The sequence below is a fragment of the Urocitellus parryii genome, chromosome 6 (assembly GCF_045843805.1).
Source record: "Urocitellus parryii isolate mUroPar1 chromosome 6, mUroPar1.hap1, whole genome shotgun sequence".
NCBI classification, from domain to species: domain Eukaryota; kingdom Metazoa; phylum Chordata; class Mammalia; order Rodentia; family Sciuridae; genus Urocitellus; species Urocitellus parryii.
The window spans coordinates 149,381,706-149,591,516 of NC_135536.1; the positions used below are offsets into that span (position 1 = coordinate 149,381,706).

Sequence of the window (209,811 nt, forward strand, 5' to 3'; positions counted from 1 at the left end):
GTGTTATGATTTAGATATGAGATATCCCCCAAGAGCTCCTATATGAAACAATTCAAAAATGTTCAGAGGTGAAATGATTAGTTTATGATAGTTATAATCTAATCAGTGTATTAATCAACTGATATGGGTTAATTGGGTGGTAACTATAGGCAAGTAGGGTGTGGCTAGAGGAAGTAGTTCACTGGGAGCATGTGTTTGGGGTTTATATTTTGTCTCTCTTTAGTACAGTGTCGTTCTCTCCCTCACCCTCTCCCTCTCACTCTCTTTCTCTCTCTCTCTCTCTCTCTCTCTCTCCCCTTCCTGGCTGTCATGTTCCAAGATGCTTTCCTTCCATGCCCTTCCTCCATGATGTTATGCCTTATCTCAGGCCCAGACCTATGATGTCGGTCAACCATGGACAGAACCCCTGAAACCATGAGCCAAAATAAACTTTTTCTCCTCTAAGTTGTTCTTGTCAGGTCTTTTGGTCACAGCCATGCATCGCTAACTACAATGGTTTCCATCTATTTTGCCCCTAGGAACATCTCTTCTATTGGAGATCTCTATTTCATAAATCTCTGAACATTAGGATACCTACCTCCTTTCCCCTTATCTGAAGCCAATGGCCTATGATTTTAATCACGCCCACATTGAAGAAGTGGGTGCTGTAGTTAAGTGCTACTCTCTGACCCTTGCTATTCAAGATATTATCACACCATTGTTCCTGGGAAGCCCTGCCCTGAGGTAGCACATCTCTTCCTCCACAGTCTGCTTGAAATTTCTGACATCATTTTCCATCAGTACTTTCTTAAAAAGCAGGCTATTGCTTTTATCCAAGCTTCTAAGAGTCATTGAAATCATCCCAGGGCCCTTTCCAGCACGTTAAATTCTATTATGTGTGAATGTCCTCATACTTATATCAATCAACCTCTCTTACCCAGTTTAGTCTTCTGTCGCCCTTGAGCCAATGCCCTCAGGACTGACTTCCACAGAGGTTGTATATAATTTCTCTTCTTCTTGAGCTGGCCAAGCATAAGACTGAATTCAGATAGGGAGGATTGAGGCCCTGACATTAGGATGGAGATATTTGGACTTGAGAATCTTGAGCCCCCAAATTTCTTTGTAACACTCTGGAGTTCTCCGGAGTTTAGCTTTCATGTATTAGAAGATAAAACCTTGAGCCATTCCTTGAAGATTATGCACAGGCTTCAAATTCGATCAGTGCTTTTTAAGACCATGTTGGCTGTCCTCAGGGATAGCCCCACCTCCCCTTACGGGCATTGAACACGTAACTAGAGCCTGGGATACGTCAACTCAAACCAAATGGGCTGACTCCCAGAATTGGGCTTTCGAAAGAGTATTGGGTTTCCAGGAGGCAAAGTCAAGCTTGGAGTAGCAACCATTTTCAAGGCCATGCCACTGGAATGGGACAGTTAGGATGCTGCTGCTGAGTAACTTTTGGAGAGGCTTATTGCCCTCTCTGGGTGTGGATTCTAGCTATTTCTTTGTGGCCATGTCTATCACTATGAGTCTAAGCCACATTCAGGAATGTCCTAGAACTTGAGCCCAAGCCTGGATCAACATCTTGACCCCTGCTAAGGTAGATGAACAGATGAAGAAGGATGGTCTTTGTGATGGTTTAGATGTGGTGTCCCCCAAAAGCTCATGTGTGAGACAATGCAGGAAGATTCAAAGGAGAAATGATTGGGTCAGAGCCTTAATCTAATCAGTTAATTGATCCCTGATGGGATTAACTGAGGATGATTGGAGGCAGGTGGGGTGTGGCTAAAAGAAGTTGTTCATTGGGGGCTTGTCTATGGGGGTATATATTTTGTATCTGGAGAGTGGAGTCTCTTTCTTTGTTCTGATCATCATGTGAGCTGCCTCCCCATGCCACGCTCTCCTGCCATGATGTTCTGCCTCACCTTAAGCCCCAAGGAATAGAGCCTGCTGTCTGTGGACTGAGACCTCTGAAACTATGAGCCCCTAAATAAACTTTTCCTTCCCTACAATTGTTCTAGTTGGGTCCTTTAGTCACAGCAGTGAAAAAGTTGACTAAAACAGAAATTTGTTTGTACCAATTTGTGGTTTGTGGGATTGTTGGTGTATCTAACCTGTTTATGTGGTTCAGAAACTATTGGAGCTTTTTGGAATTGGTGGGAGAAATTTTGAGATGCTTAGCAGTACAAGTTGGAAATGCTTTACATTGTTGTAAGCAGAGCTTAATGGCCAATTCTGTTGGGAGTTCGGCAGACCAAAATGACAATAGGACTGTGGACAGTGAAGACAGGGCTCAAAAATGTTCATAAATGAAGTGCTCTATTGGAATTTGGAGTAGAGGCCACCTGTGTTATGTTATGGCTAAGAAATTGTCTATATTTTACCTGTGTCCTGAGACTTTCTGTGAGGATGATTTTAAAAGTGATGTACTTCTTAATCTGGCAGAAGAAATGTCTAGTCAGCATAGCATTCAGGAAGTGGCATTGGTATTGCTGGTGGCTTTTATCTAAGTTTATTGTAATATTCAGAAGCAGAAACCTGAACAGAAATATTTGAAAAACTTGGACTTGAAAGGCAGGAGTAAAACTGGGGCTAAAGAAGTTGCAGTTGTTAAAGACATTACTGCCACTAAAGACTTTGTCCAGAGACAATAAGAACAATGGTTGGAGGGAATCTCAGAAGCTGGCAAGATCACACCCATCTCAGGCTCAGGAGTAAAAGTGAAAATTCTCTTGAGAAGAGACCAATGGGGAATTCTTGCACAAGGGACTCTAGGAAGTTTTTTCAATGTGCTTAGCCACCCAGACACTCAGAGGCTGCTGTAGCCAGGATCCCCGGAGGCTTGGCTACTGTTCAAGATAGAAGCAGACCTGGCGTCAACCACGTGGATGTTGTTTCTGCAGGATACTGGAGTTAGTGTTCATGGAGGCTTCCACCAGGATTTCAAAGGAAGGTCTGGGAGTTCCAGGCAAAGTACAGAAGGGTTGGAGTCCCTGTGGGCACTCCCTGAGAAATCAAAGTGTGGAGCTGTGAGGAGGAAGCCAAAGCTGGAGACCCCCAATAATAAGAAATGCCAGTAACATGGGGAAAAGAAAAGCTACGGGAATTGAGTAGAAACAAGCCAACAGAAAGGCCACTTGGGCTGCAACAAGGCCACAGGGGTGGAGCTACACAAGTCCTTTGGAGAGAACATCACTATGCCATGTGTCCCAGATGCCAGACATGGAGCTATAGGACTTGTTTTCCCAGCTGGACTTCAGTCTTGCTTTGTTCCTATCCCTTCTTTCTATACCCAAAATTTTGTGAATGGAAATATTTACATCTGTGTCATTATATATTGGATACTTGTAAAAGCTTTTAATTTTACAGGAGCTCACAATATGAGATTGCCTTGAGCCTCAGAGAAGACTTTGGACTTGAACTTTGAGCTATCTCAGATCTGTTGAGACCATGGGGACTCTTCAGAATGGACTAAATGTATTTCGCATTTTCAAATGAGTGTGAGTTTTGGGGAGCCAGAGCGGAATATTGTGGTTTAGATGGGATACCCCTCCAAAAGCTCTCATGTGAGACAATGAAAGAAGGTTTGGAGGAGAAATAATTGAGTTATAGACTTAACCTAATCAGTAAATTAATCCCTAATGGGATTAACTGGGTGGTAACTGGAGGTAGGTGCCGTGTGGCTTAAGAAATTTGCTCATCGGGCCATGACTACAGGGTATTTATTTTGTATCTGGAAAGTGCAGTCTCTTCTCTTCTTCTTGATCACCATGTGAACTGCTTTCCTCTGCCATACTCTTCCACCACAATGTTCAGTCTCACCTCGAGCCCTGAGGAATGGAGACTGCTGTAGACTGAGATCTCTGAAACCGTAAGCCTCCAAATAAACCTTTCCTCCTGTACAGTTGTTCTGGTCAGGTCTTTTAGTCCCAGCAGTGAAAAAAAGCTAATAAAATAGTCTTGGTATTTTGGCTTCAGAAGTCTTCTCCTACCAAACTCCTATCATGTGGGATTCCCTGCCCATACAGAAGGTGATATTCAAGTGTCCCTTATCTTTCTGTGGACTGGGGGAAGTGCTGGGCTACTTCTTCAAATCTGCCACCAGGGCATATGCGTGTTAGCAATATAGATGTTCTAGAATATAGCCCACCTTGAGAATATTTCTATTCTGTAGACATCATCCATAGGAGTGACTCGTTGGGATGTGGAAATCTAGACAGAAGGATGGGGAAAGATTCCAATCCCTTCTCAGCACCCTTGAAAACAGACCATGGGTTGGGTGGAGACTTCTTGACTATGTTTAAGCTTGAGACTGGTCTTATCCCATGGCATTCAACTGGAATGTGGAGACTTCCTTCGGAAGCAGGTCTGAGGATGGTTCTGCATGGGGCTTCCTTATTCAACCTCTTTGGTTCGGGTCATAGATTAAGTCACCCATATATCTGCATGTCTGGGAACATGGGACAGGTTAGGCCTTGGGCCTATAGCCTTAAACTTGATCAATAAATACTTCTCTCCAGGTCACAGGTTCTATAAATTAACCAAAAAGAATGGTGAGTTATGACCTAGCCAATTCTCAATTGAAAAAATATTCCTATCCCACAGGATTGTTCCCCCTCCCTAGTGAATGTGGCTCGCCTACTTTTACTGGACAGGTAGCATGTTCTCAAAACAAGTGGCTTTAACCCAGGCATTATGGTCGGTATAACTCATCAATGAGTTTTGTGCTTCCCAGCATCCATTGCAGCCAAGGAAACCTAGTGACTTATGTTGCTCAGTTAATTAGAAGAGACAATTTTATTGGTCTGTAGGCTAGTTTGCTAGGGCTTCTACAACAAAATATCACAACAGGAATTTATTTTCTAATAGTTCTGGGGGCTAGAAATTTGAGAAAGTTGAGAAAGTTGGCAAGTTTGGTTCATCTGTGACCTCCCTCCCTCACTGGCAGATAGCCACCTTCTCGATGCCTTTTCACGAGCTCATTCCTCTGTGCATGCATATTCTGACGTCTCTCTCTGTGTGTTGGACTCCACCATCAGCTTTCCATTACTATAGCAAATACCTGAAGTAAATCAAAGTACAAAGAAAACCGTTTATCAAAATCACAGTTTTGGAGATTTCGGTGCATGGTCAAATGGCCCCATTGCTTTTGGGCCTGCAGTGAGGAAGCAGCACATCATGGAGGCAGCATGTGGCAGAGGCAGCTGGTCTATCTCATGGCCAGAAATAAAGAGACAGAAGAGTGGCGGGTGCCTCTGTTCCCTTCAGGGACACACACCAGTGTCTAGAACTCCCACTGGGCTCTACCTCTCAGAGTTCTACCACCTCCCAACAGGGACTTGGTCTTTGACACATGGATCTTTAGGGCACATTTCAGATCCAAGGCATAGCACCTCCCCTTCTTTTAAGGACTCCAATCATCCTCAATTAGGGTTCTCCCTACAACCTTATTTTAACTTACCCATCTCTTAATATTGTCACATCCTGGGGTTCTGGGGGTTAGAGATTCAACATATGAATTGTGGAGAAACTAACAGTGTGAAATTCACATGAGGAAGAGTTATGATCAGTTTGTCTTGGGCCTTCCTTCCTTAGCTCTGCCTGTCTGTTTACTGCAGCACACTCTGGCTTGGCCCTTGGAGAGCAATTCATGCTTCAATAGCATTCTTCTCTCCTTCTACACGACCTCATTACTTAGTCATGGTTGAATGCAGTGTGATTTTATTCTCAATAGGATGTGAGGGATGGAGATTCTTAATGTATGCTCCCTTTTTGCAAGATACACTTAGGAAGGAAGGAGGCAGCAATCTAGGAATGTGGTTTTAAGACCAGAAGTAGGTCAAACTAAAGAAGAGGAAGACAGTCCTCCAGTCACCTTCACCTCCCAGCCCTTGGGCAATTGCTTATATCTTGAGAACACAGAACTTTAGCTGACTGCCAGTGTCCTTTAATTGTGATGAATACCATTTTCCTCATCTGTAAAGTGGACATTGCTTCATGTCTACCCTACCTTGTTCTAGGATGTAGGTGACAATTTTATATGACAAATCAGTACACAGCACACACATATGTCCGTGGTCAACTGACTGGGAGTCAGCAATGAGGACTTCTGTAACTATTCACCTTTTGCTCCCTCATCTCATCTCCAGTGGCTTAGTTTGGGGGCTTCACCCATTGCAACTCAGTGAAGGAATTTTACATCCTCAAGAGGCCACCAATTACAGTTTTGCAAGGAAACTGTCCACAGCACTGCACTGCTGTCATGGAACTTGGAGGGATGCTACATGCTGTCAATGAGGTCTCCTTGTTCAGAACTCTGAAGCAGCTCAGGACTACTTGGTGAGTGATCAATAAGGAGGAGAACACAGGTCCTTGGACTTCTACCAGAGTCTCACTTTCCCTCCTTACCATGCTGAGAAAGAAAATACAGGTGCTGCTTAACTTATGAGGGGGTTATGTCCCAGTATACCCACTATCAGTTGAAAATCTGATAAGTCCAATTGTGTTCGAAGCCAAGGCCACACCTGTTGCTCTCTAATGCCAATACCTCCTCTAGCTCCACTAGCTTGGGCCAAAGGAGAAGCAGGGTAAACAAGGAGGTCTTTCAACCATGGCTCCTACAAAGTAGACTGCCCACAAATTGACTGGTGGTAAAGCACCCAGGAAACAACTGGGTACAAAAGAAGCCCGTAAGAGTGCGCCCTCTACTGGAGGGGTGAAGACACTTCGTTTCTACAGGTCGAGTACTGTGGCATTCCATGAAATTAGATGTTATCAAAAGTCCACTGAGCTTCTGATTTGAAAATTCCCCTTCCAGCATCTAGAGCAAGAAATTGCTCAGGGCCTCAAAACAAATCTGCACTTCCAGAGTGAAGCTATTGGTGCTTTGCAGGAGTCTAGTGTGGCCTATCTGGTTGACCTTTTTGAAAACACCTGTGTGCTATCCATTGCCAACATGAAAGAATTATGCCAAAAGCCATCAGCTAGCATGCTGCATAGTTGGAGAATATGCTTAAGAATCACTGTGATGGGGGAGCTGGGGTTGTGGCTCAGTAGCAGAATGCTTGCATGGCATATGTGAGGTACTGGGTTCAATCTCAGCACCACATAAAAAAATTAATACACCAAATTAAAGGTATTTTTTTAAAAGATTCACTATGATGAAAACATTTCATGCTCAAAAAACGTGTTTTCTTTCTCTTCTTCCTGTTATTGGTAGTTCTGAAGGTCAGATTTTTTTTCCCCATGGGGTCTACGATTGGGAGTGGAAAAATAGGGGACAGAAATCAGGTATTGGCTGTTTTTCCATTTTCATTTGTGTATGAATTTTTAATATAAATGCAGGGATGTTAAACATTAATGCCAGTCAAAATGTTTCAGTGAACTCGTTTCAGCAGTTCAACTTTATAACAATTATAAATAAAACTATTAAATTTTTCTGGACAATACCAGCATTTGGATTTTTTAAAGCAAGCAAATTTCTTGTTGATGGCAGCTAAATGGTGTTTGTGACATTTTTGTCATACAGTAGAAACTATACTTTTCTGAGTTGTCCTACATGCAAGTTCATGTTTTTAGTGTTGTCTGTCTTCTGTGCTGTTCCTGTAAGTCTACTACTAAAATACATTAAACTATAGCAAAAGAAAATATGATAAGTCAAAAATGTATTGTGCTAAGTAACAGGAGCAAAAAGTTCTGTGTGCTATGAGAGAGCAAGGTGATAATAGAGAACAATAATATACTGTACATTTCAAAAGGTACAAGAAAGGATTTTGAAAGTTTTCACCATAAAGAAATGATAAATTAGGAGATAGATATGTTTACCCTGATTTAAACATTTCACAACATATGCATGTATTGAAACAGATTATCCCATTAATATGTACAATTTTGTGTTTATGTATCAGTTTAAAATAAATTTAACTTAAAAATACATTGAATATGCCTAACCTCATCTCCCTGCAACACAGCACACTAGAGATAGAATGCTAAGTGTTTCCCTGATAATGGCCCAGCTGGCTGGGAGCCGTCGTTCACTGCTATTGCTCAGCATTGTGAGAGGACTGGACTGCCTATCATTAGCCCCAGAAGAAAAAAAGGAGATCAAGAGGGAGGGAGGAGGGATGGGAACAGGGAGGAAATGCAGAAAAAAATTTAAATAATGCTATATATGTATGTAAATATACCACAAGGAATTTCACCTTTAGTTATAAGTGGAAAGAATCAATCAAAAATAAATAAAATAGATGAGCAAAAGAAAGATCAGTAGAGGAAGGAGAATGGGGGAAGGCAAGGAGGAGAAGGAAAAAGGGGGAGGGAATGTGAACTGAAATTGAATTCCATGCATGTATGAGTGCGTCAGGATGAACCCAACTACTACGTACAACGATAATGCTCTAATAAGAAGAAAAAGAAGAAAAAAAAGAAGAGGAGGAGGAGGAGGAAGAAGAAGGAGGAAGAGGAGGAGGATTGCTGCTATAGTGGGTGGTGGTGATGATGGTGACTTTGATGGTGCCCAAATTCATGGGCACAGGGAAGCTATCACCTCACATCCCTCCTGACACCTGCCAGCCAAGCCTACATGGGACATCCACTTGCACTTCATAGTCCTTTGCTCCTGGTAAAAGACAAGCTCCAGGAGGGGATTCTTACTTCCATGTGGCTGAACTTGGGCTCTTTAGTCACCCAGAGCACTACCCACTCTTCCTCTGAGAAGGCTTCTCTCCTTGCCCCTTTAACACTCTACCTTTGCCCTGCCCTGCCTTGGGCATGCTCAGGATTGGTATCCAACAGAAGTTTCTGGAGCACCTTTCCTGCTCTGGACTATTCCAGATTGACCTTGACATTCCAAGTCCAGGCCAAGGCACAAGCTGGTTGTTCTGGACTTCTCTTGTGTAGGCCTGCAGTTTTTCAATTAGTTAACAAATTGAAAGCTTCATATTGAAGCAAAATAGTTTTCTAGTCTAGGAAAAACTGGAAGATTTGGCATTCCCACAGGCCATTATCAGTGGGAGGGCACAGGCTCAGCTCCAGGTGCAGGCCCCACAGCTGGCCTCATTTGTCACAGTCCCTTTTGGTCCCCTTGCACCCTGCAGACATGTGAGTTAGCACCCTCCTCAGACTTAGGGAAGAGTACCTTTAAAATAGAAGAGTTGAAGAGAAACCATGCTCCCCCCCCTTGCTTTATGCTAATTCCTCAGGGCGCAGCACAATGGAGAGCCTCAGACTCCTGTAATAACAACAGTAGCAAGCTTGTAAGTAGCTTTACCTAAAGCCTGGCACCACACTAAGCACTTTGCCTGCTGTAGCTCATTTGATCCTCACCAGGCCTCCAGGAGGTGATACTGGCTGCTCTATTGCCCTACATTATACACAAGGAAACTGAGGCTTATCGACTTGAAATAATTCCTCAAGCCCCATGGCTTGTATGTGGTAAAACTGAGACTCAGACCCGGGAAGATGAAGGTCAGGGTCTGATCTGTCCACCTCTCTGCCCACTGCTGAATATTTTTCAAGCATTTTTCTCCAATCTGTTGTTTGATTAGCATAAGGACAGGGGATTCTGCCTGGGAGACTGGGCACCTGAGGGTTTCCACTGCTCCAGCCAGCATCTCTGTGCCACCTTTGGGCTGTGGTCTTTTTTTTTTTTCCCACAGTCTGTAAATTTTATTGGGCAAACATACATCAAGGAATTAAATTTGTAAAAAAAGATTAACACCTAACTAAGTATTAAACAAAAAATAATAAGAAGCCCCAAAACTATGTTTTGTTGGTAAAGCTGAACCATACGTCATGTGATTTTATTCTTAAGCATTTTATAGATCTATACAGAAGAAAATACAAAGACAAGAAGAAAATTACAGAAACTGTGGTGAGAATTTCTACAACATTTTATTCTTTTTTTTCTTTGTTTATAGAATTTTATTTTTTTAAAAATTTATTTCTTACATATATGACAATAGTGGAATGCATTACATTCATAATTATCCATTCACAGCACAATTTTTTGTAACTCTGTATATATACAAAGTATGTTCACACCAACTTATGCCATTATACATGAGCTCTCTTTTTTTTGCATCACACCTTTATAGCACACTTTTATCATATCTCTGTTTGTATGTAAGGTATGTTGACACCAAATTCACATCTTCATACATGTATTTTGTATAATGATGAACGTGGCCCTTTTTGATCTGAGGCTGGCCTCTTTGGCATTCCTGCTAGTTTGTCATCAGGGGCAGATTGGGAGCCCGTGGGCCCTGTCATCACAGGATTCCCATATAACCTATATAAAAGCTCAGCAGACTCATGATCCACTTTTGGCATACAGGCACAAAAAATAGAAGCTGAAAAAAATGAAATGAAATAAAACAAAATACAACTGTCTTAATTTGCTGGAGCCACCATAACAAAATACCATAGGCAGTGTGGCTTAAACATTAGAAAATTGTTCTCTTAATTCTGGAGACTGGAAACCCAAGATCAAGTTGTCAGAAGGTTGTTGTCTTGGGAAGCCTCTCTCCATGGCTTGTAGGTGGCTCCCTTCTTGCTGTGTCCTTAGATGGCCTTTTCTCAGGGCACATGAAGAGATAGCCCTATCAAATTAGACACCCAGCCTTGTGACCATAATCACCTCCCAAAGGCTAGCCTATCTCCAAATACAGTCACATTGGGAGTTAGAGCTTCAACATGTGAACTGGGCAGGGATGACACAAATATTCATTTTGTAACAACCATATCTCAGGTTTCCCTCTTGCTTTCGAGAAATCCCCAAAATAGACATGGGAAGATATTGTTAATTAGCAACAAAACTACTTAATAGATGCCCCCTCTTCTAACAATATCCTCTCCTTAGGTAGCAAAAACCCTTCCCCACCCTAGATCCAAACTCCCAACCACAAATCTTCTGCAAGTTGCAAGTTGATCCCTAGCTTTCCTTCAGTTCTTTCCCTCTTTGATCTAATCTACTGCTTCTGCTAGCATTTCTTCACCTCTCCTGGGCCTGGGTTTCTGCAAAAGGGAGACTTTGGACTATTACTAACAATGTAGAAAAAATTTCTTGCATTATTCATTTCTAGAAGGAAATGAAAAAGGAGTATTGGCCAATTTCTAGTCCGTATGGCTTCTGCTTCTTAGGACCTTCCCTGGGGAGTCTTTAAGCAGCATGTAAGGAAGTTGTCCACCCTTATGAGAAGACCCTAGGAAAGAAAGGAGGGAGAAAGAAGAACAAGAAGCCCCAGCTGTTCCATTTCCAGCTGTCTCAACCTTCTCCGTGCAGGAACCAGACAGAAGCAAGGATGCTTTTGAGATGACCTGTCCTAACTGAAAACTCAAACAAAAAGTTTCTGGATGCACCTTGTCAACTCACAGATTCATCAGCTAAAGAACAGTTTGGTTTGTTTTTGTTTTTTATCCACTGTTTTGGGGGTGGTTTGTTATACAGTAATAGATAACTGACACAACAACCTAGGTTATCTAGCATTCCACTCCACTTCCTGATCTTGGCAGGACAGGGTTTATCCCTCCATTTGCCTGGTTCATGCTGGGGCTGCAGAACTTCAGATGTGCTAAAGCATTCATCCCCTAGTGACCCACCGAGCTAGGACAAAGGGAAATTAGGCTGCTGGAAGCCCTTCTGTTTTTTGTATGTGTGTGTGCAGGGATTCCTGCCTTCCCATTGAAGGAGTCTGACATTAAGTAACTGAGGAACACCTGTACCCTCTTTTTTTTGCCCACCTAAGCCCATGTTGCTGAATGTGAGTTGGGATCCACATTTGATCTTGCTCCAGAGGTACTCTCCTCTTTCCCTTCCCTGGCTCTGCTTAGTTCTCAACAGCAGCAACGGGCTCTAGAAACTAAAGTGTTTAAAATTTCCTGGCCATAAATTGGTCTTGCCAGGACCTGGTCCAATAGCAGTTTAATCCTTGCACTTTGCTCTTCCGCCCCTTGGTGGAAGTCTTGTGTGGCCTTCCCTCTACCTGGACAGACAGACCTACCAGCTGGACAGCACTGTCCATCTTGCCCCAGCCCCACATGGAGGCTCAGCCCTCTGGTTGCATATGTTTCCATGGAATAAGAAATTATCTAGAGTGATGGTTCTAATCCCAGGAGTAGCTGAAATCTTCCACAGATCCAAAATCTTGGTCATGTCCCCAGAAGGGAGCTCAGATAGGGAAAACAATAAGGGGAAAGCCCAACTTTTTACAGGTCACAAGAACCTGCAGGTGCTAGAGGGACCTTCAGCCTCGTTAAGTTACATTTAAAGAGCATCCTCAACACCCTTTAGCTCTCAAGCAAATAGATGCCTCTAAATTTGCTTAGATTTCACCAAGAGAAATCCTTAATAACTTGCTACTGTGGTATGGTTGAAGCTGAGGACTTAGAAAACCAAACGTTCATGGTGAATCCTCTAGTATTTCTACCTGTATTTGCTTGTTTTCTGTATCTGTAACAAAGTACCTAAGGCCATTTACTTTACAAAGAAAGATCTTTGGTTAATTTTGTTCACAGATGTAAAGGCTGAAAGTCCATGATCTGTTTGAATTCTGGTGAGAGCCCTCTGGGCTGCATCACAGCATGGCAGAAACAAAGAGGGAACCAATAGAAGGGAGCAATCTTATTGTAAGATAGGAAGCCAGAGAACAGGAGGCCAGTCTTGTTCTTTTTATAGCACTGCATACTCAGTCTGTGAGACCAGTATTAATTCCTTCTGAGAGCATGTCTGCAATATTGGTACACCTACCACTAGGTCCCACCTCTTAAAATATCCCCCACCTCAACACCACATTGAGGATCAAGCCTCTAGCACACAAACCCTTGGAATATAAGCATATTCCAATCACAGTGAATATTCCAGATGCTCTCTTAAGCTGACATAATCTTCCTTTTCAAGAGAATCAGAAGTTTTTTATACTTCATGAGTATTAAAATCCATATTAAGAAATAATTTTTAAAATTTTTTTGTTTTAATTAGTTATACATGACAGTAGAATGCATTTATGCACTTTGATATATCATATATAGATGGGATATAATTTCATTTTTCTGAGTGTACATGTTGCAGAATTGTATTGGTCATGTAGGTCACTTATATACATACAGTAATAATGTCTGTTTTGTTTTGCTATCTTTCCTATTCCCACATCCCCTCCCCTCCCCTCCCATCACTTCCCTCTGCCTAATCTAAGGTAATGCTATTCTTCCCTAGTGCTCCTCGACTTATTGTGAATGAGCATCTTCATATTAGAGAAAGCATTTGGGCTTTGGTTTTGTGGGATTGGCTTATTTCACTTAGCATAATATTCTCCAACTTCAGCCATTTACTGGCAAATGCCATAATTTTATTCTTCTTTAATTCTTATGAAGGACTTTCCAAATGTTTTAAGAAATGATAAAGTATTTAATAAGATAATGTTTTGGGGAGAATTCTTTTGTTATTTGCCTGTGAATGGTGTATATTAAATATTCTAAGTAAACATATTAACTATAATGAAGTATATATTAAAATTATATTAATCTAACAACATCTCATATATAATCCTGAAAACTAACTTTAAAAGTACACACAATAGCATATTGAGCTGCATTTTGAGTTCATTAAACAAAACGAGTCATTATAATACTTTCATATTTACACATAGGAAATTATATTATGAGGAGAATATGTGTTTATAGGCAACTGGTCCCTCATGGAATTTGAATCATCTCAGAAAGAAAATTCACTATGTAGTTGGTATATTATACTCTACAGTTTCCCCCTCAATATCCGTGAAGGATTGTTTCCAGGATCTTTCTCAGATACCAAAATCTGCAGATGCTCAAGTCTCTGTGTCATAGTATGTGCATAGAACATACACAATCCCCCCAAATACTTTAAATCATCTCTAGAAAGCTTATGATACCTAGTACAATGAATATGCCCAGTAAATGCTTGTTATATTGTACTGTTTAGGGAATAAAGACAAGGAACAAAGTCTGCACATGTTCAGAACAGATGCAATCTTTTCTTCAGTATGTTTTCTATCCATAGTTGGTTGAATCCACTAATGGCAAACCTGCATATCTGGACAGTTGACATATTATTCATAAATAATAAAGTCAAACAAAACAACTTCAAAAATAAAAGAATGTGGAAGAACCTAGTGTGACCTTGGAGATTAGGTCAAATCAGGCATTGTGGCTTCTTCCTTGCTTCCTCTGTCTTGGAGGAAACCAGTTGCCATGTCATGAAGACACTCAATGGCCCTGTGGAGAGGTACATGTGGCAAGAACTGAGGATCCCAGCCCACACCATGTGATTACATTGGAAGCAGACCCTCTAACCACTGTCCAACTTTCAGATGCTTGTAGGCCTGGCTGAGGTCTTGACTGCAACTTTATGAGAAATACTGATCCAGAGCCACCCAGCTAAGTAACATGCATATGAGATAATGAATCATATGAAATAATAAATGTTTGTTGTTTCAAGCGGCAAGACCTGGGAACGATTGGTTATGTAATAACAAATAACAACCAACAAACCCATCCCATTCCCCCTTCCTTACTATCTTTTGTCATTCTTATATGCTTGTCTTCACTCCCACCCCACTTCAGGGAAAGTCTGTTTGCATTAAGAAGTGAGAATGGTTTCAAGGTGCTTCCACACAGCAGCATGGTGCAACCTCTCAAGCAGTTCATGGAAGAAGCTCACCTTCTTCCATGTTCTTTGTTTGTTTTGTGGTACTAGAGATGGAACCCAGGCCTCATACACAGTAAGCAAGTGTTCCATCACTGAACTACCTCCCTAGCCCTTTTAAGGCTACAGCCTGAAGCTGTTCTTGATATTTTTATCCCAAGAGGACACTTCAAGGTCCTAAACTGGCTTCATTGAGCCGCAGATGAGAAGGAGCCTGCTGGTTGCTGGGGCTTGCTCCCTGGAGCACAGGGGCCTATTGGATGTTTTACTCCGTACATGTGTTACCCATTCAAAAGTAGGTCAATTGAATACATTTATAGAGTCATAATTTATCAGTTACTAAACTCTGCTTAGGTGTTTATCTAATCAGCTTTTTTGCCTCTATGACCAGAAGATCTGACAAGAACAATTAGAGGAAGAATCGTTTATGTGGAGGCTCATGGTTTCATAGGTCTCAGTTCATAGATGGCTGACTCCATTGCTCTGAGCTTGAGATGAAGAAGAACATCACGGCAGAAAGATGTGGCAGAGGAAAACGACTCAGGACATGGCACCAGGAAGTGGGTGGTGGTGGGGGGGCTGTCCCCCTCACCAGGGACAAAATATAAACCCCAAGGGCACACCCCAACAACTCACTTCCTTCAGCCACACCCTACCTGCTTACAGTCATCACCCAGTTCATCCCTATCAGGGGGTTAATGTGCTGACTAGGTTAAGGCTCTTATAACCCAATCATTTCACCTCTAAACCTTCTTGCATTGTCTCACACGTGAGCTTTTGGTGGACACCTCACATCTAAACCATATCAGTGTTCCTAAAGAGGAAGGTTTGGTGGTTACATCAGTCTGGGGAGTGCAGCTAATGTGTCCCCTTTCTGGAGTGTCGCGTTGGCATCTTAAGAATTTAAGTTCTATAGTAAAGAATGGAGTTTAATCTGCTTAAACCTGAATTTTCCAAATTTCTTTCAACCGCCCAGTTATGTTTTTCATGAATTCTACATAAAGAGCCTGGGTGATAAATAGCCAGCTGTGTGTTTTATGCCACAAGGCTCGGGACCTTGCCATTGAAGCACAGTTCCAGTTACACATCCTTGAAGACCAGGTGCAGAGTCAAGAGGAAGGACACAGGGGGAGGGGAGTGGCCCAGCGTGAGCCTGGGGTTGGGGTTTGAGGAAATAGACATATTTGGAGCATGGAAAGGGGGTCCTCAGAGAGAAAAATCCCTAACCCATTGCACTCATTTATTCCTTCATTCTTAATTCATTCAGCATCCACTGCATTTTTGGCATAAGGCTAAATCAGAAAACTCCCTCCTAGTGAGGGAGGTGCATAGCCCCAGGACAATGCAGTCCTGTGGATTTAGGAAAGCCTCAGAAAGTGACCTGTGAGCCACACACAGTGTGAATCACTGTCACCCTGGTGGAGAACTGCAGAAAATATCTCCACTGTACTGGGGAGCCCAGAGCTTCAAGGACTGACAGCAGGTGTCTGCTCACTTAGAGCCACAAAGACCTGGAGCCAGGTGGAGCTGTGCTGGCAACTACCGCCCCACCTGCCCCTGTGCTCTGCTCTGGGGATTGGATTTCTGCATTACCCAGGTGCCTCACCTGCTGTTGGACCTCACATAGCCGGCTCAGCAGGAGCTCAGGAGGCAGGAGGGAGAGAGAGAAGTGTCTGTTCTAATAAAATTGTAGTTGCAGCACCATCCTAACTGCTGAACAGCTAGGCAATTATATAACCTATAATCTGTGGCATGGGTGACAATTTTATCAACATTTGCAGCCCTGGCTGAGAAGGTGTACCCTCTTAGATCCAGAGCCAACAGCTCCTCCTGCAGCACCAGCTTCTTCCACAGCATCAGCTCCACTTGTAGCTCCTGCTTCTCCTCTAGGAGCAAGCTCTGGGCTCTAGCCCCAGGGCACTATGGTCCAAATGTTTGTTCAACAAAATTCATAAGTTAAAATTGTCACCCTGGATGTGGTGATATTAGTAGGTGTGGCCTTTGGCAGTTAATAAGGTTAGGAGAGTGGACCCTTTTAAAAGAGTCCCTGGAGAGACCCCCTCACCTCTTCCCCTAAATGAGAATACAAGGAGAAGACACCATCTATGGACCAGGAGGTCCTCACTAGACTTTAAATTTGCTGGTGCTTTGACCTTGTATTTCCCAGCCTCCAAATGTGTGGAAAAATGGATTCCTATTGTCTGTAAGTCATCTGGTTTATGATACTCTGTTATAGCAGCACTAAATGAGGAAGACAATTCTTCTTCTTCTTCTTTTTTTTTTCTCAGAGTAGAAATTAGAAGTTTATTAAAGGACAGCAGAAAAGACTTCTCCCTTCTCCCAGAGGAAGAAGGGTACCCAAGAGGTGGAATCCGTGGAAGTGCGGTTGTTTCCCCTTTTTAAAGTTTTCCATGATGGAATGTACATGGGAAGGCCCGAGGGGTGGGACACAGGTGGGCCAAAGAAGTAATCTGGGCAGGAAGGACTCCTGAGGCAGCATCTCCAAGTTTGCTGTTCATCAACATTTCTTTGGGATGAGCTATCTTCAAATCTGCTGGGGCTGTTTCCTGGACTTCGTTAACATTCCAAGAGTTGCTCAACTTTTCCAGGAATTCATTCTCATGGCCTTCATTTTAGATTTCATTTTAGATCCGATTTACCTAACTACACTGACTACCTAACTTTCTTCAGGCTGAAAGGGGACGATGTTGGGCAAGCAGTTAGTCCCCTTTAAAAATTGGGTCTACGGAGTGGTCCATGATAGAAGTCTGATTAAGAAGTAATAGGCTGGAAGGCCATTTGAGTGATGGGTGGTCTATAAATTAAGCTTTAAAAATTCCCAAGACTGTTGCTATTCAATTGCCGCAGTCTGGCTGGGGACAAAATCACGAACCAAGCAGGAACAAACTTTATTTCTGAAACTCCTGCCAATGCCACGCGCGCTCCTGGGAAATATGCCGAACCACACACGCAGCGTTCTCCCAGGGCACACTACACCAACAGGAAGGTCCCTCTTCCGGAAATCCCTCCTACCGCATTTCCCCAACCAATGGGAACTCTCCGGGAGTCCCGCTAGAGCTCCACAGTAGCAGGCCAACGCGGACAGCAGGGGTCTAATATCCAATTGAATGCAGATCTTAACATAATCATATCATCTCAATGGCTTGCTGGTGTCACCTTTCAACCAAAAATGCCATACGTCATTCCTACTTGGCTATGGCTCTCAGCATTCAATGTCATTTCAATAATCCAGACCAATGTCCCAATCCAACACTTTCCTTTCCTAAATCCTACACACTGAGGGGAACAGATACCATATCATAATTTACTATCCTTGTCCAAATTAATGCACTGGTACACCTGTTTTAAAGGTTATTATAGATTGTTTCTTGGGGACAATCTAGGCTGAATGTGTGTCTAAAAGATGATTTTTATTGTAACAATCTGCTATCTGAATGAGTTTTTGAAGCATTGCATAATCTTGCAGTTAAAAGTTGGGTTTAGGTAATTGTTTGGTTTATTTCAGATAGTTCATGCCAGAGAACTTAAATACTTAGGATGGAAAATTACTTCCAAGTTTGCAAGTAACTCCCAATCATTTAGTTTTATTTTTTCATCAATTTTTGAACTGGGTAGCCTGGAAAGATTTCACTAGGAAGACAATTCTTTACATGGGTACCACCCTTTCTTTCTTTGGCTCTTCAGTCCTCTCTTCCTGTTGACTCTTTCATCCATCCATCCTTCTACCCTTTTCCCTTTGTCATCAGTTCTCTGCATTAATTTCCATGTGAAATATTTATATGTGTTCCATTTCCTGACTAGGCCTTGACTGATTTAAGAAACAGACCCTTGGAGTTGGGCCTCTGGTTGGGTTATTCTCCTGTGAAAGTACAAATGCAGAGATAAACTTGTTACTCATGGCAGACGGGATACTGGTCACCTGTGGCATCACAAATACTTGATTATCACCTATGGTTGCTTAGGAGGTGGCACCTAGAGAAGGTAAGACTTTGGGACAGGAAGTTACCATTGCTCTCATCTATTATGGTAAAATGCATGTCCACAAAGACTGTGGGGGGGATGGCTCCTGACTACCCTGAAGAGATTGCAAAAGAGAAGACAGTGACAATGAAGATGGAGAGGGGAAGGACGATGGGGAGGAGGAGAAGAAGAAAAGAGAGGAGGACAAGGAGGGGAGGAGAGAAAGAAGAAAATGGATAAATAAATGGACTATATTAAAATTAAGAACTTGGATTTAAAAGATTCATTCAAAAAATAAATACAAATAAAAAAATAAAAGATTCATTAAGAGAGTAAAAGGGCAAGACACAACTGGGGGGAGATGCTTATAACATACATATTTGACAAATGACTCATATCTACAATATATTTAAAAAAACTCCTAGAAATCAATATGAAATGGCAGATAATCCAACAGGAAAAAGAAGGCTAAAGGGCTTGAGAGGGCACTTCACAAAAGATTCTGAACTAGTGTCCAATAAATATGTGAGAAGATGCTCAGCCTCATTAGTTATCAAGGAAACACTAAAACTGCATTGTATCAAAACCACACTGAGATAGTCCTTCATACCCACAAGGGCTATGGCTATGGCTACAATAAAAAAAATATGCAGGCAATAACAAATGTTGGAAAGGATGTAGAGAAATTGGAACCCCTCTATATTTCCGGATAGGAATGCAAAATGGTGTTTTCTGGAGTGTATAGTCCATGTGTTAGTTTGCAATAGCTGCCATAACAAAGTATCACAGAATAAGAGTCTTAAACAACAGAAATTTATTTTCTCACAGTTCTGGAGACTGGAAGTCAGCAGAATTCAAAGTATCAGCCGGGTTGGTTTCTAATAAGTCCTCTCTCCTTGACTTGTAGTTGGCAGTCTTTTCCCTGTGTCCTCACATGGTCTTTCCTTCTGGCATGACCTTGGTATCTGTGTGTTTCCTAATCTCCTCTTCTTATAAGGACACCAGATACACTGGATCAGAGCCTGTTCTAATGGTCTCATTTTAATTTAGTTTCCCTTTAAGACACTTATCTTCAAATACAGTCGCATTCTGAGGTCTGAGGGTCAAGGCTGCAAAACAGGAATTTTGGGGAGGCACAGTTCAACCCATAACAGCTCGTTTGCCCCCCCCCCCACAGGCCCAAATGCTAGGATACCCAGGAAAGCAGGGCACATCTGGGGTTATTGACAGGGGAGGGGATACTGGGAAGAGAGTGCTGTGAGCAACAGGCAGCTGGAGCCTTGGGAAATATGGTTTTGTGGGTAGTCCGTAAGGCAGAGAAGAGGAATGAGCACCCAAGGCAGTGGGAGCAGTTCAACTCAGGGCCCACCACCTTTAAGGGTGAGTTTTCAGTGAGGCCAGAGGAGGGTGCTTTGCAAGCAGTAGCACCTGTGGCCAATAGGGATCCAATCTCTCTGGAGATGTGGTGCTCTTTGCAGGCCTGGGGTCTCTTGTAGAATTTTAAGCAGGGGGAGATAAGATGAGTAGCTAAATTGCAACAGGCAGACAGTGCTCATCGTGTGGCAGTGCCAAAGACATGTGGATGGGAGACGGGGCCTAGGAAGCCCATACTCTGTGGGCCTAGGAGGCCCATACTCTGCGGGCCTCTGACAATCCATGCTACTTCACTGCAGAATAGGGGCTGTAGAATCTTAGGAATCTGGTTTAAACTTCCTGCCCAGCATCTACCAGATGTGTGAACTTGGGGACAAGATCAAGTCAAGGCTGTGGTCTCTTTGTGTGTAAAGATATGGGTCATTGTGAGGATTAAAAAGATAATGTGACCTGACACATGGCTAAAGCAAGGACACTGTGTGCCTTGTTTTGCTTTGGCCATCTCTGCAAGTTGTTTCTTTGTCCCTTTGTAAAATGAGGCAGACATGAAGCCAGATATAGAAGGTACTAAAACCACAGTGCTGGAGTATAAGAGGACCTGGATGGGCCAGTCCAGTGGAAAACCATGTGATCCCTGCCTGAGACCCGAGGGTCACAGGAAGGTCAGCACTGGGCCTCCTACCCACAGGAGCCCAAGTAGAGGAAGGCTTTTGAGGGAAGGCATGGAGGAGCCATGAGCCAGCACCCTAGCCCCTGTATACACAACCCAAAGCTGCCATTCCAATTCTTGGACCAGGAACCCAAGGTCCTTGCAGACCCCAGGGAAGAACACGCTGGCTCAGGAAACTTGTGCTATGAGGAAGAAGGAGGCCGTGATAGCCTAGGTAGGAGGGAGAACTTGATGCTAGGGATAGGGGGGGTCTGTGTATTTTTCAAACTGATTCCAAAGGTGTGTTCAGGATTTACCCTGGGGAAAGAGAAAGTGAGAAAGGAGGAAGGGAACTCATCTTAGGCATCTGTGCTCATCCTCAGGGATACCTTGAGGATTATTATCACATAGGATTATTTTTTGGAGAAAATTTTTGCTTAAGACACACACAGACAGAGAAAGAGAAAGAAAGAGGGGGAGAGAAGAAGACAACTAGAGTCAAGTTAAATTCTAAGTTTTCTTTCTCCTATAGGTGATAGTGACCTATCAGCCAAGTTCCCTATGGTAAGTCCCTATGAGCAGAAGAGGAGCCTTATTTTATATCTTTGTGCCCTCAGGGCATGGCTTATTGTGGCAGGCAAGCCCTTGATGACTACTTTTTGTCCAAGCTAAACACTGAAAGATCACAGAGCTAACCAGACACGTGAGCATCTTACAAAAATCAAGAAACTTACCTGTCCCTAATCTGTAGGTGTAGCAATCACACACGTAAACATGGCTGCACTGGGATTTGGGGAGGCAAATATATACACACATGCCATTTCCTCTATATAAATCAGATTGTGGGCTATGCATGTGTGTGTGCATCTGTATGATGTGTGTTGTATGTGAATATATGTGTACATGTGCTATACATATGTGTGTATGTGAGACCCACATCCTCAGCACCACCTCGCACTTGCTGGGATCTGCTCCTTCTGATTCAAGTTTGGGGTGCTTTTCTACAGTATGACTTGCCCCTGCACCAGCCACATTTGATTGGTCCTGAGATGGACCCCTGACTCAAGCCAAGCCAATCAGAGCTGGCTCCTCAGGAGCATGGAACTGGCCCCAGAAGATCAGAACTAATTTTTCAGTTTACAGAGAAATAAATTTGGGGAGATTTGGAGCAATCATTTTCCACAGCAGGGTCTAGCCACCAAGGTGCACCTGTACACAGAGAAAGAAGCTCCATGCTAATGCAGGGGGATCCCAGAGGCACCCTGAGTCCTGTAGGCAACCAGGTCCAATTTCAGAGGCCACCACACCCTGCTCTAGGTCTCTTTGGAGCTTCAGTGTGACTTCCTTGTCTCAAGGTCCTCTTTTTGGTAGTCAGCTAGAATTGTTTTTTTGCTAAAGACTTAAATTGTGCATAGACTTTTTGCCAAAATCTTCCTTATAAGACATCTGGCCTAAACATGAAGACCCTAGAAACTGCAACCCATCACATTCTACAGTGCATTATTTGATGAGGGTGAACTGGAACTGGATTTCTTCCTGGAAAGGTGATTGTCTTTCTTTCTAGCTTTTAACTGTGTCCTGGGTCTCTGAACTTGAACCGAGAAATTTCCTATGCCATTTGAGGGGATTGCGGCCCACATTCTACTACTCACAACGGCCCGGTCTTACTCACCCCCTCAAGAAGCCATAGCAATCCTGCCTTCCCAATGCTGCCACCCACACTGTTGATATCTTCCAGAAACTGTAGCCTTAGTTTGTTGCTCGCTGGCTGACAGACTCCTGCCCTGCTCTGGCCCTGGTCACCTTTCCTGCCCCCAGCCAATGACCAACTGGCATGCCTATCACCCTCTCTTCACTGGTCTCTCCCCAGCACTGGTAAAAACCTACTTCCCCCTCCACAGTCAGCCGAACTGCTGGGGATCCCCTCTCTGGGGACCGGCTTCCCATGTGCACCTGTAAACAGCTTTTCCTTGGTGCCATCTGCTTAGAGCAGATGCTAAGGAGGGCAGGCCTGTATCACCTTCCTCTTGGCACCTTCCCAAGGTTGAGCACCCTGCCTGGCACAAAGCTGGGGTTCCGCAAATGCTGGTTGAACCGAAACCCACTGTGGTTGTGGGTTCCTGAACTGTTCTTTCTTCTTGTTCCCACGCCCGGCTCCCAGTCACGGGGCAGGGGGACCTGCCTGTGTCCAGGCTCCCTCATTTGCAGTCCAAACAGAGTTTTCCCAGGGGGCCTCTGTCATTGGGGGTCCTGCCTGTTCTCCCAGGATTTCCCCAGCCTGCTCTGGTGTTCTGGACTATGTTGACAACCTGGCCCTGCACTGCTTGGCCTCCAGGAAGGACTTTCTATTCCTGGCCAGAACTGAATAGCCAGTTCCAGGGGGTGGGGTGGGACCAACCCCAGCATTCTGGTCATCCAGCTGAGAAGCACCTGGGCTTGCAGAGACCCCTACCTCATCTCCCTTCTTGTGCCTCCTTGTCAGGGCTGCTTTTAGGGGATGTGTGTACTTACCAGGCTGCAGCCCCAAATTTCGTTATCAGCTGAGGATCCAGGGCAACAACCCTGAGGAGTGGCACCCAGAGAATTGTGGTATTGAGAAGAAAGGTGGGGACAAGGGCAGGAGGTGGGAGTGGCTTCAAGGCCCTGAACTTGGGGATGACGACCGCTCTCTCACACACACACGCACACACACACACACACACACACACACACGCAACACACATACCATGTACAAGGCGAAGGAGGGGTATCAGCTTCAGGGAGCTCATATGATGGTCCCCAGGCCTCCAACAGACCCCCTCCATCTGTCCTGGAATGAGCAGTAGGGAAAGGACTGCAAGGAGTAGAAGACTGTGGGTCCCCTGGTGTGACATGGGGTGAAAGGGAGGGTCAAGAGGGCACAGAAAGAATGTGCATGTCAGAAAGCACCTTCACCCTGGCTGGTTACAAAATAACTGACCATGCAGATTCCAGGTGAGCTGGCCCTGCAGGAGGTCTTCCCCTGGAGAGCCATCTGATACCTTATCAATTTCTTTTTGCAGATCTGAGACAGAGAGGAAGGCAATCAGCCTTCTGGAGGCCCACATCCTCACAGAGGTAAAACCCTCACTGAGGCTGTTACAGTGAGCTGATGGGCAGGACCACCTCCATGGGGAGTAGGATTTCATTCTTGAAGCTGTGGAATGCTAGGGAGTGGGAGTCATGGCACACCGCCCCTCCCCCACTTCTCTACTGCAAGGGCTTCCCAGGGCCCACTGGGGCAGCAGCCAGGAATGAGTCTGGCTGAATCTGGCTGCAGGGAGCAGGGACAGACACTGGAGTATGGTTCAGGCTCAACTCTCTTAGAGCATCCTCTAGGCCTTCCTCACAATGAGATGGCTTCCAACATTAGGCCCACCTTCAAGTAGTAAGAAGGATCAGGGACCTTGCCACCTACATCCTTTCCCTGTATGGTTAAAGCAACAGATTTTCCCAGCTGACCATGGTGTGGGGTCACAGGCCATGCAAACTTCAGAAGGCTGGAAAAGCAGAGAACAAGGGTGTCAAAATTGATTTTGGACCACAGCTGCCCCAACAACATCTGTGGAGTGGGACTAGATGTTGGCAAACACAGTGTGGCTCCACATGGCCACAGCCAGGCAGGGTGGAGTCTGACCAGGGGCAGGAGGGACTGAGGACCTAAAGACTGCAGTTGGGGAGCAGCGCATCAAGGTGGCAGCTCCTGAGATCCTATGTGAAGTACTCAGGCCCCAAAGTAGGGAGACACTACCCAAGTTAAGGGGGTGCCCCTTCCTGGGTGCAGAAGCCAATATGGGTCATCTTGCCACATAGAAGTGTAAGGCACCCTCTGATGCCCTTTGCAAGTGCCACTGTGGCCTTGTAGGCACCAGGCCTGAGTTGAAGCCCTACTCTACAGTTCGCTGTCACCCCATGGTGAACCAACAAGTGGTCAAAACTTTGAATCTGGCAGGGATGCCCCCAAGTGGCCCTTAGAGGAGGCAACGGGGCCAGCTGGGGCTGTGGGGTAGAGAAAGAGAGCTGAGACAAGGAACTGGGGCAGACTTCCAGGAAGTGGGGACATGGGGCCCCAGCCTAGACCAGCCTGGTCATTGGAGAGCAGGTGCTGGCCTAGTGCCTGGGGGTCTTTGCAGTGGATGGTAGTGTGGTGACTGCCCTGGAGCAGTGCCTGCTGGTCAGACACTCACTGTGTCCTAATCCTAATTGAACACTCCTGGGTCAGCCTTGCCCTCCACCCAGGACCGTCCAGGGAACACTGGGGCTTCTCACTACTGCATTAATTAATAGGCTCAGAAGGTGCCCAGGGACTCCACAGGCTGACGTGGAGCAGCTCTCCAGCCCATGTCTCCCAGCCCCCTCCACTGATGAGACTATGTTGACACTGTGGAGAGAGGCCAGCTCTGTTGGTCGTTATGCTGAGAAATGAAACATTGCCTAACCCGGAGGAGAAACCACAAGAAGAGAAAAACACGCAATGTCGCTGCAGCTGGGCCTGAGAGCTCAGCCTCCAGCTCGCTATCTTCATGGCAGGTGGGGCTGTCATGTTTGATTGTATTAAAAGAAAGACAAAAAATTTTCCGGGGGGGGGGGTACAATTTTTAAGTCCCCCCAAATCCACCTCTCCCAGAGGAAAAGTGGCATTTGTTTAGGAACAATGGGTCTGGGCTCTTTGTCATTCAGTCCTGCTCTCTGGACACCCCTGACTGAGCAGCACCTGCACTGGAGTAGGGGAGCAGAGTTCTCCCTCCCCAGGTGTGGGACGCCACCGTGTTACCACAGCACCCTTGAGGTGCATCAGGACTGAGGCTGCTGCCGCCCAACAGCCTCCACAGATCTCAGAGGAGGGCTGGGCCATGTGTTGGGGGAGGGGGATCATCACCGCAAAGGTGGTACCTGGGAGTCAGGAGGCCTAGAAAGGAGCTTCTTCCATTTTAGCGGAAGAGCGCATTTTGTGTTTGCAGTTTGGGGTGGAAACCACCATCTTTTATCCTTAAGGATGGGTACACAGACCTTTGCCACCAGCATCTGTGGATAGGCTACTGGTCAAAAACCCAGCTCTGATTCTCCTCCTTCCAGAACACCTCTGGTCAGTTCCCTGCCTACTTCTACCCCTGCTTCTGTCTCCTTCGAAGGCAAAGTACCAGGAATCTGGTGCTATTCCTAAGATGGGTACCAGAATCATGTTTTAGGGCCCAGCCTCAATGGCAGGGAAGTTAATCCCAGCCGTCACAGGGGGTGACCAGGTGCTAATAATGCCCCACCATTGAAAACCCCCAAACTAGTCCCCTGTAGGACTTGGGTGCTATCTGGCCAGTTGTCCCGCTCTCACAGCTGCTGCTTGCCTTCATATCCTCTTGCTAGGCCCCATCAAGACCCGAGTTCCCTGCGCCCACCTGCCATACAGAGGCTGTGCTGCACACAAATGCAATAATAGGTGCATGTACACATACACACACACACACACACACACACACACACACAAACCAGGAGCTCTCCCTCACCAGAGCTTTGTGCTTCCCCTTTATGAGCTCTGAACCTGTTTGTGTTACTTACTACATGTCTCATGTACACAAAGCCATTTAAGTTCCCACCTGTGCAGTGTCCTTGAGGGTGGTGGCCCTGTAATTCTTTGTGTGATCTGATTAACCCCTGCCCTTGGGTCCTCTTTACCACTTGAAAGCTGAAGGCCCTTGGGGAGATGGTGGTGGCCTGTCATCAGGATCACACACAGGCTAGCCTTTGAGCCTGACAGCTGCACCTGTGAATCTAAATACAGACCTGAGAAAATCATGCCGATGCAGGGGGTCAATCTTATCAAACACCTGCGTTATGAGAGATTAGGTCCAGGAGGGGCTGAGTCCACCTCTGAATAATTTTTTTTTTTCTCAGCAGAAAAAAAGGTCAAATGGGAAACTAGGTAGAAAATGGAACAGGTGCTGCCATCTGTGCCTGCCTGTGCTTCTTTCCTGTGTGCCAGGGGGCGTGGGGAAAGCACATATCCCCTGAGTGGGCACACTTCAATGCCTTTGGTTCTGGGACTGTCACGAGGGACAAAAATGGCATTATCTTATGTGTCACTAAACCTTGGAGAAGAGGGGCAGGGCAGAAGGATTGCTCAAAGCTCACTGAAACACCCCCTGATAATGAGGGTGAGATGCCCGTATTGGCCTCTTTCCTCTATTAAACATAGTTTAAATGGCAAGGATAGGCTATTCAGTAATAACTATTGCAATAGGGAAGAGAATTGAGAAAAACTGATCTCAATCTTACCAGAACAGAAGGGGGGACACTTTATAAAGGCTGGGGTATCCTCAGGAAATGACTTCAAGGAGAGTTAAGACAGAGTTGGTTCTTATCTGGAAGAGAAACATACTTCTCTCTCTATTTTTAAATTGACACATAATAATTCTACATACTCACAAAGTACCGTGTGCTATTTCCATACATGTATACAACATGTAATGATCACATATGGGTAATTGGCTTTTTTATCACCCCAAACATTCACAATAGTCAAGATTACAATCAACCTAGGTGTTCATGGATGGAAGAACAGATAAAGAAAATGTGGTATATACACAAATGGAATATTATTCAGCCATAAAAGGAAATGAAATCCAACATGGATGGACTTGAATATCATCATGTTAAGTGGAATAACCAGGCACAGAAAGACAAATAGTGCATGTCCTCATTCACATGTGGAATATGAAAAGTCAAATTTAGAAATAGAGAGTAGAATGGTAATCACCAGATGTTGGGAAGGGGATGTGGGAAGGGGATTAGAGAGGTGTTGGCTAATGGGTACCAAAATACAATTAAGTAGGAGGAATATACAGCACAGTGGAGTGACAATAATTTACAACAGTTTATTAGGTATCTCTCATATCTGTTGACAGGAGGCCGTAGTACACATCAGAGTAAGAAGCCCACCCTGTCAGGTACCTCTCTCCCACAGGGACTGGGGCAAGAGTCAGAGCCAGAGCATCTTCCTGATGCTCTTGCTTTTCAGAGAGATGGCTCTCAGCTCCTCATAGTGACAGTTCTGAATGGTGCAAGCTTTTTATACTCAATGAGACAGAGCAAGGATTTACAATTGCAAGCTTTTGACAGTAATGGCTCTACAAGGGCATTTGGGGGCCTATCTATCTATCTATCTCCAGGTTTTGATTGGAACAAACAGTAAATGCTCCTCATCATGTTGAGTTGCCTCCAGAAGGCACTTAAGGCGGGTATGACCTTGAGATATTAGCAAGTATTTTTCATATCTCTTAGTGGGTGGATGGGGGAGGGGCAGACAAAAGCATTTGTACTGAAAGCATTTGTACTGAAAGTTTGCAGTTTTATGAACCAACTTTGAAGCCTAGCTGAGCAGAGGAACCTGAAATAGTTTGGTGGAGGAAAGAACATTTTTGGGGGGGTGGGCGGGGGGGGGGAAGTACTGGGGATTGAACCCAGAGCCTTGCATGCCCTGTACAGGGTCTTTGTTACCTCCTCCCGCTGCCATACCTGGAGGTTCCTTCCCTTCAGGATGCTGCCCCTATGATACTAGTTATTATCTGGCTACTGCTTAAGCATTGTAGCAATACACAGGTTCCTGTTGAGCATTGTAGCAATACACAGGTACCTGTGACAGTGAGTGGAGAACTCAGAGAACACTGTCACAGGAACATGTATTAGATGGGTCTTCAAAGAGTGGAGCCTAGCCCCTGATCACAAGTGGAGGGAATAGATGAGGGAAGCCTTCCTGTCCTTCCAACCCAACCCAGCTACTAAACACAATAACAGCTATGCTATGACCCCAGTCAGTGCCATGTGACTGCAGTGGTCCACAGAACCATGAGAAATAAGAGATCATCTGGGAGGTGGGGACTAGGCAGCAATATGCAATGGAAGTATTTGAGGTCTATTGGGTGGTGTTCTTTGAAATTGTCCCAGGAAATGCGGGAAAGGTGGTGTGTTCGTGTGTCACCTTCCAGAAACTGTTGTCCCTATAAAGATGGTGTAGGGCCACATTGTGATTGTATACTTGGATATTTTCATCAGAAACAAACTGTAAAGGAGAAGGGTGAACCAGGGAAAGAGAAAGAGAGTAAGCGGGGAAATGGAAGTGGGATCCCATGATCCTAGGAAATAGGACTGAAATAAGAGCAGCTCACTACACATTCAGAAATAAAGCCAGATTTAAGAACCCAGAAATTCTTAATTCTTGGAATATGCTATGGTTTGGGTGTGTCTCCTAAAAGATTATGTGTTGGAAACTTAATTCCTCAGTGCAGCAGTGTTGGGAAGTAGGGCCTAGTGGAAGTTGTTTGGGTCACAGGGCACAGACTTCATGAAGGGATTAAGGCCTTTCTCACAGGAATGGTTAGCCATCACAGGAATTCAGCCCCCTTTTTCCTTGTACACGTGTCTCTCTCCTTTTGACTTCTGCTACATTAAGGAGCAGCACGGGACCCTCACCAGGTGCAGCCACCTGATCTTGCACTTCCCAGTCTCTATGACTGTGAGTCTAAAGAACCCTCTTTTCTTTATAATGCACCCTGTCTCCAATATTCCTTTGAAAATGGACTTATGATTTGGCCAAGGCTGAGGTTCAGGTTGACAGTTTACAGCAGAGGCAAAAGTTGGCCCTGGGAATCACACAGTGGACAGGGTATCTGAGACATTTCCCTCAGAACAACTGGTGCTGACATTCAGATTCTGGGGTTGTAGAAGATATGCATGCAAGAAGGTTCTAGACTGGAAATAGATAAGTCATCATCTGGGCCAAAGATTGGGCAGGCTCTCCCTGGTAAGATCTTTTATGTGGATATTAAAGGGTCTACTGCCTGCCTGCCTCTGGCATCTACTGTGGCTGCAAGGTGAAGGAGCCCTCTCTGGAATATCTTGCTTGCCCTCCTTCTAGTTCCCTTTGCCTTTGCCATGTTGAGGACTTCAGTTCCCAATGAGGAGTAGGGGACTACAGCCTACCTATCTTTACGTTCCTAGCCCAGTGTCTGGCAGTGTTCTACAAATCTGACATGCTGACCTCTTGGATGGCTAAACTTAGTTGGGAGACCCAAATATGATTCATCCTGGCCTGGGACAAGGGGGCATAATGAACTCCTGGTAACCTGGGCCACTAAGGATGCTCAGAGTGGATCAAGCTTTTTTTTTTTTTTTTTAAGAATTTTAATATTTATTTAGTTAGTTAGTTAGTTATTGGCGGACACAACATCTTTGTTTGTATGTGGTGCTGAGGATCGAACCCGGGCCGCACGCATGCCAGGCAAGAGCGCTACCGCTTGAGCCACATCCCCAGCCCTGGATCAAGCTTTTGATCCAAGCTCCAGCCTTTTTGGTTCTGGCTTCAGAAAACTCAAGTGCAAGATGAAACTAATAATAACACCACTGAGGATGGCATATGGCCCTGGTGGGGACTCTACCATCTTGAAAGTGCATCTGTGAGTCCCAACACGTTAGCAGGAGCCTGGCATGAATGGAAGTTCAGAACCCACTGGGCCATGGGGTGTGGGAACAGGTGGGTTTCCCCAACAGACCAGCCAGCATGGAGAGGAGGGGCAGGGACAGTACACTGTTCATTCCAGGAGCTGCTGGTGGTCAGTTTGGCAAAGGTCTGGCAGGCCCCCATGGTAGGAGGTTTCACTGTCAGTTTGAGAAATTTGGACTTGGGGAGTGAAAGGGAAGACTAGACTGTAAAAAGAAGAAGGAGAACAAGGAGGAGGAGGAGAAGGAGGAGGAGGAGGGAAAGAAAGAAAAACAAAAAACAAAACAAAACAAAAAAACAGTGCTTTGGAAGAAGTGGCCTGGGTAGAGTCCTGGGCACAATCCAGAATCCAGGAGAGTGTGACTGAGCCTCAGGGCTGGGCAGGCCAGAATCCCACATATCCTGCTCTCAAGGACTCCTCCTTGCTTGGCCCTTGACTCCCACCTCAAGAGGGTGTTTTCCAAAGAAGCCCAAAGGCCTGCCCCTGCGGGTGGAGGAGCCTAGTGGAACATGCACATGCTGTACCAGGTGGAGCTTCACCTTGGCCAGGAACCTGCACAGGCAGAGCAGCTGGCCATGCTGCTCTACCCCAAGGAGAGGAGACTATTTTGGGTTCAGGATCAGGCCAAATGGATTCTGTTTCTAGAGGAGCTTCTGCTGCAGTCCTGGGAGCTCCATCTGCTCTGGAAACAGGCTGCAAGCTCCATCAGATGGTCCCTCAAATCCAAGCACTCTTCTGCTCTATGGAGGCCTGCCTGGGCTTGCACCATTTCTGACTATGTCTTCCAGCCTGGCTTGGAGGCCCCTGCCTTACGGAGGGCCAGGGCAGTTCCACTCAGAAACCTGACTTGTGTGCAGTAACCGGTACCAGGCAGAGATTTTTCCCTTCATTATCCTGCTTCATCCTCACAAAACTGTTGGGGTGGGGGGAGGGTGCAATTTTAATCCCATTTTATAAATCCGGAAGCTTTGGTTTACAGAATTACATAACTTTCTCAGGGGATGAGGCTAGCAAGCAATGGAACAGGGATTTGGACCTGGGCCATCCCCCGACTCGACCTCATGAGGTCAATCAAGCTGCACCTTGATCAACTGCCTCCCAGGTCTGATTGAATCCAAATTACCTTGGAGAAGAAATGAGCAAAGGTGAGCCCACGACTCTGAAGCAAAGTCTCTGGGCTGGAAGAGGACCTTCCACCAGCATGTCCAGCTTGACTGGAATCTGTGTAGGATGCCCATGTCCACAGCAAGTTCTGGCCTTTGCAGTGTTGTCTTGGGCTTCACTTCTGCCCTGAGTGCAGACTCCAGGACCCTGCAGCTACCCCTGTCTTACCACCAAAGACCCCAATTCTGCCCCCATAGTCATCTGGACCATGAGTGCTTCAAAGGAGAACTTGGGTATGTAGGGCTTCTCTCTCTGAGGGTTCTTTCTCTTTAAACTCCAGGCTCTGCATTTTCCAGGAGCTGCCCCAGCCATGTGAGTGCTATGCTTTGAATGTGTTCCCCAAAGTTTGTAGGTTGGAAACTTAATCCAACTGCAATGGAACAGTGCTGCAAGGTGAGAACTTACGAAGTAATTAGGTCTGAAGCACTGACTCTGTCCTCATAAATGCCCTCCTTAGATGCCATTATCTAGGGAATAGGTGAATTATCCTGCTAGTAGCTTCCTGATAAAAACAGGAGTTTGGCCTCCTTTGCTCCTTCCCTTATCCAGACCCCTGCACCTCCCACCCCCATCCCGGAACCTGCATATTCTCTCTCTCTCTCTCTCTCTCTCTCTCTCTCTCTCTCTCTCTCTCTCACACACACACACACACACACACACACACACATTCTTGCCTTTCTGCTTTTCACCACAGGATGAGAAGCAAGAAAACTCACCAGATGTAGCCCTTTGACTAGCCCTTTGACCTTGTACTTCCCATCTTCCAAACAAGAAGTAATTCTCTGTTCCTTATAATCGACCCAGTCTTGGGCATTCTGTTATAGCAACACACTAAGTTTCGGGAGTTCTGGACATCTCTTAGGACATGTCTTACTCTTAAGACTTATGTGCCCAGAACACTATTGAGAAGATGATATGACTTTAGTCTCTGAAAACGTTGGGGCAAATAAATTTTACACCAACACATAGAGGGGCAGAAACTGATCTTAAGAAAACATGCCTATATTCATCTTTACAACCTTTATTTAAAAATTCGAAAAGATCTCTTTTTAAACAAACAAAAGAAAGGTGTGTTGACGTGCTGTACAGTCAAGGGTTGTTCAGAGACCTAAGCATGTCAGGCTTGGGATAGGAGGTCAGGTCTTTCCCAAATGCCCCATGGGCCAAGCATATGGGACCTGGAACATATGTAGCCTCTAATCCTCCAGCGGAGGTGGCAGCCAGGGTCAGGCAAAAAGCAGGTGGGCACACAGGAGAGAGGCACATTAAGAAAGACTGTGAGTGGGATACAGGGATCCTGATGGTCGCAGGATTGCTGCAGCTGGCAGGGGCACTGAAGGGTTTGCAGCCCTCAAGGAGTCCTGCAGCTGTAGGAGAGGTAGGGCAGGAGCTGGAGCCTCTTCCTCCCCCAAAACCTCTTATTGGTGAGGAGTGTGTTCATGAGGTCCAGAGGAGGGTGGAGGGGATTGTGCATCCTGTGGGTTAGGCGAGGAGCTCCTCTATACTTGGCCTCACACCTCCTCTTCTCAGAAATCCTGAGGCCTGGAGGGAGGTTCCGTGATTGGCGCATTGTAGGTGTGGGGAAGGTGGATTTTAGGACCATTGCAGGGAGTCCCAGCTCACTCCATCCTCTTGATCAATTCCCAAAGGAACAAGACAGAAGCACTTTTATCATCCTGCTCTCTGGTTGGGGAGTTTCCCTTTGGCAGAAGCAATGGCAAATGAGCCCTGAGGGTAGAAAGTGGGCCCCAAGGGGCTGGGTAGAGCTAGATAGCACCAATGCCCCAAGCCACCTGCAGAGCAGGGTAAAGGTAGAGGCTGGGGGCTGAGGGCAGTGTGGGGAAAGAGAGCTTGCCACAGGGTCTAGAGGTGTGTGAGGCCAGCCCATCTATTACATCCTCTCCATTTTGGGATGTTATGTAGGGGTCTCTGGGATGGAGGCTTATATTTGGACATCTACAGGGCAGAAGAGACCAAGCTGGGCTCATGTCAGAGAGATTCAGAAGAAACACAAGTTCCAGGACTTTATCAACATCTCAGGGTCAGTTGCAGGCTCCAGGCCATGCCCTGGTGACTGTCAGTCCTCAGCATGCTGCCTGAGTGAAGTTCTACCCAGGACACTGCCCTTGGGGCCCAAGGGTCATTTCTGAATAGAGAGAGACAAAATTGCCAAGTGGACTAGCAGAGTTCTGACTGACCATCATGTTTAATACTTCACCACTCACTTCTGTCTCTGAGATCTTTTGAGATCTGCCTTATTGATCCCTAATATGATCCCAGGCCTACCTGGGCCTTGAACAGTGCATGTCCCATTCCCCTGACAGACCATGAAGTCCACCCCTGCCTCTGGTGAGTCATCCTGGACATGTGCATGGATGTATTCTCCAGTGCCCCTTCCCTTGCCAGGTCTGTCCTACCATCGGGCTGACTTTCTGTCGCCCCTTCTTGTGGGTGGCCCTTTACTGGACCTGGACCCCCTGGACCCTTACTCTTTCAGCGGTCTCAGTACATCTCATCCTTCAGCCAGCTCCCACTATGAACCTGGCATAAGTGATTTTTCACCTATTTCTCTAGGCAAGCCAAAACCCACTGAATTTGTGTGTGGTAAGCATGGAGGACAAGCCAACTGTAGGTAGAATCCAATATACATAAATCTACTGTGGCATGACCAGACGGTCAAGGTCCCTTTGGATAAAGTGTATTGTTGTTCACCTGACACAAATGCAAATGCCTCTGAGCCTGTTCTTGTAGTAATGGAAAGGGAATTCCTTAGGGGTGGCTGAAAGCCAGGCCTCTGACCTGAGTGAATCTGTTCTACTTAAGACACTGCCTTTGACATAACAAGTGTAATGTTGTGTTAGTCAGCTTTCTGTTACTGTAACAAATTATGTGAAATAACCAAGTTATAAGGAAGAAAGGGTTATTTTAGCTCACAGTTTTAGAGGTTTTAGTCCATGGTCTGTTGGCCCTGCTGCTTTGGGGGTTGTGATGAGGCAGCACATTATGGCAGGGAATACATGGTTGGACAAAGCCGTTCACCTCGTGGTAGTCAGGAACAGAGAGAAACAGGAAGAACCCAGATTTCCACAATCTGCTTCAAAGGTATGCCCCAAATGACCTCATTCCCTTCACACTAGGCCCCACCTCTCAAAGGCTCCTCAATCTCCCAGCGATTCCATGACTGGGGACCAAGCCTTCAGCACACACCCTTTGGTGGACACTTATTCAAATATAGTAGATGGGAGCACTGCTCGGTTGAGTTTGTAGAACCACTATGACTGCTATCATATACTTGGTTTTTATAGGGTCCAGCCTTGTGAATTACATGGAGATATGATGTCCCGAAACTACCAGATTTTTTGAGGGTGGCACTAACCACATTTGACTTTCTATCCTGACCAGAGGAGGGGGCAGTTTCAGAGGCCTGCACCTGGCCCTATCCCTACTCTGATAAGCTCTTCCCCCACAGGTAAGGAGCCTTGGGGCAGCAGGGGGGTGTTCTGCTGACTGCCAACAATCTTCACCCTAACAAGTCCTTCAAGAAATGGAGAAACAACCCCATGGACACAGTGGGCCAGACCTGAGACCCATTACCATGTGCTTCAAGTCCCCCACAAGGGCTGTGGTAACACTGGTGTCTCCATTCATCCATGTCAATTTAGATCCTGTGTCCCACAGTCCTAAAAATTCTAGACACCCCCTACTCCCCTGTGCATGAATACCCAAGTGAATGTCTGGGGTAACAGTCTGTCCTCAGAGAATCTGCCTCTCCTTCAGTCTGAGATCTGGGGTCTGAACATTGGCTCAGGGCCAGAAATTGGCCAAGATATTATGATTTAGGGGCTGCAGAGGGGAGAGGTCACCTTCAAGCTCCTTTTTGTCCATCTTGGATGTTAGTTATTGCAAAGTTAGACAATGTCTGGGTTAACTATCCCAGTCCACCTTTGGGTTCTGAGAATGGTTCCTTGGCTTTCTGCATGTCAGGCCCCCAGATGCTATCTGACTAACACCTCTCTGACATAATTGCACTCACCTTGCTGTTGGTATAACACCACCATCTGCCATCTGTTCCATTGAGACCCTGTCATTTTTATGGGGGTTCCTCTGGTATCCTCTACTGCAAGCTCTGACCTCAAAGGACACATCCTCTAAGTTTCTCAGTAACACATCACCCTTCACTGGCACTCTCTTGGTCACTTTGATAAATGGGAGGGGTAGTAGTCCAGCTTGGATTTTCTGTCCTTACTGAGAGGCTTTGGTCCCTTACATGTGCACTGTCCCCTCCTAGCTTTCCAAAGAGTCATCCTAGTTACAGGAGCTACATCTCCTGGGATCCCTGCCAGGACACGAAGTTCCATATCAGGGAGGGTATGGCCACATGAATGGGCTCTTTCTCATCCTAAGCTCCACTCTCTTTGCTCTAGCACCCTAAGAACCAGACCCAGGCCCAGGCACATGCTACTGGTCTTTCATTATAGCCTGGGCCTGCAGCTTTCAGGGCATGAACCCCTTCCCTGCCTATTCTGATGCATGCTATGACTATGCTAAACCTTGAAGACATTATGCTGAGCAAGACACACCAGTTACAGGACAAGTCCTGTACAATTCCACTCATGTGAGCTGTCCGGAGCAGGAGACTAGAGAAAGGAAAGTGAAGGGTGGTTGCCAGGAGCTGGGGGGAGGAGAAATGGGGAGTTAGTTTAATGGGGACAGAGTTTCAGTTCTGCAAGATGAAGAGTTCTGTGGATGGATGTGGTGATGATTGCACAACCATACTAATTTACTCAACGTTACTGAGGTGGACACTTAAAAATGGCAAACATGGAAAATTTTCCAAAAATTTAAAAATTAAACTAACAAACCCTTTCCCCACTTAGCAGGTCCAGCACCTGGTTTGATACTGCACTGAGATTTGCCCCTCCTTTGTCTATCAGCCTGGCTCCCCCAGACTGATTAGAGGGAGGTCCTGAGGGAGCAAGCTTCATCTTGTTGGGCAATGCTCCTCTTGAGGCCTTTGCGTGCTCTTCAAGCAGGATGGGGGAAGGAACACTCTCGCCTACCAAGGAGGGTTGTCACTTCTGCAGACCCAGCGTGTTCAAGGGAATTTCCAGATTATCCACTGCACATCCCCATCCCAGGTCTCAGGACCACCCCTTCCCCTCTCAGACCTGACTTACACAAGACCCCCTTGGAGGCTGACAGCTCTTTCACTCCTGTGAATAACTTCTGAGCCTGGTCCCCTGCACCATCAATCTTTTCCCTTCCATCCCATCAACACTATTGTTCCAACCTCTGGAAATTAGGGATTCCTTGAATACTCCAAGGAGGCCCTCTGTTTCTCACACATTGACTAAATTGGTTTTCTCTCTTCCTCATCATATGATGAGTATTGAGAGCAGCCTGTCCTCCCAGCTCCAGGCACCTCAGATCTCTTACATCCCAGGATGTTGTAGCAGTCAGCAGGCCTCCATCCCCAAATCCGTCCTGGTTCACTGCCTTTGAAAGAGTGACTATCACTCTGCCAGGGCATACTCCACCTGAGTGCCTGTGAAGGCCATCTGTGATGGGCCCTCAGTGCGTGCTGTTGGCAAATGATCCCAGGCCAAGTCTGCTTCCTGGAGGACATGCCTGGAAGGAGTGAGGAGGACAGGAATGCACAGAGGGAAAGAAGGACTCAAAATGGTCCCAGATCTGCACCAAAGACATCAGTGGTCGTTGGCCATAGGCAAGCACTGGGGGACATCATCTTGGGTAAGGGCTTTTTCAGAGTTGGAACATAGTTTCTGAAAAGGAAAGAGGTGTGAACCCTCAGCAGTCTATTTCCAGTGGGTGCAGGTGGATGTGTGGGTCACCAGATCTAGGTAGAGCACTTCCCATCTACTCCCATTTCCAGTTCAGCCTACTTCACCTAGACTTCCAAATGTGACTCTGGTTCTCCTGCTGTGCTCCCACCCAATCCCTGCAGGCACCAAGCACTCTACCACCTTGCAAGCTGGAAGCAGATTTATCCTAGGAAGGTGGGGGAAAGACCTGGAGGCAGGCCTAGCTCAATGGGTGACCACCCTACAGCCACACCATACCTGCCAGTGCTTAGAAGGTGGTTGAGGCTTGGATTCAGCACTCTGCGGTCACTACCTTAGAACTCTTCACAATCTTATCCTTGAATTTGTGTTTTGTAAGTGAAGCTGATGGGACAATGGGGTGCTCGTGGGGGATCCCTTCTCCTGCTTCTTTTCCACTTTCTAGTAAGGGTTTTGGCTATGCCTTCTTCAGCCCAGTGCCTGGGAACCTCTGCCAGGCATGGTTCAGGAGTCAGCTGCAGACACTCCACACCTGTAGGGCAGAACCCTGAGTGCCTGTGAAGGTCTGTGTGAGCCCAGGAGGGTGTGATATTCGATAGCAAATCAAAACACCATTCCATTTTGAACAAGAGGCCCCATGCCATCATTTTGTGCTACCTATCTGCTTGAATCTCTGCCTCTTTGTCTACACATTCCTTTCTTATCAGAGGAACCCAAGAGTGCCTTGAGTGCTCACTACCTTACTTCTGCATCAGAAAAAGGTCCATCTGTTTTCTGGAATGTACTTTAGGGCTCCTTCCTAGTAACTTGGGGCAGATGGGGGTGTTAAACTCGAGCTCACCAAAGATTTCCATGATTTTCCAAGAAAGGACCTACAACTGATTTGGGAAGCCTTGCAGGGAGCATCAGCCATATCCTGCCCCATAGGCCCAGTTTCGGTGGCCTCAGTGGTGACCAGGTTGGCACCAACGGCTCGGCTCTGCCTTGGCCTAGACACTTCATGATTTTGAGTGCTGGAACAAAGAGGTTGGATGTCACCTGTCCCCAGCTCATGGAACTGTAAGTGTTTGAAGTTCATTTACTGTGTTTTTTTCCCTCAGGGTGTGACAAATGACTCCTGGCCCCTGATGCCAGACCTAGCAATCCAAACAGGGTTGGGCTGTCTCCCATCTGCCTGGGGCTCAGGGAGTCCCTAGGCTGCTCTCCCATCCCCCCATTCCCCACCTCCCAGCACACGTAGCTTGGAGCCCTGAGGCCCCTGGGGACCCATCTGCGCTGTTTGTTTGGGTAAGAGCTCCGTATTTATAGCCGCCTTGCAGGCAGCCAGCAGAGGGAAAGCTGTGCCAAGTGGGTATCAAGCAACAGCTGGGCACACGCTCCACAAGACACACGCCACAGGAGGTACAGCCCTCCCCCGCACCCTGGGGGAGCTGCCTCCCTAATAATCCCTCCCTTGGCTCCCTGGGGAGGGGCGGGAGAACACAGGACAATTGTCACAGATCATGTGCTGGGGCGAGAGCCACACAGACCTGAGGCTGGGGAGAGGGGGCGATGAAAACAACCCTTTGTCCAGGGCCTCGTCTGCCACACACTGGGCTTGTGTTTCTTGCTTTATGACAATTGGGTGAAACATTAGACCAGGGCATCAATTATTCAGATTTCACTGCGAGGTCAGAACACAGCAGCTCGGTCCTGCCCCCACCCGGAGAGAGTCAGTTCCAGGAGGGAAGCTGTGGGAACTCAGGCTTCAGGGCCTGGGAGTATGAGCTCCTGCACCCTCAGGTCTTGGCAGCTCAGCACCCATCAGATCTAACCGGTGCTTTCCTGGCTTTTCCAGGCATTTGAGTGGCATGGAATATAACCAAAAGCATTACTTTGTTTTCAGCCAGAAAATGCACTCTAGAGAATTTTGTAGGACTCATGAAGCTGAAGCAACCCTCCCCACCACCACACACACACACACAGACACACAAACACATGGCACACATTTACCTCTCTGGCTCCATCTGATTGCTCTGGACCCTGAGCTGATCCCTTGCTCTGCCCAGTAGCCCTTTAACCTCTCCCAAAGAATCATTGGCACATGACTGTGCTGCTCCTGTCACCCATCTTTCTGCTTTCTAATACAAGCTTTCAAGCCACACGTTTCCCTCCAAGCCCTGTTTAGCTTCATCCTGAGATTTTGACAGGTTGTGTTTTCACTGTCATTCAATTCCAAAGACTTTGTCATTCTCCTCGTTATTTCTTTTTTGACCCACGGAATATGTAGAAGTATTTTGTTTAACTTCCACATATTTGGGGACTCTCCAGACATCTTGACGTGACTGATTTCTCCTTTAATTCCCTCTGTGGTCAGAGCACATTTTTTTGGTATGACTTCCAGGTCTTTTCAATATATTGAGACTTGTTTTATGATCCAGCATATGGTCTGTTTGGGTGAACATGAAAATAATGTGCCTTCTGCAGTTGGGGTAGGAAATGTTGTGTGAATATCAATTGGGTCAAGCTGGTTGCTAGTGTTGTTCAAGTCTCCTGTCACTGTGGGAGATTTCAACACTGGAGACAGAAAGTCCAATCGGCCTATTTCTCCTTTCGTTTCTGTTAGTTCTTGCCTTGTGTATTTCAACACTCTTAGTATGTCATGCACATTTAAAACAGTGTCTTTGTCTGTTCAGGATGCTGTAACAAAATACCATAGACTGGGTCGCTTCAACAGTACAAATTAATTTTCTCACAATTCTGGAGGCTGCAAAGTCCAAGATCAGGGTGCCAGCTGGACAGGTTTGGGTGCAGGCTGTCTTCCTAGGCTTGTAGACAGCTGCCTTTTCACCGTGTGTTCAGACAGGCTTTCCTCCAATCATGCACACAGAGACAGAGGAAGATCTCTCACATCGTTTCTTTTTAACAGGAGAATAATCTCTGGGCATGGTGGCACATGCCTGTAATCTCCTAGAAACTCAGGAAGTGAGGCAGGAGGATTGCAAATTTGAGGCCAGCCTCAGCAACTTACTGAGACTTTAAGCAATTTAGTGAGATCCTGTCTCAAAATAAAAAATAAAAAGACTGGAATGTGGCTTAGTGGTAGAGCATCCCTGGGTTCAATCCCCAACACCAAAAGAAAAAAAAAAAAGGGACACTAAACCTTTCATATAATGGACCTATCTCATAATCTCATTCAACCTTAGTTGAAGGCCCTATCTCCAAATACACAGTGGGGGGTAAAGGCTTCAAAATATGAAATTCAATATATGAATTTTGGGGAGGGCAAAATTTAGTTCATAGAAAATAATTATGTTTTTTTTGATGAACTTACACTTTTATTGGTATAAAACACCCCTTCTTATGCTCAGTAGTATTCTTTTCTTCTGAAACCTGATATTAATGAAGCAATCCATATTACCTATGATGGTCCACATTTTTGTATGCTTAACTGGCTCCCTGGGATTTAGATTAAGAATAAATCTTGTGAGGCTGGGGCTGGGGCTCAGTGGTAGAGCACTTGCCTGGCACTCCTGAGACAACTGGATTCGATCCTTAGCACCACATAAAAAAATAGAATAAAATATTGTGTCTACCTAAAACTAAAACATAAATATTTTTTAAAAAGAATAAATCTGTGAACAATAGGTACTAGGTTGAAATTGAGATAAGAGAAAGAAATTCTATAGTGCTATTTTTTGCACAGTAGGGGGGTGACTATAGATGGTGGTTGTGTACTATAGATTTCAAAAAGCCAGAAAAGAAGATTTTGAGTGATTTTCCATAATGAAGTAATAAATGTTTGAGGACATAAATATGTTTAACCAGATTACACAATGTATACATGCATTGAAATTTTACATGGCACCCCATCAATATATATAATTTTTATATTTTTATATTTCAGTTTAAAATAAGTCGAATTTTTAAAAAATTAAACATTTTATAGATAATATATTTGATGATTTTTTAAAAGTTCATTATGAACATCTCTGCCTTGCATTTTAATTAATGAATTAATTTTTAGTTATAGAGGAAATTGACTTAAAATTTGCCATATTGCGATTTGTCTTCATTTTGTCCAGATGTTCCTTTTTTCTTTTTTCTGCCTTTTTTTGAACTGTGTAATTTTAAATATTCCATTTTCATCTACTCTATTATCTTATACCTATTATATATATTCTTTTAGTTGTTGCTTTAGAATTCATGATAATCAGCCAGGCACAGTGGCACATGTCTATAATCCCAGCAGCTCAGGAGGCTGAGGCAGGAGGATTGCAAGTTCAAAGCCAGCCTCAGCAACTTATTGAGGCCCTAAGCAACTCAGTGAGACCTTGTCTCTAAATAAAATACAAAAAAGGGCTGAGGATGTGGCTCAGTAGTTAAGTGTCCCTGGGTTCGATCCCTGGTACCACACCCCCGACCCCCCCAAAAAAATTCATGATCTTAATTATTGACTAAACAAATATTAGTATATTTGCTTACATAAAAGATAAAATCTTCAAGTATTATCCTCTTATTCCTCACTTCCATCCTTTATTTTCCTATTGCTATCCTTCCATTCTATTATTACCAGATACATAACTTCTACATCTGTTAAACCCGATAATGTCATTGTTTTTTTTCTTATTGTTGGTTGTTCAAAACATTACATAGTTCTTGATATATCATATTTCACACTTTGATTCAAGTGGGTTATGAACTCCCATTTTTACCCCGTATACAGATAGAAGAATCACATCAGTTACACTTCCATTGATTTACATATTGACATACTCATGTCTGTTGTATTCTGCTGCCTTTCCTATCCTCTACTATCCCCCCTCCCCTCCCCTCCCATCCCCACCCTTCTTCTCTCTCTACCCCCTCTACTGTAATTCATTTCTCCCCCTTGTATTATTTTTCCCTTTCCCCTCACTTCCTCTTGTATGTAATTTTGTATAACCCTGAGGGTCTCCTTCCATTTCCATGCAATTTCCCTTCTCTCTCCTTTTCCCTCCCACCTCTCATCCCTGTTTAATGTTAATCTTCTTCTCATGCTCTTCGTCCCTACTCTGTTCTTAGTTACTCTCCTTATATCAAAGAAGACAGTTGGCATTTGTTTTTTAGGGATTGGCTAGCTTCACTTAGCATAATCTGCTCTAATGCCATCCATTTCCCTCCAAATTCTATGATTTTGTCATTTTTTAATGCAGAGTAATACTCCATTGTGTATAAATGCCACATTTTTTTTATCCATTTGTCTATTGAAGGGCATGTAGGTTGCTTCCACAGTCTTGCTATTGTGAATTGTGCTGCTATGAACATCAATGTAGCAGTGTCCCTGTAGCATCCTCTTTTTAGGTCTTTAGGGAATAGACCGAGAAGGGGAATAGCCGGGTCAAATGGTGGTTCCATTCCCAGCTTTCCAAGAAATCTCCATACCGCTTTCCAAATTGGCTGCACCAATTTGCAGTCCCACCAACAATGTACAAGTGTACCCTTTTCCCCACATCTTCGCCAGCACTTGTTGTTGTTTGACTTCCTAATGGCTGCCAATCTTATTGGAGTGAGATGGTATCTTAGGGTGGTTTTGATTTGCATTTCTCTGACTGCTAGAGATGGTGAGCATTTTTTCATATACTTGTTGATTGATTGTATGTCCTCCTCTGAGAAATGTCTGTTCAGGTCCTTGGCCCATTTGTTGATTGGGTTATTTGTTATCTTATTGTCTAATTTTTTGAGTTCTTTGTATACTCTGGATATTAGGGCTCTATCTAAAGTGTGAGGAGTAAAGATTTGTTCCCATGATGTAGGCTCCCTATTTACCTCTCTTGTTGTTTCTTTTGCTGAGAAAAAAACTTTTTAGTTTGAGTAAGTCCCATTTGTTGATTCTAGTTATTAACTCTTGTGCTATGGGTGTCCTATTGAGGAATTTGGAGCCCGACCCCACAGTATGTAGATCGTAGCCAACTTTTTCTTCTATCAGACACAGTGTCTCTGATTTGCTATCAAGCTCCTTGATCTATTTTGATTAACTTTTGTGCATGGCGAGAGAAAGGGATTCAGTTTCATTTTGTTGCATATGGATTTCCAGTTTTCCCAGCACCATTTGTTGAAGATGCTATCCTTCCTCCATTGCATGCTTTTAGCCTCTTTATCAAATATAAGATAGTTGTAGTTTTGTGGATTGGTTTCTGTGTCCTCTATTCTGTACCATTGGTCCACATGCCTGTTTTGGTACCAGTACCATGCTGTTTTTGTTACTATTGCTCTGTAGTATAGTTTGAAGTCTGGTATCGCTATACCGCCTGATTCACACTTCCTGCTTAGCATTGCTTTTGCTATTCTGGGTCTTTTATTTTTCCATATGAATTTCATGATTGCTTTATCTATTTCTACAAGAAATGCTGTTGGGATTTTGATTGGCATTGCATTAAACCTATAGAGAACTTTTGGTAATATCGCCATTTTGATGATGTTAGTTCTGCTTATCCATGAACAGGGTATATTTTTCCATCTTCTAAGATCTTCTATTTCTCTCTTTAGGGTTCTGTAGTTTTCATTGTATAAATCTTTCACCTCTTTTGTTAGGTTGATTCCCAAGTATTTTTTTTTTTTTGAGGATATTGTGAATGGAGTGGTTGTCCTCATTTCCATTTCAGAGGATTTGTTGCTGATATACAGGAATGCCTTTGATTTATGCATGTTGATTTTATATCCTGCCACTTTGCTGAATTCATTTATTAGCTCTAATAGTTTCTTTGTAGACCCTTTTGGGTCTGCTAGGTATAGAATCATGTCATCTGCAAATAGTGATAATTTAAGTTCTTCTTTTCCTATTTTTATGCTTTTAATTTCTTTCGTCTGTCTAATTGTTCGGGCCAGTGTTTCGAGAACTATGTTGAACAGAAGTGGTGAGAGAGGGCATCCCTGTCTTGTTCCAGATTTTAGAGGGAATGCCTTCAATTTTTCTCCATTCAGAATGATGCTAGCCTGAGGCTTAGCATAAATTGCTTTTACAATGTTGAGGTATGTTCCTGTTATCCCTAGTTTTTCTAGAGTTTTGAACATAAAGGGATGCTGTACTTTGTCGAATGCTTTTTCCGCATCTATCAAGATGATCATATGGTTCTTATTTTTAAGTCTATTGATGTGGTGAATAACATTTATTGATTTCCGTATATTGAACCAGCCTTGCATCCCAGGGATGAATCCTACTTGATCATGGTGCACAATTTTTTTGATATGTATTTGAATCCGATTCGCCAGAATTTTATTGAGGATTTTTGCATCTAGGTTCATTAGAGATATTGATCTGTAGTTTTCTTTCTTTGAAGTATCTTTGTCTGGTTTAGGCATCATGGTGATGTTGGCCTCGTAGAATGAATTTGGAAGTTCTCCCTCTTTTTCTATTTCCTGAAATAGCTTGAAAAGTATTGGTATTAGTTCCTCTTTAAAGGTTTTGTAAAACTCTGCTGTATACCCATCCAGTCCTGGGCTTTTCTTAGTTGGTAATCTTTTGATGGTTTCTTCTATTTCCTCAATTGATATTGGTCTGTTTAGGTTGTCTATATCCTCATGACTCAATCTGGGCAGATCATATGACTTAAGAAATTTCTCGATGCCTTCACTATCTTCTATTTTATTGGAGTATAAGGATTCAAAATAATTTCTGATTATCTTCTGTATTTCTGAAGTGTCTGTTGTGATATTGCCTTTTTAATCCCATATGCTAGTAATTTGAGTTCTCTCTCTTCTTCTCTTCATTAGCATGGCTAAGGGTCTGTCGATTTTATTTATTTTTTCAAAGAACCAACTTTTAGTTTTGTCAATTTTTTCCATTGTTTCTTTTGTTTCGATTTCATTAATTTCAGCTCTGATTTTAATTATTTCTTGCCTTCTACTTCTTTTGCTGTTGTTTTGCTCTTCTTTTTCTAGGATTTTGAGATAAAGTATGAGATCATTTATTGGTTGGTTTTTCTCTTTTTTTAAGGAATGAACTCCAAGCAATGAATTTTCCTCTTAGAACTGCTTTCAATGTGTCCCATAGATTCTGATATGTTGTGTCTGTGTTTTCATTTATCTCTAAGAATTTTTTAATTTCCTCCTTGATGTCTTCTATAACCCATTGATCATTCAGTAACCTATTGTTCATTCTCCAAGTGATGCATGATTTTTCCTTCCTTCTTTTATCGTTGATTTTCAGTTTCATTCCATTATGATCAGATAAGATGCATGGTATTATCTCTACTCCTTTATATTGTCTAAGAGTTGCCCTGTGACATAATATATGATCTATTTTTGAGAAGGATCCATGTGCCTCTGAGAAAAAAGTGTAACTGCTTGATGTTGTGTGGTATATTCTATATATGTCAATTAAGTCTAGGTTATTAATTGTGTTATTGAGTTCTATAGTTTCCTTATTCAACTTTTGCTTGGAAGATCTGTCCAGTGATGAGAGAGGTGTGTTGAAGTCTCCCATGATTATTGTATGGTGGTCTATTAGACTCTTGAACTTGAGAAGAGTTTGCTTGATGAACATAGCTGCACCATTGTTTGGGGCATATATATTTATGATTATTATGTCTTGTTGGTGTATGGTTCCCTTGAGCAGTATGTAGTGTCCCTCTTTATCCCTTTTGATTAACTTTGGCTTGAAATCTATTTTATTTGATATGAGTATGGACACTCCTGCTTGTTTCCAAAGTCCATGTGAGTGATATGATTTTCCCCAACCTTTCACCTTCAGTCTATGTATGTCTTTTCCTATCAAATGCGTCTCCTGTAGGCAGCATATTGTTGGGTCTTGTTTTTTGATCCATTCTACTAGCCTGTGTCTCTTAATTGGTGAGTTTAAGCCATTAACATTTAGGGTTATTATTGAGGGTTATTTAGGGTTGTTTAGGTTATTTAGGGTTATTATTTAGGTTGTTATTTAGGTTATTATTTAGGGTTGTTCTTCCAGCCATATTTGTTTATTTATGTTACTAAACATGGTTTGTTTTCCTCTTTGATTATTTTCCCCCCTTTACTGTCCTACCTCCCACTGTTGGTTTTCATTGTTATTTTCCATTTCCTCTTCCTGTAATGTTTTGCCGAGGATGTTTTGAAGAGATGGTTTTCTAGCTGCAAATTCTTTTAACTTTTGTTTATCGTGGAAGGTTTTAATTTCATCTTCCATCCTGAAGCTTAATTTCGCTGGATACACAATTCTTGGTTGGAACCCATTTTCTTTCAGTGTTTGAAATATGTTATTCCAGGATCTTCTAGCTTTCAGAGTCTGTGTTGAAAGATCAGCTGTTATCCTGATTGGTTTACCCCTAAATGTAATCTGCTTCCTTTCTCTTGTAGCTTTTAAAATTCTCTCCTTATTCTGTATGTTGGGCATCTTCATTATAATGTGTCTAGGTGTGGATCTCTTATGATTTTGCACATTCGGCGTCCTGTAGGCTTCTAGGATTTGGGATTCTGTCTCATTCTTCAAGTCTGGGAAGTTTTCTCGCATTATTTCATTGAATAGATTGCTCATTCCTTTGGTGTGGACCTCTATACCTTCCTGTATCCCAATGACTCTTAAGTTTGGTCTCTTTATGTTATCCCATATTTCTTGGATGTTCTGCTCATGGTTTCTTAACAGTCTTGCTGAGCTATGTTCTTTTCAAGTTGAAATACTTTGTCTTCATTGTCTGATGTTTTATCTTCTAAGTGTTCTACTCTGCTGGTAGTATTCTCAATTGAGTTTTTAAGTTGGTTTATTGCTTCCTGCATTTCTAGGATTTCTGTTTGTTTTTTTATAACCTCTATCTCCCTGTATAGTTGATCTTTTGCTTCTTGGATTTGTTTATGTAATTCATTGTCAAAGTGATCTTTCTTTGTCTGATTTTGCTGTCTAATGTCTTCCTTGAGTCTCCAGATCATCTGAAGCATGTATATCCTGAATTCTTTATCTGACATTCCATCTGCTGCAGCTATTACCTCCTCTAAAGTTGAGTTGACCTGCATTGCTTGTGGTCCTTTCTTTCCTTGTCTTTTCATACTGCTCGAGTTTCTTTCTGCTTGGTGAAACTGTTGTGTTTTTGAAATTTTCCCCCTATATATTTATATTGCTCTTGTGTAGTTGAAAAGTCTCCCTTGCAGGGGCGGGCAGCGGCTGTGCTCCTCCTCCAATTGGGGTGATCTGTCTACCACACTGACGGGCCACTGGGTCTGTTCTGCCAGTCTGTCGCAGGTCTGCCTACCTTGCAGGTGCGGGCGGCGGCTCTGCTCTGCCCCTCCTCCAATTGGTGTGATGTGTCTACCACGCCCGTGGACCCCTGGGCCTGTTCTGCTGGTCGGTCACAGGTCTGCCTACCTTGCAGGCACGGGAGGCGGCTCTGCTCTGCCCTTACTCCAGTTGGGGTGACGTGACTTCCACGCCGGTGGGTCACTGGGCCTGTTCCACCGGTCGGTTGCAGGTCTGCCTACCTTGCAGGCGCGGGTGGCAGCTCTGCTCTGCCCCTCCTCCAATTGGTGTGACATGACTACCACGCCTGCGGGTCGCTGGGCCTTTTCCAGGCGCAGGCGGCGGATCTTCCAGCCATGAAGGTACACGTGAAATATAAATGAAGCCGGGTGCAGCAACACACATGTGTAATCCCAGCAACTGCACAGGCTGAGGCAGGAGGATCACAAGTTCAAGGCCAATCTCAACATCTTAGCAAGACCTAAGCAATTAAATGAGACCCAGGTTGCCGGAGAGCCCACAGTCTATTTCACGCTCCTGCCTGGGAAGTCCCGATAATGTCATTGTTGTTGCTAAATAGCTCGCTCTCTCTCTCTCTCTCTCTCTCACTCTCTCTCTCTCTCCCTCTCTCAAAGAAAAATTCTATGTGGTGCTGGGGATTGAACCCAGGACACTCCACCACTGAGCTATATCTTCAACACCATTTTATTTTTTAATTTGAAATAAGATTCTGCCTGGACTAGCACTGAACTTGCTCTTCTCCTGCCTCAGCCTCTCCAGATACTGGGATTATAGATGTGTACCACCACACCTGGCCCTAAAGATAAGTTTTGAAAATTTTAAATTTAAAGTGTCTCCAACACTTCAAAGATATCCATTTAACTATCTCCCGCCTGTATTTTTCTGATGGTTATTATTTTTGATCCCTATATATAATGTGCCTTTCAAAAAATATAGACTTTATTTTTTAGAGCACTTTTAGTTTCACAGAAAAACAGAGTGGAAGGTACAGAAATTCCCCAACACATGCACAACCTCCCTATCAACACCCTCCACAAGAGGTTGCTATGTTTGTTTTAAGCGATGAACCTACCTTGACACATCAGGCCACGGTTTATATTGGGGTTCATTCTTTGTGTTGTCCATTCTGTGGGCTTGGACAAATCCAGAGTGACATGAATCCACACTACAGTATGTACATAGTAGTTCCACTGTCATCAAAATCCTTAGTGCTCCACCTGTGCTTCCCTCCTCCCCCAACGCCTGAAATACTGTTCTTGTTGCTGTTTCCGTAGATTTGCCCTTTTCAGAATGTCATAGACCTGGAATCATACAGTATGCAACCACTTCAAATCAACTTGTTTCACTTAGTAATATGCAACCTGTTTCTTCCATCTCTCTTCACAGTATAGTAACTCTTAAGTTAATGATATTTCATGATTGGACATGTCCTGGCTTATTTATCTGTTTATCTACTTTGGGACATATTGGTTGCTTTCAAGTTTTTGCAGTTATGAATAAAGCTACTATAAACTTCCATGTGTAGGGTTTTGTGAGGATATAAGTTTTCAACTCCTTTGGGTAAATACCAAGGGGCCCATTGCTGGATCATATGGTAAGAGCATGTTTAGTGTTGCAAGAAACCACCAAACTATTTTCCAAAGTGGCTGTGCCATTTTGTATTCCCATCAACAATGAGTAAGGGTTCTAGCTGCTCCACATCCTCACCAGCGTCGGGTGTTGTCAGTGTCCTGGATTGTGGCCACTATGATAGGTGTGCATTGGTAGATCATCATTATTGCAATTTGCATCTCCTAATGACACATGATATGGAGCACCTTTGTGTATGCTCATCTGTCATCTGTATATCTTTTTATTGTTTTTAGGTACATATGATAGTTGAATCCATTTTGACATAATTATAAAAACATGGACTATATCTTGTCCTAGTTCAGACCCCATTACCTCTCCTTTCCTTTCCCTCTCTCCACCCCTTTTCCATTCCCTCCATTAATCTTTCTGCCATTTACCCAAGATTATTATTTTTTTAATTAATTTCTTGTGGATATACATGATGGTGAAATTCACTGCAGTATATTCATATATGTACATAGGAAAGTTATGTCAGATTAATTCCATTGTCTTTTCTTTTTCCATCCCCACCTCCCTTCTCTTCCTTTCATTCTCCTTTGTCTAATCCACTGAACTTCTATCCCCACCCCCTTCGCTTATTGTGAGTTAGATCCACATATCAGAGAAAACATTTGAACTTTGTTTTGGGGGGATTGGCTTATTTTACCTAACATGGTAGTCTCCAGATCCATCCATTTACTGACAAATGTCATAATGTCATTCTTCTTTATGGCTGAGTGATACTCCACTGTGTATTTATACCACATCTTCTTTATCCATTTATCTGTTAAAGGCCACCTAGGTTGACTCCATAACTTAGCTATTGTGAATTGTGCTGCTATAAAAATTAGTGTGGCTGCATCACTGTAGTGTGCTGATTTTAAATCCTCTGGATATATACTTAGCAGTGTGATAACTAGGTCAAATGGTGGTTTCATTCCTAGTTTTTTGAGGAATCTCCATACTGCTTTCCAGAGTGGTTGCACCAATTTGCAGTCCCACCAACAATGTATGAGCATATCTTGTTCCCCACATCCTCACCAACACGCCAGCATTTATTGTTACTTGTATTCTTGATAATTGCCATTCTGACTGGAATGAGATGTCATCTGTATATCTTGTTAGGTGAGAGACAATATTATAATATTTCTTTTATTGCTGGCTTAGTGAGATTTTTCTCTTCATTGAAAGTTTTCAGTAGTTGGATATGGTGATTTTTCCATGATTTTCTTTGTGTTGCTTCTTCTTAAGTTTTATTGCATCTAGATTTGTACGATTGAGACCAGATACATATGTGTGTGTGTGTGTGTGTGTGTGTGTGTATAAAATTTGCCCATGACCTCTTTCAAAACTCCCAGCAGAGATGAGTAATATATCTTGACCTTTTTTGCTGGTTTGTTTTTCTCAGGTCATTTTTCTCTCTGTGCTTTAGTTTGAGTAGCTCTCTGGTACCTTGTCTTCAAGTTTACTGCCTTTTCTTCTGTTAAGTCTCTGTCTATATTCTGTTAAGCCCCTTTTTATATATTTTTTCAATTAGCACACAGTATACAGAATTTTTGTTTTACTTTTTTTTTTCTTTAAGTATACCATTCTATGAGTTTTAGTTTATGTATAGATTCATGTAACCACTACCTTAATTAGGATACAGAAGAGTTCCATCACACCTCTCCCATTCAAAAAAAAAAAAAAATCCCCACAAAACTTGTGTTCCTCTTTGCAATTAGATTCCATACACACTTCTAACTCCTGGAAGCCTCTAATCTGTTCTCTCCACTGCCACCCCCCTTGTTTGTTGCAGAGAGTTCTCTCTCACCAGGTGATCGCTTAAATAGGCTCTCTCATTGGTTCCTGGCCTGTGATGTCATCCTCCATATTGTAAAATTGACAGAGGACCCTCACTAGCGGACTCTCACCTGAGGCCAACCAGCCGCGGGCTGGCCTTGGACTTACAGCCTCCAAAACTGTTAGTTTAATAAACAACAACAGCTGTTTCTTCTTCTTCTTCTTCTTCTTCTCCTCCTCCTCCTCCTCCTTCTATGCAGTTAAAGAAAAGAGAAAGAAGGAAAATACATTGAGATAAATTAATCAAAGCAAATCATACCAAAACAGATTCAGTGAAACCAGTGCCTAGAGGGAAATTTATAGCTATAAACATCTGCATTAAAGAAGAAGAAGATGTCAAATCAAAACTTAGAGAAAACGAAACTGAAATCAAGCAGAGGAAGGAAATAGTAGAAATTAGAGATGAAGTTGAGAGCAGAAAAAAAGATTTTAAAAAATCTTTGACAAACCTTTAGATAGACTGATCAAGAAGAAGAAAAAGAGGATTCAATGTCTAAATAAATATTGGAAGAGGAGATATTTCTTCCACTCTTACAGAAATTAAAAGGATCATAAAGAAATAAATGAACAATTGCATACCAACAAATTGGATAATGTAGGTGAACTGATGAGTTTTTAGAAAGATAAAAACTTTTGATATTGACTTTAGAAGAAAAAGAAATTCTAACTAGACCTACTTACAGCAAAAGAAGAAATTGAATTAGCAATCAAAAACTTCACTTCCAAAAGCCCAGGGCAAATAGCTTCACTGATGAGTTCTACCAAATGTTTAAATAATATTAACAGAAATAATTCACAAACCCATACAAAAAAAATAGAAGAGATGGAACATGACCTGATTCATTCTTTGAGACCATTATTTACTCTGATTCCAAAAACAAAGACATCACAAGAGAACTAAAGACCAATATCTCTCATAAATATAGATGCGAAAATTTTTAACAAAATACTGACAAACCAAATGTGGCAACAAATAAAAAGAATTTCACACCAAGACAAAGTGGAATTTATGCCAGGAATGCAAAGTTGGTTCAACATATGAAAACCAAACAATGTAATGAACCTATTAATAGAATAAAAGACAAAACCACATGATTATCCTGATGTGTAGAGAAAAAGCATTTGACAAAATCCAATACCATTTTATGATTAAAAAATAATGTTACTCAATAAACTGTGTTATAGGTTCCTGGAGATCTATGAAAAATACACAGGTTAACATCCTACTCAATGAAGAAAGACTGAATGATTTCCCTTTATGAGGAACCAAAAATGGTTGTCTGTTCTGACTACTACTACTCATGTTAGACTAGAGGTTCTAGCCATGGAGATTTGACCAGAAAAATCAATGAAAGACATTCAGATTGGAAAAGAAGTAGAACAACCTCTAACTGCATACGGCATGATAATGTATATAGAAAATCACAAGGAATTTCACTAAAAAAATAATTACAACCAGTAAATGAGTTCAATATCATGGTATACAAGATAAATATACAGCTACTTTCCTATACACTAGCAATGAACAATCTCAATATTAAATTGATGAGACAAATTTACAATAGCAGCAAAAAGAATAAAATACTTAGGTATAAATTTAACAATAGACACTCAATACTTGTTCATTGAAAACTACAAAATATCATCGCAAGAAATGAAAGAAGACCTAAATAAGTGAAAAGACATCTCATATTTATTGATTGGAAGACTTGTTAAGATAACAATTGCCCCCAGATTAATCTTCTGATTCATTCCAATTCCTATCAAAATCCCTGCTGACTTTTCTGCAAAAATTGACAAGCTGATCCTAATATTCCTAAAGAAATACAAATGACCCAAAATAGCCAAAATATTTTCAAGAAAGAACAAAGTTGGAGGATTTCCAATTCCCAATTCCTAAACTTGTTATAAAGCTACTCTAATCAATACTATATAGGACTGGAATACTTATAGACACACAGATTGAGAATTCACAAATAAACCAATACACTTGTAGACAATTGATTTTCAACAAAGATGCTAAAACAATTCATTGGGGGAAATAAAAGTCTTTTTAATAAATGGTGCTGGGAACAACTAGATAGCCCCAGATGTAAGAATGAAAATGGGCCCTTATATCAATTATAGTAATTAATGAAGATTCATCCAAAATCTAAATGTAAGAGCTAAAACTATGAAACTTTTGGAAAATATAAGCATAGATCTCCATCATCATGTATTAGGTAATGGTTTTGGTTTCTTAGAGTTGACACTTAAAAGCTGACATACCTACAATCCCAGCTTCTCAGGAGCTAAGGAAGAAGTATGGCAAGTTTGAGTCCAGCCTGGGCAACTAAGTAAGACCCTGTCTCAAATTCAAGAGGGCTGAGGGTATAGATCAGTGATAGAGTGCTTGCCCAGTACTCTTCGAGGCCCTGGGTTTAATCCCTAGCACCTGGTATGTGGGGGAGAGGTGATATTTAAGACACAAGAGATAAAAAGTTAAAACTATTGTGTTTCAAAGGACACTATTGCAAGTGAAAAGACAACCCACAGTATTTACAAATCATATACATATTTGATAAGTGTCAAATATCCAGAATAAGTGCACAAAATAACTCTTATAACGCAATTTTTAAAATGAGCTAATTAAATCATGGACCTAGGATTCAAATGGACATTTCTCCAAAGATGTATACAAATGATCATCATCTTTTGTCACCAGTGATATGTAAATCAAGATAACAATAACACACCAGTTTAAACTTACCAGGATGACTTATAATTAAATATCTCAGACACATCAGAAAGGATGGCAAGGTTGAAAAGGATTAGAATACTTCGTACACTACTGATAAGAATGTAAAATGATTCAGCGATTTTAGAAAACATCTGGCAGTCCCTCAGACACTGAAACAGAGTTACTGTACAACCCTGTTATTTTACTTAAAGGTATAATCCTAAGATAAGTGAAAACATGTATAAAATCATGTATCTTAATAGTCATAGCAGCATTATTCAAACAGCCCAAAGTGGAAATAACCTAAATGCCCACCAACCAATTCATGGATAAATAAAATGTAGTATATCCATGAAATGATATATTATTTAGCCATCAAAAGGAATAAAGGATTGAAATGTATGGCAACATGGATGAACCTTGAAGAAATTTAATTAATGAAATAAACCAGAAATAAAAGAACACATATTTTATGATATCATTTACATAGAATGTCTAGAAAAGGCAAATCCAGAGAGACAGAAAGCAAATTAATGGTTTCTAGGTTATAGAAGAGGAAAGAATGGGAGAGTCACTATTAATGGTATGGGGTGTTTTTTTGGTTTTATTCCATTTTTAGGGGTGGTGAGAATATTATGTTTGCACAATTTGTGAATATATGTAAAACAACTAAATTTTCTACTTTAAAGAGGTGAATTTTTCTGCAATCTGTACACTCAGAAAAATGAGAAGTTATATCCCATCTGATTGAAATGTATGTCAAGATCATTGTACTGTCGTGTAACTAATTAAAACAAATAAAAAAATTTAATCTAAAAAAAGGTGAATTTTATGGTATGTGAATTATATCTAGATTTTCAAAATGTTTTAAAAAAATCAATTGGATGCATTCATGTGGGCCAGTTTCCAGAACTCCTAATTGATTCCATCTATCTATGTATTTATCCTTTCTCTAATACCATACTGCTTTCATTGCTGAAGCTATGTAGCAAGTCTTAAAAGTGGATAGTATGAATGCTTAAGTTTTATTTTTCAAAATTCCTTTTTGTCTTCTAACTTTTTTCCATCGCATATAAATCTTACAGTAGTCTAGTCTATTTATAAAAGAACAAGTACTGGTAAGGAGGTGCTTGGATTTTGATTGGAATTTGTTGCATCTAGTGATCAACTTGGAGAAAACTGACATATAAACTATATATTGAGCTTTCCAACCCATGAACATGGTATCTTTCTCTATTTATTTAGGTCTTTTATTTCTTTCATCCATGTTTTGTCGCCTTTAGAATATAGATCCTTAACATGTTTTGTTATATTTTTACTAAACATGTCATTTTTTGGAACTACTATAAGTGATGTTTTCTAAAAATTTGCTTTCAAACGTGTGTTACCAGTATAAATAGTTGATTTTTACATGTTTACTTTTTATCCTGATTCTCTGTGGAGCTCGTTAATTAAACTTTTTTGTAGATCTGTTAGAATTTTCTACACAGATGATACCTGTCAATAGGGACATTTTAATTTCTTGTTATAGACTATATATGCCTTTATTTCGTTTTCTTACACAGCTGCACATGTTAATGCTTCTATTATAATATTGCATAGAGACAGTAAAAGGAAGCTTCTTGCTTTGTTCTTGATCTTTGGATCTTTTGGTTTTTTACCATTAAGTGTGTTGTTAGATATGGGTTTCTACAGAAGCCCTTGATCATATTAAGGAAGTTCCTTCTAGTCCTAGATTGTACCAAGTTGTTTTTGTTTTTAATTAAGAATGAGTGACAGACAGCAGAATACATCAGACACGAGAAAGGCAATATGTCAATCAATGGAAGGGTAACTGATGTGATACAGCAATCTGTATACGGGGTAAAATTGGGAGTTCATAACCCACTTGAATCAAACTGTGAAATATGATGTATTAAGAACTATGTAATGTTTTGAACGACCAACAATTAAAAAAAAAGAATGAGTGTTTAGAATTTTCTACCTCAATTGACATGATCATACGCCTTTTCTTCTTTAGCATATTACCACAGTGAATTATACTGTTTAATTTTCAAATATTGAACTAGCCTTACATTGCTGCCTTACACCCCACTTAGGCATGATATATTTTTAAACATATATTTCTAGTTTCTCTTTTGATAATATGATATTCTCAAATATTATTGAAGTTGTTTGTGTCTGTATCTGTGAAGGCCACCACCCTGTCCCTGTTTTTTCCTGTACTGGTGCCTGGTTTTAATAGTAGCATAAAGACAACCATAAATTGAGAACTGTTTCCTCCTATTTTATTTATTTATTTAACAGATTGTGCAGAATTGGAATTATTTCCTCTGTAAGTAGTTAGTTGGTAGAATTCACCAATGAAACCCTCTGAACCTAGAAATTTATTTCTCCAAGAAAAAGGAAAAGAAGAAAGAAAGAAAGAGAAAGAGAGAGAGAGAGAGAGAGAGAGAGAGAGAGAGAGAGAAAGAAAGAAAGAAAGAAAGAAAGAAAGAAAGAAAGAAAGAAAGAAAGAAAGAAAGAAAGAAAGAAAGAAAGGGAGGAGGCGGGAGGGAGGAAGGAAGGAAGAAAGAATGAAAATTCAGTTTCTTTTAATGATGTAGAATTATTCATGCTGTCTGTTTCTTCTTAGGTGGGTTTTCAAATAATCTGTGCACCTACTCTCCATTACTTAATGTATGTGCATTGGGTTGCTCTTAAAATTTTCTTATTATCCTTTTAATGTCTGTGAAATATATTGATATGTATTCCCCACTTGTAAGGTACTGATACAGGTCCCTTTCTCTCTTTTTTCTTAGTCTGACTAGAACTTTTCAAAGAACCATATTTCTGCTTCATTGTTTTTTCTGTTTTCAATTTCATTGATTTCTCCTCTTATCTTTATGACTTCCTTCATTTTGCTTACTTCAAGTGCATTTTTTTTTGCCTTCCTTTGTTTATTAAGGAAGAGGCTCAGATTTTTTATGTGAATTCTTGTTTCTTCTTTACTAAAAAATAAACTAAACCAAAATAAGTGCTAATAAATTCCTCTAACAAATGCTTTGGTATATCCTTCAAATTTGGATGTATTGTGTATTCAATTTCATGTAATTAAAAATATTTTCTAATTTCTCCTAAAATTGCCTCTGATTATATGGATTATTTAGAAAGGTTTGTTTATATGTGTTTGCTGATTTTCTAGTTACCTTCTGATATTGATTGCTAATTTAATTTCATTACTGTCAAATAACACACTTGGGATTATTTAAATTCTGTTAAAGTTATTAAAGTTGTCTTATGACACAAGATATGCTCTACTGTGGTGAATGTTCCATGTGCACTTGAAAAGAAAGAATTTGTGTTCTGATGTTGTTGAATGGAGTATTCCATGCATGTAAAATGAATCCCATTTGGTAAGACATGTTGTTCAGTTCTTCTAAAACCTTCTGATTTTTGCTGTCCACTTGTTTTATTGATTACTGAGAAGGGAGAATTGACACTTTAAATAGTAATTGTGATCTTATCCATTTACCTTTTTTGTTTTATCATTTTTGCTTCATTTGCCTTGAAACTCTGTTGTTATATATGTACATATTTAGGACTGTTAGGTCTTCTTTGTGAGTGGACCACTTTATCATGGTGTGGGATTTGCTTTTTGGGGATATTTATATACCCAGTTCAGCTTGTTAGCATGGTGATTCATTTTTATCCTTTCACTGTTATATTATCTATATAGCAATGACTAAAGTGGGTTTCTTATAGATAGAACAGAACTGGCTCTTGTTTTTTAATCCCATTTTTTATAATCTTTCCTTTTTAACTTGTATGTTAGACCATTTACAATTAATGTAATTTAAAAACCTGTTCCATTTATTCTTTTTATCTATTTATTTATTTTTCTTTTTCCTTTTCCTTCCTTCATTTGGATTATTTTAATATTTTTAGTATTCAAACTTCATTTAATTCTTGAGGATTCCCTCCCAATATATATTTTACTTTTTAAAGTGATGTTGTATGGATTATAATATACAGTTTTATCTTTCTACAATCTATATAGAAGTGATATTTTTTTTCACTTCAAGGGGAACTTTAAGAGCTCACTGGCATAGATATATCTTTACCCTCCTTTTATTCTGTAGTTGCCAAATGTTTTATATCATACCTTGAAAATACTGTCGCACAGTGTTAGGCTGTGTTTGTTCAATGGTCACACAAATTTTAAAGAATTTAAGAAGATAAAAGCAGTCTATTATATTTACCCAAATATTTGTCATTGTTTATTTTTTCTTAATTCCTGATGTTCCAAACTGTCTCTGGTATCACTTTCCTCCATATGAAAAGAAAAAAAAAGTGACTTTAGAACTTTGTGTGTGTGTGTCCTAGGGATTGAACCCAGGAGCACTTTACCACAGATCTACATTCCCATCCCTGTTTATTTTTTTATTTTGAGACAGGGCCTCGCTAAGTTGCTGAGGCTGTCCTTGAGCTCATGATCCTTCTGCCTCAGCCTCCCAAATTGCTGGTATTACAGGCATGTACGCCATTATCATCTTCATTCCTATAGGATATTTTCACTGGATATTGACTTCTGGACAAACATGGTTTTTTTCTCAGTATTTTATCACTTTCTTCTATCCTCCATGGTTTCTAATGAGAAATCCACTGTCATTCGATAGGGGCAAATCTTAGTGCTCATACTTAATGTGCCACTTTTCTCTGACTACTTTCAAGGGTTTTTTCCTTCATCTTTATATTTAGCAATTTTGTCATGCTATGTCTGGTCATGGATTTCTTTGAGTTTATCCTGCTTGGAATGCCTTAAATCTCCTGAATGTTTATGTTAAGTTTATGTCTTTCACCAGATTTGGGGAATTTTCAGCCAACATTTTTTAAGTACAATTTCAGCACAATAATCTTTCTCTTATTCTGTGACTCCAGTGATACAAGTATTAGTTCTCTTGGTATTATCCCACAGGTTCCTAATGCTCTGAGCATTATTTTTTTTTCCTCTCTCTCAGACCAGATCAGAAAACTTCTATTACTTTCTTCTCAAGTATACTGACTCTTCTGTTTCCCATTCTGCTGTTGAGTCCATCCAGTAACTTCTTTTCGTTTTGCTCATTGTAACTTTCATTTCTATAAATTTTTCACTTAGTTCTTGTGTATGTTTTCTATTTCTTTGCTAAGTTTTTCAATCCCTCCTCTCATCTCAAGAATGTTTCCCCTTACTATTGAAGCATGGTTATAATGGCTCCTTTAAGTCTTTGGTGGTTGAATCTGTGGTCACATTAGGGTTCCTATAGATTGAGATTTTTCTGGTTCTTCACAAGGAAGGCATTTGGGATTGTATCCTATGCCTTTTCAGTATTGTGTTATGAGACCCTGTGTCTTCTTTAAATCCTACAAATTATGTTGCTTTTTGTTTTAGCTGACAATGTGTTAAGGTTCAGGCTATAAGTTTGGACCCAAAATCTGTGAGCTACAACTCCAATGTTATTCAGTTTTCAAAGACTTTACTAATGTTATCTGGATCTGCTCCGCCTATGCATCCTCTGTGGGTTTGCTGGGGGCCTGGGTGGTGGTCTTCAATTCTTGAAGGCTTTAGAGACAGATCCATGCATGTGAAGATCAGAGGTGAGCCTCAGAATTTATACACAACTCTGTGGGATTTCTCTATGGACTCCAGCCCCACTGCCATTCTGTGACCATGAACCAGGGCTTTAGTTTCCCCTTTTTCTGAACACTTTCCATGATTATGACTGCATCTAGGCGCAGTCTGTGGGAGGATACAGGGAAAGATGTAACAATGAGACTTTGTCCCACACTCTTGGAACCATGGCTCTTTTGGTCAGAAAAGAAGGGTTCTTGTTCTTTAAGAGTTGTAGGCACCCTCCCAACAGCCACTTCCATTGTTGTGACCACTTTCATCACTGCCACTGTGAGATTGCTTGGAGATGGGGAGTGGGGAGAGAAAAAAAGAAAAATAACCAGGGTATTCTCATTTTCTGAACTCTTAGGAACTCTTAGGAGTTCCCTTTCCTGTTCCTTGAATTGGGAAGAGGTGGTTTCCCTTGTAGCTTTTGTGTTCACACCCATCGTGTCCTTCCTGAGGGACCTTTGAATCCAGGCTGGGCAATATCAGAGCAAAAAGAAATAATGCACCATCAATCTGGTGGTTGTATTAGTCTACTATTGCTATAACAAAATACCTGAGGCTGGATAGTTTCTTTAGCTTATAGTTTTTGAGGCTGAAAATCCAAGATCAGGCAGCTCTTTCAGTTGAGCCTCTGGTCAGGGGCCCCATGGCTGTGTTACATCATATCAGAAGACAGAGCACATTTGAGAGAAAGAGATTACATGGAAAGACAGGAAGCCAGAGAGCAGAAAGGAGCCTGACTTGCTTTTTTAAGGCAACTCTCTCTGTTGGGCACTAATTAGGATTCCACACCAACTACCTCAATCCCTTCTAAGGTCAATGTCTTCCAGCCATCTAACGGCTTTGCACCAGGTTGCCCCCCTTGAAGGCCCCACCCATCTCTTAACATTACCACACAAAGGACTGAACTATGTTAGCAAACATAGGAGCCTTGGGGGCAAACCATACCCAAATCTTACCAGTGGCACTTTTAATTCTTGACTCATTCCATCTGCCACCATTTCCTTTTCAGAGTTTTCAGATGACTGCTCCATGTCATCTGTCTAGGAATCATAGTTTGAGGGATGGTGTTGAATGTACTTGCTCCATCTTGCTCAGATCAGAAGCTTTCGTTGATTTCATTTTCCATTTAAGATATTGTATTTTCACAGCTCTAGAGTTTTCATTTTTCCCCTTTTTTCCAAGTTTTTAATGACTCCCTTCATTGTGTTTGTTTTTTTGCTTTTTAAATTTTGGAAAAAAAAAAAAAAAAATATATATATATATATATATATATATATATATATATATATATATAGTAGTTGTTGTAAAGCCCGTGACTACTGATTCTATCATTTCTGTTACTTACTGGGTTGTTACTGTTGATTTCTTTTGCTTTCCATTATGGGTTACATTTTCTCACCTTTTTATACATCTAATAATTCTTATTGAATACTGAACTTCAGAATATTATCCTGTAGAATATCTGAATTTTGTTGTGTTCCTGTTGAATAAGCATTTCATTTTACAATGTTACCTGATAAATTGCCTCAGGCATTTAATTGGAGTTAAGTTTTGGAATGCCTTTTTAGATAAATTTCTGTGAAAATGCCCTAAGATCCTGTTGAGAAGGTTGTGTTTTGTTTTGACACGCACTTAATTCTTTTGTGTATCACTTGAGCCTTTCAAGTCTTATTTTTAAACTTTGTTAAATCTAGCTAAGGTCGTTTCTTTCTGCAGTCTCTATGAAACAAGGAGGACTTCCCACACTGTTCAGAACTCCCAGGCCTCTGAACTCTGCTGGTTGCACTGCCCATATTAGTATTCACACAAAGACTCAAGAGGACACCTATACAGACATAGAAACCTCTTTGTTTGCCTGGATTCTTCCTGTTTGCTTCTCTGCCCCTCAGAATTCCAGCTTCTTTGCCTGTCCTACCCCTAAACTCCAAACTCTATCTCCTCAGCTCAGAGGGACCACTGCTGTCTGCTGGATCCCTTCTTCGCACCAGGGTCCAGTAGAATATCTGTAGCAAGAAGCCAGATAGATTGTAGGCTCATGCTTTAAGTTTGTCTGTCTGAGGGATGAAATTTCTGCACTGCCTGTTGTCCAAAGTCTGCAAATTGTTGTTATATTTAGTTTATTTAATTTTAACTTGTTTGCAGCAGGAGGGCTAGTCTGCTGCCAATTGATCTGTCACGACTAGAAGTGAATATTTATTTTAATTAGAATTATTGAATTGTTTGCTTTGATGACATGTAACAAAACATAAGCAGCTTATTTTAAAATGTTACCTGATAAATAGCCTCAGGCATTTAATTGGAGTTAAGTTTTGGATTGCATTTTTAGATAAATTTCTGTGAAAATGCCCTAAGATCCAGCAAAGCTGTTGTTTTCATACTCTGAAAAATTATTCTAGAATAGTATTTGCAAAGGGAATTGAAGACAGACATGTACTTCATATTGTTATTTTGAAAGTAGTATTCATTAATCATTGAAAATTTAAAATATAATGGCAAACTCCACAAAAAAGAATCACCCATACTCTCCATCATTTAGCAATTAACACTCCTTTATGTAGTGACTAAATATGTGTATTCCATTATGTGTAGTTTTTAGGAAAATTAGCTCTCATGGTGTATTAGTCAGATGTTCATTGCTGTGACAAAACACCTAAGAAAAACAATTTAAAATACAAGAAAGATGTATTTTAGCTCATGGTTTCAAAGTTTTCAGTGATGGTCAACTGGCTCCATTGCTTTGGGTGTGAGGTGAGGCAAAATATCAATGCAACAGGGCATAGGGGAAGAAAGCCGATCACTTCCCAGCAGGCAGGAAACAGGGAAATTGGGGAGGGGAGGGGAAGGAGAGCGGGGCAGGGACTGGGGGGCAAAACATAGTGCACACCTTCAAGAACCCACTCCCTGTAATTATGTTCCACCTCCTATAGTTTCTACCTTCTCCCCATGGTCCATTCAACTATAAATCTATCAGTGGCTTTCATGATCCAAATAATTGCCCAAATCCTTACCTCTGCATTAACAAGTCTTTAATGCACAAGTCTTTGGGGGGATACTTCATATCCAAACTATAATATATGACTTGTGCAACTATTATTTTTAAGTATCCCAAAAAAGGTGGCTTTGATGTAATAATTAGAGAGAAGCTTGTCAACAAAGCAAATCCACAAGCAAATTATTTTCTGCACCGACCTGAAGTAGGCTCATGGCTGCATCTGAGTGGTGGCTGAATGTATGAGTAGATGAGTTGACTGAGAAGATGCTGAGAGCTGTGGTCACAGGGGATGTCAAGGGAGTGTCCTTTGTCTCTTCTGGGCATACAGAGGATGCACAGAAGGAATCAATCCATAATCATGCCAGCCCCTCCTCCATCCCTATTCCACCCCCACGAGGCAGGGTGGCAGACAGGGACATTTAGGAACCATCTGTCCTAATAGTTTCTAGAATATTTCTGGGTTCACTTTTTTTTTTGCAATAAGTTTATACTCATTTATTTAAAAAATTATAATGTGAAACAGGTTCAAATAAGAGTCCAATTCAAGAACACCATATTGCACAGATAATTTTTCAAATGCCAAGTTGTAGAAAGGATAATTGTACTAAGAAACTTTAGACAAAAGCTAATTGCAGTGAATTCGCTTAATTATTTAAACTTGACCTTCTTGGCAGTCAGGGCAAAAATGGGAAATAAAGAGTATTATAAAGTTCTTGCTATCTAACACAGTTCCTCAATTCCTTATCAGAAATCCCTGGAGGGTGAATGTTTCTCTGAATTCAGAACATTTGGAGTTTAGACCAGTGATTATGTACATATATTGTGTACATTAAATAACAATTCAACAGGATTCAGGCCATTTCCAAACCTGTGTACATTTCTGTGGTTGAAGTTGTAATATTAACATCAAGTCTTTAATCCTCAAATATGACCAGGTCAGGTTTTGCCACCAAATAGGTTTGCCATTAACTTACGAGAAAAGTCTTGGTTTTCAGAAATATTTAGATTTCGGCACTGTGCATTAGAGACTGTGGGCCCGCAATAGAAGCTGTTAATTAATCTCTAGAGAGAAAGAAATGTTTTCCTAGTTCAGAAATCTAATACCGTGTGGACTTAAAAGATATTACACAACAAAACAAGCAGGTTCACCAAATGGATGTGTCCCCCCCACCACCACCGCCAAAAAAAAGCATTGTTGCAACAAATTCTACTGAATGCTATTGGATAGGCATCTAGCCTGTCACCAGGATGTGGGGGAGGGCAAGGCACAGCCATGGAGAAGGGATAACCTCCACCTTCAGGCACCTAGAATGGGGCCAGGTGCCAGTGTGAGGACAGAAGGTCAGAGGAGGCTTCACAGGGGATGGGGTCAAGGTGAAACAAGTTTGGCTGCAAGTAACAAAGACAAGCTCATGTTGGATGCCCCAGTGGGGACCTAGTAGAAAGTACAGAGGCAAGCCAGCACCATATGCCTGGCTCCAGGGCCTCTCTCTGGGCTTGGCCCTCCTCAGAGTGTGACCTTACCTTCCACTGGTTAAAACATGTTAACATTCTAATATACAAAAGTCCAGAAGAACAGCCTATTGCTTCCTGTGGGTCAATTTTATCAGAAAGTAAACCCTATCCAGAAACTCCGAGGAGACTTTTGCTCATGTCTCATTGATGGGACAGGATTCCCATTGCCGCAGCAAAGAAGATGAGACTAGTATAGCTGATAGTAACTGCCCAGGACTGATGCCTGAGTCCCCATGGATTGAGAGAGGTGAATCAAAGTTGGCCAAAGTGAATCAAAGGAAAGGGGGAATGGCGGATAGGCCAATCAGCCATTATGATAACCTGGAGCAGGGAGAAGGGTATGGAAGAGAAGACAGAGATGGAGGGAGGTCACTACCCAAACCCTGGAATCATAGTGCAAGGATAAGGGTTGATGACTGCCAAGAGGAGTCTCAGGATGTAGAGCAAGGAGCCAGAGTGGGTAGGAGGCTGCAGAGTCGGGAGCCAGACTCTCCAACTCACCTGTGAGCTGTCCCTCCAGCAGGAAAGGGGTCCTGTCTGTGGACGAGAGGTGAGTAGTTAGCCCCAGGCCCCTCCAGCCTTGCAGGGGACAGATTCAGGCATCCCTCAAGACTGCAGAGCAGAGCCACTGCTCTAGATCTATATAGAGAAGACGAGCTGTGCTTCTTCAGTCCATTCACACAACACTTCTGGTATCCACATGTGTGAGTTTTTTCCCCCACACCAAACAACTCAACTCTAATTCTCTGCAGACATCAAATGAGTGTCCCCACAATTCTGACCCAATCTCTAAAGTTAGCATCTGAACCCACAGGTTGAAGGCTCTGTCCCACAAGGCTGCCCCCATTTCAGATGATAGTCTTAAGTCAGGTTGTCATCTGTGCTTCTGACTGACTTGCTATAAATCAGCAGGTTCCCATGATCCTCTCCTTGGCTCAATCATTTACTAGAATGGCTCACAGAAGGCAGGGAAACACTTTATTTAATGTTAACTGGTTTCTTATAAAAGATATTATATAAGAAATTATATAGGGCAAGTATATGGGAAGTGACAGGAGCTTCCATGTCCCCCACAAGGCCACCCACCCTCCAGGTACCCCCATTTTTTCAGCAGCTGGAAGCTCTTGAAACCCTGTCCCTGTGTTGTGTTTTGGAAACTTTATTACATAGACATGATTGATTACATCATTGGCCATTGGTGATCAACTCAACCTTTAGCCCCTCTCTCTTCCCTACAGTTTATGGGCGGGGCTGAAATTTCAAGTTTTTAATCCTGTGGTTGGTTCCCCTGGCAACCAAACTACATTCTCTGGCCAGTAGTTACCTCATTAGTGCACAAAAAGACACTTATCCCTTTGGAGATGCCTTGGGTTTTAGGAGCTATATTCCATGAAAAGCAAGGGAGTGGGGGACTGACCATAAAAATTATGTTAGTCAGCTTTCCATTATTGTGACAAAATACCTGAGATAATCTATTTATAAGGAGGAGAAATTTATTTTGGCTCACAGTTTCAGAGGTTTCAGTCCATGGTTGGTTGTTTCCACTGCCTTTAGGCCTGTGGCAAAGCAGAACATCATGGTAGGAAGCATATGGTAGACTAAAGTTGCTCATCTCATGGTGGCCAGGAAACAAAGAGAAAGAGTCTTGGATTCCCACATCCTCTTCAGGACATGTGCCCAGTGATCTAACTTCCTTTCACTAGGCCTCACTTTCGTACGTTTCCACCAGCTTCCAGTACCATCAGGTTGGAGGACCAAGCCTTCAACACAAGGGCCTTTGGGAAACATTCCAGGTCCAAACTATATTAGACCAAATATGTATTTCTTATTATATTACAATATCACAGCATTGTCATGTGGGAGAGGGAAGGCTAAGCCAGACAAACTCTTAATTTTCCTTGACACACAAGCTTTCACAATGACCTGGAAGCCTCAATCAATTGCAGAGTCTCCACAGGTATGCACGTCTACAAGAGAAGAGACCCTGGAGAGAGGCCCATGAGGGTGTTTGACATGCTGCATGGTCTAAAACAGGCACAGGCTCTGGGTAGGCATGTCCCCTGGACCCATAGACCCCTCACCCATGGGGAACAGTACAGGTGTAGGGAGGCCCCCAAACAGGGGCTCTTCTTGAGCTCTGAGAGTGGCCCTGGCCTCCACACAGTGAGTGAAAATAGGATACAGGTAATGAAGGGAAGGAGGACTTTAGCAAGAAACCCTGGGCTCTGGTTTGGGTCAGAAGGATGGTGCCCCCTTCACCATAATGGGCCTTCCAGGGAAATAGGTGGACATGCATTCTTTTCATATTAATTTGTGGTCATTGTATATTTTTTAAATGTTTTTAGTTGCCCATGGATATTTTATTTTATTTGTTTATTCATATGTGGTGCTGAGGATTGAACCCAGGGCCTCATACATGCTAGGCAAGCGCTCTACCACTGAGCCACAACTCCAGTCCCAGGGGTCATTGTAAGTATTTTTTAAGTGGCATAATATTGCATTGTGTAGAAGGTGTCACAGAAGATACTAATTACCCCTCTGACCCTCTGTGCTAGTCAGCTTTCCATTACTCTAGCAAACCACCATAAACAATCAACTTCAAAAAAGAAAAATGTTTATTTTGGCTCATAGTTTTATAGGCTTTAGTCCATTATTGGTTGGTCCTGTTGTTTTGGGCTGGTGGTGGCACATCATGCAGGTGCATGTGGTGGAGCAAAGCTGCTCACCTCATGGCCAGAAAGCTAAAAAGAGAAAGAAAGAGACAGGGATTACACAATTTCCTTTGAAGGTACAACCCCAATAATCCAAAGACCTCCCACTAGGCTCCTCTTAAAAGTTCTACCACCTCCCAATATCACCAACACAGGGACCAAACCTTCAACACATGGGCCTTTGGGGATCATTTAAGATCCAAACTATAGCACTCTCCACCTGCAGTCATTCTAATGTGTGGAACATGCTGTTTGGAGGCCCGGAAAGAAGAGGAATGTGGTAGTGAGCTGGGGAGAAGGATTGCTCCAAGAAGAACCCTCGGCTGGTTTGGGGGGTGTGTTTTTTGTGGGTTTGTCTCTTAGTTTGTGAGAGGTTGAGCATGCCTGGGGCTCACAGGAAGGAGTCGGTGGCTTGAGAGAGCATTCTTGCTGTTTTTGCTCATGTGTGAAAGCTGCACTTCTAGAGGTTAAACCTCTGGGTGGCCGGAAGCCCTGACTGAGCTCAGGGGCTCCTTTCCTCCTTCAGCTGAACTGGCTCAGGCTGAGGTCAGTCATCAACAGGAAGGGAAAGGGAGTGCTAGAGCCTAGGGCTGGCCCTGCCTCACTGGTCAGCCTGTCGTGAATCCTCAAAAACCCACTCTGGGCCTCAGGACCCAGGCTCCTTCCCACAGAGAACGCTGAACTCAAGGACCCTGTCATCGTAGGGGTGGTGAGAGCTGGCAGTGACAATCAGAGACAGAAGGACCAGGCTCTGGGTGAAGTCAGAACCTGAGTCCTGGCTGACCCCAGAAGGAGCTCATCTGGAGCCCTGTTGATGCCTCCTTCAGGGTATTGAAATCGTGTTTTCTCATCCTCATGGATCCCTCAGCTCCCCAACTGGCTCTTGCTGTGTGGGGTCAAGGCAAGGATGCAGAGTCCTGGCCTGGAGGAAGGCAGCAGGGCACACCCGTCCGGCAGCCACCCACCATCTGCAGTCACGTGCTTGCCCGCCAGGCGGAGGCCCACAATGTGGCTTTGTGCAGCAGCTGGCTTCAGGCACACGTGAGTGTCTGGGGCAGCCCTTGCATGGCCAGCGTGCCAGCCCTGGAAGACAGAGATGTCAGGCTTGGGAGGGAGGATGTGTCCTGTCCACCTGCTCCAGGGCCCACAGCCAGAACTCTTCAGGAAACACCTGGGTTGGCCAGTTTGCTTCAGGGGACACCCAGGAGTTTGGAGTGTGGGTAACTTCCAGAAGAGGCCTGGCCATCAGCCCTATCACAAGCAGGGCCTGAAGAGTGCCCAGGAATCACCCTGCCCACTTAGCTGGACCAAATGAGATTGCCTTTGGGATTCTTGCAGAGCTCTCAGGTCTCGAATGAAATGAGAAAAAAAAAAAAAAAAAGAGAGAGAGAGAGAGAGAGAGAGAGAGAGAGAGAACAGCTTTGTCAAATTTTATGATGCTGAATATTTCAACTTTTTATGAGATTATTTTAAAGTTAAAACTTCCTTTTTACATGAAGCGGTAATAGCAGACAGAGGTTGTTTTGTGACAACATCCTCCATTGGCAAAATAAAATGTTGACAACTCTATTTTCATCCCTTAAGAAAAGTTCACAAAGCCCCCCAAGATTGACTCCATAGCATTGGCTGGGCCAGCTTGGACCCCCTATGAGAGCAATTGGGCAGTCAGTGGAGCAATTAGTGGGCAGTCACAAGGGGAGCGTGGGGGTGTTCAGAGACCTCTGGGTGTGAGATGCCCCAGAGTTTTAAGGAGCTACATGGATGGAAGTGGGGATGGGGAACTCCCCTGAACATACACCTCTGGTCAGTCCTGTGCAGCTCCCTTCCAGCCCACAGGTACCAGGAGCAGGCAGAGTCTGGGATCCTGGGATCCAGCCTAACTCTCAGGAACACTGTGTGCAACCCTGGGCAGGAGGCCCCCTCCTCCTTTCTTCCCCTGGCAGATGAGGGTGGTGTTAGTGGTTTCTCTGCATCTTCCCGTTTTGCAGCGGTCGGAGTATTGTCTTCAAACATAGCATACAGAAGGAAGGAACAGGCTTCTTGCCTGAGTAACTTGGCAGGACCTGAGAAAAACAGCCATTCTTTGACCACAGGGACTGTCCCTTGCCTCATGGGGGCATCCACTTGTGTGGGCAGGAGGGGACAGCCTATCCATCATGGCAGCCCAGCTGCAGGATCCTATCCCTCTGGGACTCTGCAGTTACATAGGTCCATAGGTCCATAGGACCTTAACATGGCCAAACCTACCCAGAGATCTTATTAGGACCGATACGTTCCTTAGAAGATGAGGCCACCTGGTCTAGCAGGAAAGTTGTTCACATTCATGGACAGGTTTAAGTAACAAGGGGAATGTCTGTTTGGATTCATCTTTTTGAATAACACAGTAATGTGTCAAACTCAATTTAAGAAGAAATACCTCAAATATTTTTAACTCCTTTTTGCATTGTATTTGCATGGAGGATTCCCCGCGCGTCCCCCCCCCCCCCCCCGGCTTGGTACAAAGGATTAAACTCAAGGGTGCTTTACCACTGAGCTACATTGCCAACCCTTTTAATTTTTTATTTTAAGATAGAGTCTTGCTGAGTTGTTGAGTCTGACCTGGAACTTGCAATCCTCCTACCTCAGCTTCCCAAGTTGCTGGGATTATAGGCATGTGCCATTGCACCCATCTGCATGAAGGTCTTTAAAAATGCAAAGTCCCTTTTTACCTGGGACTGAATCTCACAAGGTTTCTGACCTATTTCAGTACTATATTTAACAAGATATACCTGATTGATAAGGTTGCTTTTCCCAGACCAGTATAGAAAGGCTCCAGTCCTGAGTGGCTCCCTGTTCTGGAAACAACGGTAGTAACAACTCTGTTCAGGGAGAAATAAGTGAAAAGATGCCCTGGGCTTGGCACATCCTTCTGTGTTGGAGGCCATGATCCCTATGCTGGGACCCCCAAGCCCTGTCTGGCCTCAGTGAATTTCTTGGTCTAATAGAAGGCCCAGTGGGCAAACAGAAACAGCAGTAAATAATCGCATAGTGCCCAGGTTGCAGGGAGAATGTGTGGGTGGAGCAGTCACTCAGAGCAGAAAAAGGATAGACAGGTGTATGAGCCTGGGAAGGCATCCAATCAGGCCAGGGAGCAGCATGCATGAAGGCCGTGAGGAATGTGCATGCTACAAAGCCCAGTGTGCAGTCTGACTGGGAGGGTCACCTGGCTGTGAGTCCAAATCACTGAGCTGCCAAGTCTGAAGAGCAAGATTCTCCAGCCCTTCTCTGGAGAGGGGAAGTCATGGCTGTAGCCAGATATCGCTGGTAGAACACCTGGAGACCCAGGGTAAGGGGGTGTGAAGTGGCAGGTCATAAATGACTGGTAGAAGTTCAAATCACCTCTCTGAGCCAGTTTCTCCAGATAGTGCCAGGTGTCAAGGGGACAGAGGGGCAGCATTAGGACAAGCTCCAGAGAACTGTGTGCCCCGGGATGGCTGTAGCCCTTTCAGCTGCTGGGTGGTGTGTGTGTGTGTGTGGGAGGGGTGTGCTGAGCCCTGGCCCAAAGGGGAGATGGAATTGATAGTGGAGTTCACTCATTGACTGCAAACTGGTCACCACTCTTGTATTATGCTGTAGGAGATTGTTCATCTCTTCTTACCCCTCTGTCCTGGGCACCTTATTTCTGGGACTTGTTGCTGTGGGGTTCCAGAGCTTTCTCTATCAATGAGTTGAAGAAACTCTGGTATCATATCCCTTCTAAAACACCATCTTTCTAATCAGAATCAGAATGATCTGTAAATTTGATGCCATTAGAACTCAGATGAGAGTTGGGGGTGATAGGAAGGGGGAAGAGACCATGGAAAAACAGATAAAATTCTCCTACACCGGCTGGACCTGCAGAGCTGTGAGCTTATGAGCATCTAACTGAGCTGGGGTCCAAGTTCACCCTCTCCAATCTCAGATAGGGGCACTGAGGCCTGAGGAGATCTCACAATTGTCCCCCAAAACTTAAAATGCCTATAGAAACACACTGAAAGACAGCATGTAAGCTGGAAGAAATGTAATCTTTAACCATGTTCAATCAGAAATAGAGTCTGACAACTAAATGACAGATGCTTAATTTCTCACACTATTTCTTTCACTATGGTGGAGTAGATATTATTGGTTTGTTCAAGAACAGGGGATTTTGCTTTTGGAAGGGAAGTTGTTGTATAGCGTAAATGAGACCACATCTCAAACAAGAATCTGGGGTAACCCTGGGCCCCTAAACCAAGAGGACTCACCCTGCTCATCTGGCCTCCCCATCTGATCCAAGAGTGAGATTGTGCCAACAGTCCAGAAGCCCAAGCCTTGCCCAGGTCTACCTGGCTGGAGGAGCAGCTTCAGGTATCTAGGGGAGGTGACCTCAGGCTCCTCTGAAGCCTTACTCTCCTCTCCTTACCCCCACTTTCCACAGGAGACAATCATCTGTACGTATAGTTTGGATCTGGATGTCCCCTAAAGACTCATGTGTTGAAGGTTTGGACCCCAGTGCAGCCACCTTCAGAGGTGGAGTTTTTGAGAAGTGATCGAATCATGAGGGCTTGACCTCATCAGTAGGCTAATCTATTGATGATTCACAGCTAGCTGAATGGATTATTGGGAGGTGGTAGGAACTATAGGAGGCAGGACCTAGTTGGAGGAAGTGAGCCCTTGGGGACTATTTTGTCCCTAGCTTTTCCCCTCTGTTCTTTTACTATGCTTTGCAGGAACCATGAGGTGAGCAACTCTGCTCCACCATGGCCTCTCTGCCATGTTACTTTGTCTCACCACAGACCATAGCAATGAAGCCAGCCAATCAAGGATGGAAGACCTCTGAAACTGTAAACCAAAATAAATCTTTTCTCCTTGATGTTGTTTTTCTCTGGTATTTTGTCATAGCAATGGAAAACTAATTAACACATTATTCCTATCAAGATTAGAGAATGAGGGCTAGCAGGAATGTCTGTGAAAGGTGCTAAGAACATAAATTCATATCATGAGGGTCTCAGACTTTTCTCCAGCTGTCCCTACCAATAAATGAGAATAAATAAGGCCCAATAGGGTATCATGTGATGCTGCTTGCACAGGAGATTAGCAGAGAATGTCATAGGGATTTTATATGCACTTCATCATACCTCTGTGATTGTTTTAACTATTCTTTAAAAGATGTTTGAAAACATTCATGGTTGCCTGTGGAGTATGGCTCACCTTCCCTGTCTATCCCAGAACTTAATTTGGGAACAAAGCTATAGACAAATAACTCTTCCCCAACTCCTAAACCCACATCCTTTGTAGCCCAGCTCAGAGCTGTGACTTTAGACCCATAGTGCTCATGTGAGTGGGAGCAAGTGGGAAGGAGCTCCTGAGTGCAGGGGACACAACAGAGCTAATGAGCAACTTGTGGGGTGGCAGCAGTGGAGAGGGGGACAGAGAGGCTGTTGCATTGATCTGGCCTGACCTGCTCCTGTTCTCTCTCATCTTTCCTCTTCCCCTACCTCAAGCACTACCTGACAACCTGCAGAAAGAACCATGCAGGAATGTCTTCAGAAAGTGGCAAAAGTGAAGATAGGGCCCTTCCAGGCCCCTTGTCCTTCATGAGGCCCCGGATAGCCTTGCTTGCTCCTGCCTGCCATATTGATCTATAAGGCCAGTCCCATCAGGGGAAGCAGAACAATTTAGACCAACCCCACAGGACAGGGGAGGGGGTTCCTATTAGGCTGGGGCAGGCACACCTAGAGGTCAGAGTTCATCTGCCTTTCTTTCAGGGTCAGGCCTTATTGGTAATGAGCACCATGATCATAGTCCACCCAGTACAGCTACTGATATCCATCCAGCGTGAAGTCAGCTTCATGCCATTGGGCAATGCCAGTGGTCAGGTGGTACTTTCCTGGGAGAGATAGGGATGGTAGAATAACTTTGCAAGTGGTTTCCAAGGTTGGAAGGACTGGGGTGTGGGGTGAAAATGGGGGATTGGCAGTAGAGAGGTGGTTGATATGCAGGCAGACTGCACCTGCAGGGAATCACACCTGTGTTCATACACCTTTATAACTTGGCCAAATTGCCCAAGGTTATGTCCTGCCCAAATAAAAGGCATCTGCCTTCTTCCTCTTCTCGAGTTCTTATATGTTTTTGTGGAAAATGCTTTAATGATAGAAATTCAGGGCTGCATGAAGGCATCTCTAATGAGGGTGATCAGGAATAGAAAAGGATCTCTGTGGGTTTACTGTAGGCCAGAACCCTTCATGTTTACAGAACCCTGTGCCCCCTTCAAAGCCTGGCTTTCTCTCAGTTTCTCCTCCCAGGCCTCATGGTGCAGGAGTGTTGGATCTTTATTTTACAGGGGAGAGAGTGAGGACGGGGAGCTATTGCTCCCCCAGATACAGACAAGCCAAACTGTGGCAGCCCTGCTGGTGGCCCGCGTTCTCTTCCTGTGCTCAAGGAGTTGCCTGCTGGCTGGAAATTACAACTGCCAGTTGTTGCCATGGTGACTGGTTGTGTTATTCCATCCTGCAGAGACTGAGTGCCCCCGTTGCCCAAGAGGGTCTGTTTCTACTGGAGAGAACCTCTAGGGGCAGGGGGTGTATGTGTATGATGTACTCTGAATGCTGCACCTCCTACCTATCACTCCCTGCCTCTTCCCAGGCTTGTGGACCCTCTGTCCCACCTCAGCAGGCTACCAGGGCCCCATCCCACTCCTTTCTTAGGGGCATTGCCAGAAGGCCACATGCATATTCTGTGCAGGGTGCTTTGCTTGCCTCCCAGCTCGGCATGATGTCAGCTCCCTGTATCAGTACACAAAGAGTGCCCTGATTCTTGTTTCACCTGCAGAATTCCCTGTTAGAGTGGACAAACCATGAGCTGTTTAACCAGGCCTTGTACTTGTACAGTTGAGCCATGTCCAATTTCTGACTGGTACAAACTATGAAGAACAACCTTGAACACGTGTCATTTTGCTCTTGCAAGAATATTAATAAAAATAAGTTCCTAGAAGTTGCATTATTGGGAAATGAGTGTGTGCATTGTGTGCTGAGTACATGCCAGGCACCAAACTCAACATTTTATCTGGATTATTTAATTTCATCTCATCATTCCTATTCTTGTTTCACAGAGAAGTGAGCTGAGGCTCAGAAAAATTCAGAAACTTGCCAAATTACAGTCTGGGTTAGTTATGCAGTAGTACTGGGAGGGAAACTGGCTCTTGGCCCAGGACTCAGACCCTTCCATGTGGACACATGGGTCAGCCTTGGGCACCTGCTTCATCCAGTGGGCACTCAGCCAGTCCTCAGTCCTCATCACCTGTTCCCTAACCCCTGTTCAAGCTTCACACACACACACCCAGGATCCATGGACAGGCCTTTCTCACAACCTCAAGGTTTCCCCTGGGGCCGGGCACTGGCCATCCCACTTTGAAGCCTTGACACATACAGTTCTCTTGCCTATGAGACTCTCCTCCATAAGATGGTCAGCCTGTCCTCAACCTGGCCGGCTGCATAATTTGAGATGATGTCTTCTGGCCCTTGCTGCTTTCCTTGGGTCCATTACTTCCTGGCCAAAATGAGAGTCAGAGCCAGAATCCCAGGCCCAGCACAGAGCCAGCACAGGCTCACCCTGCTAGGCCCAAGGAAGAACAATAGGAGAGGCATGGCAAGCTCAGGGACCCAGGAACACACAGCCTTTTTCCAGCCCAGCTTGCTTCATCTGAATGACAAAATGGTTAGCATGCAGGGAAAGCACTCGCTGGTAACCTCCGCCTGTATTTGCATGACAAAAGTGATTGCCCAACGGCTCTCTGGAGCTTTGTTGAGATCTTGCAGCCTCGCTCCAGCAGAGCCTTGGGAATTGTTCCCGGCACAGGTCGTTCCTGGGCTCTACAGCCACCCAGACCTACAAAAGCCACATTGTGAGGCTGGCAGCAGCTGCCAGCACCTGCTCCTTGAGCCACTGCTGTCCATGGGTGTGCCTGCTGCCCTTGCTAAGAACATGGCTAGCTCCAGACCCCAAGGTCATAGGCTTCATCCAGAACACAGTGATGGAGGAGAAATCTTACATGGTTCTCAGAGGGTCTGGAGAAATGGCAGGGCTGGGCAGTGATGAGGTAAGGACTTGTGACTTTTGGCTTAATGAGGGAAGAAAACTGCATATCACAGGCGTGCTATGCCCATGCTGGAACATTGCATTATTTGCTCACAACAGAAGCTTTCCATGATCTTCAGATAAGGAAAGAGGTGCAGAAAGACTCACTAACTGGCCCAACATCACACAGCAGAACTGAGGTTTGATGGGCCCAGCCCTTGGCATGCTCCTCTCTGTGGGCCTAGAAGGTCCTCTTTCACTTTCTGAGCATCTTGATCTTCTCTCTCCCTCCCTCACCACCTGTCATTATGGTATCCAGCTGCTTTGGTTGGCAAACACATGGTCCTCTGCCCTTACAAAGGTCTTTGGGTTTCTGCCATCAGTAGGAATTACTTTCCTCAGGGAGCATTGCCTTCTGGCTGAGTGTAAGTCCCTGGCCCCCTAAGTACACCTCTCTAGTCCTGGACTGTGGTTGCTGGCCATATTCAGCCATCACACTAAAATTTCCTTGTGTCCTTTATGGACCCACAAACTCCTATTAACCCTGGAAGTCCCTCTTGAGTTCTACCCCTCTGGGTCCTGTGGGCCCCTGTCCTGACTGTGTGATCCTGCATACCATTGGCACCTGGTACCTAGCCCAGAAGCCATACCTTAGTGCTTACAATCAGTCAACACCTGTGGAACTAATTGAACTTTATAACTATACTCCAAATGAGAAACTTGCAGCCCCACTGACTTAAGAGAGAAATGTTTAACCATGTATGTATCTCTGATTAACCTAAGGGGCAAGGGTCACCCTGGCCACAGAAGCAAAGGCATGCCCATTGGGAGACCTTCTTGAGGTCTTCATAAAGCTGTGAACTGTGCAAGGAAAACTGTAGTGGGCGCATCGCCTGGGGATAGTAAGGGCAGAAAAGGAATTGATTACCACCCACAATTACCATGCGATGGAACAGCTGCACCTTAGACCTGGGAACAGCTGTGAGGGAAGGATTCCCCTCAGAGCCATGGCCTGTTCCCAAAAGACACAGCCAGCCTAAAGGGACCCTGAGGGGAGGATACTTTCTCCTGCCTCCCTATGCCCTCCTGCTGGGATTCCCCATAGTCCAAAATCAACCAGAGAAAGGTCAAGGGAATCCAAGATACCACCCAGTGGAGCAGAGTAGAGGTATCCCTGCAGAGTCCCAGATCATATCCCATAAGTGAAAGAAAGCTTGAGCCCAACTAGGGATAACATTGTGGCAAGACGCCATGGCTGTGGGAACAATCAATTGAAGAGTGGGGCTGAGCTCAGGCATCAAGAGGAGAAAGAGGCCAATGTCCTCTCCCAGGAAAGGGAAGCATGGGGTAGGCTGTGGTGTGGGCTGGGCCTAAAGGATATAGTGAGAAGGTCCTGGTCAACATGAGAATCAAGTGTCCCAGCCCAAGACAGGCTCAAATTGGGGAAGGAGGCACTGAGTCTTACAGGGCCGAAAGTCTCCCATGCAGAAACAGTCAAATTAATGGGAAAAGACAGAGCAATACTGCACAGTTGGAGGGAGAAGGATTGACTGACCAGTGATTTCCCTTTAGGTCCAGGAGACCACCTGGAGGTTCCATGGGCTCAGAACCACCTCCAATAAGCTCACAATGAGCTTGAAAACCATATACCATCCTTCAGACAAATAGGCCAGCAATCCTCACCAGAAAAACTGGAAAATCTCAAAGAGGTAGGCAGGAGGTATGGAATTAGGAACATTTAATCCTCTGTTCCTTTCCACCAAAATGTTCTCCTTTTCTAGGTATCCAATTAAACTTTAATGAGCACTAGGAATTGGAATGAGTTTCCCATAGTATCTAGAGATATCAAACATGCTGAATTAGAAAGTAGGACTTCTAACAAGAACCCTAGTGGGGAGTGGGTGAGGGGTGGCCTGATCCAGTGGACCTCTCCAGCCCAGGTCACCTTCTGCCACAAGGGCTGGGAAAATAGAGGTTTACTTTTTTAAAAACTCCACTAGAAATATGTGAATATTATCAAAACGCCCACACCAACAAAAACGCTATATAGATTTAGTGTAATCTCTGTTAAAATTCCAATGACGTTTTCATAGAAATAAAAAAGGCAATCATGAAATTCATTTGGAAAAATAAGAGTCCCAGAGTAGACGAAGCAATCCTTAGTGAGAAAAGTGAAGCAGGAGGCATCACAATATCATACTTTAAGTTATACTACAGAGTGATAGTAACAAAAACAGCTTGGTATTGGTAACACAACAGACATGAAGACCAATGGAACAAAATAGAAGACATAGAGACAATCTCACACAAAACAGTTACCTCATACTAGACAAAGGTGCCATAAACATACATTGGAGAAAAGATAGCCTCTTCAACAAATGCTGCTGGGAAAACTGGAACTCCATCAGTAGCAGAATGAAATTTAAAGCACAAAAAGTAAAATCAAGAATCAATAAATGGGATGGTGTCAAAATAAAAAACTTCTTCACAGCAAAGGAAACAACCAAGAGTGCGAATAGAGAGCCTACAGAATGGGAGAAAATCTTTGCCACCTGCAACTCAGATAGCGCATTAATTTCCAGGATATATAAAGAACTTAAGAAATTTAATGCCAATAAAAACAAATAACCCAATTAATAACAGACACTTCACAGAAGAAGAAATACAAATGGTCAACAAATATATGAAAAAACATTCAACTTCTCTTAGAGAAATGCAAATTAAACTAAACTACACTGAGATTTCATCTCACTCCAGTCAGAAGGGCAACAATACTGCAGCAGGTACTTCTAGAGCAGAAATACAATGCTTTATGGATGGTGGCAGAGCAGCAAGAAGGAGGTAGGTCCCTGTTGGCACCCCTGGGTCAACTTCCCCAGCCCAGGAAAGACCCACCTTCAGACACCTGAAGAGGGGAGTCCCCATGTTGTTTAAGTGGCTATTGACTACATTCTGTTACTCGCATCAGAACAGAGCTGTGCCCTATGCCCTGGGTGTGACCTTAATGTGGCCCACTGTGCCTCTCAGAGCTGGTTTCCTTCCAGTACGTTGAGATATGCTTCCCTACATCAAGGGTTGTCGTAGATAGCTAGAGGTGCTCTAACAAAAAATCACAGTCTGGGTGGTTTAAACAATAGATATTTATTTCTCACCATTCTAGGGGCTGAGAAGTCTAAGATTAAGATGCTGGATGAATTGGCATCCATTATCTGCTGAAGGCTTTCTATTTGGCTTATAGATGGCCATCTTCTTGATGTATCCTCAAATGGTGGAAATGGCTCCCCTGCACTTCTCTCTTTCTCTCTTTTCTGATAATGGAACTAACCTAATCATGAGGACTTCATTTTCAAGAGCTACTCACCTCTCAAAGGCCCCATCTCCAAATGCCATCATATTGGGGGTTAAGGCCTCAACATATGAGTTTGGGGAGGCACAATTCAGTCAATAGCCATTTTGAGGGACACAAGTGAGTCAGTGGAGTCTCTGAGAAGATTAGATAAGACTCTAAGAAGCCTGGTGCTTGAAGTCATCAATGGGTGGAAGAGTATATACTGTTTGCTAGTAAGCACCAATTTCCTCCAGAAATAATCCCCTACTCTCTGCAGAACAGTTAGAGGAGAAGGCAAAGAATATTATTTTTTTTGTTGTTTTTAAAATTTCTGTTTCTTGTAAATAAAGTCGTGTGTGTGTGTGTGTGTGTGTGTGTGTGTGTGTATGCACACATGTATGCTGGGTGGGGATAAAACCCTGGGCTTCCTACATGTTAAGCATAAACTTTACCACTGAGCTACGTCCCAGGATAAGATGCTCATTTTTTTTCTTATCTTCTAGAAGGAATGGGACAGTGACAGGGTGAAGAATGATGGCTGTATGCCTGAGGATAGCCCTTTGGCTTGAGGTATTTCAGATTGAGGCCAGAAAGGGTCTCAGGACCAAATACCTCAAAGGGAGGAAAACCAATGGTGCCTTTGTCAAGGCTCCACTCTGTCTCTTTGGACAGAGATGTCAATGGAGTGATGAAATACACTGGTCCCTGAGACTGCCTGCTGGGAGACCCATCCTTAGGGCCTTGCCCAACCTCATAGGATTGAGGTGGATGGGCTCCATGAAAAGATCTAAAGTGGAGGGTTTAGGGGTGAGAGTGTAACAATCCAGTTCAGTTGATAAAGAAGAAATGTTTGGCTAGAAAAGAGATTTGGAGGTCATTTCAAAAAATTTAAATGTGGTCTGCATATTATATAATGTGAAGAAATTAACAATAAAGTTCTTAAGTGCAATAGAGGCTCTGTGGCTACCAAGGAGCAAGTCCTTAATTTTGGAAGTACATATGGGTAAAATGTCATGATATCAGCAACTTATTTTCAGGTGCTTCAGGAAAAAAAAAAAACAACTAGATAGATAGGGAGAGAAATAAATCAACATGGTAAAAGCACAATCACTGGTAAATCTGCATAAAAGATGTTAAGTATATTATATAATTAAAACTTTCAAAATAAATGTTGGGGAGAAAATCAGGAGCTATTTGCCTCTATGCTGTGGTTCCTCAGTTTGAGGGTGTGTGACCTGGACAGTCCTGGCACTCTTGCCCATACTCTGCCTTGTCACCCCTTCTGCTTTCATGGGTGGGTGTCTCCTGTGGGCCAAGCACTCTGTAGAGCCCTTATCGACACTGAAGTAGCTGTTTAGACCCCCTAGCAAGAGAGGAAAGAGGATATTCTCTATTTTAGGATGAGAACTCCAGATGTTTGAGGAAATCCAGCTGGACTCCAGTGTAGCACCCTCTACCTCTGTGTGGCCCACCTTATGTGCTTCCTTGGCTCCAGCTGCATGCTTCTCACTTTGGTCCTGCCCCTTAGCAGATTGGATCTAAGATGTCACCCAGACATTAGGCCAATTGCTTCAATGACCAGAGCCAGCAAGGTGGTCTGCTCTGAGAATCAATAGAAGGGCTGTTTGTCTGCTTACAAGATCTCCTTTGGGTGATCTGTCCCTGAAGACTCAGAGGGTCACAGAGGATGCTGAAGCTGAGTGGCATGAGAATGCTGGGAGAGGAAGCCCTGAGGGTGTGAGACAAAAGGAAGAGAGACAAAAGCCAGCAGAGAAGAGTGGCCACAGGGTCTGCAGGAGAAGAAAGGATAAAAGCCTGGAGGGGAGGCTTTTCTTGACTGTCAACCAGGTGATCCTTTCTTACAAGCATTGGATCATGTGATTGTTATCCTCCCATCCCATCCCACCTCTGTCCCTCCAGGCTCTTCCAGGGGACCTCTTCTCATTGTGTCCTTGAGATGGGCAGAGCCCACCCTGGACATTGTCCTGGGAACCCAATACAGTCCTGCTGCAGGAAGAGAAAGCCCTTTTTTCCACTCCCATAGAGCAGCCCAAAGGTGGGCTGTGGGTTAAGTCTGGCTACTTCTTGGCCCCTGGGGCAGCCCCTGGAGTCTCAGCAAGGCCTTGGGTAGGTCTGAGAAGCAGGTGGAGGGAGAGTGGAAAGTCTGGCCCTCTCATCCATGGTTTCTTTGATACCATAAGGGGCTGGGCCCCCAAATGTAGTCATATGGCATGCCAGTTGCAAGGGAGCCTGGGAAAGTGAGGGATTTGGGGCTCTTTCTCACTCTGCCAGAGAGGCCCATGGGGAGATGTATTTGGGTAGAGCCAGGCTCTCAGGAAGGGTCATCTTGGTCTGTCCCTCTGGGAAGTGGTCTTCAGTGCAAACTCTGGAACTGACTCTTGGGACACAGAAATCCCTCTCGTGCTAGGAAAAAATTTCAGTGTATACAGTTCTAAAGAAAAGACCTGTCTCAACTTGACACTTGTGTGATTATATTTTACCTCTAAAATTAAAAAAATATCTATTTTCTCAAAAAGAAAGTTGGTTTCCTAGAGGGACATTAAGGGGCTGGTTTGTGGCATTTCTGGTTTTCCTAATGTCTTATGAATGATAATAGAAACAGGCAGCATCAAACTGTAGCACAATGAAAACTTGGGCATGATAACTCCCTGATGAAGACTGTATTTCCTAAAGAATGCCACAGTAATGAATCCTGTTCCAATGCCCTTCTATAACTCTGCTACTCCCATTAAGAGATGGAATCTATGTCCTCACTTCCCTTGAACCTGGGTATACCCTTTGACTGCCTGATCCTTACAGTATTGTGAACGTGTTGCTATGTGAATTCTGAATGTAAAATTGTAAACATGCTGTGCATTTCCACCTGATCTCTTGGGATATTCACTCCTAGAATATAGCCAACCATTGTGTGAGGAAGGCGAAGCAGCATATAGAGAAATCCACTCATAGAGAAACCAAAGTCCTGGGCTCACAGCCTAATCTGAACTCCCAGTGAACAACCAGGACTCACTGGCCAGCCACGTGAGTGTGCCTGTCCTGTTGAACCTCCACAGCTGCCTTGTGTGAAGGAGAGAAGAGTCATCTTCTCTAAACTTTGTTCAGATAGCAGAACTATGAGCAAAATAAACAGCAATAAATGTTTTAAATCATTAAGTTCTAAGTGGTTCTTTTGAAACAGCTCCAGACAGCAGAGTTGATTTGCCCATTTCCCTAGACCTGTGGTGGTAGAAAGGAGACTTGAGGACTTCTGGCTATAGTTCTTCTGCTCCAGGTTGTCTGAGCAGATATATGTTCTATCTGACAGTGGAGAGGACTGATATACTTCCTTCTCTTTCTGGAAATGAACTCTCAGAGATCACAAGAGTCATATGTCAATAAAAGTGACTTGGTATTTTAATGACCCTAGGGTTCTTCCAGGCTAGCCTGGACCCTCAAAAAATGACATACTTAGCTAAGAGCTTCTTCGTTTAGCTCCCATATGACACACTGGATTACAGCCCCTCCTTGACTCACTTGGTCCTGCACTCCAGGAAGACTTCAATGATATTTTATTGCATAATATAGTCAACATGGTGGTGTACACCTATAATCCCAGCTACCTGGGAGGCTGAGGCAGGAGGCTTGCAAGTTAAAGGACAGTCTAGGCAACTTAGTAAGACACAGTCTCAAAATAAAAAGTAAAAGGTGATGGGGATCTATCACAGTGATAGAGTGCCCTGGGTTCAATCCCCAATAGTGCAATAAATTACTAAATAAATAAACAAAATAAAATTTGATCTTACCCAATAACTTCTGTTTATACCTTACTAACCTGTGATTCCATCAAGAGAGCCTGAGAAATGTAATATTTTAGCCAGGCATCTTGCTGTTTAGAATAAAATCACAGGAAGTAGGAAATAATAATACTTGGTAGATATGGTCATTTTTAAACATACCCCCAGTTTTGGGACATTCTTTTCCTTCAAAAAGTAGAGTCTAATTCCCCTTCCTTCAAATCTGGGCCAGACCTGGTAACTCAGAAGACCCAACTAAAAATAATATGGAAGAAGTGATGCCAAATGACATCTGAAGCTAGGCCATAAAACCCCAAAATACCCACCTCTTGGCTCTTCCTGTTGATCACTAGCTCTAGGTCAGGAAAGTAACTGTCATACTGTAAGGGCACTCAAACAACCTCATGGAAAGACACACGTGGGCAGGTTGAAGTTTTTCCACTAGCAGCCATGATCAACTTGCTAGCCACGTGGGTCAACCATTGCAGGAGGCATTCTCCAGCTCAAATCAGGACTTTAAGTGACTGTAGACCCAGCAAATGTCATAACTACTATCTCACAGGATGGACCCCAAGCCAGAATCTCCCAGGTTAGCCACTCTCAAATCCATAGAATCTGTGAGTGTGGCAATAAATGTTTACTGCTATTTTAAGCCTCTAACTTTTGGGTTATTTTGTTATTCAGTAAACAATTAGCAAGGGTTGTCACAATGCATAAAAGAAGAAAATTGGTCTATAAGATTGCAGAAAAGATACAACGATACAACAAGAAAGCTGTTGAAACATGAGGAAAGTATCAGAGGGAACGGGTCTGAGATAGTCATACTCCTTATCCTCTCCCTGAGAAGGAGAAGGTTATACTGCAAGGACTCCAAATGGACATTGGCAATATGGAAGGGTGTGTGGAAATGGGCATCCCTCCTTGTATCAGAGCGGCTGTGAGGGGGCAAAGTTCATCATTTGGTGTTTCACCGGCAGCATGAGCACCAGGAAATCTTAGGTCAGTCCTTAAGTCAAACACAGGATTGATCAAATTGTCTTGAAGCTATCTTGGCTCATCCATGGAGTACAGACCTTAGACCCATGGCCATCCTTTGTTTGCATCTCCCAGGGGTCATTTTCCTTTGATTAAACATTAGGCCAGTAGTTTCTTATTTTATAGGGACCATATTTACTCTAGGTACTATTGTTGAGTGTATTAATCTGTTTTCTGTTGCTATAACTAAATACTATGGGCCAGATAATTTATGAAAATTAAATAGCTCACAGTTCTGGAGGCTGGGGAATCTAATACATTGATGCCAGAATCTGGTGAAATCTGGTGGGGCCCTTCTTGCCTCATCATTAACATGGCTGAGAGCATCACATGGTAAGATAGAGCAAGCTAGTCAGAGAGAGCTTGCTTTTATAACAAAGACAATAATCCATTCATTAATCTATTAATGAATTAATCCATTCATTAGACTCTGCTTAATGACCTCCTAAAGGTCTCACCTTGCAACACTGCTGCATTCGAAGCCAAGTTTCCTTCCCCACACATGAAATTTGAGTTCACATTCATAACATAAAACAGTGTAACAAACAGCCCCAAACACAATGGTCTAAAACATCAACCAATGTTTCTTTGAATCAGAAGTTTGAAAGGGGGATGGTTTGTTTCTGTTCCACCTGGGTTCAGGATCTTGGCTGGGAGTTCAAGAAGACTGGGCAACTCAAATAGCTAAGGGCAATCTTATCCCATTGGAGAGGAACAGTTAGAAGGCCCACTTCCTGTCATTCACCAGAGACCCAATGCAGAACATTCAAAGGACCTCAATACATGGTTTCCAGAGGGAATTATTTCTGGACTTTCAGGAAATGACTTCAGGTAAGAGATGGCAACCTCTTGGCTGTTCTCGAGTTACCTGAAGTGTGATTAAATCTGATTCATTTTCAACTTCTCCTTTCCGTTTCCTTGGGGAAAACATTTCCAAATGTCCCCCCCCACACACAATTAAACAATCAATAGAACTGATTGTACAGCTCTCTTCTTTACAGATGAAAGAGGTTTCATACCTCAGAGCAAATGGAAAGCTCCCGAACAGAGAGACTCAAATAGAAAGAAAACTCATGTTACATTTTGAAAATATTTTAAATCATCTTGTTTAACTTTAGAATTGGGTCTAATAGATACTGACTCGTACCATCCTACCTAAGAAGCCCAAAGCCCACAAAACCAATGAACATACGGAGGATTTGAAGGATTGAGGATTTATTCTCTAGCTCCAAGTTAACAAACAGACCATGTGTGCCCAGGCTGAAGAGTTCGACCTGACCACAAGGACCCTGGCAGTTCATTTCCAGAGGCACTTTCTGAGATTTTTATGATACTTAAATAACTCACTCACTTCAGCTCTAACAAAAAAAGAATACTGCTTCATTTGTATCTGCCCACTAATGCCAGTCAGCCTTCAGTCTCAGATGCACAGTCCTGGATGCAGATAGCTAAGAATTAAAATCATGGAAAATCCTCTCAATCCCATTAATGGGAATTAAACAGGATTCCCTTGAGAGCCTAGAGTGGACCAACCCTGCTCTTATTTAATTGACTTGATAAATCCCTACATTAATTAGCTAGTGAGTAGGGGCTCTATTAAGTGAGAGGACACTAGGCTGAGAGTCTGGGCTCTGCATCTTGCTATTGGTGGCTTTGGGAAAGTCTTTCAGCCTGATAAAGGCTCAGTTTTCTGATCTGTAAAATGGAAAGAAACAGCACCTTCCATGTGGAGTTTCTATGTGTGTTAGTGAGTCAAGTGAGCACTGATGTGTTGGGACTTATTGCTGTTAACCTCAGGCTTAGCAAAGATCTGAGTTGAAAGGATAAAATGTAGTATTTGACTCTGAGCACCTGCAGAAGTGGGTGGGAATTTAGGGGGTGGTGCAAGGGAAGAATACCTGTTACAAATGGCAGATGACCATGGAGTGAGGGAGGAGAGAGACACACAAGGACTAACAATTGTCATTGAGACCAGATGCCCTCCTAGACCATTATGAAGGAGGATGGTAACCCATGTCAGTTGTCATGTTTGGGAGTGAAAGCCATCTGTTATGGCTAACCTGGATGGGACTATCCAGCATTGTAACAAGCTCCCTTCACACATTAGTTGCAGACATTCTAAATACCTCTCCAGTCTTTAGATGGCTTGGTTTCAGAAGCATTTCTGGTTTTAATCTTTCCCTGTGTAAATGTGCACCAGATGTGAAGTTAGCTTTCATCATTTAGAACTTGATGAATTATTTTGCCCTCTGGAACAATGGGAGATGGGACATGAAAACAGTTTTCTAACTCACCCCCATGTAATTGTTATAACAGAGCATGGCTTGTTCTCCTTGTTACATGTCAAACTATTGGCGACTGAGATGCAGGCTTCAACTAGAAGTTCCTCAACCAATAATCTAATTCTGGTATGGTCATATTTCAGGGCAGTAAAATGTCTGGGATCAAAGTCTTCTTTGAATTGAATAATCCTTTAGTGACATTATGAGTAACTCAGGAGACAGGTAGAGGAGGTAGGAGAGTATATGGGAGATTCAAGACCTTAGGAGCAAGCCCTGGGCTACTGGGTGAGGAGGTCACTGCTGAAGAGTGCTGAGTACTGACATTAGGAGATGTCCTGGAAAAACCCATCCATCTTCCACTCCAGGCTGTGTGTTATGAGCAGTTGCAAAACTACAGTCAGTGTGTGCCCTGAGAAGAAGGGAGGACAGTGCTAAGAGTAGCATCTCAGCCTGGCTGCCACCAGGAAGCCAGTCCCACAGAGTAAGACTACAGAACAAAATGTAACTCTTATCACACCTGGCACAATGTCCTCACTCCATATACTTCCAGTTGTTCTTGTTTACCTTCCCTGCACCATCTTCCACCTTCATGTTAGTTAAGGTAATCTAATGTCCAGTAACCCATACTATGGCTCAAACGCAGAGTTCAGAAGAGTGTTCTTGGCCAGATTTCTGGGTCCATACTATGGCCCAAATGCAGAGTCCAGAAGAGTGTTCTTGGCCAGATTTAATCCTTATGTCTAGTCCTGGGTCTATTTAGTGGCTCCAACATCCTCCAAAGCTATGTGGTCATAAACTTCCAGCTAACAGAGAAGAAGATGAAATATGGGGACTGCTAATAGTTTGGATCTCGAATGTCCCCTAAAATCCCCAGGGTGGTGGTATTGAGAGGGGATAGGAACTTTAAGAGATGAAGCCTAGTGGGAGGTCATGGGTGAAGGGTTGTGGAACCCAGCCCTCTTCTCTCTCTCTTTTGCTTCCTTGCCAAGAGATAAATGGTTTTCCTCTGTGCTTCTGCCATGATGTACTACCTTGCCACAGATTCAAAGGAATGGTGTCACTGGGACCCCCAAAACCGTGTGCAAAATGACTTTTATTTTTATAAGTTGATTATTTCAAGTATCTGACATAGTAATGATAAGCTGATAATACAAAGGCTCAACTTCTTCAAAATCCTAATGCAGAGGTATTGGGATGCTCCTCTGATCATTTGCAAATGTTTAGAAGTTGGTCGCTGGGTCACACCTAACTGCAAATGTTCCTGGGAAGTCTTGTCAGTTACTGCTGTTGACAGAGGAGATGGATCTCAATGGGCAACTAATAATCTCTGATAGTTTTGATCTCAGTTTTTCTTTACATCAAAGTTATACAGTCATTCCCATAGGGGATTGGTTCCAGAACCCCAAATGGATGGATCCAAAGTCCAAGGATCCTCAAGTCCCTTACATAAGATGGAGTAGTATTTGCTATAATCTATGCACATCCTAGATACTTGAAATCATCTTTAGATTATTTATAATACCTAATGTAATATAAATGCCACATAAATAGTTGTTATACTGTATTGTTTAGGGAATAATGCTTAAGAAGTCTATATGTTCAATACAAATGTAATTTTTGTTCAAATAGTTTTGATCTATGGGTGGACTGAATATTTGGTTGTGGAATGATGGATACTGGGGGCCAACAGTACATACAAATGGCATTGTCTCTTTTACCAGACTGTTTCTGGGACTTATACAGTATGTGTATTATTTTTCCATTGTTGGATAACAAATGACCACAAGCTTAGGGGCTTAAAATAATAATCTTTATTATTTTATGGTCTGTAAGTTAAAAGTGTGGGAATGGTACTGTTCTTTTCTGTTCAGGACCCCATGAGACTAAAATCAAGTTGCCTGGGCTGTGGTTCCCATCTGGAGCTTGGGGTCCTTTTCCAAACTCATTCAGCTGTGGTAACAGTCTATTTTTTTGTGGTTGTAGGCTGAGGTACCCATTTCTAGTTGGTTGTCAATCAGGGACTACTCTTATTTCCTGCCTGCATTCCTTGCCATGTCACCCCCTCCATTGCCATGTCACCCCCTCCAATGTCCACTAAAGTGGACATTCTTTTTGTCAAAGTCAGCAATGGAGCATCTTTCTCAGTTCAAATATCTGTCATGCTTCCAATTTCTCTAACCTCCTTGTCTCTCTGGACTCAAACTGAAAGGTATAATGTGATCAGCTCAGATGCACTGAGATGATCACCCTATCTTAATGTCAGCTGATTAGAGAGCATAATCACATCACAAAATCCCTTACAAAAACACCTAGGGTATTAGTTGACTAACTGGGAGTGGATATGTATAGACTAGGGGCAGAATGTTGGGGAATCTTAGAATTCTGCTCACCATAGCATCACTACTTCTAATTTTTCCAATTTGGGGGGCTGTCTACTGACATCTCATTATACAAATGTAGACTTCTTTTCCTCCCACTCCCTCCCTTGTGCCCACCCAGAGTGTCCCATTTCTCCATGAGAATGATGTGAAAAAGTTGATTTGGTCAGGGTTCAGTGTTGATCATTACCACTTTGAAAACATTATCTGCAACTGAGCCAAGCAGGCAACTATAGTGGACATTCCTTTTTGTTTCTTTGAAGCTCTTGCTTTTCTGTTAGTTTAGTTTTTTACCTACTTATTATTTGAATCCCAAACTCTGCCAGTTTTCTCAATTCAGATCAGGTTGATGCTTCCCTCAATAGCTTAGCTCCTGGTCTTCCAGAGACAGCCTGCTGGCTTCCTATGAGTGGGAAGGTGTCTTAGTCTGTTTGGGGTTGGTATTACAAATACCATAGACTGGGTGGTATTAACAATTTGCTTCTCAGTTCCTCAGGCTGGTAGGTACATGATCAAACCTAGGCATCATGGTTCATAGATGGCTGTATTCTTACTATAACTTCATATGATGGAAGGGGCAAAGGAGGTCTCTGAAGTCTCTTTTGAAATACACTAATTTCATTCAAGAAGGCTCCACTCTCATGATCTAATTACTCTTCCAAAGAGTCCACCTGCAAATATCACAACATTTGGGCATTAGGATTTCAACATATGAACTTTGGGGAACACAAACATTGTCTATAGCAGATTGTCCATGTGACCAGTTATGAGCAAAAGAGATGTGTGTCATTTCTAGGCCAAGCATTTAATGGCCAACACAAGACCATCTAGAAAGTCCTTTTCTCTTCTGCCATATTGTCAGTTTTCCTGAGAATAGTGCTTTGTTAATCTGGGTACTAGGGTGAGGGAAATGACACAGAGCAGAGTCCCAAGCATCCTTAATAGACTAAAAATTAAATTTTGATATGATAAGCAATATCAAAACTTCTGGAACTATTTGTAACTGTTGCATAACGTAGCTAATCCTGACTGATACAAAGAATGGCAACCAAGAATGGAGTGGTGCTACATAAGTGGCACTGGCTTGAATGTTGATCAGTGAAAAAACAGATTTTTGGACGCATGGTCACCCTCTTATTGAATGGTATAAAATTGCTATCTGGGATAGCTGGAAAAGTTCAGAGAAAAGACACTAAAGGTGTTATTCTATCATCAAAGACTGAGAAACTCAGAATACCTGCAATTAAGTTGAGAAGGAACCATGTCTTGAAAAGTACTGAGAGTAGCTATTAACAATACGGCTAAGAGAAATTAAACAGACCAGGTAAGGGATTAACTAGAATTTTGAGAAACTATAGTTGTGCCAAAAAATCAGGAACCAAGATTAATACAGTCTGTGGCTAACAATTAAATCAACCCTAGTCTCTAACCTAATACATTCCAAAAGTGGGCTGAGAGAACTGCTCAGCTCCCAAAGGGGCATATTCCCCAATGTGCAGTTAAGATACCGGCAAAGGAAGAACCTCCTGAGGATGGAGTGAGGGGCCTAAGAACAATGGACTGGCTGTGCTTCCCCAAAGTAGGATTGACACTATTCTAGGAACATTCTTGTTTCAGGGTAGGAGGCAATATCTATACAGCAAGATTTCAAGATTTTTGTGGATACTGTCTGCTGCATGTCTCCCTTTCCACCATTTTCTGAATTGGGCTGTTTTTTAAAAAAATTTTTTTAATTTTTATTTTTTTGTGATTGTGTCTCTTTGCCCCACTGTGCATTGGGTATGTGAATGGGGAAAGTGTATTTGTTCATTTTTTATTGTTATAACAAAACAGCTGATGTTGGGTACTTCATGAAGAAAAAGAGGTTTATTTCATCCACAGTTTTAAAGTCCAAGATCAGGTGACCCCATCACAGTATAGCAGATAAGATCATGGTAGAAGTGTGTACATAAGAGAGCACATGGTGAGACAGGAGAACCATCCAAGGGTAAGATTTCCTTTTTATAACAACCCATTATCCTGGGAATTAACTTATTGTGAGAGACCAGCATTAATCCCTTCTAAGGTTGGTACCCCAGTGACCTAACCACTTTCCACTAGGCCCCACCTCTTACAGGTTCCACTACCTCTTAAAACCATCACATTGTTGACCAAATCTCTAGCACATAAACTTTTGTGGAAAAACCACATCTAATTCATAGTGATGGGGGAGGGGGCAAAAATTATCTCTATGTCATATATCTCTAGACAAAAGAAACCACCTAAAGAAACTAATAAGCCTTCCACACAGGTCTGTACTTTGAGTTGAACACTGATGACCCTTGTCTTGAATCCTCATTATCCTGTCTCTGGCCTCCAGATCCAGATTAAAAAGGCATATGATATTGGATCAGGCCCACCTAGGAAGGGGAGAATATGTTGTGTATGGGGGAAAGATGGTATGAGTAACACCTCTGGGTGGATACTTTCCCTCTCCCTCTGCCATGGTAGTTGGCCCATTCTAGACAGACTGCTCTATCTACCTGGTATTCCCAAGTATCTCACTATGAACATGTCACATGGCCAGAAATAAGCCTTTTGAAATTCACTGATTGGGCCAGCTTTTATATGGCCTCTATCACCTCTTGCAGAAGCTTCTCAAAAGCTGAACTGCCCTAGCCTGGGTTGCTGATGCTCTGCACCTGCAAAGGCAGCTCTTACAAGGATTTCCTCTGCCCTTAGCCCTGTGTTGAATACACTGCTTTCTCAATTACATGTCCCCCACTCCCCATCTCTCTTGTTTTACTTCATTTTGGTGAACCATAATCTCTGATAGCTTCCTACCAAGAGAAACAATGCATGGGAGGGAAATTTTTTTGAGATCTCATGTATCTAAAAATACAGTCACACTGCATAATGATGTTTCAGGTCAATGAAAGACTACATATATGATGGTGATTCCATATGGTTAAAAAGGAGCAAACAAATTCCTATCACCTATGACATGGTAGCTATTATAACATCATAATATAAATGCATTAGCTGTGTATAGGTGATGATGGTAGTGTAAACAAACCTAGCATACTGCCATTCATATAAAAGCATAGAACATAAAATTTCACACACAATAGTTTTTTGTGTGTATGTGTGGTGGGGGGTGGTGTTGGGGATTGAACCCAGGGCCTTGTGCATGCAAGGCAAGCACCCCACCAACTGAGCTTTATCCCCAGCCCCATACATAGTAGTTTTAATAAGTGATTATGTTACTGGTTTAGGCATTCACTATTTATTTTGATCATTATTTTAGAATATTCTCTTAGTTACAAAAAGTTTATTGTAAAAATAATGTGTTAAGTCAGCTTCGTTACTATTAAAAAATACCCAAGAAAATCAATTTAAAAGGAGGAAAGATTTATTTTGACCTACAGTTTTGGAGGTTTCAGTTCAAGACTAATTGGTCCTGTTGCTTTGGGTCAGTGGTGGCACCATACATCATGGTGGGAGCATGAAGTAGAGGAGGGAAGCAAAGTAAGAGGAAGAGAAAGGGTGAGAGTCCCATATCCCCTTTAAGGGCACATCTAAGACCTCCTATCAGTCTCTACCTCTTTAAGAGTCCACCACTTCCCAGTATCACCATGGATTGGGGACCAAACTTATCAAAAGCATTGCAAATGCCAGAGCTACACTGGCAGCAAACTCATTGATATGTTGACCATGTTTCTTCAATGCATCAATGGGCCACAGGGAGTGATTGACCTAAACCAACCAGGTTTGTTTAGCTTACTTTGTGATCACACAAAGATGAAACTGCCTAATGATGCTTTTCTCAGAGTATGCCCTTGTTAAGTGACTCATCACTGTACTTAGTTTGTAGTTTGGATGAGTGATGGTTGGAAAATAATTTTCCATTTCTCAAAGATTTATTTCCTTGATTTCTAACTTCTACTTGTTGTTCACAAGCCTACAGCAGGATTCTGATCCTTGTTTGTATGTAACCTGCTAGTAATGTGAAGACATTTTTGTACCCTGTATTCTGAAACAGTGATATGGTGCTGGACCTCTTTTTTTTTTTTCCTTTGTGGTGCTGGGGATTGAACCCAGGATTTGTATTTGCAAGGCAAGCACTCTACCAACTGAACTATACCCCCAGCCCTGGTGCTGGACCTTCTGTGGGCCCTTTCAACACATGTTCTTTGGTCATAAAAACTTTTCTAGGATTAATTCATTGATGACTTTCTCTGATCACTCTGTTGGGGCCCTGTTATTTAATCAATAAACTTTCTGGTTGGCTAATTTTTAAATTTGTGTGTGTGTGTGTTGCTTCTTTTCGTTTTGGTCATGGAGTTTTCTTCAACTTTCCCTTCTAATCCTTATATTGAAAACTTCTTTTAAGTTTCCAGGGACTCTTTTTTCTTCATATGTTCTCCCTTAATGTGTTGTAATATCTTTTGAATTTTCCTAAGTGACATTATTGATAGTTTCATGAATGTATCCTTTCTCTGCATGATTGGTTTTTTCCAACTTGCTTTTAAAAAATCTATTGTGGCTTTGTATTTCATGACACAGGCTTTCCTGAGATACCAGGTCAGCTCTGCCTGCCTGCTCAGATTTGCCTGGGAAGGCCTGAGACTGATTAGAAGTTTTATGCACAAGAGCAGCACCATTTACTGTGGCCATCCCTATAGAGAGAGCAAACTGTTTACTTTGGCAACTGCAGATATCAGAACATTTAGGTGTTTCTCCTTGGTCTTATTTGGTTCTGACAGTCTTAAGATTCTTCAATGTTCAAACACATCTTGATCTACTTATCTTGGCTGCTCCGCTTCTGCTGTTTCTGTCAAAATCCTACCTAGAAAGAAAACTATGAACCCATTGCTATAGTGAGTTGTTCTCCAGGGAACATAACTGGACCCATCTTGAAGACAGTTCCACCTGGGTTTAGGACAAAGGAGACCAGGCCTGAGGCTCTAACAATCACCAAATGTTTGATGAATGATTGGACTGAGAAAGCAAGGGACTGAGATTTATATCTAGAATGACACCAGGCACAGCTGAGACTCTCTGGGAAGACGCACCTATGGAAAACCTTTGGTTGGGGGCAGTCATAACAGAGATCCTTTAACTCAGGCCATGACCCTCTCCCTTCATTTAAGGAAATAGTAGCCTAGAGTATAATAGCCCAACAACTACAAGTTCTTCTGTACCCCTGTAGATAGCACTTGAAAAACTGGGCAAAATTCCACTGACTGGAGAGGGACAGGGAAGGGAAGTGTGGCTTCATTAGGCTCCTTCCTAATGAAGAAGTGACTGAGACATGTGGTGAAAATAGAGGAACATTCTGAATCATTACTTGGTCAGGAAACAAATCTCTTAAATGTCATCAACACAATCTGCCTGGTAGGAAGATGACTACTTTCTGCCAAAAAGAGACCCTCCTCCAGGGACTTGAGCCAGCTTAACAAGCTTTGTAGTCTCCCCAGAGGGCAGAACTCAAGTCAGTGAGAGGGAATTTCAGGGTTTTGTTACAGATACCCAAACACTCAAATGTTGACACAAATCTACAGTTCACCACAACATGTAAACCAGAATGGCTTAGTTTCCCCCTTGGCTACCTGGCAATTGAGGTCTTTCCTACGTATGCTCCAAATTAACTCTGGGAAAACGAACCTTGCCATCGCCCTTAATTCCCAGCCTCTCTATTCTGGTCCACTGGGGTCAAATGCCTGAGTGGTTCTCACTTTCCCGACTTCTGTTGAAATTCAGCTCGGGTGTCTGACTTGTTCCAAGGCCATTTAGCCCAACAAACGAGTGGTTGCAGACTTTTGAGTTCAATGCTTCCAGTTTGGGGCCAGGAGCTGCCGCGGAGAGTCCGGTGAGGGCGAAGCTGTGAGGGGTGTATTAAAGTCGTTCCCAAGGCAGGAAGTTATGCACCAGTCTCTTCGCTGATGGCCCAAGACTTGGAGTTTGAGGGTGGGGAGCGCCTGCGATGGAAGTCAAGGGCAAGTTGGTCCAGACCCCGCAGGGACGCCGCCAGAGGGGCGAAGCCCAGCATTTCCTTCAGGCGGCCCAGTGGAAGGGTGGGGCGGGGTGGGCGGGGTCCTCGCAGCTGGTGGCTTTTGAAGCCTTCCCGACCGCGGTGGGAGAGGGGCAGCCTAGAGAAGTTGGCAGCGGGCCTGGGACGGAAGGGGGAGGAAGGGGCCCCACGTTCCCTGTACAGCAGTACCCGCTGCCCGGGCACGTAGTTCACTCCTATAAGCACAGGCCACGGTGGGCACATCACTTGGCGGCCAGACTAATCGCCAGACCAGAGCCAGTCCTGAGCCAGCTGATTCGGGCTGAAAGGCAGCAGGGCGGCACCCTGTGTCCCCGGCTCCCGGAATGAGTCGGGGGAACGCCTGGCCCTCCCGTGTGAAAAGTCCAGTTCTATTCGTGTCCTTGCTCTGGCCAGTGCTGCGCTGAAGTGCAACAGAGAAAGAGCGAGGAGGTGGCCAGCGGCCTGAAGTTCTAGGCGCGGCTACCTGGGAAACCGGCAGCAGTGGGGTGCAGCGCGACCAAGTTCCGCCCCTAGGCGAGGGCTGCAGCTCAGCGCCCGGCCTCAACGGACACGCCTCCTTGCCAGCGCCCCTCACGGGAAGGACTGGAGGGACAAAGGGGTGTGCTCCAGAGCGATCCCCTCTACCGCGGGGCTTAAGGTTGTCATCGCACAAACGCTCTGGCAGGGAAAAGCCAGCCGGGTTCCCCGCTGAGGCGGGTACAGACAGCGGCCCCGCGCGGTTACACCCAGACCCGCCATCCTCGAACGTCGTGCGTCAGCGTGCCCCTCACCCGGCTCTAATTTCCGCCCCTCCTCCCGCCGGCCAAGGAGGCACGCGCATTGGCGCGCGCAGGGCCTGCTGCCGAGTAAGCCCCTCTAGAAGCCCGGATTGGCCTGACCCGGTATTCTTCAGCCAATGGCGTCCAGCCCTGCCTTAGGCCACGCCCCCTCCCCAGACGCGAGCGCGCGACCGCTCGGCCCCGCCGGTGCGCGCCCCAGGCTCCCCGCCCCCTCCGCGCGCGCAGCTCCCTGCGGCCGCTGCCGCCTGTAACCTGCGCCGCCAGGATGTGGCTGGGGGCTGACGTCGGGTCCAGATGTGGCCCCAGCCCCGCCCACCCCCGAGGCCGGGCCGCCCACACCGAGCTGCGGCGCGCACGGCGGCTGTCCCGCCTGCCACAATGCGCGGCGAAGCTGTGCCCGCGACTTGACGCGGTCGTCCCTAACGTCGCCACTCTACATCCTTAGGACAGGCCGCCCCTGACGCCGCGCTGGGACCCTACTCGCCCACGCCCCCCATGCGCTCACTCCCCGGTGCCGGGTCGGGCGGACGCGGAGCCGCGCGGGTGACGGCAGAGGCGGCTGCGCGCCCAGCCTAGCCCAGCCCAGCCCAGCCGGAGGAGAGGGCGCGCCGCGCCCCCGCCCCCCGCCTGCTCTCCGGAGGCCGTGGGTGCGGATGCGCGGCTGACGACTCGTAGAGACTAGCACTGCCGCCCGCCCGCCGGCCGGAGCCCGCAGCATGGCAGCCGCCGCCTATGTGGACCACTTCGCCGCCGAGTGCCTCGTGTCCATGTCCAGCCGCGCAGTCGTGCACGGACCGCGGGAGGGGCCGGAGTCCCGGCCCGAGGGCGCGGCCGCCGCCGCCACCCCCGCACTGCCCCGCGTTGAGGAGCGCCGCGACGGCAAGGACAGCGCCTCGCTCTTCGTGGTGGCGCGGATCCTAGCGGACCTCAACCAACAAGCGCCAGCGCCCGCCCCAGCGGAGCGCAGAGAGGGCGCTGCTGCCCGGAAGGCGAGGACCCCCTGCCGACTACCGCCCGCGCCACCCGCGCCGCCGCCTGCTTCCGAACCCGTCTCCCCTGGCGGAGAAGGTGCGGCAGCCGCGCCCCCCAGCCCCGCTTGGAGCGAGCCCGAGGCGGGACTAGATCCCGAGCGGGAGCCAGGACCCGCGGGGAGCGGCGAGTCCGGCCTCAGACAAAGGGGCCGGCGGGGCCGAAGTCGCGCCGACCTCGAGTCCCCTCAGAGAAAGCACAAGTGCCACTACGCGGGCTGTGAGAAAGTTTATGGGAAATCTTCGCACCTCAAGGCGCACCTGAGAACTCACACAGGTCAGTGGGGCGGCCGGGCGCCCAGAGCGCGCGGACAGGGGACGGCGCGGGCGGTCCAGCCACGCCCCCGGAGCTGCCCGCGGGGCGCGAGGGGAGGGCTGGGCGCGGGGAACGGTCGGGCGGAGGACGATCGGGGCCTCGCCCCTTCCCTCTCCTCTCAGTCCTGCGGCCGGCTTCGCGCGCCGCGTGAGGCGGTCCGGGTTCTTGGAGCCGGCGCCCGCCCGGGGACCGCGCCCCCGCCGGGCACGCCCCCTCCCAGGCTCACTCGGGCGGGGCCACGGGGGTGGATGTCGTCATCTGGGCCGGGGGCGGCGACCCCGCCCAGGCCTGGGGGCGACGTGGGCAGGTGCGCACGGATTGGGTGGGGGCTATAGGCGTCGCTCTGGTGGATGGGCAGCCGGGGCGCCTGGGAGCTGAGGGAGAGTGGTATTTTACTGGTCTTCGTGCTCCCCTCCCCCGCCCACCGGGCACGCGCTGGGGAGGGGAAGGGGGACCGGCCCAGGCGCGCGTTGGGCGAAGTTCACGCGGGGACAGGGTTCCCTTCAGCCACTCGGCACATTCTTCGCTCTCCTCTTCCTGTAATTTTTCCAGCGTTCTAAGGTTTAATTTGTCGTAACCAGAGCCCGCGGCTGCACTGGCCGACGCGGGGGGCGGTCCCGGTTAGCTGTTCCCCGCCCGCGGCTCTTTGTGGGAGCACCCGCCCATCCGGCTAGCGGGGGCGCGCTGGGCCGGAGGGGGGTTACTCGGCCCCGCGACGCTTTCTCTGGAAAGGAGCGCCCTGCCCACGGTCCGTCGGTCTGCGCCTCCTGTACCCAGCTCAGTTCTCACCTGCTGGTTGCCGGATGCGGCGGGCACGCGGCACCTGCCGGAGGACTGGAGGCCAGAGCCCGCACCTGGGGGGGGGTCCGCGAACGGCCTTTCGCCGCCACCTACCCCAGGGGAGTATTTCCCATCGCTCGGGCCTGCTACTTTGTAGTAGATTCCTCTGTGAAAGTTTGTTGTTTGTTTAACCCCCTTTTCGTTTCTTTGTAACACAAAGACAACCATTTAATGGATAGCAACTCCCTTCCCCCGGTTTGTTTTAAAGATTGTTTCCCTGAACTCACGTGAATTCCTCTGGCACTTAACTCTTCCATTTTTGAGGCAGGTTCACAGCTTGAATACTTAATACCGTTACCTTGTTACCAAGGGTTGTGCATTTTGTTAAGTAGTTCACATGCTGATTAAACAGCAAAGCAAACAAAAACCCTGCGGTTTTCAAGACCCCAGAGCTGGAGACCCTTTTCTCTTGGTATATTGGGAATTGAGCGACCCGAGATCTGCAGGTGTAGGGGTTGGTGTATCTCTTAACGACTTCCCTTCGGAGACTGCGCTCCCGGTCCTAGCCTCTTGCTGCAGCCTTCCCCGAACCACGTGGTTGATTCTGCGGTGGAGGGTGAACGTGGAGCCTTTTCTAGGCATTCGGGTCAGAATTAATTGTGTATGGGTCCGGGGTGGGGCGGGGCTCTCAGTTCAGCTTGGGAACGCTGCCGCGAGGGTGGGTGTGGCCGTGGGGGAGGGGCCAAACTAGGTTCTGAAAGCTGGGGACTCTAGAGGGAGGGATGGGAGCAACACTTGGGGCGTGGCGGTGGTTAAGGCCTACCCGAGGGGTGGGGTATGAGGCCAGTGCTGGGCGGGGAACTTAATGATTGGGAAATCCTGGAAATCCTTCTGCACCCTCTTTTATCCGCGGCCTAAAACCCGGCAGCACCAGGTAACTGGCTTTTTGACTAGCCCAGGGTGAGGGAGGGGTGGGCGGGGCGGTAAGGGCTTCAGTCCCGGGATGTTTTCCTGATAGGGTCGCCCCCTCTTCGGGTGAGCAGACGTCTAGGCTAGAGAGAGGTGTGGAGCCCGGAGTGCTGGGGACTTGCGTCTCCCGCAGTGGGATGAGGGCCCTTTCCTATAGTTTCTGGAAACGCAAGATTGGCAGAAGCAACCCTCTTTGAGTGCTTGCAACAAAGTCTATTCTTTAAAGGGGGGAACCCTCTCTGTACTTTTGTGCTGAGATCAGAGTGAGGCTCCACCTATAGGTGAATGCAGGCGCCTGGACCCCTCATGAGGGCGGGAGTTTGAAATAGCAGATTCTAAGCCGCAGAAGCTGAACTACTTAGTACACCATAGCTGGAAACTGCATTTATTTAGTACCCCAGGTGAATGTGATTATGAGAGTTGCACATCCTAAGCACCTGCCTGTGATGCAGGGCATCTCTGGGAAACCCATTAACAGCCCCTGCTTGGGTGGGGGTACAGAGCATGCAGTAACTGGCTTTCATAGGCATAGAAGGGGAGCTTGCTGGTGGAAGGAGACTGGTGTAGGACACATAAGGGAGAAGTCAGCAAGGCTGGCCCCAGGGGGTGACAGAGTTGCCAGGTTTCCAGGTAGACCCTGACTCAGAGGTGGTTGTGGTTTGGTTCGTGGGCCATCAGAATTATTCTGGGGAGTCTCTGCAGGCAGTGGCTCAGGTCTTGTGCATTTTCTGCTTCATTAGGATCCTTCCTCCCAGGACCCATAGTGATTACATGGCAGGGTTGAATATTGAAACCACCTTAGCTAAGGAAGTAGGCAGCAGCTCTTGACCAGGAAGGGGTTTCTAGATCTTGTGGCTTGGTGAGATCTATGCTTATCACCTGGAAAGTCCTTGGAGAAATAAGGTGGTGTGTGTGTGTGTGTGTGTGTGTGTGTGTGTGTGAGTGAGAGAGAGAGAGAGAGAGAGAGAGAGAGAGAGAGAGAGAGACCGACCCCCTTTGGGAATTGCAAGGGTCAGCCTTTATTTGTGGTGGTGGTGGGGGGACCTGCCATCCTTATGCCAGGGCTTTGCTCTACTCTGCCCTCCCATTCTGACCCCTGAAGAGCTGCTTGCAAAGATTGCCCTTCTTAGTTAGCTGTGTGGGAGTGTTCTCTCCCTTTGCCACTTCCCTGATAGTCATCCTGTGGACTATTAACCCTCTGTCACATTTAGGTAATTGTTGATGTTAAAGCAAATGCATAGTAAAACAAACCTCTTTGCAGCTCAAACCACTTGTTTATATAATTGGAACTTCTCAATCCAGATTTGGGAAATTTACTAAGTCAAACTTTGGGAAGTAGCAAGATGAGGTGCAGATTTTCTGGAGACTGAAGGGTTTTGGTGTGGAAAAGAGGACTTCCAGAAGATCAGGGCAGGCTGGGGCCCTCTTGAGAGCAAATAGTCCCTCTCTGAACCAGCTGTGTCCTGCATCTGGAGATTCCAGCTTATCTTTAGGTGGGGCCCAGTGGGCCGCTAGTAAAATGGCCACTCAGGCTTTCTTGGCAGCACTCTAAATACATTCCTACCTATTTGTTCCCATAAAGACTTGTTTTCCAAGGGACTCTGTGCCCTGTTTTCTCCCCAAGCACTGGGAGCCAAAATATCTCCTTGCATTCTGCCCAAACTGGGCCATTCAGGAGCTCTAGGGCTGCATAAGAAAAGTGGGTATGTGGGCCCAGCTGTTCACCTGCAGACCTTGAGTGATGCTTATGGTCACTGCCCTTGTTTGGGATTGGGATTCCCATAAGTAAGATTGTATTCTTTCAGCATTTCTGATAATCTTTAGTTTAAAATTTATCCTTACTCACTGAAGCAGGGATTGGATCCTGAGTGAGATTCTTGGGGCAGGGTTTTTTGGCCTCTTCTCCAAGTGCACTTTGGCCTTGGAGTCTGTTTCCAAACACACTGCTGGCTGTGTTTCTCACAGGTGCTCCCTGATACAAGTGTCTGGTACAGCCTGTCAGAGTAAAGGGAGACTGTGTGGGATCTCCTTTACCCAGGCAAAACCAGGCTTATTAATGGCTACTGCTTTGTCCAGGGACGTGCCCAGGCCAGTGGCTCCTACCTCTGGCACCTCCACTGCCTCAGGCTTCAATCAGGCCTCCTTAGTGAAACTCCTCAAATAGTGCAGGAGCTGTGGACGGAATGTTTGAGCCTGCTCCTTCCCCCACTAACCACCTCTACCCGATGCTGGTGCAGCCCCTTTCAGATCTTAATAGATTTACACATGTGTATCCACACAGATGTTTAAACACTAGAAAATAGTCCGCCCGAAACACTCTACCACAGGTTATACATAGCTTTCATCCTGTTGATTACTTGGATCTTAGATGTAGCAAGTCAAAAGGAAAAGGATGAAATATATTGATAGCCACCCAAGGTAAGGGAGGAAACAAACTCAGTAAGTTACTAAGTTATGTGTGCTCATATGTGTGTGCATTTAACTGTATAACTGAAGAGATCCCACCAAACATAATTTCAGGACAAATGTGGGGCCCTGTCAAATATGTTGTTCCTTCTTTCAGTAGTCCCTGAAGCCTGCCTTAGCAACCCTGTAATAAGTGACATTTCTAACAGCGATTTTGAGATACCAGCACTCTGTAAAGTGTGTCTGGTTTGTGCTTTAAGAAGGCAGTTTAAAATTGTTCTTCAAAAAAAAAAAAAAAAAAAAAAAACCTTCTAGAGTGGTCCACTCAGCATTCACAATCATATCTAAGACTTCCAGACTGCTTGGTAGTGGCAGATATTGTTCTGACTTCATTAGTTTATGAAGTTACTTAATCTTCAAAAGGGCCCTAGGAGGCAGACACTGTTATTATTACTAATTTTCAAATAAGGAAAATAAGGCTCAGATGGGTTAAGAAACATTCCCAAAGTCACACAGCAAGTGAGGGTGGAATTAGGGTTTGCATCTGGACAGCTGTGTGCCTAAGTTTCAGTGTGCCTACCATACCCTTTGCCACTGTCTCTGGACCTGCATTCCTGGTGATGCAGGTAAGCAAGTTCCCTTCCCTGGTATTAGAAGGCTATGTGTCCCCCAGAACATTGTTCCCCTACAAGTTTTTACTGTTTCTGAAATGACAAGGGTGTATTACAGTGATCATGCATATACTCTTCCCCTAGTTTTGTCCATTAATGTTTTGTCACACATTTCTCCTTTTCTTCCTCCCTTTCTCTCTTTTTTCTCTAACGTATTATTTGATGTATAGACTGTATTCAGTTTCCCAAATGAGTCTCCCAAATGTCCCATAAGGGATCCAGAATCCACATTGTGTGTGGTCATCCTATCTCTTTAGTTTCCTTGAATCTAGAATAGTACATCTTTTGGTTGGTTATTGCATTGACATTTTAAGGATTGAAGCCAGTTGACCTGTAGAACATTCCACAATCTGGTTAGATGTGATTGTTTTCCTCATGTTTAGGTGCTGCTTAAATAATTTTGGGCCACCAATAGGATACAGATAATGTTGGGCATTTCCATTGCAATGTAGCTGGGGTAGGAGCCAGCTGGATCACATGGTTAAGGTGGTGTTCACCAGGTCCTCGCAGCTTTTTGGAGGGGCAGGTGTGTACTTGTTGATCTTTAGTCACACCCTTCCATGTACCTGGTTGGTCTCTGCATTGTTTTCCAACTTCTTGACTGTATAGGTGTTGAGATTTTGGAGTTCTGCTTTGGAAGTCTTTTTTAAAGTCTAAGGACAACGTGGTAGAGGCTTTGGCATTCCCTTCCTCAAACAAGACACCTTAATTTATTTTTAAAAGTGTTTCCAGGTGGTATTGATAGCCTGTTCTAAAGGTGGTTGGCATTGTGTTCTTGGTCAGCCCACTGTGCCTTGACTCATCCTATTTCCAGGGCTTGTGCAGTTCTTGCTATCACTAACACCCTTAAGTCCTGGTGAGTCTTTACATGCTTTCAAGAAAAAACAAGTATAGATCTGAGTTCACACACCTCAGCCTGTTTTTCTTAATTTTGCAATTACAAATGGAGTTATTTTCTTGAGAAATCAGCTCCCTCTTAAAGTGAGAATAGACTTCTCTCCAGCTTGGTGGCTCCAAATAAATGCTGTGCTGTGTGACCAGGGTTGGAGTGGTGTAGAAAGCTGCTGATACAGTCTCCAGGGCAGGACGCACAGAGTTTGGAAAGCTGTGGTCACTGTTCTGGGTATATATAGTGGAGACTTAAACATTTTAGCTTTTTTGGCAGGGATTAAACAATAGGCACTTGTTAGAAGACATAAGAGGGCTGGGGTTGTGGCTCAGCGGTAGAGCACTCACCTAGCGTGTGCAGAGTCCTGCGTTTGATCCTCAGCATCACATAAAAATAAATAAATAAAGGTATTGTGTCCAACTACAACTAAGAAATACATTTATTTAGGAAAAAAGACACAAGAAATCCTTAACCAAGCCTACTGCTGTGACTTTGTCCACACACATATGCACATGCATATATGTTTATACATGTGTATACACATCCGTCTCCATGTATGACATGTATATGTGCACACATGTGTACATATACATGTATATATAAATGTGGTGCCCTGTTCATTGTTGTGTCTGAATCATGCATCCAGACCCAGAGCATGGTGACATTGTAGATCTTCTGATTTCTAGTCCAATTTAGGTTCTAGAGTCCACCTGAAACCTCAGAGACTGTTGACAGCTATTAATGAGTTAGGGTGTTGGACAGAGGCACAGAGTTTCCTCAGTTGAAACTAGGACCTTGGTAGAGGCTGTTCATCTGCTCCACCCCAACTACTGGCCCCTAATTCCCATACTGTTTTTTGCTACTTGGCTTTTGTTCTGTCTCCCACCCTGACCAGTTTCCCTCCTGATCAGGGCTGTACCCTCAGCACTACTTGCCATTGAGCATTATGTGTGTGTGGTGGATAGGTGGGCACAACATGGCACTCTGGTTCTTAGCAATATTGTTCTGGACAAATGAAACCAAGGGCACACATCCCCAAGTTATTTATTTATTTATTTATTTATTTTTGTGTGTGTGGGGTGTCTGTTTATTGTTCTCCTTTTTTGAAGTTCATCACACAAAAACACTTGCTAACCAGGAACTTGGCCACAATCTGTGGCCATCAGCCAGTCTGTCCCAAGGTGACCTGTTCGGAAAAGAGCTGAGGCTTGATGCCTCAGACTAAATGTCCCTATGCTGCTGCCACAGGGGCATGGCCTGCTTTACATGAGTGGGCGACCCTAGGTCCCTGGGCACTGGGCACAGGCTTATCTCCTTGGAACTGTATCCCAGGATGCATTGTGGAAGAGCTTTGCAAGACATAGGGGCCTGAAATTAAAAGTCATTCACCAGAGTTAGGGGTGTTACTGAGTGATAGAGTGCTTGCATAACATGCACCAAGTTCCTAGGTTCCAACATTATCATTACAACCCACCCCCCACCCCCCAAAAAGTCACTTGCCGAAGAGCTTCCTGCCCTGGACTCCTGTCTCAGGGGGACTTCTGAAGGGAGAGATCTGTTGCATGTCCATCTCCTGTGAACAAGGGGCAGTTGGAAGGAAGCATGGCAATGGCAAGAGGGTGAAATAGGTCCATGCTGCCTTCTACTCAGGTCTACTGCACAGACATGGGAGGGATCAGTGAGATGATGACTTGAGCAAGTCTAACAAGTGGTCAGGATTGATCTGACCTCAATCCTTTTTGGAGGACCCGTAGTTGTTATCCCTTGTGAATATGAGCTCTTCCATAGTCCACAATTCCTCCCATAGTAAGGAGAGCCCATGAACACAGTGGTGTCCCTAAGGTTTATCACCTTTTGGGACTTTGGAGGACTTGCAGTTTCATATGTAGGACTTCCCATCTCACTTCTGAGATGTCAGGGCAGGTTGCCTGCTCTTCTTAGGGGCTAGAATCCTTGCTGGGTATGGGTTCAATCTATGGATTTGGTAGCATGTCCTCTCTGGAGAGGTGGCTTAAGGAGATATACGAATCATTTTCCTCAGGCCACACCTGAGTATTTGCAGGATCTAGGACATAACCAGGAATGCCCTCCTCCCATGAATTCCTTCTCTGAGCCTTTTCGTTGTTCTTAATTCTCTTTTATGTGTAAATGCTCACTAAAAAGAAACAGAATAAAGGGAACTTGATTTAGGGCTAGAGGTAGAAGTTAAAAGTTAATGGCAGAGCACAAACAGGGGCTCTGAAAGGAAGTATTGAGAAAGTGGAAACAGAAAAGAGATGTGTGAGTCTCAGGCTGGCTCCTTGGTCCTCCAGGATGAGAGGCCAGATGGCTCAGACCCAGCAGGTCATTGGCTTGAAGGTACCAGGAGGGTTCCCCTGGACCCTTAGCTAGGTGACCTGTTCAGTTCTGTCTGGATTCTGTTGAGGGTCTGAGAGCTGGGGCTAGGCACCAGAGGTATGCCTGGGAATCTTTCCAACCACAAACCCTACACATATTCTTTAAACAAGAGATAATAAATATGAGCTAATTACATTGCCAGTTATGTGAATCTTATGAAATGTGTAAAAGTGACAGCAGTCTGGTTCTTTGGTAGGCTCTCCATTGTCTTGGTCTATGCACTTGGCCCATCAGGTATTCTTGATGCACTGCTCTTGTCTTCACCCTGACAGCCTTGTCTGGTTTGCCTACTGGTCACTGGTGGTTATCATGTCTCCTCAGGTTCCACCATCCCATGCTTAGGTCTCCAATCTCAGAAGGATTCTCCTCATGCTTGTTTATCAGCTTCTGTTTGTCTCCTAGCACAAATGGCATGGTGAGAGAAGGAGGTACTTAGTGCAGCACCTGAAGGTCCTAAGGGACACTGGCCCCCTACAGCCCAGCATGGTGAGGCCAAGTTCCTCTGGTTTTATTTCTTTTCCAGAGTCCACCTATTTGTCTGGATGCATGACAGTTGCTTTTTTCTAAAAGTGACTGCTGCTTGGCCTAAGGCACCAGGACATTCTCTGGTTGAGTCTAAGTGGTTATGCAGGATGTCACCTTTTGTCAAGGCTTAAATGTGGTTTGATTTTTTTATGCTGTGTCCCCTATGTGATGGGTCTGGCTGAAGGAGGCAGGCCCCTATGAGTGTTCACTGTTATGGGCATCATGCTATTATGTTGCAAGCTGAGCTGGTTGTCCTAAATTACTGTCAGACCTTAGGGTCTTGCGGAATATTCAGCATTGGCTACTGACAGGTTCTGATTTGAAGCCGTCCTAGTGACGAACTAGGTGTTTTGCTTCAGACAAGTTGTGCCATTTTAAAGTTTACTCGTACTTTAGCTTTTTAAAAGCATCAATCTTTATTTTCCTGATCTTCTTCCTTGCTCTGAATTATGAGCCAGGGATCTTGGAAGATAGGGGTGTGTGTGTGTGTGTGTGTGTGTGTACATGCGTGCGTGTATGCCTATGTCTGTATATGCATATGCATGTATGTTTATGTACACTTATGTATGTGTGCATACATGTATGCATGTGATCAACCATGTAACCTAACATTCAGGATAGTTGTTCTTTTGACTAAAAGCCAGTTCTAAGATATCTGGCCAGGTGTGCAGGCTGCCCAGTAGGAATGATTGTTGCTACAGCAATATGAACCTCAGTAGAGCTGCATTACTGAAAGGCTGATACCCCGCAGTAGAGGGCAGGAGGGAGCCCACCATGGCTCTTCAGGCAGGACCAGCCTTGAAGGTGGAGAAGGACCCTAGAGCTGAATCCAACAGTATTGCTCCCTATTTTTCTGTTCCTCCTTCACAGATCAAGGAGCCCAGTGGCCTGGTATGGGGGCCTGGCCTGACCCAGAGAATGTATGAGACCTGAGCTCTTTAGCTGCCCAGCTGAGGATTCAGCCTGGGCCTTTCCTTTCTTCACCTCTTCCTTGTTCCCTGGGATCTGAGCTGTTTCTCATCTGCCTTCAGAGCTTTCTAGCCCTCAAGACAAGCTGGTGGGGAAAGGGCTGCAGGGGTTGGAGGAGAGAGGATGTAGGTGCCCCTCCTTGGTGCTGTAGGCAGCTTTGCCTAGGAGACCCTGCAGGGGAAGCTGCAGCTTCCTCCTTCCGCCCTATGGGGACACCCTAGCACTGATCCCATGGGATGTTGGGAGGAGGTGGCTTGTTTGGCTGTTCCTGGTTGTAGTCAGGGTCCTCCTACACAGCAGAACTGGAGGTAAACACTGGGTTGCCTTGACAACCGAGCTGAGGCAAGGCTCCAAGTGCTTGTGGCTAGAGAAGTTCTCATTGTCTCAAGTTTCTAGGATGGGTTTCTATTTTGATTTTTTTTTAATTAGCTGGTATGACTAAGATAGCAAAATGCCTGACCTGGTTCCTATAATTTCTTAATAAACATTTATATTCCCTTTATAGGAGGAACATTTCAGTGCTTCATTGACTTTTTTTTTGGCAGTGTTGAGGTAGGGTGGGGGCAGCACAGAGTACCCCTCCGACAGCTGGCAGGGCCATAGGCCAGACAGTGCTGGCCAAGGTCCAGGGACTAGGAGAGCTTACGTAAACGCCACATCAGAATTTTATTGGCTTTGAGGCCAATTAGTTCCATGGAAAATTTTGGGGAGCTGCTTCTTTTCTCTTAGAATGTTCAGATGCCCCTAAGTGAAGCTTCTAGAAATAATCAGACCAGACCAAGAAGTCTGTCTGAGCCCAAGGAGTGCCCTCTCCACCCAGTGCCAGGCTCTCTCTGGAGGTCAAGATGGGAACTTTTTTTACAGCTTGGTACAGGTGACATTTCTGTTTGCTGTTAAACTATAACTGCTCATGCTGGCAGCCTGAGTAGGCTGTATCTGGGCCCATGTCCTCCTTGCTTGTACTCTTGGTGGGATACCCTGATGGAAATGCCTTGGGCAGTGGCAGGGACTCAGCAGCAGGTTCTTGCATAGACCTGGACCTTCACCTTGTGTCTGCCTGGGCTTTCCTGCTCTGCCTAACTGCAAAGTACCTCACATAGAGTCAGTCACCTGCCTTAGCAAGGAGCCAAGGTAAGTCTATAAGAAGTATTTTCATTCATTTTATCCCTAGAGCTGATCCAAGTGATCCAGTTGGGTAATGTGTCCTGTGAGCTATTCTGCAAAGCTACTACTTCTAGGTCTCTTTTTAGGGTCCCGTCCTCATGATGGTTGTACAGGGCCTTTTGAGTCCCTTGACACTGCCCATTCATGCCAGAGTGGACTGGGCTGCCTCATGGATCCTTTATCCCAGCTCTCATGACTAATTTGTAGGCATGGATCTACAGGAAAGCATCTCCCTGCAGCAGGGGTTGTTCCAGTTGCCATGGGGTCAGGGCCCACCAACCCAGCACTCAAGGAAATGTTTAGATTTTGCTGTATTTATTTTAGAATACATCCCTGATGTATTCTAAAGTGCTTTTCTGCACTTTGAGCTTCCCAGCCTCTCTCCAGTTTTCCCCACTGAGTCCTGGGCAGTTGTCCCTCAGCCTGGTGCCCAACACCTGGGTGGAATGCCAAATTAGTGCCCCCTCCGCTGAGCAGTCTTCCTCACCTGGACACTGAACAGCCTTCTCATCATTCTTTCTTTGTAGGGCACAAACAGTCCTGTTAACATAACCCCTTTCAGGGATGCATGAAGAACTTTATTTTATATAAAGAGTATATCGACCTGGTATTGAAGAGTATTACACATGGAAATTTTGTGAGATATCCAAGTGCCTAGCACCTCTGTGTTGTTTGCAAGGTCTAACAGTTTGTGCTTTGGACTTTGAGCCCCACATCATTGCTGCATCTCTCTTCCTGGCCAACCATGTGGCAGTTTGACTCCATAGATGTTTTGGTTTTGAAACTTTTTTTTAGGAGTCTCTTAGTGTTTTATTTGTATCAGAGAAAGATCTTTTTTTTTGTCTGCTTATGCCTTGTTTTTTAAAAAGAGAGAAATTATGATATATTGATGAGAATGCTTGGCTTTGGAGTTGGAACAGGCAGAGCCCAGCACCGGGTTTTCATTAGTAAAGTGGGTTTGTCTGGTCATGCTGACCTTTGAGGAACACATGAGAACATAGACAAGACATCCAGGAGCATGGGGTTTGTGGCAAGGCTGTGTTTGTGTGTTTAATCTGCAAGAGCAGAATTTCATGTCCTACAATATTATTCACAGGTACCTGGATGAACAGTTTTGCTGCTTGTCCTTTTGAAAAGAGACATGATTCAGAACTATTTTTATGAAGTAGATTCTGGGTGGTGCCTTACTGCCTGCCCAGAATCTGCCCACCCACAGCTGTTCTGTGGCATGGAGCATGGGGTGGTCTTAGGTGCACAGCCTCGGCTTCTGTATCTATAAGGTATCCATCTCAAGGATGCCAGGAAATGAACCAGGACCCAGTTGTAAGAAAAATGGTACAGACTGCAAGGTTTCATGATCATCCCATTGTTGCTGGGTGTTGATCTATGCTCAGATTAGGGAGTAGTGGCCCTTTATCAGGTGAGCCTCCTTTGTTACCGGGTAACCAAGCCCTCCAAGTACCTGTTTTGTACCTGTCTGGACTCAAATTAGCAGAAGCAGCTGAAATAAAACCTCAAGGGAAAGATTTGGTCCTTGGTCACCAGAGCAGTTCTGGTCAAGCCAAAGTACTGACAGGATAAGACCCCTCCATCAGTAGTCTGGGCAGTTTCAGTGACAGGTGTCTGTGCTAGTCCTGCTAGCGCAAGTCCCACCCAAGCAGAAGGACTTTTTGAGTCCCAGTATGCTTTGAGTAGTCTTAGGCAACGGAGACTAGCACCTGCAGGAGCCCTGCCTCTCCTCTTGAGACATAGGCACTATGACAGGTTTTGTACTTATGGCCCTTCTTCAACAGAAGGCCTATTTGCCGAAAGAATTGCATCATGTGACCACTCTAGAGGAGCCCTGGGAGTAGAGCTCACTCACTTCTGCTCTCAGAGTATCTTACGTGTGCAGCCTAGGGAATCCCACTAGGACCTACTTTCACTGTTTTTATGTCTTGCCAGGGCTTCTCTGGTTTCAGCAGGCATTCTACTTCTTGTTTACAGAAGTGATTGCTTTTGTGAGCTTTGGGCCATCTGTGGATTTTTTTTTTCCTTTTCTCTTTTTGGGGATAGCAACTCTGTGTTTGTAAATATGAGAATTGTTTCCTACAGTGAAGCAAGGAAGCATTCTTGAGGCTGACTTTCAGCTGTGAACAAGTTTCTTACCCCTTTCTTGCTTTCTTATCATCTTCATATGAAAGCATTTGGCAACAAAATGCTTCCTGTGTGGTCTGAGGTGAATATTTTGAATGACTATAAGTAAGAGCATGGCTTCCTTTCTCTCTCCCTGCATGTTTGTTCTAGAGGATACCTGTAAATGTGCCATCCCACAGAGCCCACTTGCTGGGTGGTGGTAGGGGGTTCTTTCTGGGGCTGAAGTTTCCTTGTCTTTCCCCGTTGTCCAGGCCTCTTTACAGATACAGCAGAGGACACACTGAGGTTCATGTGCCATATCTGTGCCCTGTCTGTGTGATCTTGAGTGGGCCTCTTCCCTCTTCAGCTCTGAGCTCATTGGTTGTGACCAGCCCCTGGGCTGGGGTGGGGACTGTCCTGCACCTCTGCATAGGATTTGCCACTTAGGCATCTGCTTGACACCATCCTGGAAGAAGCAGTGACAAGACCTGTGGTGGCAAGGCTGGAGGCTGTTGGAGCAGAGACATGTAGGATGGATTCAGTCTCCCAAAGAGCCTATTGCACCTGCCTGTGCACTGTCCCAGGCCACGTACCATCCCAGGCCTCAACCTCTGGAGATGAGAGAGAGATTGCCTCCAGGCTACTCACCTGCAGGGAGAAGAAAAGGAAGCTGATGAGGGTGTCTAGCCTTCTGGGAGGACCAGCAGGTGGGGTCTGTGTTCTGACCGGCCCTGGTAAGGATCATTTGCCCACCTATGCAGGCAGTACTCTGGGCTATAGTAACTCAAACTGATTTCATGTTAGGAGATGATTTCCACACACAGAAAATGACCTGGAAAATTTTTCTGTTTAAACTACTGAGATCTGGCTAGCAGACCTAGGTCCTAGATTAGGGACATTCTGACAGACTGTCACTTCCCACTCCTATGTTTCATGTGGAAGTCCTCTTTGGGAAGATTTGAGGTGGGTGGCCTAAGGGCACCTTAGGCTCCAGTGCACAGTTAGCTGGCCCAGGTTCCTGAACAGACTCAGGAAGGTGACAACAAGGCTCCTGCCCTTGCAGTATTGAGGCCAGGGGCAGGCATAGGATTGTCCCACTTAAATCTATTTTTTTTTAATATTTATTTTTTAGTTCTCAGCGGACAAACATCTTTGTTTGTATGTGGTGCTGAGGCTCGAACCCGGGCCGCACGCATGCCAGGCAAGTGTGCTACCGCTTGAGCCACATTCCCAGATCCGCCCGCTTAAATATTTCTTCCTTGGAGAGAGGTCTCTTGCCCACCCCACCTGCATTCACCTGCATGTCTTTGTATATTTAGTGTTCCTCCTCCTTGTGAGAATGTGCATTGGTGCCGTGCTAGAAGAGGCAAGCAAGCCACAGAGCCTCATGAGCTGGTCAGCAGTCTGCAAATAGAGTACTTGTACACAAGTGGTCTGGTTGTCAGGGATGACTGTCCCAGGGAGATGCTCCCTGACTCCTGGGACACACACACACACACACACACACCATCACTTACCCAACTACCTCCCAATAGTCTTGTACCCATGATTTAGACTTGCCTTCTTGGTGTCCTGGCTGGTGGCCAGACCCATGACAGGAAGTGTCACCCATTTAGGAGCTGAGCTAGGTCAGCTAAGGGCCCTCTCTCTCTTTTCAGTGGGATGGGTTTGGGCCTAGGCCTCATTCCACACCCTCCCAGTGTGGCCTACACAAGGCTTGTTCTAACAGTATAGAGAATATAATCTGGGGTCCGCAGATTTTTTTTTCCTCTGAAAGTAGTAGGATCTTTATTTTAACAAAACCTCATGGAATGCAATGCAGAACAAAGCTGGGGACCACCTATAGGACAGGCAGAAATGAGAGCAGGAGGGCCCTGACTATGGCTGAGTGCTGCCCAGGCTTTCTCTGCTTACCTTGAGGAGAGGGTGCTGGGTAGTCCTGAAGCTAGTGAAGGGTCCTCCCTCCACGCCCTCCCCCATATCGAAAAGGAGGTGGCCAGCTGAGTGGAGTAGGGCCAGGTAACCAAAAGAGACCAAAGTCCCAGCCTGTACCCGATGGTCATCCCAGGCATTCAGGCCACAGTTCTTTTGAAAGGTTCAGTCTAATCCTTGGGCTATGCCAGGAATGGGGCTTCTGCCCCAGTGTACCCCAGTGTTGAGGTCTGGGGCAGGTGCTTTTGAGGCTGTAGGTTCTGATCCTCTCCTGGCTCCTCAGAGGAGTGCCACCATGGCCTTCTAGCCTTTGAACAGGTCGAGATTGGCTCTGGGCTTCTTGGGTTGGGCAGGAGGAAGCAGTGATGAGATCCTAGTTAGAGAACAGGGTAGGCTCACCAGCCTGAAAGCAGCAGAATCTGGACTCACAGCCTGGGCAGAAGCCTTGGACTCCCCAAAGGAGAAGGAAAGTGGCCAAGGTCAAAGTTATAGCACTGAGTTTGGGGGTGGGGCTGGCCTGACCAATAGCATACACTGGACCTGGCTGTGTAAAGCTGTGTAAAGCTGCATTTGTGGTATATCAGCGGACAGTGTGGAGCAGCTGACATGGGGTTTGTTTCTTGTTCCCCGAGTGTCATGAGGGATCTGGCTCAACATCTAGCATGCTGTTATCTCTTCTTCCCACTTCATGCTTCTTTCCCTTGCTGTTTGTGAGGGCATTGCACTGTGGCCTCATCCCACATGTTACTTTATGGGCCTGGGAAGCCCATGTTCCTGCCCCAGTGTACCTCACCTCTCACCTTCTCTGGTGTCTGCCTAGAGAGCACTGTGGGTGGGGCAGATCAGGGCCTGAGTGACTGCCTTGTGCCTAGAGGCAGCAGCCAGGGGATCCACTTTAAGTGTCACTAGATCACATCCTGAGACCAAAAGGAAGTTCCTGAGTGGGTGTGAGGAGGGTGTGGAGGAGTGGGTGGAGTCAAGAAAGCAAGGAAGTAAGCTGCTTCTGTGGCCTCCCCAGACCCTTTGCCAGTGACCCTTCCCCTGCCTTCTGGGCCCTGACTTTCCCAAAGAGGTGTCACCCTATATGACTGGAGTGTTGGCCCTGAAGTTGTTGCTACCATGAGGCTATAGTCTGAGATAGTTGGGCCCGTCACTCCTTCCCAGTCACAATGCTGAACACACCAGGGCCTAGTGGCTTAGTTCCAACATGTGCCTCTGCAGATTCAGCCTGTCAGTTTGTGAAGGGCAGATGACCCCCAGCTGGGGCGGGCTCTATCTGTACCTTCACCTACTATCATGGCCTCTGCTGCCCCAAGGGTATAGTTTGCAGCCACTGGTGGGAATAAATGTGCTCTTTTCCTTGTTCCAGAGGGAAAATATGAGAGCTGAGAGGGAGCACATGACCAGAACATTTGTGTACAACAGCACCCATCTAGAAACCCAGGGCTGATCCACACAGAACATGTGGTCAATGATCTCGACATTGTTTCTGGGAAGAGCACCCATTTGGGACTTCCAGAAATCACCCTCTTCCTTTTTGTGAAACTTTCAGCCTTTCCCCTACTCTCTCCCCCTGTTTCCCTGTCTGATTTCTGTATTTCTGAGTCTGGAGAACTGTAAGTCCAGATGTTCCTCCGCAGACACCTCACCCTGGCTATGGGGTTGAGCTCCTAGCCAGCAGCCTTGTCTTTTTCTTCCTGGATTTGCTTCCTTCTAACCTGATCGCCACCTCTTATTATCAGTATTCTGCCACTCTGGAGTCACAGGCCCAGGCTGCCCAGTGGCTATGGGAAGCCCTCAGGGCACAGCATGGTGCTATCTCTTCTCCAGCTTCTTCTTCTTCAGCAGTTTATGCTCAGATGGCCTTGGGGACTTCCAGGGCAGGGTCCCAAAGCCTCTAGCTGCCCCCTCGCAGGGTCTCAGCCTCTTCTCTGAGTGGGGGGTGCCCCTCTTAGTGCAATCTTGGTCTGTCACAGGATGGTAGTTCATTTCTGTATCTTCTGTTTCAAAGGCATCATCTTTGACTGGAAGAAGAAATGAAAACACCACCTGCCCTTGAAATCTTTCAGTTTCTACATAGGGACATTCCAGGCACTTGGTGGTAGGGCCAGGACTCCTGCTGGACCCCCTGCATGTCAGCATTAAGGTGATTGGTGGTTTCATTCCCACCTCACTATTCTAGGCAGGCAGCTAAGGGTCAGGAGAGGTGCAGATTGGAAGGGTGAGCTGCAGGGGATTCAGGCCTGGGATAAGTTCCCCCTCCCTACCCCATCCTGCTGGGCTTCATCTGGGCTGTGATGAGGTCAGATCTGTAACAGGGCACATGCTGAGCTCAGCAGGGAGGATTTGAGGGCTTGAGAAACTAGGGGATTAGACAGGGAGTTTGGTTTGGACACCCAGGATCAGCAGGCATCCCCACACTGCTCTGCCAGCAGCATCAGCCTTCTGAGAAAAAGACTTCTGCATGGACCCTGGGAACTACCTGAGGAAAGCAGGGCCGCCAGCTTCTTTGCTGGGACCCACAGAATCATTGCATCTCTATAACTGCTATCCTTGCCCACATAGGTGGGAAAAAGGAGTCTGGCCAGAGCTAGGAACAAGCTTATCCCTGAAAAGGGTTGCTGGAAGGTGGGCTGTGAGTACTAGGGTAGAGGAGCCACCTTGGGTCTTCCTGAGTGGGGTGAGTGAGTGGGGATGGTCATGTGACAGTGGGTGAGTGGCAAACCCTTTAGAATTAGGCATGCAGCTGTGAGTCTGCAGGGACCCTTAGAAGGCTGGTCTGGAGAGAGGAGTTGCCTTTACTGTGTCAGTACAATACAAGAGGGTGTTCTCCTTTGGAGGTGTGGCTTCTGGGAAATGGGGGTGTCCTACCACAGGCCAGTGGGGACTGAATAGGAGGATGCTGCAATAGAGGAAAGGGGGGACGGTGTGACTTCGGAAGCCAAGGAAAGAAATGGCTACGGAAGCAACCTGTGTTGCTGTGGCTGGACCCAAGGCAGCAGCATGAGGGACTCAACCTCTTGGTGTCTTCTCCTGGTCTCTGAGACCCAGGGCTTGCATGTGGGGCTTCTGGATGGTAGAGTTTAGGTAGGACTTGAATGTATGATGTTGGCTTCTCGTGGATGGCAGAGCCTTGAGAATGGTACTGGCCCTCTGTGCACACATCTTGGATCTCATCCTTGAGGATTTTTCCAGCTTTTTCTGGACACATTCATGTTTGAAGGTTGGAGGCAAGACACAAACCCCAGGTTTTCTTGCTGGTGGAGGAAAATGTAAATTGCTCAGGACTGTGGGAGGAAAGATGTCCTTACTTTCCCATAGATCAAGCATGGAGTTGGCATCTGTACTCACTGTCTAGTCAGGATGGCCTCGGAAAAGAGAAAATGCCACGGTAGAAGCACACAGGAGTGACAGGTGCTTCCTGCTGCTCTCTTTACCTGTTTTTCACTGAAGTAACATCAGAACACGCTGTGTCATCCCAGGCTTCAGTACCTTCCAGATGGAAAATACTATGCAGGCACATGCACATACATGAGCACACACTTTTTTTTTTTTTTAATTGAAAGTGATAGATTTACTGCAGCTCAAAGAACTTAAGTGGCACCCACAATTTTGCCTTCTAAGTTCTATTTCTTGGTCCTGTTCTCACTGAAAACTTAGAAATGAACAGCCCAGGAAGTCCTTCTGGGCAACCGAGGCATAGTCCCACAATACAGATGTGCAGCCTGTCTGCTTCATCCACTGAACTGCACTTTTGTGAGTCTGGGATTCAGACTGCATTCCAGGCTTCGACACCTTGGATTGTAGTTGGGAGCGTCAGTTGCTTGCATTGGTTTTCACGTTTCCCAGGGCCATTTGTGGAGGCCTCATGTCTTAGTACTTTTGGGTTGCTATAACAAAATATCATAGATTGGGTGGCTATAGTACACAACAGAAATTTATTTCTTATAATTCTGGAGACTGGAAGTTCAATATCAAGTTGCCTGCAGATACTGACTGGTAAAAATGACAGTGATGTCTCCTTCCTGTGTCTTTCACATGACAAAGGTATGAGGCAGCTCCCTAAAGGCACTAATCCCAATTGTGGGACCTTTACCCTCATAACCTAACCACCTCTCAAAGGCCTCACATTCTAAATACCATCATATTAAGGGTGAGGATTTCCATGTATTGATTTTGGGGAGACACAAACGTTCGGCCTATAGAGTACACAGTGTTCTTTCTGGAACTATATTGCACTGACGGTGGGGTGGGATGGATTGGGTTCTCTGTAGGCCAGTTCCCCTCACTAATAAGGGTTTTTTTTTTTTTCCCCTGACTTTGGAGGATCATGTCTGTTATTTTTACTCCATTTTGGGGAATTTCAGGGCCCTGGGGGAAATGCTGCTCTCCATTTAGGGAGAGGAAGCTGATGCTGCATTCTTAGTGCCCTGCCTGTGTAGACTTCCATGTTGGTACTGTTTACTGGAGCTGGGAATCGAATGACAGCTATCTCCACTCATGTGGGAAGCCTGTGCCCAGGTAGACAGCAGTGGACACAACAGCCCTCAGTTGAATGGTAGTTATGCCAAGGAGTCGGGGATCTAGAGTGTGCTTGTCTCTTTCTATGCTGACCTTAGACCTTAGTCTGTGGGTATAGGCTGACTGAAGACAGGCCCTGGCCTCTGTTTGATCACCTTACCTCTGATACTTACATGGCTCTTGCTACCTGAGTGTGTGGGTGGTGCCCTCTCAGAGCCTCGCAGACACTGGGGAGGAAATGGGTTGATGTCTCGGGAGGAGAGGCCTACTACTGTGAATGAGTGTGGCTCAAGCCTTTGCCACTTCTGTCTGTGACCAGGTCAAGGAAGACAGGAGCCAGCAGTTTGGGAGTGGAGGTCCCCAGTGAGGCTTCAAGCCTGTTTCTTCTGGGCTTGCGTGGCTCTCTGAGGAGGGAGGGTGGTGGTGTCACAGATTTCAGTGCCCCTCCTGCCAGTGTGAACTTGAGTGTGAATTAATGAAAGGCAGCTGAGTTCAGATGTCCCTAGAATTCCACATAAATTTAAATGGTAGAATATGATCAGCCATGTGTCCTTGGCTGAAGCAAATGTACTCAGAGAATTGCTGAAGTGGCCAAGTTCTCAGAGCAATCTTTGTAGAATTTGTGAACAGTTCATGGGATGATACACTCTCTCCATCAAATGAAGCTCTACAAAAAAGTCTCCTGGCCTTCAACCATTCCAGGACTTAGAAGGTATAGCATGCGACCTCTGTTTGTTTGTTTGTTTATTTATTTTTGAGACGGAATCAGACTGTGATGCCCAGGCTGGCCTTGAACTTGAGATCCTCCTGCCTCAGCCTCAAGTAGCTAGAATTACAAACATGTGCTGCCATGTCCAGCTGTGATCTCTATTCTAAGTCAATATGCACCTTACAGACTAGGAAGGAAACTGGGGAAGGTTTGCCCCAGTCACAGTGAGATAATTAAGCACCCTGGACCCAGAGATCCTGGATGGATAGATGAAGCCTTTAGAACTGAAGAATGTTAGAGAGAGGTATAACAGACCCCCAGAGACACAGGGTCCTTTAATGGCCACTTCATATTGTAGCTCTATTGTGTAGAACCTGTCCTGGGTTCTCCTCTGCCTGGTTTGAACGTTCTCAGAACAGCTGTCTTTGGCCAGGAAGGTGGACAACTGTGAGCAGGTCTTATTGCAGATCTTAAAGTAGGAATGTATGTGGTTGCAGACAAGAATACTCCACTTATGTTCTGTCTTCATCAAGATGAAGGGGATAAGGAATTATGTCCCCCCAGGGTTTAGGATAGAGGAAATGATGTCCAGGACTTAGTCATTTGCATTTGTTTTACCCACCAAATGTTTATAGAGAAAGCAGTTTGATGTACAAGACAGCCTCTGGTCCAGCTTCTTTAACTTTCTCAGTAAAGTCTGGGTCTTGGACAAGGACTTGCTCACTTTATTCAGTTTCCAGACCTTAAGGGATTCATAGAGCAGCTTGGGTCTGAGTATAGTCCTCTATATGGGCCTCAGGTGCCTAGCCCAGTGGAGAAAGCAAAGCCAACTGAACTCTGAGATGTACCCATAGCCAGACCATAGTCTAGGCCTGGTACCCACTGCCTAGGGTCCTTGTGGCATACAACAGTTTTGAATAGGTGAGGAGCCTTGCTTTCCATGGTCTTCTGTGAGAATGTGATAATGACAATGAGAAGGAATGCCAAGAGGGAGCCTTGGTAGTTATCCAAGTGGAGATGTTTCTTCAAGAATGACTTGCTTTTTAAGATGACCCACATCCACCATCCCTAGATCTAATGGCAGATTCCAAATTGAGTCAAGTCCTGAAAAACATGAGTCAACATCAGAAAATGTTTACTTAACCTATATCATGGGTTTGCTTTTGGTACTTGAACAGGATGAGATGTGTATTCCTATTTCTTGCAAAAAATTGCCTTGCTGGGAAACTGGTTTCTTTTGGGGGGGGTACTGGGGGATTGAACCCAGGGGTGCTTTACCACTGAACCATATTCCCAGCCCTTTTTATTTTTTATTTTGAGACAGTGTCATGCATAGTTGCTTAGGACCTCACTAAGTTACTCAGGCTGGCCTCAAACTTCTGATCCTCCTGCCTCAGCATCCCAAGTTATTGGGATTACAGGTGTGCACCACTGTGCCTGGCTTGGAAAACTGATTTTAATGTTTTGCAATTGCTTATATTTCTGATTATAAAAGTTGAGTGTGTTAAGTTAAGATGATTTGGGAAGCAGATATCAAGAGACAATATGGTGGGAAACAAATAATCAGTAATTTTCTCATTTTTAACTTTCTAACATGATCACATTCCCAGGGCCTCACACATATTAGGCAAGTGCTCTACCAGTGTGCTACAACCCATCCCACTAGCCTGATCTTCAATGGTTGCCTGCTTGTCTTTATCAGTTCATCTTGCAACCTCCCTACCCAAACCCCTAGTTCTGGTAGCTGTGGTATCTCTAGTGATTTGCTCTTCTGGAGCAATGTGTGCCTCCTCATTTTCAGTGTGAACTCCTAGGCGTCAACAAAGGAATGTTCTGTTTGGGGCAAACTGCCTTCTAGAAAGGTGGAATAAGTCTGATACTCAGCAGTAAGGCAGGAGACTTGCAGGGCAGGCAGTGAATATGTTGTTATTAGATATCAAAAGATTTTGCAGTGAAAAGAAGTCACTGTTGTAGTTTATGACAGAGGGGCCCTAGACCTACCTTTTATCCAGGTACTTCAGCATATTCTATGGCATGAGCTTCTCTGAACAATCAGGTCTAGAGGGTTTTGTGGTCCACCCTTGGACACCAGGGTCCTGAGAGCTTGCAATCCAGGGACAGGAGACTATCTCACAGCAAGGCCTGGCCTGGGCTTGCTGCTATATGCTGGGTTCCATCCCCACTCTCAGCCATTTTGTCCTTGAGGAGGTCCTCTACATGCATACATATCCCAGGGCAATTGTATAAGGAAAGATACCTAGGCTCTACAATTTACCCTGCAGGATCTTTGAGCCTTCAGCAGCCTGGATCCTGCTCAGGATGCACAGACTTCATGGCACCAGTGAGAAAGAACAGGCCAATCCAGCCCTGTCTGACCTAGGTGTGGGCTGGACATGGGCCACAAGGTCAGCCAGCAACCTCAGCAACTGCTGAGATTAACTCCCATATCATTTGGTATCATTAGCAGTGTCATTTTTTTGGTTTTGGTGTGGTTCTGGTTCCTGGCTCTGGGACCCCTCCCTACCACTAAGGACCCTGTACTCTCAGGGCATAGACATGAAGGAGAAGAGGGACACCCCTTGTTGAGTTTGCTGCTCCTGCTTTTTTTTTTTTTTTTTTTTTTTTGGTACTGGGGCACTCGCCCACTGAGCCACATCCCCATCCCTATTTTATATTTTATTTAGGGACAGGATCTCATGAGTTGCTTAGTACCTCACTTTTGCTGAGGCTGGCTTTGAATTGGTGATCCTCCTACCTCAGCCTCCCAAGCCACTGGGATTATAGCATGCACAGCAAGCCTGGCAAGTTTGTTTCTCTTTTTAAACTGAAACCACACTGCTTCCAGGAAAACAGCGCAAAGGAAGGGCCTCTGAGTATCTACTCTCTCCTAGGCATGGGAGCATTGTCCTTCAGAGCCAGGTCCTGGGCATCACAAGGCTGAACTAAGTTCCCTTAGTTGCAAAAGGAGAAAGGACATCTTTTCTAGGTCCCTAGCTGAGCTAAGTCCTTTCCTGTGGGTATCACCAGATAGAACCCCAAGATCACTGGGTATTAAGACTTTCATAATGACTATTCAGAGTTCGTGTGAGGAGAGAAGCTCCCTGATAATGGAATTTGACAAGGCCAGGATATCCTCCCCATCTCTCTGCAGCTGCCATGCAGCTGGCCTGGGCTGTGGGCTCTGTTGGTACCTTCTTTGGGTGTAAACTGTTTAGACTGTGGGTGGACCTTCCAGAGAGAGAGGGACTATGGTGACAGGGAATGGGTAGCTAACCACAGAGCTATGCTTAAGAATAGTGCCACCATTTGCTAACTATGCAACTGGCACCTCTCTCAGACCCTCCTTGGGCTTGATTTCTTGGCCTGTCACTTAGGGAGTATTACTGGGTCTGCTGGAACCAGAGCAGGGGCTTGTCACCTTGGTTATAAGGTGCAGTTACTGGAGGCTTTTACGACTACAGTGCTTGGATCTCCCAGGAAAAGAAGTCATGGCCAGGGTAGTGCTTAGAGATCCTGTCTCAAGTTTTCTGAGACTGGAGCTATTGTGTCCTTGAGTATTGCCGCAGGACTGTAGAAGGCCTCCCCTTGAAGGGAGGTACCCTGGGGGGTTCTTGGGCAGAGCCTTGTCCCTGCCATCTGGCTTGGCCCACCTGGGACTGGCTTAGTGTCAGGCTTAGTCCCAGCAGGGGTTGGGCTGCTTCCAGATCTGTTTTCATTTTCAGTTCCCTTTATTGCTAAACCACCTCAGGGCCACTGAGAACAAACTGTTGTCCTCAGCTGACCTCAGATTCCTGGCCTCAATTGTTTGCCATTTGCTAATTTTAGCTTCTGATCATTTCCACCCTTATCCTCCCCCCCAAAGGGAGACACAGACCAAGAATAGCTGCCGGGAAGGGGGATTGTGGTGGTTGTGGCCAGAGTTCCCACAGTGATCTGGCAAGGCATGTGGATAGGGGAGGAGGGGCTCTCCCTAGGCAGGCCCCTCGTGGAGGACCCTGCATTCTTGGGGCATTCACATGCCTTAGAGGAGAAGACAACTCATGTTTGAATTTTTTTCCCTCTAAACAAAAACTAGTCTGCTTCCAGGAAAATAGTGCACCCTCATGGCCCTGCCTAGCACACAGAATCCTGGGACTTGCTGACTCCACCTACCACCCCAGACTCAAGGACCCAAGTACTAGCCTGGGGTCAGGCTGGAGGGCCCAGGCATGTGTATTGCCTGCCCAGTGTGGCCTAGAGCCAGCTGAGCTCTGACCTCCCAAACTTCCATGTAGGCAATGGGAGGAGAACTGGGCCTGAGTGGATGTGTAGTGATAGCAGGCCCAGGGAACCAGGCCCAGTCTTACAGGACAAGACCTGCTTGGGAGGGCAGGCAGAGAAGCAACTGACCTAACCTCAAACCACAGGGAGCAGGCCCTGGGAGAGCAAGAGACGGAATGAACTCCAGCGTAGAGAACAATAGATGCCAGGGTAGACAGAAGCATGTAGCAAACCACCCACATCCTCAGCACGCCCTCTCACCCTTCCTGTGGTGCTGTCTCTTCTACCTTCCATCTCCCCAGCTCAGTTGTCTGGAATCATTTTATCATTCTCTCCATAATATTTTAGTGCTACACATTTTTAAATGAAAACACAGTATGTATAATTCTGATTCTAGGATGGCACTAAGTAAGCTGAATGAAGAAATTAAAAGCCAGAACACCCCCCGCCACACACATACACACTTTGAGTTTGGAGCCACCTTTGCAAAATGTGCTGAGGATGTAACTGAGTAGTATAGTATATTTTGTGCGTACATTAGACCCTGCATTCTGTCCCCAGCAAACACACACACACACACACACACACACACACACACACACACACACACAACAGTAGGAGAAGGGAGGCAGGTATCTGCATCCTGTAGGTAACACTAGTTATAAGTAAAAAGGAGGCAACCAGAAAATAACGCTTCTGTCAGTGTTGAGCTGTTCAGACATATATATTAGAAATCAAAAGCAGCATTTGCCAAAAATAGTCAAAAGTACTTTGATGGTAACACAGGAAGAAGCCTAACTGCCCAGTCTGTTTCCCTTGGGATGGTCCACCACCTCCCCCAGAGCAGGAAACAAGGTGTCACTTCCACATACCTTAGGGGGACTCTAGGGCCAGCTACCTCCCACGGTTTCTGAAGAGAGATTAGGGAGGGAGGGAGGGAGGGAGGAAATTCTCTAAGGAAGGACCAACCATAGTGCCAAGAATGTCACACCCCATTTTGTAAATTATTTTTAAAATATTATGAGAGTAGCATATGCATTGATACATGAAGCTTAACCAAGTTCTTCTGCACATTTTATTATGATACACAGGTTCCTTGCTGTTCCCCCTACCTCTGCTTTCTCTACCACAAGCAACACTACAAGTTTTCTCTCTCTCCATGTCTTGCTCCTTGTGGCCTTCTTGATGTTCAGTTTTAGGCATTATCTCTTGATTTCAGTGGTGGCAAATGAGGACATGGCTCCCTGTTACCCCATCCACAGGCACCCTTCCCAGGCCCTAGTATGATAGGATTAGGTGCCTATGTTTAGAGTCTATAGCTGTCCTTTTACTTGATTTTCTTGGTGCTATTGTCACTGACTTGTCCCTATACCTCCTTGCCACGTGCAGCCTGCTGGGCATGGCCTGTAGGGTGTGTTCCCCTAGTGATTGGCTGTCACCTTGGAATTCCTCCCTGACACCTGGGCTCCCCTTTCCTTCTGTCTCTTGGTGGAGCCCCTCCTCCATAGCTGCCTAGAAGGGTGCATGAGAGGCCCCTGGGGAAACTTGCATTTGGCATTGGAGCTGCTAAACTGATCTTCCCCCATCTTCCTTCTATTTTATGATCTTTTCCCTCTTCTTGAAATCTGGATTTGTCCTGCTCTGTTTATTTATTTTTTTTTCCCCCTGAGATTTTCTTGATGGTCTTTTCCGTCCCTGCCATTGGGGTTTTCATTTCTGCCCTATTTTCCCCTGGTGTATCTTTACTTTCCAACTGAGCTTTCTTGGGGATGCTGCTTCTGTTGCGTGTTTTTTTTTTTTTTTTTTTTTTAAAGAGAGCATCTGTTCTTGCTTCTGCCAATCCTTATCTTATCTACGAGGATCTTAGTGGTAGCTCTGGAAGTTCCTTCTCCTTACATGGCCTCTGCTTCCAGAATTGCTTTTTCTTGGATCTGTGGCCCCCTGAGCCAGGGGCTATCTGAGGTGTTTGTTGATTCTGGTGTCTGGTGACACTGCCCAGAGGGCCAAGAGCTAACTGGGAGCGAGTGGGACCCTGTGAAAGATCTGCTGGGCCATTTTCTTCAGGGCTTTCCCCAGAGTAGTCTTATGCCCTTGCCTGGGTGTGGATGGGTAGGGATGATCCTGGCTGCAGCATTCAGAAGCAGCTGGGGCAGGAAGGTTGAGACGGCGGCATCAGTAACATGAGCTGTTTACCAAGCCTCTTTTGAGGCTGCCTTACCCTGAGCAATGCCAGGTATCTAATCCAGAGCCCTGTCCCATGTAGACCCTCAGACAGACAACCATCTGTTGAGGGGAGGAACACCTTATATGCATTGCCCCTCTAATGTTCAGGTGTCTCTCTCCCTCTTGTGGCCCCACTGTACCACACTACCACCTTCCAGAGGCTCCTGAGCCTTTGGGAGGGCACTGCACAGGGGTAATAAGGGTCTCTTCTTCACTTCCTCTGCTGCCTTTTCATTCCCCAGCTTCCAAATTATTATCATTATCTTTTTTCCCCTTTTGCTTTGTTGAACCCCCCCCCCACACACACACACACTCACCTTTTCCCCTTTCTAATGTGGGACTGGGGGCTTGAAAGTGGTAGTTGCCCATGACTGATACCTACATTTACCCAGAGTTTCTATTTGTCTTTAGTTCCAGTATGGAAGGTCTAAGGAGAGATGCAGGGTTAAGATGAGAACCAGGCAGGGGGGTGGGCACAGGGAGGATGTCACCTTGTCAGCAGCCAGTGTCCTCCTTTTATTCTTGCCTAGTGATGTTATCCAAGATTAGCTTCACCAGCCCTGGACTATCTAAGTCAGGACCTGTAAATGCTTAGAAAAGGTAACATGGAACCTTAGGTCTGGATTCACTCCTTTCCCTGCATGACCATCTTCTTGTGAGCTGCCTTTGGTTGCTTCCAGAATGTTGCTCAAGTCTTAGGTCTATTACTCTAGTACAGATAGAACAGTTTCATTACTCTAGAGATTTCCCTGTGCATCCCCTTTATAATAGCCAGTCCTGAATCTCCCTACCTCTGATGAGCTTTTCTGTGTAGATTTGCCTTTTGTAGAGTACCATGTGAATAGAGTCATATAATGTATACATAGCCTTTAAGGTCTGGATTCTTCAACTTAGCAAAATGCATTGAAGATTTATCCATTTTGTTGTATGAATCCATAGATCCTTCCTTTTTATCATTGAATAATATTCCATTGTATGGGTGTAGCACAATTTGTTTATCTATTCATCTATAGAAAGTACTTGCTTCTGGATGATTATAAATAAAGACGCTATAAGCATTTGTGTGCAGGTTTCTGTATGAACATAGCTTTTCAGTTTGCTTGATAAATGCCTAGGAGTGGGATATCTGGGTTGTATAGTGTGTGTTTTCATAAGAAACTGACGAATTGTCTTCTAAATTGCACCATGCTATATTTTCACCAGTAATGAATGAGGGTCCTGGTTACTTAAGCAGCACTTATTATTAACTTTTTTGGATTCTCTAACCATTCTTATGTGTAATATTGACTTTTTGTTTTAATTTGTGTTTCTATAAGGACAGATGATGACGAGCACCTTTTCCCATAGTCATTTAACTTCTTGAATGGAATGTTCACATATTTCGTTCATTTTTTAAGCTGGGTGTTTGCTTATTGTTGAGATTGTTCTTCATATTGTGAATGCAAGTTGCCTTTACTTTTAGTCAGCCTCAAATGAAAAGCATTTTTATCAAGTAAATAAACCTGACTGATTGGCATGTCACTCCTGGGCTTTCAGCAGCTGTCAGGTGGCAGTGTCAGTGCTGCAGCACATTGTGGTGCCCAGAACCAGGTTGTTAACCCAGGGCTCCTGAAGCAGGGGAACAGATGATTACTTTAGGGGGCAGGACTTGACACATGTCACTTTGTTTAGCTCAGGGAAGATGCTTTCAGCCTCCCTTGAGAGGCAGTTAATGAGCAGACCCTCAGAATAGAGAAAAAGGAAATGGAAATGTCTTTTCATTGGGTTCAGCTCACCCACTGATTGAAGGCCTCTGAATGTAGCATTCAGAGATATAGAAACTTTTGGAGCAGGGGATGGATACACATGCTTGTCCCTTCAAAAAATAGCAAGGGGTGACTGTCTGTGTGTGTGTGTGTGTGTGTGTGTGTGAGAGAGAGAGAGAGAGAGAGAGAGAGAGAGAGAGAGAGAAAGTGAGAGAGTGTGGGGGGGAGGGAGCGCACGCACACTTGCACGCGCCCTTGTTTGTTGTGGCTTCTAGCTGTCTGCTGGCAGAAACTATCAGTATTTTATTATTGCTGTTTTAAAGAGGACTTAGGAACGGAAATTTTCAAATGTGTTTTGTAACCCTTAGCAAAAGGAGGGAAAACACCTTTATGAAATTCCTGGCATGTAGTCCTTTGGACTTTTCCAGGCAACTGTACCAGTGTGTGTAAATTAGTGCTACTTCCTTAGAGGTCAGGGATGCCAGGTTCTGTGGAAGCTGTCCCAGTCATGAGCAGGGGATTGGGTGAAGTGTGTGTGTATACACAACTTTGTAATATAGTGTTACTGCATTCTTTCCAACTGCCCAAAGCACTTCTGTTGAAAAATACAGGAATGCCACAAAGGACAATCATGTAGGAATCTCATCTTTCTAAGATAACCCTTGTGTTTCCTTCTGCAGTTAGAGATCCACAGCATGGAGCTCCGTGCATTTCAATGGTGAGGCTCGGCTGCTGAGCTTCCCCTTGTCCACCCACCTCCCCAACAGATGAAACTAGGTTCTAGACATTGGAGGCAACACCAATGAAAACTGAGGGCCCTACCTTCCACCTTGGGGTTCTGAGGAAGAAGGACATGGCATAGAACCAGGCTCCTGCCCTGGTGGTTGTCCTGGCTTTCACTAGCCCTCCCTTGGTGTCAACAGATAGCCTCAGATCATAGAGTCCTTTGCAAAGCTATCGAGGGAAGGGTCGCTCCAATCCTGGGGTGAGGGGATAAGTAGAGTAGTATCCATTTTTCTTCCTGACTGATATCCTTAGGGCCAGCTCCCTTAGGGTCCTGTTCCAGTTGAGAACTATAAAGGGCATAGGAAACAGGATGGAGCGCCAGACAGGATGTGATATAACATGGACAGGGCATGGGACAGGGATGGTGCCAGGCTTTGTCTCCTAAGGAAAGGTGCCTCATGAATAGTTACTAGAGTATCTGCAGGCAGGGCTGAGGGGCAGGGCCCAAGGCTCCTGGTTCCTTGCCAAGCAAGCTCATTCTCTTCATGAGTTTTAAACAGTGATTTTCCCAGAAGATACTGGATATAAATTGCCGGTGACTGGAATCACTGGTGTGCCCCTAGGGCCTGGGCTTCTCAGGAGAGACCCTGAGAGCTTTCTTGGCCCTTCCTTCATGTCTGGAGTAGGGAGTCCCTAGCACTGTTCAGCTTTTCTACAAAGGACTGGTCAGAAAAGATTGGGCCTCAGTTTCATCAATAACCAAAGGTTACTGGCCTATGACAGTTCTAATTTACATACTTTAGAAAGTCAACTCTGAATAGTAGATTAGTGTGGTCCCATCCCGGCTCCCCCCCCCCATGTTCAGCTAGAAATTGTTTTCTTGAGGAAAATGGAACCTGCTGTATGTGTCTACCTAGAGCATACCTGGTTGAGGGGACAGAGCTCTGGAGGCAGAGCCCATCTGGATTGCTAAAACCCCCAGCAGGATGACTTTGTCCGTCTACAGTGGGTACTCGGGCGGGTTCTCTCAGCTTTCCTCACTTAGGTGAAGCCTCAAAGAAAACAGCTTCCCAGCTCTTTCTGTACATTAGGCATAGCTTCCTGCTGTATAGACATTGGGGACTGACTGATCCTCAAGCTGGCCATCCTTCTGCTGGAGGAGATCCCTCTCTCTTGCAGGCCTGCTATGAAATTGGAAATTGATCAAGTACTGCAGCCTGACTGTGGAGAGAGTTGCTGGCGAACCTGAGGTCCAGGATACGGAGGATGGGACCTTGCTATATTGTGAGTGAGGGCCATCTGGCAGTGTGGCCTGCACTGGACCCAACTATCTTTGTCCATCAGATGGAGCATTGGCTTTCATGGTTCCTCATCTTTTCTAACCTCCTGGAACAAGAATGGCTTGGGCAGCTTTTAGCAATTCTTCATTCACCGTGGGGAGATCCTGTGAAAATTTCTTCTTTCTAGGTGAAATATAGGCTGAATTCTTGGTGTAGTAGTTTGACTCCTCATTGCTGAGATTGGTCCTATACTGACACTTTCCTGTCTTAGGTTAGATGAGCTGACCCAGGCTGAAAGTAAAACTCCATCTCTTGAAGTACATGCCTGCAGCTGTCTTGTGAATTGCTCTTGCCATTGGAGCATTTGCAGCAAGGTACAGCTTAGGTCTCTGCCAGCACCCAGGGAAACAGCAGAGGGAGGAAATAAAGGCTGGGGGAAGGGGAGCACCGGAAGAGGAAGTGGAGCACAATGATTGCCAAAGAAGGGGCCCTCCCTCAGTTGCTAAGAGAATATGGGGGCCCTGGAGTTCGGAGCTGAGTCGGGGGCGGGGCAGGGGAGCTGGCTGTGTAGGCTGGTAAATGGGACAGGAAGGGAATTCATGTCTCTACCCACACCATACCATTTCCTCTCCCAAAGACCCTGACTGACCTTGAGCATGCTACTTCTTTAGCAGGGGAGGTGCAGGTAGTCCCATAGTGGTTGAGGTCTTGTCTTTGTCAAGGATTCATTGGCTGCCAACCATGGGGGACATCTAGAAGGGAAAATTGAACTTTATTGCTGTTTTTTTGATTCCTCAAATGCTACACATTTCCCCCCTTCCTCTCCATAGTCCGAAGAAAATCTGCCAGATGACCATTGCTATTGTTTTTTTTTATTAGTGCATTATATTTATACACAATAATTGGGTTCATTTTGACAAAATCATATATGCATGGGATTTCAGTCCTCAGCATCCCCACTTTCTCTCCATTTCAGTCCCCAGCATCCCCACTTTCTTTCCTCTCCTCCCTTGATCACTGTTATCTTAAGGGTAGCTTTTGTGAGTAGTGATATTGGGAGGCCTGCTGCAGAATACAAGGCTGCACCTAATCCAGAATTGGGATCCTGACTGGGAGTGTGCAAAGAGTGTGTAATGTCTCTTTTAAAATTAGCACTTATGGGCAGCAAGAGCCAGTTTGCTGTGTATCTTTTGTTTTCAGTTTTTGAATAGGCAGTGCATTTATGTGTTTCAGAATCCAAAAGGTTTTAGTAGTTTTCCATGGAAAATTCTCACCAACCTTCATGTCCTCCACCTGCTTAGTCTCCCCCAGTTGATTTCTTCCTACTTTTCTAGGTAGCTTCCCAGAATGTCTTTCTGGACATATAGGCAGGTTCATACAGCTGTCTGTAATATTTATTTATCCTCCTGTTTCATGCATTCTGCTCTGGACCTGGTTTTCTTCCCTCAGCAGTATGGCTTGGAGATCTTTCCATATAGTATCATAAGGAACTCCTATTTCTTTTTCATATCATCAAATGGGAGTTCCGTGATTTAATCAAATGCTAACAGAAGGACAGAAGTTGTTTTTAGGCTTCTGCTGCATTGAAGAATCGGGCACATATCCTATTTTGTAGGTATGCAGGTGAATTTGTAGGATAGGTTCCCAAAAGTTTAGTTGTGGGATCATAGACACATTTGTCATTTTGATAGGTATCACCAATTACCCTGCAAGGAACGTGTAGCAATTTGTCTTTCCATCAGCAAATTATTAGAGTGCCTGTTTCCCCATGGCCTCCCTAGTCTGATAGGTATAAAGTTGTATTTCACTTGGGTTCCTTTGCCTTTAACCCCTGATGGGGGAGGTTGAGAATGTTTTCAGGTGTTCAGGAACCATTTGTATTTCCCTTTATATGAACTTTCTATGGGGTGTTGTTTTTCTTCCTTCTAATTTCTGTGAGTTCTTCTCATATTAGAGATTAGCCCTTTGTGATATCAGCTGAAGCTATATTATTTTCTGTCATTTATCTTTTGCCATTGTTTATGATGACTTTGTCCATGAAGTATAGTCAAATTTATCAGTGTTTCCTTTATGGCTTCTGTACTTTGATTTATATGGTAACAACATCTATCCTTGTAATATAAAATCATTTGCTTATGTTTTCTTATAGAACATTTGTGGTTTCATTTTTCACATTTCAGTCTTTGACCAACTTAAAATTTAAAAAATAAAAAAAACTGATAAATAAAAATTGTATAATTGCCTAATTGTAAAAATTGGTATACCATATAGTGTTTTGATACCATTTAGAATTTATCCTGGTGTAAGATGTGTAGTATGGATCCAATCTTTAAAAAAATACTACTTTATTGTTCTAATACATTTATTGACCCTCACCACCTGGGGACTGAGATGTCACTTCTTCCTGCAGTTGCTTCTGCCTACCGGGTCCATTCTGGCCTTCCTTCTCTGCCCCATTGGCCAGTTAGTAGCTAATACAACAATATATTGATTATCCTTTCATCTAGTTACCTGTCCCCCAACATCATACTTCATTTACAGAAGTTTTCTGGCTCTTTATTTTTCCAGGTGATTTAGGATCAAGTTATCCTGCAGCAAATCACACAAAGCAGAACAACAACCAAAATATCTATCTTAAAAAACATCTTTGCATCCATTGTAGAAACACAAGACACTCATTAGTCCAAGGTGAACTCTGAGGTTGTATGTGACAGTCTCCAGCCAGACCTGTCTCCCTCCAGCATCCTGATAGCCCTTGCATGTGAGCTGTATAGGAGTGCAGGATCAGCAACACTGATGCACCCACCATAGCACCACCAGGCCAGAGAGCTCTGGGCAGGGGCAAGGGTAGTTTCTGTAGCTAACAGTTACTGTCCCAGATAGTGCCACAGGCTCACTTATGCACACACCTCTCAGGAGCCCCTTGGCTCATAGGTGATAACAGTATATCGCACTACTTTGTACAGGCACTCACTTTCCAGTGAATTCTCCTTTAACCCTCAGAGTAACTGAGAATCAGGCAAGTTGACAACTCCAAGCATCACAAAGGAGTGGGGCAGGGAGGACTATTTCCTCTCAACAGGCACCTCCTTTGGCTCAGCCAGCTGAGTTGCAGCTCCTCTCTCCACCTGGACCTCACTTCTTTTCACCTGTTCAATAGTTTGGTATGAGCTTTCAACCTGAGAGGTCATCTGCATATCAGATCCATGTGGCTTCATAAACCACTGGCATTTGTAGAGAGCAGAGCAGCCAAATGGCCTCCTAAAGAATTAGAAAAGCTCTCTACCCCACCCTTGCCTCAGAGGTCAGGCCTTTCTTATATCTCCCAAGATAGTGTGACTGGCTTTCTTCGGCAGTTTAGCAGTTGATCATCACTAGTGTTTGACCCTCCAATGAGCTGCCCTAGAACGGGAGGGCAAATAGGCCTCCCTGGAGTAAAGAAGGTGGCAGGCTTGAGGTTGGGAGGTGGAAATGGCCCCAAGCCAGTGCCCACAGATCAAATCTATTGATGAATGACAGCCTGCTCTCCAGTGCTGAATAGCCAGAAACTGGGAGCCTACGAAGAAGCTGTTTCTCTTCAGAGGCCTCCCTTTGTGCCTCCCTCTCACCTCCCCATCCTATACCACACAAGCATCCCTGGCACATACCCATGTGGATTCCTTGTGGGCCCCCAGAGGTTTTTTTTTTTTTTTTGATCCAGGACACTCTGTGAAATTGATGATTCATCTGCCTTTCCAGAGGCCCCTGTTCAGATACATTCCCTCCCTTCTTTAGAGGGGAGCTCAACCAGGTTTCCTCAAGCCCAGTGGGCTGGTGCAGTCAACCTGATCTGAGGCTAAATAGGAAGGATGTGCTGGCAAAAAGCCCTGGTGGGAGCTCTGACCCCGCTCAATGCTAGGCATTGAGGAGATTGTAAAAAGTGACACCTCCCACCCAGACTGCCCACAAAAGGCTCACAGACCCACCCCACCCCCAAAATTGTACAGGTGCTCTTGAAGCTCTGAGGAGCTCATTCCCCTTATGGGTGGGGTGGTCAAGGGTGTCTGACTTGTGCCAGATAATTGAGAGTTGTGTCTTTCGGACAAGAGGGAGGAGCAGAAGGGAGCCAGTGCTAGGGCCCAAGTCTGAGATCAGTCTTTGAGCTGGAACTAAGTGCTCAGAACCAAGCTGCACTTGTATGTGGCTGCTGCAGAGAAGGGTGGGTGCTGTGTCTGGGCTTTAGTGGGAGGGGATATCCCCTGCACTCCACTCCTGGCCGGCCTCTGGGAGGGAACACACTGTTCCCGCCCAGGCCTGTGGCTTGGGCAAGACCAGCCTGTGGGACGCTGTGTTCCCTGATAAGATGAAGCAATCGCTCTCAGTGCGGCGCACTGCTCAGCTTGTGGCGGCCTCGCGGCGGCGCCAGGGAACATTTATGTAACCTCAGTCCCTGCCCACTTCGTGTCCCTTCTCCACACTGCACACTCCACCCTGCACCCCCACCCCACGCATCGGCCCCGGCAGCATGTCCCCGAGCCCCTGTACCCAGGTACATTCCCTGTCCCTATGTGTCTCCTTCCCCCACTGGCTTTTCACCCAGCAGCCTGGCATACTTGTGATCAGGCACCTGAAGACTTCCTCACCCTGAGATACCAGCAAACCCTCCCAAACCCCACAGGGCCTGGCTTCTCCTTCAACCCCCACACAGTGGTGGGGCCCTCCCACAGTCTCCCTTCTGCTCCCTCCCTGCACTCAGCCTCCACAAAGCCAGTCCCCAGCCCCCTTCCTCTCAGCCCATTTCCTCTTCACAAAGCTTAATCGCCATCCTGTCTTGTGCCTTTCATTCTCCTGCTTCCCCCACCCCCAAAACACACACGCATACACAGTTCAGGCCCCCTGAGCTCTCCTAGCTTCCAGAGTGGGGTCTCCTGGGATCTGGAGTGGCTTTGAGAATCTAGGAAGACCAGCTACCTTATGGGGGTCTGGATATACAGTCCCAGCTCCCCTTCCTGAAAGCCACAGCCACTGTTATTTCTGAGTTAGTTGAGCCCTCTCCTTGGGAGTGTTGTGTCATACTACTTCTGCCTCCTTGTCACATGCATAGGAAGAGGCAGATACAGGATTTGGGTCCAGCAAGGGGAACACAAGTTTGCTTAGTCCAGTGGTGCTCTTTGCAGTGAAATGGGAGCTGGGCTCACTCCCTGTAGGATGCCCATCTGGCCCCACCCTCACTCTGGTTTGCTCTGGTGCTCATTCAGCTCAGCCACACCACCCTGAGGTGGGTCCCCAGAACAGCGGTTTTTCAGTGATGCCAGAGAATGACACCTACTAGTACCTGAAACACTTTCAGGGTCCACAAGATCAGAGTTCTTTTCATAACAATCACATTATTTGCCCTTCATTCTCCCAAGAGTACAGTGGAATATTGCCGAGGCTACTTCATGTGTGATGACATCATCCCTCTGGACAGCTACTAGAATGTATGCTTGGGTTTAAGATTTTTTTTTCTTTTCTAATACAATACATATCAATGGATATTACCCATAAAAGCAAAGGCTCTTTAGGGACCCCACTGAGATTATAAGCAAAAGTGCTCTGGTTTATGAAGTTTTCTGTCCCCCTTTCCCCCAGCTCCTCTTCATTCTTCTGGCTTCTCCTTGTTAGCCTCCTGGAGGCAACTTGAATGCCTCCATTCGGGCTACCCAGCCAGAGTTGGTGCTGTTCCTTGCCAGCATGAATCATAACTTCCATTTGTAGACCAGTTTACTGGCTGTTGCTTCTCCTAGAACAGGGATATGGAGGAATAGAGAACAGAATGGGAAGGATCACATCAATCAGGACCTTGTCCCCAGGGCCAGGCATTGAGTACACATTCAGTAAAAGTATAAAGGGGCTGATGCCAGAGAGGCCATGAGCCAATTGCTGGTCAAGTGTCAATTTTAGACTTCTCCACCTTCCCCCATTTCAGCTTATCCTATATGCTGCAATTCTCTGCAGTCCCAGTATCACATGATCCATCTATAATTATACCTACTTTGTATGCTTCCCAGGAATATAAGCAGAAGGATCCTGAAAAGGACAAAGCCCCCAACAAGACCCTAGAGCTACTAAGAAGCAACAGTGAATCTGAGCCCACCAGACCCAGATCTGAAAGGACCCAGTTGATGGGGTAATGGATGAGAGCAGCAATGATAGCTAATATGTCAGGAGTAAATATTTGAAATATGCCAAACAGTGCCAAGGCTGGTTGCATATAATCCTCTGGAATCATCACAGGAATATACTGCCCACTCAGAGAATAGGGCAGTATATTCATTTTCGGCTGCTATGACACCATAAACTGGGTGACTTAAAGGCAACAGAATTTTACATCTACCCCCCCCCCCACAATCCAGTTGGGGATTGAATTCAGGAGTGCCCCCCCACCCTCAAACTGTATCCCCAGCCCTTTTTATTTATTTACTTTATTTGAGACAATTTCACTAAATTGCCCAAGCTGGCCTTGAACTTTCCATCCTCCTGCCTAAGCCTACTGAATAGTTGGGACTGTAGGCATGTTGCACTGCACTTGGCCAGAAATTTACTCTTCATGTTCCTGAAACCAGAAGTCCAAAATCAAGACATTGGCAGGATTAGTTGTTTCTGGAGACTCTGGGGAGAATCCATCCCAAGCTTCTTTTCTATCTTCTGGTGCCGGGAACCCGTGGTGTTCTTGACTTGGAGATGTATCACTCCAGCTTCTGCCTCCATTTTCACATTACATTCTCCTCTCCATCTCCTTGCCCCATCCCTATCCCTTCCTTTGCCTCTCCTCAGGACACTTGCATTCTCATCCTAAAATTTATGCCTTAATTGTATCTACAGATGCTTCTTTTTTTTCCCACACTCAAAGGTCCTGGAGGTTAGGACTTGGACATATCTTTTGGAAGGCTATTGTTCACTCCACTGCAGATAGTAAGGAACTTGTTAAAAACCATACCATCAGCATGTGGTGGACACAGGGGCTGACCTGACACATTTAATACTGGACCATTTAATACCAGACCTTTCCGAGATTTTAGTGACTAATATGCATTATGAATGTCCAAGCATAGAATTAGCATGTAGCATTTCTCAAACTCTTTTGTTGACAGGTTTTTTTTCCCCCTGAAACCAATTAGCAGTTTATTTAATACTAACATTTCTTCAAACATGATGTAAGAAATGTTGGCTAGATATTTAAAAAATTATATTTAAATATTCCTTTTTATTTTTATTAAAGGAACGAATGCACATGATTTAAAAGACCAATAGCACAGAAAAGTTTACTACCAAAAGCATCTTCTCAAGTCAGCCCTACTCCTCAGAGACCAACACTTTTCTTTCTGATTTTAGTTGTTTGGGTGGATTCTTCCATAAGTGAACTGATTTTATTCCTATTTCTCAATTTATAAAATTTAGGTTGTTACTTCTTTGCCATGAAACTTTGAGTATTTATTCCACTGCTATCCCTTCTCTGACCTCTCAAATTGATGAATATATTATTTAAATCCTTTTATTGATTATCTTTTTAACTCTCACCCTGTTTCTCACATATTTATTTCTTTTGTACACTGGATCTTCCACTTTTCCATGAAATTCTCTGCCAGGTCCACAATTTAGTCCTATGAGCTTGGCCTATAATATTGATCCGGAACACTGACATGTGGTGCTAGGGTTTGTGTGACCATGACTTGGAAGTTCACATCTGTCTTCCAGGACCTGTGCTGGAATCACATTTCCTTCTGCCATCTCATTGGGTTGTTCTGAAGGACAAATAATGTGACACATGAAAAGCTCCTAACACAGTTTTTTGATTTAGAGCCCTTCACTGATTGCACATAATCATGGTATTTTAGTTTGCTTCTGATTTGGACCACAGTTTTTTTGTGTCTTATATTTATCCTGTAGTTTCTAATTGCCTCTCTTTTTTTTCCTTTAAAGAATAGTAACGTGCTTTCTCTGTGTCCTAAAGTTTATCCAGCCTCTTGGTTGTACTTTCTGGTACACAGAACTCACTTTCTTCCTGGAATAGCCTCCCGTGAGCCCTGGTCTACTGTTCTCGTGGCCTCTGAGGCCTCAGCTTGTTCTTGACCTGATATGCCCCTTCACTATTTACTCATGTCTCTAGCTTCTCAGTTTTCTCTCATTTTTGCTGGAGCCTGTGAGATGTGAACTTGTAAGTCCCTAATCTGCTTCTAGCATCCGTTGTGACTTAGGAAAAGACTGGTATTTGTCCCAGCGTTGTTCCCTCATAGATAACCTGGTATTTGTTTCTCCCTTCCCTGTTTATTAAGTTTTGTGATCTCTTCTTTTTACTCGGGGGTTTTTACTTTTCAGAGATTCTCTCACAGCAGGGGCCACCTTTCCTCACTTCCCTGCCCACTTTTGTTAGTCTCCTGACTTGGTTAATGTCTTCTTGGTATTCTCCTTCTCCTTCCCCACCCTCCCTCTTTTATCTTTTTTAAACTCAAACAAAAGCTATCTTATTTTGTTGTAATTTCTTGTGCTCTTTTTTTTCTTCCCTCTATTTTCCCAATCCATACCTTCTGTTAGATAGACATTGACCTCCTGGATCAATTCCCTGTAGCTTTCAACTTTTAGCCCCTCCTATTTAACTGTCAAATAGATATGGGAAATGATGATGGCTACTTGGTTTTCAAAGTCCCCAAAATGCCCTTCCCCAAAAGAAGAGAAATAATGAGAATAAATTCAGCCTCACGTAGACCTGGGCTTCAGCAGTACTAGGAAACAGAACACTGCAACATTCATATTTTCTGGGATGCTTCCTTGCATATATTTCCAGCTTTTTAATGGAATTTTTTGTTTGAGCAGTGATATTTTCAATTTCTAAATGTTATTTTTTTTTGTTGTGGTGATGGTTCTCTGTGGTGTTCTGTTTGCTTTATGCATCAAATTTTGACTCCAGTTCCTCAAAGAATTACTAATTAGAATTGTTAGGTTAACTTTCTCTTCTGTTTCCTGGCTTCACTCTTTTTCATCTGGAATTGGTGATTTTGTTGTTCTTGGCCTTTCCCTTTTGTGCTGCTGATTTTCCTTAGCTGTCTGACTATTCTTGAATGTGTGTTTATATTTAAATCTTTATATTTAAAGATGTGTGGGTGGTGTGGATTTCCTCTGCTGAGCATAGGTGGGCCAGTTTCAAAGACTGGCAGTCTGCTTTAGGGTCTGTGTAGAGGAGGGAGGAAGAGTGACTGTGTCCCAGTGCTGGAAAGGCTAAAGGTGCCAAAGTACCCCCATCCACACCAATTCTCCTTAAACAATTAATGTGATTTTTTGTTTGTTTTGCTTTGGTAAATGCAAGCCTGTTTCATGTTCTGAGCAAGATGTGGGAGAAGGGGAGAAGAATCTTGACTATAAACTGATCTTCATGACCTCCCAACTGGGCTCACTGTGTTTGCTTTCTCCCCACCTGTGTAGGCCCCTTTTGGGGTGTTCTGGGCCACCACTCTATCTGTTACCATGCTCGAATCTAATAGGAACCTGTTGAAGTCTCCTCTGCTGGCCTTTGTTGGCTAGCCACACAAAGTTCTCTCAGAGAAAGAGGAGGAGGCTGGGCCCTGGAAAATGCCCAGACTAACCCCCTCATGTTACATACTGAAGAAACTGAGAAGGTTGGAGTGGTGACAGGACTCTTAGGTGTAGACATTGTCTTCTTGCTGTTCAGGGATCTGGGAGCTGAGGTGTGGTTCCCATAGGGCCAGTGTGGGCCAACTTGGCTCCTGCAAGCAGGTGGAACCACAGCATGAGCCTATACCCCCACTCCCCTAGGGCTGGGGAGAGCTAACCCTGCATAGGCATGTTGGATGCCATATACTTAGGGGGTCCAATGCCAGGGACCACCAGTCCTGGCCCATATACAAACCATATACTCTACAACTTCTATGCTGGAAATGCTGCTGTTTTATCCTGGGAGCTGTCATCTGCTTCCATCCCAAGTGTGGCGGCTGGGAGGCCATGGTTCACCTTCACCTTTACCCTGATGTATTTGACACAGAAGATGAAGAAGACAGGGCAGGGGGCATTGATGAGAAGTCATAGTAAATGAGATGGAGTGGAGCAGGAGTGTAGGGATAGAGAGCCACTCTGGGGGATGGTGAGTGGACACACCTTGGCCATGGGGGAGGGCAGGGACACATACAGAAGATCCTAGGTGTCACTGTGCACGCTGAGACTGATCCTCTGCTTCTGTCGCCCCACAGGTGAGAGGCCCTTTGCCTGCAGCTGGCAGGACTGCAACAAGAAGTTCGCACGCTCTGATGAGCTGGCACGGCACTACCGCACACACACTGGTGAGAAGAAGTTCAGCTGCCCTATCTGTGAGAAGCGCTTCATGCGCAGCGATCACCTGACGAAGCATGCTCGCCGCCACGCCAACTTCCACCCCGGCATGCTGCAGCGGCGTGGTGGGGGCTCGCGGACCGGCTCACTCAGCGACTACAGCCGCTCTGATGCCAGCAGCCCCACCATCAGCCCAGCCAGTTCACCCTGAGCCCCACTGGACCCACAGCAGCACAGCCCCGCCAGTCCCTCCGCCAGCCCCGCGCCCAGCCAAGGACCCCTACCCTGACAACAGCCATGAGCAGCCGCTCTCACCTCCTCTTTGTCAGTCCGTGCCCTTTCCTTTTGTAATAAGAAAAAAAGAGCAAGAACTTCATGAAAAGTCCACGTAAAAACACTTTTCTTCACCTCAGGTGTCAAAGTCAATTTGTTAAAAAAAAAAAAAAAAAAAAAAGCAAAACAAAAAAAAATCAAAAGAAGAAAAAAACAAAAAAAAATTTCAAAAAACATCATCCACAAATTGCACAATGGAGATACCCACAAAGTTGCGATTCAGCGGTGTCGAACCCCCTTTCTCAGGGATGGACACGTTCCACGAGGTCAGTGAGGGCACCCCTTCCTGCCGCCTTACTCTGTACATAGATTTGCACTCTGGAATTTTCTATTAGGTTTGGGAACACACTGGGGACAGAGCAGGCCAACCAGTGCAGGTGGAGCTCAGCATGCATGTGGGTCAGTCCATCAGCTGGGAGTAGATGTGGTCACTGACATTTGTGATTCCAAGGCAGATCTTTTAGTGGTGAGGCGTGTCCTCCCCCTCCCTTCTACCCATCCACTCAGCCTCCATCCTTGGCCACATAGGCTTGGCTCAAAATGCAGATGGGTCTGAGAGACAGGCCACCTAACGAGGGATGCCTTAAGCCATGACAGGTCAAAGGAGCACTCCACTTGGGGGAATTGTGGAGAGTGTCATCTGCCCTCCATGACTGGCACTGCCTGTCTCACTCCTTACCTTCAGGAGCCCTCTCCTGGGCCCCTTGGAAAGATGGAAGCAGAGACGCAAGCCCTGGCTGGGCACAACATCACACCATCCAATCTCTAAGGAGACAGCCTGGGTTCCACCTGTCTGGGCCCCCACTGCCCAACAGACAGCACCAGGGACCCTTCACTATTATACCATATTCTCTGACTGGAAAATAGAGCCTGGGAATTCTGGTTTTCTAAAATGATTTTATGAAGTGTTGGTGTACCCAGTTCCCTAGCTCTCCCATGCTGCTATGGAGTCACCTTTGTTTGAAACAGTGGGCAAGACCATCATGTTGCTTTCTCAGTCAGAAGGTCTATGTGAGTGGCCATGTGTGTGCATGTGTTTGCAGCACTTCACAGAGACCATTCAGTGGCAAAAGACCAGAACATTGTGACTCGGAACTTTTCAAGAGTGGCGCAGCCAATGTCATGGGAAGTGCTGTTGGAGAATGTGCATTCTCTTTTCTCCCCAGGGAACACCAGACGGAAAGTTGTGGGAAACACTTTTCTCAGACCCTTCATGTCTGGTGGTACAGACTGAGCAAACCTCCGGCTTCTCGTTGTCGCCAGAACTTATCTCCCTTTCCCTCTTGCTTCTGCCTGCCCTGCCTGGAGACCCCAGGCCACGCCTAGCCTGCATCGCCCCATTGCCAGCCTTTTGGTAGGGGAGGAAAAGCAGAGAGCTGAGGCAGTTTCTTATGAAGCCTTGACCTGGGCTGGGTTGGTGTTCGAGCCCCAGACCAGGGCAGTTAGGCTGGATCCCAGCAAGCACCTCTGCAGACCTGTGGAGTGTCCAGCCTAGCCCTGCAAGGCCCATGTTGCGCCTTGCCTTCCTTTCAAGGGTTGGGGCCTGTAAATACAAGGCCCCAGGACAGAGTGTGTGTGTGTGTGTGTGTGTGTGTGTGTATTGTGTTGGGATGAGTTGGGGTGAACTTGGGTTATAGTATCTTGCAGAGATCTCTCACTTTGATGAGGAATGGCCCTTGGGACTCAGTGGGCCATAGATGGGCTTCCCAGGCCCAGAGTGCCTTGGTTGTAGTCATTCTGCTTCCATCCCAGCCCACACATTGTGTGGGGTGCAGCACAGAAAAACCCCAGAGATCCAGGCCCAGCTGGAACCTGTAGCTTCGGGCTGATGTGTCATGCCAACTTCAGAGTGGATGGGTGCCCTCTATCTACAGCAGCTGTGCACGTGGCACCATGCCATCTGTGATGCTATGGATACCTGTTTCCAGCTCTACTTCTCTGGAAGTGGCTAATGGCATGTGGTGGCTTCTGTGTAGCACAGTAGGTACCCATTTGGTCTGTGACATTGTTTGTGCTGTGGGTGGGGATGGTGGGGCAGGGGCTATCTCGTTAGTGCAGATTCGGCCCCTCTGGCCCCCCTGCTGCCTTTGGGCCCTATAATAGCTCAGCTTGCATTTGGTTTGGGAGAGAGTAGAATATGTGGTATGGACCTTGAAGAAGAGAGCCCTGGATGCTGGGGATGTGGCAATCTTCATGTCTGGTTCCAAAGTGAGGTCCCTCCCAAAGTTGTTTCTGTGTGAGGCAGAGAAAGCCACACTCTGACCACATTTCATGTCTCAGGAATTCACATTCCAGGTTCAGGAATTTTATTCCAAAGTCCTTTGGTGCACCCATGTTTATGGTTCTGAAGGCAGGGAGAGGGAGTGGCATGTCCCACGCGGCCAGAAAAGCACTCTCCACTGGAGGAGCCAGGTGTCTCCTTGTGACTTGCCTACAGTGTCACAAGGGGTTTTCTAACTTCACATCTGTCTGCACATAGGAAGGGGAAAAAGAACTCTAAACCCAGTCATATTGGAATAAAAGAAAGAGCTGGTTTGTTTTAGAGTGGGGTGGGGGGTGGGGGAGGGAAAGTGGGATAGGCTGTTTCCAAAGAGAGCACTTAATTTAATTTTCCCTCTAAATGACCCAGGGCTGTTCCATCTGATAGATGGAAGGGTAATATTGCCTTAAAACAGAAATATGCAGGCATTGGCTATTTTTGGCAAATGAGTGTGTCTTCATTCCCAAAGTGGTTCTCCTGTAATGGCAGGGTGCGGTCCTTCAGCCATAGGCCTGGCCTGGGAGATGGGGGCAGGGCACCCGGAGGGAGTTCCCCCCTGGGCATCCTGGCTGCACCCTCCAGAATCATCTGGGGCTTAAATTCATCTCATTGAAGGGTGGGGGGAAGAATCTAAATCTCAGGCTCAGTTCACATGGGTTCTCATTAGCAGGTTTCCATCTCATCATGAAACGAGGGATGCCTTCTAAGATGTAGATTGTCTTCCCAGCCTGGGTCTACTTCAGGGTCTTTCATTTTTGTAGTTTATGGCCATGATTGCTGGTTTCAGTGGGATTAAGGAACCCATAGGGCTCCCAGAATAATAGTGAAAAATCAAATCTTTATTTGGGTACATACTTCAGCTCTAGCAGGCCACAGAGGCAGAGATCTCAAAATGAAGGGTGCCTGAGTAAAGGGAGAGTTTCCCTTAAATTAAAAAAAAAAAAAAAAAAAAAAAAAAAAAAAGACGTCTAAAAGGACTGGACCCAGCCATCAGAAGGCTGGTGTTCGGCTCATGTCCCAAACAAGAAAACCCCTTGTCAGCCATATTAGGGGAATGGTTGTAAACTCCCCAAATGCCTACTGAATCCTACAGCCATATGGAAAAACACACAAGACAGCCCTTTCCACAAAGGGCCTTGGGGTCCTCTCCTGATGGGTGCTACATAGAGATGGGCAGTGATGTCCTAGAAGAGAATGTGGTCCTGGATATGCCCCTATGCATCTTGCTGCACTCTCCAACCATGGGATTTGAGGTGCAAGATTGCCCCCCTCCAACACACCCACCTCTACTTTGAGGCCATGCATCGGGGTAGGTGCAGGATTTGCCACGGTGCAGCCTCCAGGTGCAGACCTCCGCACACTGGTGACCCCAGACCTCACCTGGGCAAGGGCTCAGATCCCTGGAGGATGATTCAGAGGTGAGGATGAGTAGAGAGGGTTGGTGGCTTTCTGAGGTCCTGAGTGAGTGGTAGAAGAACTACTAGGTCTTCATTCAAGATTTCTGTCTCCCAGTCATGTGGCCCAGCCTCTTTCTTGCCAGAAGCAGGTACTTAAATGTACTGCACAGGGTTTTAGCACTTCCTAGGACCTCATCCAGGCTCTCTGCTGGGCAGATACGCTACCCTACAGGAAGATGTGATCTGGGCAATAGTGTGGCCTCGTTTCTCAGCTCCTGTTTTTTTTTTTTTTTTTTTTTTTTAACAAGGCTACCTGATTATTTTGATTTCTGAGAGGTGTTACTGATTTTTTTTTTTAAACCCATGTTTAAAAAGGCCATTTGGTCAAAACTGCTGGAAGTTTTAAAGAGCTTGATGTATTAGACACATTTTGAATGATAAGAAATGCTTAATAAGTTAACCACATCTTTTGCTACCCAATATTTCTGTATGTCATCCTGAAGACTATATCTTCCAAAGCTAAAATGCCGATGTGGGCTGATAGGTTTTGAAAGCTAAGTAGCCCCTGGAAGAGCCAGATCCTGTGGCTAATTTTCCTGATTCTGAAGTTTCAAAGATTTGTCCTGGACACATTCCAGAGAATTTTGTATCAGAATTTGGATGCATAGTCCAGCTTACTACTGATAGATGCCTGAACACCATTGAGGGAGAGACCCTTCCTCCTGTTGGCTGGCTCTAGCCCTGAGAAGAGTGGAATCAGGCAGGAGCCCTGTGTCCAGGAGGGAAGAGGTTTCTACTAGCCCCTACCACTGTTGGACTTGCAGTGTAGCCACCTGGCTTTGCCCAGCCTCTCCCTTCTCAATACAGCTTTAAAACATTACTACTTTTATTTAAAAATAAACAGGATGGGAGAGAGGCAGCCTCCCCTGCCCTGCATCATACATTCCAGGATGGGGGCAGGTGGAATGGGACAGGAAGTCAGAAAGGGGACAGGATGGATGCACGTGCAACTTTCTCCTGGGGACTCTGGAGTCTTTTCTCACTGATGCCCTCCTAGAGGACCTGTTGACTGATTACTGCACATGCTTGTTTGGAAACCAGTGTGCAAGTTGAGTGCTTGCAGGAGACCATCACTGGTCAGTTTGTCCCTTCCACTCAGCACAGGAGCCTATTCCTTGTGCTTGGAAGATCCCTCTCCACATTTCCACGCTCCCCCTCTTCCCAGCTTGGCACAGGCACCATAATGGGGTGTTATCAACCCCAGTGTCTCTTCTCCAGTCAGTGTCTGTGGGTGTGTGAGTGGGAGACTTTTCCCCTCCCTCACCTGGGAGAAGCCTCAGGTGCCCAGTGCTGAGGACCCCCATCAATGTCAGCATGGGGCTCTCTACTGAGCAACTATGCATTGGTGGGTTTGGAGCTGCTTACTGTGGCTCCCTGGTGACCAGGAACTGCTTGGGTAGTTACACTGGGTACACCCAAGTGACCCTTTCCCACCCAAAACCATCGGTGGAGCTTCTGTGGAATCATTTGCCAAAATCCCAAGGCAGAATCCAAGGGTCCAACACCATTTCCATCGAGTTCACAATTTCCTTTTCTGTAGAAATATTGTTTTGTTTTTGTTGTTTTTTAAAACCAATTTCCCACCATGCTTCCGAAGGCCACATTTCATCTTTTCTGGATCACTACAGTGAAGTATTACAGTTGTACAGTTCCCAATCTGGCCTTGGCTTGCTCGGATTAAACTTTGTATGTATTTTGTAAGGCATAGATTCTATATTGTAATGATGTCCTATGCAAAAAAAAAATTAACGAAATTGTAAATTTTATTGTTTTAACATGTATGCATGTTTAGTGACGTTTACATTTTGAATAAAATTTATGATTCATTATTTTATTGCCAGAGCTGGTTCCTACAATGGGCATGTCTTGCAGAGGCTCTGGGAGGGGAAGGGAACTGAAATGGAAGTGAAACTCAAGCTGCCCTTATTGGCTGAGGGGCAGCAACTTATCTGGAACTTTGCAGGCCTTATCCTAGCAGGAAGAATATATAATGGTCGTTTGGAGGGTAGGTTCTCTTCTGGCTGTCCCCTCCTGCCTGTAGGGTTCTATTTCAGATCTTGAGGGCTCCATTTCTCCTTACATCCCAGTGAGCACAGAGGACAAAGGGAGATGGTGACAGCAGTTTCTTTCAAAGGGCATTACACTTTTCCTAAAATGTTTTAGCTCTTCGTTACTGTAACATATACCTGAGATAATCAACTTATAAAGAAAAAAGGATTACTTTGGTTTGTGCTTTCAGTCCATGGTTGGTCCCACTGCTTTTAGGCCTGTGGTGAGGCAGCACATTATGGTAAGAATGGGTAGCAGATCACAGCTGTTTGCCTCAAGACCAAGAAGAGGAAAAAAAGTGGGTGGGGTCCCACAATCCCCTCCAAGAGCATGCTCCTAATGGCCAAAAGACCTCCCACTAAACCCCACTTAAAGCCTTGATCACCTCCCCGTAGTGCCATCTTGGGGAGAAAGACTTTGTCACATAGGCTTTAGGGGACACTTAGGATCTAAACTACAGCGTCCCACACAAACACCTAGGCATTTCCTCCCCCTGGCCAGCAACAGTTGCATCTCTCCATCTCAAATACCTGTTCCTCTAAACCTTCTGCCCAGAGTCTAGAAACTATTCCCACTCCTTGCTACTAAAGTTCTTGTAGTCAATCAGGGTCACTGACTCTATAAAGTACACTGCCAGAGGGACAGGTCCAGGGAGCTGGAAGGTGTCTATTGATACCAGATGTGATCATTAATTGCTCCTGGCTACCCTCAGAGGCAGGTGATGGTTCTCAACAGAGGTGATGGGAAGCCCACCATTAGGTGGGTGAGTGGATCAGACCCTTGGCCTGTGCCTGCTACAGCGTGTAAAAGAAGATACATGTGCCTCTGCATCCTCAGCCTAGATCCACACACTGCACACTGTTCTTAAATCAATACCTCTTTACAAAGTAAATGAAAACCACCAAGAGATTTAAAATATAAAAAACAAATGAAGGCATTGTAGTTGATCAATGGTGTGGTTTTTGTTTGTTTGTTTTTTCTGAAGCTACAAGGACACTGGCAGGCATTTCCTGATAGACATTCCTGATAGACATTGTGTCTGAGATTAGGAGGAGGGGGTGTGAAATGAATACACCCAAGCACATACTGAACAGCCATAAACACAAGGACACATTTTCAAACAAAATCCTTGCTGGTGCCAAGACATTTGGAGCCCATTATCAGCTGGAGTCTTTCCCCAGGACAGCCGCTGTTCTGCCTTCTCTGAGACAGTTTCCTTCTTGCTCAGGAACTTTTGTAGCTGGCAACTGCAGGATGGATCCACTTCCATAAATAGTGGTGTGTTGATAGGATCCCTAGATGCTTTAAAAATATTGACAGGAAAAAAGGAAAAAGTGGTCCATCAGTTATGTCACAGCTGAGATTTGAAAGAGGCTATAAATTCCTGCTGGAGTTCCTTTCCAGAAGACTGGACCATATCTCAGGAACCAGGAGTCTCCTGAGTCCTGAAACCTCCTCAATAATGTAGGAGGAAGACAAGACTTCAATAAGTGTGTTTATCAGCTTTTTTTGCTGTGACCAAAATACCCAACAAGAACAACTTAGAGTAGGAAAGACTTATTTTGCCTCATAATTTCAGAGGATTTAGTTCATGGTCAGCCAACTCCATTGCCTTGGGCTTGACTACGGGCAGAACATCATGGGGGGGAAGGCGTGGCAAAGGAAAGCTGCTCAGCTCATGGCAGCAAAGACGCAGAGAGAGTGGGGGGACCAGGTACAAGATACAGTCCCCAAGGGCACATCCTCAGTGACCTACTTCCTCCAACATGCCCCATCTACCTATAGGTATCATTCCAGTAGTCTATTCAAATAATTAATCCTTCAAATGGATTAATCCACTAATGAGCCCCACCTCTGAACATCCCTACATCACTGTCAATATATGAGCTTTTGGGGAACATTCCATATCCAAACCATAACAGCAAGCCAGAGGCTTTACTGTTGTGGTGTTTTAATAAATAAATATATTAGTATGTTTTACAGCCACATAGCACATTTTCTTCTCATTGTCCTGAAGACAATGAAGAAAAGTAGGCACAATAATAAAGCATTTTGAGGAGGATCTGTGGCTGGCAAGACCTCTGTGACTCAATGTCCTGAGTGATCAGTTTTAGGACATTCCTGAGGCTGAATCCCTCTGCATTTTTTTTTTTATCAGAACTTGGTTTTAAAAGTCAAAACTTTTGCCATTAGGTGAAGGGCCAAGGCTGGTGGCATCCTGGTCAGGTTTAGGATAGCATCTGGTGGAGGGAATAACAGGCTCCTGTCATCCTAGAGGACAGAGACTGGCCAAGGCCCACAAATTACATCTGCCTCTCAAAGAAAGGACTTACCATTGACCTGAGTCTGTTTCCTGTTGCCAATAGTATAATATCACAGACTGGGTAAGTTATAAAGGAAAGAGGTTTACTTTTGTTTCCAAGTGCTAATGATTGAGGGGTCACATCTGATGATGACCTTCTAGCAGGTGGAGTCCTGAAACAGCTTAGAGAGAGAGAGAATGCATTTGTCTGTCCTCTGGTTTCTCTCCTTATAAAGCCACCAGTATTCAATCATGAGGGCTCCACCCTGATGACCTCTCCTAATCTCACCCCAGATGCCCCACCTCTAAGCATGATAGTCCAATTAGGCATCTCCCCTCTTAGTTCCTCACTATTAGATTAAACTTCTAAAGGGATAAGCCCTACTCACACCATAGCACTGTCCCTCAGTGCTGGCCTGCTGGCAGTGACTGCCCTGTTGCTGGAGGAATTCAAGCAGGTGCTGCAACACTGCTTGCTAGAAAGGCCATGAAATAATTTTATTCTAGAAGGAGCCTGGTGATTGTACAAAGGAAAGGCCACAGGGTTTTCCAGGGGGACTCACTGGGGCATAATCATCAAGACCTTCAGACATTTTCTCCTAGTCTGTCAGTAATGTTGGCGTGTGCATTGGCCTTTGGTAGGTTGGGGTTGACTGCTGAGGACCTTGAATAATAGGTGAGGCAGTGTGTAATCTACACTCATATGTAATGAGGAAGAGGGCGCCTCTATCCCCTTCCACCCAGTCAGACATCACATGTACACCATGATACAATTCTTACCGTTAGCCCCACTTCTAAGGTCTTCTTAGTGGGAAAGTGATCAAACCCAGTAAAGGCACCCAATTTTTCCTGGCAGGGGTAATTTCTCTGCCCAATTTTCTTGCACAATCACAGATCAGGGAGCAAGATTCCATAGCAGTAGTGATAAGACAGGTAGGTTTAAATAGAAGGTAGTGTTCAAAATCTGGGTCCTGGATTAATTCCCTATTACTGTTGTAGCAAGTTTCCACAAACATTGGCCTAGAGCAATCCATGTTTATTCTCTTATAGCTCTAGAGGTCTTAGCTATGAGAGTCTTACCAGGGCTAAAACCAAAGTTAGTTCCTCCTGGAGTCTCTTAGAAGCCACCTACATTCCTTGGCTTGTGGCCTCTCTCTGTCTTCAAAGCCAGCCAGGGTAACCTCTCTCTGACCCCCTGCTTTCCCCCTATGAGGACCCTTATGATTGCATCTGGCCCACCGGATAATCCAAGGTTCTCCCACCACCAATAGGTCCTTCTTACATCTTCCTGAGCCTGGGGAGCAGAGCAGCAGTGCAGGCTGCGTGAGAGAAACGCAGAGTTGGATGAACTGCCTCCTGTCTGGGTGGAGACCCCTGTGGTCCCCACAAGGGAAGCATATGTGGTTGAATTAAACTAAACTGTTTCTTCCAGCTGTGATTTTTTAGTCCTTCATAGTATTTTCCTTTAATTCCTCACCTTTGAAAAGCAGAATACCAATGAAATTATTTCTCACTGTGCTACAGTTCTTAAAAACAGGTGGGTCCTCGAGGGCCGGCACCCAGGTGACTGGCCACTGCCTGCCCAGTGTGCAGAGCCTTGCTCACAGTGGTGACCTCACAGTGCTGGGGAAAGGACTTGGATCTTCATGCCAGGCACAGCCAGCCTGAGCCTTCAGCTCTCAACAGGCTGTCCATGCAGCCTTGGGGAAGTCTTTTGAGGCTCGTCTTCCATGGCAGTAACCAGTCTTGGCCATGGACTGTATCAGGTTATCGGAAATTCTCAGGAGTCATTACGTGCCAGGAGCCAAGGCGGCTGAAATTGTGCCTGTGCCCAGGCCCTCAGCCCCCTCAGGACCTGGCCTCCACTCCCACATTTTCTGGGAAAGGGATCTGTGGGGAGCAAGCCCTGCTGGACTATCTCAATATGGAGGGGACCAGGACCAAACTGTGGGAAATGGAGGCTGACTGGCCCACATGGCAGTCCCCTGCTCCAGACACCTGCAGGCACCAGGTGGTCCAGCTTCTCCACTTTCCCTTAATGTTTGACATGCATCTGCTCACTGCAGACCAGGTGCCATGCTGTGAACTTGTTATGTCATTGTCATCTGAGCCATCTCAGAGGGAGGTGTGAACATTCCTCATTCAGGGTCACAGAGGAAATGAGGCTCCAAGAAGTAAAGTGGCTCTCCCAGAGTACATACTGACAAAAGTCAGGGAAGGATCTTGATCGGAGTGATCTATTGACCACCACTGCCTTAAACTCTGGATTAAATAGAGAATTATTCTAACTAATTTGGGGGGTGCCCCTTTCTATTCCCTATCATCAGAGGATTGTCCCAGAAGACCAGTGGCTTAACAACATGGAGCTGAACACTCATCTCTGTTCTGGTTGCTTGTTATGGGCCTATGCCCAGCAGCCTATCATTTCCAATACAGTGTCCCCCAAGACGACACACAAACTGCCCCCTGGGGACCAGTCCCAGGCACTGTGGGTCTCAGGCCTCCCTTTGGAGCCCTCCAAGCAGCCAAGCAAAGCCTCTCACCTACATAGCCATGATTTCCCTAGGCTACCGGTGTGTCCAGGGGCTGCACCCACCCACTCAGACCTCCTGGCACCTAGAGACGGCCAGCGCAGAGCAGTGACAATCATTGCTCTTATTTCCAAACAGGTGGGAAGCCCTGGTGACCTCAGTAGGTCTCCTGATCCCAGTTCCAGGGCTCCTTTCTTTAAAAATGTTTTGATTGACACATATTTATGGAGTGCCCTGTTATTTTCATATATGTGTGTACTGAATAATGATCAAATCGGGGTAATTAGCATGCCCATCACCTGAAGTATTTATCATCTCTTTGTGGTAAAACATTCAAAATTTCCTTTCTTCTTGCTTTAAAAATATACACTATGTTATCATTAGTTGTATTTACCCTAACACCAGGATCTATTCTTCCTGTGAAATTATAACTTCTTACTCAATCTCTCCCTATTGGCTAAATAATATTCCACTGTGTGTATGTTCTATATTTTCTCTATCCATTCATTAGTTGATGGACACTTAGGTTGTTTCACTATCTTGGCTATTGTGAATAGTGCTGCAGTTTAAACACAGGAATGCGGATATCTCTTCGACATACTGGTTTCATTTCCCTTAACTGTATACCCCCAGAATGGGGTTGCTGGAACATACCGTAGTTCTAGTTTTAATTTTTTGAGGAACCTGTGCATTGTTTTTCATATTAATTGTACTAATTTATATTCCCACCAAAAGGACACAAGGATTCTGCCCTTTTCTCTAAATTCTTGCCAACACTTGTTATCTTTTGTCTTTTGATAATTCTGGGGCTCATTCTTTATGACTGTCCCTATCCTAATATCTTCCATTCCCAACCTCACAACATTTGGGTCATGATTTACTTATGAATTCTCCAGGAGCACCAGGTGAGGATCCACAATAAATATCAATATGACCTGTAAAATCAGCTGCTCCCTGTATTAGGAAGAATCATCAACACAGATCCCTGCACACAAGGTTGCTGACTGATTCACAATAGTGTTTTTGGCAAATTGTCATTGCAAGCTTACACTGATGAACAGAACTGTCCCCTGCCTCTTGTCTGTCTTTTAACCATAAACATACTCTTAAGAGTTCTCCCATATCAATTGCTGACTTTACAAAAAAAAATTTTTTTAAAGCAGGTTACAAAACACTAGGCAAAGTAGAACCACATCATATGTAAACATTTTTCTCTATGTGATTATGTTGTCATATAGACATGCCTACAAAAAAAGGCACACAAGAGACTTAAACTCCAGCCCTTGTTATCTTAGAGTAATGAAAAGCCAGATGACTTATTTCTTTGTTTTTGTTTGTTTTCAAAACTGCTCACATACAACTTTCAGCAGCACTTCTGTGAGGCAAAGATCTTGCCAAAGGCAAGGTGCAATGTGCCCCAACTCCATCCCAGGGACCTCCACCAGCAGTCACGGACCTGCCCTTGAGGAAAGGGTGTTGGGACTCACCCCACCTGACCCCAGTGTGAGTTCACATGCAGACGTGCGCCCATGGTCACCTATACATCAGTGCAAAGGCGTGATGTAAAGCTGGATGTGTCACACCACCATCCAAAAGTGGCACCGCCAAGTTAGCAAGCTGCAAAGGAGCAGGAAACATACCTAGCAACGCCAGGTGCTCCTCCTGCCACCAAACCTGCCATGGACTGGATGCCTGATCCCCTCCCCCAACCCCCACCCCACCCAGAATTCATAGGTTGAAACCTAATTCCCCAATGCGATGGTGCTTGGAGGTGGAGTGTTTGGGAAGTGATGAAGTCAGAGGGTGGATCTCATGATTTCATAATCCTGCTAAATTGAATCTGTGCCTTTATAAGAGACACAAGAGAGATAAATTCTGTCTTGGCCATGGGAGGATACAAGGAGTAGGCAGCCCTCTGCAAACCGGGGAGGCATGCCCTCACCAGACATTGGATCTGCTGAGGTCTTGATCTTGAACTTCCCTGCCCTCAGAAATGTAAGTAATAAATGTTTAAGTCACCCAATGTATGGTAGTTGGTTTCAGTAGCCTGAGCTGACAAATATCCTACCCACCATGAAATCACATGGGGAAGGTTAACCCCAAGGTCAGGACAGGGTGGTTCAGAAGGGACCCAAGGGGGTTTCAACTGTGCCTGCAACATTACATTGATTTAGGATTTATTAGAGCAGTTGTCAGGAGCAATGGGTTTATTGTTTCCTTTCTCTGTATTTTTCTAAGTAGGAAACATTTGAGTTACTTGGTCTAAGGATGGGGCTCCTGTGTGTCACCTGGGCTTATCCAACTGCAATGTGCAGATGTGTGTACAGATGGCTGTGACCAGGCTGCACCCTTCACTGGGCAGAGGTTTGCTCCAATATAGGAGTGCTTCCAGGGAGTCTGGCCTCTGGAGATCACAGCACTAATTTGGACACAAGCCACCAAATAACATGGGGTGGGGGGGAAGACCGACTGCTCTGGCTCCAGCCAGGGAGGAGAAGGGGCTGAGCTCCTTGATGAGACACCTCTGAAACAAGAGCGGTTTTCATGAATCTGCCCCAGTGTAGCGAGGGATGGCAGATACCCGCCCTGGCACCTGCAGGCTCCTGAACACCAAGGGCGGTTGCTGTTCTTCTCCCCAGATGGCACTGTGCCCTGGGACAAGCACCGGAAACTGTTTGTTTTTCCTCCCTGTGAACAATAGGGTAAAGAAGGCACGGTCTGTCTACATTTGATGATGGCTGTAAAACTAACTGAGAAAAGCCAGTGGAAACGCCTGAAAGAAGTCAAACAGCAAAATCCGTGTATTTTAGGGAGTGTGGAGTCACGGTGTTCAAAGACTTGGAAAGTAATTCGATTTGTTCTAGTTTTTAAATTTGAAAATTCTAGTCAAAGTAACCCCCAATAAATAGGCTTTACAAAAGCAAATAATACACAAAACAAAACCTAATGGTAAAATCTCTCTCCATCCTCTCCCACCTCTGACTACCCTACCTTCCACACCAGTTCCGCCATCCCAGGCAGGGTTAAACCCTTTCTTACCTTTCTGTTTTTCATTGGCCATTCTCTTAAGCCTCAATAAAATGCTGGTCCTCCTATTTTGTACTTTATGAGCCTTTGATAAGATATATGGACTCTCTGATATGGAGGCTGAATACAGTAATCAGCTCCTTCTCCTCCCTGTCCCTCCCACATTCTCCACCTCCCGTTCATGGGGAATGTTTCATCTCTTCTGGAAGGTTCTCCCTGAAACTACTAACACACTTTCTCTCTCCTGTCTGCTATTCCACCTTTGCTCTGTGTTTTGACTCCCTTTCTACTCACTCCCCACAGACCCAGGTGCTTTTGCAAAGTTTGACTATAATAAAGGTGGATTCCAATGGTTCCACCCTGGGCTGAGCCCACCAATGTTACAGTACTCACTGCACAGGGAAACTGAGCCCAGGGGGACGTTTACTTCTTTGTTGGCCTAATGTGGACACCTCCATCTCAGCTCACTCAAAGAATACATTCCCAGGATCAACAGCAGATTGGGAGCTGGGCTTGGTGTTGTGCACCAATAGTCCCAGCTACTCGGCAGGCTGAGGCAGGAAGAATCTCTTGAGCTCCAAAGTTCCAAGCCAGCATGAGGAATACAGTAAGACCCTCTTACAAGAAAAAAAAATATAAACAAATAAAGGAGCAAATTCATTGGGTGAATCCATTTTTCACTTTATCTGTACCTCCAAGTCATATCACATTTTAGTTTGCTATGTAATTGAAACTTAATTTTATTATACACTTATTTTTTTCTATAGTTTTTAATCCCTACCTATTTATTTATCTGTTTATTTTTGGAAGCAGGAATCGAACCCAGGGGCACTTAAGCACTGAGTCACATCTCCAGCCCTTTTTATTTATTTATTTATTTATTTTTATTTTGAGACAGGGTCTCTCTAAATTGCTTAGGGCCTTGCTAAGTTGCTGAGGCTGGCTTTGAATTTGTAATCCTCCTTCCTCAGCCTCCTGAGCCACTGGGATTATAGATGTGTGCCACCGTGCCCAACTTTCTAACCTCTTATTTGCAGAATAATAACATGCTTGTGCCTCACCTCAGTTTTACTATCTTTTTGTCCCCTTGCCTCCTCTCCTTCTCTAATCTTCCCCCCCACACACACACCCCAGTCTACACATAGTACTTGAGACTCACCACCCTCTGGTGGGTCAGTGCATAGTATAAATCTCATATCTTTCTTTCTCACTTTCCTGGAATATATTCTCAAATAATGGTCCCAGAAAGGATTGTGGCAGGTGGGTTTGTTTTTTACTTATTCTTTTTTTAAATACTTTTTTTTTCCCCCTTCCATTTGGGAATACTCTACCACTGAGCTACATCCCAGTCTTTTTCATTTTTGAGACAGGATCTTTCTTTTTTTTCTTTTTTCTTTTTTTAATTTATTTTTTAGTTGTAGTTGGACACAACACCTTTATTTCACTTGTTTATTTTTTTGTATGTGGTGCTGAGGACGGAACCCAAGGTCTCGCACGTGCGAGGCGAGTGCTCTACCACTGAGCCACAACCCCAGCCCAGAGAGACAGGGTCTTTCTAAGTCGATGAGGTAAGCCTTGAACTTGTGATCCTCCTGCCTCCATCTGCAGAACAGCTGAGTTTACAGGCACGTACCACTACATCTGGCTGTTTTGAAACCTCAAAGTTCTGAAAATATTGTTCTTCTGTCCATTATTGATTGATCATTTAGCCCAATATAGAAAACTAAGTTCAAAATTACTTCCCTGTTCTTTTGGGAGCGTTGTAACACATGGGAAGTCTGACGATCTAGGGTTCTCAGCCTTTTGCAGCAAACATCTTACTTTTTACTGTTTTGGAAGTCAGTCAACTGATCTTGTCCACTGTTACTCTGCACTTTCTTACGGCCCTTTCTAAGAGCAGACATTGTTCCTTCAGCCTGTATTCCATGGACCCCTCCATCTGAAGACTCTGTCTCTGTAGGTCTGAAATGTGTCTAATACATCACTGCTCCTTTTCCTCCTTCACTGTTCTTTCCTTTATGGGCTCCATGTTCCTTGAAGGCGGACTTGCTGAATTGATCTTCCTATCTCTTACTCTTTCTTTCAGGATTAGCCCTGTGTTTACTTTCCTGTTTTTCTCCTGGTCTGCTCCCAAGCTGAGACAGGCCTCTGGACTCAAATTTCACTCATCCTCTGAAGCCCAGACCACACATCATGCCCTGACCCTGCCTTTCTTGGCATCTGTGCTGAGGAAGTGCCCATGGCCCCTCAGTGTGGCACCTTGTCCTGATCCTTACTGGGTTGCTGATACAGGAAAGGACTCTTCATTCTCAATGGCCTGTGGACGAGATGGAGGATCTGGGGAGAGCGGAAAGGGCGCTCTGGAAAGCTATGGGGAGGGTGTTGAGGGACTGAGAGGAACTCTGAGTTAGGGCTGTGTGGGAAGTTGGGGGGTGTTCAGTGGGGCTTTTTTAAATGACGGTGTGGGGCCAAGGAGGACTGTGGATTGGCTTAGGGTGGGGTTTGGGGGGACCCTGGGTGGGACTGTGGGAAGCTGGGGGTGGACTATGGGGAGCTTGAGGAAGCTGTGGGTTGGGCTTTAGGGGCTGCGGGGGGGGGGCACAGAAGCTATGTGTGTCAGTCCTTGGGGGGCTGGGGGTGATACTGTGGGGTACTGCCCTGTTCAGACCGTCAGGGGCTCCAGGAACAGGGAGAGCAAGAGGGAGGGAACAGGCCAGGGGCCCTTCCACAGATTCCCAAGGCTCTAGTAAATTCCTGGAATTCATGAACTGCTTGCCTTGAGGGGTTTTCCAGGAAGGCTTGTGATTCCTGTCTGGCCTGATAGGTTGAGATAGCACTGGTGACTGTAGGGAGACCTCTGCTGAGGAGGGGTCCTGACATGTGTCATTCCCTGCAATGCAGACTGGCCACACTGTCTAAGGCCCACAGATTCTGCTTTCCTTCACAGGCCACTGACCTCTGGGGGAGATGACAATGCCTCATGTCCTCGTGTCCTGTTCAGTCTCTAACACAACACTCCCAACCCCCCACTCCCTCCACCCCTGCACAGCAGCCCGGGCCCTGAAGGCAGCCTGGCCCTACCCTATGGGACCCTGACCTGTGACCACCACCGGACATCCCTATCCCCTGGAGTGTTCACCCTGCCCCTTCCCCATGCTCACATTCCAGTGTCCAGGGCGGGGGTGGGGCCTCTGCCTTGGCCTTCATGGTGAGGATGCAGTGGGTTGTAGGCCTCAGAACTGGTTGGCTGTCACTGTGGCTGCTAGAGTTTGTGTTTCTGACCTTCCAAAAGTCCTTCTACCCGCCCCCCCCGAGAATATGCTGCACCTACCCTGAGCCCCCACCCTGCTCATACATGCATACTACTTCCATGAAAGAAACATGAGGCTGTGTGGTGGTTTCAGGTAATCGTGATCATCACTCGCATCCATCTTTGCATGTTGTTATTTTAAGGTGCTGACAAAGACCCTCAGAGAGAGTTGGGGTGACTCCACCCTTCTCATTTCTGAGGGGGCCTGGGTCTCAGAGTCTCAGCACCTTACCTCAATGTGACTGGCCTCTGCACTTCTAGGCCCTAACTTGCCCTGCCCATCATGACCTGTTCCAGCATGGAGGCTGCCCCGACCAGTGTCCTTATAATTGGACTCACCAGGTTCCTCTGGTCCTGACCCTGACCTCTAATCATGTGATCATCTGCCCCTGCAGAGGCCTGCAGGTACCCAGAGTTACTGCCTCTTCCTGTCCCCATAGGTCATGCAGGGGACAACTGCTGCTCTTTCTTTCCTCAGGCTCCTTCCTCCCTGTTCTGGAGCTGTCTGGGGATAGTCAGGAGGAACCCTGGAGATATCTTGGGCAAGACGCACATAGAGACCAAGTAGCAGAGTGACTTGAGCAGGTGATAGTTTGGAAATTCAGTGAAGAGTCTGTTCAAATTATTTTAACAGTGGGGGCTTCTGCCATGATGCTTCTAGAAGTTTTTTTTTAATTGTTGTTTTTCTTTCTCTTTTCAGCAGAGGGGACCTGTTGCTAGAGGCTCTAGATGCATTCATGCTCAGGCTCGAAAGAGGATCTGCTACCCATGAAGATGGGTAGGTGTAAATTCTGTTGGTTCCACCATCAAAGTAGATTCCACCCAGATGACTCCAGGGTCTCTTCCCTGGACTAAGACACCAGCCACCACCTGTCCGCAGTCAAGCCTTCTCAGATAGCCTTTAACTCTGGAGGCAGACGAGAATGATCCTTCCTTTTCTAATGAGAACCCACAGCAGGTCTCCGTTCTTATTCCCAAAGGTCTCTGGACCCTTCCTGATCTAGGCACCTGCCTCTCCTCTCAAATTCTGCTTCGTCCGTCTGTCCTTACCTTCCTGCCAGCCCCATCCTGCAGAGCCCCCCTGCAGTTTGCTGTCTACAGTAAGAGCCTGCTGGTCTCTGGGGCCGTGGCAGGCACTCTCCTCTCCAGATATGGAGGCCTGCTGCTCACTTCATGCAGGCCTCCACTCAATTGCCTCTCACTGGAGAGCCATCCCCAAATTCCAGCTGAGGAGCACCCCTCCCATCACTCTCAAGTTGCTCCCCAAGTCATCCTTTGACCCCCGAGGACGTGTTGGCCAGAGGATGGGTGCCTTGGTCCGGCCACCCCCTCCCACATCCCTTCTAGGTCCTCTCGCTAGCCCATTTATCCCCCCACTTCCTCCCGGCCCAGCCCCACTGTGCTTTGGAGCGACAGCTGCAGCTGCTTCCACTCCCTAAGATGAAAGAGGAAGCTCCTCGGGAGCGGCCAGCAGCGCTTTCTCAGCCACACGTTGGCTGGCTTAGTCTAGAGGGTGAGGGTGATAAGAAGAAAGCCCACGGGAATCCTGTGTACCACTGAGATCCCAGATGCTTTCTAAATACGGGCCCCCGTGTGACTCACTCCATTCCCTCAGCAACCTGGTTTACAGATGAGGCCACCAAGGCGTATGTGGAGAATCAAGCACTTGTCATGGGGCTGGAGGGACAGCACCTTGACTCTGCTCTTAACCTGCGGAGGGGAATTCGGCAGCATCTACCAAACCTGTGGCCCTGGAACTCAGGAGCCTCTCCCAGGGAATCACTCTGATGGAGATGAAGCAAAGGACAGGCAAGGTTATTCTAGGCAGCATATTTTGTGATGCCTAATATACCCACTTTGAAGTACTATACATCCATCAAAAAAGAATGTGAGGGAGCTAGGGGTGTGGCTTGGTAAAGGAAAAATTAAAAAGAGAAAGTTCTATAGTACATAGAGGACACTACTACTTGTTTAAGAAAGTAGGGAACATTTTTAAAAAGTCATATGTGTACGAATCTATGCGTCTATGTATATGTCTATGTATATTTCATTTTTGTAAAAAGAGGGAATAGAGTGGAAGCCACATTTTTCCAGGTGTGTTTCTTCCTACAACTTTATTGAGATATAGTTCACACATTATACAATTCATCCATTTAATGAACAGACTTCAATGGATTTTAATATATTCACAGACATACCCAACCACCACCCAGTCGATTTGAGAATGTCCCTCAAAAGGAAACCCTGCACACAGCTATCCCCCATCCCCCTCCACCCTAAGCAACCACTAATCTACTTTCTGTCCCTATGGGTCTGCCTCCTCTGAATATTTCATATAAATTGAGTCATACCATTTGTGGCCTCTGTATCTTGCTTTAATGTAGCTGTTATGGTTTGGATATGAGGTGTCCCCCAAAAGCTCATGTGTCAGAAAATGAAAGAATGTTCAGAGGTGAAATGAGTAGATTAGGAGGGTTGTGACCTAATCAGTGGATTAATTCACTAATATGGATTAACCTGGTGATAAATGTGGGCTGGTAGGGTGTGGTGGGAGGAAGTAGATCCCTGGGGACATGCCTTTAGGGGCTCCATTTTGTCCCTGGTGATTGAAGATCTCTCCCTCTCTCTCTGCTTCTCGTTCCCATGTTCAGAGCTGCCTTCCTCCCCTCACTTTTCTGCCATGATGTCCTTGCTCACCTCTGGCCCGGAACAATGGAGTTGGCCATCTATGGACTGAGACCTCTGGAACTGTGAGTCCCAAATAAGCTATTCCTTCTCTACATTGCTCTTGTCAGGTTTTTTAGTTGCACCAATGAAAAAGCTGACTCCGACAGTAGCATAATATTTTTAAGAAACATCCATGTGGTAGCACATTATATTCCATTCCCTTGTGGCCAAATAATGACGTAGCGTATGGTTAGAACTTCTTTGAATCTACTCACAACTGGTGGATGTTGGGTTGTGCCCGTTTGGGGGCTGTTAGGAATGATGTTGCTCTGAACATTTCTGTGTAAGTTTTTAACGTGGACACATGTATTTATTTCCCTTGAGGATATACCCAAACCCGAAGACCCTGGGTCCTGTGGTGACTCTCCATTTAGCTATTTGAAGGCCTGCCAGACTGCTTCCAGCTGCACCATTTTACTTTCCCACTGGTGATCTAGGAGAGGTCTCATTTCTCCATGGCTTAATACTCGTTATTGTCCACTTTTGGCTAACAGCCATCCTAATGGACGTGAAGTGGTACCTCACTGTGGTTCTACTTCACATTTCTCTGATCCTTAGAGTGAACATTTTTACCTACGCTTTTGCTTTCATTTAATGAGATCATATCAAAATTAATTTGATAAAATGAAATAGAAATGAGGGTGAGAGTCCCATGTTCACTACCCTCTTGGACCGTTGACCCTCATGAGCCCTTGATGCAAGTGTCCCGGGCCTGAGCCCACCATTCTGTCATGGGTCAATCAGGCCTCTGCTTCCTGAGGCAGCAACTTCCTCAGCCTACGAGGACGACATTGGCTCTTCTGCACAGCAGTCAGCATCCAGAGCACCTGTGGTGGCCTTTCCTATGGCCTCTTTGCTGGCATTGGATGATCCCTCTCCTTACTGCTCCCCAGGCCACCCAAGATGCTGGTACCTGAGAAAACCCTCCATTTCTGGCCCTCAACCCAATATAGGAAGCAACTGGAGGGAGGGATACAGGGACATTTCCTAACATGCCAGTGGCCAGGAGAAGCTTGAGGGGATGCTGCTTCTGGGGGGGGGGTACCCATGGCTGGTGAAAGGAGTTTGTTTCCATGCAGATTCATATTCAGGATCCCCAGAGATGCTGGGACACCCTGTCATCCTATCCTGCTGCTGGATATCCGGCTGGGGCAGGCTGGGGCCACTAGCATCACCGTTGCCTTGGGGAGAAGACAGCCTGATTAGGGAGAAGATCATCAGGGCTCAGTGTGTTAAGCAGGTTTTTTTAGTGACCAAAATACCAGATAGGATCAACTTAGAGGAGGGAAAGTTCATTTTGGCTTATGATTTCAGAGGTTCAGTCCACAGCGGGTGACTCCACTGCTCTGGGCCCAAGATGAGGCAGCAGGCACATCATGGCAGAAGTGCCTGGTGGAGGGAATCTTCCAGGTCATGCCCCCAGTGACCCATCTCCCCAAGTCACCATCCCTCACACACCCATAGTTACCACCCAGTCAGGGCATTCAAACTTGGAAGGACTGATTAGGTTATAGCTCTCATCATCTAATTATTTCACCTCTGAATATCCCTGCATCAATGCAGGAGCTTTTGGGAGACACTTTATGTCCAAACCATAGCACTTGGGGAATAGCACTACCAAGCAGTTTCCGTCAGGTATCACCAGTTAGGGAAGAGTCATCGAGATGCCACTTAAATACCTGTTGGCTCTGGAAAGTCCAGAAGAAAATCCAGAACCAAATGAAGCAATAAATGACTAGCAGGACCCAATAAAGCATGGGGGGGGTGGGGTAGCTTCCTGAAGAGAGATGCTAATTACGTGACTTGTGACCAGAGTCAGGGACATAAAGAGGAGGACTCCCCCTCTCCTGCCACGTGGAAGGAATTGGCAGAGCAACCTCAACACAGTCTCAGCCCCCTGGCTGGGTGCCAAGCAGGGCCACTCCATTGAACTCTCTGCCAGCCAAGAATGTAACCCGACATGCCTCGGGAAGGTAACTCTGACACTGTCTTGGATAACCAAATCGTAGAATCATTCATCCAAATGTTAACAAGAATCAAACCCACAATTTTAACCTTATTAAACATGTGCATTGGGTCTTGCCAGTGTTTGTTGTGTTTAAGATAATCCAGCTCATTAGACTCATTAGGCCAGCTTTTTACTGAAATTTTAAAGTTGTAATTGAGTAATTAACTTAGACTTGAGATTTTTTAACTTGAAATCTAAGTCTGATAAAATATTGGGACACTAAGAGAACTTGTTATAATATTTTAATGTGTTAGATTTATAACTAATACTTAAGGGTTTTCTTTTCTCCTCCTTTGCCTTATTCCTTGTTATTGAGATCAGTGGAGGACTTTTTTAAAAAGCAAATTAAAATTAAATGTACAAATTTGTAGAGTTTTTGTTTGTTTATTTTTTTGATACTGGGCATTAGACCCAGGAGCACTTACCCACTGAGCCCCTCTCCTAGTTTTAATTTTGAGACAGGGTCTCACTAAGTTGTTTAGGGCTTTGCAAAACTGCTGAGACTGGCCTCAAACTTGTAATCCTCCTGCCTCAGCCTCCCATTGCTGGGATTACAGGCAAGTGCCATGCCTCCTGGTTTCTATGCTTCTTTATAAAATAAGTACATTAGTAAATTGAATTTAAAAGCTGAAGAAAGAACTAGAACTTTTACACTTGTAACTTTAATGAATATCAACTTACAGAATTTTAAATGCTAAATAAAAAGTTTTGAATTGTATGCACAAAATGTCCCCTTTGAGGATCTCAACATCTCCTGTTGAATGGGTGTGGAATTCGAGGCTCGAGTGGGGGTTTAGGGAATTCTGTTCACTGCTCTGGCACGCGGGGTTTAGCCCTGCCGTCCAGCCAGGGCTGTTTCGCCGTTGGCACTGGCATATAGCCATCAGTCCATCTGGCTGTGTCTTCAGTCTATCTGCACCACAGCCAAAAATGCCACCAACCTGTTCCCATCACTCAGAATCACCACCCTCTGCATAGTGGCTCTGACCACCTGAATTTGCTGCCCTCTCGGGGGCAGATCTGTCACTGCCTTGGGGTTCCTCACCACCATTTAGCCTCCTTGGCCTGTTTGTCCCTGGAATGACTGAGGGGCTCGGGTCTAGAGACTGCACTGGCTGCTCCCTCCCAGTGGGCACTCCTTCCTACCTCTCCCTGCCAGTTCCTTCTTGCCTTTCCTCTCTTCTCAGAGGCCCCTGACTCCCCCGTCTGAAGGAGCCCCTGTTGCCCCTTGAAACTTTATCCTCTTTTCCTTCTCCCCTCACTGACTGCCATTTTGTTATATTTATGGGTTTTGTTGGGTGTTAGTTGTCTTCTCCATCAAAATGCTCAGAGCACAAAAAGCCTCCTTGTGTCTGAGAACGTCGAATACTCTAGTTGGTGTGCAATAGATATTTATTGGGCATGGGAATGATTAAGGAACACGTGGGAAGGATCACTGTACAGGTGAGAAAACAAGCTCGCAGGATCACTTGGCCAGTGTTGCTCAGCTCCTTATGAGCAGGGCTGCATTCTCTGACTCATGCCACCTATGTACCTGAACCTGCGGCAGGGGCTGGGGAGGTGGGCAGAGAACACTTCCAGATGAGTGATGGATGAGCCCTTGTTGTGGTTAGAATGTTTGTCCTCCAGAATACACGTGTTGGAAACTGAATCTCCAAATTCATATGTTAATGATATTTGAAGGTGAGGTCTTTGGGAGATGGTTAGGATTCGATGAGGTCATGAGAGTGGGGCTCCCATGATGGCATTGGTGGCTATGTAAGAAGAGGAAGAAAGATTCAAGCTCTCATGCTTGTTCTGTCTTTCCATGTGATGCACTCCACCATGTCATGATGCAGCAAGAAAGCCCTCACCAGATGCCATGCCATGCTCTTGGATTTTATAAACTCCAGAAACATAAGTCAAATAAACTTCTTTTCTTTACTGGTTACCCAATCTCAGATATTTTCTTATAGAGACAGAAGATGTAGTAAGATAGCCTTCAAGGGATGGATGGAGGACTTTGTCAGGGAGAGGACAAGGACACAAGGTACTACTTCAAAGGAAAAGACACAAAGACCCAGGAGATGCACAGAGTTGGGCGGGGAGGAAGTACCAGTGTTTGTGGGATTCAGGAGCAAAGGGCATACCTGGTACAGAAGCCATACATCATCTGATGGCTGGTTTAGTTGTACATGGGGACAAAGAAAGGGTGGGTGAGATGGCAGGGCCCAGTAGGAACTTGGAAGGCTCTGCCCTGGGATTTGGGGATAGGGTTAAGTAGCTACAGGAACTTTTTACACCTGTGTGATGTGACTCACATTTTCAGCATGGTTAGCTGGATAGGGGATTGGGTTGGCCATGAAATCGAATCCTATCAGCACTGATGTGGACAGACGCAGTGGAAGGAGGGTCAGAGTACCCAGGCAGGTGGCCTCTTGGAGTGTAGGTCTTGTACCTTGCTATGAAATTCATCCTCACTCTGCAAGGTCTTTCTGTTTCATATGTCTCTGGTGAGCTGAGGTTGCAGAGTGTCCTATTCTGTCCCTGCTTAGAAGCCTGGAACTGCCTTTAAAGAAAGGAGACCAGCATAGAGATAAACCTGTGACCTCCAGCCTGGATGAAAGATAAGTTTTTATAGGGCAGGGGCTTCCAGCCTATTAAGCCAAGGAGGGGCTTTGACTCCACATCACTCACACACCCAAATCCTACCACTGATGAGAGAGACTTTTAGACAGATTAGGAGATCCAGGAGTCACAGATGTTTGTGGTTCATAGACAAAAGGAATTGATGGGGAGCTCTGGAGCAGTTTTTGAGTGGAGCTGCTGAACTTGGAAGGAAGAGAATTGTGGGATTCAATGGTGGGGCTCAAGTTGGAGGGTTATCAAAGGGAAGCTTGAAAGCATGAGGTCTCATACCATGACTGGCATCAGAATCTTCTGCAGAGCTTGTTAAACACAGAGTTTCTAATTCAGGGAGTCAGGGAAGGGCCTGTGCTTACCAGCAGATTCTCAGGGAGTGCTACAGCTGCTGGTCCTGATAATACCCTGAAAATCAGCATTATAAATAGAGGCTGTGTCCATTCTTTTTATTTCATGAAAAAAATAAAGCAATGAGAGGAGATGGGCAAGTCCATTTAAGCCTGTTGGGTCCAATATTGGGGAACTTGATGTGCCTCCTCTTTGAAAAATTTACCACATGGTGAAGCAGGTAGGCCTGTAATCCCAGCCACTCCAGAGGCTGAGGCAGGTTGGAGGCCAGCCTCTGTAACTTAGCAAAAACTCTATCTCAAAATAAAAAATAAATAAATAAAAGGGCTGGGGAATGTAGCTCAGTGATAGAGCAACCTTAAGCTCAATCCCCTGTGCTGCAAAAGCAAACACATAAAATAAAAAATAAAAATAATAAAAATGAACCCAAATCTGGTGTAGTGGTGTGGGAGACGCAAGGATTTTAGGGAAGGGATCTGGAGTTTATTTCCTTGTGGCCCCCAATGTAAGAGGTCTTTTGTCTGTCTTGTCATGTCTTTGGCTCTGTCCCAGCCTGGTGGATCCTCCCTGAGCAAAGAATGAGTCCGTATTCCTGTCTTCCAGGCTTCCCAGCCCAAGAGGGACACATAGACTGTGAGGAGCGTTCTGGGATCTGGAGAATGGGGCTGGGAGTGTGATATGGGGTGCTCAGAGAGGAAGGGGACTAGGTGGCGCTGTGTGTCAGGCCTTGTATATAGAGAAGGGCCAATGAGGGACTACAGGGCTGAAGAGGAGACTGGCTGGGCAAGAAAGATCTCCGCGTGCAAGCTTTGGGCCCAACTTGGAGAAGTGGGTGGCGCAGGGACCTCTCTCTGTCCCCACAAGTCCAGGGGACACACTCCCTTCTCCAATACAGGTTTATCTTCTGACACTGACACAGTTAGAGTCCCAGAGATCATTTCCCATGGGGCTTGAAATTGACCGGGGCAAGTGGCAAAGGGTGGGTGAGAGCATGCCAGGTCCAGGGCCCTCAAGAGCGTGGCGGGGCCTGGCAGGCTCCCGGGCACTCCGCCCAGCCTGAGCAGCCAGGCTAATTACCCTACCCTAAAAGCCCTGCAGGAGCAGCAGACCGCGCCCACCTACCGGCTGCGGGCTCCAGGCCCCGCCCACAACTCGCTGGCACTCTTAGCTCCCCAGTGACTTGTGGCAGAGGCTGCCAGCCAAGAGGCCTAGCAGCCTTGGAGAAGGCGGAGCCAGTGGCCTTCCGAGTCATCTGACCTTGAGGGAAGGTCGCTTGGTTCTCCACGTGCCACAAGTTTGTCTGTCCTAGGAGGTCTCTGCTCCTGCTTACCCTTTAGCCCCGTCTTGCTTCTTGATTTTCGGGCTCTCATGGCTGCAAGTGAGTCGCTTAACATCCTTAGTCTCAGTCTCCCCACGTATAAAACGAGGATGGATTTGTTTCCAGGTCTAAATGAGCTAATGTGTGTACAATGTAAAGCTTATCTTATTAGTTATATCACTAACACCATCATCATTATAATTGCCGATCTTATCCAGTGGCCAGCAGTTCCTGTCTGGCACATCATAAATGTCAGAGGGATGAACATGACAGATCTTTACAGATGAGAAAGTGTGTGTGTGTGTGGGGGGGGGAAGCAAGGTTTGGGGGTGGGATCTGCAAACTTCTCAGATCTTTAAGGGATCACCTCCTCCCATCGTTTCATCAGGCATCTCCCTCCCACCCCCCATGATTCAGCTTGAGGATCTTTAGCAAGCTCACCTCCCAAGGAAAACATCACCTTGGAGCTGCTCCCTTGACCGACCCCGACTTTATCTTATGTATTACGCAGTACTGGGGAGCCCAGGAGCCCATAATTAACCTAATAAGGTGTCTGCTGCTCACACATTGGTGCTCAGGCTCTGCTCCAATGGCTACCTAGTAATTTGCCTGATCTCTGGGATAAGACCTTTGCCTGGACAGGTTCCCACCACAAAGCACCCCATGTTCCAGGTGGAGCCCGTAATTGATGTTTTCATGCTCTCCACTCACTCCCCTACTGCCCTTAGTCCTCTTGAGCCCAGTCTTCAGAGATGAGGCCATTGCACCAAGGTCATATATCAGAGGGACAGGGCTACTCAGGGGGAGAGCAGAAACAATGTGGGTTGCACTAAGAGACATTAGGTGGCACTGGGGAAGAAGGCAACCAAACCAAGCCAGCTGATGGCATTTGGGGACGCAATGAGGAAGTCGTTCTACAGCCAACCCAGCAGCCGCCAGCCAGTCTCCCATCCAGCTTCTGTTCCAGGAACCTGTTGGGTGTTGCTGCTACCAACCCCAGGGTTCTCTACCTGGAGCCAGGTCATGCTGACTTCTGAGCTCCACAGGGAAAGAGCCACCCTCTCATACTAGAGCTCTGAGTACTATGCTGCTACCAAGTTCTTCCAAGCCACCTTTTTCTTGAGCCATAGTTACTAGGGGTTGACTCTGAAAAAGAAGCCTAGGCCCTGGAGGAACCAAGCAGGACGCCAAGGCTATTAGAGCTTAAAAGAGGCAAAAGGAGTCCACCACTTTGCAGCGCCCCTCCCCCACCCCCACTGCTGCCACAGGCGCCCAGTGGGCGGGCAGAACCCACAGTCAGGCCCGGAAACGCTGGGCAAGCCCTGTGGTCTTCTGAGCGCTTGCCCACGCAGCTCCCTTTGATCAGCTCTGCTGGGCAGGTTGCATCATCAGGCAGGTTTTCCTGGAGACTATGCCCAAGGAGCTTAGCCATACCCTGGCCAGAGGATCCTGTGTGTCCCAGGCAGAGTGTGAGTCCTTCACCCTTCCTTCGTGGATAGGGCAGTACTGGCTGCCCTGGAGGAGGTACAGGCTGGGCAGAGAGGTGGAGCAGAGCTCTCAGAGGGCCATGATGCCCAACCCCCCTCCAGGGGAGCTGGACTTCTTTTGAAAACAAGCACCCCCTCCCCCGCAGATGGGGGTTGGTAGCTGCATCGCTGACTTTTCTGCACTCAGCCTGCCAAACCGCCACATAATCCCCTTGGGTTCCCAGAGCCATCCTGCCCACACAGGTGCTAAGTCCAGCCCTGGGGGATTCCTTGACACCCACTGCTCCAGGTCCAGGCCTGTCCCCAAATGAGGTCCAGGGGTGCTGAAACCCTCCCTAACCTTCCACCGCTGGGTACAGGATAATGGGTGGGGTCTGAGTCAGAGCTAGCTCACCTTGGTTGGGTAGGTGTGTCAGGGTGGGGTCCCTGTGGGGCAGGGGAACACCAGACACGGGGAGGGAGGGTGGGATGGTTTAAGGGCTGTTTGTGCACAGAGCATTTATTCTTCCTGGTCTGCCAGGGTGGGCCACAAGGAGGGCTAAGAAGCCAGCTGTGAGCTTCAGATCTGCCACACTAGATTCTAAGCTTCTACCCCTTGTTCTCTGGATGATCCTTCAAAGTTCCCGCTGTCTCTTGTGAACCTGGCCTCTGTCCCTCAATCAGAGGTTTCCCTCTGTGTTACCCACCAAAAGGGAGACTCAGACCCCAGGCTGCCATTAGTACTGGTTGGACACACAGGAGCAGAAGGCACATGGTCTAGGGTGAAGGGAGGCTGGAGCCTCCCCACCCAGTTCTCACAGCTAGCTGGGTCCTACTCTGTCATTCCATCCCGGCTCTCCTCTTCCTCTACCTGGATTTCATCGTGGGGATCGTACATTTCCACTTCATGCCATTTCCAGGAACAGATGAGAACAGAGCCCTGCCTTCACTTTCATCCTTGTATTTTAATTGAGGAGGAGCAATAAATACAGAGTGGGCATTCCTTATCTGAAATGTTTGTGACCAGAAGTGCTTTGGATTTTGGAATATTTGCATGTAGACAATGAGATATTGTAGGGATGGCACCCAAGTCAAAACAGGAAACTCATTTGTGTTTCATATGTCTGAATGTAATTTTACACAATATTTTAAATAATTTTGTGCATGAAACAAAGTTTCTGGATATGGAATTTTCCATTTATAGGTCTCTAATGCCCAAAAAGTATTGAATCTGGGGTTTTTGGATTAAGGATGCTCAAATTGTACTAAGTGTGTGGGTCAGGTGGCAACCATGATAAATAGAAATCAGAGACAAAGAGACCATAAAGAGAGGGGGTAGTGCGTAGATAGGTAAATTGAGCGGGTGACTTTTAAATAAAGACCTGAAAAAAAAATGATTTAGTGAGACTTGCAAAGTGTTTTCCAGGCAGAGAGAACTCAGACACTAGGTTGTTCTCTGAGAGGGAAGTGTCTGGTATGGTGGGGACAGCAGAAGGCCAGGGGCTTGAGCTGAGGGGTTAGGAAGAGGGACCAGAGGAGGTTAGAGGTGAGAGTGAGGCACATTCTGCAGGGAAATGGGAAGCCCCTGAGGGTTCTAGCAGAGGGGTGACAGGTTCCAAGATGGGTTTTAATTGGATTATTCTGCAGCATGGAAAATGGGGTGAGGATGGGGGTGGTGTGAAAGTAGGAAGCCAGGCTAAGGGTAGATCCAGGAGAGAGGTGAGGGGTATCCTAGCCTAGGATGGATGGTATAGGGTGAGAGCAGTTGGATGTCCACTGCTCTCTAAAGACTGCCAGGCTGGGTATGATTGATGTGCTGGGGAGGGGAGATATAAAGGGAAGATGAGTTGACTCTGAGATATGGGCTTGAGCACCCACCAGGGGACCTTCTGAGGAAGCACTAAGGCCCCATGGATATATAAGAGAACGTCTTGTAGCCTGCAAAATTATGCTTTCCTTATTAAAGCACTGCCTATTCCTTGGGTCTGATGCCCCCTGTTGGGTGATATGTTCAAGCAGGCCTGAGTCAGGGTGGGGCATGGGTGGGAAGGGGTGAAGGAGGTGATGGGTCTTCTGCTCTGAGTCAGGAGGAATTGAGCATACTGCTAGAACTTGAACTGTACCCTCTAGACACAGGGGCATGGGCTTGGTGTAAAAGCCTCTGCTAGGGAGAAGGGACCAGTTCTGAATGGGTGCCACCTTGTGTGTGGGGTGGGATGGGCCTTTCCCATGGGGATTTGATCCTAGTAATTCAGTGAGAAAAAGACTATATCGTGCCCATTCTACAAGGCTCAGAGATGGAGAGCTTGGCCCAGCCATCCACTGCAGACATCTATCTGCATGCAGTGATCTGGCTGCCACCTAGCCTCCCCACGGCCCGCTTGAGCTTCCTCACAGCATAGGAATATCCCAAGAGAACCAGGGAGAAACTCTTCCACCTTGTGTTCTAGCCTCAGAAGTCACAGAGTGTCACTGATCCCCAAATGGCACACCTGCCTACATTCGAGAGGAGGGAAACTGGCTCACACCTCTGAGCAGGACTGTCAAAGTCTCCTTGTAAGAAGAGCACTTTGGTAAGAATTGTATTGCTGTCGACTTCAGAAAATATAATACACCCCAGAGGAGAAGTGGCCTATGAGTGGATGAATGGCACTGATGCCCACCCCAGCAGGCTCTGAGCCCAAGGCACAGGTTCAACTCGTAGTGCTCTTGTTCCCCAGCCTCTTGACCCTGGGTGGGTCCTTGTGCCCTCTGAAGGTGACCCCTCTAGGGGCACCTACCCTGCCAGCCTCTGAAAGGAGGATGAGGAGTGGATGTTGGGAGATGCTCTCCAGCTGGGGACCCATGTCACGGAGGCACACTGGGGTAAGGGGGATGAAACTGATGCACTCAGGAAGCCTCAGCTGCTCTGGTGACAAGGCTGGGCTGAGACTTCAAGCCAAAGTTCCCAGGTAGTCCCAGGTGACCAAGGCCCAGAAAGGCAGTTTCAGCTGGGGAGAGTGATGGCTTCATGTGGAGAAGACACTCAGGAAGTCTGTTGAGCTCCAGTGTCCCCATCTGAAGCAGGGCTCCGTGGTCACATCCTGCCTCATTGTCAGCAGGCATTGGGCTCCAGGGCTGCCATACTGTCCCAACTGCCAGGGATGAAGGAGCTGTCTCCTGGCAGCAGCTGCCACACAAAGCCCGGGGTGGAGCTCAGGGAGGCTGGCCCAGGATTCACAGCTTGTCACCAAACACGTATTTCTGCAGCTCATTAGTCTGGAATTCTTTCTATTCCAGCAGGCCCTCCCCTGGGATGTGTAGACTGTTCTGGCTCAGCCAACAGCAGTAAATGGGCCTTATCAAAACACAAAATGCTAAAATGTGGGAAAAAATACTTTAAAAATGTTTACATGGGAGGGACAGGCAAGGGTATTGTTGAACTGTTTTCTTCTTTCATAAGCAGCTGGGCCAGCTGAACTGAAGCTCAGGGCCAAGACCCTGGGGACCCAGCAGGAAGAACGGATGAGCGAGGGGCAGGCTACACAAAGACCTGGGGGAAACAACTTATTTTCCATTTGCTTTCTCTTTGTCACTCTGTGGCGGATTCAAACCGACAGTCTTCACTCCCACAATTTTGACTGTGGATATGGTCACTGATTATCCTGATCCTTTAGTGTCTTTTCTACTCTGAACCAATTTAGGGAAAGACCTTTTGCTCAGGTCTGGGTAACATGGAGTGATGTATTTGGAACCAAAGGCTACGGTAAAACTGGGTGGATGGCAAGTATTCATGAGCATGGTTCCAGAATTCCTATCTCTAGACTAGAAGAAGAAAAATCACAAAGGGGATATGGCACCTGTCAGGACCTCCAGCAGACATATTCCCTTCCTTAATAATTTAACCTTTAGTTCTAAGCTTGGCACATGACTCTCTGGACCAAATCTGACTGAGTGGAGTGGGGGTGGTGAGTGCAGGTGTCATGAAGCAGCTTCTATGCTAGAATGTAACAGTAAAAGGAATTTGTGAGCCCTTCCTCCCTTTTTCTACTTCTGCTATCTGAAATGTGAATATGATGGTTGGGCCATGAGGTGATCTTGGAGATGGAAGCCATGTAAGCTAACCCCATATAATTAGAGCCTGAGTCCCTGACATGGTGTAGCCTCCAAAATTGGACTCTCTACCTCCCACATTGAGTAAACGGCTGCCTTGTTTACACCACTATGGTGTTAGGGTTTCTTTAACCCAGAGCCGAAGATAACCCTCTCTCAGAGAGTTTACAGTCAATTATGTTTCTTATTCAAAAAGTTAGCCAGTGGTTATAGGTCATGTTGGGCTGGAGCATCATAGCTGATTGAAGACAATTAATTGGTGGGACTGCTCTGTCCTTGTCAGGGAAGAGGGCTCCTCCCTCAAACAGACATGTCACCATGAGTATGGTGTTGACTGAGTGTGTCAGGGACATACAGACAGATTGGAGGATTGCCCCAGCCTAGACATGCGTAAGGAAGACTGAATACCCGCTGTACTTTCTTCCCACTTCAGCTCCCCTGGAAATAGCTCAATAACATAACTGCAGGGAGAAGCAACAGAGAGTATGAGGCACAGGTGAGTCCTTGTGGGTCTTGGCTTTCATGGATTTTGAGAAAGTAAAAAGACTGGTCTGTCATGCAGATTGACACCCCAAAGCAGAGGTGACTGCAAACCAGCAAATTAGCAGAAGAGATTGTATGTGGCAGGGAAGGGGGTCCTTGGAAAGAGATGTTACCCTCCTTCCACACCCGGAGGGACCGAAAGCTCAGGGCCCATGGTTTGAGAAGAGAAGTGGGCCAGGAGATAGGAAGAGTGAGTTCTTTGCTCGCCTCTAAACCCAGATCCACTGTGCCTGAGAGAGGACCTTGGAATGATGTTTGCACCAGGACAAAACCAACGATGTGCTTGTGCTATCAACTGGAAGTTAATCTCTTCCCCAGACTCATAGGTTGAGACCTAACCCCCAAGGTATTAGGAGATGGGCCTGCAAGAGGTGATTAGGTCATGAGGGTGGATCATTGGGATTATGCCCTAGAGATCTGCCTCTTCCTTTCCACTTTATGAGGACACAGCAAGCAGAGTGCCATCTATGGATGGAGGAGAGCCCTCATCAGACACTGAATCTGCTATCATTTTGATCTTGGATTTCCTAGCCTCCAAAACTGTGAGGAATAGATTTCAATTGTTTCTAAGCCATACAGTATGATATTGTGTCATAACAGAACAAACTGAGGCATCTTGCTAAGAAACTAAGGTGAAGTTGGGAGGAGGGTTAGTATCCACTAGAGTAAAAGCCCTCATTGATTTGTTATTTTAGCGGAGACAAGGGAGCTTGGTACCCTCTAGTGAAGGCTGTCAGTTACTATAACTTACCCCTACCTGGAGAACTCAACCTAGCCTTCCCAGGAAGGGGAGAGGCCTGCTGTGTAAACGGAAATGGGAAACATGAAGGGAATCCTTGCCAGCTCTTGATAGGCAACAGTTTTGTCTTTCATACATGTATACAAACAGGTAACCAAGAAAGCAATCACCACAATACAGAAGGACCAAGATGAGCAGATTTAACACTGCCCCTGGAAGAAATTGATTGGAAAAGCAGTGAATAGAAGCTAAGAGTAAAAATGAACCCCTGAGATGTGAGGAGACATTGCATTCACAAAGCAAGAACAGAAACCTATAAAAAAGGAAAAATCAGGGAATAATGAAAAGTTGAGATATTAAAGATATGAGTGTCAAAATTTGTCAAAATCAGGAAAAAGTTGGAAAATATAATTGAAGTAACTCCCTAGACTTTAGAGAAAGAAGATAAAAAGATGAAGAGTATGAGGGAACAGTTAAGAAATGCATGCATTGATCCAGCCCATCTAAACTGTGACTATAACAAAATAGCACAAACTTAGTGACTTAATGCTACATAAGTTTATTGTCTGGCAGCTATGGAGGTCAGAAATCCTAAGAAGGAGGTGTTAGGAGTTCCATTCCTTCTGGAAACCATAGGAAAGGATCCATTTCCCTGCCTTTCCCAACCTCTGGAGGCTGCCAGCATTCCTTGGCTCATGGCCCTTTCCTCCATCTTCAAGGTCAGCAGTGGAGATGACCAGTATGTCTGCTTCCATCAGGTGTCATTCTTTCTCCTTCTGCTTCTACTGTCACATCCCTTTCTCTGATCTTGACTCTCTCTCTTTCCTCCTCTGGGTACCCATTGGTGAGCATTGAGCTCACCAAGATAAAACAGGGAAGTCTACCCATCTCAAGATTTTTAATTTAATCACATCTGAAAAGTCCCTTTTTTCCTGTAAGATCACATATTCAAGGATTCCAGGGACTAGGATGTGTCACCTTTGGTGGACCACTCTTTTTTTTTTTTTTTTTTTTTTGCTACAATGGGAAATAATAACTAAAGAGGGAATAACCTTTGTTTTTTTAATCTAAAAAGAGAGAGGAGGTTTTAAATTTAGAATCCCTCTGAGTTACTTAATAGGATGATTGAGAAAAAAAAGTTCACACCTGGGTACTTCATCATGAGTTTTTAGGAAGATGAGGGGAGAGAGGTGGCACAGGTCTCTGGCAGAGGAGTGAGATTAAATGCAGTATGCAAAAGAGAAATAGAAGACTTCATTCAAGTCTTGAGTGGAAATTATCTTGACTTGAAAATGATTCCATCAGCCAATCTATTAGGTATGAAAATTTTAAATAATTTTTAATGTATAAGAAAGTTAACCTCCCATGAACTTATTCTGAGGAAGTACAATGTGAAATGTACTCTGGTCACAAGAAAATAAAAAACCAAAAGGAAAATAAGGACTTCCCCAAACCATAGAACTAAGTCAGTACTACAGTGCAAAGAAATTCTATGCCATGAATATGATGATTAAATAATAAGAAATCTATTAAAACTTTCCAGATTAATAAGTTGAAGACTTTAAGTAGTTTCAACACCCATTTTTCCTTAGCCTTGACATCATGGATGAATACAGCTTTATCATGATGATATGTAAATGCTTCAGTCCTAAAGTCAGTGATTTACTTAATGCAGAAACACTAAAAACATTCATACTAAGGTCAGAAACAAAGCCATATTTTTTTTTTACTTCTACTATTACTTAACACACTGCCAATGCAATCATATATAACAACTAGAGGCTTAATAAAGAGTAGAAATATTCTCTGTTTGCAGATGACAATACAATGTACCTGGAAGTCTCTAGTGAATATTTTTCAAAACTACCCCAGAGATTAAAAGAATTCTAAAAGACAACAAACAGGTTGTAAAATAAGCATATCAATAGATTTCATGTTTTATATGATTTTCACATATGAAGTTAAAAATTAAAATAAATAAAAATTAAAATAAATCTTACCAGGTATTCTCAAGGAAGACAGAAGGCTCTTGGGAAAGTTTCTTAGTGGTATAGGAACTTCTCTGTCCAGGGGGGAAAAAGCCATAAACTGTGGAGATGGGATAGTGTCTTCCTTAGGAGACAGTGAAGTAAAAGCTGTAGCAAAACAGCCCTCATCCTAAATACAAGGTTACATTAGAATCTAAAATCGGTTATAACATTAGGATAACCATTGCAACACTAACCCTCAGTACCAGCCCACCTCCTGACTCAATTAATAAACATCTACATTAAAGACCCAAGTGGGCTCACTTCCAAGCATGAAAATGATTTACATCAATCTCTACTATCTAATGTCTGTTACCAAAAAAAAAAAAAAAAAAAAAGCTGGTCACGGTGATGCACACCTGTAATGCCAGTGGCTCATGAGGCTGAGACAGGAGGATCAAGAGTTCAAAGCCAGCCTCAGCAATGGCAAGATGCTAAGCAACTCATTAAGACCTGTCTCTAAATAAAATACGAAATAGGCTGGATTTTAGCTCAGTGGTGGAGCGCTTGCCTGGCACATGTGAGGCACTGGGTTCAATCCTCAGCACCCCATTAAAATAAAGATATTTTTAAAAATTAAAAAACAAGTATAACCTTATGAAAAAGTAAGAGACTGGAACTATCAGGTGAGAAATTTAAAATAATAATCATAAATATGCTTATGACTCTAAAGAAAAATGTGGGAATATGCAAAATCTGAGGGATAACTTCAGCAGAGAGTTGGAAATGATTTCAAGGAAATGGATGGAGATACTAGAAATGAAAAACTGACAAAAGATGAGAAATGCCTTCAACAGCTCATTAGTAGACAGTCAAGGTAAAAATTGAGGTCATTTTGAAGATAAGCCAATAGAAACCCAAAAAGAAAAAAAGGAGTAAAAATCCCCAAAAGAAAAGTGCATTCAAGGGTTCTGGGACAATACTAGATAGTATTATACATTATTTAAATCTCAAGAAGAGAAAGGAAAAAAGAAAAATGTATTTGAGAAATATTATTTTTTTTCTGTTTCAAATTTTACTTAACATCCTCCCATTATTTATTTTATTTTATTTTATTTATTTGCATTTGGGGTGTTTGTTTTATTTTGTTTTGGTTTTTTTTGCAGAGCTGGGAATCAAGTCCAGGTGCTGGGCATGGAATCCAGGACCTTTTGCATGCTAAGCAAGTGCTCTACTATTGAGCTTCAACCTTAGCCTGTTTTTTTTTTTTAATTTACATATAAAAACTGCACATGTTCATAGGGCATAGTGTAATAATTCAATACATGTGTATAATATATATTGTTCAAATCAGGGTAGTTAGCACTTCCCTTTCCTGAAAATTTATCAAATCATTTGTGTTGAGAACCTTCTAACTCCTCTTTTCTCATTTTTTATAAAAATGTGTATTAAAAACTATTGTAATGTTTTGGAATTAATTTTATATTTGCTCCTTAGGATTGTAAAATTTTGGACACAGAATATATTACAGATATATATAGATGTAGATATATAGATATATAGATATCTATCTCTAGGAATTAAACCCAGGGGTGCTAAATTGCTAAGACTGGCACTGGTTTTGAATTTGCCATCCTCCTGCCTCATCCTCCCCAGCTGCTGGGATTACAGGCATATACCATCACACTTACAGATGGGTTTGAACTGGAAGCACCCTGCTTTGTTGTAGAATACTGGGACTCATTACTCCCACGTGACTGTGCATTATTGGTACCCATTAACCAACCTCCCTGTCTCCTTTCCCCAACCTTTCCTAACCTCTGCTGATCACAATCCTACATTGATTTTTAAAATATTCTCCAAATTTTTATTAGAATGTACTCTCTGTATATATTAGCTGGGATTACAGACATGCACCACCACACCTGGCTAAGAAATATAGTTTTTTAAAAAAGAATTTGTCCCTATTTTCAGATGATATATTTATATAAGTAGAAAAGTCCAAAGTATCTATGAAAAAATTCTAGAATTAAGCATTATTGATAAAGTATTTATCTAGAGTACAAAATACAAGTTCAATATACAAAATCAATTTTATTTACTTTCTGTACACCAGCAATGGACAATTAGAATTTAGGATTTTTTAAATTATTATTTAAAAGAGGAAAAAAGGTACTTAGATCTAAATCTACCCAAATACATACATCATTTGAACACTAAAAGCTATAAAAATAAGTGAAATAATAAATGAAGACCTAAATAGAGTTTTGAACAATATACATTGATCAGAAGACCTAATAATGTTAGGTTTACAATTCTCTACAAATTTAATTATAGGTTGAACGAAATACCAATCAAATGTTCAGCACATTTTATTATATAGATTTGACAAACTGATTCTACAATTGAATGTACATGTAAAGTTACTTTATTAGTAAACAACTTTGTAAAATACAAGCAAGATCAGAGAATTTACATTTCATGAACTTAAGACTTTAAATGCCACAGTGATTAAGATAGTACAGCATTAGAATAAAGATAGAAAGTAGATCGATTTTAGAGAATAGATTGTCCAAAAGTAGGCCCATACATATATGAGCAATTGTTATCTGACAAAGTTAACAGGGGTGTTCAGTGGAGAAAGGATAGTTCTCGAAACAAATGGTGTTTGAACAATTCACTCCTCATATGAAAAAATGCACTTTGATCCATAGATTTTACCTTACAAAAGAAAATTAACCCTGAAAGGACCACAGACTTAAATGTGAAACAAAAAACTTTGAACCTTACAGAAGAAAGTGCAGGGATAGACCTTCATTATCTTGGGTTAGCCAAAGATTTCCTACACATGACAATAAAATTATGACTCATCAAAGAACAAATTGAGATTACCGGCTTGGCTTCTAGCAAACTGCCTGAGGAGCTCCACTGGCCCACACCTCAATGAAAGTGAAAATTATTCAAAAAAAATTATCAAAAGTGAAAGTGATCCTAATGACAAACACCAAACACAGATCCATCTATCCAAAAATTTTGGACTTTTGGTGGTAAGGGCGAGAGCCTATGACATTTTTTTTTTTTTTTTAAAAGAGAGAGTGAGAGAGGAGAGAGAGAGAGAGAGAGAGAGAGAGAGAGAGAGAGAGAGAGAACTTTTTTTTAATATTTATTTTTTAGTTCTCGGCAGACACAACATCTTTGTTGGTATGTGGTGCTGAGGATCGAACCCAGGCTGCACGCATGCCAGGCGAGCGCGCTACTGCTTGAGCCACATCCCCAGCCCAGCCTATGACATTTGAGACAAGATTTCATCCATTTTCTGCTTTCTGGAGTCTCCATTCCAGACTGCTAAAGTCCAGAAAGACATTATGTCCCACACCTGCAGCTCTAGAGCCCTGTTCAAAATTTCATCTTGTATGAGAAGCGAGTTCTAAAACAGACATCTCCCAATCTCTTCTCAAAGAAACGTATTTCACTTGCAAAAATGAAATATGGAGAAGTTCAAACCTAAGCACACACTCAAGAATAGTGGAGGTTGTGGGGGAGAGGAAGTGAAGAAGAGATTAATGAATTTAATGAACATAAAGCCTGTACTGTAAGTGGCTGATTTGTATAGAGATCTGAGGAATTAAAAAACAAAACAAAACAAAACATCAAGAGCTGGGGTTGTGTCTCAGTGGTAGAGCACTTGCCTTGCACATGTGAGGCACTGGGTTTGATCCTCAACACCACATATAAATAAATAAAGATATTGTGTCTATCTACAAGTTAAAATTTTTTTTTAATCAAATATGAGCTTAGGAAAAAAAATCAAACATGGATTTTAGAAACTAGTCCTTCAAAGGAATTACAATTTAATTGGACTTGTTTGCAGAGACATCAATACCCTGGGGATTTTTTTTGAAACAATAGAACAATAATCCATCAATCAATGAAGTATAATAGCTGGACATGGTCACATAGAAAGAGAATCCAAAGAATGTCAAATTATAAAGAAAGAAGAAAAAAATCTCTATTTGCAAGTTATAAGAAGTTATATGTGCATAACCCTAAGGAATCCACTAAAATTTTATAAGCTTCACTAAAATTTTATTAGCACTAATAAATGAGTTTAGTAATATTGAAAGATGCTAAAAAATAAATTGTATTTCTATATAATTTTAATGAATAATCAAAAAATGAAATTAATAAAACAATTTCATCATCAAAATTCTCAGAGAATAAATACTTAGGAGTAAGCTTAACAAAAGCAATGCAAAACTTGCATGCTGAAAGTTATAAAATACTCTTCAGTGAAAATTTAAAAAGACATAAGTAAATGGAAAAACATCCCATGTTTTACTTACCAGGAAACTTGACATTGTTAAGATGAAATATTTCCCAAGTTGACCTACAGACACAACTCAAGCCCCAACAGCAACTGATTTCTTTATAGAAATTGACAAACTGAGTCTAATATTCACATGGAATTAAGAGGTATCCAGAGTAGTCAAAACAATCCTGAAAGTTTAAGTAGAACAATTTATACTTCTCAGTGTCAAACTTACTATAAAGCAAAGTAATCAAGAAAGTGTAATGTTAGTAAAAAGTTTAGACATAAATAGATCAATGTAATAGAACTGAGAGACCAAGAATAAACCTATACAGTCAATTGATGTTTCTAAAAGGGTATTGAGACCATCCAATAGAGGAAGAATAGTCTTTTGAACAAATGATGCTGTGAAGATTGGCTATTCACATACAAAAAATGATGTTAGACTTCAAATTATTCACCTTACATTATGTATTTTGTATATAATATGCTTCACATTATATGCAAAAGTTAACTTCAAGTGAGATTAAGGACCTAAATCTAAATTTAGAGCTAAAACTTAAGAATTATTTTTTTTTAAAAAAATAACAGTAATATTTCAAGACCCTTATTTGTCCAAGGATTCTGAGATGTGACAAAAAAAAAAAAAACATTAGAAAGAAAAGAAAAAGTAGAAAAATTGCATGTTTTTAAAATAAAAATAAAACTATTGTGCGTCAAAGAATACCACTGAGACAATAAAAGATAACACACAGAATGAAAGAAAATATTTGCTCTCTAATATGAGAAAATATGAGAGAAAATGATATATTTGATAAGGACTTGGCATCCAGAATACAAAAAGAACACTTGTATTTTAGTAATAAAAAGGGAAATAACACTATTTAAAATGGAAAAAGGATATGAATGGAGGAGTCTTCAAGGAAGATATTCAAATGGCCAATGAACAAGTGTAAAGAGGCTCAACATCATAGTAATTAGGGAAATGACTGGGAAAAAATACTAATTACCAAAGTATACACGATAAGAAAGAGTCTTAAAGAAATTTTTATCAGTAAGCAAAAATCTTTCCATGAAGAAACACAAAGCTATAATGGCTTTCTTGGCAGGTTCTATCATATATTTAAGGAAAAAAAAATAATGGCCAATCTTGTACAAATTGTTCAGGATATACTTATCCTAGCATTTTGTGGGTCCAGAATAGAATTGGTATAAAAATATGACAGAAGCAATTTGAAAAATACAATTTATAGGTCAATTATACCCATGAACACAAATGTAAAAGTCAAAATAAAATTCAGCAATATATAATAAAGGCATAATATGTCATTATCAATTTGAGTTTATTCCAGGAATGCAAGGATTAACACTATAAATTAATGTACTTTGTTATATTAACATTAAATTATTTAAGATTACATAGCATTATTACATAGTACATAAAATTTTTTAAAAATAATAAAAATTATTTTAAGTGATGCAGATTAAGCATTTGAAAAAAAATTAATATCCCTTTATGAGAAAGCATTTTATCACACCAGGAATCAAGGAGAACATCCTTAATCTAATAAAGAGTATCTATAAAAGAACTCTGGTCAATATATTTAGTGGTAAAAAGAGAAAAATGCTACTTTGGGAACGAAGATGAGACAATGATGACACAGATCATGTGCTTGCCTACATAAAAAAAAACTATAGGTAAATTATAAGAATAAGTAAAATTGTTTACTGAGTTTGATTTTAAGTAGTCAATAGGCAAAAATCAACTTAAATATATATAAGAATAAAATTTTATGATTATATATATATATATATATAATTTTTTTAAAGATACAAATATAAAAAGTATAAAAAGTGAAGATAGTATCACCAGAAAGGTTGCAGATAGAAAGCCCATATTAAATTCCCTTACAAAGATACCAACTGAACAATATTCAATCCACACTACCTGTATGAGAACTCCCCGAATAGTCACAGCACCCCAGGCAAGTTCAAAACTAAACACAGCAGGTGTGTAAAACTTTTTCATGGGTGATGGTTGTTCCTTCAAGCTAGCAATCCAATTTTCTCCTGGGGCAACCAATATAAAATGAACAACCAACCCATGGCTTCTCCTTTCAGAGAAAAACAGAAGTGTGGAACACACTGACAATTTTTCAGCTTTGGAGGAAACTGCCAGAGAAATTATTTTCTGTTTAGTCTGACTACTAACTTCTGAAGGAACTGGCATATCTGGGGGCAGCTGAAAACAAGCTCAGTGCTTACTGCAATGCCAGAGAACCTGCAATACTGATCACACATACCAGAGGGAACAAAAAATTACAAGGCTGTGAAAAACCACAAAATCTCTCTCCCTGGGAATTGTACACACAAGCCCAGAGAAGGTGTATCGCCAGAAAAGGTGTAACAGGCTCCCGAAATTACTAGTTGGGCTTTTTGGTGAAGATCTTTCAGTATAAGTCCATTCATGAACACTAGAGAGTTGGCTGTTTTTTCAAGCATACAAATCTGAGGAAAAAGAAATAACAAGGCATATGAAAAAACAAATAAACAAACAGGGAAACATGGCCCAATCAAAGGAATAAAATGTTCTCCAGAAACTGACTGTTAAATAAAGATATCACGAATGACCTAAAATAACAATAATCTGAAAGAAGTTCACTGTGTTATAAAAGAACACAGAAAAACAACTAAACCAAGTCACAAAGAACACAGAAAAACAACTAAACAAAGTCAAAATGATGTATGAACAAATTGAGAAAAACATCAAAGAACTACAAACTATAAGCAAGAACTAAATAGGAATTTTAGAACTGAATGATATAATAACTGAATTATAAAATTTACTATAAGTGTTCAAAAACTGACTTGGCCAAGCAGAAGAAAGAATCAGTGATGTTGGGGCTGGGGTTGTGGCTCAGTGGTAGAGCACCACCTTGCATATGTGAGGCACTGGATTCAATCCCCAGCACCACATAAAAATGAATAAAGGTATTGTTTCCACCTACAACTAAAAAAATATTTTAAAAAAATCAGTGATGTTGAAGATAGGTCATTTTGAAGTTATTGAGTAAGAAGAACAAAAGGAATAAAGAAAAGTGAAAAGAAGCCAAGAGATTTGTGGGAAATGATCAGGAAAATTGATATACATATTATAGATGTTTTAGAAGAAGAAAAGAAAGGGGTAGAGAGACTATTTGAAGAAACAATGACTGAAAACGCCCCAAATTTGAAGTGGCAATATATGCAAATTCAAGAAGCTCAAAGGATCCCAATTAGAATAAAACCAAAGAAGCCTACACCAAGACACATTATAAGCAACTGTAAAAATCAAAGACAAAAAAATCTTAAAAACAGAAAGAAAACGCAACTTGTAAGATACAAGGTAGCTCCCCAAAGATTATCTTATGATTTCTGAAAAGAAACATTATATGCCAGAAAAGACTAGGATATTGTACTTAAACTGTCAAAAGAAAAAAAAAAATCAGCCAGTAAGGAATACTAAGCCAGGAAAATTATATTTCAAAAATCAAGGATAAAAGTCTTCCTAAATAAAGAAAAGCTGTAGGAGTTATCAACACTAAACCTGTCTCATAAATATTGGTAAAGAGAAAAGCTAAACAGTAACAACACAAAAGCCTAAAAAAACATGAAACTCTCTGGTAAAGATGTAGAAAATACAGAATCCTGTAATACTATAATGGTAGTATATAAATAATTTTTAATTCTGGCATAAAATCTAAGATTTAATAACATAAAAATAGCTATGACTATAAAACTATGTTGATGGATACAATATATAAAAGCATGTAGTTTGTAACACCAAGAACAAAGTGAGGGGGTGTAAGGAGTAGGTAAAATTTTGGCAGGCAATTGAAATTAAGTTTTTATTAATTTAAAATAGGTTGTTATAATTATGTTTTATTTAATGACTGTGGTAACCAAAAAGAAATATCTGTATAAGAAGCACATGAGAAACAAGAAAGAAATCAAAATATGTTACTACAAAAAATTAATGAAGCAGAAAGGAAGACCTCATGACAGAGCGGGAACAAGTAACTAAACACAAGACTATTAACAAAATGGCATTGGCAAGTCTTTCCTAATAGTGATTACTTTACCAAGTAAAGTTGGCAATTGTGTTAAGGTTGGGTCCACACGAGTTGGACCCAACACACACATACAGAACACTCTGTTCAACTCTAGAAAAATACAAATTCTTCTCAAGCTCATGTGGAACATTCTTTAGAATAAATCACATGTCGGGCCACAAAATAAGTCTTAAAAAATTTTAAGAATACCAAAGTCATACCAATTATCTTTTCTAACCATAGTGGATTGAAACTATAAGTGATAGCAAAAGGAAAACTGGAAAATCACAAATATGTGGAAATTAAACAATAGACTTTTGAGCAGTTAAAATGGATCAGTGAAGAAGTCACGAGGGAAATAAGGACATATCTTAAGACACATTTAACCAAAACCAAAATAAAACTTTTGGGATGCAGAGAAAGCAGTACTAAGAGGAAACTTTCTGGTAATAGACACCTACATTAAAAAATTTAAGAAACTTCAGATCAACAACCAACTTTTATATACAAAATAACCAGAACAAAAAAGTAAACTAAAAACAAAGTAAACAGGAGAAATAAAATAATAAAAATTAGATGAGAAATGAATGATACAGGAGAAAAGCAATTAAAAAACACAAAATTAATATTTTTTCATAAAAAGGAGTTTTTAAAAAAATCAGCAAAATTATTAAACTTATAATTAGACTAGTAAAGAAGAAAAAGGCTCACTGGGGTTGTGGCTCAGCAGTGGAGAACTCACCTTGCACGTGCAGGGACCTGGGTTCGATCCTCAGCACCACATAAAAATAAATAAATAAAATAGAGGTATTGTGTCCAACTGGAACTGAAAAATAATTTTTTTTTAAAAAAGGAGAAGAAAAAGGCTCAAATAACAATAATTATAAATGAAAAAATCAGACATTGCAATTCATGCCATAGAAATAATAAGGAAAATAATGGGGTACTCTAAACAGTTATGTCAACAAATTAGATAATCTAGATGAAAACATACATTTTAGAAAGAAGTAAAATTTAGGAAGAAGTAAAATTATTTTTGTTCACATATAATATGAAATTCTATGTAGAAAAACTGAAAGATTCCATAACATACTTAATTGTACTAACAAAGAAATTGAGCAAATTTTCAGGATAAAATGTCAATACAAAAAATAGAGCTTTATATCTATACAATATCACTGAACATTCAGAAAAGAAGATTAAGGAAACAATTGCATTTACAATTGCATAAAAGAAAATAAAATACATAGGAATAAACTTAACCCAGGAGGTGAAAAACTTGTACATGGAAAATGGGAAACTATTGTTAATAGAAATTAAAAACAAAAATAAACAAAAAGGGCTGTGGGTGCAACTCAGTAGTAGAGCCCTTGCCTAACCTGCACCCTGAGTTTAATCCCCAGCACTGCAAAAAAGAAGAGAAGAGAAGGCAAGAGAAGAAGAGAGATAGAGAGAGCATGATTCATAGATTAGAGGACTTTATATTGTTAAAATATCCATACTATTTAAAGCAATTTACCAATTCAATGCAATCCCTATTAAAACCCCAAAGGCCTTATTTCTTTTGTAGAAATAGAAAATGCTCAAATTCATATGGAATCCCAAGGGACCCTGAGTAGCCAAAACAATCTTGCAAAATAAAGCTGGAGGCCCCCATTTCAAAATATACTACTATGCAGTCAAAATCAAAACAGTCTGGTACCCGCATAAAGACATAGATCACTGGAACATAATAGCCCAGAAATAAGCCCACAGAGATATGGTCAAATGATGTTTCACAGCAGTACCATAGATGCACTGTGCGGAAAAGGAGAGTATCTTCAACTCATGGGGCTGGGAACACTGGATATCAACATGCAAAAGAATGAAGTTTGATTCTATCTACACCATATACGAAAATTAACCTGAATGGTTAAAAGACCCAAGCATAAGAACTGAAACTGAAAATACACATACAGAAAGTTTTATTTAATACATTAGATTTGGCAATAGTTTCCTGGATATAATACAAAAGGCATATGTAATAAGTGTAAAGATAGACTAATGGGACTAGATCAATGGGAGAAAATATTTGAAAATCACATATCTGATGAAGAGTTAATATCCATAATATATAAAGACCTATGATTCAACAGTAACAAAAACAACACCTGATTTATTTATTTTTCTTTTAATTTTTATTTGTTCGTTTTAGATACATATGACAGTAGAGTGTATTTTGACATTTTATACATACATGGAGTATAAATTATTCTAGTTAGGATTCTATTAGAATAAATCATATGTCAGACAGCTGTATATGATGTGGAATTTCACTGGTTGTGTGTTCATATATGTACATAGGAAAGTTATGTCGGATTCATTTTACTCTTTCCTGTTCCCATCCCCATCCCTTTCCTTCATTCCCCTTTGTTTAATCCAATGAACTCCTATTCTTCCTTCCCCACCCCCTTATTTTGTGTCAGCATCCACATATCAGAGAAAACACTTGGCCTTTGGTTTTTGGGGATTGGCTTATTTCACTTAACATGATAGTCTCCAGTTCCATTCAGTTACTGGCAAATGTCATAATTTCATTCTTTATGGCTGAGTAATATTTCATTGTGTATATATACCACATTTTCTTAATCCATTCATCTGTTGAAGGGCACTTAGGTTAGTTCCATGGTTTAGCTATTGTGAATTGAGCTGCTGTAAAACATTAATGAGGCTGTATTGATTTTAAGTCCTTTGGGTATATACCAAGGAGTGGGATAACTAGGTTAAATGGTGGTTCCATTCCAAGTAAAACATCTGATTTAAAAAAAAAAAAACAATAAAGAGCTTGAATAGATATTTCTTCAAAGAAGATACATATAAATGGCCAAAACAAACAAACAAACAAAACAAAACAAAAACCAACCAAACAAACAAAAAAACACAGATGGATGCTCAGCTTCACCAATCATCAGGGAGATTCAAATCAAAACCACCATGAAATACTACCTCAGAACCCCTAGGAGAGCTACAATTAAAAGAAAAACACAGCAAATAGCAAAATTTATTGAGAATATGGGGAAGCTGGAACTCCTGTGTGCTGTTGGTAGGAATGTAAAATGTTGCAGCTGCTATGGAGGATAATATGGACATTACTCAAAAAATTAAAAATAGGATTATATTAAGATCTAGCAATCTCATGTGTGGGTACAAATCCAAAAGATCTGAAAACAGAATCTTGACAAGATATTTTTGCACACTCATGTTTTATTGCAGCATTATTCACATAGACAAGAAGTGGACACATCCTAGATGTCCTTGGATGGACAAACTGATAAGCAAAATGGCATATACAGAAATGCAATATTATCCCTTCCTGACAATAAAAAGGAAACCTTTTTTTATGCTACAACATGCTTAAATCTTGAGCGCAGTATGATAGGTGAAATAAGCTAGTTACAAAAAGACCAATACTGCATGCTTCCACTTACATGTGTAGTCAAGCCCTTGGAGACAGGAAGTAGGATGGCAGGGATGGAGTGTGGGGTGGAGATTGCTGTTCAGTGGGTCCAGAGTTTCAGTTGCAAGATGAAATGTTCTAGAGACCTGTTCTACGGCAACTTGCATATAATTGATAGTATAGTACCAAACAGACAAAATGGGAAATTTGATGTTGTTTTTATCACAATTTAAAAAATCAAGTCCCTGGGATATTTGTGCAACATGGGAAAAGATGAAAATACAATTTAAAAAATACTAAGAAACCTATATATCTAGGGGAATTAATGATGTTTATGGATCGGAATCCTCCGTATATCTCCAAATTTTGATCCATAGATTTCATATAACAGTTTCAGTACTTTTTTTTCCCTTTTTCGTGAAACTTAAGAAACTCACTCTAAATTGTATATGGAAATGCTGTTTTAGTGCCCAATGCTGCTATAACAGAAACTACAGACTGACTAATTTATAATGAGCAGAAATTTATTTGGCTAATAGTTCTAATGGCTGGGAAGTCCAAGATTGAGGAGACACGTTTGGTGAGGGTCTTCTTGCTGAGTCACACTATGGCAGAAGTCATCACCCAGGGGAGAGAGACAGGGAAGGGGCAAACTCATCCTTTTATCAGGAACCTATATCAGCAATAACTAGCCCACTCCTCTGATAATGGACAGAGCCCTTATGACCTGATGGCCTCTCCAAGGTCCTACTTCTCTACAGTGCTACCTTAGGAATTGTTTCCAACACACGAACTTGGGGAGACACATTCAAACCACAGCGAATTCCAAAACCAAAAGTAGCCAAGATGTTCTTTTTTTTTTTTTTTTTTTAGTTGTAGTTGGACACAATATCTTTAATTTATTTATTTTTATGTGGTGCTAAGGATCGAACCCAGGGCCTTGCACATGCTAGGCGAGTGCTCTACCACTGAGCCACAACCCCAGCCCCCAAGATGTTCTTGAGGGACATATTGGAAGAAAGTGGTAAGACTTGTTCTACCAGTTTTTAAACTTATTCTAAAAGTGTCATCATCCACACATGAATCGGTCATTGGAAGACAATCGACATAATTTGCAAGACCCATGCAAAATGGAAATGCAGTGCTCCTTGCTCAAAAAATATTAAAAAGGTCAACAGAGGAACATTGAAGACAAGGCCCTTGTGAGCATGGGGTCCTACGTGGCTCTGCGTTTCATGTGGTTGTGAATTTGGGGCCTGGATTATTGGTTCAAACATTGTCTTGAAATGTAGAAACAAACTAATGAATCAGAACAGGGAGCCCAGAAATGGTCCCCAAAGAACAGACTCATTAGATATATGACAAACACACCACAGAACAATAGGGTAGGATAGTCTTCATAATTGATGGTAAGAGGACACGTAGTTGTCCAAGTAAAGAAATGATAGACTTAAAAACAGGAAAATTCCTTAAAAAGGAAGGAAACTGAGACACTTGTTGCAACATAGATGAACCTTGGAGACCCATTGCTAGAAATAATACAGATGCAAAAAGGAAAATATGATATGATTCCCTGTTATACATGTTATACATTCCTGTTATGCATGACACCAAGATGCCTAGAAACTCCTAGAAACAGAAAGAAGAATGGTGGTTGCCAATAGCGGGGAAGAGGGAGAAAATAGGGAGTTAGTGTTTAATGAGTACAGAATTCCAATTTAGAAAGTGCTGGAAATGGATAGTGGTTAAGGATGCACGGCAATTTGAATAAATTTAATGCCACTGAATTGTACACTTGAAAAATGGCTAAATGGTAAATTTTATGTTAGCAAATTTTACTGAAGTTTTTAAAAAGATGAAAAGCAAAACAATATAGCTGTAGAATAAAGAAAAATAGCTTTATAATCTTAATATCATCAAAGATATTTTTAAAATATCCAAAAAGGACTAACAGTGAGATGTGTGATAATCGTGATTCATTAGAATTAAGAAACATTTCTTCATTAAATGACATATCAAAAGAGTGAAAAGTTAAGTCACAGAGTGGAATGTTTGCAGGGCATGTCACTGGCAAAGGACTCATATCCAGAATATATAAAGCACACCTAAAAATCAATAAGATAGAACAGTGAGTAAAATAGAAAAATGGTTGTCGATCCATTTTGTGTTGCTGTAACGAAACGCCACGGACTAGATAATTTATAAGAATAGAAATTTATTTTCCCATAGTTCAAGAGACGGGGAAGTCAAAGATCAATGTGCCAGCATCCAGCAGGAGGCTTCTTGCTCTGTTATAGACATGGTGGAAGACATCACATAGCAGAAGAGCAAAGAGGAGGTAAAAGAGAGAGAGCAAGAGGGTTCCAAACTTCTTCCACCCCTTTTTAATGAACCCACTCCTGCAATAAGAGAATTAGTTCATTGACTCTGCCCTCCTGGCCTTCTCTCCTCTCAGGGAGTCCCATCTCTCAACACTGTTGCACTGGGGATTAAGTTTCCAACACATGCTTTTTGCAGGGACACATTCAAACCAAAACAATGGACAAAATGTTTGAACAGGTACCTCAGAAGAGAAGATATCCAAATAGCCAGTAAACATGTAAATGTTCCTTAACCATTTGCAACTTACAAATTTAAATCTCAACCTGTTATGGTTTAGACAGGAGGTGTCCCCCAAAAGCTCTCGTGTGAGTTAATGTAAGAATGTTTGGAGGATAAATTACAGGGTTATGAGAACTTTAATCTAATCATACATTAACCCACTTGAATGGATTAACTGAATGGTAACTATAGGCGGGTAGGGTGTGGCTGGAGGAGGTTATTGAGGGTGAACCTGTGGGGTATATATTTTGTCCCTGGTGAGCAGAGTTCTCTGCTTCCCGTATCCTGAGCTGCTTTCCTCCTCCATACCATTCCATCATGGTGTTCTGCCTCATCCTGGGCACAGAGCAACAGAGTTACCCATCTATGAACTGAGGCCTCTGAAATTGTGAGCCCAGATAAACTTTTCTTCCTCTAAAATTGTTCTTGTCTGGTCTTTTGGTCACTGTGGTAAAAAAGTGAACTAGTACACCACCAGATAGCTCCATGCACTACGAGACTAACAGTACCAAGTGCTGAAAGTCTTAGAAGTCACAGAAACTGCTGATGGTATAATCACTTAGGAAAATGATATAGTATCTATTAAAGCTGAAGATACACATGCTAGGAGCCTTCGTGTGTGTGTGTGTGTGTGTGTGTGTGTGTGTGTGTTGGTCAAATAGATATATCTACATATATATTTTTGTTAACAAGTTTATATTAATATTCTGTTACTGTATTAAATACCTGAGATAATCAATTGATAAATATGAAAGGTTTGTTTTGGCAGTTTTAATCCATATTTAAATCATAGGCCTTTGGGGTCTATGGCCTATGGCAGGAATGGGTGACAGGGGAAACCTTTTACCTCCTGGCTTGGGATGAAAGAGAACAGAGGAAGGGGCAGAGTCCTACTATCCCCTTTGAGGGGCACACCCCCAATGACTGGAAGACTTTCACTAAGTCCCACCTCCCAGTAAGATTCCACCACCTCCCAGTAATCCCAATTGGAGTTCTAAGTCTTTAACACATGGACTTTCAGGGGACGCTCAAAATCCAAACTATGCCAAGTGCCTGATAGGTCTGCTAGGAGCTAAAGATATGTGTCCCTCCAAAATTTCTATGCTGAAATTCGAATTCTCCAGGTGGTAGTATTTGGAAATGGGGCATTTGGAAGGTGAGTAGGTCATGAAGATGGAGACTACTAAAACTAGCTTCCTTTTCCTCTCTTTCCTCCTTGTGAGGACACAATGAGAAGGCAGCCATTTGCAACTTGGAACATAGTTGGTTCACCAGGAACCAACTATGCTGGCACCCGGATCTCAGACATCCAGCCTCCAGAACTGTGAAAAATAAGTGATTGTGATTTAAGCCCCCTAGTCTATGGTTATTTTGTCATAATTGCCCAAACCAACTAAGAGAGCCTTGAAACAAACAAACAAACAAACAACAACAACAACAAAAAACCCCACAAAGCATCCATCAATTGTGGGATGGATTAAAAATTGCATATTCAGACAATAGATTTTATATTGCCCAGGAATTACAGATGCATACAGCAACACAGTTAAATCTAAGTACCATGAAATTGAAAGAAAAAAGCCAGATCTAAAGCCATGTTTCAACAACATGATTCCATTTCTGTACATGGCACCAACCACAGACATGCCCTTATGGTGAAAGGATCTTTGCTTGTGTGGTGAACTATACAGCAGCTTAAGGAAGTGCTGACTGGGACTGCCAGCTGGTGGAGATCAGGGGAAAGGAACTGCAAGGGACCAGATATAATTTGGATGAAGCTGCGTGGTGGCTATACAGGTGCTTGCTTTGTGATAACTTGCTAGGCTAAACATTTATATTTGAGCATAGAGGTTAGAGCAACTGTAAAAACCCTTTTGTGTCATTTTGCTGAAAAAGAAAGGTTGCTGGAGGGGGAAGTGGAGATGAGGGGTTCCCTCCTGGTTCTTTCATGTATTTAATAACATCTTTCTCTGTCCCTAACACCCTTGACCCCAAATTCTTATTAGGAGCTTGTTCAGGAAAAGGAGAGGGCCCTTCCTCACCATGTGTCCCCTTTTTCTGCTTTTGCAGCTAGACAGGGCCTCTGCCCTACACGGAAGGCTCTGAACCAGTCAACTGAGTCAGATCTAATGCTTCTCATTATAGGGCATGCTTTCCTACTTCTTTGTGTGCCTGCTTGCTTTCATTGGTTGCTGGATATTGTGCATCTTACCTTGTTGGATGCTGGAATTTTTTTTTTAATTCTTAAAAAGATTCTTTATCTTTCTTGTGAGATGCAGTGAATTTACTTAGAAACTCTTTGGTCATGTTGACTATTGCTTTTTGATATGTTAGGAGGTTTTGGAGGAGTGCTCAGCCTTGGGCTAAGTCCAGGCTGCCCAATGAGTGTTCTGCTAATACCCAGTGAAGCAGGAAGTGTCCAGACTGGCATGAGGGAGCTTATAAAGGCATCAGAACCCGCCATTGTCCTTTATTTCCCTAGGGTGGTTTTGCCCTGACCTCAGGCTGTTTCTTTCTATACAAGCAGCACTGAATACTCAGAGACCTCTACGGATCTCCAGGGATGACTCTTGCCAGTTCTGCTTCTGTCTTGAAAACTCCAGTCACGTTGGTCTCCCTGGACTCTCAGTCCTGTTATGTCCACCCAGGGAGCCCACTTATTCTTCCAGGACCCCCTCCTTCACTCTGTAGCCTGTTCATGCTCTGTGAGGGCAGAGGGCCAGGGCCCTGGTCGGGTTCACTCTGTCCATTTCCCATCTCCCAGGACCACCGTCCTTCTTGTTTTGATAATCTATTGTTCACTTATCGTGGCTGGTTTTGTTGCTTGCTTCAGAGGTGGGGGAGGCAAATCTGATCCTTGCTACTCCATCTTGGTAGAAGAGGAGGGCAGGAGAAGATTGGTTTAAATGTGGGAGTCATGATGACATGGTCCACTCATGGGAGCACTCTGGTAAGAATGAAAAATTGATAGTGCAAAAGAGAGGAAGGAGAACACACAAGCCATGTCCTTGACAGAGGCAAAGGCAGGATTGGGGACAGCAGTGACAGGGGGCAGGACCACTGGTTCTCAGGAAAGAAACCTTTGGCCATAGACAGGGGCAGGCAGAAGTCTTGAAATTTCTCTGTGAGTACAGTTAGTTGACTGGGGAATCCTTCATGATGCCCATGGAATTCTTGTGGCCCCATGCCAGGAGGGCTGGGGGTGAGCCCAGGTCATACTGGTCTATTTCTGGCCTGAGGCAGCTGCACGTGTCTAGGTAGGATTCTCAAGTCTTGCCTTATAACTGCCAAAGAAATGGGGTCCCCTGGATTCACCCAACTGAAGTCACCTTCATAACACTCGTTTTCAAATGTGCTCAGTCCATGCAAATCTATCCAACCAGGCTTGCTGGTCTTCTCAGGGCCTGGCATCTCCACGGCCTTGGTTCTACAGCCCTCTTTCTTTAAAACAGGCCTGAGAACTGCCCTTGTGTTTGGGAAAAGCCAGAAACACTCAACAAGCCTCTGTCCTGAAATCCTCAAGAACAATGTATCTGTTTCCACTGAGGAACAAGAGCCTCTGTCTAGAAAATCCAAGTGACCTTGGCAACAATGCTGCCCGCAGCATATTCAAGTGGACAGCTCGGGCTCTCCGCCCTCTCCCTTCCACACAGTCCTCCGGCCTCTCCGTACACTGTGGGGATGTCTGTGTAGAAGCCAGAGGGCAGCCCCACATGGGTGTCTGGCCTCACTGACTGGTTGAGGCTCAGTGTTTCTATAAGACACAGGACAGAGGCAAGCTCCACTCCCAGTTCTTCCTCTCCCTGGATAGATGTGTCTGCATGACCTGTCTTTTTAGATTACAAAGGAGGTCCAGTCAATCTGTGATGGACCAAGACAGCCATTCTCTGGGGGTCCTTCTCTGCTGGAGCACAACACAGGACCCAAGAACATTAGTCTGTCTTTCTTCCTCCATCACTGACCTTTGGAAGGGGACAGGAGGAGTGTCCAGATTCATCTCCTTCTTGTCTATTCCCAGAGGCACAAGCAGCATGGGTGATGGGTCTTTAACAAACCAGACCTAGGAGCAGTTCCCTGGCCTCTATGGGCAGTCCATGCTCGACTCTGTTCTACTGAAGGTCTCCAATGAGGATGTCTGTCCACTGCAGCCTTAGACTGCAGCCTCTTTATGGGCCCTGTGGACACACCCACACTGAGAGCTCAGTCCTGAGAGCTCTTCCCAAGCCTTTGTTTGGATGCAGTCCCACCCCTGTGTGGACCAGCATTAACTGGCATCTCCAGCCTCTGTGCTGTGGAGGTAGGTCCCAGGCCAGTCCCTGGCAGCCAAAGCCAACCTCCAGCCACTCTTGCTTCTCCTGTGGAAGGTGTTGTATGCCTCACTCTGGCTTTTGACTGACCTCTATCATTTGGAGTCTCCTAGCCCCAGACCACCAGGGTATATCACTTTTCACAACTCTTTCTCTGAACACTTCCATATGCAGGCAAGATTATGTAGGCATGAATGGGGAAGCTGGAGGGAGAATTGGCAGGTGCTACTCTAGAGATTACCATCTGGAGGAGGATAAAGACTCTTCATCATCCTCATCATTGAAGTAATAATTCAGGCAACACTGATGATGAGAGGGTCCTATGTGCTGGGCTCATGGCTTTGCATGCTTGGCCTCATCTCCACTGGCAGCTCAATATCCTCATTCTACAGATGGAGAATGTGCTTAAAGAGCTGAAGTGACTTACTTAGCTCACATAGCTGGACATGTAACTGCCAACATGGTAAGATGCTAGATCAGTTACAGTGAGAGAAGAGGGACTTTCTGGCTGGGTAGACTGGGTAGGTGCACAGAGGAGGTGTCATTGAGCTGGGCCCAGGGGACAGGCAGGACTTGGACAGAAGACAGGGAAGAAGGACAGAGAATCAACAGTGCAGACAAAGGGAGGTATGAATAAGCATGCTTGCCTCAGATGGAGCAAGTGCTTGGAAAGCAGGGGAGGCTGCGTAGAGGAGGGTGGAGTGAGATAGGCTTACAACTGGGTCATGCAGTTAATCCCTCAGTGCTCAGAGGCATGGAAGGACTTTGAGTTAGAAAATATCATGCTTGGAGCTACCCTGGTTCCAAAGGGCTGGACCTTTGCAAATCAAAAACAGGTTTGTTGTTGAGTCAGTCACTAGGAGTACACAGTGAGAACAGACTTTTGGAGGTCCACTTCTTCCCTCAGCCCTGCACACTGGGCAGCTGCCCACTCCTCCCTGCCCCCTGCCACAACCCCTGCCATGCTGACCAACAGTGGTTTTTGCTCAGCCTGCCTGGTTCCCACCCCACTCGACTGAGCAGCAGCCCACTGAGCCCTTCCTGAGCAGGCGTCCACCCTCACTGCTGTGTCTAGACAACAAACACTACTAGTGCTGGGGGGGAGGGAGCATGGGTGGAGGGACCAGGAAGGGACACAGTGGGGGGCAGGGTGACTGGCCAGAACTACGTCTGAAATCTTCTTCAAAACCACAGTCAGGGCGGGCTTGTCGGAAAATATTCCTTCCTTGAGACATTGCAGTTCTGCCTCCTTGAATCACCCAGCCGCTTCCTTCCTGTGTGTATCTTACGCAGGCTAGGACGGGGCGGGCTCAGCGTGTATGTTTTTGTTTCTTTTAAGTTTTTGTCTATGTTTTGTTGCTTTGGTGAGTTGCAGGCTCTGAGGGCGGGATTACTTCTGAGGAGACTTTGTCACTGTGCAGGATCCTGGGTATGGCTCAGGCTTTGTCTGCAAGATAAAAATCTTTGTCTGTGCAGATCAGAAGGAGGAAGGGTTCTCAGCACTGTTAGGACCTTTCCCATGTGATGATGTGTTTCATCTCTACACAACCTGAAGGGGTGGCTTTATAGGTAAGACTTTTAAGGATCAGGGAGGCTTGAGAGCTGGCCAAGGTTTTCTGCCTCAGGAGCCTGAGTCCTTTCCTGCAGACAATGTCAACACGCCCCCCAGTGTCTGTGGCAGGCGAGGGCAGTCTCTGCTAGAGATCTTTTTACCCTGTGCTAAAAATGTCTACCAGCCTATTTCCTGACAAGCCCAGGGACTTTTGGCTGCTACTTTTTCTTTCTCTTGAAGTAAACAGAGTAAGAGAGCTGTACAAACTTCTTCGACTGTGACTCACAGGAAATTATACAAGTGACATGGCCACCCCATTCACATGTGCATATATGTGTATAGGCACATGCATGTCTGGATGTGTGTATATAATCATGTGTATATATCTATAACTGATATCATTTTCATAACAGAATACTTACTCTTACATGGGATAAATCCACCCTTCAGGTACTGTAGGTGTTTGTATGTATGTGTGTCTATATAGATGTCTGTACATATATACACAGTCTCCAACTTACTTGACTTATGATTTTTTAACTTCATAATTGTGTGAAAGTGATATGCATTCAGTAGAGACCATACTCTGAGTTTTGGATTTTGATTTGGTTCTTTTCCCAGGCTGGTGATATGTAGTATGATTCTCTCTCGCTGAGGCTGGAATAGTGACAGCAAACCACAGTTCTCAGTCACGAGATCACCAGGGAAACAACCAAAGCTTCAGCAGGCTGTGTTACTAAACAAGGACGTTCTGTAGTTTAGGTGTGTTCAATGCACTTTCCATTTATGACCTTTTTTGACTCACAATGGTTTTATGAGGATGTAACCCCATTGCAAATTGAGGAGCATCTATACATACATACATATAAATGTGTATTCATAAACCATACCATTTTCATTAAACCACACCCATGATGGTGTTACACTCTGTGTGTGATACACTCCCATTTCTACCCATTGATAGTCTTCCCAGACCTTAGTGGGTCACAATCTGAAGCCTGGAAAATACTGAACAGGAAGAAATTTTGTCTGGGGTTCCCCAAGAGTCCTGGCATTTGGCCTGGACACCACGTTCCACCTAGTCCAGCACATGCATGCATGTGTTCCTGGAGGAAGGAAGGAGCACTTTTGTTACTAAGGTTTCTTAGGGGATGAAAGGTTTTGGGGGTCCCAGGTATGATGAGAGTTTGCCTCTCCAAGGGTGTGAGTTGGTGTGGCAGCATATTGCATCTTATTGAGTTTCTCTGAGCTCCCTGAACCCTTGTTTTCTCTAAACATAGGGGATAATGATAATAACCCATGCACAGTTGGAGGCTCCATTCACATCTTGACTCTTTGTGTGGCAGGAGGTGTGTAGGGTGGATGTGCTCCTAATTCATATTTGACCTTGAGGTTCTTCTTACTCTCACAGCTCAGCATGAGTGGGTGCAGATGGCAGGAGTGGCAGAAGGCGGGGACCAAGGAACTCTATGCACTACTCAGGTTGCCCCGGGCGGGGCGGGGGGGTGTTCCAGACTAAGAGGTTGTTCAAACAGGAGTGCTGGGGCTTGCTTCCTGTGGCTCTGAGGCCTCTTTACTCCATGTTATGTGGGAAGGTTACCCATCTGGGGCCTGACAAGTGAGCCCTTTTTCATAGTCACTATCCTGGAAGGCGGCCACAGTGGCTAGGAAAGGAACTAATATCGAGCCCACCACCCTCCTGGAGCTTGGGCCACCAAGCTGCAGGGACTTGGCTGCCCCATTCAATGATAGCTTCAAGTGCCACCATAAGGCTGAGTCCCCAGGTCCCTTAGGCAACCACTGTGGGAATGGCTGCAAAGTACAAGCTGCTCAGGGGTTCACCTTCCTCAGGATACTTCCAGGTGTGTGTGAGCCACCAGCCCTGCCCCTCAGGGTCCTCTGAGATGGATTCATTTCCCCCTGGGCACTTTCATGGAGTATAGGCAAAGGTGAGAGAGAGCAGACATTTATCATCTTTCCATGGAAAGATACTCCCTGAACCACATTAGAGATGACCCCAGCTGTTTAATACTCCACAAAACTGCTGTGAGGTTTCACATGGCCATTTCTGGGAGCAGCTACCTGCCAGGGGACAGGGTCTCAGAGTGCCAGTTATCCAAGTTGTCTAGGATGGGCAATGCAGTAGGACAGCTAGGTGCCTTTTTTTTTTTTTTTTTTTTTGTCATGCCTCATGCTGGGGTTTGCTTTGGTGGCCCTGTAGTCATTTACCACAGTGATGTGGTAAGCCCATCCACATTTTACCTGGCAGCTCTGCCTTCTAGACCTTGGGCTCTGTGGTTGAGCCTCTGATCCTGAAGTCTGCATTGATTGTGAGCTGAGGCTGCTGGCCTGGGCTAGCCAGGGCTGTTCCCTAGACAGCAGAGATGGTATGCAGAGAGTACTTGTGGGCAGAACCCACTGCAGGAGCCAGACCCTGCAGGCCCAGGACAGAGAAGCTGCATGTGTTCCCAGGGACCCATGAGCCCTCACATGGTGGGCTGTGGTCTCCTGTGGCTGAAGAAATCCTTCTCCACCCAAGTTTACTTGACAGGATCTCTATTTCCCTAGCCTGCAGTGGGGCATGGGTCACAAGTTATTCTTTCACAGGGCTGCAGAGAGGGCTCATTCAGTTGACCTCTAGGTCACTCCATATCAGAGAAGGGGCCCTATACCAGTTTGGGGGGGCACCTCATTTATGCATGTCCTAAGCCCCGGACCCACAGGATATGAGATGAAAGGGGGAAAAAGATTGGATACTAGAGGAATGTTCAGGGGTAGCTCCCCTGCCAACAGAAGAGCCTGTGTCTTTTTTCTCCCATACCAAGACCAAGTCATTTTCTGCTTTTTTTTTTTTTAACTAAAAGGTTGTTTTAGAGGAAAGGGTGCTTCCTTGAATTCTAGCCTTCACTAAATGAAGGCTTAATTCTTCACTAGGTTTTGCAGCCCAAGGGCATTTGGTAATTGTATTACTCAGGATTTTTTCATTTGTAATTATTTGACAATATACTTTGCATTCATCTAAACAGAAAGAGGAAATGCATTGGTGGTGTAACTGGGTCACACCTTCAGGCACCATTGGATCCAGGAGCTCAAGTTGCATACTTATTTCTCTCTCTCTCTCTCTCTCTCTCTCTCTCTCTCTCTGCCTCCCTCCCTCCCTCCCTCCCTCCCTCCCTCCTTCCCTTCCTCCCCTCCTCCCCCGCTTCCTCGCTCCCTCTAATTTCTCTACAATCCTGTTTATCCCACTTCTTGGCTTTTTCCTGAGGCCAGCTCCCCCATATGTTGGCAAGAAGAGTATCAACAGCTCCAAGTTTAGGAAAACTAGAGATTCCAGAGCACAATGCTTAAAAGAAAGTCCTTGGGGTCTCCTTGAATTGGTTCCCTTTGGGCCCTACCCTGAACTGATTCCTGTAGCTGTGTGGCAGAGCTCTGGCTAGGCCTGGGTCCTGTGCCTAGTGCTGTGCACGAAGGAGGTGTACATACCAAGGAGGAAAAGGGAAGCTGGTCAGACAGCCCCTGGCCTCTGCAGTCTACCCCCATATGAAATTCTCTGCTTGCCTCAGTGGTGCATGAATTTCTATTTGGGGCCTCACAGGGAGGAAAGATGGTTTATTTGAGGTTGACTTCAGTTAATCTTAATACTTCACAGAAATCTTCTTCTCCATATCACCTCAAGGAGCACATATTATTGTGACTTTTAAAAAGTGAATCGGAAGGCTGTGCAATTATGCAGCTGACAGATGACATGGGCAGAGCCTCAGGCAGCCAACCTCCTGCCACCAGTCTGTTGGTAATGGAGACTTCCAGCACTGAGCCCATCTGGTTCTCCTCTTCTTCCAGGCCCTGGGAGATGACACTCCTAGAATCCTCACAGTACAGTCAGGTGACAGATTCTGGCAGTGTTGACTGGACCTCCTGTCACTTCTAGAGGGAGGCATTTTCTTGCTATCCTGGTTCTCCAGGCCTTCTCCTACCTCCCTGCCAGGGTGACCATGTAGGAGATCTTCTGTGGGGATGGAGCCACAAGATAGATGCAACCGAGAAAGCTGTCTGCCTCGAGGACAGCTGTGTTCCTGAGTTGGTCAGATCTGAAGAGCACTGTGTGCAGGGGGAAGATACACATAGTTAAGCTCAGATTTGGTGTTGTTTGTGGCTGCAGCTTCTGTGGCCTCTCTAACACCTTCACAGTCTCTTAACCAATTTGAAGCATTTCCTGGCCCTGTGATGGTCACAGTCTACTCATCCTCTCAGTTCCTTATGATCTGTGCCCCTACTTTCCTTCTCTGTTAGATATACCTGGGTGGCCTGTTGGAGATGCTAATTTGAGCTTTTTTTTGGGGGGGGGGATAACTTATTTTGTAAATCAAACAAAAATTATATATATTTAGATATACAACATGACATATATATAGTGTGTTTATGTATGCATATATATGTGTGTGTGTGTGTATACACACACATATACATACATACATACATATATTGTGGAAAGGTTAAATCAAGCTTTTTGATGTATCTATTACCTTATTCATCTTTTTTGGAATGTGTTTGAGTAAGAGCAAAAACTCTTAAAATGTACTCTTTTAGTAGTTTGCAAGTATGTAATACATTGTTATCAACTATGGTTACCATGTTGCAGTAGTTATCCTGAACTTATTCCCCCTCAGTAGCTGAATTTTTGTATCCTTTGGCCAACATCTCTCATCCCTCTACATCCTCTACCCCAACTGTCCTGATGTTTTACCAGGTGACCTGCATTAATCTTGTTTAGCCATCAGGTAGCCTTATTTCCCACCAAACATTCTCTTATCCTTAAATCATAACCAAACTGAGCTTTCTCTGGGGATTCCTCACCTGGACCTGTCCTGTCCTGTGTCCTGCATGGGGCTTTGCTCCCTATTTGCACTGGTGCACACCACTGCAATCCTTTAAAGGATTCCTAGACTACTCTCCCAGCTTCCAGACCGGATTCATCTTGGCTTGGCGTCTGGGCCTGTCTTCCTCCCTATAGACTGGGGGCTCCCGGACGGTAGGTGAGAAAGTTGGGAGTCCAGCCTCTTCCCCCAAACCCACACATACCTATGGACTCTTTATTTGCCCACTGAGCCCACTTTAGGAGAACCGGGCAGGCTTTAATCTATCAGAAGAGTCACGGTGGAAGACGGTGCCCCGCCCCAATCTTTGGGGTGGGGGAGGAGCCTGTAGCTCTTGGGTACAAATAGCCCCTAGTGTGGCAGATGTACTCCCCACCCGCGCCCCCGACAGGCTGATGGGGTAGTAGTCTGCAGAGACCCAGGCAGCCTTTCGCAGTTCCCAGCAACAGCTCCCTCTGGTGGAGCAAGCGGAAAACGCGAGTCAAGGTCATGGTGACCTGCCAGAGAGGGAGGCTGAGGGTGGGGGCCTGGCGGTGACTGCAGACCAACCCAGGAGTCGCCCAGTGCGGGTCAACCCGGGCCACAGCACTGCTTACTGCTCCACCCTCCAAAGCACGCTCTTCCTGCAACACCCAGCCTCAACTTTACCCAGAACTGGGTAAACCTGGAAGCTGGCTAGAGGACCTTGACTTTTAAAAAGGAGGTGTATCAATGAAAGACAAAGTAAGGAGTATTAGTGTAGGGTGAGTTTGCCACAGAAAACCTTTGATGTTTTTTATATAGCTATGGGACAGAGCAGCTAATTTACATGTAACCCTACTGGCTGAACTCTTGTGGGTACTGAAAAGGGGCTGGTGGTGATGGTGGTGGTGGTGGTGATGATGATGATGATGACGACGACGACAATGGCACAGTACCAAGGGCATATATTATTATCATCCCAACAATCTTTCTAAATTGAAGAACACGTGCATCACTCTAAAGCATTTACCTCCTCTCAGCCTCAGATTGCATTTACTTTAGCAAACCGTTCCCAAACTAACTTAACAATGCCAACATTTATTTTGCTCACAAATCTGCAAATTGTATGGGACTTGGCTGAGGGAGCTGTCTTAAAGTCCCCACTTGCTCTCAGGAGTACTTCAGTCTTTCTCTGCCCTGGATCACTGAAGCCTATTTGGAAGTTTGGGAGTTGATGATGGGGTAGGGGTAGTTGTGCTGGCTGCCAGGATCTGCAGAGCTACCCGGCAGTGGGTAATTCTACACCCTGATGCTGGAGGGTCAGGAACAAATGGCCTCGCTCAAGTTCTCCAAAATCACGGAGCAGTTAAACTAGACAGGAGAAGGGTGGACTTAAGAGTGTGGTGAATTGGTAGTCTAGGCTTTCTTCACAACATTATTTCTTCACAAACTCCAGGAAGCCTGAAGCCCAGTGCCCTGGCTCATGGATACCGCCAGTCCATGACCTGATTTACACTCAGCCTCCAACAAACCCTGCTAGTCCCAGCAGATGGAGAAAAACATTTTGGAAAGGTCCAGCTAGATGTTGAGGGAATCTGAGAGGGGATCCTAGATGCCCGACCCTTTGGCCTACAGGGTGATGAGAATAGGCCTTTGCTTTATTTATTTAAATTTTTTTTCCTTTGTGGTGATGGGGACCCAGGGTCTGGCACATGCTTAGCATGTGCTACACCCTCAGCCTGAGTATTTTTATTCTCATCAATTCATTGAATTTTGTTTTTATCCTAATGCATGTGTTTCTTTTAAAACACATTCCTCTCATCTCATTTCTGTTTTCCTAGCTTCTTATGTTGAGTATTCATCTTATTTATAGTCATTCCTTTTTTCTTAGAAATAAAAACAGGCTGGTGTTATGTCCTATATATTTTGCTCAGCAGTTTCATCATCATTCTGTCTATGTGATTGCAGTTTTTATTTTCTCTGTGAGTGGACATTTCTTAAGGAGAGTGATTTTAAACTTCAAGAGGTTAGACTTGAAAAATTGAGGTATGATTTGCATATGGTACATTTTTAAAATTTCCCTAGTCACTAACTTGTAGAATTATTGTACTGAGATTTTAATATCTCAACATCCTTTCTGCTTTGGGATGTTTATTGAGGTTTTCTCTGGGTAGTCAATATATAATCAATTGTATGAATATTGCTTAAGTGCTAGAAAACAGTCAAGTTTGATATTAAATTTGATGTAGATATGGCTCACAGGCTACAAGCCTTGACCACAAAATAACATGCATGTTCTTGTTATAATAAAACAATGAAGGCATGATGAGCTCCCCCTTCCCACCCATTGCCAAGGGCACAGTCTTTCAGGGAATATAGTGCATGTCCCTGTAGCAATGGACAATGGTAAGTCTTGGTGAATCTAAACATAGAAAAGGTATGGAAAAATACCATATAAAAATGGCTGGGTGTGGTAGTGCATGCCTGTAATCCCAGCCACCCAGGAGGCTGTGGCAGGAAGATCACAAGTTCATAGCCAGCCTTAGCAACTTAGCAAGAACCTGACTCAAAATGAAAAAAATAAAAAGGACTGGAATGTAGCTCAGTGGTTAAGTGCCCCTGGGTTCAATCCCTGGTACAAAAAAAGAAAAAAAAATTTAAAACAGTACACCTGTACCAGGCATTTCCCATGATTGGGGTGTGCAGAACTGGAAATTGTTCTGAGTGAGTCAGTGAGTTTGCCGAGTCAATGTGGAGAATTAGGACACCACCGTACCTGGCTTTATAGATGGCTTTATAGATGGCCATGCACTTAGACTACACTAAATTTACTTAAGCATTTTTTCATTAATAGTTTTCCTTAGCATACTGGAACTTTTTGAATTTTTAATTATAAACTTAAAATTTTAAAAACTTTTTTGCAACAACTTGAAACAAACACATTAAACCTTTTGTACAGCCATACAAAATATTTTCTTTCTTTCTATCCTTATTCTATAAGCTTTTTCTATTTTTAAATTTATTTTTTTATTTCTTTTTACTTTTTGAAACTTTTATGTTAAGAAGTAAGACACAAACACACCCTGTAGCCTAGGCCTGCAAGTGTCAGGCTCATCAACGCCACTGTCTTCCACTCCACATCCTGTCCCACTGGAAGGTCTCCTGGGGAGATGAAAAACATGGAACTGCCATCTCCTATGATAACAATACCACTTTTTAGAACACCCCCTGAAAGGGCCTGCCTGAGATGGTTTTACAACTAACTTTTTTTTTTTTCCAAGGTGCTGGGGATTGAACCCAGGGACTTGTGCACACAAGGAAGGCACTCTACCAACTGAGCTATATCCCCAGTCCCATTTAATTTGTTTTTAATGAGTAGAAATAGTATATGCTAAAATAATGACAAAATATAGTATTGTAAATACATAAACCAGTAACATAGTCATTCATTATCATTATCGAGTGTTATGTCCTGCCCATATTTGAGTGTGCTATCCTATTATGTGACAGGGCAGCAGCACCACACGTACCCATGGGTATTACATTGCATTATGACACTACAACAGCTAGGCTATCTGTAGGTGTTAGGAATTTCTTAGCTTCATTATAATCTTATGGCACCACTGTCATATATGCAGCCCACCATTGAGTGAATGTCATTGTACAGCACAGGACTGTAATTTTATGTCTTTTAATTAATTGAAGAGAAGAAAGCAGGAATATATTTGTAGCTTCTGTTACATTAACTGTCCTATTTATCATTTCTGTCTCTCTACATTTGTTCCCATGTATTCAAGTTACCATCTTGTTATGGTTTAGACATGAGGTGCTCCCCAAAAGCTCATGTGTAAGGCAAGGCAATAAAGTTTTGAAGTGGAATGGTTGCATTATGAGAGCTTTTACGTAAGCACTGGATTAATCTACTTGAGTATTTTAACTGGCAGGTAGCCTGTGGCTCGAGGAGGTGGGTCACTAGGCGCTGCCTTTGGGGTCTGCATTTTGTCCCTGGTAACTCTGCTTCCAGGATCCAGGTCCTACGCTACTTTCTTTCCCCGCCCCTTTCCACCATGATATTCTGCCTCACCTCCATCCCTGAGCAATGGAATTGGACTGAGACCGCTAAACCCTGAGTGACAAATAAACTTTCCTCCTCTAAAATTGTTTTTGTCAGGTATTTTGGTCACAGCAACAAAAAACTTGACTAAAACACATCTGGAATCATTTTCTTATCCCAATTCAGTTTTGCTGCCACTCACCTTTTCTGTGTAGTTACTGGAAAATATTTTACATTTCTATGTTTATATGCCCAGCTATATGTTGTATACATATTGTCTTCTATAACTGCTTTTTAAATCAGAAGAGAAAAAGTATGCATTTTGTAGTGTCTTTTACAGTTACGCAATATGGTTACGTAATTACTGATACTGGTGATGTGTGTGTGTGTATGTTCTTTTTCTTTTGTGTGTGTGTGTAACAGGAACTGAACCCAGGAGCCCTTAACCTCTGAGCCAAATCCCCATCCCCTTTTTACATTTCATTTTGAGACAGGACCTCACTAAGTTGCTTAGGGCCTCACTAAGTTGCTGAGGCTAGCACTGAGCTCACAAACTCCTGCCTCAGCCTCCGAGCTGGTGAGATTATAGGCATGTGCCACCGTGCCCAGCTGGGTGTGTATTCTAATTACCCTCTAAGGTTACTTGTTTCAGCCTGAACAACTTCCTGTTAGGGAGAGAGTAGAAGCTGTTAGCAACAAAATCGGTCAGTTTTTGTGGGAAGCTTTATTTGACCTTAATATTTGAAATATACTGGTAGCTTTGCTGGATGTAAGACTCTTGGTTAAGTTTTTTTTTTTTTTTCTTCTTTGAGCACTTGGAATGTCATCCCATTGCCTTTTGGCCATCATTGTTTCTGATGGAAATTCAGCTACTGGGAATACTGAAGCTTCTTTGTAAGTTGTAAGTTGTTTTCCTCTTGGTGTTATCAAGATTTTCTATTGGTCTTTGGCTTTCAGCATATTTACTGTTTGTACTATTGTATATATTTGGGTTTGTGGCTCTCTTTGCATTTATCAGGCTTGGAGCTTGTTGAGCTTCCTGAGTGTGTATTGTTTTTTCAGCCAATTTACTCATCATTTCTTCAAGTATTTTTCCTTCTCCATTTTCTCTCCTCTCCTGTCATTTTTATTCTGTGAATGTCAGTGTGCTTAATGGTGTCCCACATATCTCTCAGGCTCTGATAACTTTTCTTCATTTATTTCCTTTTTGTTCTTTGTCTTGCATACTCTCTGTTGATTTATCTTCAAGTAAGCTAATTCTTTCTTCTGATAGTTCAAATGTACTGTCCAACCCATTTAGCAAAATTTTATTTTCCTTATTGTACTCTCAATTTCCAGGATTTGCATTTGATTTAAAAAGTCTCACTTTATGTTGATAGTCTCTATTTGATGTAATATTCTTACAGTAAATTTTCTTTCTTTTCTTGTAAATAATTTTATTTCATTTCCATTTGTTTGCTCCTAGTACACAGAAATATCACTGAAATTTGCATATTAGCTGGGCACAGTGGTGCTGGCCTGTAATCCCAGAGACTCAGGAGGCTGGCGCAGGATGATGGCAAGTTGACACCAGCTGAGCAACTTAGCAAGACCTTGACTCAGTAAAACAAAAACAAAATAAAAACAAAAAGGGTGAAGGTGTAGGTCAGTAGTAAAGCACTTGTGAGTACATTTCTCAGTCCCTCAAAAAGAAAAATTGTGTATCTGGAGGTTTTCTTTAATTTACTAAGTTTATTTTCATAAATTTATTCCTAATATTCTCTTATTATACTTCTAATATCAGTTGGATATGTAAAATAATTTTTCTTTAATTCCTGGTAGTATTATTTTTTTCCATCATTCTTTGCTTCTTCAGTCATGGTTTTCTTTTATTCTTTGAACGTATTCTAAAGGCTACTTTGAAGTCTGCAAAATCTGACACTGAGTCCCTCACAGACGGTCTCTTGTATTTTTGCTGGTGTATGGATTTTGCTTTCCTGCTTCTTTGCATGTTTCATTATTTTTTTGCTGGAATACTTTAGATAGTATATTGGAGCAATTCTGGGTACCAGTCCCAACTCCCACAAAGGGCTTGTTATTTTCTTGTTTATTTGTATAGTGAATGGCTGGATTGTTTTAGTGAAATCTGTTCACTCCTCCCCACCCCAACATTTGCTGTTGCTCCTTAAGGCAGGGAAGGATGGCCTGAGGTTTACACACAGTCACTGTGAGGACAGTGCTTTGGGCAGTCCCCTCTTCTCTCTCCATGAGCTCACCTGGCTATTAAGCTTCATTAATTGCTGGCCAATGCTGTGATGTTCTTAACAATGTCTTTGGGCTAATTGCTCTACAGGTTAATTCAATCCAATTTGAGCTCCTCATGAGTGACTCTGGGGATCAGTTTTGATATTTGCTCTGACCTCAGTGTCTCTTTATCAGGTTCCCTGATTTTCCTTCCTAAATAATCTCTGAGCCATAACTGTTCAGTTGGAAGTAGGGCTGTTGGGTGACACCAGGTGACACCCCACTTTAGGAGCTGGGCACCTGGTGGGTAGGGGTGGGAAGTAGCTTTCAGGTTTTCTCATCTTGCCTCTTCAATTCTCACCAGTGACACTCTGCCCAAGATACAGCCTTCATCCCATGAATGGTGGCTGGTGCAAGGGAGCCCTACCTCCTAGTCACACGCACCTTGAGCCTCAGGCAGCTGGAGGCAGGATAAGAGATGCTAGGAACTTGCTGTAGCTCTCCAACTGGGATCCCAGGAGAAGGGAATCCTGTGTTCTTGGCTGTTTTAATCTGAAATGGAGTTTCAGTCTGGCAAAGTTGGGAGCAAGGAGAGAGGAAGCAGATCTTAGTTCAAGTACCAGACTCTTGCTTTTGCACTGAGTTACAATAAGTCTTAGATTTTAGGGAATAAATGATTAATTTTTTGCTGTATATTTTAGAACCATTACTAGATGCTCTAAGGAGTCTTTTTTTCACCAGTTTCGTTGTTGTTATAGTTTGGAGCTTGAGTGTTAAGCATTGTGTTAAAGGCTTGGTCCCCAGAGTGGTGCTTTTGGGAGGTGGCAGGACCTTGAGGAGGTGAGGCCTAGGGGTGGGGTCTTAGGTCACTGGGGACATTCCCTTGAAGGAAACTTCAGGACCTTGGTGCCTTCTTCTTTCTGTCTTTGGCTCCCTGTCTTGTGATGTTAGTGGTTTTTCTCTGCCACATGCTCCTTCCTTGATGTGCTCTGTTACTATTGACTCCAAGCACTGGTGCTAATAGACTGGTGCCTCTAAAACTTCAAGCTAAAGTCAACCTTTTCTCCTTATAAGTTAATTATCTTCTCAGGTTTTTCATTACAGCCATGGGAAGCTGACCAACACAACTGGTGTGGGTCCAAGGAGCAACTCATGCTGTCATACCCGAAGTCCCTCTTCTTTTTCCTACTGTAAACTTTTAATGCTGTAAATTTCCCACTCAGCACTGCTTTGGCTGCATCCCACTTATTTGATAAGCTGTGTTTTCATTTTTACTGCTCAGGGTTCTGCAGAGAAACAGAACCAATGGAATCTCTCTATCTCTTTCTCTCTTTCTCTCTCTCTCTCTCTCTCTCTCTCTCTCTCTCTCTCTCTCTCCATATAAAAATATTACATATGTAGATGCAATATCATAAGTATTATGTATATTATATAAGATGTAATATTATAAGTATTAGCTCACATGGTTATTGAGACTGAGAAGTCCCCAAATACACCAACCATAAGATGGGGGCAGAGAGCCAATGGTGTCGCTCAAACGCCTGAGAGCTGGAGAGGCGATGGTGCAGATTCCAGTCCAGGTCTGAAGGCTTGAGAATCAGGAGCACTAAGAGTAGGAGAAGACCTATGTCCCAGCTCAAGCACTCATGCAAAGTTGATCCAACCTTCCTCTAACTTTATTTTTCTCTTCAGGTCCTCACTGGATTGAATGATGCCCCCCACTTTGAGAGAGTCACTTGTGTTAAGCATCTAGCAATTCAAATATACCTTCTACCAGAAACAATCTCATGGACACATCCAGAAATAATGTCTAATTACCTATCTGGGCATCCTGTGACCCAGGCAAGTTGACATGTACCATTAACCTTCTTAATTTTAATTGTTTGCATATTCTTTAAAATTTTCTTTGAGACTCCCTCTTCAAAATATGAACTATTTAGACTGGTATTGTTTAGCTTTCAGTATTTATAGATCTTCCTATTGTGTTTTGGCATTGATTCTACTTTGATTACATTTTGGTTCGAGAATGTATGCTTTATTATTGTATTCAAAATTTCAAAAGTAGATTTCTAAAGGGGAGATAGTTCATCTCACCAACTCTCTCACTATTCAGATGTACAATAGACACATGTTCTGTAGGAGGAAATTCTAGAAATAGGAGGTGGGAAGCAAGAGCCATCACTGTGTTCTTAAGAGTCTCCAGACCACCCTGGATGAAGACAAAACCATGAGTGATGGGGCCCAGACCATGAGTCTGGTTATCCATGTGGAGTCAAAGTCCCATCAGTCTCAGAATAAGGCCACTCTACTGTTACAGTTTGCCAGACTACAGCTTGCTCAGCTTTGGGCACTAAGCATGAATATGGGAGTGGAGGGAGCCCCATAGCAAACCTGAGTATTTGGAGGCATCCAGCACAGGCTTCTAAAGAAGAAGAAGGTACCCTGGTTTCTCACTGGAGCCGATAGCTACCCATTATGACCCACAAATTCTGTCCAGAGCAGATCTTGTCCTAGAGTAGCTTGGTACTTGACAAGGATGTGGCCAACTTTGAATGGGATAAACCAGAGCTTGAGGAGTAAGAGAATGAAGTTTTAGTCTATTTTCAGTTGCTATAATATAATGCGTGAGACTAAGTGATTTATAAAGAACAGAGGTTTATTTTGGCTGATGTTTCTGGAGGCAGGGAAGACCAAGGGTATGGTGCCAGCATATGCTTAGCTTCTGGTAAGGGCCTTGCATGGCTTCAACTCATGACACAGAAGCAGAAGGGCAAGCAGATGGGTTCAAAACAGATGAAACACAAAGACTGGCGTTGCTGGGTCACAACCTGCTCTTGTGCCAGCTAACCCAGTCCTGCAAGAACTGTATTACTCCCTCTTAATGAACTACTCACCTCTGAAAAGTCCCCACCTTCCCAAATCACCATAGTAGCAAATTTCAACATGAGTTTCAGAAGGGACAAATTATATTCAAATCATAGCACAAGGGTGGAGAAGTCATGCTTAAGCTGGGTTACTCTGCTCTTCTCTTAGGTGCAGGGAATGCAGCTTCTTCCCACTCTCATTCTTGGAATAGTTGGTCCTCACCAGCCACAACTTGCCCCTTGTGCTGGAGGGTCAATAGGGAGACTGGACGTGGTGCTCTTCTATTCCTCTTGGTCAGATTTCAAATGAGCAAAGCCTCATAGGAGCCAACATAGCCTCACTAGATGACAGAATGTTGTCCCAGCTCTCCTCTCCTAATCCTCTCTAAGAAAATGCAGGGTGCAGGTGTCCACATGTCCTAGGGCATGCTGGCCCTGATTCTCTGCTCTCAGTGGAGCATGCAATTGAGGTCAGTAGCCTCGTGGCTGGTATGTGCTCAGAATGGACTTCTTGGTGACTGCTCACCTCCATTCCTCATGACACCAGTAATGTCACTCAAAGTGTGCTTGCACACACATGGCACAGTGATTCCTTCTGTAGGGTTTCATCCTGCAGATGAGCTCACAATTGAGCCAAGACAAATGATAAGTTGTTCATGACAGCAGTGCTTGTGACAAAAGTTAGGAAATACTTGGTGCCCACCAAATAGGGACAACTTCAGTAGAGTATCCTTCATTTACCCAATCTTGAGTGTCTGTTCCAGAAAACAGGATGGAGCATATCAAGATGTTCTGATATGTGCATGGTATGCTCCTATCTGTATGAAAACCCTCCATAAATATCCTCACACCTGCTCAGACACACATAGGCAGCCGGAAAGGCAGCACACCACAGTCTGCAACTGCCTTGAGTGTGGGTGTCCAGACCCCACCTCCCTGCATCAGCTTGTTTTCTTTAGCTAAATCACACGCCATTCCTTTGAAGTTGACTTTTCACATCCTTCTATTATACATGTTTTAAAACCATTCATAATTCTATGAAAACATTTCTTTGGAAAAAAAAAAGTGAGCCTGGAAAGAAAGTGTGAATTATGAGTTCTGTTTTTCCTTAAATGATCCATTTTCACCCAGACTTTGGCAAGTCATTTTCATGAGCCACTTAGGAATTTCCTGTTTATTTACTGTGGGTTCCAGACAAACCCAAACTCCTGCATCTCACAGCCCAACGAGCCCCAGTTTTGGCCCAAGGAGCTGTCTGGGCTATGGCTAAGAGTGTGACTCACCTTGAACCTACTCTCCCCAACTTGCCCCTGCCTGCTGTAGGGTCATAAGCATCTGCATCTCAAGACTGAAGGGAATTCCCATAGCCTACCTTCTGGTTAGAGAGGAGAGCTGCCAGGATTTCTGCCTACAACTACAAGATATGTGGAATTGGCCTCTTTTTCCTCCTAGAGCATCAAAGACAAAGATTCCAGGGGCAGCTATGGAGGAAGAAAACATGCTGTATGCAGGGGCACAAGCATGTGTGCACCCACCAAAACACAGATGCAGACATTCTGGCAGATGCAGACATGTGGAGACAGGCACACACACACACACACATACACACACACAGATAATCACACATGGTGACACTGAAAGAGACAGACACAGGCACACACATACACCTCTGTGCTCAGCAAGAGCTTCCAGGGCATTTAAATTTTTTTTTTTTTTTTGTGCATTGCTGGGAATTGAACCCAGGGCCTTGCACATGGTAGGCAAGTACTGTATCACTTAGCTAAATCCTCAGCCCCCCAGGGCATTAATCTTCTTTATTCTTCCTGTGGAGGCTGTCTGAGAGCCTGGTACTTGGCTGTCTTGCCTGGGATTCAGGCCCTAAGGCACTTCACACCTTGGGCAGATGTGAAGATAGGCTTCTCCCTGTCTATGTACCCTGTCTCAGATACTACTGGAAAGGTAACTTCTCCACTGATCAGCCCATTCTTCAGATATGAGTCATTTTCCATGCCAGAGGGGAGGGGGCCTCAGTGCTCCAAGGCTGTGGGGGCTCCGAGGGGCTCTGACAAGTACATAGCCCTTCTGAGCTCAGTGCCACTGGGCACCCAAGCAATGCATGTGTGGTCACCCACACTGTTGCTTCCTGTCACCTCCAACCCTGCAAAGCCCCCTCCCCAGCAGGCCTGTCAGGGCAGCTCAGGCCTCTCATGCAGCGAAGAAGGTGTTCTCTGAAATCCTTTCCCTTTATCCGGTCTTGCTTGCGCTCTCATGAGAAGGCCCATTTGAAGACACTGGGTCATGAATTCATGGGATGAAGTTTTCAAAATGACTTAATATCAACATAAGCAGGGAGGGCCCATCTTCTACCTTTGTGCCCAGGCAGTTGGTGAGAACACCAGCCAATCAGGAGTCACCTAGGCTGGGGTAGCCAGAGAAAATAGTGGATATTCAGTTGAATTTGGATTTCAGACAAAAATGCCAAAATATCATTGAGATATTGCCTGGAACATATTTATATTAACAATTGTATTCACTGTTTATCAGAAATTCACATTTAATTGAGCATTCGTTTTTGTTGTTGTTGTTTTCAGAATCAGGCCACCTATGCAGATCCATACCTTTGAGGATGATTTTCTTCCATGAAGTGGCTGAGCTGGGGGAGTCTAGGTGGCTTCCAAGCTTGGGATGGAGACATATGTGCTTGCTCCCTCCAGGACCTCAACCTTGGTAAGGAAATATCTCCTAGTGTGCTCTCTCTTTAGTGCCACTTTCTAGTATCAGATTTTGCTTAGAGTGCACAATATGTCCCCCAGTAGTAGTGTCTTTCATTCTATCCCTTTGGATTTGCCTGTGCAGTGCCCATGAAATATGTCTGATGCACATGTTCATTCTACCCCTGGCTGAGTCTCCCTCACTATACTATGAGCTCACTGAGCATGGGCCCTGCTTCATCTCTTGCTCCCCTCCCTGTCTTTCTTCCATCAACAAATGTTCACTTCCAGCCACAGCATAGGTAGGAGATGAATGGAGGGAGAATAGATCTAGCCCTACTCTCAGGGTCCCCCCATGTTGGGCCCCTCTGAGACTTTCATGGGTCTGCAATCAATGCACAGGCTACTGTGCCTGGTCAGATGAGGTCACAGAAGCTCTGCAGAAATGCCAGCTTTCCTGGAGCTTCAGCTCTGAGCTGATGTTGGGAGAGGGCAGCTCAGTACCACAGGAGGGTCTGAGGCTGCAGATCCCGAGGATCAAGCCAGCTGGTAGGCAGCATTTCTTTTTCTGAAGTGGTCATCTTAAAGCCACAACTGGCCACCTGTGCAGCTGACAAGGCTGGGATTGAATCCAGGGCTATTTGTTTCCAAAGCCTTTTGAGTATGCCCCCACTTTATGGTCCTGTGGATGTCATCATCCTGTGGCTTTTGGAAGGTAGCCCTGGAAGAAGGTAGTTCAAGTCAATTTGAGGCCCCAGTGGCACTTCATGCAAACCTTTGGCCTGCAAGGTGGCCTGGTGATCCATGCAGATCAGGCATTGACAACTTTTGGATCTTACAAACTGTGGTAAAAGTAGAAGGAGTAGTTTCCTAGGTCAGGAAAGCTGTGGTCCCATCTTATCAAAGTCCCCATGATGCCAGCACAGATGCATTCTGTCACTGGCTTTTATGGGCTGGATCCAAGTTGAAGCTTTAGCTAGGCCTAGGGCAACCTTAGGGGATTTTTGTGAAGGAGCATGTCCTTATGGTTGGAGTGGATATAGGAGTGGCTGTGCAGAGGGAGAGAGAATAAGAGTTTACCAGGGATCACTTGGGGGAAGGGTTATTGTTGAATTTTTCTAGCAGGACTGGCCAAAGGGATTTAAGTGTTCTGGCAGCCAAGGAGAAACCTCAGCTTGCCTTGTATACATACAATGCACATACAACCTTATACAGAATAATTTTCATAAGGAGAATTACACTTAAAATTTTTTAGTTATATATGGATACTATATCTTTATTTATTTATTTTTATGTGGTGCTGAGAATCAAACCCAGTGCCTCACACCTTCGAGGCAGGTGCTCTTGCACTGAGCCCCAACCCCAGCTCCAGCATTACATTTTAAAACACTGGAAATTGAATCTGTGCATTTGATTTGTATTTTGTTATACTGGAAGAAGAAGGGAATAACATTCAATGTGGGAAGATAACACTGATAGTAAATCTCTGAATGTCTTCTTCTTCCTTTGTACCTACCACAGGTATGCAATGTCTTGAGACAATGCATTATAAGAAAAATGTCATAGCTTTATAAGATTTTACTCCATAAGGAAGTAATGAGAAAGTAAACAGGGCAAATCAATGGTATTAACTTTTCTTCTTATTGAAAAATGTAACCAGCCAGGCGTGGTGGAATATGCCTATAATTCTAGCAGTCTGGGAGGCTGCAGCAGGAGGATCACAAATTCAAAGC

General features: G+C 44.5%; 1 protein-coding gene and 1 long non-coding RNA gene across 3 annotated transcripts; both read left to right on the forward strand.

The window, feature by feature from the left end:
* Positions 1 to 94,367: 94,367 nt before the first annotated feature.
* Positions 94,368 to 136,435, forward strand: Klf13 (KLF transcription factor 13). The gene is made up of 2 exons (XM_026406954.2): positions 94,368 to 95,377; positions 135,918 to 136,435. Exons 1-2 carry the CDS (start codon positions 94,789 to 94,791, stop codon positions 136,205 to 136,207), a joined length of 879 nt encoding a protein of 292 aa, XP_026262739.2. The 5' UTR covers positions 94,368 to 94,788; the 3' UTR covers positions 136,208 to 136,435.
* A 28-nt stretch (positions 136,436 to 136,463) lies between these two features.
* LOC113195434 (uncharacterized) lies at positions 136,464 to 208,472 on the forward strand. 2 transcript variants are annotated; one of them, XR_003302399.2, is made up of 5 exons: positions 136,464 to 136,595; positions 153,966 to 154,043; positions 155,917 to 156,015; positions 204,196 to 204,345; positions 207,959 to 208,472. It is a non-coding gene; the product is annotated as an uncharacterized LOC113195434 (long non-coding RNA). The 2 variants fall into 2 exon arrangements; XR_003302398.2 differs by having other exon boundaries at positions 153,969 to 154,043.
* Positions 208,473 to 209,811: the final 1,339 nt, after the last annotated feature.

Excerpts from the sequence above, each read along its gene's own strand:
- Klf13 (XM_026406954.2), top strand. The coding sequence starts at position 94,789 with ATGGCAGCCGCCGCCTATGTGGACCACTTCGCCGCCGAGTGCCTCGTG. Across the intron at positions 95,378-135,917 it reads GCACCTGAGAACTCACACAG|GTGAGAGGCCCTTTGCCTGC; the intron begins GTCAGTGGGGCG and ends GTCGCCCCACAG.